This window comes from Stenella coeruleoalba (genome assembly GCF_951394435.1).
Source record: "Stenella coeruleoalba genome assembly, chromosome: 8".
NCBI classification, from domain to species: Eukaryota; Metazoa; Chordata; class Mammalia; order Artiodactyla; family Delphinidae; genus Stenella; species Stenella coeruleoalba.
This window is the reverse complement of record NC_137154.1, coordinates 52,234,514-52,522,871: the sequence shown is the minus strand read 5'-3', so window position 1 is coordinate 52,522,871 and position 288,358 is coordinate 52,234,514. Positions and strand designations below refer to the sequence as shown.

Genomic DNA, 288,358 nt, shown 5'->3' with positions numbered 1-288,358 from the left:
TCCCTATTCTTTTGTCTCTGTTTATTCTTTTTTGTTTTGCCCTACCCAGGTACGTGTGGGGGTTTCTTGCCTTTTGGGAGGTCTGAGGTCTTCTGCCAGTGTTCTGTAGGAGTTGTTCCACGTGTAGATGTATTTCTGGTGTATCTGTGGGGAGGAAGTTGATCTCCGCGTCTTACTCTTCCACCATCTTCCCGGAAGCCTATGCATAATCACCTTTCATATTTTTTTTTTAAATTAACTTACCTGTTTGTCTTTAGTTCCTCATTTAAATTTTGGAATATGTTTGTAAGCTCCCTCAAAAATGCAGTGATAATTTTTTAAGACTGCATTAAGCTACTGCTATTTATTTGGTATAGCTCCCCATTTATTCAAATATTCTTTTATGTCTTTATTTCAAACTTTTAATTTTTTCAACAAACATGGTAGTCACTTTTGATAGTATAAACTTCATCATTTGTGTTACTATTGTAAAAAGCATTTAGACTTTTTTTTCTAGTTGTTATGCTAGAAAAAGACCAGTTTCTAGCTAGTATAGAGGTTCCCAATCATAGCCATTATCACACTGAGTTATAATTACATTGTCATTACTTGTATGTATTCTCCACTAGTCTCCAAGCTATATGAGTATAGGCACTGCCTCTGCCTTTTCCATCTCTACATGCCCAGCACCTCTTACAGGGCCTGGCACACAGTAGTTGCTTAATAAATAGTTCAGCTCTTGGCACGTGGTGTCATTCGACATTAGTTTACTCCCACACTCTGAACAATCACCACATCAGACTCCATGCTTATAGTTGGATATACTCACACCCAAAGAGAGAGAAGATGTGTTTCCCATGGACACAGAGTAAAGTAAAGAAAAGGCTGGAGCCACAGCCCAGGTCTCCTGGCTGAGATCCATTTCATTTCCATTAAGCTGTCTCTGCACATTAAGTGTCCCTTCTCTTAATCTCACCAGAAGAACAGATGGCAGATTCTTTAGTCGAGTAAAATCAGAGTCAAATGTCAGTTTTCCTCGAGAGGGTCAAAGGACCTGGAGGATGATTCCTGGTGGCACAGAATCCCGAGCTGCTCCTCCCCTTGTTCTCCAATCCTCCATACCTGTGGTTCTCGAACTTTGGTGTGCTTTGATATCACACTGAGGGCTGTTCAAACACAGGTTGCTGGGCCTACTGCTCAGAATTTTTTTATTCAGTTTGTCTTGAGTGGGGCCCAAGAACCTGCATTTCTAACACAAATAGGCACACAGTAGGAACTCAGTAAGCTTTAGGTTTTAAATATCATCGTGCAGAACCAAAGAGTTGATTATAGTACCCATTATATTGCTCAGCACTGCCCTATAACTTTCCCTTTAATTGCAGTGGGAGAAAAAGTGTTTTATCAAAAGTCAACTATGTTCTTTCCTTTTTTAAAAAAAAATTTTATTGGGGTATAATTGCTTTACAATGGTGTGTTAGTATCTGCTTTATAACAAAGTGAATCAGCTATACATATACGTATATCCTCATATCTCCTCCCTGTTGAATCTCCCTCCCACCCTCCACCCCTCTAGGTGGTCACAAAGCACTGAGCTGATCTCCCTGTGCTATGCAGCTGCTTCCCACTAGCTATCTGTTTTACATTTGGTAGTGTATATATGTCCATGCCACTCTCTCACTTCGTCCCAGCTTACCCTTCCAACTCCCCATGTCCTCAAGTCCATTCTCTATGTCTGTGTCTTTATTCCTGTCCTGCCCCTAGGTTCTTCAGACCCCCCCTTTTTTTTTTTTTAGATTCCATATATGTGTGTTAGCATATGGTATTTGTTTTTCTCTTTCTGACTTACTTCACTCTGTATGACAGACTCTAGGTCCATCCACCTCACTACAAATAATTCAATTTCATTTCTCTTTATGGCTGAGTAATATTCCATTGTATATATGTGCCACATCTTCTTTATCCATTCATCTGTCAATGGACACTTACGTTGCTTCCATGTCCTGGCTATTGTAAATAGAGCTGCAATGAACATTGTGGTACATGACTCTTTTTGAATTATGGTATTCTCAGGGTATATGCCCAGTAGTGGGATTGCTAGGTCATACGGAAGTTCTATTTTTAGTTTTTTAAGGAACCACCATACTGTTCTCCATAGTGGTTGTATCAATTTACATTCCCACCAACAGTGCAAGAGGGTTCCGTTTTCTCCACACCCTCTCCAGCATTTGTTGTTTGTAGATTTTCTGATGATGCCCATTCTAACTGATGTGAGGTGATACCTCACTGTAGTTTTGATTTGCATTTCTCTCATAATTAGTGATGTTGAGCATCTTTTCATGTGTTTGTTGGCAATCTGTATGTCTTCTTTGGAGAAATGTCTATTTAGGTCTTCTGCCCATTTTTGGATTGGGTTGTTTGGTTTTTTGATATTGAGCTGCATGGGCTGTTTATATATTTTGGAGATTAATCCTTTGTCCGTTGATTCATTTGCAAATATTTTCTCCCTTTCTGAGGGTTGTCTTTTGGTTTTGTTTATGGTTTCCTTTGCTGTGCAAAAGCTTTGAAGTTTCATTAGGTCCTATTTGTTTATTTTTGTTTTTATTTCCATTTCTCTGGGAGGTGGGTCAGAAAGGATCTTGCTGTGATTTATGTCATAGAGTGTTCTGCCTATGTTTTCCTCTAAGAGTTTGATAGTTTCTGGCCTTACATTCAGGTCTTTAATCCATTTTGAGCTTATTTTTGTGTATGGTGTTAGGGAGTGATCTAATCTCATACATTTACATGTACCTGTCCAGTTTTCCCAGCACCACTTATTGAAGAGGCTGTCCTTTCTCCACTGTACATTCCTGCCTCCTTTATCAAAGATAAGGTGACCATATGTGCGTGGGTTTATCTCTGGGCTTTCTATCCTGTTCCATTGATCTATCTTTCTGTTTTTGTGCCAGTACCATACTGTCTTGATTACTGTAGCTTTGTAGTATAGTCTGAAGTCAGGGCCCTGATTCCTCCAGCTCCGTTTTTCGTTCTCAAGATTGCTTTGGCTATTTGGGGTCTTTTGTGTTTCCATACAAATTGTGAAAGTTTTTGTTCTAGTTCTGTGAAAAATGCCAGTGGTAGTTTGATAGGGATTGCATTGAATCTGTAGATTGCTTTGGGTAGTAGAGTCATTTTCACAATGTTGAGTCTTCCAATCCAAGAACATGTTATATCTCTCCATCTGTTTGGATCATCTTTAATTTCCTTCATCAGTGTCTTATAGTTTTCTGCATACAGGTCTTTTGTCTCCTTAGGTAGGTTTATTCCTAGGTATTTTATTCTTTTTGTTGCAATGGTAAATGGGAGTGTTTCCTTAATTTCTCTTTAAGATTTTTCATCATTAGTGTATAGGAATGCAAGCCATTTCTGTGCATTAGTTTTTTATCCTGCTACTCTACCAAATTCATTGATTAGCTCTAGTAGTTTTCTGGTAGCATCTTTAGGATTCTTTATGTATAGTATCATGTCATTGTTCTTTCCTTTTGCCAGGCAATGAAATCCTTCCTACCCAGATTCTTTTTTGCCTTGTTGGACAAGAACTCGGAGACTCTTCCTTATCTTCTGTCCCTCTCTTGTTCAAGTGTCTGAAAATATCTATTGCTCTTCTCCTTCCCTCTAGATTATTTTTTGTGTTTTGTCCTACTTTACATTGTCTTCAATTTCTAAAGCTGTCTCAAACCGTTCTTTTACATAGGATATAAATAACATACATGTATTATATATAAATGCATCGATATCATTATGAAGACATCTAATTAAAACAAAAACCACCAGAAAAAGTTAAGGATTAGATACTCTTTTGTATTATGTTTTATTCTCAGTAGATTATCTCAGTAGATTATATAGATTATAATCTGTATAATATAGATTATATTAATCTATCTCAGTAGATTATGAAGGAAGTATTAGGGTGTATTGAATACCAGGTCCTAGACAGCAGTGGCTCTTATGGCATGTTGCAAGAGCCTGGTGCAATTCAATAGTATTTCCACATCTTACTGGAGGCCTCTTCCAGGGCTGGGATCCCCTCCATTCCAGTAGCTAGTAGGCCAACATTCAGAGAAGACTTCATTGCCTACAGAAGGCTCACAGGACCCCTGGGAAAAGGTTTGGCAAGGTGCCTATTGCCCTCTCCTACTGGCTCATCTGCCCAGTTATTAGATCCTATTCATGTGAGTAGTCACCACTGGAGGCTTGGGCACCCTGGCCCTAAGAAGAGGAGAAGCCCCAAGAATATGGGCTGGTATGTGCTCAGGGTGTGGCAGATACACGTTCTAGGATCTGGGGGAGAGTGTCAGGTAACTGGGCAGGGGGCAGGTCAGGTTCAGGGTGGGACACCCAGGACAGAAACTAAACTGGGGACTCTAAATCCACCACCTACCCCAGTGCCTCCTCATAAAGGTCTGACAGTTCAGAGGTCCCAGGGTCAAGAGACCAGAAGTCTGAGCCCAAGCTTCTCTGATACTGAAGACTCAGTATTATTACAAAGCCAAGATTCTGAGAGTAAGTTTCAAATATCCTAATATTCTATTATCTTAAACCATTATTAGATTATAAGATTCTAAACTTCTCAGATTCAAGGTCTGTGGTTTAAGAGTATAAAATTTTAGGGCTTCCCTGGTGGCGCGGTGGTTGGGAGTCTGCCTGCCGATGCAGGGGACATGGGTTCGTGCCCCGGTCCAGGGGGATCCCGCGTGCCGCGGAGCGGCTGGGCCCATGAGCATTGGCTGCTGGGCCTGCGCGTCCCGAGCCTGTGCTCCGCAACGGGAGAGGCCACTGCAGTGAGAGGCCCACGTACCGCAAAAAAAAAAAAAGTATAAAAATTTAAAACTTAGAAACAAAGATTCCAAGGAAACAAGGGTAAAAATAGAAAATTCCATTATTTAGAGATTGTAGATTCTTAGAGTCTGAAATGATAAGATCTTTAGAATCTAATTTCCAATGACTTCAGATTCTTAAAATTTTAAGTCAAAAAGTGTAGAAATCTGGAATCTTTAGTTCTATGACCTTCTACCTAACTACTGGTGATACCTGAACAAATAAATCAACTTTCCAGCCCATCTGCCAGGAGATGCTTTGCACCTTTTGAGATCGTGCTCAGAGGCAAACTTAAACCAAGGTCAAAGCTGCCAACTTGTTCAGTCACTTCCTGGTAAGGCCAGATTGTCTATAATGTGAACCTCTTCTCTGCCTTCAGTTTCATCACTATGTTGCTGGAGTGGACACCAGTTACTTTTTGTGTGCCCAGCATCTCTTCCTTTTAGAAACTGCAACTCCCCACTCCATACAATTCTGATGGGATCATCAACCACACACAGAATCTCCTCCCCCACCTCAAGGGTGGGCACATGATTCTGTCCGACTAGAAAACTCCCATACCCTGAACACAGCAATCCTTCCACACACGAGCAAATGGACTCTTCAAGCAGTAATATATATAATGGGAGAAAGAGCATTGTGCACTCTCATCACCTGGAATTATGACAGGTGATTTAAGGACAGTATTAACTGTAAGGACAGTATAAATGCTGTGAGTCAAGATTTGCTCCTGGTCAACTTTTCCATGAGGTGGAAAGAGCCAGGGCTGGCTTATCCATGGGCACAGTAGCTGCAGTGCCTAAGGCTCACCATATTTTTAGGAACCCGTGAAAATGTTTTAATTTCTTTTAAAATCAGAAGAAGAAAAGGAATACAATCCAGCCTGGATTATATTCATCTTCATAACAATGTAATTGTAAAATATAATCTTTTATATCTTTGTGTAGAAGAAGGAACACAAAAAGCAAAAATACTGAGGATCCATAAAAGTTGTAATGTGGCTTTGGGAAGAACCTGTCTGAGAATGAAACCAGCATGGGAAAAATATCTTTGAGAGATGGAGCAAGGAGAGCAAAGTTATCACGTGAATCTCTGGATCAGCCATGTCAGAAACCTAACTATCCCCTTGGACTCCCCAGTTAAGTGAACAATGGATTCTGCGTTTTACGCAAGCTGGTGAGTTGGACGCTTGTTATTCTGTTGGCTTCCCAGAAGCTTCCTATGTTTGTGGAGTTCCCCATCTTCTCCCACTAAAGCTGCCTTTGCTTGCTTTCCCGCTTCCCTTGCAAGTACAGCCCAGGCACGTGACCTAAATTTTCTGGCCCAACAGAGATTTTTGTGAGCTACCTAATATCCTTTAGTAAAATTGTTTGCTGATTAAGCCAGCCACAGCTGGTTTCAGCTATTTGCAAGACTCTACAAGGTACAGCTAGTTTGAGCTGGGCTCTGTCCCTTGCAACCAAAAGTGTTCTAATACACAGCAGAGCCCTCTTCTGCCCCTGCCCCTTCCTCAGGGGACAGAGCCAATCACTCTGGTGGTATCTTCCCAGCAGTCAAAGCTCATTTGTCCCTGGAGAGAGAATGGATCAGACTGAGTTTTAACCAGGGTAGGACAACAGGGACCAGAAAAGCTATAGAGTGCAGCTTGAAAAGTCAGTGTGATTTCAGGACTCTCTCTTTTCTCCCTGACTCCAGCCTCTTGTTTACACAGGACCTTCCCTCTGACACCATTCTTAGGAGGTGGGGTGTAAGAAAAAGCAGTTTCTTTGTTACTTTCTCCCACCCACAAGCACCACAAATATTCTCCCACAGAGAAGTGTAAGAGAGGTTCCTCTCCCTCTTCCCAATGCCTAAATGGAGAGAGTAGGCAAGTAGGGAGGAAAAATTTTTTATCTATTTGGTGTCCTTGAAGTAGAGAACCCATTGACTGTGACAGAAAGAGTATCCCAAGAAAAACAGCAGGAAAGTTCAATGAAATAAAGAACTAATTCTGCAGCACTAAATGGTGCAGCGTATTTCAAGAAAACTTGGTGCAGGAAGTTTGATACCTATACATATCTTGATTAAGTTATAAAACTCCAAGGATAAAGAAAAACTATTTTGAGCACTTAGGAAGAAAAAATAATTCTTGTATTTCTCCTCAGCATCATTCAGTGTTCCAAATAGTGAAACAATGTCTCTGAAGTCATTCAAGCCTAAAGGCAACAGGCAAATATTCTGAAACATGAAGGAACTCAGGAAGTATGTCATCTATGTGCTCTTCATTGAAAACCTACTTCATAAAGAAATCCAGACAACCAAGAGATAACTCAAAATAAAGAATTCTGGAATAAAGAAGCATGATAAAAGGATAATGGTGAGTACTAAATAATCCACTTAAATACAGAACTAAGACTTAAGAACTCTGGGGATTATAACTGCAGAATAGAAATTAATGTTATAAACCTTGACAAAGTAGAATTACTAATATTTTTGAGAGTTCAAAGGAAGTGTGAACAAGTGTACAAAGTTAATATCTTCTAAAATTGCATGAGAAATTAAAAATCACTCCAATCTCTTAATGTTTTTATAACCTTTTAATTTTTTAATCATTGTGTTATTTTTAAGAATTAGTATCTCTTGAGCTGAATATACATTTAGCTGACCTTCATTGGTTTCTCCAGTTTTACTTCAGTTTCTTTTCCTTCTATTAAATTTAACTAAAATAAAATTTAACTATTTATATATGTATATATATATATTTTCAGATTATTTTCCACTGTAGGTTATTGCAAGATATTGAATATGGGGAGGAATAAATTAGGAGTATGGGATTAACAGATACAAACTACTACACATAAAAATAGATAAGCAGGGCTTCCCTGGTGGTACAGTGGCTGAGAGTCCGCCTGCCGATGCAGAGGACATGGGTTCGTGCCCTGGTCAGGGAAGATCCCACATTGCTGCGGAGCGGCTAGGCCCGTGAGCCATGGCCGTTGAGCCTGCGCGTCCGGAGCCTGTGCTCCGCAATGGGAGAGGCCACAACACTGAGAGGCCCGTGTACCAAAAAAAAGAAAAAAAAGGCAACAAGGATTTACTATATAGCACAGGGAACTATTTATATTTTTAGTGGGACATGTAATAATAAAAAATAAAAGAAGCTTCATTTCGAAAATAAATAAAGAGGTTCTGTCCCAGCCAACGAACTAGCAAAACTGCTGGCTTCCTCCCACAATCTCAACCTCAAAGAGCCAAAGAGGAAAAACACCAGGATGCTGAGAAAACTGTACAAAATCTGTGGTGTGACAGGGCCTTTTTAGAACTGGTATATTGGAGAGTGGAAGTATTGGTTTGGGTAGGAGGCAACCTTGAAAAGTTGTAGGAGGAGAAAACAAAAGGGGGGCTATTGGAGTTCTGCTTTGCCTTCTCTCTCATCACTGTCTTGGGACAGAAACTGCCTGCCCCCCCCCCACCAGCAGCAACTCAGAACTCCATTCCAAGTGGCCTCAGCAAAATCAGGGCAGTACAGAAGCGCTTCTGAGGAACTGAGAAACATAGGTGTGAATAACTGATTTAGGCATTTTCCCAGGCACTGTTCACCTCCAAAACCCCAGAACTAAGTAACTGTTATTACAGTCTGACCTTAATACTGCTTCTGCCTGTGGGGCAAGGGGGTGGCTTGACCTCCTGAGGACTGTCTTGTTGGGGAGGGAGGGATCTATTGTGATTTTCTCCAACTGGGGGTTCAGCTGCTCTGCACATCCTGAGCTAATTGGGACTGACAGAGTTTGGGTCTGGCCTTCCTTCATATGCATTGCCTGATAGTGCTAAACCAATACCAACAGGGGAAAATGAATTGGTAGACTAAAATAACAAGGCATTTGAGGTGCACAACCATTTTTAAGGAGAGACAATATACTGGGTGACATATTTCAACAATATCAGAAATATTAAAGAAGAGAGACCAAGAATTATAGTTAGCTTATTAAATATACATGTAATGACACAGTAAGACATTAGCCATGTATAACACAAACAAAGAAACAAAAGATCCATACAGAAATAAAGATGAAAAGTGTAGTAGTGGAAATAAAGAATACTATCTATGAAGTTAACAAAAGAATAGATATAACTGAGAAACGATTAGGAAATTGAAGGACTACATTGAAAAAAAGTGCCCAGAATTAAGAATGAAAGAACAAAGAGGAAGAAATATTTAATATTAGGTATTTTTCTAAAACCCACTAAGAGATATGGAGAATTTCAACAGAGAACAGGAAACTAGGGTAAAGAATCAGATAATAATTATAGAATTGAAAAATACAATAACTGAAATTAAAATTTAATGGATGAGTTTAACAGCAAATTAGACTGCTGAATGAAAAAATGAGCTGGAACATATGTCAGAATAAAATATCCAGAATTAGGCACGAGGCAACCAAAGCATGACAAATACAAAAGAGAATATAAGAGATACACGGAATGAAGAAAGAAGGTCTAACAGGGAGCCCCAGAGGCAATGGGGAGACAAAATGGGGAAGAAGCAACATATGATCTAATGACCAAGAATTTTTCAAAACTGACTGAAGACATCAATCTATATATACTCAAGTAATCCTACAAACCCTAATCAGGATAAACAGACATATCATAGTAAAGTTGCTAAAAACCAAAGACTGATAAAAATTCTTAAAGCAGCCAGAGAAAAAAGACAAATTTCCTTCAAGGAACAACCTTTATACACTGACACAGATTTTTCAACAGAAGCAAAGGAAGTAGAAGATCATGTAATAATATTTTTAAAGTTATGTTAGAAAATAATTGTCAACCAAAATTCTACACCCAGTAAAAGTATCCTTTAAAAAAGAAAACCAAATAAAGTCATTTTATGACACACAAAAGCTGAAAGAATTCATCATCATCAAGTTCACAATAAAGGGTGTTTCAAGCAAAAGGAAACCAAATCCTGATGATAGATGGGCAGAAACAGACAGAGTGAGATTACCCACACACCCACGCACACACACAGTGTTACTTAGCAACAACTAACTAACTCCATGGTCCTTATAATGACCATCTCAAATGCTAGGGATATTAAGCCAGTGCTAACTCAATATCCCATCCCAATTCACTACACATGTAAGACCTTTGCACAGGAAACTCAAGACACTGTTGAGAGAAATTAAAAAGACCTAAAGAAATAGAGGGATATACCATGCTCATATATTGGAAGACTCAATGCTGTAAAAATGTCAAAATTTCCCAAACTGATGTATATATACAATGAAATTCCAATAAAAATCCAAGCAGAGTTTTGTGCATGTATGTGTGGAAATTAAAAAACTGATTCTAAAATGTAAATGTAGAGAGCCAAGAATAGAAAAGATAATCTTGAGCAGAAGGTGGAGAGGAGGATGAGGAGGAAGGAGAAAGAAGAAGGAGGTGGAGAAGAAATAGGGAGAAGAAGAAGAATTTGAAGAAGAAAGTGGATTAGAAGGAGGAGGGGAAGAGAAAGGAAGAAGAGGAGGAGAAGTAGGAGTGAAGGATGAGAGGGATTTGAGGAGAGTGAAGAAGATCTGACGTACCAAATAGTGCAGTAGAGAACGGGAGAGTGAGCTGACTAAGATTGCGGGGTGATGCTGAAGATCCAGTTAAGATGGGTGAGGATTTGGGGTTAAGAAGACCCAAGTCCCCAGCATAACAGAGTTCTCTGAAGAATTCTCCAGACATGTTGTTTCATGTGATGTTTACAACATGCCTGTGTGGAAGAGATTATTTTCCCCATTGTGAACCAAGTGAACCAAGCAGGGGGATGACCAGCCCGTGTTACGCTATGAGTTGGTGGTGGATCCCCAACCATAGAGCCTGTGGCGGAGCTGGGTGCCTGGGGAAGGGGGCCAAAATCTGCTCACCTGGGCTTCCTCCGCAGGAGCCTGGGCAGCTGAACCAGTGTGTGGAGCTCGTTTGTGTGTCTTGAACAAGTCCCTGGCTCCTTCTGGGCCTCAATATCCCTATCTGGACAGATGGAGGGTGGGGTTCTATGGTACAGGTCTATGGTTCTGGAACCCTGTCTTCTGTCCATCCCCTGTCCACAATGGAAGGGTAGCACAGAGCTCTGCCTGCATTCAAGGCAGTGGAGGGGCCCCCACAGGGAGGGAGCTCAGAACACAGGGAGCTCAGAAAGCAGTCAGTGATATATGAGGACAAGGCACTCTGAGAACAAAGCCCTCCCCTAGGCCTTTCTTCTCATATTCCTGAGGTAAACAACCTGCCCCTGGGGCGGGGCGGGGAAGAAAACAAGACCAGGCTGGGCAGCCGGAGACCAGGGTTCCAGTTAGGCTTTGTCACGGCCTTGCAATGTGTCCCTCACCAAGTCCTTACCCATCTCGGAGCTTCACTCCTCTCCCTGTAAGATGAGGGGCTTGGACCAAGATGTCTTCAAAGGCCCATCTGAATCTGACCCTTTGGAATGTTAAAAGTTGCTTATAGATTTGGGGATCTCAATGTTCTTTTTTTTTTTTTTAATATTTATTTATAACCTCTTTATTGGAGTATAATTGCTTGATCTCAATATTCTTAAAAAGGGGCTGCCTTCAATGGATATTCTGAATTAACTACTCCCCACTGCATTTTCCTTTGAATCAAATTGGTAACACTCATTCATTCAACAAGCATCTATGAAGAAAACACTATAAGCTAGGCATAGGAAATAGAGAGATGAACTAGATAAAATTCCTATCCTCGTGGAGTCTACATTCAAGTGAGAACACAGACAACAAGTAAAGAAATAAACAAGATAATTACAGTTTATATAGCACTATTAATGAAATAAACCATCTCCAAAATACATAAATAAATAAACCATCAGATACATGGATGGCAGACCTAGCTAATAAGTGTGACTTCAAATAGGTCACTTTTCCATTATGGGTCTCATTTCTTTCTCTAGAAGAATAACAGTCCCAGGCTGGGGGAGGGGATGAGCACAGGGTGATTTTCTTGCTGCACTGCCATCAAAGTGAGAGAACTGGAGTTCTTTGGGGGGAAACAGTTCATCTATGATCTAGGTGAGAAGAGCAGACTCACCCTCAGGTCACAGGGGGAAGGGGAGAACAGATGGGGGAAGGGAGAGAGAACCCACAACCAGTATCACTGAGTACTTGCTCTGGGCGGTGCACTGTGTCAGGGGATTTAGGTCACCGTTTCAAAGTCTCATGACAAACCAGCCATGTGGGCATCTGTGTCCCCATTTTATAGAGGAGGAAACAGGTTTTGAGAGAGATGATGTGACTTTATACAGTGGCAGAGAGAGGATTCAAGATCAGTTTCTCTGACTCCAAATCTGATGCTGATTCAGGTATTAGAAAGATTTTAATGAGATAAAAATAATACTGAGACTTTGTATTCTTTGGAAAGGGAAGGGAAGAGATGTGTGAGGGCTGAGAGGTTAGGAGAGTCTTCCTGGAGCAGGTGCGTTGTCAGCTGGGCTTTTGAATGTAAGTGGGTTTGAGCCAAAGAAGAAGAGAGAAACAGAGAGCATGGGGAATTGGACTGAGACCTGGTCACCGGCTCAAGTGAGAGGTACCTAAAGGTGGCTCAGCAAAGATGAGGCTGGAAGTGTGGGCTGGCCCAATTAAGAGCCCAGGGTGCCTCACTGTGGATTATGGTCTTGGTTTCTGGACATTCAGGAGCTGTAGGAGGTGTGCAAACAGGGGAGGGATATAGTACAGGAGAGAAGAATTGAAGTCACAAGACCTAAGTGGTGTCATGCTTCCCCCACTTATTAGTCGCTTGATCCTAGACAGTTTACTTAATTTCTCTGAAGCTCAAATACTTCATCTATGACATGCCTGACTTAAGGGTTGTGTTCATCATTTTTATCCTCAAGGACCTGGTCCAGGATCCATCATTTAGCAAGTGTTCAATAGATGTCTATTAAATGAATTAAGATTAAAAACTGCCTATCCCAAAGACCTAAACATAAGAGTTAAAAGTATAAAACTCTTAGAACAAAACAAAGGAAAAGCTTCATGACACTGGATTTGGCAATGATTTTTTGGATATGACAACAAAAGCATAGGCAACAAAAGAAAAAAAAGATAAATTTTTATTCTTTTCTTTGTCAAAGGATACTATCAAAAAGAGTAAAAAGGCAACCCACAAAATGGGAGAAAATATTTGCAAAGCATATATCTGATAAGGGGTTAACATCCAGAATACATAAAGAATGCCTACTGGGCTTCCCTGGTGGCGCAGTGGTTGAGAATCTGCCTGCTAATGCAGGGGACACGGGTTCGAGCCCTGGTCTGGGAGGATCCCACATGCCGCGGAGCAACTAGGCCCGTGAGCCACAACTACTGAGCCTGCGCGTCTGGAGCCTGTGCTCCTCAAAAAGAGAGGCCGCGATAGTGAGAGGCCTGCGCACCGCGATGAAGAGTGGCCTCTGCTTGCCACAGCTAGAGAAAGCCCTCGCACAGAAACGAAGACCCAACACAGCAAAAATAAATAAATAAATTAATAAAGTCCTACCCCCAACATAAAAAAAAAAAAAAAAAAAATGCCTACAACTCAACAACAACAAAAACCCCCAAACGATCCAATTTAAAAATGGGCAAGGACTTCTCTGGTGGCGCAGTGGTTAAGAATCTGCCTGCCAATGCAGGGGACACGGGTTCGAGGCCTGGTCCGGGAAGATCCCACTTGCCGTGGAGCAACCAAGCCCGTGTGCCACAACTACTGAAGCCCGTGCACCTAGAGCCCATGCTCCGTAACAAGAGAAGCCACCGCAGTGAGAAGCCCGTGCACCCCTATGAAGAGTAGCCCCTGCTCTCTGCAACTACAGAAAAGCCTGTGCACAGCAACGGAGACCCAACACAGCCAAAAAAATAAATAAAATTTAAAAACTATACATATTAAAAAAAAATAAAAACGGGCCAAAGACTTGAATAGACATCTCTCCAAAGAAGATATACAAATGGCCTAAAGCACGTGAAATGATGTTCAACATCACTATTAGGGAAATGCAAATCAAAACCACAGTGAAATACCATTTCACCCATCAGAATGACTATCATCAAAGCAAACTAACAAACAAATAAAAACAAGTGTTGGCAAGGGCGTGGGAAAACTGGAACCCTTCTGCATTGCTGTTGGATCATGAATGTAAAGGCCTAGCCTGGGGCCTGGCCCCTAGTGAGTGCTCAGTACAGGACAGTGCTACAGAGGTGATGGTGGTAATGCACTTCATACAGTGCAACACTAAAGTTCTGTTCTTAGATGATGAAAACAGTTCTGTGGTTATCTCTGCACTTGTACTTTTCCTGTAAGTGAACAGGGTACCCCTGAGATCTGCTCTCCCCTCAGAGGGACCCAGCACAGGACTGATTGGCCTGCCTCAGTCACACACACACATACCTATCTCCCTTCTCCCCACCTCCCAAGCTTCCAGATGCCCTAATTGGCCTCCAGAGGGGAAACAGATCTCATCGAAGGGCCCTAATTAATCCCTAGAAATCTGGGTCCCCACATTCTCCTCTCACTCCACACCAACTCCCCAGTTACTTGTTCCAGACAAGAAAGGAACTTTGCAGACTCCCTGAGGAAAGAGAGGCCTTGGGGGGAGGTCACATGTGTGCTCTGTGCTGACAGTCATAATGAGGCCCAGGAGATCCTGCCTCATCAAAGCAGACCTGGAATTTGGAAAATGAATGCTAAGTACGTTTCCCTGTACCTGTTCTGGCTGGACACCCACACCCAGCTTTGCCCCAGGCTATAGGCATTTGTGTTCTCACCTGGCTTCCCATGGGCATCTAATTCTGGTGGCTCTGTTCATACAGCTCAGGCTGTCCCATGGTTCTGGAGGCATGGTCTGTGTCACTGCCCTGGCAGGGCGTCACTGCTGGAGGTCCTGCTCTCACAAGAGGTACTTCCATCACACACTTCTGCTCATCCTTCAAGGCCCAGAGCAAACACTCCTCTGTAAGTCTTAGCCGAATTCCAGGGAGGCCACCTCGCCCTTCCTGGGGCACCCATGGTTTGTGGCTCCTGGCCACAGTCTTAGGACTGTCTGCCCTGGAGCAGAACTGGTCATGTGCATCTCACTCTTCCTGGCCAGACCCCAGATCCACAAGCACGTAGAAGCTGAGGCAGAGGAGGCCTCTGTCTTGGTTCTGTTCTGCTGTCATCTTTACTCCAAAGTGGATGCTCTGCACTGCATTCCTAGTTGTTATTTAACAACAGGTTCTACAGTGAAATAGAAAAAAATACATAAAAATTTCCTTACCACAGGACTCCTCTGAGCCTTCATTATGTTCATGACCTTTGTGAGTCTCTAAAAGGTTATTGAGATGCAACAGTTCCTAAAGTTTTTTGACTACATATCTTTTTGACTGACTCCCAAGCATCTTATGGGACCAGTACTCTATAGAATCACTCTGGAAAATTCTGACCTAGATTACAACTCACATGTACCCAGTCCAATTGGGGGAAAGATAATTTTACAGCTTCATCTTATACCACATGTCCAAATAAACTCTGAGATAAAGAATGAAATGTGGAAAATGAAACTATAAAAACTAAAGGAGGGCTTCCCTGGTGGCACAGCGGTTAAGAATCCGCCTGCCAATGCAGGGGATTGGCAGGGACATGGGTTCGAGTCCTGATCCAGGAGAATCCCACATGCCACGGAGCAACTAAGCCGGAGCACCACAACTACTAAGCCTGCGCTCAAGAGCCCACAGGGCACAACTACTGAGCCCACATGCTACAACTACTGAAGCCTGTGCGCCTAGAGCCTGTGCTCTGCAACAAGAGAAGCCACTGCAATGAGAAGCCCGCGCACCGCAATGAAGAGTAGCCCCCACTCACCACAGTTAGAGAAATCCCGCGCATAGAACGAAGACCCAACGCAGCCAAAAATAAATAAATTTTAAAAAAAAAAAAAAGCTAAAGGAAAAGTAGTTCTGGACTGTGGATTCCCCGAGCCTGGCACTGAGCCTAGTTCACAGTGTTCTGTCATTGTTTGCAGAATGAACCCAGGGTTTATGATGTCACTGACAGACAAGCTATGTAGGTACCTCGATTTTGCATCTTGAATAGGCTGCTTCAGCTGTTAGACTGACATGCTTCCATTTTGACCATATTCCTCCTATGAAATTACATCTAGGAATTTAATAACCTGACCCTTGAAAAAGCTCTCCAATGGTGCCAGCTAATGTGACATCACATTGGGCCTGCATAAAATAGCCTTTCGTCCAAAGTGACTTTCCCATGGCCCTCTTTCTGGACTCTGAGCTCCTGCAGGGCAGGCTGTGCCCATCCCTCTTCAGTGAGCACGAGCCCTACTCAGCAGTCTCTGCAAAACCTCTGGGCAAGTTTCTGGCTCACCATCCCATGTCATGGGTTGGAATGTGGTATGCTGGGCAGGCTCCTGGCTGGGGACCTGGGGTCTTGGATTTTGGTCTCAGGTCTGGTCCTAACATTCTAGGACAACTCGGGAAATCCTACCCCACCCGGAACCTCAGTCAGGTAAAGTTCAGAGACCTGCAAACCCTGACAGAATAGAACCAGCAATGAGGGTGGGAGCTCAGTCAGCGGAAGCCCCTGCCCTCCCTAAGCCTGTCCTGCGAGGCTTTCTCACGCTGAGGCGTGGGATGGTACAGATGCCCCTCCTGCCCACACCTCTGGAGTGTTCTGTTTCTTTCACAGTCCCACTCCAGCCCATGTCCCCACCCCAGACAGTGGGTGCAGAAGCCCCGGCTCTGGCTCTGCACTGACTTGCTAGGTGGCCACTGTCCCCTCTGGACCTCAGTTTCTCCATCTGTACAATGGGGGATTATAGGAGATCACCTCTGGGCCCCCTGTAGCTCAGACATTCTCTGATCATCAGCAGCAGGAGAGAGAACAGGCAGCATCCTTCCCACCTGAAGCTGTGGGGACTCCATGGAACAGGCACCCTTTGGGGCTCGGATCTCCAGAAGCTTCTGGAGGGGCTGGAGCAGGGGCCTAGGCAAAACGCTGACCCCACCCCATGCTGTCTTCAGGGCTCCGGCGCCTCCAGTGGCCAGTTTGGGAAGCACAGGGCAGGGAGAGGGCCTGGGAGAACGGCTTGAGCAAAGGCATGGAGGAGGGGAGTGGGGAGGCCAGCCTGCGGGTGCAGACAGCTGGGACAAGTGGACAAGACAGGGCCAGGTCACACAGGGTCTTCAATGCCAAGCTGAGGAGCTCAACCGAGGGCAGCTGAGGGAGGGTTTGGCACAGGGAGGGGCAGGCGTGGTCAGATATATGCTTTAGAAGGGTCGCTCTGACTGGAGATTAGGGAGCGGGTGGCGGAGGATGGGAGACCAGCGAAGAGGCTACAGCACTGATCTTGGAAGAAAAGATGGGTACTGAGGTAAAAGCAGTGGCCCTAATGGAGGGGGACAGATGGATTTGGGGGACACTTAGAAGGGGAGCTGCAGATCTTAGCCTCTGACTGGCTCTGGGCTTGGGGCCCTACTTGCCTCTGCGAACAGGGACAGAAATCTTACAGGTAGGGACTCTGACACCTGAAGATGTCAAAGCCCTGCCCAGGTCACACAGCAGGAGCAGGGGGACACACTGGTCCAGAGCCCAGGCGCCTGGCTACCAGCCCCGACCCCTCTCCCACAGCAGCACAAATTATAGAGATGAGACTACACAGTTTCCACGGGCCTCGGACGCCAAGCCGGGGAATGCAGAGCATCAGGGACCGTAGCAGTCTCTTCATATTTGGCAGCATTCCTGGATTTTCTTTTTGCCTTCCCACAACAGGGAGCCTTCCAGTGCTGATGCTAAAACACACAGCCTGGATGCTTGTGGGCCAACTCAACCACCTCAGTCTTTTATAAGGAGAAAGCACAAAGCTCAGAGAGGGAAAGAGAACCACCTAAAGCCACACAGCAAGTTAGTCGCCCAGATGTTCCCAAATCCCAGAACAGCTCTTCCATACCCTGGTAATAAAACACAGAAGCCCAAAACAATAGGCCTAGAGAAGGAAGGGTCTGACCCAAGGTCATCACAAGTGGGTGGCAGAAGCTGGGCCTTGGGCCTGGGTCAGACCTCTGGGGCCAGTGCAGTAGCCAACTAGTTGTCTCCCCTTCTGTGGCCTCCCCTCCATGGCTGCAGCCCTGTGAGGAAGTCTGTGTCCTGACTCCTTCCCCTAGCCATCCTTGTGCCCCCATCTGTCTTGCTGGGGCTGGTGCTGGGACATCTCCAGGCTGTCTTCAGTTATGAGCCAATAAATATGAAATGTGCTAGGCGAGGAGAGGCTGCTCGGGCCAGCCTCACCACCACCGCACTCCTGCCAGCCTCTGCGCCAAGGAAGATTGGATTTTGTGTTGTTCATTTTTTATCTCCAGTCCATGTCAGATGGGGAGATACAGGGTGTGGGCAGTGGATGATTTTATCCTTCCCCCACTATCGGGTGCAGCACTGAGATGGGGTATGTGATGTCCTCAGCCCTCACGTGGGGAGGTCCCCCACTCCAAGCCAGCAGCCCTGGTCTCCTGCTCTCTGCTGGGTCAAAATGACATGCAAAGAAGAAAGAGTGCTGGGTAGGAAGACAAGGGACTGGGTTCAAGCCTTGGCCCCGCTGCTGATGCACTCTGCGACCTTGGGCAAGTGTCTGAAGACATTGTGTGTCCCTTCTCTATACCAAGCCCTGTTCAGGGAGGCAGGGGCCACAAAGAAACATCAGACCTGCTCCCTGCCCTCAAGGAGCTGGCAGTCAACTCCCAGTGAACAGACATCCGTGGAGGGGTGGCAGGCACTGGCGATGGTGTGAAGGATGAGGATTTGCCAGGAAGGGGGTGAGGGAAGGGGGAGAAAGAGGACGTTCAGGCAGAGGCAGAGGCGACTGCTTGAATGAAGCATGGCAGAACGCAGTGAGTGACCAACGTGTGCTTAGAAACCCACCAGTATGGCTGGGGCATAGGGTAGAGGGAAGTGGGGGCGAAGAGTTTTTCTGTTTTTTTTAATTTATTTATTTTATTTTATTTATTTTATTTTTGGCTGCGTTGGTTCCTCATTGCTGCACGCGGGCTTTTCTCTAGTTGTGGCGAGCAGGGGCTACTCTTTGTTGCGGTGTGTGGGCTTCTCGTTGTGGTGGCTTCTCGTTGTGGAGCACGGGCTCTAGGTGCACGGGCTTCAGTAGTTGTGGCACGTGGACTCAGTAGTTGTGGCTCATGGGCTCTAGAGCGCAGGCTCAGTAGTTGTGGTGCACGGGCTTAGTTGCTCCGCGGCATGTGGGATCTTCCTGGACCAGGGATCGAACCCGTGTCCCCTGCATTGGCAGGCAGATTCTTAACCACTGTGCCACCAGGGAAGCCCAAGGGGGAAGAGTTTTAAGCAGGTAAGTATCGTGATCAGATTTGCATTTTAGAAAAATCTCTCCAACTGTGAAAAGCAGATTTCAGGGGGTTGTGATGAAGTATGAAGGCAGGGAGTTGAGTGAGGAGGCTGATGCAATGGTCCAGGAGAGAGAAGATGATGTCCTAGATTAGAGCAATAACAGTGAATCCAGAAATAATCATCATCATCATTATGATGAATACTACCATTAAGTGTTACCATGGGACAAGCACAGTGCTAGGTATTTACATCATTGTTTCTAATCCTCACAACAACTCTTCAAAGTAGGCTATTAACCCCATTTTGTAGATAAATTAAGGAGATTAAGCCTTGGGTGAATTAAAAGAGTTGCCCAAAGTCACATAGCCAATAAGTGACAGAGGCAGGATTTCCACCCAGGTCTGTCCAACCCTAAAGCCCACGTTATTTCTACTATGTTCTACTTCCTTGAAAGGAAGGCACAGCTTCTAGAGAGTCTAAGAGGGCATAGAATCCATCTGACTTTTGTGATTGTTTAGTTGTGGAAAGCAAAGGACAGAGAGGATTCAAGGAAGCTGGGCAAATAGAGGGAGTGTGGGAGGAGGAACAGGTTTGGGAGCAGTGGGTGGGTTTGGTGGTTGAATTAGAGGTCAGTTGGATATCTGGGTGTAGAGCCAAGCCCTAGCCTGGAGACAGAGATTTGGGACTCATTGACAAACAGGTGGTCACAGTTGTGTGAGTAGATTAGGTCATTAGAGGGAAATGTATAGCAAATGGAAGATTGAGGCTGCAACTTAGGAGAATTCCAACCCTTAGAGGATGAGAAGCAGGAAGATTTATAGGGAGAGTGGTGCAATGTGAGGTCAGCCCAGGAGGAATGGAATTGCTACAGGAAGATCAAGGAGTAAGTGGTTCCTGATGCTGCTGAGTGGTCAGAAAGGTGAAAGCCAAAAATTGGGTTTAGGGACCAGCAGGCAGCAGGCACTGGGAACCTTGCAAAGGTATAGTCTTCATGGGCACAGTGTTACCAACTGTTTGGAGGGGTCTATACACACCCTACCCATGGCCCTGGGGGCATTTTTGACCCTGGAAGACTAGTGAATCCTACCCACCTTCTCCCAGAAATCCTGAGTTGGGTGAGGAAGGTAGTGGTGTTAGGAAGGGATGTAGAGGAGAGATGTGAAGGGAAGAAAAATGAAGACTGAGAGAAGGAGAGAGAAAGGTTGGGAAATACATAAAGACTGTTAGGGAGGTGTGATAACTGATAACCCCCCAAGAAGAAAAGGACACTTTAGTTTGATGCTGTTTTCTAATAAAATTGTAGTTAGCAAGGAAGAAGCCATAGTCCACTGTGGCTGAATGTTAAATGAGTGAAGAAGAGCAAGAACTATGTGTAGGGGCTTCCCTGGTGGCGCAGTGGTTAAGAATCCACCTGCCAATGCAGAGGACACGGGTTCGAGCCCTGGTCCAGGAAGATCCCACATGCCGTGGAGCAACTAAGCCTGTGAGCCACAACTACTGAGCCCCGTGTGCCACAGCTGTTGAAGCCAGCACGCCTAGAGCCTATGCTTCACAACAGGAGAAGCCACCACAACGAGAAGCCTGTGCACCACAATGAAGGGTAGCCCCTGCTCGCCGCAACTAGAGAAAGCCCATACACAGCAACGAAGACCCAGTGCAGTCAAAAATAAATAAAATAATTTTCCCCAGAGTGGGTGCCAGGTCTACATAAGGCCCAATAATCTCCTTGGAACCTCACGTCTTCCTAGTAAAGTCAGCACCATCATCCCCAATTTACAGCTGGGGAAACTGAGGCTCAGAGATATTAAGTCCTTCCCAGGACTACATAACCAGTAAGAGACATAGCTGGGATTTCCCCTCTGGCCTCATGAGTCCAAGTCCAGGCACCTCCTGCTGCTGCAGCTGCCTGTCTTCCCCGGGAATCAGCTTCATTCAGAGAAGAGCTCTCACCCGGCTCTGCTGTGGAGCAGCTGTGGCTCTGGGCCAGTTGCTTCCCTCCCTGGGTCTCAGTTGAGTGGGGAGGGGTCCACTGGATTTCTAAGGTCCACTCGCCTGCTCTTCCAGTGGGTTACAGTCTCCACCGCCCCGGGCGTCATCCAGGCCACTCCCCCTCCTCCCTAATAATTAATCTCCAGCCAACAGTCCCAGCTGCAGTGCTTTCATCATCCAATTACTGGAGTTGCTGGCACAATAAATCTTGGTCACACAAATGCAGGCAAATCTGCAGCTATTTTCATGGCCATTACTGTGCATAGGACATTGGGACTCAGGCCATTTGCCTTTTTGACGTGGAGAGCTGCCCCCATCCCCGCCTCAGCATCTTTCCCATCTTCTTTCATTTCTCATTGGTAGCTGCCCCACCCCTCCCCTGTCCCCTTCCACTCATCATCCCCCTAAGCACACACTCCTCCCTTCCCCTCTTCTATCTGTAGGCAGTGGGGTCAAGATCAGAAGACTCTGTGTGACCTTGGCCAAGTCAATTTGCCTCTCTGAGCTTCTATTTCTTCACCTGTAAAACCTCATAGGGTTTTGCGAAAATGAAATAACCCAGTGTGGCACACACCTTACTGGTGGTACATAGGATGTTCGTTGGTGGTCTCTGCTATTTTTTGGTTTTTTTTTTGGCGGTACGCGGGCCTCTCACTGCTGTGGCCTCTCCCGTTGCGGAGCACAGGCTCTGGACGCACTGTCTCAGCGGCCATGGCTCATGGGCCCAGCCGCTCCGCGGCATGTGGGATCTTCCCGGACTGGGCCACGAACCCCCTGCATCGGCAGGGGGACTCTCAACCACTGCACCACCAGGGAAGCCCTGCTATTTGTTTTAATGGCTACATATTTATTGTGTATTAGGAAAAATATAATTAATATATCAAACTTGTCATCTCCTGAGTATTATTACTTAGAAGACAGTGAAATTAGGCATATACATAAAATGTGCTAAAGAAAAATATTAAGAATAATACATGGATTTAGCAAAAAATCATGGAGGAGACATGAGACTGAGAGAAGCTTGGAAACCCTGAAATGATAAATATTTGTTCTGCTCTCCACCCCACCTTCCTGTGGAAGGGAGTGTATGGGGAGCCACAGAGGGTGGGGGGACTTGTCCTGCTCTGAGAAGTGACCCAATCTGACCTCAGAGCCCTTCATTCGTGTGAGAAGCCTTTCCCGAGGCTTGCTCTGTGCAGGCCTGTGATGGGTGCTGGGGATACAGCTCAGATGGCAGGTCCCTGCCCCACTGAAGGTGCTCCCGGACTCCCTCACTTCTGAATGAACCCCTTTCAGGATCTGCCAGCGTTGCTCTCATGACCTTTACCCGACAGGATGTCGAGTAGGCCCTCCCCTGAGCCTCCCATTTGTGGAACTGCCTCGCAGGCCCCAAGCTGAGGACCAGAGGCTCTAAGACCACATACGCTCTGTCAAGAGAGACATGAAGGAGCATGTAGGACACGTGACAGGATGTAGGAGGGAAAAGGGCAGAAGTCAGCAGTAGCCTTGTGAGGAGTGCTCTGTTCATGCTGAGAAGTTACTGCCATGATGGAAGAGGGTTCCAGAGCTCCTCAAATGGGCGTGCCTGATCGTGGGCAGAAAGCTGGGGGAGCTGGGAACCCCCAGGCCCACCCTGGGGGGCCCCTGAGCAGCACAGGGACTGGGATGAAGTTTCTGGTAGAGCCATCCAGCGGCAGGACTCCCACTGAGGGTGTCCATCCCAGCCAGCCGTGATGAAAGGAACACAGAGCGGTATTCCAGGAAGGACTCAGAGGACTCCCTTCCAGTTCCTCTTGGCCATAGGCAGGCATGGAAGGAGATCACAGCAGTTCCCACACTCCACGCAAAGAACACGCAGGTTACAACAGGGGAGGGATCCGTGGACCATTCAGATAACCTCCGACCACATAAGGGTGACAGCATCCATAGAAGGGGCTGCGCCTTGGGCCTCTGACAGAGTCAAAGGAAAGCTCAGCTGCCATCTCTGAGTGAGGTCTTGGCAGCAGAGGCAGCGGGGGGAAAGAACACCGTGCCAAGAAAACCATGCCCCCTGTCTCTCAACTGACGACGGGTCTGTGGTCTCAGAGCAGGACTGAAGCAGATCCTTTGCTCATGCACACCCAGAACTTCCTCCTCTGGAAAGCCACCGCCCATATCAGGGTATCTCAGTTTCTCCCTGGGTACAACAGAGTTAATAAGTGATGCCTCAGGACAGTTTTGAAAGACTGGCAGAGACTGCTGCCCTGCCACCAACCCCAGGCATGGCTGTTTAAGATTCCAGGTTGTCTGTGGCCAGCAGGGAGTTGGGGGAGATTGCCACCTAGTGGTCAGTGTCGGCAGTGCCATGGAGCTACAGACAAAATCCTGCTCTGGGAGACCCCACTCTTAGATCCAGGCTTGACTTTAACTGCATGACCTTGGGCAAGTCACTGATATACTCCGTGCCTCACTTTTCTCATCTAAAATATGGGATAATGATGCCAGCCTCACAGAGCCATAGTGGGCATTAAACTAAACAACTGTGCTGATGTACCTCTCTTGGGCAGGCCCCTCAGTGTATCAGTTTGATACACCTGGATCTTGTCCTAGCCGGACTCAGAGCAAGGGTCAGCCCCAGGAGACAGAAGAGGAGGTGAGTTCCCCATATTTAGATGCAGGGCAGGCATATCCTAGGCCCAGGTCAACCTCTCTCAGGCATGGCAAGGAGGAGAGCCTGCCCTTGGCCCCAGCATCCCCCAAAGAAGCCAGGCATGGGCTTCCCAGCCCAGAGCTCTCACGCAGCCATGCTCAGCCCAGCCTCAGACACCCAAACCCAGGGTTTCCCAGGACCACCCTGTACTAATCAGAAGAAGGTGCACCCTCTGGGCAATTGCAGCCTTACAGGTACATGCAGAGCTTGGGGAGCTCTGCACTGACTGGAATTCAGGCCCCACTTGCCCCTCGGCAAGGCACTTTTGTATGATACACCAAAAGCAGCAGTGCTGCCCAAACACATCACTTACCTGAGCCCCTGCCTCTGAGACCCAGCTGCCCCTAGCTGGCTGGATCAGCCTCACCTCCCCAGCAAGTCTAAGTGTGTCTCCAGCTGTGGACCCTTGTCAGGCCCCATTTGGCTCAGGGAGGTCTGATGAGGACCTGAGCTCAGTATGAGGCTTCTGCCCTCCGTCTGCAACTCCTGAAGGATTGGGATACTCACTGGCCTGGAAAGCAAACATGGAACCCTACCCCCAAGCCCGATCACACCCTCCTGAGAGTTGTAAGAAAGTTGTTACTCTCCTGCAAAGAGAATCTTCACATAAGGGGTGGAAGGCAAGTGACACATCAGACTTTGGCCTCAAGGTTCAGCTTCCCCTTTGGGTCTTTTCTCACTGATTCCTGCAGCCACCACCAGGCTGGCCTTTGGGAGCCTCGCTCTCCACTTCTAAGGCTCCAGGTCAAGTGTGCTCACCCAACCATCCTTCAATACCAACAACCCAGTGGAAGCCAGGCTGCAGTGTTAGATCAGGCTTTAGGAAAGGTTTCTGAGTAAGAGCACAAAACGTGGCATGAACCTGGATTGCTGGAATGGCAAAGAAGCTGTTCCTCAGCTCTAGCCTGGGAGCCACTTAATGGCACCTCCCTGAATCCAGGGTTCACTTTAACCTGGGCTACCAGGGATCATCCTCCGGGTCATTTAGATGCCATGAAGTCTTTTTTTTTTTTAATTTATTTATTTTTGGCTGCATTGGGTCTGTTGCTGCGCACAGGCTTGCTCTAGTTGCGGCAAGCAGGGGCTACTGTTCGTTGCGGTGTGCGGGCTTCTCATTGCGGTGGCTTCTCTTGTAGCGGAGCACGGGCTCCAGGTGCGGGGGCTTCAGTAGTTGTGGCACGTGGGCTCAGTAGTTGTGGCTCACAGGCTCTAGAGCGCAGGCTCAGTAGTTGTGGCACACGGGCTTTGTTGCTCTGTGGCATGTGGGATCTTCCTGGACCAGGGCTCGAACCCGTGTCCCCTGCATTGGCAGGAGGATTCTTAACCACTGCGCCACCAGGGAAGCCCTGCCATGAAGTCTTGACCAAAGGAATGAGGTCAGGAAAGGCAGAAGTGTCCTATCCTGCCTAAGCCCCACCTTTGAGTTCCCAATTTTGGAGAACCTCTACTTCTCCAAATAATTGAAACTGGAATGGCCATTAATTCATTCATTGAACAAGTGTTTATTGAGTACCTACTAAGCTAGGGGATGGAATAATATAATGAACAAATGGGCGTGTCACCTTCCCCTTAAAGCTCATACCTGTCCATAGGACTTGGCCTTAACATGAACTCCATGGCCTAGAACCATCATTCAACTTCAGTAACAGGAACTTGAGCTTTTAAGCCAGGCACATGGAGTAGCAGGGTGGGTGCTGCTGCTTCCTGACCATTTTCCAATGTCTTGACCCCAAAGAAACCTGGGTCTGGGGCCCCTGAGAAGGAGTTAAAGAGAGGGGTATCGGGAAACAGTAAGGAGGAACTTTGCCTTGTGGCCACAGTGTGACCACCAAGGGCAGAACATGACAATTCCGACCAGACACAGGATCACATTACTGTCTGACTGATGGGTACTACACGAACATTAGTGCTAGCAGTCTCGGTTCCTCCCACCCCATGGGCCTGGCGAGAGTGTGAGTACGAGGGGGGTGATGAAGAGGTGAGTACCGTTAACATAGTACTACTCAAAGAGTAGTCCATGGACCTGCAGCATCACATTATTTGGGGGCTTGTTAGAAATGCACATTCTCAGGCCTCGCCCCAGACCTACCGAATTAGAATCTTGGGGTGGGGCGGGGAGAAGGAAACTATTAAGAAAAACTCTCCAGGTGATCCATATGCACACATGAGCTTGCAAAGTACTGCTACTGCTACCACACTGTGCATGTGATGAGCTAACATATTTACTACAGGGGAAGATGAGAATTACGGCGGTTCCCATTTTTTAATATCCGCTATGTGCCAGACACTTTTATCTAAGTTTAAATACCTTACCTTACATAACCTTCACAGCAACCCCTCGAGACACTTTTATTATCTTGGTTTTTGCAGGTGAAGACATTATAGTTAAGATAACTGCCTGAGTCATTTAACCTTTACGAGATTTTCCTTGCCTGTCGGTAGGAGACAATGTCTTGCCTCCCTGGTTGCTGTGAGGATGAGACAATGTATGGATGTCCACCCACATGGTGTGATGGGCTCAGACCTGGCACTGCTGCAGCCCCAGGAACTGGCCCACAGTGGGGAAAGGCATAGGCGTTGTTGCTATCTCCAACTTGTGGTTCAGTTGGAGACCTGCCCAGAGCGCCTGCAAGCCCTGACCTCACTCGGCACTAAGTCAGCTTCACCTGCTATCAAGTTCTGTTTACCCGTCAAGGGAACCTATGTTCTCATTTCTGATTCTATTCCTAGTTGATGACAACAAAATCTATGTTTCGGATGTTGCTGGGTCTTGGAAGGCAGCTGCTCTGAAGGTTGAGGGTACTGGAAAATAATTTCCGGCTAGATCTAGGCTCCCAAGGAGAGAAATTAATGCATTTCTCTTAGATGAAACAGAAGGGGAAGACCTTTGGTTTGAGAGGCCACTGTAGCGACCTTATTACTACAGGGATCATCCCCACCAGCCTCTTACTAACTGCTGAATACCCTCCATGTTCCAGGGACTTACGAGGCACTATCTCTGCTTCACATCAACCTGCAAGGTAAGCATCACCCACAGTTCTGCCTCTTTGCCACATGACAAAAATACAGGTTTGGAATCAGATCTGAATTCATCACTTACAGTTGCGTGACATTGGAATCTCTCATGTAATTGTTGAATTAAAGGAGAGAATGTATGTATAACTCAAAACACACAGTAGGCACTTTATAAGTGTTACTCCCCTCACATCTTCTTTCCTGTACTGTGCTATGCCTGACCCTATGGTGGGCACAGGAGAACAGCAATGACTCAGACCAAGTCCCTTCCTATTTGGGGTTGAGATTTCCCTCTTCTGTATACAGACTGGGACATTCCTTAGTAAGGGAGCAAAAGGTCCGTGGCAAAGTCAGAAGGTTGGGCAAAATTATGCGGCCTGTGGTTTGCTAAGGATGTGATGGAGATGAGGCAAGATGGCTGTGCAGCCTTGGAGTGCCCTCCTCAGTGGGCCCTGCCTTCCACCCCTCCATCTATCACCCTCATTTTCAGCATTCTACTATCCAGTGTTGCCAATGAAGAACAATGGGTGAAAGGTCATTCATCCCCTATTTACATGAAATCGCACTATTTCCTCGAACGCTTTTGAGGACTCACTAGGTCATCAGATCCACACAACTCCCTGGTGAGTGGCGGGGCTAGGAGCATGCTCCTGCTGTAGCTGAATAAATGGGTTCCCAAGGAGGGCCAGTGGCTGACACAAAATCACCCGTCAAGTCAGTGTCAACCCAGAGACCCTGGACTCCTGACTCCTCCTAATCCAGTCTTTCCTCCATTCTATCCTAGTGTCTCTCCTGGTAATGCACCCTTTTGGTAACACTGTCAATCAAACTTTAGTAGACTAGACTGAAGGTTCATTTCTCGTGGCTTGTAGTTCTTCTCCAGGTAGTGACTAACAGGTTGTAGTAGCAACTAATCAAATTTTCTCTGAGTATGGGTAGTTATATTCTTCTGGCTGCAAGCTGTATACATCCAACCCAAACTGGCTTAAGAAATAAAATAATAATCAAACGATGGTTGGGGGTTATAGGTTCCCATAACAGGGAGGACCCTAGTGGATATCATCGGGACTGTTGCGGCCTGGCTCCAGTCCTTTCACGCTTCTGCCGCATCACCCACCGCCAAGCAGAAGGTGGCTATCTGTGTTTCCAAGCCTCCGACCTCTCAGTTTAATGCTTCCGGTAGAAAAGAGAGCTTATCTGAAATTGTATTCTTTTTCCTTTGGATCTGCTATTACTAAATCCCTAAGAAGGTAGGGGAAAAAAATCTCTTAAGATACTAAAACTCTAGAGAGGTTAGAACGTTCGAATTCCCAAAAGATGTAATAACAATACGTACCAAAGTTAAAACCCTGGCATCAGCTCTTTTGTACTCTGTTTTAGTATATGTTTTATACTCATTGGATTTATGTATGTTTTAGCTACTATTTGGAATGTTCAAAAGGATCAACTACACTAAATTTGTAACTGGTATTTATGTTTAAGCCAGTTTAATCAAATTTGCCATTGTTTCAATATTCAAGAGGTTTTCAATGTTTTATTGAATATGAGTTTAATGAGCACTAAAGTTTATGTAGTAGTGCATATTCCTCTCAAGCTCAGAGGTCCTTCAGACATTAAGCAATCTAAAAGAACACACAAAAATAAAATAGATCACTGGATTTTTAAAAAATGATTATATAATTTTTGTAAAACAATTTTAAGAGGTAAATAAGCAGTTCTCCAAACTTCATTTATTCTTTGATCTTTATATAACTGTGTTATGATGAAAGGCCCATTTGAAAGCTTGTCAGTAGTCAATTTGTTTGAAGAGGAGCAGACTGACCTACTGATAGAACTTGAGTTATGTGGAAACATTTGTCGAAATTCAGCCAGTGCATTGAGCATTTCAGTGGAACAAACAGTCAAGTAAAAATCATGAGTTAAGTTAAAGCTATCACCCCACTTCACTGAGGTAAACATTTGTGGACTCTCCAGCTTCAATTTGAGAACCTCAAGGTTATTTTCAAAATAGAAAAAGATGTGCAGTGACAGCATGGGGCTGGTGTCAGACAGGGGTGATTCTGTGCATCCCAGTTCCTCCACTTAATAGCTAGTATGTAATATGCAACCAAACCAGTCATGCTAATCTCTGTCCTGCTTCCCTCAGTAGGTAACTATGTTCAAATGACAATGTGTAAAAATGCAAAGGATTATTATTAATAAGATTTTCTGAAAGTAAAAGTTCTTATGAAAAGCAAGAAAGTGCTTCAAAATCCATTTTTTGAAAGAAGCTGGCTACAAACTAGATATAAGTATTAGGATGATAATCAACTCAGTTTCTTTAACAAAAGCAACAAAAATCAGAAACAGTAGCCATCAGAATAAAGCTCTTTATTCACCTTCCTTGTTTCAAAGAGTCATGGTAGTTCTTACAGTACAGAGAGCATTTCTGGCACGTGGTAGCACAGAACCAAGGCACGCTCAAACACGCTGAGCCCCAGCATCTCCCTGGAGGAGTGACAGTTACAGAAAACCCAATCAGGGACAGAGGGGACATGCCAGTGAAACGGGAACCCCAGGTCACGGCTTGGCTTTAGACTTGGGCTGTGAACCTGGGACCTCCAGGCAGGACCAAGCTCAAGCCAGAGAGCAGCTCATTCCCAGGAAGTACCGTGACTGGCCTGGATACAGGCCCCCACAGAGAAGACTCATTTAGGACAAGTGCTCAGCAGGCTGAGAGTGCAAGCCACCGAGGGACACAACATGCTTCTCCCTTGGGGAAACTTGCCCTGGCCTCTCACTTAGCTCCAGAAGGCCAAGGGCCTTTGACTTCTTGTCCATTCAGCGTAACTTTACTGCTGTCTATTCTGTGCCAGGCCCTGTGCCGGGTGCAGAGGACAAAGAGAGGAATCAGACACAGTCCTTACTTTCAGGGAATTCAGAATATGAAAGAAAAATCATGTATTTATAAATAAGTCGTTGTGACTCAAGGTAAAAAGGATGCAGAAAGCAGTCAGACAAACTTGGCCCTCGAGGAGTTCACAGCCTAGCAGAGGCCTAGGCTAGGCAGCAACACGGACAATAACACAGGGCAGCCCGTGATAAGGACCAAAGAGAGGCTTAGGCCGTGTGCTCTGGCAGCACAGGAAAGGATGACACAGCCAGCGGATGACACCGTGGGGAAATTTCACAGCTTAGAGAAGACTGAGCAGCCTAATCTGGCCAAAGTGGAAGTAATGAATCCTACTGCCTCGGGGAGGGGATTGTGCAGCCTCCGGCTGACCTCTGTGGGTCCCTTGGGCTATCCAACAGGCAGGGTGCAAGGTCTCTTATCTGTGGATGCAACTGCATGACATCCTGTGGATATCTGAGGGGAGACTGGTGACCAGGAGGAACAGGTCCAAATAACGAGGGCCCATGGTAAAGGTTAGGAGCCTAGGAGTGAGTGAACCAGGACGGCCTCGGGGTCAAAGGACCACAGCCTACACGTCCTCTCTTCATGCGCTAGATTAGCGACCTCCAGTCTGCTTTCCTCTTTTCTTCACAGCTGCCATCACCTGCCCTATCTTTTCCATTCTCCCAACCTGACAGTGGCTGAAATGGGCTCAGTTAGGGGACCAGTATCATGGTATAGGTCCCAGGGCCCTGAAGACCTTGGGTAACTGACACTAACAGAGTTGGAGCGCCTACAGCTGTTTTTGTTGGTCACCTGGCACAGAGACAGCTTAAAGTTACAGGGCTGGGTCGGAACTTGTCTGCAGCCTAACCTGTGCGGGCCTCTTTCCCTTCCCACACATTTCAGGGACTAGCTGCAGCCTGTTGTCATTTCTTCTTCACAGCGGCCACCACCTACACCATCTCTCCAGCCTGGGCTTCATGTCTGCACCCCTTTCTCTCCCTTCGTAAAGGTGTTAGGACTCCTACCTGCTGTTCTTTTCCTTCACAGCTGCCATCACCCCTCTGTTCCTCTCTCTAATCCTCATTCCGGATTACCCCTGTCCCCGATCCTCTTTTGTGGCTATTCGTGAAATATGCACATAGGCCCTGCGCCTATTAAGAGTTTCACTGCTAGGCACCGAAGAGAAGCAAACATGAAGCAAAGGGGAAGGAGAAAGGGGAGGGCAGTTTAGAGATGGATGGACTTCTTACGAGAACTGGACATCTGTGGTCCACACTGGCATGTGACTGAGCTCCCTTCTTTGACTCCCTTCTTGGATGGCCCCAAAGAAGTCTTCGTATTCTCATTTTCTCCATCCTTTAGCTCTGGTTTTAGAACTTAGCCACCTTCCCTGTTCCTGTCTATTTGGGGTATGGTGCCCATGACAGCTTTGCTGAACACGGAGTTCCCACTAGTCAGGAGGGGACTGCCCTTCAGTCCTCTCCCCTCCCCAGCTCCTCCCTGTATCACCGACTCTGCCCACTCCCAAAGCCCCATCCCCTCCACTTGCCAACTTGACAGAGGCCTTCTCTGATAGTGGCTTCAATATAAAGAAGTACAGATGAGTATTCATTATTTCACCCAACAACTGAAGGTCCTACAGGCCAGGCTAAATGTAAACACCCTTTAGTAGGCAATTAGAAGCCACAAATGATTTTCAACCAGGGAATGGCAATAGAAAGTATCTCACATTATGCCTAGACACTCAATTACAGAAATATTTAGATAAATGTATAAATGAGTGAATGCATGATCATAACTGTGTATTGGGAAGATAACTTTAGCAAATGTATGAGAGGCTAAGGGGATTTTTAAAAGCCCCTCTAAGCCCTGGGCTTAAGCCATACACTAAAGTAGGTGAAGTTAATCTCTACTTCCATCCTGTAGCACTGTCTGCCATCTGACTGGTATGACTGCAACCCCCAGCTTCCTAGGCTGTGTTCCATGACTAAGACTTGCTCTCCAGGGTCATTACTCAGCACGAAATATATTTACCTGATGCCTGTTTAAGGCATTATCCTCCCAAAATAGGGACAAAAAAAGATATCTCTCATGATAGAATATTTGTTGCAGTAACAGGCTCATGGGGGAAACAGTCAAAAGTAAGAGCGACCATCTGTTTTCGTCTGAGAGAACCAGCACGGGCAAAGTTCAGCCCCAAATCTATTAGACAAAGAGGCATCCTTACTTCCCCAACAGTGATTCCAGTAGGTCCGAACAAATACGCCTGATTCAGAGCTTTGGGAGTCCAGAGACCTTCCTAATGGTGAAGACCTTCTCCATGGGTAAAGGAGTGGCTGGGCCAGGACAACATTCTGAGAAAAACAAACTGAGAAAGCCAGCAGTCTGGGCAAGCTCTGGGGCAGATGACTCCAGGCACAATGAGGATACAACTAAGATAATGACATCAGGAGCTACCATCACCCCAAGTTACAGCCCAACATCTACAACCTACCCTACCAGCTGCATTTATTTTCTTGACTTTTCTCCCTCTTCTAGCCCCATAAACTGTGAACTCCTTGAGGGCAGAGACTGTGGGAAGTTTTGTCCAATGCTTTAAAGTCCTAACCCATGTCCATTTCCCATCAAGAACCATCCTAATAAATGAACTTCAAGTTGATCCTTCATAGGAGTCATGCCATCAGAAACAATAAGTACCATCATCAAGGACCACTGACATTGAGCTTCTCATTTTCTCCCTAGGAGATAATGCTTTCTGGATAAGGGAAGGTTGAGTAGAGCTGCAAAGCTGGAGAAGGTAAGTGACCTCATGATTCTACTATTTTGCCCAATTCCTCTAGAACAGTGAGCCTGTAGAGCTCTGAGCATGATTAGAAGGATGTGTGTGTTTTGTTGTTAAAAACATAACAATCCACCCACATCTTCCTTTGTGCCATGACACCTGCTTGCAACCTCATACTTGGATGAGTGGCGAGTCATTTGAAAAGCTGAGTCCTCTGACTTCCATTTTGAGATAAGAGTCCTATATGCAGCCAGGACGTGCTGATCAGGGAGCATGCAGGCGCTCTGCCTTTCCTAGGGATGGGAAGAAGAGAAACCACAGACCCAATCCTCTCATTTTACAGATGGAGACCTGAGGCCCACAGAGTACAGGTGACATGCCCAAGGTCCCAAAGCAAGCCAGTGGAAAAGCCAGGACTGCATCATGGTCTCTCAACTCACACGTCAGTGCCCTCTCGACTGCAGTAGCTATGGCAACATTTTCATTTTGCTCTTTGGAGAAGTGAAGAAAGGTAGGGAGCAGAATATTACGTTTTTGGATTCTCTGCAGACTTCAGTAACCTCTGTTATCCTGGCCTCCACTGTCCAGGCTGTGGTTGCCTCCTATGGTAGTCCTTCGATGGGAAGTTGGGTCCTAAGCCAATCAGTTTTGAGTTGGCTCAGAGTTCCTACCAGGGCTGGTGCTGTCCCCTTGCACGTGGCTCAGGACCTCTCGGTCTGTAAACAGGCGGAAGGCAATCTGCTCACACTCCCGCTTGGTCCCACATTCAAACAAACACCCAAACAAGCCCTCCTCCAGAGCAGCCAAATCAGAGTAGCCACAGGGCCCGCAGTGCAAGATCCAGGGACGGGACCAGCAGGCAGCCTCCAGCGGGCTCTGGTTGAGGTAGATGCCTAGGTCGACCCTCCGGTTCTTACTGGTTGGGTGTGAGTACAAGAGCCATGATTCTGACAGGGTTCTAGCTTCTGGCTCTAGCCTCAGTGAGCTGTCCAGCAGATGGCTCTGCTGAATGGTAGGAGCATCTTTGCCAGCAGGGTGCTTGCACCCATTTGCGATCTCCAGGGACCGGAAACTCACCACACTGCCTTGGCAGCCATGAGGGGGCTCACAGAGCTGTTGGCTCAGAGCTGGTTTCTGAAAGCATTCACCATGGTCGGTGCTGAGAGCCTCCGCCCGGCACCTGTTTGGTGTCCGGGCACTGCAATACAGCACAGCGTGGCCAGCCTTCCCAGTTACCTCTGCCACTTCGCACTCCACTGTCACCATGGGCTTAATAAGCCTGCCATGGTGCCATGTGGCTCCTAGGTCATCACTATAGATCATCAGGGAATGAGGCCTGGCTTTATATGGTAGCCGAAAGCAAAAGAACCGGTAAGGGATGTAGTAGGCGTATGCAGGGATGATCAGCCTCCCTGACTGCAGCTGGATGCCATGACCTGGGCCCACAGCAAACGTGGCCCAGTGCTCCACCTCTGGGCCAATGACCTCCTCGGTCAGGTCCCTCACCTCGCTCCATGAATAGCCAGCATCCTGACTGCAGATGAAGCAGAGGCGGGCAGCATTCCTGCCTGACACAATCTGTCGACGCTCAGTGACATGGCCCCGCACACAGATGAAGAATAGGTACACACGGCCACTCTTCTGCTCCCACACAGGACAGGGGTTCATGGTCCGATGCCCAGGTAATGTGGCTTCCATCAGTGGCTTCAGGGGTTCCCACTAGACAAGGGAAGGGAGAAAGAGCAGGAGTGAAAGACTAATAGGAAGACATGAGGCTCATTAAAAGCATTAATACTGGGGACTTCTCTGACGGTCCAGTGGTTAAGAATCCGCCTTCCAATGCAGGAGATGCGGGTTCAATCCCTGGTCGGGGAACTAAGACCCCACATGCCGCGGGGCAACTGAGCCCGTGCGCCACAACAAAAGATGCTGCATGGAAAGATCCCGCAACAAAAGATCCTGCGTGCCTCAACTAAGACCCGATGCAGCCAGAAATAAATAAATAAATAAATAAATAAATAAACAAATAAATAAATAAATAAATAAAAAAGCATGAATACTTCTCAGAGATAAGAAATAAATGGTACTGAAATCTATAAAATCACGAAGGCCCAAGTGTTCACTGAATTCTCAAATATTATGGGATAACTTATCAGCTGCAAAGAGGCAATGCTAGGTATTGTACGTGCTGTCCCCTCTGTCTGGAACACTCTTCTGCACTTTGTCTACATGCCCAATTCATCATCCAAAACTCAACTCAAAGTCACCTCCTTTATGAAGCCTTGCATGAGGTTCCCTCCCCACCCTTACCAAAGACAATCGGTTCCAGATCACCGCAATAAAGCGAATGTCGCCATAAAGTGAGTCACACGGAATTTTTTGGTAAATTTATATTTACACTAGGCTGTAGTCTATTAAGTGTGTAATAGCATTATGTCAAAAAAATAAACAATGTACATACCTTAATTTAAAAATACTTTATTGCTAAAAAAATGCTAACCGCCATTCAGCAAGTTACAATCTTTCTGCTGGTGGAGGGTTTGAAATACCGCAAGAATTACCAATATGTGACACAGAGACTCAAAGTGAGCAAACGCTGTTGGAAAAATGGTGCCGACCTGCTTGATGCAAAGTTGCCACAAACCTTCAGTTTGTGAAAAATGCATTATCTGTGAAGCACTGTAAAGCGAAGTGCAATAAAATGAGGTATGTCTGTAATTTTTTATGTGCCTGGCTCCCTTCCTAGATTATGAGTCCTTTGAAGGTAAAAACCAAATTATTCTGATTTTGTATTGCCAGTACCTAGCACATGATAGGAGCAAAATAAATATTTTTAAAAAGAAAGGACACCTCCCCCCCCCCAAAAAATAAAGAAAGAAAAAGAAAGGCCAACACATAGGAGTTTTAGGCAAATAAAGGGAAATTTAAGACAAAGATTTTTTTTCCTTCCTCTACTACCCCAGGAGGCAATTCATAACAACGTCATTAAAAACTCAAGCATGGAGTCAGAGACACCTAGTTCAAACCCCACCTTCACCATTCATCACGTGATCTTGGGCAAGTTACTCAATCTCACTTCACCTCCATTTCCTCATCAATTAAATGGAGGATGTAATAACATGCTCACAGAGGGGATGTAAGGATAAAATGAAATAATGCCTAATCAGACATACCACAAAGACCTAATTTCCTTAATATATTTTTAAAACAATATTAGAAATTGGTAAGAAAATTTCCAAAAACCCCAACAGAACTGGGCAAAGAGCAAGATCAGACAACTCAACAGAAAGAGAAGAAAAAATGAAAATGTGAAGGAAAAGGACTTCCAATTACAACAAACCAGGTAATTTGAACCAAACTTTCTACTGAGAACTAGGATAGATGAAAAAAAATTAAGACAAAAACATCATTTGAAAGCACCAGAGGGCACACAAGGCCATGAAGAATTATAGGCCAAGAACTGAAAGTTCATTCAGAGCGGCTGATGTGGTATTTTGAGTACCTTTTCCCCTCAGGTATCTCTACTAATTCTCAAAGAGGTAACTGAAAAGCTGAGAAGCCAAGCGACTCATCTGACAGCCCTACAGGGCTAGTAGGACAAAAATTAGAGGCCCTGGTAAACCCACCAGGCTTTGAGTTGGACCCTTAAAGGGCTAAGTCCCAGAAGTGCAGGTGAAACTGGAGTAGACCAGCCCTCACAACCACCACTCTAGAAAACTGGCTGGCATTACCTACTAAAGTAGAATATAAACATACCCTATAATCCAGTAACACCATTTCTAGATATCAACCCAGCAAAAAGCATGCACATAGTACTGAAAAACACGTGCAGAATATTCAGAGCTGCAGTGTCTATACACATAATCACTAACCTGAATTGGCAACAACAGCAGAACGGATCAATTCATTGTGTATAGTCATACAATGGAAAATTATGTAACAATGAAAATGAACAAATAAAGCTGTATACAACAATCTGGATAAACCTCAAGAATACTGAACAAAAGAAGCCAAACATAAAGAGTCCATAGATTAAAACCAAGCAAAACTCTAGAGCTATAAATCAGGCTAGTAATTACCTTTGGGGAAGAAGAGAGGGGGAATGAGAAGCTTCTAAGGTGCTGGCAATATTCTATTTCTTGAGCTGAGTGTGAGTCCACAAGTGTTGACTTTGTCAATTCACAGAGCTGACATTTATGTGTTGTGCATTTGACAATTATGTTTTATGTTTTCTGTATCTGTTATCACTTTACATGAAAAACATTTTTAAGGTAGTATTAAGACTATATACTTAGACTTCTCTGGTGGTGCAACGGTTAAGAATCTGCCTGCCACCACAATGTAATAACTCTAATAGTTACATAACATAACTGTGGAGTTACAGAGTTCACTGAGATTGGTCATGTTGTTTGACTTCATTCATTTATTTATATAAAAAACATATATTGTCCACCTTTAACATAAAAGACACTGTGAAGGCTTCTCAAGATGTAATGTTTAGAATATATTAAAGTTACTCCATCTTTAGTCTAATGTTATAAATTAATTAACACAGAAAGTACAGTGTTATAATCAGTTGCCTCATATCCTGTCTGGAAAGGGGTTAAAAAAAGAATCCGCCTGCTAACACAGGGGACAAGGGTTTGAGCCCTGGGCCAGGAAGATACCACATGTCGTGGAGCAACTAAGCCCGTGTGCCACAACTACTGAGCCTGCACTCTAGAGCCTGTGAGCCACAACTACTGAGCCCGCATGCCACAACTACTGAAGCCCATGCACCTAAAGCCTGTGCTCTACAACAAGAAGCCACTGAAACGATAAGCCTGCGCACCGCAACGAAGAGTAGCCCCCGCTTGCTGCAACTAGAGAAAGCCCGCACGCAGCAACCAAGACCCAATGCAGCCAAAAATAAATTTTTTAAAAAATTTTTAAAAAAAAGACTATATACTTGTACTTCGTTTCTGTATGAAGAAGCACTAGAAGGCTACGTAAGAAACAATAGTGACTGCCTATAAGAGGCAGAGGACTGGGAATGGGATGTATACACCTTTTTACAATGTTTTTTATTCTTCAGCATTATGAAAGTGTTAACTACCCAAAACAAAAAATAAGATTTAAAAAAATTAACTCCTGCATGAATGAGGAAAGCCTATTATTAAGCAATGCTCAGATCATAGAATCTCAGAGTTATAAGGACCTTGTGCTAACTCACATCCTACAGAAGATTCTCCTCTAAGTCTTGTGGATTAAGGCCATTCAGTCTCTCCTTGAACTGGTCTAGGGACAGGGAACTCACTATCTCTGGGGCAGCCCATTCTATACCAGAGTGCCTTGTACACTGTAAACACTTCAAACATCATGTGCCAAAGTCAACTTAATTATTGGGCACCTTCCTCCACCAAGCTCTCCCATATTGGCTACCTGATCAAAGATTGCTTCCTAAGTCCTCTCAAATGGTTTTCTTCCTCTCTGGAAACTATATGCATGAGAAGTCCACATTTCTGTCTGATCTGACTGCATTTTATTTATTTATTTTTGCTGTATTGGGTCTTCGTTTCTGTGCAAGGGCTTTCTCTAGTTGTGGCAAGCGGGGGCCACTCTTCATCGCGGTGCGCGGGCCTCTCACTATCGCGGCCTCTCTTCTTGCGGAGCATACGCTCCAGACGCGCAGGCTCAGTAGTTGTGGCTCACGGGCCTAGTTGCTCCGCGGCATGTGGGATCCTCCCAGTCCAGGGCTCGAACCCGTGTCCCCTGCATTAGCAGGCAGATTCTCAACCACTGCGCCACCAGGGAAGCCCCCTGACTGCATTTTAAACCAATGGAGGCAGGGACCTCAGTTCCTTGTGACTCTTGGGTAATCAAAACTCAGAAGGCCACCAGCAGGAAGGGGCAGCCAGGCCTGCCTTGAGAGGGAGAGAAAAGGCACCCACAGGGCTGACTCCAGAGCCTCGAAGACATCACCAGAGAGAGGAGATAAAGAAAGCACTGTGGATGTCAGAGAAGGAAAAGACCGTGTCTGGATATGGGAAATCCAGGGAGAAATCACCTTCTATTCTGCTCATCTTTAACACACCCACTTCAAGTATCAGCTTAGATGCCATGCCCTGCACGACAGCTTCTCTGATCCCAGCTGCATTTGAACTCCTAAGGAAACACCTCACTCTGCATAAACCTGCCTTGTGACACTTTGTGGATTCTGGGTGGGAGTTTTGGACAGTTACATCTGTGCACAGCTTTGTTTTCTCTCTACAATTTGGTTGTGCAAATTCTTCCCAAAGAGGGGTCAGAGTCTATCAACTTTTGTATGCCCCTCCCTTCACAACATCCCCTGACTTAATGCCTGGTACTTGGTAGGTGCTCAATAAATGTTGAAGAAAAAAGGAAGGGAAAGAGAAAGGAAGAAAGATGACAGAGGGAGAGAGGAATGGAGGAAAGTGGGAGGAAGGAAGAAGGGATGCAAGGAAGAAGGATCACAGAAGTGCTCTCAGATGGAAACAATACTCTATAAACAATGTATGGAGGCTTTTCTCCACGTTCCTCCAGTACGTGCCTCCTCTCCCTTCCAAGTGCCAATAAGCGGGTCTGGGGAGCAGATTTAATTTTCTATTGTCACCCTGGGGATAGTACCCCTGTGTCCTTAGCACCCTGTGGGGAAACCAACACTTCATGGATAGCACTGAATATGTGATCTGATGAGAAGTAACAGCTGCAAACTCATTTGGATGGTTAAGATTGCTCCGATCAACAACCTTGAGCAGGATCCAGGAAGATATAAGAAATCCATTCACACAGATACTCCCTTTAAGAACAGGAAGAAAAAAAAATTATTGGGCAGTCTAGTCATTGCGAAGTCAGAAGCTCAGCCATCCTTACTAGCTGAGAGGAGAAAATGAAATGGGCCAGATATGTCTAATATAAAGTTGACATGAAGCTGGAAAAAAATGTGAACAAAACATGAAAGCGTCAGAAGCCAAATGATCTCAACCAGGTGGAAGCAATAGCACACAAACAAGCTGAGGCTTGACAGAGATAAAACAAGTCTTGGGCTTAAAAGTTTAGATGGAGAAATGTGATTAAAGAACAACAAATGTAATGGCCAACAAGCATATGAAAAGATACTGAACACTGCTAATAATTAGAGGAATGCAAATCAAAATCATAATGAAATCAGTTCATATCCATTAGGATGGCTACTATCAAAACCTCCCCACAAAACGAAGTAAGTGTTGGTGAGGATGTGGAGGAATACAAAATGGTGCAGTCACTGTGGAAAACAGTATGGAGGTTCCTCAAAAATTTTAAATATCAATAGAATTACCACATTATCCAGCAATTCAACTTCTAGGTCTATATCCAAAAGAATTCAAAGAACAGTCTTGAAGAGACATTTGCACACCCATGTTCACAATAGCCAAAAGGTGGGAGCAACTTAAGCATCCATCAGCCGATGAATGGATAAACAAAATGGATAAAGGAATGAATGGATAAACGAAATGGATAAATGAAATAACAGATTAACATACAATAAGAAGGAAATCCTCACATAATGCTATGACATGGATGAACCTTGAGGATGTTATACTAAGTAAATAAGCCAATCAGAAAAAGACAAAATATTGCATGATTCCACTTACATGAAGTATCTAATGTAATCAAATTCATAGAAACAAAGTACAATAGTAATTTCTAGGGGCTTGAGGTAGGGGAAATGAGTTGTTCAATGAGTATAAAGTTACAGTCATGCACTGATGAATAAGTTCTAGAGACCTGTTGCATAACGATGTAATACAGTTAACAATACTGCAATGTACACTTAAAATGGTTAAGATGGAAAGGTTTACATTAGGTGTATTTTACCACAATTAAAATTGTTTTAAAAAGAACAAAAAATGTGAAAAAGTCTTGGAGGTTTTAGGTGACCATCTACTTAACGTTTATGCAGCTACCAAAAAAGTAAATGTCGGACTTCCCTGGTGGGTCAGTGGTTAAGAATCCGCCTGCCAATGCAGGGGACATGGGTTTGAGCCCTGGTCCAGGAAGATCCCACATGCCACGGAGCAGCTAAGCCCGTGCGTCACAACTAATGAGCCTGCGCTCTAGAGCCCATGAGCCACAACTACTGAAGCCCATGTGCCTAGAGCCCATGCTCTGCAACAAGAGAAACCACCACAATGAGAAGCCCGCGAACTGCAACGAAGACTAGCTCCCCCGCTCACCACAACTAGAGAAAGCTGGCGCACAGCAATGAAGACCCAATGCAGCCAAAAATAAATAAATACGTAAATAAATTTAAGAAAAAAAAAAGTAAATGTCACTTTACCTTAGGCTATATTAAAAGGATACAAGGTGGTGGAGCTTCCCTGGTGGCGCAGTGGTTGAGAGTCCGCCTGCTGATGCAGGGGACACGGGTTCGCGCCCCAGTCCGGGAAGATACCACATGCTGCGAAGCGGCTGGGCCCGTGAGCCATGGCCGCTGAGCCTGTGCATCCGGAGCCTGTTCTCCGCAACGAAAGGCCACAACAGTGAGAGGCCCGCATACCGCAAAAAAAAAAAAAAAAAAAGGATACAAGGTGGGATAGCCACCTCACTGCTGAGCTGGTCAGTCTACCCCTAGGGTCCTAAGTTCAATTCTGAGTACCATATTTTGAAAAAAGACAGTGACATCCCACACCAGGTCCCAAGGACAGTAATCACAGTTTTCAAGGGACCAGAAACCAAATCAAGACTATGGTCTAAGCAGCTGCTAAAAGAACTGAAGCTGTTGAACCCAAAAAGTAGAAGACTCAGAGGGTGTGAATACCGTTTTCAGATACATCAAAGAGCAGTTCTCCAGAAAAGGGACTTTACCTAAACAATGTACAGAAGGTAGGACAAGACCAATGGGTAATTATAGAGAAGTACAGATCGTCTCATTCAAAAACAGTTGCTACAGGATTAAGTTCCTAATTTGAGGAGTTGTGTAAGTAGACCCTTAATAGAAGATGACTAATGTTGAGTTCCTACTATTATTAATTATATTTTGCAGACAATGAAACAGAGAAGAGTCAGGTATTCAAGTTCACAGCCAATAAATGATAGGTCTTGCCTGACTCCAAAGCCAGGCTCTTAACCATTAAGCTATTAGTAGCTACCAATGGAATACAGAAGATTTCTATATTGGGAAAGAGGTTGGGCTGATAATTCTTCTAACTTTAAGATACTACAATTAAGTAAATGAGAGAATTAATGTGAATAAAATAAAGAGAAGAGAGAATGAGTTAAAGTGGACACATTTGTGAATGTGTGTGACTACTGGGCAGTGAGGTTATGTAACAGGTACGGTCTGATAAAAAACGCTTAACCACCCAAATGTCTGTGACAGAAAGCAGAGCAACGTAACCACAGGCATTGCCTGTCCTGGAGGAAACAAAAGAGCTAGAACTCCAAGTTGGGCTACAGGACACCTGGGATATAAGCAGAGGTTTGACCCTGGGAAGCCATAAGAAAGACTTGTGACAAGGTGTAAGAGCAGGGAATGGAAATTCCCTGAAGTAAAAAACTTCCCTACAGGGAAATGTGAGTAAGTCATCAAAAGCAAAGACAGGGGTTGCTGGCAAGGGCCACCATCAGCAGAATAGCATTTGCACTGTAACAGCAAAACAAGGCATCCCTATGGACATGAAGTTTTAATGGTGAGGTTTCTGTGAGTAGAAAAGCAGAGCAGGTTAGAGGGATTAAAGTACCTCTTATAAAAAATGTATGTATGTGTGTAACTCTCAAACCCATTGTCTCACCTCATCCTCACTTCAGCAATCTCTGAGAGATAAAAGGCAACAATGAGAAAAATGGGATCTGAAGTAACCCTGTAGTTCATAGGCCCAAGAGCAGCAACCATTCTCTCCCCCATAAAAACACAGTAAACATGTGCTACTTAGTGACAAGGGCACCAAACCCATTTCTGCCTCTTATTAGGTGTGTGCCTAAGGCAAGTCACTTTACTTCCGAGCTCCAGTTTCCTGTTGTAAAACGGGCCTCATAATATTTACCTCACATAAAGCACAGGGGAGAGGAAGAGCAGGAAGGGGAAGAGAAGCGGGAGTATGGGTGTTGTCATCCTACCCCGCATCTCCTGGTAGCTGTGGGCGTGAACGAGCCACCTACCTGTTGGAGCACCAGGATCCCTCATCAGCAAAACTGGATTAACAATGCTTACTTCTTTCGATGACTTACGAGGATAAAGGAGAATGTGAATGAAAAGCACATCACATGTTGGCCAAACTGAACAAACTATGGAGGCCTCTAGTCAGAGACTGAGTTGGAAGCCTGCTTTTACTGATTATAGCTGTGTGACCTTGAGCAAATAGCAACCTCTCTGAGCCTCAGTTTCCTCATCTGTAAAATGTGACTGACAATAGTTCCTACATCACAGAATGGCTGTGAGATTCAGTGTGCCCCTGGCACACAGTAAGTACTCAGTAACTGAAAGCATTGCTGTTACTGCTTTTTTTCCTCCTCAGCTCTGACACAAGGCTTTTCTTGCATTGATGGGAAAAGACACAGACACTGACATACGCAGAGCAGTGTAGAAACTGAGGCCCAGGCTCAGATCTGGGATAAGGAGTCACCTGTACTGAGTGCCCAGTCCTCAACCCTCGCCTCAGCACCAGGTGGAGAGCATCCTCATCCCTGCTCGAGGAGCGCTTCTCTGCAAAGGCCAGGAAAGTGTGGGTAGGGGGCACATAGAGCAAGGCTGGGATCCGGTAGGTGACCCCTCTCTCGTCCTCCTGCTGGAACAGAGGGCTGTTGAAGGAGCACGATGTCATTTCTTCCATGACCTCTGCAAGGATAGGAGGCAGATAAACGTGTGTCCACATTCAAATGCTGGCTTGTATACAAGTTCTGCTCTATCATTCCATTTCTGGAGATCACTGGGAGGCAAAGATGTATTCAAATGTTTATTTTTTTATACAAAAGTAACATCATGATCTCAATAGTACAAAGCATAAAATAGGCACTCTCATTTAACAGGTCTATCCTCCAGACTCTGTGGGAATCCTATGCAGCCTGTGTCAAGTGTCTCTCCAGAGAGATTCTGTATGTGCTTCTGCCGAGCATTCAGAGGTATTACCAGTCCGGATGGTTTCTAATGTCAATTTCTTGGCGTGGAGTTTTTAGGCCATTCAGGTAATATAAACATAAACCCAAATCCATATGAGGGAATGGCTGTGGTTAAGAATTCTCCAGGCAGGTAGATGCGGATGATGTGTGCAATTTGGTCTCAAGTGATTCTGAAGAAATATTAGACACACACACTTATGTATGTGTGCATGTATGTATGTACGTATGTATGTATGTATGCATGAAGAGACAAGGACAGAGACAGAGACATGGAGGAAATGATACAGCAAATGGGGTAAAATGTTACAAATTGATAAGTCTGTATGAAAGTTATATGGGAATCTTTGTCCTGTTTTTTTTTTTTTTTTTTTTTTTTGCGGTACGCGGGCCTCTCACTGTTGTGGAGCACAGGCTCCGGACACGCAGGCTCAGCGGCCATGGCTCACGGGCCCAGCCGCTCCGCGGCATGTGGGATCTTCCCGGACCAGGGCACGAACTCGTGTCCCCTGCATCGGCAGGTGGACTCTCAACCACTGCGCCACCAGGGAAGCCCTTGCTTTTTTTAAATAAATTTATTTATTTATTAAAAAAAAAAAAGAATTCTCTAGGCAAACTTTCCCCTTCTATTGGAGCCTAGAAGAGGCAATCTTCTTTGTCATCTCTGTCAGTAGTAAGATTTCTTTTTCCTTCTCCATTTGATCAGAGGATACAGATTTTCAAGGCATCTAGCTTCATGCGGGGATCTCACTTCCAACCAGAGTCAAACCCCGGTGGGCCCAGAGTTTCATTCACTGTAACAGCAGGTATATTAAAGCCCAAGCTTCTAGGTAAGTGGGACATGCAAACATCTAGGGCAGCTGAGGTCAGGTAAAGGGGCTAACTTCTCCAGTTTTCAGTTTACTCTTGGTTTTTAGGCCTGGGGATTTCTCTTACTTTCTTGCAAATTCAGCTATAAAAGACTTTGTTATATTTATCCACCATTTTACAGGTTAGCTAGCCTGCCATAATGCTGAAAATGGACATCTCTAGGTACATTTCTCAAAGAAAATCAGGTGTTCAACTTCTCAGAGGCCCAAAAAGGGAATCCAGTCAGACAGACAGAACCAAGCTTAGAATTATTATATTTTCTCTCACCACCTGTCATCCAAGCTCTGTCTTCCAAATCACTTGTAAAAATAATCAGGCTGTAAAAATGAGGCCCATAAGGCCTTACTCATTTATTTAATAAATATTTCTGAGTGCCCACTCAGAAAGTTAGACCATAAGGTAGGTGCTGAGGAGACAGAAAGGAACCAGAGGTCCCTGCCCTCAAGAAACCCACATCCAGGTGAGCGAAACAGACATATACATAGACAATTACAATATCATGTAGTAAGTGCTACTTTAGAGGTCAACATGAGAGCATGCAGGAAAACAGAAAAGGGCAACTGTCTAGATGAAGGCAGCAGCGGTGGAGTTTTGGAGGGGTAATAAGCCATGGGATCTCCTGTCTCACATCCTTATACTCTGGGCCGGGAACATTCAGATGGGCAGACCTCACTCCCTCACCTTTAGCTCTATTCAAACATCATCCAATCAGTGAGGTCTTCCCTGACAACTCCCTTGCCCCTCTCTATCCCATTTTCCTGCTCTATTCTCCATGCCACTTACCATCACCTGTATATTATACTTATTTAATATACCCCACAGAATAGAAATTCCATGAAGGGCAGGGATATGTCTGTTTTATTCCCTGATATGCCTCTACACCTAGAACCTTGTCTGGTAATTCACAGGCACTTGACAAATATTCATTGAATGATTGAATGAATGGGTGAGCTGGATCTTAAAGGATGAACAGTGGGTTATAGCCAACTGAAGGGTGAAAAGGAGAAGGGCAGAGGGAGTGGATGTGAAAAGCCTAAAGGTCACAGAAAACACAGTGAGCTGTGGGGACTTGCAGTAATCCAGGAGACTACAGTGGAGTGCAAAAGCTGTGAGCAAAGGTAGGACTGAAGGGGTCAGGTGAGTGCAAATCCTGGGAGGCTTTGATACCTTATTAAGGTGTTTATTCCCACAGGTAGGGAGCCACTCAACAGTGTTTGGCAGAGGAATGTCAAGATCAAGTATGCATTTAAGACCTCTCTCTCAGGTAGCCTTCGGGGCAATGAACTGAAGGGAAAAGTTGCACTGCTTTGGGCTACAGCCTCATAGTGTCAATCAAGACAAGCTTTGTCATTGACAGCATATGAATGATTTATTTAGCATATGAATTCATTTAGCATATGAATAATTCATTTCACTAGTTCCTAACCTAAAGCGAGAAGAATCACAGCTCACTATCTGAGGGAGTGGGGAGGTGGCCTCCTGAGTCCGGAAGAAAAGCCTCCCCTCATTCCAATTCTGGGCTCTCAGTTGTCTTCCTTACACCATACGTGAGCACACCTCTCTCCCCAATTCAGGCTCTCCTGCCAGAGGGTCAGGCTTTCTTCTAAGTAAAGATCTGCCCCTGGGCCAAGCTAGTGTAATGGTTTAGAACATAAGGTGTGGACCAGGCCAGGACTGCATGAACTTGGGCATGTTATTTAACTTCTCTATGCTTCTGGATCCTCATTTATAAGATTCAGTAGAATGAGTGAAAGAATTAAGTTAAAAAGTTTAATTGTCTGTTACAGGGCCCATGACACAGTATGAGCTCAATATAGGACAGTTACTATTTTTAGACTGTCAATCACTACATTTTCTAGTTTTACTCCTTGACACCTGTGGATGATGATGATGATGATAACGACAACCACAATTACAACTCCCCTTCTTAAAAGTATTTGAATCCCTCTGCACCTCTGGGAGAGGTCATATTTTAAACTCTTATAAGATATATAAGTTAATATCAATACTATTAATCATCAGCCAACACATGATTATTGGTTAGCACCAAAACAGGATGTCTCTGGGTGGTAAGAAGAATGAAACACAGAATAAGCATGGGAATGGGCAGGGAGGACTAGGAAAAAAGAAAAGGAGAGGAAGTGAAGAGAGCACGTAAGGAGAAGCACAAGTTCTTACTGCGTGACCTTGTGCTAGTCAGTTAATCTCTCTAGGTCTTGGATTCCTTGCTTATAAAATGTGGATGACAATAATACCTACCTAAGATGACTGAATGAAGAACCACTCAAAAATGTTTTATAAACTTTAAAGCACTATGTAAGTAAAAGTATTATAAATTCAGATGTCTTCACAATTTCACTTATGGCTTTGCTATCACTATAACAATTAGAGTCCCTATCATTACTTTTCATTAATTATGCTGATCATGTTGATGACAGTGGTAACACAGGTGGTGACTCTGGCATTGATACCCAAACTGTTTTGCACAAACCATAAGCCGGGAGCTAGGGATAGAGAAGAATCAGATACAGTTCTGCTCTGGAGTTGTTCATTTTAGCAGAGGACTCAACGTGATTAACTGCCATCCATATAATCACCTTTCAATCAAGCCCTCCCTGCTCTCTCACTGGAACAAAGTATAGTGTAGCATGGACTTTGAAGACTGACTTGGCTTTGACACTAGCAAGTCAAATTCACCTCTGAACCTCAGTCTCCTCACTTGTAATGGAGATAATATCACCTATTTCTCAAGCTTTCTCAAGTGTAACTCCGCAGACTCCAATTAATCCAGAGCGCCAAGCAGCCTCCAGTGAACCCCAGAAGGAGGCCTTTCTTTATTCACCCCTAACTATTAATACTTAAGAAGCACCCATCACACGTCAGGCCTTTGAAGATCCTGTGGTCCAAACCCTTCTCATGGTACACATGGGAAAACTCAGGCCCACAGAGGGGAATAAACTCCTCTAAGGCCACTCAATGAGTCAGTAACAAAACCCGGACCAAGGCCCAAGTCTCCTAAGTTTCAGCTCAGGGCTCTCTGCTGCCCACAGACCCCCTGTAGTAAGAAGGGTTTTCCCAGTCTCAGATCCCTTTCATCTCTAAATAAGTTTGGCTTCTGTCGAAGGAAAACAAAAACAGACCTAGCCAAAAATACTTTCTGGCTCTGTCTGAGACCCTAGCCAACTGGGGTGTGTCTGACCCAATATTCCCCGCAGACTGTATTCCCTAAGCCCAGAAAGTGCTGCCAAACCTGTCCCCAGAGTCACAGCGCCCCACGTTTTGGGGGGCTCTCCAGTCTCCCAGCCCCACTCACCTGCGCGGGACCCCGGCTCCTCCATCTCTCTTGGGGTAGGTCTGGGCGCGGGGTCAAGCCCTCACGTCTCGGACACTGAAGCCTGGGAGAATGACCAACGCTGGGGAGACAGGAAAGGGACTGCGGACGCGGACACAAACCACGAAAAGTAAAGAAGCAGGCCGACAGAGACCTCGAGAGGCCGGCAGCGGCTGACAGACCCAAGACACCGAGAAGAGCAGGTAGGAAAGCCGGTCCCAGACGCGCAGAGGCCGCAGCCGGCCTAAGGTTGGGACAGGCCGTAGGCTGCGGCGGAGAGTTAGCCCCGCCCCCTCGGGCCATTTCAAACAAAGCCCCACCCCTCTCCTTCCGCCGCCCGATCCCTTCGCGGCCCAGGCTGGGATATCCCTCCTCTCTCCGGGCCCCAGTCCCGACCCAGCCGTGGCTTAGGATTTGCCCCTTCCTCTTCCACCCCGCGACCACCACCCCCTCCAATGGCTGCGCAGCTCCCTGGCTCCGCCCCTCACCCCTCCATTCCGCTCCTCTGTCTTCGGTCCCCTTTTCCCACGCTCGCACCTATTGTTTGCCGGTCTGTTGATGGGTATCACGCTTAAAACTTCCCTGGACAGCTTGAGTGTGGAGCGAAGGTTCCGGGCCTCAGAGGGGACTCAACTAAAAGGTCCAGAGATTCAGAGCATTGGGCAACCCACCCTTAAGAAAATAAAAATTATATTTATATGTGTTATTTTATATATGTATATATTTTTTGAGAAAATAATAGTATTAGGTTACGACCCGCTGAATAAGATAAAAACCCACAAGTCCACATCGATATGCACAATTGAATAAATATTATAAACAAGGGAGAAAGGAAAGCTCTTCCTATAGTAGAATTCCAATTTATGAAAGTAGTCCATGCACAGGCTATTTGAACATATTACGGTTTATGCTAAACACCTGCTTTCCTTCTGAGAGTCTGGAATTTTGAAACATGCTGGGAAGAGAGTGCCCACGTGGCCAATAAAAACTGTGGGTGCTGAGTCTCTAATGGGTTCTCTAGACAGAAACATGGCACACATGCTGCATTTGTGCTGGGGGAAAGTGTGTGCTTAGTGTGATCTCTCATGAGAGGGAGAGAGCATAAGAAAGCCTATACATGGAGTCTTTCAGACTCAGCCTGCAGTCCTTTTCTCTGATGATCCAGTGTGTGTCCATACTAAATACATTGCTGTAATCAGTCTTAGCCATGAGTACAACTATAGCCTAGTGCTGAAACCGTGTAACTCCAACTGGGACTTGAACCCACCGGCCGGGACTCAAACCCAGCCAAAATCCAGATTGGGACTTGAACCCATGGTCTTTTAACTGAGATCACACACCTGGTCTCAGGACTTAATGAAGCCCAGGTTCTTGATGTCTCATCGCAGAAAGATTTCAGTGAGAGACAAAGTCAGAGGTAAGACGTGGATTTATTTGGAGAGAAACACACTTCACAGAGTGTGGGCCATCTCAGAAGGCGAGAGCAGCCCCAGGGTATGGGGTTGTCAGTTTTTATAGAGGTGGGTGATTGCATAGGCTAATGAGTGGGAGGAGTATTCCAGCTATTTGGGAGAAGGGGCGGGGATTTCTAGGAATCAGGCCACTGCCTAATTTTTTACCTTTATGGTCAGCCTTGGAACTATCATGGCGCCTGTAGGTGTGTCATTTAGCTTGCTTATGTGTTACAATGAGCATATACTGAGGGTATAGTGGAAGTTGACTCGTCTGCCACCTTGGACCTATTTGGTTCTAATCAGTTTATGTTGTGTCCTCGGGTTATGTCATTCTTTTAAAGGTTGTGCCCTGCCCCCTTCCCTCCTGTTTCAGTCCTGTGAGTACTTCTAGCAAATCTCTGAATCTAGGGCTGAATCTGAATCTTGGGAACGCTCAACCAAATACAATATATAAAGTTTTAAAACATGTAAAATAATAATACTATGTATTGTTAGTGGACACATGTGTGAAGAAAATGCAAAGGAATAAGAAACAGCAAATTCAGGATCATAGTCATTTCTGGGAGTGCAGGAAGTAGGGTGTGATTAAGAAAACCCAAGGGACTTCAATTGTATCGGTAACATATTTTTTAAAGGTGGCAGTGGGTTCATGGGTGTTCACTTTATTATTCTTTAAGCCTTATTATTTGTCTAAAATATTTCATTTTTAAAGATTGGTTCATACAAAGTCCTAGGGTTTTTCACCAGACCTCTCCAAGCACACAATCACCAACTTGGATCACCAAGTCAATTTTAGAAAAATATCTAGAGCTAATGCCAAGTCTCTCTCAGTTCTTTGCTGGTCTCAGTCTAATGCCCGAGGCAGTGAAGTTTAGTAGCAATCTCTATATTTGGAGGTGAAGCGATCTTGACTCCAATCCTGACTTCCCACTTCCTAGCTGAGTAAGCTTGGCAAGTTGTTTAACTTCTGTGCCTCAGGTTCCTCATCTGTAAAGAGGGCACACTTGGCCCCACTCCTCATCCATAGCTCAGATCAAATACATTTCATTTCCTGTATAAGGACCTTCCAGGCCTCCATGCTAAACAGTTATTCCTCTTCTGGCCTCCACAGCACTTTGTACAGATGGCTTCTGATGAATTTTCTGAGTTTGCCACTTCATCGGCTACTCTGATTAATCTGATAGAGATGGAACCAAATCTATTCTAATGGTCTCATACAGCATTTAATTAAGGATACTATCCAAGTATACATCCAAGCAACAGGATGAGACCAATCTGCAGAATTGACCTCAACCACAACCAAGGGCCTGGACCCAACCAGCTGGAAAAACAACAACCGAAAAACCAACCATAAGCCATTAAGATCTATCTTGGAAAGCCAGGTGGTATTCTCTAGTTTATGCATTGACCTGTACCCTGCCTGAGGCATTAGTCCAAGTACAGCAGGTTATATTAGCCATTGCAGACTTTGCCTTGGCTCACAAGGAAGTTAAGAACAATTCTATCATTCATAACCACAGTGGCCAGTGAGTTGAAGTTCACCTGAATGCCTTCCAGGGCTGAGGTATATTATTGATGGCTTCAGCTAAAGTCGGGAACGAATTTCATATCAACATTTCTAATAGGACGACTCTCAAGATAGGGATAACCTCCTGCAGAAGTGCATAAATGAATAGGTCACTCCTCCAGGAAGGTCCCCTGTGTAACCAAGGGTAGCCTCATGTTGGAGCCATCTCCACAGTCATCTGAAGGCTACATGATCTGCTGGTGGTGCTTCCTTAAACGCTTGAAGGTTGATCATGACCCTCCCTATGGTGGAAGACACCATGTTTTCAGGGAGGAAGGCAAGTTAATGCCTGGCTTCCACAAAGGAAGTATAGTCCTGGGGACATATATGATGTCCCTGTGTACAACTGCTGGGGCCTCCCAAGTGGGATCTACATCATTCAGGGGACACAGATTGACAATGTCCCTAATGTAAACCTCTTGCCCACCTGGTAGGCCTCAGAGTTCCCAGTTCATTTATTTATTTAATTTTATTTATTTTTGGCTGCATTGGGTCTTCATTGCTGCAAGTGGGCTTTCTCTAGTTGTGGCAAGCGGGGGCTACTCTTCGTTGCGGTGCGCAGGCTTCTCATTGTGGTGGCTTCTCTTGTTGCAGAGCACGGGCTCTAGGCACGGAGGCTTCAGTAGTTATGGCTCACGGGCCCTAGAGCACGTGGGCTTCAGCAGTTGCGGCGCGCGGGCTCAGTAGTCACGGCTTGCAGGCTCTAGAGCACAGGTTCAGTAGTTGTGGCACACAGGCTTAGTTGCTCCATGGCATGTGGGATCTTCCCGGACCAGGGATCGAACCTGTGTCCCCTGCATTGGCAGGCGGATTCTTAACCACTGCACCACCAGGGAAGTCCCTCCCAGTTCATTTAGAATCATTGAAACCAGTCCTTATTTTTGGAAAGACTGCCTGATAGGTTAGTCCAACCTATCCCATGCATCCACGCCACAAGTCAGGTAGCATCTGTCCATTCCACAGGATGACTGAGCAATAGCTACAAGAATGAGGGTGAGGGACACATGTCTAGAGCCTGTGACATGTGTTTTTCATGAGACTATAGGAGCTGAAAGTCCACCTGATGTTTCTGATAAGACTTCTCCGTAGGTTAAAAGGAGTGGTTAAAAGGAATCAAACTGTGGTCACAGCCATCTTGTGGGGGACAGCAAACCTAGCAGTTAGTTGAGTTTAAGGAGCTTGCAGTAGTTTGAGATAGTTGTACTAGGCCATTTTCCTTTGAGAGGAAGGCTCCAGGGTTGACTCTTTTTCCAAATGTTATGATCTAGGACTATGTCAAAGCAACAAGAGAATCCAGGTGGCTGAACCAGAATTAAATGTGAAGACTCTAGGCCTCCTTCTGGCTTAGCTGTCACCCGGGGGATGTAGCACCTAGGCTGGCCTGCAAATGCTATTAGGGCAAAGAAACATCATGCCCAACAATGGTCAGGGCATATACTAAATTTTCAAAATAAACCTGTACAACAATCCCCAGCCCTTCTCATTCTGATCATTACTCAGTAAACAGCTGTGATAGTTAACTGTATGTGTCAGCTTGCCTGGGACAGATATTTTGTGTCAATTTAACTGGGATAGTGCCCAGATATTTGGTTAGGCATTATTCTAGGTATGTCTGAGGGCATTTCTGGAAGAGATTCCTATTTGAATCCGTAGACTCAGTAAAGCAGACTGCCCTCCCCGATGTAGGTGGGCCTTATCCAATCTGTTGGAGGCCTGAACAGAACAAGAGTTGGGGTAAGGGAGAATTTACTTTCTCGGCCTGACTGCTTTCAAGCTAGGACATCAGTCTTCTGCTTCTGGAATGGAGCTTACACCATTGGTTCTCCTGGTTCTCAGGCCGTTGAATTCATACTGGAACTATACCAGCAGCTCTCCTGGGTCTCCTGCTTACAGACAGAAGATCATGGGACTTCTCAGCCTCCATAATCATGTGAGCCAATTCCTTATAATACATCTCTTTACATATACACAAACATATCCTGTTAGTTCTGTTTCTCTGGAGAACCCTAATACAGCAATAAAGAGGAAGTGATTGATCTGGGGACAGCCACGTTCAGTGACCACACCACCTTACCAAGATGTATTGACTAGAATGAGATGAGAGGTAGAATCAGAAATGTTTTGAGTACATTTTTTGAGTAGGCTGTTCCAACACTCAACAACACTATAAGCTTGTGGATGAAAGAGTGGAAGGTCCATCAAATACCTTGACTATTAGCCCACTATTGGGTGACTTTTGCAATAAAAGGTGTACCATAGTCAGACTGCATATAGACAAGAAAAACATAAAGCAGATTGGTTTCAAGACCAAAAATAGTGTGGTTGGAGTTAGTGGATTGGACTAGAACGACCCTGTAACCTGAAAAAGTGTCAAGAGTGGTGAGGCACTACTGGTAATCAGCCAGGAGTGGGTGGAGGCCATGCCCTGTGCTAGGTAGCCTCACTCATGGCTAGACAAACAGGAGTCACAAGTGTGGTATGCAGTGGTAGCCTCTGCCTCAGAAGCATAAGCCATTTAACTTTGTGCCAAGGCTGTGACGATGCATGTAATGCCATGTCTGGTGCGATGATGGATCCACTGGCAGCTTGACTGTAGTTGGCCCCCACTGAATAGGCCCCCACATAAATGACCCAGACAGTTCAATTAATAGCTGTAATTCATTTCTATTTTGGGGCCCCAAAGAAGAGTATCTTTGACAGTCTGTAATCTTCCAAGTGACACACCAGAAGACCAGGCCTTTGGCAACAGCCAAGAGTCAGTGAAAATATAACCTGTCTGGTCCCCAGTAATACTGTCTAGGGTAAGAGTGACAGTTTTCAATTCAGCCCTTTGTGCTGATCAAGCCCTTACTGTAGTCAGTCTTCCAGAATTGTCACTGGACACCAACAGCTTTCAACTTAACTGCAACATCAGTGAATCAGGCCCAGGAATTTGATTGGAGAAATGCCTTTGGCTCAAGGACCCCAGTGAGTCAGTAGTTTTACTTCAGGCAGCCAGATGGGGACTACATTTCCTCCGAGGGAGTAGCTGTCACTTTTTCATGTAAAACTAAGATGGTGAGGCTGGCTGCATCCCAGAACATGCCATTTCCTCTTGACTAGGGGACTGCTGGGCTCCTTTTTTTTTTTTTTTGTCTGTGTTGGGTCTTCGTTGCTGTGCATGGGCTTCTCATTGCGGTGGCTTCTCTTGTTGCAGAGCACGGGCTCTAGGCGTGTGGACTTCAGTAGTTGTGGCTCAGTAGTTGTGGCTTGTGGGCTCTAGGGCACAGGCTCAGCAGTTGTGGTGCACGGGCTTAGTTGCTCTGCGGCAGGTGGAATCTTCCCAGACCAGGGCTCGATCCTGTGTCCCCTGCACTGGCAGGCGGATTCTCAACGACTGCGCCACCAGGGAAGCCCCTGGGCTCCTTTTTGTTAGTTGTCAAATCTGAGTTAATATGGCCCAAGATGGGGATGCTAGGCCAGAGCTGTGAGGCTTCTATTCGTCAGGTGTTTAGTTTCAGCAGTAGCTCTGTAGTAGCCTAACAGCTGTCCACCTTTTTAAAAGGAGGCACTTGGTGCCTGCAAAGTACACTGCTGTGCTGGGAAATGGCCTGAGTACTCCAGCAGTCACCAGGTTTTCAACTAAATCTGTGGCTTTCATCTTTCCTCTTAGAATTCTATATTATTTTTGTTAGACTACCCAAGAGGAGACAGGGGTCCCTTCTCTCTATGCAGTAGTAGCCGCAGAATGGGAGACTTAAGAGCATTCACAGTTCAATCAAATGTCCAGTTGCTCTCAATAACACATTGATGCGAAAGCCACAAAACATTAGTACATTGAATCCGTTTAGAGGCTCCCTCTACAGGTCGTTTTAATTTTCCTTTCCCTTTGCAAACTGCGTCCAAACCTTACCAGCTGAATTCAGGTACTTTCCCCCCATCACGGGAACCCAAACCAAGTAGTTTAAAATAGGTATGTTGCAGGCCACAGCCACAGCCACCAAGAGACTCTGCTCTCTCCCAGCCAAGAGTGTGGGGACATCACAGGAGTGGGAGAGGCTAACCTACAGGCTGGGCCCGTGAGAAGAACTTTGCTCCTGACTCCTCCTCCAGGGTCAGCGCTGCCTCTTCCCTTGTGTACCTCTTGGCTCCGATAAGCACCTGCAGCTCAGGGACTGTTATTTTGGGGTTTTTTGCCCCCCTGTACACCACTGTGCATCTGCCTCACAGTCCTTGGCACTTTTGACCATTCCTGTGCCCAGGGCTCCCTGTCCCCATGGGGCGAAGGAGGATGGTGACTTACTTATATTCAACAGAGCTAGAAAAGAGGAATCCCTCCCCTCCTCAAAGATCCCCCAGCATACACAGCTTCTTTCCTTAAAGTAGGAGAGGGAGCAAGAGGGATCAGGTCATGTACTTACGTTTGCTTCAAGTGGTTACCTGCTTGGACTCCTAATGGTTTGGGTCCACTCAAAGCTCTACATCCTTATCGCTGACACCACTTATTTCACCTTTGGGGAAGCCTTTACTCATCAGTCAGCCATACTGCCTTCAGCTGGGGCCACAGGCTTGCTGCCTCATTTTCAAAACATCCTTTCCTCCTCCTGCCCCAAAGAGAATGAGCAACAACCTAAGTACCAGTTGGACAATGTGTTTCAATCCTACCTCTCACTGCTCAGCCTCAAAACATTCATTAACACGTAGGACAACTAGGGACGCTTATTCTTCTCCTCGCTCAGCAACATTTGCTACCAGACCCCAGGTTATCTTCTCATATCCTCACCTGGCCCATGACCTTTCTCTTCTGGAAAGCCTTGTCTGTCAGGATCCCATCCTTGTTACCAAACTGTCAAGAGTAGTCTATGAAGGATCTCAAATTTTATCCTATTTGCAGACTAACAAGCTAACCTATTATTTTTTCATGGATACTGGCAGATGACATGAGACTCCTGGATCAAAGAACTTTATTACTTATAGCACAGCAAGCAGCAATGCCAGTTCCCCCTACCCCCTGCCCCAGCAAAAGTGACGCAGATAGGCCTTGATGGATGCCTACACGTGCAGTGGGTTGTGTCATAGGAAGAGAACCCTGAGCTTGGGGGAGTCAACACTTATAGTGAACAGTGGGCAGACTTGCTCCCAGGAAAGAGACATTACCTCCTCTCTCAAGATGGCTCACTATCAACAGAACACTGAGATACAGCCCAGGAAAAGAGTGGTCAGGGTCTTGCATTCATATGAAGCAAGAACGTGCAGGGATGCTTAGGGCTCATGGCAGATTGCCTCTCCCAACACTTTCTCATTCTCCAGTGGGTCACCTTTGACAGCATTATAAACCAGATCCAGGGCACTAAGAGCCTGAATACTGATACTGAATACTATTCAATACTAATCAGCAGTTTCCCAGAGGAGTTTGTCAGTCACAGGGAAATCTCCCCCAAAGAGCCAAAGCTCCCTTACAACAGCCAAGACCCACTGCAAAACATTCTGAGACCTTTACTGTTGTCTCTGGCTGGATCTAAGGTTGGCACGATAAACTGCAGGAGGGGGCTGGCTGCCAGACAGTCTAACAGCTGCCATCCCTCCTCACCCAAGCAAACCAGCCAAAGTTCTAACAATTCACCTGGTTTCTGTTCACAGAAGCAGGGAACTTCCTTCCTTTCATGCTTGTGTAGGTGTGTGTCTCTGTAACTGCTGTCTGAAAGGAAGAGGAATCTGCTGCCCACCAGGGATGAATATTAGTGTCAGTAGTTATGATGGGGCAAAGCCGAAGGTGACTGCCAGATTAGTCAGGAAGTCCTCCTGTTCAGGGGAAAGTGAGCACCAAGCAGCACACCTTCCGAGCAATTGTCTTTGAACCTACTTCCCAGTACTAAGAGCCTACAACCACCTCCCTAATCCTCATTAGCAGGCAATAATATATTTAAAACATTATTCTGAGAAGGGGGTCATAGACAACACCGGACTGTCATAAAAGATCCATGGCATAAAAAGAGGTTAATTATCCTCATCAATTATTCTTGAATAATTGTGGATATCAGAGGAGTCACCTGAGCACATGTGCTTTCAGGCTGGATTGTTACGAATATTCTATTTAATAACATTAGAGGCTGTCAGTGGGGACAAGATATTTTACAAAAAATATTGTGGTATTAGCAGTTTCCCCAGGTAACTTCCATCAGGGAGACAAAGTTTGGGAAGGGGTGTCTAGCCAGGAGTGGTAATATGACAGAGAGTTGGTGAGAGAAAGCTCTAAATTGAGTGGGAACTTGGACCCAGAGAAAAATACAACTTGTGTGTATTCAAAGGAACTTTTGCATTTTCTTCCATTCCCTAAGGTTGTTCTGAAGCAAAAAGATTGTTTCTAAAAATACATACAGCACCAATTGTCAAATAAACATTAGCAGCTCAAATTTACAAATAATGAAAAACACAGCTGTCTTTCCCCACTCTCCTCAGCAGTCTTAAATACTTGGAAGACCTAAGTTCTTCCTCGGCAGATGTGAGGAGTTGAGAGTCGAGAGGAAAATGTGATGGATGTCAGTTTCCTGGTGGAAGGGTGCTACAGACCTACTAAAGAGAGTAAAGAACAGCCCAGCGACATTCAAAACTGGCTGGAGTGACCACTCAGTTGACGCACGTGTCAAAAGCCGGCTAGAGGTGCTCTGCAGCCTCACAAATTGCACCATGCTGAGGCTTGAGCCTGTTCAAGTGATAAACTATCACTTGAAACTACAGGAAACTATCCTAGAATACCACAATTGGGTAGGTGGGTGGGCTGGGGTGCACGCAGGATGACCGCATGGCTGGGCTACTAACCCACTTCTTTCTTTATCAAATGGATACCGCCTCAACTGGTCAGGGAGAAACCTTAAGATAGCCATGCAGCCTAAGAAATCTCAAAGTGGGGTTTATGGGCAGATTTAAGGGATTATAGCATTCATATTCTTTGTAATCAGAAATGTTTTAGGGCTTCCCTGGTGGCGCAGTGGTTTAGAGTCCGCCTGCCAATGCAGGGGACACAGGTTCGTGCCCCGGTCCGGGAAGATCCCACATGCCGCAGAGTGGCTGGGCCCGTGAGCCATGGCCGCTGAGCCTGCGCATCCGGAGCCTGTGCTCCGCAACGGGAGAGGCCACAACAGTGAGAGGCCCGCGTACCGCAAAAAAAAAAATGCATTTGACTTATGTATACTGACAGGGAACGTACCTAAGAAATATTAAGTTAAAAAAAAACAACATATTTCAACATAATTCAATTTTCATAAAAAAATATAAAATACATGTTTATATATGTAAAGAAAACGATATAACTGATGTGAAAGAATTCCAAGGAGTCATCATGGAGAGGGTTATTCCTTGTCTATATCCATGAGCTTTGGGGCCCCTGTGTCCAACAGTAACTTCTTCACTGTAAGAATACGATTATCTGATTACACTTTCAAAAGCTTCAAGTAGCTGACAGAATAGAATTTTCACCTGGGGGCGGGGGGGGAGGGGGAGAGGAAACTAGAAGCTCAAAGAATTACACGGCCTACCCAAGGTATATGGAAACAGAGTATAGAATCCAAGGCTTCAACTCCCTGTCTAGTGATGTTCTACAGTCCCCTACTGCGTGGTGCTAAATAGGGCAATGTTCCCAAGTCAAAGAGGAAAATGTGATAACTGGGATTTCTTATAAGCTGATTATAGTTTTAGGTACCAGGCTCAGCTGGAATTGTATTTATGTAAGACTAGACGGACAATATTCCTATAGGTCACAGGATCTGGGCAACTGCCCAGTTCTTCTCTGACCATAGTGGGAAAATACTAGAAACGGTGCTGCTCACAACTCTGCAGCCAGACACAACAGGTTCAAATCCCAGCTCTAACGTTAGCCGTGTGACAAATTATTCAATTTTTGTGCCTCTGTTTCCTCACCTATAAAATGGAGATAATATCAGTACCTACTTTCTTGGGACAGTTGTGAGCACTAGTGAGTTAATACATGTAAAGTACCTGGAACACTACCTGGCACAAAGTAAGTACTGAGTGTCATCACTGTTACCACTGGAAAGCTAGCAGTTCTTCACCTACAGGTTCTCAAGGGCCTCTGACCAGTGAAACAGCCTAGAAACAAAAGGAACCTATAGCAGTAAAACTGTTAACATGTGCTGCTCTGTTCCTTCCATCAAGACCATGACTCCATTTTTTCACATCTTCTTTCCTTTTATTGAAAAAAATTTTAGAAAATGGCAGTTGATAAAGGGCACAAACAAATCAACAGGGATATACTAGTGGAAAACAGACAAAATAAAACTAAAAATGCCATTGGCTTCTTTAATTGGTTAAGAGCACAAAATGTAACAGGCAGAAAGTCTCTTTTAAACAAATTAAAAAGCTGTGGGTTTTTTTCCCCAATTCTCCCCAAGTCAGATATATACACACCCACAAAAATGGTGTGTGAAGGAAAACTGTCATACACAAGAAGTTGTATTCTGAATTAAGGGAAACAGCTGTTGAAATGGGAATTAACACAGTAAAGTCAGCAACAGGTTAACAGTTTAAAAAACTGAGTCTTCAAATGCTGCATGACACAAAGCTATACTATATAAAGTACTGCTAGGTATGAAGGAGGAAGTCTGTATGGTTTTTAGCAAAAATGCTTTTCCAGAAAAGCAAATCAAAACAATGCAATCAGCAGACCAAAGAGGCTACAGCTAGATATCAGAGCTACAACTTCTCATATCTGAGCTAGAAAATTCTATTTATACAGAATGGACTAAAATTTCAAGACAAAACTGACATTTTTTACATTTCTTACTTTATCCATATTAAGTTCTGTTTCTTTCTCCCTCACCCCTCAATTCAGCATGATCCAGCCAAAAGATGGCTGCTTTTAGAAGTGGCTATTTTATTTTTCTTTCTGTGGCAAGACTGTCATGAAGCCTGGATATCTCAGGCTCATATGCATCCATGACCAGGGTCCCGCTGTGGTCAAAAAATTTAGCAATGGATTTGGTGAACTCGGCTTCCCGTTGCTGCTTTGTTCTTCCACTGATGAAGGTCAGCTTCAGAGTGTATTTGTCATCGAACCTAAGCAAAGATAACAAATCAAAAACCAAACACAGACATTCAGCCAGTAACAACAGAGCACCAAGTGTTTTTGAAAAATAGGGCTGAGCTGGCTACCAGTGATATAGGGAACATACAACATTATCCTTTCCAGAAAAAAAAAAAATTCCAGGGCACCTTCAGGATAGAAGTTCTGGTTCATAGGCGTTGCCATGTCTTCCCTGATTTAATTACTATGTGCCTCCTTTACCTTGTCATAGATTGTTAAACCACACGGACCATCTTCTCTCACTGCTGGGCTTTGCTTCGTTGTTATGCTAGAAGAGTACTCCTAGTAGACACTTTTCTCCAGTCTCACTCATTAGTGAGACTAATTTGTCTGTAACAAACGTTCCCATTTGTTAAGTTCATACTTGGGCATGAACTTTTCTGGGAAAACCTTCCCAAACTGGGTTAGATGTCTTGCCTTTGTCATCCATGCACCGTCAATTAATAGTCAACCCAATTACTCAGTGCCTATCATCTGCTAGGTCTAATGACAGGCTCCTATGCTGTCAGTGAAATTACCTATTGAAATGATAATTACGTATTTTTTGTTCTTCACTAGTCTCAGGGATTCTTCTTTTTTTTAAATTTTCACGTATCACTTGTGAAATTTATTTTTTAAATTTTTTGGCTGCACCATGCAGCATGCGAGATCTTCCCTGACCAGGGATCGAACCTGTACCCCCTACATCGGGAACATGGAGTCTTAACCACTGGACCACCAGGGAAGTCCCTGTCTCAGGGATTCTTGAGGGCAAGGATTTTGTCTTATTTTCTATTCTTAGCTTGGAGTTTGTTGGGCAATCAAATTTTTATTGATAAATGAAGAACCCTTGTTTTCACAGATGTTCCCCAATTCCAGGCTGCTCAGTCCTTGTTCCCTGTAATCAATCTAGTTCCAGGTTCTACCAGGTCAGGGATATCTTTTACTACATGAACTCCAGAGATCCCTTAGCTACACCTTAAGGTATCTTGAAGGCTTTTACTATCTCTACTTATTCAAGAGGGTTTATAACATCAACCCCTGGCAGGCTGACATTTCTCCCCGCAACTGCACCTGTTTCTGTCTCCATTTAATTAGGGCATATTCGGTGGACTGTCAGGCTGGTATTATCTTTAGAGGAAGCAGAGGCTTGAGCCTCTGCTTTTTTCTGCATGTTTAAAACAGGAAAAGCACCACCTATTTTTCAGGATCACTGTTATGGTTATAACAGTGCCTATCATTAACCAGTGCTCAAAAAAATCACAGCTCAATAAATTGTTGTCTAGCCAGTTACTTCCAACCTGGATAGCTAGGAGTAAAGGTCCTTGAATATTTTCAACACCTCAAAAATTTTTCTCAAGCTCTGATCAACTGCTGCTAACTGATATCACAGTAATTTTTGGACTTTTGAGCTCAGTTCCATGGCTCTGATGGCAGGACACGATCTAATGCATTTTTAAAAAGTTACTCATTAATTCAACAAATATTTATTCAGGACTAACCATATACGTCAGGCAGTTTTGGATGCTAAGGATATACATCAGTGAACACAACAGACAAATGTGTCTTTTGAGACTTTTATCTTGCTGTGTGAGGGAACAATAAAATAAAAATTATGATATTCTTTTAAATATGGAAAGTCTTCACTAAGCAGATGTTTGAGCAGAGCCTAAAGAGGTAAGAGAACAAGCTATCTGGAAAAAGAATATTCCAGGCAGAGGACACACTAAATGCAAAGGCCCTGAGGTAAGCACGTGCCCAGAATGTCTGAAGAACAGAAAGGAGGCCAATGCAAACAGAATGGAGAGGGACAGGATAAAAGCCACAGGAGATGCGGAGTGTGTGTCCATGGGTGTGGGGCTGCAGAGAATAGATAAGCATGGACTTCTAAGCTATGCTTAGGATTTCAGTCTTTATGTGAGAGGATTTTGCGCTGAGGATTGAGTTGATCTGCCTGATGTTTTAAAAGGATCATTCTGCCCACTGTACTGGAAAGAGACTGTGGGCAGGGAGAGCAGCTGCAGAGGTCCATTAGGACATTATTACAGTAACCTAATTGAGAGATGATGGCTGCAGTGGAGATACTAAGTGGTTAGAATGAATATAATTAGAAGGTAGAGCTGACAGAATTTGCTGACAACCTATTCAAAGGATTGAGATAAAGGAGTCAAAATGATTCCAGAGTTCTGGCCTGAGTCACTAGAAGGATGGAGCTGCCATCTATTTAGATGGGGAAAAGCAGGTTTAGGTAAGGGATAGCAGAGTTAGGTTTTGGATATGTTAATTTTGAGACGCTTATTAGGATCTAATGTCAAACAGAAATCTGGGACATAGCTGGAGTTTGGAGAAGGTCTAGGATGAAAATACAGATTTAGAGATCTTCATCATTATAGAAGGTATTTAAAGTCCTGAAAGTCTGGATAAGATTACACATAGTAAGTGAATACAGATACAGAAGAGCTGCTAGGAACGAGCACTAGTGGCATTTCAAATTCAGAGACGGGATAATGAAGAATCACACAGGACTCTAAGGAACAGAGACTAAGGTAAGAAGAAAATTAGAAGATTACAGTATCCTACAAGCCTACTTTAAAAAAAAAATTTAACAAGGAGAGAGTGATCCACTGTTCAAATGCTGCTGACAGGTCAAATACAATGAGGAAAGAGAAGTGAAGATATGCAAATCCAAGAGATGATGGGAGAAGAAAAAAGGGGAGCAGAGAAATGAGAAGACCATGTGAGGAGAATGTGTGAAAAGAAAAACAACTTTTCAGGTGGGAGAAATTACAACATATTTGTATGCCAGGAAGAATAACCAAGCAGAGAGGGAAACATCAAGTAAATGAGAAGGGATAGAATCTAGTGGACAAATAGAGAAGAGGCTTCAGACAGGAACTGAGAAAGAAGGTAGAGTATGATGAGCACTGTGAGTGGATAATGATGGGAGAATTCTGACTGCTGCTATCTTCCCAGAAACAAAAGAAGCTGAGAGTGAAGTGGGGGAGGAGGGCAAGAGGTTTGAGGATACAGAAGAAGGTATGAAAGATCCTCTAGGACAGTGAGAGAGTAACTGCACTACAGAAATGCCACGGAATCTAAGCTAGGTAAGGAGGAAGTGAGACAATGAAGAGAAGAGGACCAGGGCAAAGGTGGTAGGCTCAATGGATTATGGATGCCACTGGGGCTGAAGAACTGCTGGGACAAGAGAACAAGAAGGAGATAAACTAGAAAAATATAAAGCACTGGTCAAAGAGTGGGATACTTAAAAATGAAGTTATTGAAGGTAATTAGTTATCAGTAATAGCAAGATCTAGGGTATGTCCAGGGAAATAAGTATTTAAGACATGGCAGAAAACAAGATAATCAGAGGAGAGGAAGTAAAACTAAGAGGCCAGAGTACTGGAGTAATCATCTACTTGGATACTGAAATCATCAATCAAGCCTTCTGAAAGGAGTTATGTTAAAGAGAGTGCCAATGAGCCAGGAGCCACCTCTAAGGAAAGAGGAGTGAGCCTGTATTTCACTACAGCAAGAAGGAACAGAGGTGGCATATTTCCTTTCTACAGGCACCAACAATGTGGCAGTTGGTAAAAGTCAGCAGTGAATGTGAAAAAAATCAGAACCCTCATATACTGCTAGAAGAATTGTAAAATGGTGCAGTTGTTTTGGAAAACAGTATGGCAGTTCCTCAAGCAATTAAAAAGAGTTACCATATGATACAGCAATTCCTCTCCTAGGTATATTATATGAGAATTTGTCCACACAAAAACTTGTACATGAATGTTCACAGCAGCATTATTCTTAAAGGCCAAAAGGTGGAAATGACTCAAAGGTCCCTCAACTAATAAACGGATAAACAAAATGTGGTATATCCATGCAATGGAATATTATTTGGCATAAAAAGGAATGAAATATTGATAACATGGCTGAACCTTGAAAACATTATGCTAAGTGAAAGAAGCCAGTTACAAAAGATCACATATTACACGTGATTCCATTCATATGAAATAAACAGAACAGGAAAATGTACAGAGTAGACTAGTGGTTACTTCAGGTTGGGAGAATGAGGGGATAGGGAGATGATTGTTAAAGGGTACAGAGTTTCTTTTGGAGAGGATAAAAATGCTCTAAAGTTGACTGTAGGGGACTTCCCTGATGGAGCACTGGTTAAGAATCCGCCTGCCAATGCAGGGGACACAGGTTCGAGCCCTGGTCCGGGAAGATCCCACGTGCTGCAGAGCAACTAAGCCCGTGTGCCACAGCTACTGAGCCTGCGCTCTGGAGCCTGCGTGCCACAACTACTGAAGCTTGTGCGCCTAGAGCCAGTGCTCTGCAATAAGAGTAGACACCTCAGTGAGAAGCCTGCGCACCGCAATGTAGGGTAGCCCCCGCTCTCTGCAACTAAAAAAACCCTGTGCACAGCAACGAAGACCCAACGCAGCCAAAACTTAAATAAATAAATAAAAGTTGACTGTGGTGATGGTTGTAGACATCTTTAAAAACACTAGAAACCACTGAACTACTTTAAATAGGTGAAATATGGTACAGGAACTATATTTCAATAAAGCTGTTTAAAAGATACTTAAGTCAGCATGTAAATAATGAAATCAAGATGTTGCTAGGGTCTAGAGTTCTGAAACTCTGCTTTAGGGGCCTGGCACAGGGTGCAGATTTATGACAGCTGAGACCAAAATGGCAGCTATGAGTCCTGCCAGGAGATAAGAACTCAGGTGCAACATCAGAATGAAGGTCTGCTCCTCCTTACAGATATCTCCACAAGCTGGTAATGAGAGGCTGTTTGGCGTTGATGCTATACTTACCTTCATATATGTGAGTAACTGTACTTAAAATTTGAGAGCCTACTATGTGCTAGGAACTATACCATGTGTTTTTAGGATAGTGACTGAGAGCATGAGTTCAGATGTGGCTAGATTCACTTTTGGGCTCTATAACCCTGGAATAATTCATTAAACCCTTTGGACCTGGGTTCTTATCTTTAAAATGGGTTGTTCTAAGGTTTAAATGAGACGGTGCAGTTGGCACAATACCTAGTATATAGTAAATGCTCAACAGATGCCATCTTTCATAATGGTTGGTATACAGCTGACCCTTGAACACTGTGGGGGCAGGGGGAGGGTGTTAGAGGGTGTTAGGGGTGCTGATGCTCTGCGCAGTTGAATATCCATGTGTATGTAACTCATAGTCACTCCTCCATATAGGTGGTTCCTCTGTATCCACAGTTCCGAATCTGCAGATTCAACCAACCATGGGCTGTGCAGTACTTCAGTATTTACTATTGGAAAAAAAAGCCCATGTATAAGTGGACCCACGCAGTTCAAACCCTTGTTGTTCAAGAGTCAACTATATATACCAGTTGGCATCCTCACAAAAACTGTACGAATCATTTTTTACTCTATTAAAGCTCAAATAGTTTACCTGATATACGAAAAGCCACACAGCTAGAAAGAGACAAGCTGGAATTTGAACCCAGTTCTAGATACCTAGAAAGACCTGAGGTGTCAGCTGCACAAAGTTACACCCATTGCTGACTGAATTGTGCTTCTCTGAGTTGCCCAGTGCATTGTTTCAGAGATTCCTGATTCCACAGACTGCAGTCAGGTTGACAGAAGACACAGAAGCTAATGGGGTTCTTCAAAGACAACTGACTTCATACCTTTGGCCTTTACAGATACATATATAGTTTATAGTTCTTCTAACTGGCTCAGTTTATTGGCCACAAGGAAAAAGAAAATCATTCTTTATTCTTCCACCAACATACTTTCTCCCACAATTTATCCTCAGAGCACTTCTGTGATAATGGAATCTCAGAAGTGCAATACAAAGGAAAACCTTCTAGTTCACAATCCTTTCTTCATTTTATATGACTAGCACTATGATCTGCAAAGAGTAGGTATACAATAGTCTGTTGATAATGACTAACACCCAGAGAAAACCCAACATCAGGATTTAAGAATCTGTGAGGATAGTCATACCTTTTGAGACTGGACGACAGCTGCCAAATATCATCAGGATCCATCCCTGTGGGATCTTTCCTGTGGGCCACGAGAAAGATGCTCTTCTCCTTATATGAGGTATAAATGGTCAGGATCCCCATCATCACAAAATAGGTTCAGATCAAGTTAAGGGGAAAATACACACAAAAGAGAAATAGCACAAACTGACAAGCAAGGGCTACAAAAACTTTCATAATGATAGGCCTAAAGAAGACAGTTTTGTCTTGCTGTAAAAACACTGAAAATTTAACTATTTCATTTTCATCCTTATGTTTATGCAAGAGAAGCAAGGCTCTCTCTGGTTAGTTCTGCAAAGAACATCTCAAACAACAAGAAAGGAAAAAGGTACAGGGCATAAATCAGCTCTCATCTTTCTGTTCAAGGACAACATATATAAAGAGATCCTCTATTACCTAGTTTGTCAAGACTTGTGCTTATTTCTCCATACAATACAAAACTAATAATCACAGTGGACTTGACCACACTCAACCAATTTCAAGGGTCATTAAAAGAGGAAAACTGACTTCAAATTAGTTTACTATAAGAGTCTCATGCTCTACCAAATGAGCTAGCTGGGCGACTACCACAATTTAGTTTACGAGAAGGACAACTACTTCCTCCATACATGTAGGCTTATTATTATACTCAGTTTTTGACAGTATTAACTATCATACTTGAGTACCTGTGTGCCAGAAACTGGCAAAAGAGCTTTGTGTACATGTGTCATTTAAATTTTATATAAGGGACAGGCAGGAAAGTATAGTACATAGTATGAGCTTTGGAGTAAAGTGGTCCTAGATTTGAACTCTGGCTTTTAACCAATGTAACCGTGACAAATTACTCCTTATCCCAAGGCTTAATACTGTCACCTCTAAAATGGGGATAGAACTGACTTTTTAGAATTGTCATGAGATTTAGTGATGGTATATATATTTTTAGTGTACACCACACAGAAGACATTTATAATGGTACTATTATTACGTATAAAAATGACATGATTATAAAAATGGCAAGATCACGTTTTGTTTTAAACAAATATAATCAAACAAATGAAATTCCATCAAGGCTGTTCTCTTGGGAGGCCATATGATTATAATAAGGTTGCTGTCATTGTTCAAAGATCTTTGGAACTCTTTTGAGAACTGTCTCTAGAACCTATGGCATATTCTTTTGAACTGCCTTAATAGTGAAAAAGTTCATACTGGGATGATTTATCTGATACTGTAAGCAGTCAAGGTGCAAATTCTGTGACTATAATCTGAGATCAATTTGGATAATACCACTTTTGGTCAGGACCTGCTTTATTCAATGGCTTTCTAACTGCCTCTGAAGAAAAATCCCCAAAGTGGAATTTTTAGAAATATTTCAGGTGGTTGTAAGATTGTTATGAAAAGTAAACTGCCTACCAAAATGATCTGTTTTCAACAACTAGTACATATCAGTACATACCAGACATGCAATAGCACGAGGTGGCTATTTAGAATGAGGTAGTCCTATATATACTAATATGGAAAGACATTCAATATATTTTTTAAGTTAAAAAGAAAAGTTCAGTATGTATAGATTGACTTGGGGAGGAGGAAGTGGGGACCACAAGAAAACTATCAACATATTTAACTTTATATTCTAAATATAGTATAAAATCTCTCATTTGATCTTTATAATAATTCTGAGTGTGTATTACTCATATTTATAAGTAAGCAGCATTCAAACAGTCTCCAAAAAGTAATTATCACAAAAACAACTTGAAATTTCAAACCCAGGTTCTCTAGCTGTTACACAAGCCACACCTATACCTCATGCTCAGTAACTCCCGGTCTAGCCCCTCAGCTTCAAGGAAACCTGACACAGATCTGAACCTCCAAAATCTGATCCTTTCCTAAAACAGGTATACCTTGGAGACATTGCGGGTTTGGTTCCAGACCACCACAATAAAGGAGTGTCAAAATAAACTGAATCACACAAATTTTGTTTCCCAGGGCATATGAAAGTTATGTTTACATATACTGTAGTCTATTAAGTGTGTAGTAGCATTATGTCTAAAAAAACCAATGTACACACCTTAATTAAAAAAGACTTTATTGCTAAAAAATGCTAACCATCATCTGAGCCTTCAGCGAGTAGTAATCTTCTTGCTGGTGGAGGGTCTTGCCTCAATGTTCAGATGGCTGCTGACTGAGCAGGGTGGTGGTTGCTGAGCGCTGGGGTGGCCATGGCAGTTTCTTAAAATAAGACAATGAAGTCTGCTGCATTCATTGACTCTGCCTCTCATGAATGACTTCTCTGTAGCATGCAGTGCTATTTCATAGCACTTCACCCACAGAACTTCTTTCAAAATTAGAATCAATCTTCTCTCAAACCCTGCTGCTTTATCAACTAAGTTAATGTAATATTCTAAATCTTTTGTTGTCATTTCAGAAATCTTCACATCTTCACCAGAAGTAGATTCCAGCTCAAGAAACTACTTTCTTTACTCATCCACAAGAAGCAACTCCTCATCTGTCAAAGTTTGATCATGAGATTGCAGCAATTCAGTCACACCTTCAGGCTCCACTTCCAATTCCAGTTCTCTTGCTGTTTCCACATCTGCAGTGTCTTCCTCCACTGAGGTAATGAACCCCTCAAAGTCATCCATGAGGGATGGAATCAACTTCTTCCAAACTCCTGTTAACGTTTGATATTTTGTCTGCTTCCCATAAGTCACAAGTGTTCTTAATGGCATCTAGAATTGTGAATCCTTTCCAGAAGGTTTCAATTTACTTTGCCCAGATCCATCAGAGGAAATCACTATTTATGGCACTACAGCATTACAAAATGTATTTCTTAAATAATAAAACCTGAAGTTGAAATTACTCCTTGATCCATGGGCTGCAAAACGGATGTTGTGTAGCAGGCATGAAAACAACATTAATCTTGGTGTACATGTCCATCAGAGCTCTTGGATGACCAAGTGCATTGTCAATGAGTAGTAATATCTTGAAAGGAATCTTTTTTTCTGAGTAGTAGATCTCAGCAGTGGACTTAAAATATTCAGTAAACTATGTTGTAAGCAGATGTGCTGTCATCCAGGTGTGCTGTCGCCCAGACTTCGTTGTTCCATTTATAGAGCACAGGCAGAGAAGATACAACATAATTCTTAAGGGCCCTAGGATTTTCAGAATAGTAAATGAGCAAGGACTTCCATTTAAAGTCACCAGCTGCATTAGCCTCTAACAAGTGAGTCAGCCTGTCCTTTGAAGCTTCTCTCTAGCTATGAAAGTCCTAGATGGCACCTTCTTTCAATATAAGGCTGTTTTACCTACATTGAAAATCTGTTGTTTAGTATATATAGGCACCTTCATTAATTATCTTAGTTAGATCTTCTCGATAACTTGCTGCAGCTTCTACATCAGCACTTGTTGTTTCACCTTGTACTTTTATGTTATGGAGATGGCTTCTTCCCTTAAACCTCATGAGCCACCCCATGTTAGCTTCAAACTTTTCTTCTGCAGCTTCCTCACCTCTCAGCCTTCTTGGTATTGAAGAGAGTTAGCACCTTATTCTGGATTAGACTTTGGCTTAAGGGAATCTTGTAGCTGGCTTGATCTTCTATTCAGACCACTAAAACTTTCTCCATATCAGGATTAAGGCTGTTTCATTTTCTTGTCATTCATGTGTTCACTGGAGTAGCACTTTAAATTTCCTTCAAGAACTTTTGCTTTGCATTCACAACTTGGGTAACCGGCACAAGAGTCCTACCTTTTGGCCTATATCAGCTTTCAACACACCTTCCTCACTAAGCTTAATCATTTCTAAGCTTTTGATTTAAAGTGAGAGACATGTAACTCTTCCTTTCACTTAAACCCTCAGAAGCCACTGAAGGGTTATTAACTGGCCTAATTTCAATACTGCTGTGACTCAGGGAATAGGGAAGGCCCAGAGGAGGGAGAGATGGAGAGATGGCTGGTCTGGAGCAGTCAGAACACACACAACATTTATCCATTAAAATGTTAGTTGTCTTACATGGGTGTGGTTTGTGGTGCCTCAAAAAACAATTACAATAGTAAAATCAATGATCACTGATTACAGATCACCATAACAAATAACAAATATAAATAACAAATATAACAAACATAACAAACATAACAAATATAATGATCATGGAAAAGTTTGAAACATTGTGAGCATTACCAAAATGTGACAGAGATACAAAGTGAGCAAATGCTGTTGGAAAAATGGCACCAACAGACTTCCTCAACACACAGGGTTGCCACAAACCTTCAATTTTTAAAAAAAGTAATGCGCTATCTATGAAGCACAATAAAGCAAAGTGCAATAAAGTGAGGTATACCTATACCCTGGCATGAGTGGCTTGAAGCAACCTGGTCTAATGGGTTAAGTTCTAGGCTAGAAATGAGAAGAGCTGGGTCTCACTATTCCTATGTGTTTTCCTATTAGGTGCCCACACTTGGATTATAACCTCTACATTAATAACTAAACAGAATTAAAGATAAAATAACTGTATTGAATCTAAAATATCAATGATAATTATGACATAAATTTACAGATGCTCACATTTCATAATGTTAAATCATAACATGAGCAGGCCCCAAGATGAAAGTTTGTTTTTTTGTAAGGAGCAGAGAAGAGTACCAGTAGAGATTTTAAAAAACTGTCAGTAGAAAACAAACCTGAGCTTAAAGGATATGATATAACGCACAAAGCCAAAACAGGTTTGGACTCTGGAAAGGGGTGCATATAATCCCAAATCAAAGCCACTATGGCGAAGAAACAGGAGATGGTACAGATGGTGAGGCGACCGTCAATTAGACCAAAATTCTCCACATACTTGTACTTTTCCAGAAGTACCTAGTGAGAAGAAGAAGGAAGCAAGCTAATAGGAATACCTCCCTCTTTGTATCTGCTTTTATTCTTAATTTCCATGATGAAAGTTATGTTAATCATATAAATGATCAAGTTGTTATCTCCAATCAGAATTTTGCCACTCTGAGCAAAAATATATTCAACCTGTTTACAAAGATCCCAGAGAAAAAGTTCATCAACTTCTCATACATTTTTTTTTTTAAATCCTCATCTCCCTAGAATGAAGCTAAACTTTTCTTTTCCCTTTTAAAATACAGAGATGACCCATCATGGCTGAATGCCCTATATTCCCTCAACCCTCTTGCCTCTAGGCTAATTAACCTCAAAAATGATAGACTACCAGCTTTCTGGAATTCAAAAATTAGAGATTCTGAAGAGAAATTTGAGGTAACTAACAATTATATTTTAACACCTGTTCCCCTATATACACTGTAAGGATTTTAGAAAATGCTTTCTGGCTCAATTCCTAACACTGAAAACTAAAGTCATTCTAAGTCATAGAAGGAAAAAACCCTGCAAGAGATGTGCCATCAGCTGTATACATAGTAACAGACTCCCCGCTCCCCACCCCCAAAGAAAGTACCTTTTTGGCAGAATCATCCAAAGAATTTTTCACAGCTGATCCATCCCATTTGTCAATTTTTACAGGCTTATCATCAATCTTCCACTGTAAATCAAACAGATAAGTTGTGCGTTAAGAGATATGGCATCTTACTAAAAGTAAAATGAACTACTTCCTTAAGAGCATTCTCAAGTATATATAACATTTATTCTCTCTTCTGATGTTGGACAGCTAAAAGACAAAACACTTGAAAATGAAGTTGAAGGAGACTAGGTCACTAGAATCTGGTGGTACTCGTATGATGTTGCCAGTCTCCATGCTAGAAAGTCAAATGTACAAGGCCAAAACCAGAACACTTACATAGGCTGCAGAGACTATAGTGTGAACTCAAATATCCCATCCCCATTTTACAAAAATGTGGGAATAGAAAGGAATTGCACTTGTTCATCCTTTCATTCTGTGACTACAAAATCCAGACAATATACATCCATGAACTTTCGGATGCTAACAAAATGACAAAGGTCTCCTTTAATACATTTTTGTCTGCTAACAACTTTTATATTTTATCAGCATGTCTTAACTGTAGGAAAACAGCAAATCCAGTGTAGTCTGTTGGAAAGAACATTTTGAACTAAGTCCTGTCACCAGTTAGGTACATGACTTTGTTCTGACTGAGAACAAGTTCAGAGATGCTGCATACAAGAAATAAAGATGGAACAAACATCTGTAAAACATGAGAAGATTTTAAAGGAGTGTAGAAATATAATTCATCAAACTTAATTTTGTGATTGTATATACTATTACATAAAAAAGAAAAACTATCCTGTGAAGTTTGTTGGGGGAAAAAACATGAACTAAAACAGTCATACCTCAAGTGATTAAAACTCAATCAAGGCTTTCCCCTTTATGTCTCAAAAAAACAAGAATTTTCTTTGAGAAAATTACTAGTGGAAGCATGTTGTAATGATGATTCTCATAGCCTGCCAGCCTACAAATCAAACATGACACTTAATTTAAAAAATACAAATTGAACCAAGAAGAAATTCACAGGCTATCTAGCTAAATAGCTCGCTTACACTTAGTTTAGTAAATCCCATTTTGACAATAGCAAGCAAAAGAAAGAACTGGTATAGCCAGAATCCATAACAGAATTTGAATTATTTGTGAATCAAAGTCATTAAAAATTTTTTGGCTCGTTCCAAAAAAAAAAAAAAAATTATGTTCTCAGAGAAACCCAGCCACCCATCACTACCTGCAGTGCATCACAGAAAAGAAACTTGCCTCTACAATTCAGAGGATAACTTCTTGGCAATATTGGGGGATAAAACAGAGAAGAAGCCATTACAACATGTGCTAAAATAGTCTCAGCTCTAACTCCACTGGTACCTAGAAGGATCTTCAGTAAGTGGCACAGGAACATTTCCAGTGAATTACATAAACAAGAAAGTTTATAATTGATTTCTGAAGAGATAGGAGCATCATCCATTCTGTGTAAATGAAAAACCTTAGCCTATATCAAAGCAAATAGCATCTCTGCTGTAGTACAGAGATACATCTGGAAAAAAAGGCAGGAAAATGGACATTTTCCATCATTCTCAAAAACTGCCCATCAACTAAAATGTACGATCCTGGTCATGTACTCTCTATTGCTATTCAGGACTATCTTCTTTTCCTCACTCTTCTCTTCCTCAACCCTAAGTGCAAATTACCTTCCTTTTGTAAGGATGTGGTAACTCTGCACACAATTCCTCTTCCCTGCATTCCCTCCTGTGTATTATAGATATGTGTATATTGAGCACAATCAACAATCACAAGTATTGACTGACTTAGTTATTATTTGCACCAACATCATACATATATATACATGGTTTAAAGAGTTCTGTAAGTTATAAAAAAAAAATAGCAGTCCTGCTTCCCCTCCCCTTAAGACTCTTTCTATTGTCATTTCCCACTCTCCAGAGACAGGCACTAATTTCAACTCCTTTGGCTGATTTTTTGGGTATCCACATCTCTGGGGGAAAAAAAAAGTTTATATTATTATTTTCAGTTCTCAGCATTAAATCTATTGACTTTTCACCATGAAAGATGAGATTTAACCACTTCATCCCCTGCCACTTTCTCATTTATTTTTCCTGCTCCTCCCTCACCATCTTTTTAATATAGTTATAGTAGATCAATATTGATTTGGTCTTATACCTTAGTTTTTGCTAGATCATTATTTGGAGGTTACAATATGACCATAAATGCTATTCACAGATGAGTCATGTATATTAGGATTACTTTTTCTTTCCTGCATAGCTTTTTGCTTTTCTTGGAGCTACTATTGTTTTTGTTGCTGTTTTTAATCCTACAAGGTATTTCTCACCAATATATTCTCAAATTCTCCCTCAATTGTTTAACTCTCCTTTCAATATTTGCAATCATATTCAGCATTCTGTGAATTTCATCTTCCTGGAGAAATCTCTCTTGGAGCCTTCTGGACTGCTTCAATCTAGGTGGATTTCTTTCCAGTCCTGCTGTATTAACTGTCATCCTGGAATCTCCCTTTACTATGACCCAGGGAGTTCCCTTAACCTTCTCTTGGGCTAATCCCCCTTTTCTTAGGTACCATGACTTACTCTTTTCTTGGTTTACTATTCCAGCCCCTGTCCATCATCTCCACCCTCCTCCCACCACTCAAATTTGTAAATTGAAATCCTAAACCACAATGTGACAGTATTAGGAGGTGGTGCCTCTGGGAAGTAATTAGGTCATGAGGGTAGAGCCTTCGTGAAAGGGATTAGTGCCCTGATAAAAAGACATGAGAGAATCTGCTTTTACTCTGTTTTAACCATGTGAGGATACAAGAAAGTTGTCTGTAACCAGTTAAGAGGGCTGTCACTAGACCCAACCATTCTGGCACCCTGATCTCAGACCTCCCATCCTCCAAAACTGTGAGAAATAAAGTTTGGTCGTTTAAGCTATCTAGTCTATGGTATTTTTGTGAGAGCAGCCCAAACTGACTAGCATCCTCCTTTTACAGATAACACTAAGGGTTTAAGAAATTTGCCCAAGGTGAAAGCTAGGAAGTGGTAAAGCTGGGACTCAATCAAGTTTTCATAATTTCAAAACCTGTGCTCTTTCATTATTCTACACTGCTTCCCACAAAATATAAGGAAAGGAATTATTAGCCATAAAAACAAAAGGACATAGACTGCTGAAGTGACAGCCATACAAAGTATCTTGATTCTTGTCTAATAAGTTATAGTTAATAACAAAAAAAATCTTAAAAAGATTTTAATCTTGAATATGCCAACAAAACCTGCAGGATACAAAATATTTGGAATTTTCCATTTTTCTCCAGTTAAAACCAACTGCTATTTGACTGAAAATACAGTTCAAAAAGTCCTATCTTAAAGAAATTACTTCCCTGCCACTATCAACATAAAACACTTTATCAAACCAGCACACTGACTGATGCCAGACCTGGATGACAAACTATACACAAAAATTATGCATTTGATGGCTTTGATAGAACATTACAAAGACTCACTTCAGTTATTCTCCACTGCAAATCTGAATAATAGAAAGATTTTAACAGCAGTGAAAACAGAAGTAAAGTTATGCAGTGATAAAGACCTCCGTGGATTGCTTCATAAAGTTCCTTAGCTTGACAACTGGGCAGTAAGACTCAAAGGATTCCTCAAATTCACACTGAAGAGATGAAGGATACCAGAAGTGAGCTGTGCCAATGGAAGGACCCTGCTCTGATTTTAAAAGAACTGAGCATGGCTCTAAGAAAAATTAATAAACCTTTTTTCTCTCTTCTTTGGTCTCTCTCAGTTTACAAAGTGGATGTAGGCTACAAAGGGGGAAGGCAGTAGGAGATGAGGCACATGACGGAGGGAGCATATCCTAGATGGCCTTATTTACTAGGCTAGGGGACTTGGGACATTATTCTGAAACAAGCAGTGGAGAATATTTTAAGCAGGTGAACAACACAATCAAACTTATGTTTTTTAAAAAAGTCATTTTTAGTGGCAACCTAGCAGATGGTCTGGAGGGGAGTAACAATGGAGATAAACACATCAGATGGGGCCTGATTTAGATGCAGGGCCTGAATTAGAGCAGCAGCAAGGGGATGAAAGGGGATTATTTATGAGGTAGAATTGGCAGGACTTAACATCAGACTAGTTACAAGAAACATCAAAGAGAGAAGATAGAGATGACCATTCTACTAGAATTCAGGCTTAGATAACTCTCTGAGCTGTCATATTGTTTTCCAAGAGAAGAAACAGAGGAGGAAAAAGAAGAAATACCCATTTGTATAGGATGAGTTTGAGATGTTTAAGCTCTACAGTTACACTGACTTCAGAATTTTCTAAACCAAAATAAGATTATGAAAACTGATGGCAGACTCAGAAGTTGAGATACTATTTGAGTTGGAAATACGTACCCCTACCTCCCATATGCACTCATTTTGCAAAAGATCAGAAAGCAGTAAATTCAAAATAAGGAAAAAATGTTCAATTTGGGGAGCAAACGATGTCTGTCTTGAGAATGCTTACTGTCATCTAATTTAGATTCCGATTAAGAAATACCAGGATATCTCAAAGAGAGATATTATAGCTCCTGGCAACATACTTAATCTTCAATTTCCATCTATTTTTTATAAAAATGGGCAAGAAATATTGCAAAGAAAATTACTTGCTTAATAGTGGCTTATTATTGGCTGCAGTTATCACTGGAGTTAAGTTGGAAGTTAGAAATGACCACACGATAATTATGAACATGAGTATCAGTGGCAACGCCAGAGTAACTGGAGGTAAGTAGACTGGATCTGGCTACTTAAGTCTAACATACCTAACAGATATCAAAGTGGAGATGGCAAGCATTTAGACATATAAATCTGGGCTCAGAGGAGAGGTCTAGGTTGTAAATATAAATGTGGAAGTCATCAACTTAAAGATGGAATTTAAGCCATGACACTGTTTATCTCCTTGGGATGAGTGTACATGGAGAGGGCCAGGGGCTTGCTGATACAAGTCAGAAGAAAAAATAACAACAATAAAGACAGATAAGTGGAGAAAGAGGAAAACCAGGGCAAGTGGTGTTCTAGAGCCCACATAAAGATAATATTTCAAGAAAGAAGTGATCGATGAGTCAAATACTTAAGGCCAGGTAATAAGAAAAACCACTACGATTTGACAAGACGGAGGTCAGAACAGAGAGATGGTGCAGGCAACAGCTAAAGAAGGGACTTGAGCTGATAGAGGTTGTTAAAATCTTTGATACCACTGTGTATATAGTGGTAAATAGTTAAAAAAATAATAGTTTGAAGCTTTAAAGGTTACTCCATAAACCCTGTAAAAATAAAAAGAATGTTTTTAAAATTGAGATCTAATTCACCTATAAAACTCACCATTTAAAAACGTACAATTCTGGCCTTCCCTGGTGGCACAGTGGTTAAGAACCTGCCTGCCAATGCAGGGGACATGGGTTCGAGCCCTGGTCCGGGAAGATCCCACATGCCACGGAGCAGCTAAGCCCGTGCACCACAACTGCTGAAGCCCACGCGCCTAGAGCCCGTGTTCTGCAACAAGAGAAGCCACCACAATGAGAAGCCTGCACACTGCAACAAAGAGTAGCTCCCGCCCACCGCAACTAGAGAAAGTCCGCGCAGCAACGAAGACCCAACGCAGCCCAAAATAAATAAATAAAATTTAAAAATAAATTAAAATGTACAATTCAGTGGTTTTTATTATACTCACAAGGTTGTGCAATCATCACCATCTAATTCCAGAACATTTTCATCACCCCCAGAAGAGACCCTATTCCCATAAGCAGTCACTCCAATTACTACCACCCCACCCCCAGCCTTGGCAACCACTAATCTACTTTCTGTTTGCATGGATCTGCCTATTGTGGACATTTCATATCTATGGAATCATATAATATGTGGCCTTTTGTGACTGCCTTTTCTCACGTATAACATTTTCAAGGTTCATCCATGTTGTAACATGTGTCAGTATTTCATTCCTTTTTAGGGCCAAATAATGTTCTACTGCATGGATATACCACACTTTTATGGGTTGCTTCCACCCTTTGGCTATTGTGAATAATGCTGCTATGATCATGTGTACAAGTTTTTGTGTAGACACACATTTTCAATTCTCTTGAGTTTATAACTAGGAGTGGGATCTGCTGAGTCATATGGTAACTCTTCTTAACTTTCATCATTTTACATTCCATCAGAAATGTAGGAGGGTTCCAATATCTCCACATCTTTACCAATAATGGTTATTTTTCTTATTTTATTATAGCCATACGACTGGTATCTCATTGTGGTTTTGATTTGCATTCTCTAATAACTAATGGTGTTGAGCATCTTTTCATGTGCTTGCTGGCCATCTGCATATCTTCTGTGGAGAAATATCTATTCACATGTTTTATCCTTTTTTTTGCTTTTTTTAAAATCAATGTTGGGGAAGCAATAACAGGTTCTTTTTTGTTGCGGTGTGTGGGCTTCTAATGGTGGTGGCTTCTCTTGTTGTGGAGCACAGGCTCTAGTAGTGCAGGCTTCAGTAGTTGTGGTACATGGGCTCAGTAGTCGTGGCTCGTGGGCTGTAGAGCGCAGGCTTGGTAGTTGTGACGCATGGGCCTAGTTGCTCTGTGTCATGTGGGATTTTCCCGGAGGGATCGAACCCATGTCCCCTGCGTTGGCAGGCAGACTCTTAAACACGGCGCCACCAGGGAACTCCAACATCCTTTATTCTTTTAAAAACTGGTTTGTCTTTTTATTATCGAGTTGTAAGGTTCTTTATATAGTTTAGATACTAGACCCTTACCAGATATATGATTTGCAAACATTTTCTCTCATGCTGTGGACTGTCTTTCCACTTTCTTGATAATGTCCTTTGACACAAAAAGGTTTTTAATTTTGATGAAGTCAAAAATAATGAGTTTTGAGATGCTTTTAAAGTTTAGTTTGCAAAACAGTGTTAAAAGCCTGCATCTTGTTTCTTTAAACACAAACACACACATCACAGTACTGCCATAAAACTGTTCACCCTCTTTGTCAGAGCTGGGTTAGGGTACAGGCATACTACCCTGTTCGAGTCTGGCAAGCTAAGATCCCATCGAAGAGAGCAAAAGAGTATATAAGACCTATCTAAGGACACACGTTGGTGGGTGACAAAGCCAAGGCTTCAGCCTAGGTCTTCCAACCTCAAAACAGATGCTCTCTCCACTACTACATTAGCTAGCACATGGTCTGCTCCAGTATGAGAGGCAATGTACTAAGTAAGGTAAGAGTACTGGATTAAGAGCTGGGAAGCCAGGTTCTGGAATTGTAACTAACTCGCTGTGTGCTCTTGGACAAGTTGCTTCATCTTCCCCTCTCCATGTGTCCATGTCTATAAAATGAGGAGGCTGAACACATGAACTTCAAGGTCTCTTCATTATAAACATTTTCGAGAAGTCACTATTGATTAAGCAGAATAGTTAAAAACCAAACAAGAAAAAAACCCCTTAGTTCTTAACCTGTTAAACTGTAGAGGAAATAAATAAATAAACAGCTATGTGTGAAAACATGCAGCTGTCCAGGCCCCACCCCCAGAGAATCTGATTCAGGTCTGGGATGAGGTCCAGAAATCTCTATTTTTTACTAAAACCCCAAGAAAGTCTGATGTAGACAGTCTTCGTATGTTATAAAAAATATTATCTAAGGAAGCTGAAATCCAGAGTAACAAGCTAGTTAGTGGCAGCTATACATGTTTTGCTGAGTGCTTACTATGTGCCAGGAACCACTTTTTAAGGTAAATACTATTATTATCCCCAATTTACAGATGAGGAAACTGAGATACAAAGAGATTTATTAACTTGCCCAAGAACATATATCTGTTAAGTGGCAGAGCAAGGATTCAAAACCAGCCAGCCAGCCTGGTTCCAGAACCTACGTTCTCAGCTACTAAGGTATAAAAGGGGTACTTTAAGATCAGGTTGACAGTTCAGCCAGGAGACAGAAATCCATGTATGAAGTTAAAAGGGCCTGGATATAACTTCTAGAAAGCATGGTTTAATACCACATGTCAATTTTAATAGCCAAAACAATTTTAATAGCCAAAAACCATCCAGCCAGGAGACAGAAATCCACATATGAAGTTAAAAGGGCCTGGATATAACTTCTAGAAGGCATGGTTTAATACCACATGTCAATTTTAATAGCCAAAACAATTTTAATAGCCAAAAAAAATCCAGCCAGGAGACAGAAATCCAACTATGAGGTTAAAAGAATTTGGATATAGTTCTGGAAAGCATGTTTTAATGCCACATGTCAATTTTAATAGCCAAAACAAATTAAGCAAACAATTTTTATAGCCTGCTACGTAGAACAAAATGCTTTGATGTATTTTGGGAAAAATAACTTACTGCAATGATCTAAGTTATTCTGTGATGGAAGCTGGAAGGTTATATTTGCATACCTATCTTTAAGATCAGGAAACTAAAATTGCTTTGTTCTCAAAGTCAGTTTCATAGAAGCAGAAACTCACATCTGCTTAGGGAAAACTACAAGCACATTTGCATCTCTTTATTACATTTCTTCATGGCAAGTAAAACCAAAGCTGCAAGAAATAAAATAAAAACCCTCCAAAAAAATCAAGACAAATCAAATTAAAGAAACTGTAAGGTAACAGCCTCTCATTCCCACAGAGCAAAAGCTTCTCTATTCATTCAGCTCCTGCTCCACTGAGAGTAACATCTTTTCCCCATTTTCTCTTCCACAGTACCCTCAGTTTTCAAATAGAGGCATCATCCTCTAAGGCAGTTTCTGAAGACTGGGGTGGCAGATCTGAAGTTTTTTCTCTGCTAAATTCAATGCTCCAAGTATTTATTCTGTGTTGATCACTATAGAGAACGTCTCATGGGAAACTGGACAAATTGGTAGAACAATATAAAACAGTATGTCATATTAAGTGACAGCTGAATTCCCATGTGCAATAAATGCCAGAGACTTCAGAGGAAAAACACCTCAATGTAAGGCTGAAATGAAGTTCTCCAAGAAAAAGCACCTAAACAGCTCCTGACTTATCTTCTCTCTCCTCGGCCCCTCACTTCTTAGTTAATTCTGCCAAGTGCTCCTTTCTGAGGCCTTTTATCTATCTCTGCTACTCAAGTTAGGGTTCTCCTCACCTTATCATTCTATTTTTATAGCCCTGTACAAAGAACATTTACCAATATTATGACTTAATATTTACAACAAGCCTACCATATGTATGGGCATCCACAATGTACACATAAGGAAATTTAAGTTCAGTGATATCAAACTTATCCAACACCATGTAGTTTTTAACATGCTGCACTAGAACTCAAACTTGTCTTTCTTTTTATATTAAACCCCATATACTAGTATGGTATGAGAAGATTTATTAGAAGACTTCTAATTTCTACCACTCCGAACTATTTGAATAACTTTTCTAAAACCACTTTATATATTAGGCTCAAAAACCTTCAACAGGCTTCCTTCCTACTTCTACTTCAAGCAATCCATGCCCTTCTTCATCTGATTCTACCTATTTGTCATTACAGGTCTCTTAGAGCAGCGGTGCCCAGCCTTTTTGGCACCAGGGACCAGTTTTGTGGAAGACAATTCTTCCACAGACTGGGGTGGGTGGACGGGGATGGTTCAGGCCGTAATGCGAGCGATGGGGAGTGACAGATGAAGCCTTGCTCGCTGGCACCCCATTCACCTCCTGCTGTGCGGCCTGGTTCCTAACAGGAACTGGGGGTTGGGGACCCCTGTCTTAGAGAACAGTCAGTCAACAGTACCTGAGAAACATCAGGCATCGTGTACCTTTGTTCAAGGACATTCTTAACTGGTAGGCTGTCTGTCTCTGTCTCTCTCTCAAAATAAGGTCCCAGTTCCACTCTCAAACATGAGGTCTTTCCCTAGGGCTCTCATCCCCTTATCAATTAGATCTCAGGGATCATTCTCTCACTTTAACTTCTCTAAAAAGTACACATGTGAATACCAAATAGTTTTATGTTTAATATTTTGGGTACCCCATGTCCTATACTCAGCTATACTGAGTACTTTCTGGCAGTAGGATTCTTGATTCTTTTCCTCTGCCATTACACCTCTGTATTAGATACTATAGGTTACAGAGATCATTAACGTATATCATCTCATTTGATTCTCCCCAAAACCCTAATATTTCAGGTGAAGAAAGGAAAGCTTGGTGAGGTTAAATGACTTGCCAATCTTCATACAGTTTGAAACTAGCAGATCTATGTCAAAGCCCAAATCTTATGACCCCCAAACGCAGGTTCTTCCAAAACGCACTGATGCCATACACTTTTCAGTAATCACTGCCTTAGCAGACTGTCCATGCTTAATGTTTGCTGGTGATGATCCAAGTGGAGCAAAGAGCAAGAACACTCAATGGGACAGAATAAACATAGGCCATGAGGTGTTCACCCAGCAGGAAGGCAGGATCTGTGTATGAAAATGACCATCAATTCTCAACACTTTCACACACCTTGGAGCGATTTACCATCCCAACTCCCAGAACATGTTCCTATCTCTTAAGAAGGGTTAAGAGTGTGAGAACCATGTAATTCAAAACCAATGACACCCAAAAAGAGAAGCAAAAAGATCTGGATCCAAGCCCCTCAATATGATCATGTATTCATTTCTTAAGCACCTACCATGTGTTAAGCACAGAGAAGTCTGAAAGCTGTTTTCAATTAAAGTAAACAATCCTGACTATTTACTATGTTAAAGACCCCATGCTTAACACTTCTCATCAAACTGGCTTAGGGCCCTACAATGAGAGTACTGGAAGGAACCTTAGGGTACATTAAGGCTAAGTCCCTCATTTTACAGATGAGGAAACAAAACACAGGGAGAACAAGCACATTTCAAGGTCACACAGCTAATTAGAGGCAGAACCAGTACTAGGACCCAGACCTACACGCAACTGTTTCTCTCGAGATGCTATGCAAAGGGCAAGAAGGGCCAACCCAGGAAAAGAATCTGCCTTTTTTTCTTTTCTTTTAAACCCTTGTTGTTAGGACCACATTAACAGAAACAAACAAAAAACAAAACAAAAAACCACAACTGGATGGGTAGAGGGGAAGAAGAGGTAAGCCTGAGCAGGTAACAAGCTCATGAATACGATTCACCTAGGGCACTTGGCGTGGAGGGGGAAGGGAAGGAAGGGGGAGGGTGAAGGAGAGAGGAAAAAAGATAAATCTTAAAGGTTTCCTGTCAGCGCGTAGGGGAAGTCAATACTCGAAGCTCAGTATTCGGCGTATCGAGGTAAAACGCCTAGAAACTTCAGTAAGCAAAAGGCCCAAAGCACTCTGGAATATGTAGCAGCACGCAAGTGTGGCGGTCGTGATGGGGAGATTGGAGGCTACTGACTTCGAACAGCGGCTTTCATTCAGTCAGGATTCACAATTCCCTGTCGGTGAAATGGGCACATTCAACAGTGACCCCCAGCACCACCAAGGAAAAAGCGATGGCTGCACTGAAATGTGAGAATAATCGAATATTCCTAAGAAGCTGTAGTGGCCGGCATTAAGGACCGATCACTTCCGAGAAGTAAAGAAGTCCTAAAGAGGAGAGAGCCCGGGTTTGAGGTGTGTAGGGAGCTGGCTATAAGCGCCCGTAGGGTTCCCACTGTGGGCCCGACGAGCACTCCCCCTGGGAAGCCGCAGAAGGGGGGGCGAGGATGGGAAAGGGGGCTCGCCGCCTCCCGGGCGTCCCCAGGCCTCGCCTGCCCCCAAGAACCGACTTCTCACCTTGTCCAGCAAGCCGCTGCGGCTACTGCCTGTCCCACAGCTGGAACCACTTCCAGCCCCACTACTGCCTCCGCCACCACCAGTTCTCCCTCCCTGTGCAGCCGCCGCCGCCATCTTGCTTGCTTCTGCGTCTCCCTCCCCTCCTACTTGTCCGAAGCCGATTGGCTGGAGCTGACGGCGTGACGTGCCGCGCGGAGTCCATCGGGATCCGTAGCTAGGGCTGGCTGACGCGAGGTTGCCAGCGGAAGTGGCCGCGGGGTTGCCGGAACTTGTAGTAATTAGAAGCTCCAGTCATCAGTTGCCGCCTACTCGGGCAGCCGCCGCGTCGCGGTTACTAAGGAGTGGAGAAGATAGTGGCAGGCGCCACGGTGGAGCGGCTCCGAGTTCCCCGGGAGGCTCGCAGGCGCGCAACCCGCCAGACCGGGCCGTCGCCCCCGCGGACGTCTCGGAGGCGGAAGCGACGCCGGAGGCAGGTGCGGCTGGAAACTGGAAACTTAGTTTGCGTGACGGGTTAGAGTCTCCCCCGCCCCAGATGTAGCGTTTGGCAAGGAGGGGGCAGGAGCTCGTCCTTCATCCTTTTCTAGCCCTGTAAAACTGTACGTACTGGTTCTTTGGTGACTGTCATCTTAGCTGTTAGCATTGTCTTCGTGTTACAGAGAACTCACATTCACTGAGTGCCTACTGCCTGCCAGACACTGTCTTAAGTGCGTATATATCCATCCTCTCATTTAGTCTCCTAACGGACCAGTCAGGTGAGGAAACTAAGGCACTTAACCAAGGCCAGATAGCATGTATCAGAACCTAGTTTAGCAGCCAGATTTTTTAAAATATAAATTTATTTTATTTATCATTTTTGGCTGCGTTGGGTCTTCGTTGCTGCACACGGGCTTTCTCTAGTTGCGCCGAGCGGGGGCTGCTCTTCGTTGTGGTGCGCGGGCTTCTCATTGCGGTGGCTTCTCTTGTTGCAGAGCACGGGCTCTAGGCGCGCGGGCTTCAGTAGTTGGGGCTCACGGGCTCTAGAGCGCAGGCTCAGTAGTTGTGGCGCAAAGGCTTAGTTGCTCCGCGGCATGTGGGATCCTCCCCGACCAGGGCTCGAACCCGTGTCCCCTGCACTGGCAGACGGATTCTTAACCACTGCGCCGCCAGGGAAGCCCCCAGATGTTTTTTTTTGACATCAAACCAGTGTCATGCTCCCTTTGTTACCACCTGGGGTCCTTGGACTCTTTAATCAATAGAAATTGGTAAGAGGCCAGGCGGGGAATTCAGGTAAAGCTTTATTGGGACTCGTCCTGCAGCAGGAGGGAGCAAAACAAGAAACAGGTGGGGGTGGAGGGGTGGCGGGTGAGCTGGTCCCTTAAATGCGGTGAGGGTGGGGGGATGGGTGGGTGAGGTGGGAGGGGGGGCTTAGGTGGTCTTCCCACCCCCTTGGTGGTGCTGTGTGCAGGGGTCATGGGCAGTACCCTGCTTTTGCTCCTAACACCTCAGAAGTGGCAGTTGGCTTCTGGCCTTTTTGTGTCTTACTGTTCATAATTTGCCCCAGCTGTGCATGCATGCAGTTACTTTTAGTCCCTTCGAGTTTCTTTGTATTTTGTTGTTCAAGGAGTTGTTTGTCCAGGTGCAAGCACTCTAGTAAAGGGTCACAGGTCTCAACCTATCTCACCTTTGCCGCCCTGCCTTTACAGTTTTAGGATGTAATAATATTCCAGATTTTTATTAATTCTTTGTTTTACACAAATATTTATTGAGCACCAACATTGCTTGGAACTGCACTAAGGGATACTAGGGGATCAGAAAAGACCTGTTCCCTACTTTCGTGGAACTCCTACTCTAATGACTTAGAGTTATCACATAATAGGACTTAATAATGATCTACCACACTGCATCATTTTTTTTAACTCCCCATGAATTCCTCATATAAGTGTCCAAATGATTGAACAAACAGTACTTACTATGGAGTGGTCACTGTTCTTGGCCCTGGGCACATACCCCTGAATAACAGACAAAACACCCGTCTTGATAAAGCTAACACCCACCTGACCATAATTATTACTAAAAACTATTAGATGCAGTTTCTTCACCTCTGTGAAGCAATCCAGTCAGATGGCCCTGTAGCTTTTTATCTTTTTATAACTTATGTTTCAAGACCCAGCTCTAATGTCACCTGCGCTGTGAAACTTCCCTGATCCTTCTTCCTTCTTTGCAGACAGAATGGAGAACTCCATAGTATTGTGTTCATGGTTCCATTTAGTTCAGTAAGCACTCAGTTGAGCCTCTTCAATGGACCAGACCTTGTTTGAGGTGCTGGGGATAAAGATATAGGTAGGACCCAGGCCTGGCCTTAGAGAGGCTCACACTTAGGGTGTAAGGAGTGGGGAACAGACAGGTAAGCAGGCCATTATAATACAGTGTGGCATGGTGCCTTCATTAAGAGGTGGGCTGAGGTGGTAACACAGATGAGGGTCAACCTGAGGAGGGGGATATACAGGAAGTTCTTCTGTATGCATCAGGCAAAGAAGAGGGGCAGAAGTGTGATAGACCGAAGGAATGGAAAAAGCAAATGTATGCAGATGAGAAGCATTATTCTGTGTGTGTGTGTGTGTGTGTGTGTGTGTGTGTGTGTGTGTGTCTGTCTGTCTTACCTTTCAACTTTGTCTTTGCTGGTTTTATCATGCATAAGTTTATTTTGTGTAAATGGACATATAAATGATCCTTTCCTTTCTAATTTGTGATTTGCACTTCCTATTAAGCACTCTAGCCCCACCCCATTGTCATAAAATTATTCTCTTGTTCCACCCCCTTGTCTATGTCTCCATCTCTATTTCTTTTCTCTCTGTTTCTGGGATCTTTAGTCCTGTAGTATTTTTCTAGGCCTCAGGTGAGACATTTTGGATCAAAGGGTCACAGTAGGATATAATTAATGAGAAAGTTCAAGAGCTCTAAATGGCAAACTAAGAAGGAGTGTAATATCTATTTTACAGGTGAAGAAACAAAAAAAAAAGGAAGTCAAGAGGTCTTTCCCAAGATCAAAGATCAAGTAAGTACTATGCAGATCAGAACCAAGGTCCCCATATTCTGTAAGTTACTGGAGTTTTCTCCAGCAGTCGTCTTCTCTAACATTTTCCAGGCAGCTATATACTCATTCATTCATTCATCCATTCACCCATCTAGCAGATAGGTGTGATGATTGGTCACAAGAGGGATTTCCTGAAAGACAGATTGACTGGATGACCGTCTTCCCTATCCAACCATCCATCCATCCCTTCATCTTCCCAGCACATTTTTAATGTGTTCTAGGCTCTATGCTAGGCTCTAGGATTATATAGGTCACTAGGTATTATAGGCCCCATAGCAGGTGGGAAGTTGGTAAAGGGAGAAAACAATTATAATAAAATGATAAGTGTTATACTAGGAGAAGTATGGAGTATCGTGGAAGCACATAGAAAGGGCCCCCAACCCTTTTCAGAGTGGTCAGGTATCAGGAAATTCACAATGCCCTGTGTTGAACCAAAGGAGATGTCAAGATCACTCATTCATTCCACAGGTACTTATGGAATCTATTATGTGCCAGGTGTTAGGTACTGGGAGTAAAGAGGTGAACACCATAGGTGCTGTCCTTCTCCTGGAGGGGCTCAAAGTCTAGTCAGGGAGATTAGAAATATGTATAAAACCCCTTGGGCCCTGGGAGTACCATTGTACCCTTCATTTGGCTCACATATGTTTATTGGGTGTTTCCTATGAGCTTTCCAAGAGTGGAAGAATGACAGTGAATTGGACATGTTTCCAGACTTGGAGGTTCAGAGGCCATTGAAACAACCCCCTCATGATTGTTAGTAATCTTATGAGGTAGAAAGGGGTCTGGCCATGAAAGACTTACAGAAGAAAAACTCCAGAGTTTAGCTAAAACAGCAATTATGTCCCTCTGGTAGGTTCAGTGAGGACTTTATGGAAGGGATGGCATCTGGACTGGGTCTAGAAAGAAGCTTGTTTTTTCTATTACCTCATTTAATTCTCACAACAATTCCCTGAGGCACAGGTTTTAATCCTCATTTTATATGTGAGAAATCTGAGGCCCAAAGAGGTAAAGTGATTTGCAGAAGGTCACTCCACTTAGTAGTAGAAACTAGTCTCAAATTTAAGTCTCTTGTCTCTAAAATTGTTGCCGCCTCCTACTGCACCCCTCTACTTTTCATATTTGTCACTTCCAGGAAACATTTTCTCTGGACACCTGATCCCAGCTCTCCACTCTGCTCCTTCTTTGTACTGAATCTCTTCCCAGACCCTCCATCTCAGGGTTCCGCATTCTTGCCAGGGTCTCCCTTCCCCTGGCCAGGTTCCCAAACCTCTGCTACCCCAAATTGTCTGAAGCTATCCCAAAGCAGATTAGGGAATGACTGGATCCTTTTAAAGAAAAATCTCAATCTCTAAGAGCTTAAGGTTCAAAAAATTTAGATCTTTGATAAGAGATTGTTTTCCTAAAGGAAGTGGCATTTGAGCTGAATCTTTTTTTTTTTTTTTTTTTTTTTTGTGGTACGCGGGCCTCTCACTGTTGTTGCCTCTCCCGTTGCGGAGCACAGTCTCCGGACGCGCAGGCTCAGCGGCCATGGCTCACAGGCCTAGCCGCTCCGTGGCATGTGGGATCTTCCCGGACTGGGGCACGAACCCATGTCCCCTGCATCGGCAGGCGGACTCTCAACCACTGCGCCACCAGGGAAGCCCTGAGCTGAATCTTAAAGCATGAGATCTGCCAGATGAACAAGGTGGATAGAGCTATTTTAGGCCAAAGGAACACTAAGAACAAAGGCATGGAAGACCGAATGTGTTTGGGGGAATAGAAAATGATTCTGTGAGCCTCTTGGGTGGAGTGACTGGAGCTGGAACGTTAGGACATAGGTCTCCAGGGGCCTTCAAGACCAGGCTCAAGCTTGCTCAGTGGGAATCCAGTCAGAAGACTGTTGCAGTGTTCTAGGTGGGAGACGATGAAAGATTTAATGGAAGAGGTGAGTGTACTTCTGAGCTGGAATTTTCGTGACTCCTGACCAATGGAATCCCATTTCACCAGGCATTATATTTGTCAGACCTCTCTTTCTAAAGCACAGCTTGGGTCATGGCTCTCCCCAGCTTAGATATCATCCACGTCTCTCCGTTACCTCCAGTGTGGAGCCTGGGCTCCTAGCCTGGCACTGAAGGCCTTCAGAAGCAGGCACCATCCTTCCCATTCAGTCTTATTGTCCAAGACTCCCAAACACACCTCCTTCCCCTTCCTGGGTCAGGTTCTTTCTTTACTGTGCCAGATGTACCCACCACCGTGCCCTTAATCCTGTGGCCCTTTCTATTAATGCTTATCCTTCTCTCTATCAGAAAACTCAGTTCATCTCTCAAACCCAATTTATCCAGTTCACATCTCAGTATTTGCACATCATCTTGCCTAAAGTATGAGAGCCCTCTTCCCTGAACTCAAAACAAAGAACATAGCTAGGGAACACTTAATATGTACCAGGCACTACCTTTCCAAGTTGATCTTCTCCTTTGTCTATTAAGGTAGACATTTTACAGGCGAGGAAACTGAGGCTTAGAGGGGTAGAGAATTTTCCCAGTCAGCGAGTCAGGCAAGAGCCAAGATTCAAACCAGGTCTGTCTGAGCCCAAAAGTGATGCTTTTTCTACCGTTTCACTGAGCTACGGTTGATTTGAACCGAAAAACCCAGGGCCTATCTCCCTTGTTATCTAAAGGGCCAGCCCATTTCTGAAGCAAGACAGTGGGCCTCTAGGGCCTCGGAGTTAGGGTGTGTGTTAGGGGTGGTCCTGGTGAGTTCACAGACTGTGTTGGGGTGAGAGAGCAGCCCTGTCCCTTCTCACTCCTTACTTTCTTGCTTTCCTTGCTTGGCTCTCAGGGACATGGCCTCCTCAGGAGTCTACAAACTGGATGATGGGAAGCCTTATCTGAGCAACTGCTTTCCGGCCAAAAATCTGCTTTGGATGCCAGAGGAAGGTCAGGTGACTTCTCGGATCAGTACGTTTGCCTCACACCCAGCTCCTGCTTCAGAATGTCCCTGACACCCATTTCTTCCCTTCAACCCCTTCCGTGCTGTTCCCTGCCCCTACACAATCCCTTCCCTTCCAATCCATCTCCCCCCAGCAGTCTCAGGGAGCCTTATTTTTTTAAAATTTTATTTATTTATTAGAATTCTTTTATTTTTATACAGTTTTTTTCAGGTTACTTTCCATTTAGAGATATTGGCTATATTCTCCGTGTTGTACAATACATCCTTGAGCCTAAGTTACACGCAGCAGTTGGTACCTCCCACTCTCTCACACCTATATTGCCCCTTCACCACCACCCCACCCACTGATCACTACTAGTTTGTTCTCCGTATCTGTGGGTCTGCTTCTTTTATGTTATATTCACAAGTTTGTTGTATTTTTTAAATTCCACATAGAAGCAATATCATGCAGTACTTATCTTTCTCTGTCTGAGTTATTTCACTTAGCATAATGCCCTCCAAGCCCATCCATGTTGTTGCAAATGGCAAAATTTCATTCTTTTTTATGGCTGAGTAGTATTCTGTTGTATATATGTACTACATCTTCTTTATCCATTCCTCTGTTGATGGACACTTAGCTTGTTTCCATGTCTTGGCTATTGTAAGTAATGCTGCTATGAACATTGGGGTGCATGTATGTTTTTGAATTAGTGACTTTGTTTTTTTCGGATATATACCCAGAAGTGGAATTGCTGGATCATATGGTAGTTATGTTTTTAGTTTTTTGAGGAACCTCCACAGTGTTTCCACAGTGGCTGCAGCAATTTACATTCCCACCAACAGTGCACAAGGGTTCTCAGGGAACCTTCTAAACTGCACATCTAACCATAGTGTTCCCTTTTGTTTAGTGACTTCTCACTGCTAGTTCCTTTACCTTCTGCTCTAACCCCCCCTTATCCTTTTTTACAACCCCTTTCCTTGATTTATGCCCTGTTCCATAGTGTTTATAATATTTTCACATAGCTTTTTAACATTCGCCCAGAACGTTCCAGCCCTCATCCCAGTTATCCAAACTCCTCCCATCCCGCAAGGCCCAGCCCTTCTCCCACTTCTTCCAGTAAGCCATATCCAGCTACTCCATCCCTCAGTGCCCATCCTCTCTTGAAAGCCGTCTTCCTTTCTGTGTTTCTTACTTGATGCGTAATTATAGTCTGCCCAGCTCCTAAAAAATGGCTTAAACTTGACTCTGCTAAGTAGTTTTTCAAACATTTATCTAGTTAAAGACTCCCCTGGGGCAGGGACTCCACCTATGCTGAGCAGAGTCCTGCAGATGGAACGCTGCCAAGAAGTGTGGGTTCACTGGATTGGATTTGCTGCTTTGAAAGGGTAAAGCAAGGGAGAAGTACCCCTAGCTTACCCTAGATGAAATGACATGCTGGTCGCTCTGTACATGGAATAGTAGAAGAACCTTCTCCTCCAGCCTGTGCTCCCCACTTCTCTTGAGTGATTTCATTTTTCACACAGAGACCTTCTTTGGCCACCTATCTGTTGAAAACCCTCCCATGGAGCTCTCAGTATGCACTCATGATTTCACATCCACACCCCCTCACACACACATAGATGGACAGATAGAGAAATAAATATAGCCATATGTATCTGCATGTGTTGGTATATGTACATGTACTTCCTGGCCCACTGAGGGCAATGGTACCTCAGTCGCAAAGAGCATGCCTGCCGCCTAGATGTTGATTTCTAAATACCATTCTCCAGTAAACAAAGCCAGGGCTCCTAAGACAAAAACCTGTTTCTAGGGCTGAGGCAAGAAAAATACATATTGAGCCTGGAACACTGTGTGGTGCCAGAAAATAAAGCAGTGCTCAGAAAAATGATGGGGGCAATTTGAAAGGACATAGGTGCCAAACTGAAGGAGCGCCCAATGGCCAAAGCTGGAACAATATGAGCGGCAAAATAAATAAAGGTAGAATTGGGTTGGAATCCGTAGAATAAGTAAATAGTCATGATCCCATGCTGATACAATTAAATTAAGAATACATAAATAAGTGGAGGAGAAGGAAAAGTTCTTCCTTACAATAGAATTACAGTTAATAAATGTAGAAGGAATTAAGGAAATAGAAAATTACTTTTTTGGGGGAAAATCACTATTAAAACATCACAGTAATAACTTTTACAGGCAAGAAACTTCTATGGATGCTGCATCAGTCAGGGTTCTTCAGAGAAATAGAATCAATAAGATGTGTGTATGTTCGTGTGTGTGTGTGTGTATCTCCTACAAGTTTTGTTTTCATATACGTATATGTGTTTATATATATGGACCAACACACATATATAAATTACATATTTTTAACGAATTGGTTTATGAAATGTGGAGGCTGGCAAGTCTGAAATCTATAGGAGAGGCAAGCTGAAAACTCAGGGAAGAGCTGATGCTTCAGTCTTAAGGCAAAATTTCATATTTCTTTGGGAAGCCTGTATTTGCACTTTTTTTTAAACATCTTTATTGGGGTATAATTACTTTACAATGGTGTGTTAGTTTCTGCTTTATAACAAAGTGAATCAGTTATACATATGTTCCCATATCTCTTCCCTCTTGCGTCTCCCACCCTCCCTATCCCACCCCTCCAGGCGGTCACAAAGCACCGAGCTGATCTCCCTGTGCTATGCGGCTGCTTCCCACTAGCTATCTACCTTACGTTTGGTAGTGTATATATGTCCATGCCTCTCTCTCGTTTTGTCACAGCTCACCCTTCCCCCTCCCCATATCCTCAAGTCCGTTCTCTAGTAGGGCTGTGTCTTTATTCCTGTCTTACCCCTAGGTTCTTCATGACATTTTTTTTCTTAAATTCCATATATATGTGTTAGCATACGGTATTTGTCTTTTTCTTTCTGACTTACTTCACTCCGTATGACAGACTCTAGGTCTATCCACCTCAGTACAAATAGCTCAATTTCGTTTCTTTTTATGGCTGAGTAATATTCCATTGTATATATGTGCCACATCATCTTTATCCATTCATCCGATGATGGACACTTATGTTGTTTCCATCTCCGGGCTATTGTAAATAGAGCTGCAATGAACATTTTGGTACATGACTCTTTTTGAATTATGGTTTTCTCAGGGTATATGCCCAGTAGTGGGATTGCTGGGTCATATGGTAGTTCTATTTGTAGTTTTTTAAGGAACCTCCATACTGTTCTCCATAGTGGCTGTACCAATTCACATTCCCACCAGCAGTGCAAGAGTGTTCCCTTTTCTCCACACCCTTTCCAGCATTTATTGTTTCTAGATTTTTTGATGATGGCCATTCTGACTGGTGTGAGATGATATCTCATTGTAGTTTTGATTTGCATTTCTCTAATGATTAATGATGTTGAGCATTCTTTCATGTGTTTGTTGGCAGTCTGTATATCTTCTTTGGAGAAATGTCTATTTAGGTCTTCTGCCCATTTTTGGATTGGGTTGTTTGGTTTTTTGTTATTGAGCTGCATGAGCTGCTTGTAAATTTTGGAAATTAATCCTTTGTCAGTTGCTTCATTTGGAAATATTTTCTCCCATTCTGAGGGTTGTCTTTTGGTCTTGTTTACGGTTTCCTTTGCTGTGCAAAAGCTTTGAAGTTTCATTAGGTCCTATTTGTTTATTTTTGTTTTTATTTCCATTTCTCTAGGAGGTGGGTCAGAAAGGATCTTGCTGTGATTTATGTCATAGAGTGTTCTGCCTATGTTTTCCTCTAAGAGTTTGATAGTTTCTGGCCTTACATTTAGGTCTTTAATCCATTTTGAGCTTATTTTTGTGTATGGTGTTAGGGAGTGATCTAATCTCATACTTTTACATGTACCTGTCCAGTTTTCCCAGCACCACTTACTGAAGAGGCTGTCCTTTCTCCACTGTACATTCCTGCCTCCTTTATCAAAGATAAGGTGACAATATGTGTGTGGGTTTATGTCTGCGCTTTCTATCCTGTTCCATTGATCTATCTTTCTGTTTTTGTGCCAGTACCATTACTGTCTTGATTACTGTAGCTTTGTAGTATAGTCTGAAGTCAGGGAGCCTGATTCCTCCAGCTCCATTTTTCGTTCTCAAGATTGCTTTGGCTTTTCAGGATCTTTTGTGTTTCCATACAAATTGTGAAATTTTTTGTTCTAGTTCTGTGAAAAATGCCAGTGGTAGTTTGATAGGGATTGCATTGAATCTGTAGATTGCTTTGGGTAGTAGAGTCATTTTCACAATGTTGATTCTTCCAATCCAAGAACATGGTATATCTCTCCATCTATCTGTATCATCTTTAATTCTTTCATCAGTGTCTTATAATTTTTTGCATACAGGTCTTTTGTCTCGTTAGGTAGGTTTATTCCTAGATATTTTATTCTTTTTGTTGCAATGGTTAATGGGAGTGTTTTCTTGATTTCACTTTCAGATTTTTCATCATTAGTGTATAGGAATGCCAGAGATTTCTGTGCATTAATGTTGTATCCTGCAACTTTACCAAATTCACTGATTAGCTCTAGTAGTTTTCTGGTAGCATCTTTAGGATTCTCTACGTATAGTATCATGTCATCTGCAAACAGTGACAGCTTTACTTCTTCTTTTCCGATTTGGATTCCTTTTATTTCCTTTTCTTCTCTGATTGCTGTGGCTAAAACTTCCAAAACTATGTTGAATAAGAGTGGTGAGAGTGGGCAACCTTGTCTTGTTCCTGATCTTAGTGGGAATGCTTTCAGTTTTTCACCATCGAGGATGATGTTGGCTGTGATTTTGTCATATATGGCCTTTATTATGTTGAGGAAAGTTCCCTCTATGCCTACTTTCTGCAGGATTTTTATCATAAATCGGTGTTGAATTTTGTCAAAAGCTTTCTCTGCATCTATTGAGATTATCATATGGTTTTTCTCCTTCAATTTGTTAATATCGTTTATCACATTGATTGATTTGCGTATATTGAAGAATCCTTGCATTCCTGGAATAAACCCCACTTGATCATGGTATATGATCCTTTTAATGTGTTGTTGGATTCTGTTTGCTAGTATTTTGTTGAGGATTTTTGCATCTATGTTCATCAGTGATATTGGCCTGTAGTTTTCTTTCTTTGTGACATCCTTGTCTGGTTTTGGTATCAAGGTGATGGTGGCCTCGTAGAATGAATTTGGGAGTGTTCCTCCCTCTGCTATACTTTGGAAGAGTTTGAGAAGGATAGGTGTTAGCTCTTCTCTAAATGTTTGATAGAATTCGCCTGTGAAGCCATCTGGTCCTGGGCTTATGTTTTTTGGAAGATTTTTAATCACAGTTTCAATTTCAGTGCTTGTGATTGGTCTGTTCATATTTTCTATTTCTTCCTGATTCAGTCTTGGCAGGTTGTGCATTTCTAAGAATTTGTCCATTTCTTCCAGGTTGTCCATTTTATTGGCATAGAGTTGCTTGTAGTAATCTCTCATGATCTTTTGTATTTCTGCAGTGTCAGTTGTTACTTCTCCGTTTTCATTTCTAATTCTATTGATGTGAGTCTTCTCCCTTTTTTTCTTGATGAGTTTGGCTAATGGTTTATCAATTTTATTTATCTTCTCAAAGCACCAGCATTTAGTTTTATTGATCTTGCTATCGTTTCCTTCATTTCTTTTTCATTTATTTCTGATCTGGTTTTTATGATTTCTTTCCTTCTGCTAACTTTGGGGTTTTTTTGTTCTTCTTTCTCTAATTGCTTTAGGTGCAAGGTTAGGTTGTTTATTCAAGATGTTTCCTGTTTCTTAAGGTGGGCTTCTATTGCTATAAACTTCCCTCTTAGAACTGCTTTTTCTGTATCCCATAGGTTTTGGGTCGTCGTGTCTCCATTGTCATTTGTTTCTAGGTATTTTTTTATTTCCTCTTTGTTTCCTTCAGTGATCACTTCGTTATTAAGTAGTGTATTGTTTAGCCTCCATGTGTTTGTATTTTTTACAGATCTTTTCCTGTAATTGATATCTAGTCTCATAGCGTTGTGGTCGGAAAAGATACTTGATACAATTTCAATTTTCTTAAATTTACCAGGGCTTGATTTGTGACCCAAGATATGATCTATCCTGGAGAATGTTCCATGAGTACTGGAGAAAAATGTGTATTCTGTTGTTTTTGTATGGAGTGTCCTATAAATATCAATTAAGTCCATCTTGTTTAATGTATCATTTAAAGCTTGTGTTTCCTTATTTATTTTCATTTTGGATGATCTGTCCATTGGTGAAAGTGGGGTGTTAAAGTCCCCTACTGTGAATGTGTTCCTGTTGATTTCCCCTTTTATGGCTGTTAGTATTTACCTTATGTATTGAGGTGCTCCTATGTTGGGTGCATAAATATTTACAATTGTTATATCTTCTTCTTGGATTGATCCCTTGATCATTATGTAGTGTCCTTCTTTGTTAATAGTCTTTATTTTAACGTCTATTTTGTCTGATATGAGAATTGCTACTCCAGCTTTCTCTTGGTTTCCATTTGCATGGAATATCTTTTTCCATCCCCTCACTTCAGTCTGTATGTGTCTCTAGGTCTGAAGTGGGTCTCTTGTAGACAGCATATATATGGGTCTTGTTTTTGTATCCATTCAGCCAATCTGTGTCTCTTGGTGGGAGCATTTAGTCCATTTACATTTAAGGTAATTATCGATATGTATGTTCCTATTCCCATTTTCTAAATTGTTTTGGGTTCGTTATTGTAGGTCTTTTCCTTCTCTTGTGTTTCTTGCCTGGAGAAGTTCCTTTAGCATTTGTTGTAAAGCTGGTTTGGTGGTGCTTAACTCTCTCAGCTTTTGCTTGTCTGTAAAGGTTTTAATTTCTCCATCAAATCTGAATGAGATCCTTGCTGGGTAGAGTAATCTTGGTTGCAGGTTTTTCTCCTTCATCACTTTCAATATGTCCTGCCAGTCCCTTCTGGCTTGCAGAGTTTCTGCTGAAAGATCAGCTGTTATCCTTATGGGGATTCCCTTGTGTGTTATTTGTTGTTTTTCCCTTGCTGCTTTTAATATGCTTTCTTTGTATTTAATTTTTGACAGTTTGATTAATATGTGTCTTGGCGTATTTCTCCTTGGATTTATCCTGTATGGGACTCTCTGTGCTTCCTGGACTTGATTAACTATTTCCTTTCCCATATTAGGGAAGTTTTCAACTATAATCTCTTCAAATATTTTCTCAGTCCCTTTCTTTTTCTCTTCTTCTGGAACCCCTGTAATTCGAATGTTGGTGCGTTTAATGTTGTCCCAGAGGTCTCTGAGACTGTCCTTAGTTCTTTTCATTCTTTTTTCTTTATTCTGCTCTGCAGTAGTTATTTCCACTATTTTATCTTCCAGGTCACTTATCCGTTCTTCTGCCTCAGTTATTCTGTTATTGTTCCCATCTAGAGTATTTTTCATTTCATTTATTGTGTTGTTCATCATTGTTTGTTTCATCTTTAGTTCTTCTAGGTCCTTGTTCAATGTTTCTTGCATTTTGTCTATTCTATTTCCAAGATTTTGGATCATCTTTCCTATCATTATTCTGAATTCTTTTTCAGGTAGACTGCCTATTTCCTCTTCATTTGTTAGGTCTGGTGGGTTTTTATCTTGCTCCTTCATCTGCTGTGTGTTTCTCTGTCTTCTCATTTTGCTTATCTTACTGTGTTTGGGGTCTCCTCTTTGCAGGCTGCAGGTTTGTGGTTCCCGTTGTTTTTGGTGTCTGTCCCCAGTGGCTAAGGTTGGTTCAGTGGGTTGTGTAGGCTTCCTGGTGGAGGGGACTAGTGCCTGTGTTCTGGTGGATGAGGCTTGATCTTGTCTTTCTGGTGGGCAGGTCCATGTCTGGTGGTGTGTTTTGGGGTGTCTGTGGACTTATTATGATTTTAGGCGGCCTCTCTGCTAATGGGTGGGGTTGTGTTCCTGTTTTGCTAGTTGTTTGGCATAGGTTGTCCAGCACTGTAGCTTGCTGGTCGTTGAGTGAAGCTGGGTGCTGGCGTTGAGATGGAGATCTCTGGGAGATTTTCGCCATTTGATATTATGTGGAGCTGGGAGGTCTCTTGTGGACCAGTGTCCTGAAGTTGGCTCTCCCACCTCAGAGGCACAGCACTGACTCCTGGCTGCAGCACCAAGAGCCTTTCATCCATACAGCTCAGAATAAAAGGGAGAAAAAGTAGAGAGCAAGAATTAGTAGAAGTAGGAAGAAAGAAAGGAAGGAAGGAAAGAAGGAAGGAAGGAAGAAAGAAAGAAAGAAAAGGAAAGAAGGAAAGAAAGAAAGAAAGGAGGGAGGGAGGGATGGTGGGATAAAGAAAGGAGAGAAGGAAGGAAAAAAGAAAGAAAGAAGATAAAGTAAAATAAAATAAAGTAACATATAATAAAGTTATTAAATTAAAAAATAATTATTAAGAAAAAAATTAAAAACAACGGACGGATAGAACCTTAGGACAAATGGTGGAAGCAAAGCTATACAGACAAAATCTCACACAGAAGCATACACATACACACTCCCAAAAAGAGGAAAAGGGGAAAAAATCATAAATCTTGCTCACAAAGTCCACCTCCTCAATTTGGGATGATTCGTTGTCTAAAGGAGGGAAGGAAGGAAGGAAAGAAAGAAAGAAAGAAAGAAAGAAAGAAAGAAAGAAGATAAAGTAAAATAAAGTTATTAAAATTAATTATTAAGAAAAAAATTAAAAAAAAAAAACGGTTAGAACCCTAGGACAAATTGTGGAAGCAAAGCTATACAGACAAAATCTCACACAGAAGCATACACATACACACTCCCGAAAAGGGGAAAAAATCATAAGTCTTGCTTTCAAAGTCCACCCCCTCAATTTGGGATGATTCGTTGTCTATTCACGTATTCCACAGATGAAGGGTACATCAAGTTGATTGTGGAGCTTTAATCTGCTGCTTCTGAGGCTGCTGGGAGAGATTTCCCTTTCTCTTCTTTGTTCTCACAGCTCCCAGGGGCTCAGCTTTGGATTTGGCCCCGCCTCTGCGTGTAGGTCGCCAGAGGGCGTCTGTTTTTCCGCTCAGACAGGACGGGGTTAAAGGAGCCGTTGATTTGGGGGCTCTTGCTCACTCAGGCCCAGGGGAGGGAGGGGCACGGAGTGCAGGGCGAGCCTGCGGCGGCAGAGGCCAGCGTGACGTTCCAACAGCCTGAGGCGTGCCGTGCGTTCCTCTGGGGAAGTTGTCCCTGGATCCCGGGACCCTGGCAGTGGTGGGCTGCACAGGCTCCCCAGAAGTGAGGTGTGGATAGTGACCTGTGCTCGCACACAGGCTTCTTGGTGGCGGCAGCAGCAGCCTTAGCGCCTCCTGCCCATCTCTCGGGTCCGCGCTTTTAGCCGCGTCTCGCCCCCGTCTCTGGAGCGCCTTTAAGCAGCGCTCTTAATCCCCTCTCCTCGCGCACCGGGAAACAAAGAGGGAAGAAAAAGTCTCTTGCCTCTTCGGCACCTCCAGCGCTTTTCCCGGACTCCCTCCCGGCTAGCCGTGGTGCACTAACCTCTTCAGGCTGTGTTCACTCCACCAACCCCAGTCCTCTCCCTGCGCTCCGACCGGAGCCCGAGCCTCAGCTCCCAGCCCCGCCCGCCCCGGCGGGTGAGCAGGCACCGATCCTCTGTGCAGGAATCTCCCCGCTTTGCCCCCCGCACCCCTGTTGCTGCGCTCTCTTCCGCGGCTCGGCCCCGAAGCTCCCCCCCTCCGCCACCCGCAGTCTCCACCCGCGAAGGGGCTTCCTAGTGTGTGGAAACCTTTCCTCCTTCACAGCTCCCTCCCACTGGTGCAGGTCCCGCCCCTATTCTTTTGTCTCTTTTTTCTTTTTTTCTTTTGCCCTACCCTGGTACGTGGGGAGTTTCTTGCCTTTGGGAGGTCTGAGGTCTTCTGCCAGCGTTCAGTAGGTGTTCTGTAGGAGTTGTTCCACGTGTAGATGCATTTCTGGTGTGTCTGGGGGTAGGAAGGTGATCTCCGTCTTACTCTTCTGCTATCTTTCCCCGGAGGTGTATTTGCTTTTAAGGTCTTTCAAGTGAGTGGGTGAGACCCACACATTATCAAGGGTAGTCTCCTTTACTTAAAGTCAACTGGTTGTGGATGTTAGCCACATCTACAATATACCTTCACAGCAACACCTAGATTAGTGTTTGATTGACTAACTGCTTACCATAGTCTAGCCAAGTTGACACAAAATTAATCATCACAGATGCTAGGATTAGTGGGTCAAAGTATGATGAGAAGCAGGATATTTGTATAGTCTTGAGCTATCTTTATTAATTAGAAAGGAACTTCTTAGTAACTAAGAAAAACTAAGAGAAACTAAGCCGATACCACCTTGGCCGAGTGATCAAAATAAACATCACCAGTAATAAGACATATTGACATCACGTATGCCCTGACATTTTGTGCTGAGGAGGGCACAGCATCACTTCTTGCCAAACTGCAAGGCCTTAGTCTAATTATGGGAAAACATCAAACAAACTCAAATTGAGGGACATTTAATAAAGCAGTTGACTAGTACTCTTCAAAAGTGTCAAGATCACACAAGAAAAATAGAGACTACAGAACTGTCACAGTTTGGGGGAAACTAAGCAGATGTGACAACTAAATGAAATGTGAGATCTTGGATTGGATCCTGGAACAGAAAGAGAACATTAGTGAGAAAACTGACAAAAATCAAAGAAAGGCTGTAGATTCATTACTAATATTATGCCAATGTTAATTTCTTGGTTTTAACCATTGTATTATGATTATGTAAGATGTTAACATTAGGGAACCTGGGTGAAAGCTGTACAGGAACTCTGTATTATTTTTACAGCTTTTCGGGAAGTCTGAAATTATCTCAAAATGAAAATTTACAGGGGAAAAAAACCTTCCCATGAATACTCTTCCTGCTAAAAGCCTACCCCATTAAAACCCAAACTTCTTATTCCGGTTGAGATCTGACTCTGCTGACCTCTCCAGCCTCATCTCTTTTCCCTCAGGTCTATCTCCCCACACACTCCAGGCCTTCCTTCCTGGCTCTCTTGGCAGTTTTGGCACCAACTCTGGCTGGAGGCTCTAGGAGTTTGGGCTATTGGGATAGGACAAAGGTCCATGGCCCAGATGGGGCAGCCCTGGGAAATGAGTGCCTGGGCTGTCAGGCCCAGGATGGGAATAGGAGCTGGCTCATGTCAGACGTAGGATGGGAGCTGCATCCAAGACGCAGGATTAGCAGCAGTGGTCAGGTGAGTGAAGGCAAGCCCTTGAGGCAGGGGTAGTGGGCTATGCAGGCAGAGAGCCAGTGGTCAGGGGCACCAAGCTGGTTCCCACAGCTCTGTGCTGTTCTTCTGTGCAGTCCCAATCTTTGGTTTTTCCATCTCCACCTAGTCAACTTTCAACATACAAGATCTAGCTCATGCCCTAGGCTGGTAGCTCCCCGCTCTGGGCTTCACAGCACCCTTTACGTTATTGAGCTCCTTCGAATCCTCCGTTGTATCCTTCTCCATAGCCCCAGCTCCTGGCGCAAAGTAGATGCTCAGAAAAGGTCTGAATGGATGATTGTGGGTGAGAGCTGTGGCTCAGGGTAAGTTCAGCAACACTCACAGTGTGGTAAGCTCTGTGCAGGCCTTGGGAATACTGAGATGAGTGAATCAAAGTCTGTGCTCTCATGGAGCTTCCACTCTACAGGGCAAGACAGACAATAAACAAGCGAACAAATACAATAATTACAGATTACAATGAATAAACTAGTGATGAAGGAGAGAACAGATTCCAGAACGTTGTCATGATTTTTGTTAGGTGGGCTTACTAGTAAACCTCATATTCTTCTTTTTACTTAACATACATTTTCTAGTTCGTTCTACAGTGAGCATGTATTTTTGGGTCTTTAAAAAATGCCAGCTGTCCTCTCACTTTCTTATCCTGAGCTCCTAATGCAACTTTTGCTGTATAATGATAGAATCCAGGGTAAGTTCTGGGAAGATGTAGCCCACTGAGTTGGTGTCACACAACGGGCTTTACCTTTACCCAAGAGATGACAAATGGGGCAATAACTAGCTGGCTCAGGAAAAAATGATCAGCTCTGCTGAGGAGAGTCAGGGAAGGCTTCACAGAATAGGAAATACTTTATCTACAATCTTGAAGGAACAATTAGAGTTTGGAGGCAAAAATGTGGAGGAAGGAATTGGGCAAGTCATTCTACACTTCGAGTCTTAGCCTTTTTGTCTGTAAAATGGGGGCAGTAGCATGTCTTCACTGGGTTTGGGGTTGGGGGCCAATTAAATAAGACAGGTATATAGACGCTCCCCCTCCCCAGCTGCAGCACGGTATCTGGTGCATATTAGGTAATGAGGAGCTAATTTTTGTTTTAGTATTAAATATAAACATTCTGTAAGTGCACAAGTTGTGCCTTTGGAGGAGTTTGCTCCTTGTCACTGTTCTGATCTTCTCAACAGGCCGAGGACACTGGTTAGTGGCTCGGAAATGTAGCCTCAAGAAGAAGCCCAGGGGTGTGGTTGAAGCACGAGCTGAAGGTCAGGAAAGCCAGAAGGTTTCTTTCGAGGTTGGAGGAAAGAAAGGGTCTCGACAGGAAAACCAAGTGGACACTCCGGGACATGTGCTGGACCAGGCTTTTCTGGTGAGAGTAAATGCATCCTGAAAGGCTGGCAGCACCAGCTGACGACTGTCTTGGTGGGGGCAAGGACTTGCCCTGCTTCCCTCTGGTACAGTTACCCCCAATCCACCCCAAACTATTAGAGTGATCTTGGCAAATTGAGTATAGCCAGGATGATGAAGGGACCCAGAGCTTTCTTTATATATAAAGCTTTCTTTACATCCACCTTATGAGATAGGTATTATCATCCCTATTATGTTGTTGCCATTGTGCAGATGAGAAAACTGAGGACCCAAGAAGTAATTTGCCTTGGCCAAGGTCCCTCAGCTAGTAATTAGGACTCTGGTTTACCCAGGATTAGAACTACTCAGAATTAGAACTCTGGTCTACCGATTGCAAAGGCTGTGCCTTTATATATTATCAGGTAAAAAGTCTTAATTGAGCCAGAGAGGCAAAGCAGTAGGTCAGGGGGAACAGTAAATTGAAAAATCGTATTCTAGCACCTAGTAGAGTATAAAGATTCCTGCTCTGCTCTGGGGAGATCTCTCTAGGAGCAGGGGGACTGGGGAGGCCCCACATACCACAACCTTTGTCCTTTGGGTTTAGTGTCTGGCTGAAAGCCAGGGATGCCGACTAGATATACCCAGTGTCTGGGGCAGGCTTTACAAAGGTCACTGGGGTGGCTGTGTTAGAGACCAGCCAGGTAATTTCACATCTGCTCTCTGCAACGCTGCAGTGGCTTTGCAAAGAAAGACACATTTTGTAAACCAATGTTCATGTGCAGTTCAGTGCTCATAGCTCCCTAAGAACTCCCTGGCAGCCTACTTTGTACCCAGGCTTTGCTTATGGTTCCCAAGAGATAGGTTTCTGCACAGATCAGATGCTGAAAGAGAGCTTCAAGGAGGCAGCTGGTTACATCTCCGCTCAGGGTGGATAGTATAAGCTTTTTGCAGAGTCCTGTGGAATTTCTTTGATTATTAGGTCCACTTCTCACTGGGAATGAGGAAGACTGAAGCAACAGTACTGAGGAGGGGCAGAAACACTTCCCATAGGGGACTCTTCTTTTCCCCTTTGTTTTCAACATGTACATCCCCCATTAATTGAGATAGCTTGTTACCCATGTTGCCACTTTGGATAGCAGAAGCATCAAGGATGTTTTTCAGAGTAATGGGGTACCTACCCGCCTATTGGATATGAACGTTTCACTGGCACTTCATATTGACCTTCTACACCAGTCCCCTTACTCCAAGTCCCCGAAACACCTCTTTTCTAGTGTTCAATGCATGGTCTCAATGATGGTCTCAATACTATGTACCCAGTCACTAAGCAAGTAACTTGGGGTTATCCTTGGCACGTGCCTCTCCCTCACCACCCTCATCCCTGCCATTACCAAGCCCTGGTACTTTCATTAGTTGTCAAATCTGTATTCTTCTCTTCATCTGCCCTGCCACCACCCTAATCTCAGCTACCATCATCTTTTATTGGACTAATTCAGTAACTTCCTAACTATTACAGTTTGAACCAACTAGCATGCTTTTGTTTCACATGAAAAGAAGCCAGAGGCATTGTTATTCTAGGGTAGGTTAATTCATTGGTTTAATGACTTCTTCCAAGTCCCAGGTTCCTCCATCTCTCTGCTTTTCTATCCTTGGCACATTAGCTTGTCCTCTTGGGCTGATTGCCTTCATGATCCTGAGATGGCTGCTGAGCTCTGGTCATCACATTTAAAGGATAATGTCCAGAGGTAGAAAAGGGATTGTCACTGTCTTATATCGAGTTTTAAAGGTAAGAACTTCCCAGAACTGGCGTCCCACCCCCAGCAGCCAGCGTCTCCTTGGCCAAACCTGTATCACAAATCCCAACAGTCAATGGTTAGGGGAACATGACCACCATGACTGGATTAGACAAAGTCAAGACTTAGCCTGTGGAGCTGGAGTTGAAGGATATATCCACTCAGAGAAATGTGAATGATATTGGGGTTCTTTAACAAGGAAGAAGTAGAGAAGTGGCTCTAGAGAAGCCAGTTAACAATGTCTAGTACAGTGGTCTCTCACCACCCTTTCCTGTCTTCTCATCCTTTCTGCGTGTGTCAGACATAGCAATTTTTATAAAATTTCTATTAGCCCCCTGCCAAAAAACCTCTGACAGATTTCCATTGACTATAGGATAAAATCCACGCTCCTTTACAGAGCCAACATGGACACAAATGATCTAATGACTGCCTCCCTAGCCTTACTTTGTTTTTCATCCTCTCAAAAGCACCTTGCTTTCACCTGCCTTGACAATTTTCATGACCCCTGCTACCCACTTTCATGGGACCAACTCCTACTCAGCACTTAGGTATCAGCTGAAATATTACTTCCTCAAGTGAGTATTTCCTCACTTCCACACTGAGGTTAGGACCTCCTGTTACTGTCTCCCATAGCATCTTGAATTTCTCCTTTAAAATATTATCACGTTTATAAATACTTGCTTGCTCCTTGGCTTCCATGCAGTTTTAAGCTTTCAGAAGGCATGGAATATTTCTGCTTCTTATACATTGTCTCATAAATTCCTAGTTCCATGCCTAAACATAACAGGTACCATAACTAAATGATTAACTGAAAAAAAGAATGGGGTTTGATTAAACAGAAATAGAAACTCCAAAGCTGAGATTTTCTTCTGACTTTTTAATTGTGAAGAGCAACGTATGGTAGTCCTAAGAGCATAGTGTTTAGTGATTACAGATTTGGATTCAAATCATAGATCTATCACTTACTAGCTGTGGGACCTTAGGGAAGTCACTTTATCTCTTTTAGCCTTGCTTTTCTCATTTATGAAGAGACATCATCATACTTATGTCAAAGAGTTCAGTTAGGATTAGGAGAAAGTTTGTTCCTAAGAACCACGTAAAGTCAATGTTTCCATCCCCACCTTACAGATGGGAAACAGAGGTGGGAGAGCTGAGGTGGCAGCTTGATTCTGAGCAGCTCCGAAGCCCGTGCTCTTTCCACTGTGCCAGGCTGCCCTCCTCAACAGGGAGTCATTTGTTGTCTTGGCCAATTACATAAGCTTTGTTGGGGCCTTGACGCTGATTGTCTGCACTGTGTTCCAGCTGAAGCACCACTGTGTAAAGAATCCGTCCGACCTATGCACCATTAACGTGAGCGGCCTGAAGTTCTCCAAGGTAAGGCCAGCCAGCAGAGGTGTGATTGGGGTGAGCCAGACCTGAGGTAGCTCCTGGCTGTTGGACCATTGTACTTCCAGAGTCCTTGGGGACTGGGAATCTGGTCATAGGGAGGGGGAGGGTCAGACAGGGACTCACTGGGTGGGAACAACATTCACAGACACAATCTTTTGCTATATATTTGGTGTTGCCATTATCCCATGTGAAGTGAGTTAAAGGAAATAAATAGCCTTATGGAAGTGGTTTGAATGTGCATAGAATTTTATTGGGGTGTGATTCATTGTATGACACTGAGTTCCCATCAAAAGAGCCTACAGGAGAAATGTCTCTCAGGTTTCAGTGCCAGGAGTGGTAGTGGTTCTCCCAAGATGCTGGTTTGTTCTCAACTCGCAGACTCTGTGACTTATGTAATGAGTCATGTTTCTTTCTTTGCACTGGCTAATAGGTAGCTTGGAGCTAGATTTGTGGCCTGCCATTAGCCAGTGTATTGCTGTTTACCACATATGGCATATATTTTCGGTTTGTAGGCTTTCCATGGCATATAAAGAGAGATTGCTTATATAATGCCACATAGCAGTTAAAATGTATCAACATAAGTAAATCTAAAAAGATCTATGTGTCTCAACACAAGTAAATCTCAAACACATAGTGTTGAGTGAAGAAGGCAGGTTGCAGAATGATATCTACAGTATGATGGCATTTGATATAAAGTTTTATAACATGTAAATAACACTGTATTTATGGTTTATGGATACACATACATGTAATACAAGTATAAAACAGGTATGGGAGTGATAATCGCCAATTCAGGGTAGCTGTTATCTGTGGGAAAGAGGGAGAAGAGTATGATTGGGGATGGATACGTTAGGGGGAGTAGTGGTGGTCAACTCTCTGTAGTGTTCTGTTTCTTTAAGGAGATTTGAAGCAAAGACAGCAAAATATTGGGATTTATTAAAGCTGGATAGTGGTTACTCGGGCCTTCAGAGTAACATTCACTATACTTTTATGAACATTTGAATTATTTCATAATAGAAAAAAAAAGCAGAAAAGACCTTCCTGCCTTTAACAAGTTTCTGCTCTTGTTCTTACCCCTTGAGGTCTTTGCTCCTTCTGCCAGCAGCTCTGGAGCTTCAGCAAGGCCTGCAGGCAGGGAACTAATCTTGTGTTCTTTGAAATGCCTTCTCGCAGGCTAAGGAAAAGGACTTCAAGCATTTTAATTCTGTGATTTACATCAATGCCTCAGAAAACCTACTGCCTCTAGGTAAGTTTTCTTCCTGAAAACTACCTTCTGCCTCTTGGCTGTCACAGCCAGTCTCTCGTGTTAGAACTTGCCTGCCCACCTGTGACTGGCCACGCATCCCTTTTTTTGGAGTGCAGTAGGCTGGGTGAGGGAGAACACACAGACCTGATTCCAGTCCAGAGCTGGCACTGCCTACTCAGAACATTTCTCTGTGAGCTCCTGCTTCTCTAACTGTAAATGGAGATAATGCCCTTCCTTTTTTCCTCCCCAAGGCAGGATACCTTGTAGACTCAGATGAGATAAGTACAGTCAGCCCTCCATATCTGTGGATTCCACATCCACAGATTCAACCAAATATGGATGGAAAATATTTGAAAAAAAATTCCGGAAAGTTCCAAAAAGCAAAACTTGAGTTTGCCATGCACTGGCAACTACTTACGTAGCATATACATTGTATTTACAATTTACGGAGCATTTACATTATGTTAGGTATCATTGGTAACCTAGAGATGATTTAAAGTATACAGGAGGCTGGGCACAGGTTATATGCAAACACTGCATCATTTTATGCAGGGGACTTGAGCATCCATGATTTTGGTGTCCATGGTGGTGATGCAGGATGGTGGTGGAGGTGGGCGTTAGGGTGGGAGCGGTGGACCCAATCCCCTGCAGATACCAAGGGACTGCATGTAAGAAATTGTGAAGTCCCTGAAAGCTCCTGTAGGACTGTAAAGCCTTCTTGTTTATTCAGCAGATCCACAGCGACCCCTGCTGGGTGTCAGGACTATATGACTGCTTGGCTTTTAGAAATCAGTGTGTCCAGTTCCTGTTCTGGTGAGCTCAGTTATAGCAGGGTATACGGTCAGTGCCATGATAGAGGGAATCAGAAAATCAACCAGGCCATCAACCGGGCCTAGAGTGTCAGAGGAAACTTCTGAGAAGAGTATGTAGGCTGAGACCTAAAACACGAATAGGAGTGACTCAAGAATTAGAAGGTGAGAAGGCATTTCAGGCCAATGGAGCAGTGATCAGGGGCCCTGAGGAAGCTTTGTATGTGTGCAGGGTATATAGGTAGGGGAGAATGGAGACTAGAAAGGTGGGCAAGGACTATATTATCAGGGGCCCTGGGTGACTTGGGCTTAATCCTGCAGGCAAAAGAGAGCCTTGGAAGGCTTTGAAATAGAGAGGCTCAGTGGTGGCTGTGAGGAGTGTGGATTATAAGATGGAAGCCAGGAAACCTGGAAGATGGTTTCATTTTTCCAGGAGAGAGGAGGTGAGGCCTCAACCAGGGCTGTGGCAGTAAGGGTGGAGGGGATTGAGAGAGATTCAAGAGGAGGTAGAAATAACCAGACTTGGTAACTAATGGGCATGTAGGGAAAGGGAGGAACCAAGAGGATTTACTGAGACAGACAGACTACAGGAGAGGCAGGTTTAGGGAGAAATAAGATGAATTAGTTTTGAATGCATTGAGATTGAGGGGTGTTTTTAAAGAAGCATGTGACGGAGTCCCTGCCCTTGAGGAAACAGCATGGTCTGTCAGGAGCATGGGCTTGAAAAACAGGCAACAGGCATATGAAAAGATGCTCATCCTCACTAGTAAATAAAATAGCATCCAAGTACTATTTTCTGCCTATCAAATATTGACAAAAATGAGAAGGACTGATGACTGCCAGCATTGGTAGGGAAATGGGTACTCTCATAATCAAGTGTAAGAAATTGGTGCAATATCTTTGGAAGGTAGTTTGGCGATGTCTCTTAACATCATCTAGTAGTTCCACTCCCAGGAATTTATTCTACAGAAACACACTTGTACAAGGATGTTCATTGGAAACATCCCGAAAGCACATCTTTCTATTAGGCTCTACAGAACATTCCAACTCACAAAACCACCATAGGCCACACTTGACACCAGGTTCACTTAGAAGACTTTGAGTAATTCCACACAGTATGCCAGCAGCACAGCGTCAGCAGTTCCTCTTCAGTGGAATCCTCACTGCTGTTCATGTAGCCATCCATGAGCCATTCTCTGTGGCCCCTAGCTCAGGGCCAAAACAATGAAACTCTCATTGGGTGGATGCAGGAGCCACTCTGGCTTAGAAACCTTGTTCCCCATGGGATCAGATAGCTGTTGTAACACTCCATAGACATGGCTCCCAGAGTTCCTGCAAAGGACATGTCCAGTTATAGGCATCACCACACACAGAGACGCCCAAAGTTATAGTGCCCCCTTGAGATCGTTATAGTTCATTTATAGTTTCTCCTAGTCCAGATGTGGTTTACTAACCTGGGGTCATTTTTACCATAGCAATATTGCCTAATAACACAGTGACCATACCATTTGTTTCATGTTACCAAGGGAAGAAGGCTAGAAAGTTAACCCAAGGTCCAGTTCTCAAGCAGAAGGGGAAGAGTGTTCTTAACCTTTTATCCAGATAGTCTAGCGACTATCACTAGGGGAATGGTTAACTAAAATAGGGTATGTCTATACAACAGAACATAATTCAGACATTATGCAGATCTCTGTTTTGACTTGGAACAATCTTTAAGTCATATTGTTAAGGTAAAAAAGCAAGTCACAGTACGTGTGTAGTATGATTCCCTTTTTGTAAAAAGAAGTTTGTGTGTGTGTGTGTGTGTGTGTGTCAGTATACACATGAGAAAAGGTCTGGGGTATTGTACATGAAGCTTTGAATAGTTACCTCTAGGTGTTGAGATTAAAGGGAACTTTTATGTTTCTATGTTTTTTAAAGCTTTTTGGTGGGAATGTTTCACTTTTATAACCAGAAATAATAAAGATCACTTTTTAAATGGGCTTTGGAATTAGGCTTAGATTCAGTCCTTGGCCCTTCCACTTACCAGCAATTCTATTTCTAGCAAATCACTTAGCCTAGCTAAGCCTTGGTTTCTTCAGCAGTGGAATGGAAGTAGTAATCCCTATTTTTCAGGGTTTTTAGAGATTTAGTGTCCATGTATGTAAAGCACTTTACACAGTGTCTGGCCTAACGCAGTGGGAACCCAGTAAATGACCACTGTTAATATCTTTCTCTTACGTCCTTCACAAGCCACCGTTTCTCTCTTTCTCCTCCCCCTGTAGAGGCATTTCACACATTTCCAGTCTTAAAGGAACTGGAGCTTGCATTTAATGGCATCAAAACAGTCTACGTGAAGGATGGAGACTTTAAGTCCTTGGAAGTAAGTTGGAGGTAGGGAGTTTTTGGTGCCCACCTGTATCCCTGTAAGGAATGGGTGTAAGGAGTCTACTGATTAAAACTGTTGAGAAGGGGCTCTCTGGGCCTTTATAGCCACCTTGCTTCAGGGTGTTCCTCTGGGGTGGGTGGTGGAGTTGGTGGTGGTAATAAGGGAGTGGGGCTGGTGGAGGTGGTGGCCAGTGGGTGAGAATATATTATACTTATGGCCACGGGGCGTGGTCTTGGAAAATAAATGCCAAAGGTCATGTCCAAAGGAGTCTGTGCAGAGGAGTGATTTTGAATAGAGTGCTGTAGGAAGGAGAATTTGAGGGGAGATCTGGATCCAGTGGGGGTTGAGCCATGGAGGTTAAGTGCTAGGCACAGCAAATTGGACCTGCTGAACTAGAGGCGTTATGGACCGATTCCAGAGACCCATCCTGGTATGAGTGAGCCAGATTGGTTCTAATGAGCTCGGATAAGGTTATGGGCCATAGGCCCAGGGATGAGTGTGAAATAAAGTAGGGCTGCTATAAGTTCTATACATCCACAGCTGTTTTGTATTCACAAATACAAAAAACTTGGCACTCTTGGCTTTCTCCTAAATTAAATTTCCCATCGTCACGCATTTTCTATACATGTTCTCATACTTCAAGTTAATCACCTCTTCAACATCCATGAAAACTTTAGGATCATTTTTCGCAAAGAAACAAAGCTTTTGTCACCACCCGGGAGTCTGCATACATGGAGAGTAGAGAACAGTAGAGCTGGCTTGAGGTGTGGGGCGGGCATCTGGCCAGGTTCACACACTAAGTAATGGGCTCTTCCCCACATGTTGGCCTTCTAGAAGAGCTTCAGAGTCACACCTCAGCAAAATGTCTGCATGTCATGAGCCTTGGGGTTTACCCCAAAGAGCTGGTAACTTAAATTGTTTAATCTACAAACGTCAAGAATCGGCCATTCTTCATAAAAACCTCATTTAACCTGGTCTGGCCAGAGAGAGACCTTCCACAAAACTGAACTTTTAAGAGTTGATGCCCTTTACATGCCAAAGTTTTAAGAAGTTTTAACCGCTTGGGATGGTAATCTTCCTAAAATGGATTATAAGTCCTTGCATTTTTAAAGCATGCTATACTGAATGTAATGGTACCTTTTCTCCATGGTTTCCAGCCATATTGAGGATAACAGTGCTTTACTATGATTTCTGACAGGAGTGGTCCTCATGCTTATCCAGGAAGCAAAGCTCTTGAAGGTCCAATAATACGGGGAGAGGGAGAGAGTAAATTTACAACAACTGATGCAATTTTGTGCTAGGTTAAAAACCTAGCACAATACCAGAGTTTATTATAGACAGTGGGAAACTGGTTCCAGATGCTCTAGAGATACAGGGAGCCACTTCCCTCACCTATAGGCCTGGGAGCTTATAAGTTTCCATTAATTTTTTATTTTGCTTCTTATAAAAGTAGTTATTGAGCTTCTATATATCATGCATTGTGCCAGGCAGCCTACCTTCCTCATCCTTACCATTTCAAACCCCTACTTCAAGTGCCAGTGGGCCACAGGGAGGGGACATGACTAGAGGCTCTGACCCCACAGCTGACTTACTGGTTGATCATAATGGACTTTTGGGAGGCCCTACTTCATAGTTTGATAACAACTGATGAAGATTATTTATCCAGCAGACCAGCCCTACCCAAGGGAATTTATTTACATAAGAGAGCAGACCAAAGTCAAGATGCAGAACATAAATGAGAAGAGGAAATCTCCTGGCCAATCATTTGTTTTCATCTCTCTGTGGTTTGAAAGGGTTCTCTAAGAAAAAGGATAAACCTGTCAAATGTCCTGAATTTGCAGCTCATGGCAGTGAATACTTTGATGTGTAATAAAACTTGATGTGACTCAGCAGATGCAGCATCCAAGTTAGGAATCTTCTGTCCTTATTTGCCAGAAAGGCTGTCACCCAGAGTAGAACTCTTCAGGAGTCAGTTTAGGAAAACAGCTTTGTCATGATTTGATTCTCTGCATACGGGCCTGAAAAAGAGTCAGCTGGAGCTCTGCCCTGAAAGTCAGGAGACCTCGTTTCTAGTCTTGGTCTGCCACTACTTTGCCATACCTCCTCAGCCAAATAACTTACCTCTCTGGAACTTAAGTTTCCCCCTCTGTAAATTCTGGGCCAGCTGTGAAATTCTGCGACCTGCAGTTCTAAGACTATTCGTTTCTTTGAGCTGCCCTTACTTCCATAGAGAGCAGATTTGGACCCGACATGAAATAGCCAAAGCAGCCAGAGCAAGGGTCAGCAAACTTTTTCGGTAGGAGGCCAGACGGTGAATATTCTAGACTTTGCGGTCCGTACAGTCATAACTAGTCATAACTGTCATAACTAGTCCACTCTGCTCTTGTAGAAGGAAAGCAGTTGTAGACAATATGTAAGCAAAGGGACAGGGCTGTGTTCCCATAAAACTTTATGATGCTGAAATTTGAATTTTACATAATTTTCATACAATGTTATTCTTTTTGTGCTTTTTTCCTAACCATTTAAAAATGTACAAAGCATTCTTAGCTCACAGGCCATACAAAACAGGCAGCAGGCTGGATTTGGCTTACAGGCCTTTGTTTGCCAATTTCTGAGCTAGAACACTGATGGGACAGCCCAGTATGGTTGGAATGAGTGAGACACCATAGAGTGTGGCAATAGATGAGCCTGGCGAGGTAACGGAAGAGAGACTGTAGAGAGCCTTAGAGGGACTTTGAATCTTATCCTATGGATAACAGGGGTCCATTGAAGGATTTGGAACTGAGGAGTAATAGGGTCTGAACTGTATTTTAGAAAAACCAGTGTGGCATGGCTGCTGTATAAAGCATGGATTGGAAGAAACAAGTATGAGAGATATTGAGGTAGAATCCATTGCTGACTGTCCACATATGTGTATGAAGGAGAGAATGATCCCCATGTTTATCTATGTTTATCCAAGCCAGCTTTCCAGGTCTTCATCCTTGAAGGCTTCTCTCTCTGCCCCTGCCAAGTGGGATCACCCATTTGTGTGAACTCTCAAAACTTGGAATTTACTGATGGCAGCATGAACTCGGCATTCCTTTGGTGCTGGGCATCTTTCATGGCCTGTGCAGTCCTATCAAGCCCTCTGTATACCATGGACTCTAGTCATACCCAAACCATTTGCAGTTCTCAGAATAAGGAAGGCTGCCTCCTGGCTTCTATACATGCCACTTGCTGTGCTGTATGCCTTTTTGCCCTTAACAATTTGGTGAATACCGACTAGTCTCTGAGGACAGCTTAAGCATCACCTGCTCTGTGAAGCCCGTCTGGACCCCCTGGTGGAGCTCAAACATCTATCCCAGCAGCATTGCTACTTAAACAGACACATATATGTATCTAGCTGCCCAACTAGGCTGTGAGCTCACACAGGGCAGGGACTGGTTCAAAGTAAGCCTTCAGTATAGGGGCCTTGAATGAAGGGATTGTGATGACCATGACAGCCAACATTAAGCATTTATGGTGCACTAGGCTTCATGCTAAAGGCTTTACCTACATAATTCCTCATAAAAATCCATTATTATTTCCACTTTATAGATAAGGAAACTTGGTTAAGTATTGGTAATTTGCCCAAGATCACACAATTAGCCAGGACTTAAACCCAGGTCTACAGAGCCTGTCAATTAAGTACTAAAGTGGAGTACCAAATCCAGTCCTCCTCCAGCAATGACCTGCAGTCAGTTGTGTATGTGTGACTGACTGTATTTCACTGAAGTGGTGGACCAGAAACCTTGTCCCTGCACCAGTGGGATAAGATGCGGAAACTGGCCCCATTCAGTAGGCGTCTATGGGTGTGTGTTGGTGGAGGTATTACCGAGTACTGCTTGCCACACAGCAAGCCAATAAATTGAGAGATAAGGTGTTAAGGCAAGGAATAGCGACTTTATTTGGAAACTCAGCAGACCAAGAAGATGGTGGTCTAGTGTCCCAAAGAACCATCTTGCCTGAGTTAGAATTTAGGCTTCTTTTATACTAAAAGAGGAGGGAGTAAAGTCTAACATTTCCTGGTTCTGGTCAGCCTCCGGAGGGGATGTGTTAATTTCTTCCTTCCTGCAGTCATTCACAGGTGGGCCTGGTCAGGATGTTTCCTGTGAGATAAAGGTATTTTAGCTTAATGCTCATTACCTGGGAGGTGGGGTTCCCAGAGATGGGCCATTACGTATAATTTAAGCTTATAGGCAACATTCCTTTAGTGATTAACTTGTGATAGAGTACAAAGATTCTTCCCTATTACAGAGGGAGAGGGAAGGGAGCAGACTTGTACATAAGAGCTAAAGTGAGTGTCCAGAGAGGCTCTTCTAGAAGAGGGAGACCAGAGACTGGGGTGATATAATTTATCACAGTTGCCTTTGTCTTTGCAGAGAGAAACTCAGTTTCCTGACTGGTCTCCTAACTCAAGTCAACTATCTCATGAATCTAGATGGCTAGTTAGAAAGTGCTTTATGATGAGGTGTCAGTTTGGGTCATTGTCCTAATAAGCCAGTTCATTTCAGCTGGTTTTTTAATGTGCATCTACTATGTGCCAGGTACTATGCTAGATTTTAAGGATACATCGATACAGTGACAAGGTGCTTCACCTCAGAGAGTTTATAGCCTAGTCCACCACTGTGTGCCAGCACCTGCTCAGCACATCCATGTACCAGTACCTTGTTCCTCAGGCTTATGTCCAGTTATCACAGTTACCTGGCTGACTGTGAGCAGTAACCTCAGAACAGTCTAGATAAAGCACTCAAAGTCAGGAGGGGGAGATTCCATCTGGCTGGGGAATTAAGAAAGGTTTTATAAGGAGGCAGCTTTTGAACTGGCCTTTTAGGACTTGGATTCAGATACATGGAGAAAGGGCATTCCTGAGTGAAAAGCTCAAGCAAAGATCTCTACATGGGGTGTGGCAAGGAATGGGGAGCAGTCACTTTGGCCAGCACCATGGGGTAAACAAAGGCTTGCAGTATGGGGGCTGAGGCTGGCAAATAGGTTGGACATAGTAGAATGACTCTAGTAGACCTTGAAAGTTAATCCTGAGAGTCAGGAGGGTTTTAGCCTGTGGGCGATGGGCCCTCCTGGAAGGTTTAAAAAAAAAAAAAATCCAGCTCCCACCTCATGTATGAGCATCATTGTCACGAGTAGTGCTTCTATTTCCCCATCTTATATCTTTGTGCCATAGTTCCTGGACCTTTCCTTCAACAGCCTCACTGCGGAGGCCATCTGTGATCTGGGGCTTCTGCCACACCTCCGTGTCCTGCTCCTCACAGGCAATGGGCTCACCTCCCTGCCACCCAATTTGGCTGTCGCAGAGCGGTAAGTTCTACATCCCGGAGTCTGTCCCATGTGTTTCCCTCCTGAGCCTTTGTCTGGGTACCTGTGTCCAAAGAAATAGTCCAAAGCAGCTCAAAAGGTCTGTAAGGACAGGCTGTGAGTGCTCAAAGCAGGTAGAATGCCACCTACTGAAGCTCCCAGAAAAGGCACTGGTGGGAACAGAGCCCCAAAGATTCGGGAGGCCTCAGCTGGGTGTCCCACACTCCTCTGTGCTATTAGGAGAGACGCCGGTGTCTGGAGAGTCACTTTCCCTCCCTCTGATCGGTCACTGGTAAGTTGTGGCTATTGCTCTTGCCAGACTATTCCCCTTCAGGAACCCTCTAAATAAGATTTGCATATTCCCATTCTGCACATTTGCTGAGCCATGCCTTCTGGCCAGAATGTACTGGTCTTTCCTCGCTTAATAATAGCAATGAGTCTGTCATACAGAGTGAAGTAAGTCAGAAAGAGAAAAACAAATACCGTATGCTAACACATATATATGGAATCTAAAAAAAAAAAATGGTTCTGAGGGGGAAGGGTAAGCTGGGATGAAGAGAGAGAGTGGCATGGACATATATAACAAAATATAAAATACCAAATACAAAATAGATAACTAGTGGGAAGCAGCCACATAGCACAGGGAGATCAGCTCAGTGCTTTGTGTCCACCTAGAGAGGTGGGGTGGAGTGGGGGAGGGAGACGCAATAGTGAGGGGATATGGGGATGTATGTATATGCATAGCTGATTCACTTTGTTATACAGCAGAAACTAACACAACATTGTAAAGCAATTATACTTCAGTAAAGATGTAAAAAAAAAACAAAAACAAATAACATATAAGGATGTAATGTACAGCACAGAGAAAATAGCCAATATTGTATAATAACTTTATGTGGAGTATAATTTATAAAAATATCAAATCACTATGTTGTACACCTGAAACTAATACAATATTATAACTAAACTAAAAATTTTAATTTAAAAAAAAATAATAACGATACATGTGTAATGCTTACTATGTGTCAGACAATACTCTTCTGTCACACTAAACATATACTAACTCATTTAATCCTCACAACCCTATGAGGTAAGTGCCCTATTATTATCCCCATTTTATAGATGAGGAAATTGAGGCACAGATAGGTTACATAACTCAACCAGAGTTACAAAGCTAATAAGTGGCAGAATCTGAACCAAGTCCATCTGACTTCAGAGACCCTGCTTACGACCATTACATTCTCTTCTTATGTAGATTCTGTACATATTCCGAGGGCTATCTCAGACCGTCCTCTTTTCCCTATGAGAAGCCTTCCCATATTAACCATTTGTAAGTGTACAATTCAGTGACATTAAGTACATTCACATTGTTGTGCAACCATCACCATCATCCTGCTCCAAAACTCTGTTCATCTTGCAAAAATTCCATCAGCTTTGACTGATGGATATGACCCTCTTAAGAAGAACACCACAGAAGCAAGAAGAACTACAGTCCTGCAGCCCGTGGAACAAAAACCACATTCACAGAAAGATAGACAAGATGAAAAGGCAGAGGGCTATGTACCAGATGAAGGAACAAGATAAAACCCCAGAAAAAAAAACTAAGTGAAATGGAGATAGGCAACCTTCCAGAAAAAGAATTCAGAATAATGATAGTGAAGATGATCCAGGACCTCGGAAAAAGAATGGAGGTGAAGATTGAGAAGATGCAAGAAATGTTTAACAAAGACCTAGAAGAATTAAAGAACAAACAGAGATGAACAATACAATAACTGAAATGAAAACTGCACTAGAAGGAATCAATAGCAGAATAACTGAGGCAGAAGAATGGATAAGTGACCTGGAAGACAGACTAGTGGAATTCACTGCTGCGGAACAGAATAAAGAAAAAAAAATGAAAAGAAATGAAGACAGCCTAAGAGACCTCTGGGACAACATTAAACACAACAACATTCGCATGATAGGGGTCCCAGAAGGAAAAGAGAGAGAGAAAGGACCCGAGAAAATATTTGAAGAGATTATAGCCAAAAACTTCCCTAACATGGGAAAGGAAATAGCCACCCAATTCCAGGAAGCGCAGCAAGTTCCATACAGGATAAACCCAAGGAGAAACATGCCGAGACACATAGTAATCAAATTGGCAAAAATTAAATACAAAGAAAAATTATTGAAAGCAGCAAGGGAAAAATGACAAATAACATACAAGGGAACTCCCATAAGGTTAACAGCTGATTTCTCAGCAGAAACTGTACAAGCTACAAGGGAGTGGCATGATATACTTAAAGTGATGAAAGGGAGGAACCTATAACCAAGATTACTCTACCCAGCAAGGATCTCATTCAGATTCAATGGAGAAATCAAAAGCTTTACAGACAAGCAAAAGCTAAGAGAATTCACCACCGCCAAACCAGCTCTACAACAAATGCTAGAGGAACTTCTCTAAGTGGGAAACACAAGAGAAGAAAAGGACCTACAAAAACAAACCCAGAACAATTAAGAAAATGGTCATAGGAACATACATATCGATAATTACCTTAAACGTGAATGGATTAAATGCTCCAACCAAAAGACACAGGCTTGCTGAATGGATACAAAAACAAGACCCATATATATGCTGTCTACAAAAGACCCACTTCAGACCTAGGGACACATACAAACTGAAAGTGAGGGGATAGAAAAAGATATTCCATGCAAATGGAAATCAAAAGAAAGCTGGAGTAGCAATACTCATATCAGATAAAATAGACTTTAAAGAATGTTACAAGAGACAAGGAAGGACACTACATAATCATCAAGGGATCAATCCAAGAAGAAGATATAACAATTATAAATATATATGCACCCAACATAGGAGCACCTCAATACATAAGGCAACTGCTAACAGCTATAAAAGAGGAAATCAACAGTAACACAATAATAGTGGGGGACTTTAACACCTCACTTACACCAATGGACGGATCCTCCAAAATGAAAATAAATAAGGAAACAGAAGCTTTAAATGACACAATAGACCAGATAGATTTAATTGATATTTATAGGACATTCCATCCAAAAACAGCAGATTACACTTTCTTCTCAAGTGCGCACAGAACATTCTCCAGGATAGATCACATCTTGGGTCACAAATCAAGCCTCAGTAAATTTAAGAAAATTGAAATCATATCAAGCATCTTTTCTGACCACAACGCTATGAGATTAGAAATGAATTACAGGGGGAAAAAAGGTAAAAAACACAAACATGGAGGCTAAACAATACGTTACTACATAACCAAGAGATCACTGAAGAAATCAAAGAGGAAATCAAAAAATAGAGACAAATGACAATGAAAACATGATGATCCAAAACCTATGGGATGCAGCAAAAGCAGTTCTAAGAGGGAAGTTTATAGCTATACAACCCTACCTCAAGAAACAAGAAAAATCTCAAATAAACACTCTAACCTTACACCTAAAGGACGTAGAGAAAGTAGAACAAACAAAACCCAAAGTTAACAGAAGGAAAGAAATCATAAAGAGCAGAGCAGAAATAAATGAAATAGTAACAAAGAAAACAATAGCAAAAATCAATAAAACTAAAAGCTTGTTCTTTGAGAAGATGAACAAAATTGATTAACCATTAGCCAGACTCATCAAGAAAAAGAGGGAGAGGACGCAAATCAATAAAATTAGAAATGAAAGAGGAGAAGTTACAACAGACACGGCAGAAATACAAAGCATCCTAAGAGACTACTAGAAGCAGCTCTGTGCCAACAAAATTGACAACCTGGAAGAAATGGACAAATTCTTAGAAAGGTATAACCTTCTAAGACTGAACGAGGAAGAAATAGGAAATATGAACAGACCAATCACAAGTAATGAAATTGAAACTGTGATTAAAAATCTTCCAACAAAAGTCCAGGACCAGATGTCTTCACAGGTGAATTCTATCAAACATTTAGAGACGAGCTAACACCCATCCTTCTCAAACTCTTCCAAGAAATTACAGAGGAAGGAACACTCCCAAACTCATTCTATGAGGCCATGATCACCCTGATACCAAAACCAGACAAAGAGACTACAAAAATAGAAAATTACAGACCAATATCACTGATGAATATAGATGCAAAAGTCCTCAACAAAATGCTAGCAAACAGAATCCAACAACACATTAAAAGGATCATACACCATGATTAAGTGGGATTTATCCCAGGGATGCAAGGATTCTTCAATATACGAAAATCAATCAATGTGATACACCATATTAACAAATTGAAGAATAAAAACCATATGAGCATCTCAATAGATGCAGTAAAAGCTTTTGACATAATTCAACACTCCAGAAAGTGGGCATAGAGGGATAAAAACTCTCCAGAAAGTGGGCATAGAGGGAACCTACGTCAACATAATAAAGGCCATATACGACAAACCCACAGCAAACATCATTCTCAATGTTGAAAAACTGAAAGCATTTCGTCTAAGATCAGGAACAAGACAAGGATGTCCACTCTCGCCACGCTTATTCAACATAGTTTTGGAAGTCCTAGCCACGGCAATCAGAGAAGAAAAAGAAATAAAAGGAATACAAATTGGAAAAGAAGAAGTAAAACTGTCACTGTTTGCAGATGACACGATACTATACATAGAGAATCCTAAAGATGCCACCAGAAAACTACTAGAGCTGATCAATGAATTTGGTAAAGTTGCAGGATACAAAATTAATGGACAGAAATCTCTTGCATTCCTATATACTAATGATGAACAATCTGAAAGAGATATTAAGGAAACACTCCCATTTACCATTGCAACAAAAAGAATAAAATACCTAGGAATAAATCTACCTAGGGAGACAAAAGACCTGTTTGCAGAAAACTATAAGATACTGATGAAAGAAATTAAAGATGATAAAAAAAACACCAGATAATTCCCTGGATTCCAAACATATTCCTTTTTGCCCTCAAGGTGTAGCAGCCGTCATACCTATTGTTGATAGTCAATATCAGTCACCTAGCCAATATCATAAACCCCTGTTTTCCTGCCTGTTGATTCAGTGGAATGAGCAGCCCAAGTGGCCAGTAGTGAACTTAATTTCCAGTTAAGTGGAACTATTCTTGTGTCCCCTGTAAAAGTATTCCTCCCTAGGAAACTAAAACCTCTAACTCAAGAGCTCAAAGCTGCAGGAATTACAAGCTGCAAGTGGATTGTTGTGTATAATTATAAGAGGAGCTGCTTTCATTTTCATTCATTCATTCCTAGGCCCTTATGCTCTGGTTGTGAGAAAAACAGCATCAGTCTTGGTTGCTAGTTTGTGTGACACTCCATCCTGTAAGTCCACACCCAAACCTCACAGTGGGTAGTTTGCTAGCTAGTGCAATAAATAAGTTGTCAAAAGACTATCTTGACATTCTATTAGGTCAGCTACTTCTGCGTGATGGAGTATATGGTAAAAAATTAAACTCCATGTATGTGAGCCCATTCTTGTACTTCTTTGCCATGAATTGTGTTCCATGGTTAGAAGCAATGTTATATGCGCTACCAGAATAATGAATAAGACATTCTTGAAGTCCACAGATTGTGATGCTGGCAGAACATTGTGGTCAGGGATGGAAAATCCATATCTCAAATACATATTTATTTCAGTAAGAAAAAAAATCACTGCCCTTTTTATGAAGGCAGGTGTGCACTGTAGTCATCCTCCTACTGGGTGACTGGCTAATCCTCCCAGAAATGGTGCCATGTTAGGGGCTCAGCATTGGCCTCTGCGGGTGCTCAGCAGGGGTGGTAGGCAGATGTGCTTTGTTGAGGGTGAGTGTGTAGCCTCCTTCCCTGCTGCCAAGGCCATTTTGCAAGCACCAGGGTATCCAGCTGACATTCATGGAATGGGTCATCTTGTCCACCTGATCACTGAGAGTCTCCTCTGCAGTGGAAGTCTTTGGGAGCATTCACATGGGATAGAAATAGTCCTTACACATCCTTTTCATCCTGAGAGGTCTGTTCACATGATTTCCCCTCAGACCTCCCTGTCAGCAGTTTTACATTATTTTTTCCAAACTTTGACTCTTCAGCTAAACCACTGCCCATGAATCAGCATAGACCTGTACTTCTGGCTATCTCGCCAACCAAGGAAAATGAACAATCAGATATGTTGCTCTAGGTTTTACATATTAGGAGGATTTCTCCTCCCCTGTCTTTCAGAGCCACCTTTGTATGGAGTTATAATCCTGCAACAGTCTGGTTTTGGTTAGTATCAGCATATCATGCAAAATCATTTGTAAACGTAGCTGCAGATTTTTCTCCTATACCCAGTGGTCATAGGACGTTTGTTATGGGTTGATGGAGAAGTAACAGTACAGCAGGAGTAGGTATCACAGGAGTCTAAGCAATATTAGTTCATGCAACTTTTCCAGGTTTGCTTGAGCCTGATCTCCAATGTTGCTTTCATTTGATGAGGGAGTTCTGCACATTCAGTTCATGTTGAACAGCTCAGGAGGCATGGTCGCCTTGGTGTCCCATGGTCAGATGTTCAGTCTCTACCAACATGCAGTAGTAAGCCAGAAACTGTTTTTCATAAGGAAAATAGTTGTCTGCAGAATAGAGCATAACTTTGCTCAAAAATGTTTCTGTAATTGGTGCCTTTAAAAGGCTCTATTCATAGAATGAGCAACCATTAATTTATCATCCAAACCAAGACATAGTTGAGGGGGAAAAGTACCACTATTAATTATTTTGGGATAACAGGTGAAAACTCAGACTGTCCTTGAAAACCAGGATGTATGGTAACCCTATCTATGCAGCCTTAAGACATCTACAGCACAGCTGGACCTACCGAGTAATAACACCCAATACCCTTGGCCAAAGATATAATGCCCAAAAAGCAGCTTGCATGGCAGTTGGACTTGTTGCAGAGCCTTGCCTTGCTCTGGATCCCACACAAAACTGGCAGCCTCAGTAAATGGAGCAGAATAGCACAAATGTTTTATGCGTAGCTGCCCAAATCAGAAAAGGCCAACAAAGCTTTGTGTCTTTTTCTTAGTAGCAGGTGGTAAAAGGTGTCTTTCACCTTGGAGGTATATTCCAACATGCTCCAGATACCGGGACATCAAGGAAATTAATCAAGGTGTCAGTTCCTTGAATTTTTACAAGGTTTACCTTCATCCTGTGGCACACTCCATACTGAGGCATCTGAGGTATTTGAATTTCCTGCCCATCAGCTCAAATCAACATGGTGTTCTGTGGAATACCAAAATAATCAAGATCCCTGTGCAATAGATTATAATAGGGCTAAAGAGTTGATGTAGCCCCCAAAGAAGAGAACAAAGGTATACTGCTGTCCCTGTCAGGCGAGAGCATATGGCTTCTGGTAGTTCTTGTTCATTGATAAAGAGAAAGAAACATCTGGCATGTCCTTAGCTGTATCACAAGTGTTAGGGGCTGTGTTAATGTGCTACAGTTAGAAGAGTCTACATATGGAACAGCAGCTGAAATTGGAATCACCACTTGATTGAGTTGATAGTAATCTACAGTAATTACTCAAGACCCATCTTCTGTACAAGCCAAATAAACAAGTTAAACAGGGATGTCATAGGACTCATCCTTATCCCTTTCCAGTGTTTAGTGTTTGCAGTAATCTCTGCAATTACCTCTGGGTTGTGGAATTATTTTTGGTTTACTGTTTTGGAAGCAAAATTCCTAGGGCTTCGATTTGGCCCCTCCTATTATAATAGTCCTTGCTTTTTTGGTCAGTAAAACAAGTGTGGTTATTCTGTCAGTTGCTTAGTATGTCTGTTTATACATTCAGGAACTGGGGATATAACCACACAGTAGGTTTGTGACTTCACTGGGTCCATTCACAGGCTAAATTTCCATTCTCCCATCAGATCTTCACAATCCCCCACTTTGCATGATGGGCCACCCATGCCTTTCATATCCCCAGACATTAACACCAATCTGTAGATATTTTCTAGTAACTAGTAATTCTTGAAAGCATTGTTCATTAGAACTTTCTGTAATGTTGGAAATGTTCTATATCTGCATTGTCCAGTATGGTAGCCACTAGTCATATTGAGCACTTGAAATGTGGTTAGTGTGACTGAGGAGCTGAATATTTCATTTTATTAAGTTTAATTAGTTTTAATTTAAATGTAAATAGTCAGGAACTGAATGAGAGACCATGACTCTCCCTTCGGGCAACTCAAATCACTTTTTTTTTCTCGCCAGATCTAGAGTTTTTGGTTATATAGATCACCAATAATTCCAAATCGTGTTAATTCATTTACAGAAATTGAAGTTGGTTGAAGCTAGTCTTCAATCCCTGCAAGGAACACACTGTTTCTAGTTCACACTTCTTCCTAGGATTTAGTCCTCCACTGCCCTAACTTAAAACAGGGGCAGTTGATTAGGGCTCCCTTTCTGTGGCACACCCTGGACTCCAATTTTTGGCCTCCTGGGCTAACAAGGTTGTCAGAATCTCTGCTCAGCTTCTTAGCCTCTCATCCACTTCTGTAGTTAGCAGGGAGCCGTAGGGGAAAAGTGGCCCCAAATGGTACATGAATCCCTTTGGGTTTCCTCCTTCTTCTAAATCTTGGTCCCCCAACTTTTCACAGCTTGTTAGTTCCCAGATGTCTTAAAGAAGATTATTTTTAATGTATCTATTTTGTCTGGATTTTAGAATTTATACTTAGGGGAGAGTTGCCTCACGTTATTTAGTCTGCAGGACCCAAAGCTTTTCCATTTATTTTGGCCAGGTGCCTAGGTGCCTGGTATGGAACCATTTTAAAATAAACTAAACTAGCTGGATATTTTAGGAAACACTCTGACAATCCAAATTTGGGCTAGCGTTTTCAAGAGGACCAGCCTGCCCTCGCCCCTCCCCTTCTCTGTTCACTCCAAGGCAGTTTTCCCCTGGTTGTGGGATGAGGGGAATGGGTTTAGTTCTGGTTCACTCTCTCCTGAGGGTACCTCTCTTTAGGATCCCAGATTCATGTGGGGCGTCTCCAATTACATGCCTGCCTTTGTATAAGATCAGCAAATATCCTTAAGGCAAAAGTGGCTTCTTGTGCTCAGTTTCTGTCTCTGGAGTTTTAGATTTTGGCACACTACTTCCTTACTGTCTTTGCATCTCTTACATGGTTTTATTTATTTATTTTTAAAATTTTTATTGGAGTATAGTTGATTTACAATGTTGTGTTAGTTTCAGGTGCACCGCAAAGTGAATCAGTTATATGTATACACATACCACTCTTTTTTAGATTCTTTCCCCATATAGGTCATTACAGAGTATTGAGTAGAGTTCCCTGTGCTATGCAGTAGGTCCTTATTAGTTATCTGTTTTACATATAGTAGTGCGTATATGTCAAGCCCAATCTCCCAATTTATCCCTCCCCCCTCCTTTCCCCCTTGGTAACCATAAGTTTGTTTCGCCATCTGTGACTCTGTTTCTGTTTTGTAAATAAGTTTATTTGTACTCTTTTTTTAGATTCCACATATAAGTGATATTATATGATATTTGTCTTTCTCTGACGTACTTCACTCAGTATGGCAATCTCTAGGTCCATCCATGTTGCTGCAAATGGCATTATTTTGTTCTTTTCTATAGCTGAGTAATATTCCATTGTATGTATGTACCACACCTTCTTTATCCATTTATCTGTCGATGGATATTTAGGTTTCTTCCATGTCCTGGCTGTTGTAAATAGTGCTGCAATGAACATTGGGGTGCATGTATCTTTCCAAAGTATGGTTTTTCTCTGGATATATGCCCAAGAGCAGGATTACTGGATCATATGGTAGCTCTAAATGATGGGTCTTTTTTCTTTTTATACTTTATTCATCATTCTAGTTGTTTTCAAGTGGAAAGTCTTATCACATAAAATAAGGCAAGTCTCCACCACTCTGCACTTCCTAGTTCTTTACATATAAGAAAAGGAGAATAAATGTACTCCTGCTTACATCAGAGTATCAACTGAAATAATTATGCTTTGAAAGCGATGAAACTCCAGACAACTACTATTGTCATTTCCTCACCTGTCCACACTCAGTATGCTCTATGGATTCCCCTTTTCTGCCAATCTCTTAAATCTTGGTGGTCCCCCATTGTCCACTCTCAACCCACCGTTTTTCTTAATCTTTACAGTCTTTCTTAGTGGTCTCATCCCTTCCCAAGTCTTAGATATTTCTCTACTTCACTTCTGTCTTCTGAGCTATACGCGTACGTATCCTGCTTATCATACCAAACTCATCAGACACATGCTCATGCCAACATCTCCTCCTCCTGCGTCCCTGTCCTCAGTGGTGGGCACTGCTCTTCATCTGCTGTGCAGTTGTGCAGGCTAGAAACACGGTCAGCAGCCTGAATTCTTTCCTTCCTCACCTTGCACATCCGTTCAGTCGCCAGATTCTGTGAATTGTACTTCCTAAATTTTTCTTAAACTTGCCCTTTTCTGTTACCCTCCTGTTTGGTCTCAGTCTCCAGTTTCTCACCTCCCAGTCCATCCTCACCATCAGCCAGAGTGATGTTTCTAAAATGCATATCTGATTCTATCACTGCCCTGCTTAAAGTCCTTCAGCAGCTTCCCAACATTCTAAACTCCATTAATATTGATTACAAGGCTTTTCACTACTTGACTCTGCCTACTTCTCCATCCTCTGTTCTCCTTTTTTCCATTTTACAACATACCTCATCTACTCTGAACTATTTATATCTCCATTTCCGGGTAGATCATGGTCTGTCTGGATGAGTTAGGGGAATCATATTTGACCTACTCCATCTTTAGACTGCTCTCTTACTTGTTTTGACTGACAGCTGATACTTTGCCTCTCCCATTAGGCCTATTCCCTTTCCCCCTTGGACCTCAAGAGTCGGCTCTCAGGCTTGACCAGCACGGAGCAGAGGGGCAGTGTGACCTCCTTTTTTCTCATCACTATCTTCCTAATAATGCCACTTGAAAGAGCACTAGCTTTTAGCAGCCACATCGTAAGTCCTTTCTTACACAAGTAAGCTGTTAAGCCATGTCTCCCGCATCCTGTGTTTGCATGGTGGGTTTTCTGTATCTTATCACAGAAGCTGAACTGAATTTGAACAAACATTAGTGTTTGCTAAATTTCGTCTTGTTTGCTATAGTCCTTGGTCTAGTCTGTTGAACAATAATTTTAGCCTAATCCAAAGTCTTACAATGTAAAGTAAAAGAAATCCTTTTCCATCATATAGATAGAGGGAGGAACTGACTAGGCCCAGAGATGCTTGACACCAACTAGAAATCACACAGCAAGCAAAGCAGCAGCACCACCAGAACCAGAGCCCAGGGCCTCTGATCCCCACTCCTATGCTTTTTCTAAAATGGGACATGAGTTCCCATTCCTGAATGGGAATCCAACCACTGGGGCATACCTGCTAAAAAATTCCATTAAAGCTATCAGATTTTAGGGGCTTCCCTGGTGGCGCAGTGGTTGAGAGTCTGCCTGCCGACGCAGGGGACACGGGTTCGTGCCCCAGTCCGGGAAGATCCCACATGCCGCGGAGTGGCTGGGCCCGTGAGCCACGGCCGCTGAGCCTGTGCGTCTGGAGCCTGTGCTCCTCAACGGGAGAGGCCACAACAGTGAGAGGCCCGTGTACCGGAAAAAAAAAAAAAAAAAAAGCTATCAGATTTTATATCGTATCAATTCCTTTTGCCAAGAGAAGGTATAATAAAAATAGCACTACTCTGAACAGCTGGAAACCTCGGTTTCTCCATTACTGACAGACACCTGCCACTTCAAAAAGCTCTTCTCCCAAAACTGCCACAGGAAGGGCTCACTGAGGGAGTCTGATGCTTTCCTGTGAAGCTTTGCATCTTGTCTTCCTCACCTACCTATTGATGGCCCCCCTATTTTAAGACATCTATTTTAGAGACAGAATGAAACTTCTCTATGTTATAATTAGAGTTGAACTTTAAAAAGGTTTGTTTCAGGGCTTAAGAGGAATTTTTTGAAGGCTTATTTCTTAGCTGTTTCATATTCCACTGGAGTAAAATAAAGATTGGCCAGTTATTTATAAATCAACAGAGCTTCTGGGCACCGTCCTGTAATTGCTTTCAGGTAGATTAAAATGTCAGTGTATGAAAGTTGGTCCTTTCAGGAAGAGGAAAAGTCATCCATGACCCGGAAAAGTACCATGAACTAAAGGCTTCTTTCCTTCTCTGTTGAGTTTCTCTGGTCTTTGGACTTGAAGCCTCTTCCCCCACACCTTGCCAGGGCTCTTCGGAAACCATATCTGACCTTTGCCTTTTTTTTAGTCAGAACTATCATGGTTATAATCTACAGAAATCCATCAATATTAGAGTAACAAAAAAGGAGGAATTTACTCTAAGAACAATGGGGCATCTAACAGCCATGCCTTAGGGACATACTGAATGTAGGTCCTGAGCATTGTGGAAAAGCCCAGAAGTTCTGTCTCTCAGCTTTCACATATGCTCATCTTTGTGACTCGCTCCATTTGTCTTTACAGGTGAGCACCTGTCTCTCTCTGGGCCCCGTGATGGGCTACACATGACTGGCCAGAGCTCCTAAAAATATTACAGCTCCAGCCACAAAGCAATGATTTTTCTCCGGTTCCTCTCCCTCTCTCGCAGTTCTTAAGAACATGGCAAACTCCCTCTCCATTCCTTTTTTTTTTTTTCGGCCACGCCATGCAGCTTATGGGATTTTAGTTTCCCAACCAGAGATCGAACCCAGGCCCTCAGCAGTGAGAGCATGGAGTCTTAACCCTTACCCGCTGGACTGCCAGGGAATTCCCTCCCGCTCCATTCTTCATGGTTTAGCTTAAACACTGCCTTCCTGAGTCCTCCACACCGGGGTCGGTGACTCCCATCACGCTTCATGCCTGCCTCTGCTGTGGCATTTGTCTCACTGTATGCTGTGCATCCACCTCCTCCACGAGACTCTAATAAGCACCTTGAGAGGCGGATGTGTTCCTTTTCTCTTTGTATTCCCAGTCCCTGGCTCCACAAATACGTGTTGAAGAAATTCATGAATGTGAATGAATGAATGAATGACTACACGGCTGGCTATATGCTGTCTTGAAATTCATCTTTGAGGTATTCCTGCCTTTAGGTGTACTCTTACAGTCCTTTTGGACTTTTGAACTCATTGCCTACCTTTGTCAAGTTCTCTCCAGCCCAGCCAACAGCTACCGTTCCACTTCCCCATCCTTTAATCCACAGAGAGCTTGAAGATGTGATGTGAGAGGCGGGTGCTGCTGTGGAAAGGGCCTGGGGTTTGGAGTTGAGTTTGAGCTCTACCACTTTCTGGCTGTGAGATTTTGGGCAAGGGACTCTGAGTTTGAATTTCTTCATCTGAAAAGGAGATGGATAACACCAGTCCTTCTCAGTGCTATTCTAAGATGACATGTATAAAACAGCTAACAATTCCAGGAATGCAGTAGGCTTAGAAGAAAGGCTGCTTTCCTGTCCTCTTATTGTAGGCACATCTGTGATTTACATATGTGTATGTGTGTTTTGTGACTGGATATCCCTATGTGTTTTCGTGTATACAGAGGATGGAGTTGGAGGGAGGAATGAAAACACGATGTGAGTCATCTGCCTTTCATGTGCTTAAAAATAAATACCTAGGCCTCATCCACCTGGGGACACAAATGAGGTCACATCATTGATGGTAGTACCACCATCAATGATGCCACCACTTCCTGTCCCACCTGTGTGATTCAGGACCTCAGCCTGTTAAATCCCACTCTCAAGTGTTTCTGGGAATCCTCAGAGAGTTTGAATTTAAGAAAAGACTTCCCAATTCCATACTGATGTGTGCACTTTACCAAGTCACTTTAGAGGAGAGCCTCACTGTGGCTAGGGATGGTGCCCTTCATCCATCGTACCTTACCCCACTTAATCTCTGCCAAGGGCATTGTCTCCTGGTACTTCCATGGTTACCACTTCTTGGGGTGACACAGCATACTTGGGAGTCTGCCCTGACCCAAAATTGTGTAGTGTTGTTCCTACAGAATGCTTCCCCTAACTCTGTCACCCTGGTGTTTTCCATGAACATTACTAGTGCCCCTCCATCCTGCTGCAAACTGGTCTCACTGAGTCCATCAGTGAATATGTGCAACCTTTCTCCATACAAAAGATTGTATGTGTGAGTGGGGTTTGGGGAAGGGGGTCAGTTGAAGAGGGAATTACACCTTTTGGTCCCTCACTGCGGAGACCACTCTTGGGCAGTAGAGTAGTTCCCAAGCTGGTTAGGCCTCTTAATTGATTTCCTATCCTCCATTTCTTCCTGGGAGTGGTAGAGCTTGTCCCCTGCTCTTGTTCATTACCCAAGGTCTTTGCACCCCCAGGGAGGCATATGTAACATCGCTGACCAGCAAGAGGTACATCCTGAGGTTCCCGGCGCTAGAGACACTGATGCTGGATGACAACAAACTCTCCAACCCCAATTGCTTTGCCAGCCTGGCCGGGCTCAGGAGGTAAAGCTAGAAGCCTCTCTCTACAGGGCCCTCTATAACCCCCAGCCTTTCTCACACCTTGAGTGCTGCTCTGGAAGCCAAAATGCCTGGGTTTAAATCCCAGCTCCATCACTTATCTCTGCTGTGTGGCCATGAGTAAGTCATCTCCCCTCTGAGCTTTAGCTCAAGCCAAAAAGTGAGGCATCAGTAAAGATATTTCTGATCATGTGACTGGATTAGAAGCAGTAAAGAGAAAGGAGGGTAGGAGGAGATATGGGATCCTGACCCTAATAGAGGAGCCAAAAAAAAAAAAAAAAAAGAGAATCAGAAAGGTAAGTTAAACTCTGAGCTCTACCTGTAGTTGGCCCTCTGTATCTGGGTTTTGTGTCCACAGATTCAACCAACGTAGAACCCACAGATATGGAGGGCTGACTATATTTGGTTAAAGTAATGAAATGCTGGCATTTAAATGCTTAAGCTTTAGATCCCTGGAAAATTTACTTTGGATTCAAATACCATTTACTGAACACTACTTTGTGGCAGCATTTACATATTGTCTCATTTAATCTTCACAAGACCCTTGAAAGGTTAATAAATACTATCCCCATTTTAGAGATAGGGACATTGAGGCCCAGAGAGGGTAAGTCACTGGCTCAAGGTCACCCAAGAGGAGTAACTGTCGAAGCCTGATTCCATGTTCTTTCCCTAAAGTTGCTTGGTAAATGTCCCTGAGGTTATCATTACTGCTGTGATTCTGTATTCACTTTCCTTAATTGAAGACTGAAGAAGTTAAGCCTGGACCAAAACAAGATTTTCCGGATCCCGTACCTACAGCAGGTTCAGCTCCGAGATGGGTCTGGAGACTGGGTTGGAGGCAGGGGGAGTTCCAGGAAAGAGCCCCAATCTATGCTGCAGCCCAAGTCGTGGATATTTGAGGCCTCGGATGACCAACTGGATTATACTGTACTGCCCATGAAAAAGGATGTTGACCGGACAGGTTAGTGATACCACTTGTTGCAGATGCTAGACCCATGGTGTGATAAGCTTCCAAGAGTTTATTCTGAGAGTCTGTGGCTCCCTGGGGAGCTGCTGCTTTTCAACTGCTGAGCCAGGGGAGATCGCAGTCCTACATGAACTATTTGTATAACTTCCTAACTGGTTCTGTCAGTCAAGATGCTTTTACAACCCAGTTACAAGTGGATTTTTTCCTTTTTATCTCAAATAACGAGAAACTGAGAAGTAAGGCTTTCCAGAGATGGTTAATTCTGGGGTGCATTGATATTCTCAAGGGGCTCAGGCTCTTTCCATCCTCTCCTCTCCATCCTTGGCCTGCTTGCTTGTCCTTCTTGCTTGTTCTTTTAGGCTGGTTCCCACTGAGGTCTCAAGGTTGCTACCACAGTCCCAAGAATCACATCCAGATGGCAACATTTGGAGGCAGAAAATGAAAGAACCGTTACCTTTATTATAAACCAAAATCCCTTTAATGCATGAGTGTATTTGTGGATTACATATTCTGCTCCACTGATCTAATTAATTCTCTATTACTGTGCCAATACCACACTGTTTTTCCTTAACATTTATTTTAAATTGAGGAATAATTTACATAGAGTAAAATACAGAAATCTTGTACAGAGCTTGAGTTTTTACATATATATATACTCTTTTAACTATCACCCATATTACAATATAGAACGTTTTCAACATCCCATGTGGTAACCTCCCAATCAGTATCTCCTCTAAGAATAACCACTGTTCTGACTTCTGTCAACACAGATGAGTTTCGCCTGATTTGAAATTCATGTATCACTCAACGTTAAATCTGTGGGATTCATTCATGTTGTTGCCTATGTCAGTGGTTCATTCTTTTTTTTTCTCTTATTTATTCCATTTATACCACAATTTATTTACACTTTTTACTGTTGATAGACATTTTGGTTATTTCTATTTGGGAGCTATTATGGATAAAGCTGCTGTGAACATTTTTTTACACATCTTTTGGTGGACATAAGCACTTGCTTCTGTTGGGTATGTACCCAGGAGTGGAATTGCTGAGTCTCAGAGTGTAAAATTTGTTTAGCATTAGTGGATACTGCCAAATACTTTTCCAGTGGGGTTGTAGCAATTGTCGATCCCATATTAATGTAAGAGATTTCCAGTTATTCCATATCCTCACAAATACTTGGTACCATCAGTCTTTTTCATTTTACTGGTTTTGGTAGATAGGTAGTGATATCTCATTGTGGTTTTGATTTGCATTTCTCAAGTGACTAATGATGTTGAGTACCTTTTTATATGTTTATTGGTCACTTTGATATCCTCTTTTGGAAGTGCTTATTTGCCTCTTGGCTGTATTTAAATTGGATTGTGTAGCCTTTTTGTTGTTGTTGTTGATTTGAGTCCTTTATGTATCCTGGATACAAGTTCCTGGTAGATCCATATATCACAAAAATCTTTTCTCGGTCTGTGACTTGCTTTTTCATATTACTGGTGAATTTTGGTGAACAGAAGTTCTTAATTTTAATGAAATCCAATTCATCAATCTTTATAGTTAGTGCTTTCTATTTCCTGATCAAGACTTTTTTGCATGTCTCAACTTATGAAGATATTTTTCTATATTTCCTTCTAGAAGCTTGATTATTTTAGTTTTTATATTTGGTCTCTGATCTATCTAGAATTATTTTTTGTATATAGTGTGAGGTAGAGTCAAAGTTAACTCTTTTATATGGATATCTGATTGACCCAGCACCATTTGTTGAAAAGACTATCATTTTCCCCACTGAGTTGTTGGGGAGGCATTGTGGTAAGGCGGTGACAGTGTATGTATCTAAACGACTATAGCTTTGTAACAAGTTTTGACAACTGATGGTGAAATTCTACAGCTGTGATGTTATTCTTCAAAATTGCTACAGGTATTGTAAGACCTTTGCATACAAACAGTATGCAAATTCTATGCAAATTTTAGAATCAGCTTATCAACTTCCAAACAAAATCCTGCTAGAATTTTGACTGGAATTGCATTGAACCTACAGACCAATTTGGAGAGAATTGCCTCATTAAAATAATATATCCTACCATTTTTTAGATCTTTTAAAATTCTTCTCAACAATGCTTTGTAGGCTTCAATGGCAACGTTATGCGTATCTTTCATTAGATTTATTCCTAGGTATTTGGTCTTCTTTATGCTATCATCAGTGGTATTGCTTTCTTATATTTCATTTCCAATATTGAACATGTATCCAGTAACCTTTCTAAATTCACTTATCACTTTTAGTCATTTGCAGGTTCTTTCGGATTACCTATGTTCACGATCATGACGTTTACAGATAATGACCATTTCATTTATTCTCTACCAATCTTATGCCTCTTATGCCTTTTTATTTCTTTATTTCACTGGCTAAGACTTCTAGTACGATGTTGAGAGAAGTGGTGATAGTGGACATCCTTGTGTTGTTCCCAACCCCAGGGGGAAACTGTTCAGTATTTCAAAATTATGAGTTAGCTGTAGATATTTTTGTAAATGCCTTTTATCAGATCAAAGAAATTTCTTTGTTTTCCTAGTTTGCTGACAGTTTTTATTATGCATGGGTATTGAATTTTGTCAAATGCTTTTTCTGCATCTATTGAGACAATCATGTGATTTTTCTTTAATCTATTAATATGGTTCATTACATTGATTTTTTTTTAAGTTCAGTTAATATCTGTCACCATATCTAGTTACAAAAAAATTTTTTTCATGTAATGAGAACTTTCAAGATCCACTCTCCTAGCTACTTTCAAATACACAATACAGTACTGTTAACTATAGTCACCGCGCTATATTCATTACATTCCCATATATAACTGGGAGTTTGTACCTTTTCACCCCCTTCACCCATTTCGCCCACCCCCCACCCCCTGCCTCAGGCAGCCACTAGTCTGTTCTTTATATCCATGGGCTCAATTTTTTTGTTTTGGTTTGGGTTGGTTTTTGTGTTTTTCTTTAGATTCCACATTTAAGAGAGATCATATGGTATTTATCTTTTTCTGTCTGGCTTATTTCACTTTACATAATGCCTTCAGGGCCTAACCATGTTGTTGCAAATGGCAAGGTATCATTCTTTTTTACGGCTGAATAATTTACATATGTGTGTGTGTGTACATATGTATAAAATCACATTTTCCTTATCCATTCGTCCATCGATGGACACTTAGGTTGTTTCTGTGTCTTGGCTATTGTAAATGATGCTGCCATGAACATAAGGGTGCATTTTATTTTCTTTGGGTAAATACCCAGAAGTGGAACTTGTAGTTCTGTTTTCAGTTTTTTTGATGAACCTCCATACTGTTTTCCATAATAGCTGCACCAATTTACATTCCCACCAACAGTGAACAACAGTTCCCTTTTCTCCACATCCTCGCCAACACTTGTTATTTCTTTTCTTTTTGATAACAGCCATTCTGACAGGTGTGAGGTAGTATCTCATTGTGGTTTTGATTTGCTTCCCCTTGATGATTAGTGATGTTGAGCATATTTTCATGTACCTGTAGGCCATTTGCATGTCTTCTTTGGAAAGATGTCTATTCATATCCTCTTGATTGTTTGGTTTTTTGCTATTGAGTTTTCTGAGTTTTTTAAAAATATATTTTTGGATAGTAACCCCTTGTCCAGATATAGAATTTAAAAATATGTTCTCCCATTCAGTAGGTTGTCTTTTCATTTTGTTGATGGTTCCCTTTGCTGTGCAAAAGCTTTTTAGTTTGATATAATCCCACCTGTTTATTTTATATCAATTTTTGAATGTTGAACCAGACTTGCATTCCCAGGATAAACCCCACTTGGTCATGATTTAACTTGCTGATTGATATTTTGTCAAGGATTTTAAAATCTATGTTCAGGAGATATGTGGGTATATTATTTTCTTTTGTTATAACGTTCTTGTCAGGATTTACAGTCAGAGTTATGTTTGCCTCATAAAATGCATTTGGAGAAATATTCACTGTTTTTCTGTTGCTTGGGAAAGTTTGTATAAGATTGAGATTATATCTTCCTTAAATTTTGGAAGAATTCACCATGAAGCCATCTGAGCCTGGGTTTTCCTTTGTGGGAAGAGGTTGGAATTATTAAAATTCAGAAGCTTGGAAGAGAAGCCCTTTAGAGCTTGGCTGCTGGTGTCTCTGAGCTCAGAGGGGCCTCATGGAGCTGAGACCCCAAATCTCTGCAAGGAGGAGACTGACTGGCTGGTGCTGATATCCCTGAAGCTGGTTTATAAAGGTTAGAAAACTGCAAACTGGATTCAGCTGCTGCTGGGGAGAGACTTGCTGAAACTCTCATGAAGTGACATTACTCCAGCGACATTCATATCACAAGCAGTCGGGAAACCCATGGGAAGCAGACTGGTGGAAGCAAGCCTCTTCTTCCTCTTCCAGCTTTGCAGTCTTCCTCTAGCCCCAACCCCTATTGTCAGAGTCTAACAGGAAAGCAACTGGCAAAGCAGAAGAATGGTTTTCAGAACCCCAGCTCCAACACCCCAAAGCAGAATAGAGAAGAGTGGGTTTGGCAGTAAAAAATAATAGCTTAATAATTGGCACAATTATGTTATTCAGATTTTCCCCAAGATTATTTTTGTGTCTACTTGGTTCGTTAACTTTGGAAAGAGGTATATTAAAGTCTCTTACCACTATTGTGGGTTTGTCAGTATCTCCTATGTTTCTGGCGCTTTTTATTATTAAATTGGTTCAGTTCCATTATGAGGATCATGACTATTACCTAGTACATTGTATCTTTTAATCACTGTAAAATACTCCACCTTATCTTAATACTTTTGGCCTCAGCCTGGGCCTCGATTTGGTTTGATATGAACACTTATTTTGTAATATCTTAAAAACAATATAACCCTGCTATTTTCCCCAATATAGGTCTTTTTTTAATAGAAGAATTTAACTCACATTGTGATTATTGATGTTTTGATTTATTTCTATCATCAGTAGTGTATATTTTCTTTTTTAAACGTTTAATATATATTCTTTTTTTCCTTTTTTAAATTAAAATATAGTTGATTTACAATATTGTATTAGTTTCAGGTGTACATCAGAGTGATTCAGTTACACATATATATGTATATATCTATATTCTTTTTTCCTGATTCTTTTCCATTTTAGTTTATTACAAGATAGTGAAAATAGTTTCCTGTGCTATACAGTAAATCCTTGTTGTTTATCTACTTTATATATAGTGGTATGCATCTGTTAATCCCATACTCCCAATTATGCCTCTCCCTTCTTCCCCTTTGGTAACCATGAGTTTGTTTTCTATATCTTTGAGTCTGTTTCTGTTTTGTAATTAAGTTCATTTATACTATTTTTTAGGTTCCACATATAAGTGATATCATATATTTGTCTTTCTCTGTCTGACTTACTTCACTTAGTATAATCTGTAGGTCCGTGTGTGTTGTTGCAAATGGCATTATTTCATTCTTTTTTATGGCTGAGTAGTATTCTATTTGTGTGTATCACATCTTCTTTATCCATTCATGTGTTTATGGACACTTAGGTTGCTTCCATGTCATGGCTATTGTAAATAGTGCTTCTATGAACATTGAGGGTGCATGTTTCACTTTGAATTAGAGTTTTCATCTTTTCTGAATATATGCCCAAGAGCGGGATTGCTGTATCATATGGTAACTCCATTTTTAGTTTTTTAAGGAACCTCCATACTGTTTTCCATAGTGGCTGCACCAATTTACATTCCTACCAACAGTGTACAAGGGTTCCCTTTTCTCCACACCTGCTCCAGCATTTATTATTTGTAGACTTTTAGATGATGGCCCTTCTGATTGGTGTGAGGTGATACCTCATTTTAGTTTTGATTTGCATTTCTCTAATAATTAGCAATGTTGAACATCTTTTCATGTGCCTGTTGGCCACCTGTATGTCTTCAATGGAGAATGTCTATTTACGCCTTCTACCCATTTTTTTGATTGGGTTGTTTATTTTTTGTTATTGAGTTGTATGAGCTGTTTGTATATTGTGGATATTAACCCATTGTCATTTGCATCATTTGCAAGTATTTTCTCCCATTCTGTAGGTTGTCTTTTTGTTTTGTTTTATGGTTTCCTTTGCTGTGCAAAGGCTTGCAGTTTGATTAGGTCCCATTTATTTATTTTTGCTTTTATTTCTATTGCCTTGGAAGACTGACCTAAGAAAACCTTGCTGTGATTTATGTCAGAGAATGTTTTGCCTATGTTCTCTTCTAGGAGTTTTATGGTGTCATGTCTTATATTTAAGTCATTTTAAGTTTATTTTTGTGTATAGTGTGAGGGAGTGTTCTAACTTCATTGCTTTACATGTGGCTGTCCAGCTTTCCCAACACCATTTGCCAAAGAGACTTTCTTTTCTCTATTGTATGTTCTTGCCTCCTTTGTCAAACATTAATTGACTATAGGTGTGTGGGTTTATTTCTGGGCTCTCTATTCTGTTCCATTGATTTATATGTCTCTTTTTGTGCCATACCATGCTGTTTTGATTACTATAGCTTTGTAGTATTGTCTGAAGTCTGGGAGCCTTATTCCTCCAACTTTGTTCTTTTTTCCTCAGGATTGCTGTGGCAACTTTGGTCTTTTATGGTTCTATATAAATTTTAAGATTATTTGTTCTAGTTCTGTAAAATATGTCACGGGTAATTTGATAGGGATCGCATTAAACTGTAGATTGCTTTGGATAGTATGGCTATTTTAACAACATTCCTTCTTCCCATCCAAGAGCATGGTATATCTTTCCATTTCTTTAAATCATCTTCATTTCCTTTATCAATGTTTTATAGTTCTCAGCATATAAGTCTTTCACCTCCTTGGTCATGTTTATTCCTAAGTATTTTACTCTTTGTGATGTGATTTTAAAAGGGATCTTTTTTACTTTCTCTTTCTGATATCTCATTGTTAGTGTAAAGAATTGCAACTGATTTCTGTATGTTAATCTTGTATCCTGCTACTTTGCTGAATTCATTTATCAGTTCTAGTAGTTTTTGTGTGGAGTCTTTAGGGTTTTCTATGTATAGTATAATGTCATCTGCATATAATGACAAGTTTACCTCTTCCCTTGCAGTTTATTTATTTATTTTTAATATTTATTTATTATTTTTTTTATTTTGGCTTGCTGGGTCTTAGTTGTGGCACGTGGGATCTTTTTTTCTTTTTTTTTTTTAGTTTCAGCATGCAGACTTCTTAGTTGTGGCATGCAGACTCTTAGTTGCGGCATGCATGTGGGATCTAGTTCCCTGACCAGGGATCAAACCTGGGCCCCCTGCATTGGGAGCGTGGAGTCTTATCCACTGGACCACTGGGGAAGTCCCTCCCTTCCCATTTAGATACTTTTTCTTTCTTTTTCTTATCTGATTGCTGTGGCTAGGACTTCCAATACTGTGTTGAATAGAAGTGGTGAGAGTGGGCATCCTTGTCTTATTTGAGATTTTAGCTGGAAGGCTTCCAGCTTTTCACAGTTGAGTATTATGTTGGCTATAGGTTTGTCATAAATAGCTTTTATTAATTTGAGATACGTTCTCTCTATACCCACTTTTGGTGAGAGTTTTTATCATGAATGGATGCTGAATTTTATCAAATGCTTTTTCTGCATCTATTGAAATGACTGTGTGGTTATTGTCATTTCTTTTGTTGATGTGGTGTATCACATTGAGTTGCGTATGTTGAACCATCCTTGAAACCCTGGGATGAATCCAACTTGATTGTGGTGTGTGATCTTTTTTATGTGTAGTTGGATTCTGTTTGCTAATATTTTGTTGAGGATTTTAGCATCTGTATTCATCAGAGATATTGGCCTGTAATTTTCTTTTTTGGTAGTGTCTTTGCTGGTTTTGGTATAAGAATGATGGTGGCTTCAAAGAATGACTTTGGGAGTATTCCCTTTTCTTCAGTCTTTTGGAAGAGTTTGAGAAGGATAGGTATAAATTCTTTGTATCTTTGGTAGGATTCCCTAGTGAAGCCATCCAGTCCTAAACTTTTTTTTGTAGGGAGTTTTTGTTTTTGTTATTTTTTTTAAATTACAGATTCTGTTTCACTTCTAGTGATCAGTCTGTTTAGATTGTTTCTTTTTGATTCAGTTTTGGTAGGCTGTATGTTTCTAGAAATTTGTCCATTTCTTTTAAGTTGTCCATTTTCTTGGCATATATGTGTTCATAATACCTTCTTATGAAATTCATATTTCTGTGGAATTGGTTGTTATTTCTGCTCTTTCATTTCTTATTTTGTTTATTTGGGTCCACTTTTCTTGGTGAGCCTGGCCACAGGTTTGTCGATTTTGTTTGTCCTTTCAAAAAAAACAGCTCTTGGTTTTATTGATATTTTTTCTATTCCTTTTTTATTTTATTTATTTCCTCTCTGATCTTTGTTATTTTCTTTCTTCTGCTGACTTAAGGTTTTGTTTGTTTTTTTCTAATTCTTTTAGGTTGTAGGTCAGGTTGTCTATTTGGAATTTTTCTTGGTTTTTTTTTTTTATTGGAGTATAATTGCTTTATATTGGTGAGTTAGTTTCTGCTTTACAACAGAATGAATCAGTTATACGTATACATATGTTCCCATATCTCTTCCCTCTTGCGTCTCCCTCCCTCCCACCCTCCCTATCCCACCCCTCCAGGTGGTCACAAAGCACTGAGCTGATCTCCCTGTGCTATGCGGCTGCTTCCCACTAGCTATCTACCTTACGTTTGGTAGTGTATATATGTCCATGACTCTCTCTCGCTTTGTCACAGCTCACCCTTTCCCCTCCCCATATCCTCAAGTCCGTTCTCTAGTAGGGCTGTGTCTTTATTCCTGTCTTACTGCTAGGTTCTTCATGAAATTTTTTTTTCTTAAATTCCATGTATATGTGTTAGCATATGGTATTTGTCTTTCTCTTTCTGACTTACTTCACTCTGTATGACAGACTCTAGGTCTATCCACCTCAGTACAAATAGCTCAATTTTGTTTCTTTTTATGGCTGAGTAATATTCCATTGTATATATGTGCCACATCTTCTTTATCCATTCATCTGATGATGGACACTTAGGTTGTTTCCATCTCCGGGCTATTGTAAATAGAGCTGCAATGAACATTTTGGTACATGACTCTTTTTGAATTATGGTTTTCTCAGGGTATATGCCCAGTAGTGGGATTGCTGGGTCATATGGTAGTTCTATTTGTAGTTTTTTAAGGAACCGCCATACTGTTCTCCATAGTGGCGGTACCAATTCACATTCCCACCAGCAGTGCAAGAGTGTTCTCTTTTCTCCACACCCTCTCCAACATTGATTGTTTCTAGATATTTTGATGATGGCCATTCTGACTGGTGTGAGATGATATCTCATCGTAGTTTTGATTTGCATTTCTCTAATGATTAATGATGTTGAGCATTCCTTCATGTGTTTGTTGGCAATCTGTATATCTTCTTTGGAGAAATGTCTATTTAGGTCTTCTGCCCATTTTTGGATTGGATTGGTTTTTTTTTGTTATTGAGCTGCATGAGCTGCTTGTAAGTTTTGGAAATTAATCCTTTGTCAGTTGTTTCATTTGCAAATATTTTCTCCCATTCTCAGGGTTGTCTTTTGGTCTTGTTTACGGTTTCCTTTGCTGTACAAAAGTTTTGAAGTTTCATTAGGTCCCATTTGTTTATTTTTGTTTTTTTTTTTCCATTTCTCTAGGAGGTGCGTCAAAAAGGATCTTGCTGTGATTTATGTCATAGAGTGTTCTGCCTATGTTTTCCTCTAAGAGTTTGATAGTTTCTGGCCTTACATTTAGGTCTTTAATCCATTTTGAGCTTATTTTTGTGTATGGTGTTAGGGAGTGATCTCATACTTTTACATGTACGGGTCCAGTTTTCCCAGCACCACTTATTGAAGAGACTGTCCTTTCTCCACTGTACATTCCTGCCTCCTTTATCAAAGATAAGGTGACCATATGTGCGTGGGTTTATGTCTGGGCTTTCTATCCTGTTCCATTGATCTATCTTTCTGTTTTGTGCCAGTACCATACTGTCTTGATTACTGTACCTTTGTAGTATAGTCTGAAGTCAGGGAGTCTGATTCCTCCAGGTCCGTTTTTCGTTCTCAAGATTGCTTTGGCTCTTCAGGGTCTTTTGTGTTTCCATACAAATTGTGAAAGTTTTTGTTCTAGTTCTGTGAAAAATGCCAGTGGTAGTTTGATAGGGATTGCATTGAATCTGTAGATTGCTTTGGGTAGTAGAGTCATTTTCACAATGTTGATTCTTCCAATCCAAAAGCATGGTGTATCTCTCCATCTATTTGTATCATCTTTAATTTCTTTCATCAGTGTCTTATAATTTTTTGCATACAGGTCTTTTGTCTCGTTAGGTAGGTTTATTCCTAGATATTTTATTCTTTTTGTTGCAATGGTAAATGGGAGTGTTTTCTTGATTTCACTTTCAGATTTTTCATCATTAGTGTATAGGAATGCCAGAGATTTCTGTGCATTAATTTTGTATCCTGCAACTTTACCAAATTCATTGATTAGCTGTAGTAGTTTTCTAGTAGCATCTTTAGGATTCTCTATGTATAGTATCATGTCTTCTGCAAATAGTGACAGCTTTACTTCTTCTTTTCTGATTTGGATTCCTTTTATTTCCTTTTCTTCTCTGATTGCTGTGGCTAAAACTTCCAAAACTATGTTGAATAAGAGTGGTGACAGTGGGCAACCTTGTCTTGTTCCTGATCTTAGTGGAAATGCTTTCAGTTTTTCACCATTGAGGACGATGTTGCCTGTGGGTTTGTCATATATGGCCTTTATTATGTTGAGGAAGGTTCCCTCTGTGCCTACTTTCTGCAGGATTTTTATCATAAATCGGTGTTGAATTTTGTCAAAAGCTTTCTCTGCATCTATTGAGATGATCATACGGTTTTTCTCCTTCAATTTGTTAATGTGGTATATCACGTTGATTGATTTGCGTATATTGAAGAATCCTTGCATTCCTGGAATAAACCCCACTTGATCATGGTGTATGATCCGTTTAATGTGCTGTTGGATTCTGTTTGCTAGTATTTTGTTGAGGATTTTTGCATCTATGTTCATCAGTGATATTGGCCTGTAGTTTTCTTTCTTTGTGACATCCTTGTCTGGTTTTGGTATCAGGGTGATGGTGGCCTCGTAGAATGAGTTTGGGAGTGTTCCTCCCTCTGCTATATTTTGGAAGAGTTTGAGAAGGATAGGTGTTAGCTTTTCTCTAAATGTTTGATAGAATTCGCCTGTGAAGGCATCTGGTCCTGGGCTTTTGTTTGTTGGAAGATTTTTAATCACAGTTTCAATTTCAGTGCTTGTGATTGGTCTGTTCATATTTTCTATTTCTTCCTGATTCAGTCTTGGCAGGTTGTGCCTTTCTAAGAATTTGTCCATTTCTTCCAGGTTGTCCATTTTATTGGCATAGAGTTGCTTGTAGTAATCTCTCATGAACTTCTGTATTTCTGCAGTGTCAGTTGTTACTTCTCCGTTTTCATTTTTAATTCTATTGATTTGAATCTTCTCCCTTTTTTTCTTGATGAGTCTGGCTTATGGTTTGTCAATTTTATTTATCTTCTCAAAGCACCAGCATTTAGTTTTATTGATCTTGCTATCGTTTCCTTCATTTCTTTTTCATTTATTTCTGATCTGGTTTTTATGATTTCTTTCCTTCTGCTAACTTTGGGGTTTTTTTGTTCTTTCTCTAATTGCTTTAGGTGCAAGGTTAGGTTGTTTATTCGAGATGTTTCCTGTTTCTTGAGGTAGGATTGTATTGCTATAAACTTCCCTCTTAGAACTGCTTTTGCTGCATCCCATAGATTTTGGGTCATCGTGTCTCCATTGTCATTTGTTTCTAGGTATTTTTTTATTTCCTCTTTGATTTCTTCAGTGATCTCTTGATCATTTAGTAGTGTATTGTTTAGCCTCCATGTGTTTGTATTTTTTACAGATCTTTTCCTGTAATTGATATCTAGTCTCATAGCGTTGTGGTTGGAAAAGATACTTGATACAATTTCAATTTTCTTAAATTTACCAAGGCTTGATTTGTGACCCAAGATATGATCTGTCCTGGAGAATGTTCCATGAGCAATTGAGAAGAATGTGTATTCTGTTGTTTTTGTATGGAGTGTCCTATAAATATCAATTAAGTCCATCTTTTTTAATGTATCATTTAAAGCTTGTGTTTCCTTATTTATTTTCATTTTGGATGATCTGTCCATTGGTGAAAATGGGGTTTAAAGTCCCCTACGATGAATGTGTTAACTGTTGATTTCCCCTTTTATGGCTGTTAGTATTTGGCTTATGAATTGAGGTGCTCCTATGTTGGGTGCATAAATAATTACAATTGTTATATCTTCTTCTTGGATCGCTCCCTTGATCATTATGTAATGTCCTTCTTTGTCTCTTCTAATAGTCTTTATTTTAAAGTCTATTTTATCTGATATGAGAATTGCTACTCCAGCTTTCTCTTGGTTTCCATTTGCCTGGAATATCTTTTTCCATCCCCTTACTTTCAGTCTGTATGTGTCTCTAGGTCTGAAGTGGGTCTCTTGTAGACAGCAAATATATGGGTCTTGTTTTTGTATCCATTCAGCCAATCTGTGTCTTTTGGTGGGAGCATTTAGTCCATTTACATTTAAGGTAATTATCGACATGTATGTTCCTATTCCCATTTTCTAAATTGTTTTGTGTTCGTTATTGTAGGTCTTTTCCTTCTCTTGTGTTTCTTGCCTAGAGAAGTTCCTTTAGCAGTTGTTGTAGAGCTGGTTTGGTGGTGCTTAACTCTCTCAGCTTTTGCTTGTCTGTAAAGGTTTTAATTTCTCCATCAAATCTGAATGAGATCCTTGCTGGGTAGAGTAATCTTGGTTGCAGGTTTTTCTCCTTCATCACTTTAAATATGTCCTGCCACTCCCTTCTGGCTTGCAGAGTTTCTGCTGAAAGATCAGCTGTTATCCTTATGGGGATTCCCTTGTGTGTTATTTGTTGTTTTTCCCTTGCTGCTTTTAATATGCTTTCTTTGTATTTAATTTTTGACAGTTTGATTAATATGTGTCTTGGCGTATTTCTCCTTGGATTTATCCTGTATGGGACTCTCTGTGCTTCCTGGACTTGATTAACTATTTCCTTTCCCATATTAGGGAAGTTTTCAACTATAATCTCTTCAAATATTTTCTCAGTCCCTTTCTTTTTCTCTTCTTCTGGAACTCCTATAATTCGAATGTTGGTGCATTTAATGTTGTCCCAGAGGTCTCTGAGACTGTCCTCAGTTCTTTTCATTCTTTTTTCTTTATTCTGCTGTGCAGTAGTTATTTCCACTATTTTATCTTCCAGGTCACTTATCCGTTCTTCTGCCTCAGTTATTCTGCTATTGATCCCATCTAGAGTATTTTTAATTTCATTTATTGTGTTGTTCATCATTGTTTGTTTCATCTTTAGTTCTTCTAGGTCCTTGTTCAATGTTTCTTGCATTTTGTCTATTCTATTTCCAAGATTTTGGATCATCTTTCCTATCATTATTCTGAATTCTTTTTCAGGCAGATTGCCTATTTCCTCTTCATTTGTTAGGTCTGGTGGGTTTTTATCTTGCTCCTTCATCTGCAGTGTGTTTTTCTGTCTTCTCATTTTGCTTATGTTACTGTGTTTGGGGTCTCCTTTTTGCAGGCTGCAGGTTCGTAGTTCCCGTTGTTTTTGGTGTCTGTCCCCAGTGGCTAAGGTTGGTTCAGTGGGTTGTGTAGGCTTCCTGGTGGAGGGGACTAGTGCCTGTGTTCTGGTGGATGAAGCTGGATCTTGTCTTTCTGGTGGGCAGGTCCACGTCTGGTGGTGTGTTTTGGGGTGTCTGTGGACTTATGATTTTGGGCAGCCTCTCTGCTAATGGGTGGGGTTGTGTCCCTGTCTTGCTAGTTGTTTTTCATAGGGTGTCCAGCACTGTAGCTTGCTGGTCGTTGAGTGAAGCTGGGTGCTGGTGTTGAGATGGAGATCTCTGGGAGCTTTTCGCCGTTTGATATTATGTGGAGTTGGGAGGTCTCTTGTGGACCCGTGTCCTGAAGTTGGCTCTCCCACTTCAGAGGCACAGCACTAACTCCTGGCTGCAGCACCAAGAGCCGTTCATTCACATGGCTCCTTAATTTGGGATGATTCGTTGTGTATTCATGTATTCCACAGATGCAGGGTACATCAAGTTGATTGTGGAGCTTTAATCCACTGCTCCTGAGGATGCTGGGAGAGATTTCCCTTTCTCTTCTTTGTTCTCACAGCTCCCAGGGGCTCAGCTTTGGATTTGGCCCCACTTCTGTGTGTAGGTCGCTGGAGGGCCTCTGTTCTTCACTCAGAGAGGACCGGGTTAAAGGAGCCGCTGATTCAGGGGCCCTGGCTCACTCAGGCCCGGGGTAGGGAGGGAGTGTGGGGCGAGCCTGCGGCGGCAGAGGCCAGCGTGACCTTGCACCAGCCTGAGGCTCGCTGTGCGTTCCCCCGGGGAAGTTGTCCCTGGATCATGGGACCCTGGCAGTGGTGGGCTGCACAGGCTCCCCGGAAGGGGGGTGTGGAGAGTGACCTGTGTTCGCCCACAGGCTTCTTGTTGGCGGCAGCAGCAGCTTTAGTGTCTCATGCCTGTCTCTGGGGTCCGCGCTTTTAGCCGTGGCTCGCGCCCGACTCTGGAGCTCCTTTAACCAGCATTCTTAATCCCCTCTCCTCGTGCACCAGTTAACCAAGAGGGAAGAAAAAGTCTCTTGCCTCTTTGGCAGGTCCAGACTTTTCCCCAGACTGCCTCCCGGCTAGCCATGGCACACTAACCCCCTGCAGGCTGTGTTCACGCCGCCAACCCCAGTCCTCTCCCTGCGCTCCGACCTAAGCCCGAGCCTCAGCTCCCAGCCCCGCCCGCCCCGGCGGGGGAGCAGACAAGCCTCTTGGACTGGGGTGGGGAGTGCTGGTCAGCACCAATCCTCTATGTGGGAATCTCCCCGCTTTGCCCCCCGCACCCCTGTTGCTGTGCTCTCCCCTGCATCTCCGAAGCTTTTCCCCTCCGCCACCTGCAGTCTCCGCCCGCGAAGGGGCTTCCTAGTGTGTGGAAACCTTTCCTCCTTCACAGCTCCCTCCCACTGGTGCAGGTCCCGTCCCTATCCTTTTGTCTCTGTTTATTCATTTTTCTTTTTCCCTACCCAGGTACGTGGGGGGTTTCTTGCCTTTTGGGAGGTCTGAGGTCTTCTGCCAGCGTTCAGTAGGTGTTCTGTAGGAGTTGTTCCACATGTAGATGTATTTCTGGTGTATCTGTGGGGAGGAAGGTGATCTCTGCTTCTTACTCTTCCGCCATCTTTATTCTTGTTTTTTTTTGAGGAAGGCCTGTATTGCTATGAACTTTTCCTCTAAACTGCTTTTGATGCATCCCATACATTTTGTATGGTTGTGTTTTCATTGTCGTTTATCTTGAGATATTTTTTATTTCCTCTTTGATTTTACTGTCGGCCCATTGGTTTTTTAATAGCATGTTGTTTAGTTTCCGTGTAATTGCTTTTTTCTCATTTTTCTTTCTGTGGTTGATTTCTAGTTTCATGCTGTTGTGGTCAGAAAGGATGCTTGAAATAATTTGTATTCTCTTAAGTTTGTTGATGCTTGTTTCGTGAACTAGTATGTGATTTATCCTGGAGAATGTTCCCTGTGCACTTGAAAAGAATGTGTATTCCAGTTTTTTTGGATGTAGTGTCCTTTAGATATCAGTGAAATCTAACTGTCCTATTGTGTCATTTAGGATCTCTGTTGCCTTATTGATTTTCTGTCTGGAAGATCTGTCCATTGATGTCAGTGGGGTGTTAAAGTCTCCTACTATTATTGTACTACCATCAATTTCTCCCTTTATGTCTGTTAGTATTTGTTTTATGTATTTAGGTGCTCCTATTTTGGGTGCATATATGTTAACAAGTGTAATATCCTCTTCTTGTATTGATCCTTTTATCATGATATAGCATCCTTTGTCTTTTTTTGTGGCCTTAGTTTTAAAGTCTGTTTTGTCTCATATGAGTATTGCTACCCCTGCTTTCATGTCATTGCATGAAATATCTTTTTCCATCCCCTCACTTTCCATCTGTATGTGTCTTTCACCCTAAAGTGGGTCTCCTGTAGGCAGCATATTGTAGGTTCTTGTTTTATTATCCAATCTGCCACTCTATGTCTTTTGATTGGAGCATTTAGTCCATTGACATTTAAAGTAATTATTGATAAGTATGTATTTACTGCCATTTAAAATCTTATTTTCCAGTCAGTTTTGTATTTCTTCTTTGTTCCTTTCTTCTTCTTTTTGTTTTCCTTTTGTAGTTTGATGACTTTCTTTTGTATTACGCTTGAGTTCCTTTCTTTTTAGCTTTTGTGAATCTATTGTATGTTTTCATTTGTGGTTACCCTGGTTTTCAAGTATGTTAATCCATATCTACTTGCTTTAGACTGGTGGTCATATAAGCTCAAACACATTCTAAAAGATCTAGATTTTCTTACTCCCCTCCCCAACATTTCATGATTTTGATGTCCTATTTTACATCTTCATGTTTATCCTTTTGCTGTTCACTGTAGTTATAATTGCTTTCATATAATTTGGTTGTTTTTTTTTAATCTATATACTGGCTTATTTAAGTGATCTTCAGTCCTTTTATATATTTACCTTTTCTATTGTGATTTTCCCTTTCCTATATGTTCTTGCTTCTTTTCTGTTTAGAGAAGATCTTTCAATATTTCTTTTAAGATATGTTTAGTATTGCTGTATTCTTCTAGTTTTTGCTTATCTGAGAAATTTTTTATCTATTCTTCTACTCTAAGTGATAATCTTGCCTCGGTAGTGTATCCTAGGTTACAGGTTTTTCCCTTTCAGTACTTTGAATATATCTTGCCACTCCCTTTTGGCCTGCAAAGTTTCTCTAGAGAAATTAGCTGATGGCCTTGTGGGGTTTCCCTTGTAACTGACTTTGTTTTTCTTTTGCTGCCTTTAGAATCTTCTCTTTAACTTTAAATTTTGCCATTTTAATTATGGTATGTCTTGGAGTAGGTCTGTTGGGGTTCATCTTGTTTGGGACCCTCTGTGCTTCCTATACCTGGATATCTGTTTCCTTCTTTAGGTTTGGGAAGTTTTCAGCCATAATTTCTTCAAATACATTTTAAATCTCCTTTCTCTTTCTTCTTCTGAGATTCCTATTATGCATATATTGGCATGCTTTATATTATCTCATAGATCTCATATGTTGCTTTCATTTTTTTTTCTGTTGTCTTTCTGTCTGCTGTTCTGATTGGGTGGATTGCTGTTACTCTACCTTCCAGATCACTTATTTGTTCTATTGCATTATTTGACCTGCTATTCATCGCCTTTAACTCAGTTTTCATCTCAGCAATTGAGTTATCTAATTTTGATTGGCTCCTCTTTATAGTTTCTAGTTCCCCGTTACAGTGATCCACATTTCTATTCATAGCCCTTCTTAATTCCTTCAGGATTTTTATTACCTCCTTTTTGAACTCAGGGTCTGGTAGACTGCAGAGGTCTGTTTCATTGTTTTCTTTCAGGGGATTTCTCTTGTTCTTTTAATTGGGAATAATTCCTCTGCTTTTTCATTTTTCTTGTATATCTCAGACTTTATGAATTTAGGAGAAACAGTTATCTACTGTGGTCTTGAAGGGCTGTTTTCGTGTGGGAGCCTCCCTGTGTAGCCTGCTTGTGTCCAATATTTTTGGTACGAGGGCTGTGTTTAGTATGGATGCCTGCCACATCTTTCCTAAGGGTCTGCTGGCCTTTGTCCCCATGATAGAGGGGGTGCGTTTGGTGTTGTGGTGACCAGAGCCTGCACTGGATATTAGGCGGGGCCTCCTCTTTGCTCTTTGGTTGTCTCAGCCCTGTTGGGGGCAGGGTCTGCTCCCCAGCTGTTGGAGTAGAAGCCCCCAGATCCGGTTCTAAGCTGTGGTGTGAGGTAAGTGGGACTGGAGTGCTCCTACTGGGAAAAGAGCCACTGAGTGTTCTTCCCTAGGAGCTGTCTGCCAGAACGTGTGATTCTATGATGCCACCCGCCACCCTGTGTGAGTGCCCACAAAGATCACTGTTGCTGGCATTGTCCTGGGTGGTCGCCTCTGCTTAGGAGCTCCGGTGTTCAGCTCAGAGGTCCCTTAGGCATTCATGTGCCCTCACAAAGCCGCTGGCGCATAAACCTGCAGGAGCTGTGTCCCCTAAGCCCACAGATAGTCAGTTCAGATGGCCCTTAGGCCTGTGTGTCCTGGCCCCCAAACCCGCCAGTGAGAACCCACCAGAGCTGCATCCCAGGCGCCAGCAGTGGGATTGCCGGTAATCAGCTCAGACATCCCTCAGGCGTGCATCTGCCCATGGGCCCACCAAGTGCACAGAACCTGCAGCAACCAGAGCCACACCTGCTGTGAGCACGCTGACAATAAGTCTGCTGTGGTGGACCCATTCCCCTCCTTTCCCGTGTTGACAGTGGGGCTCCTCTGCTGGACTCACATTCTGTCCTGCATGTGCCCCCAGTTGTGGGCTGGGCCATGCTCCAGGTGCTTCAGGCTGTCTCCACACAGCCAAACGTAGTCCTTTCCTGGGGTCTGTTCTCTGAAGCCCAAGTTTCAGCACCCAATACACACACCAGCAGGCGCGTGTCTCGGGCTGGGAAATGCAGCAGCGTGGCCAGGACCATCTGTGCTGGTCAGTCTCTACACTGTGGGGCTGCAGGCCAGCTCCCACACTCTCCTCTCAGGGCTCTGAATCTCCTTGTCTGTCCTGGCAGACCTCCCAACTGGTGAAGGAGGTTCCCAGGGTAAGGGAAGCTTTCCTCTTTCACAGCTCCCTCCCAAGCGTGCAGGTCCCATCCCAATTCCTCTTCTTCTCCCTTTTCCTTTGCTCCTGCCTGGCTACATGGGGATCTTTCTTGCAGCTTTGGTTGTATGAGATCTTCTGCCAGCTTTTAGTAGGTATTCTGTGAGAACTGTTGTGGGAGCAGGTGAGCTCCATGTCCCTCTGCTCCACCATCTTGATTTCCTTCTCCATATGTTTTCTATTTACCATGTTTTTTTTCCTTCTTTTGTGCCTCCTGTGAGCACTGAATGAGTTTTCTTTTAATTCTACTTTTTCCCTAGTTGTTTAAAGTTGTACATCTCATTTCCATTTCAGTAGTTACCCTAGACCTTTTAATCCACATAGTTAAACTCACCTTTGTCTATCAATACCTAGAGTCAACCAAATTCAAGTGTTATTCTTTAATAAGAAAAAAATCTTAATATATGTTTACCTACTCCACCCTACCCCATCACTTCCCATAAAGTAATAAACACTAATAATGATTTGAGTGGTTTTAATTTTTTTAATTACACATCAGCAGTTACACTGAAAGGTTGAACTCTTAGTTTTACTTACTTCTGTACTCACCACAGCTGCTCATATCTCAGATCTTCCTCCTTCTTACATTCCCTATTGTGTGTCTGTGTATAACTTAGGAGCAGAGAGTTGATTTAATAATAAAACTCAGGGTATTCCCTGGTGGCACAGTGGTTGAGAGTCCGCCTGCTGATGCAGGGGACACGGGTTTGTGCCCCGGTCTGGGAAGATCCCACATGCTGCAGAGCAGCTGGGCCCGTGAGCCATGGCCGCTGAGCCTGCGCATCCGGAGCCTGTGCTCCGCAATGGGAGAGGCCACAACAGTGAGAGGCCCGTGTACCACAAAAAATAATAATAATAATAAAATTCAGGTTATTAACACTTTAACCATTAGTCTTTATAAAGCTCCTCTTGCCCTATTTTATTTTTTCTCCTTCATTCTTAATCCCTACACCCATTTCCTATTTTCATGTAAGTATCTGGGTTTTTTTGCTAGATATATTTTCCTGGATATGTGGATGTATCTTGTAAAGTATATATTATTTTGTGTGTAATGTGTTTTTAGTTTATATAATGGTAATATGCTGTTGAGCTCATTCTGTTACTTAAGTTTTTTCACTCAGCGCTGTTTTTAAGATTGTTCTTATTGCTGTATGCCCATCCAGTTCTTTCCTTTTATCTAATGCATAATATTCCACACTATGCTCTAACCACACTTTAATTCATCTATTCCCTTGCTAATGGACACCTAGGTCGCCTACCTTGTGTATGTTTCTTGCATATACCTCTGTGCCAGAGTTTTTCTGGAATATTTACCTAGGAGTGGTTTTGTTGGATCACAGAATATATGCATAAGTAGTTTAAATAAGGGCCACCTGGTGCTTCTTCAGAATGGTGGCTCTAGTGTACACTCACACCAGTAGTACATCAGGGTTCCTGTTTCCTTACAACCTTGCCTGCACTTGATATTCCCCAACTTTTTAATTGTTCTAAGTTTTGTTATTTTGTAGGTATAAAGTGATATTTCATTGTTTTAAATTCCATTTTTCTAAATATTTTTGATGTTAAGTATTTCTTCATTTACTTAGCCATTTGGTTTTCAACTTTTATGAATTGCTATTTCATATCCCTTGATAGTTTTAATATTTTCAATTTCTTCTTTTATTCTGTCATCACCTGTCTGTTTACTTCATCTGTAATGGTAGAGATGACATTTTGAAGAGAAGTTCTTAATTTTGATTTACCTAAATATATTAGTTTGCTAAGACTGCTGTAACAGAATACCATAGGCTGTTTGTTTTAAACAATAGATATTTATTTTCTCATGGTTCTGGAGTCTAGAAGTCCAAGATCAAGGTGTTGTCAGATTTGGTTTCTTTTGAGGGCTTTCTTCTTGGCTTATAGAAGGCTACCTTCTAGCTGTATCCTCATTTGGTCCTCCCTCTGTCTGAATTGTCTATGTCCTAATCTACTCTTCTTACAAGGAGACCTTTCATATTGAATTAGGGCTATCCTAATGACCTTATTAACCTTAATTACCTCTTTAAAGGCACTGTTTCCAAATACAACCACATTCTGTGGTACTAGGGGTTAGGACTTCAACATATGAATTGGCCGGGGGGGGGGGGTGTGGCGGGGAATGACACAGTTCAGTGCATCACACCAGATCTATACAATTTTATCTTATGGTTTATGCCTTTGGGTTCTTGTTTGAGAAGTATCTCCCTTTCTCATAGTCACAAAGATAGTTTCCTATTCTGTATTTCTTTTCATTTTGCTGTTTGAATGATTCTTTCAAAGAGGGTTTGCATAGAGTAGATTTTTCTTAGCCCATAAAATATCCAAAATTACCTTTATTTTGTTATCATACTTGAATGCTAGTTTGATGAATAGAGAACTCTAGCCTTAAAATAATTTTTACTGAAAACTTTGAAGATATTACTCCATTGCCTTCTAAATCCATTGCTGCCAATGAGAAGTCTGACACTAATTTGATTCCCATCCCTTTGTAGGAAACCTATTTTTGCTCCCTGGAATCTCTTAAGATTTCCATTTTTTCCTTTGGAAATTTGAGTAAGATGCATCTGGGTGTGCAGTTCTTTTTTGTTTATCCTGTTAGATACTTTGTATTCTTTCCAAGATGGTTTCTGTCATCTTGGAAAAATTTTCTTTCTTATCCCCTTTCCATTCTCCGTTTTATGAATTAGCTCTTCAAGTGGGTCTTTTCTTCTGTACAACACATTTATTAAATCTTTTATTTGATTATCATACTTTAAAATTACAAAATTATTAAGTTTCTCTTCCATAATGACTGATTTTGTTCTAGAATGAAATAGCCTTTTGAATTCCTTAGAGGACGCTAATTATTCTATTTAAAGTTTTTATTCTTTTGGTTAAATTTTGTTTGTTTCAGATGCTAGTTCTTCTTTTATATTTCATAACTTTCTTTCATATTGTTAATTTTCCTCAGACATTAGGAAGTGCTTGACTGTGCATCTTTCTCTTGAACAGTCTCCAGTCTGAAACTTAGAATGCACGTTCTGGTTTCTGGAGTTGCTTCCTGTAATTTTGGGGAGGGCCAGGACATGAGTTTGGATAGAGTGCACCTCAGTTCATCTTTCTAGATATGGGGGCTCTCTATCTGCCCAGAAGATCACTGCTTAGCACCTACACTTGTGACCACGGCCCATCTCTCAGCTAACTCCTACTTTGTTCCTTGCACAAACCTTTCCCAAATTCCTTTCAGACCCTTGTCATAGGAGTTGTTTATGCCGTGTGATGTTCCACCCATACTATTGCTTATTTCATTTAAATGTAACCTTCTCTGCCTAATATCATTAACATGTGGAAGGGATCCCATTAGTCAGGGCAAAGGTGAGTGGTCCCTGCACAGGATCCAGTCCCAGCAGATGCTTTGCCTTATTAGGTTGAACTGAGCTCTTTATTGGCTCATCTTAGTCTGATGATCCCAAGAATGAAATCACTCTGCAGCCTCCTCCTTAGTTACTTATCTCTCCTGAATTCACTGTCTTAACACACTCTATTTGTACTAATATAACAAATAGTATTTTCAAATCCTCTGACAGACTATCTTTTATATACATTTTTCTCTTCTAAGACAGTTGGTTTGCCTTCTGACCAATACTGACTGCCCAACAGTTCTGAGGCTCGAAAGAGCTTGCATGTTGCAAAGTCAGGAAGAAGGTCAGTGTGGCTGAAATATAGTGAGTGAGGGGCAGGGTAGCATGAGATAAAATTAGAGAAGTAGGCAGGGGCCAGATCAGGCAGGACCTCAAAAGCCTGGCCAAGGGGTTTGAATTTTTTTCTAAGCGCAAAGGGCTTATTACCTGACACATGTCACAGCTGTTCCTCTTCCCAGTTAGCACTGAAGCTCAGGGCCAATGAGTACTCCCTCTAGGAGGTACCCTGCTGCATACAATGGGTGGTAGCCCCAGACCCTGGCCTCTCCGGGGATCAGTTAGTGCTCTCACCAACCTTCATTCTGTTTCTCTTCTATTTCAGAGGTTGTGTTCTCATCTTATCCTGGATTTTCAACCTCAGAGGTAGGAACTGCCTACTTTATATTTGCATCCTTGAGTCAAAACATTAATTTTAATAAACAAAAATAGGTTAATGGAGCCATGAGAGGCATTTACATATATAACACTGAGGAGGCCCATTCACTGAACCGACCATGTTCCAGGCACTAAGCTGGCCTATGGAGATGCAGCAGCGGACTCAACAGGCAGGTCCCAGACCTCACACTGCCCACAGACTAGCTTCCATTGGTCTCAGATGCTGTTCAGTAGTAATGGTTGCTACCTCACGTGATCAAGCTGGCATTGAAGTGAGGCTGCCACCAGGATGAAGCCCAATAGCTTCCTAACAAGAGACCCTGCCCGAAAGCTAGAGTGAAAAAGAAAAACAAAAAAACCCCAAAGCTAGAGTGATCCTGGCTAAACACACCACCATCCGGGGTCTAATCCTTGGTGTCACAGGCTTGGCATCTTTTGTTGTCTTTTCATCCTGGACTTCTTTACAGCATGGTGGCATCAGGGTTCCAAGAGAGCAAGGCTCTGAAATTCAAACAATGGCATTTTCTGTTGGTCAAAGAAAGTCATAAGGCCAGTATATTCCTGCAGTACAATTCTGATGCTAGTTACCTGGAATTAGCATGCGTCCCACAAGTTAAGGGCACAGTCCCCAATAAGACTGCCCTCACTTCAGACACTAGCTGCAAGTTTGGGGGTCCCCAGGCTACTTGACCTACTGGCAATAAATTCTAAAGTTCCAGTGACCCCCTCGGGTTCAATAATTTGCTAGAACGACTCATAGATAGAACTCAGGAGGGCACTATACTTACAATCACAGTTTGACTATAAAGGATACAAATCAGGACGAGCCAAATAAAAAGACACATAATGAGGGCTGGGAGGGTTCGAAACACAGAGCCTCTTTGCCCTCTTACTGTGGAATGAGAGTGTGTCACCCTCCCAGCACATCTGATGTGTTCACCAACCAGGAAGCTCACTTGAGTCTCAGTGTTCAGAGCTTTCATTGGAGTTTCATTACATAGCCACAATTGATCGAACCGTTGGCCACATGATTGAACTCAGTTTCTAGCCCCTCTCCCTTCCCCAGAGGTCAGGCTGGCTCAAACTCCAATCCTCTGATCACACGGTTGTCTTTATAGTATGGCCAGCTGCCATCCTAAGTCATCTCATTAGCGTGAACTCGGGTATGATCCAAGGGTCATGCATAACAAAGACATTCCTATCACTCTGGCGATTCCAAGGGTTTTAGAAGCTCAGTGCCAAGAACCCAAGACAAAGACCAGACAAATTCTTTATTATACAGCAGCCAGTCTAGTTTCAAGGGATTAAGAGATACAGACTCCACGTCTGAATGGGAGGAGCAGCAAGGTCACACAAGCGCATGCATAAGGGATAGAGGGGCTTGTGGCCACAGAATTAGGTTGCTTAGTGCTCAGATCCCAACTGTGTGGCATCTGAGAATGTAGAGAGTGAGTTGAATGGTTGAAACATTTAGCAGCCTCTCTATCACTGTCAGATACATCCCACTCTAAGACAGGGCCCTTTCTGTCCCCGGCAGAGCCAGTCATGCCCTCAGATCAGGACATTCCGGCCCCCTGGACAGGGCTAGGTAACCCCCAAGCCTGTCTGGCTTTTTCTTCTCTGTGCTCCAGTCTGATTTGCCCACTTTGGCTCACACAGCCTCGCTCCGGGTAGGGAATTGCACAGTTGAGGAGATACCTTACCAGACCACCACCACATTCCACTCAGCCTCTTGGAGATTGCATTCGGATTTCCTTGAGAGGAGAGTTCCCAAGCACCGCCACTGGTTTTTGTTTTACTGTCACCCATGACTTATCCATCTCACTTGTGGCTGTACAAGTTGGACCCCAGGAGAGGACAAAAATACTTGGCCAATAGTAGGTGCTCCAGGGACTTCCCCAGCGGTCCAGTTGTTAAGATTCTGCCTTCCAGCACAGGAGGCGTGGGTTCGATCCCTGGTCAGGGAGCTAAGATCCCACATGCCATGGGGTGTGGCCAAAAACTTAATAAATAAATAAATAAATAAATAAATAAAAAGGAATTGCTGTAAAAAAAAAAAAAAGTAGGTGCTCCACAAATGGTCATTAAATGAGCAAAGGAAATTTAAGTGACTTGCTCGAGATTACACAGCAATTAATGGAGCTTAGATGAATCTAGTTCATCTGAACCCAGTCATTAGCCCAGCATCTACCCTGGTTAGATGGTTAATCCAGCGACTTCCACTTTCTACTTGATCAAACATGTTGACCCTAAGGCAGGCTGAGGTGTGCTGAGAGACCATGACTGACGCTGCAAGTGAGCCAGATGCACTGGCCACACCCAGGCCCCACAGCCTGCCGGAAATTGTCCAGGACTTAGCTGTCGTTTTATCTCGGAACTAAGAGCCTCCACTGTAGGATGTGGACTAGCCCATCAGAGCAGGTGTTCAAGGCTCAGGTCACTCCTGCTCTGTCTCCTCACTAGGAAAAGTCCCCTTAACAATGCAAGCCCTGCCCTTTCACCTTCTGGAGAAATTTTAACCCAACTGTATAGAGGGGCAAGTTCAGGATAAGCCACTATAGGGCAGAAAGTGAGAGGTGAGAGCAAAGAGCCTCAGCAGTGGTGCACTGCTGTATTGTACTTTGGCTTCAGAGAACTTGAAACTGGAACTTTGCGTACCAGAGAACTAGCTCACCATGTGACATAGGAAACTTGGAGCCAGAACTCTGGGCCCTTGATGACATCGCCCCTTATGACCCTGGATGTCTCTTTTGACCCAGCCTCTCTAGAATGGTCATTCTATCCACCACACGCCCTAGGAAGGGTCTGTTGGCCCACTTCTTATCACCAGGGCACTTTGACTTTGACTTTCTTTTCCTTCTAAGACAACCAAGGTATGTGCGCTTCCTCCCATATTCGAGATTCTTCCCCTGAAGTCACTGAAAGCGAGGAACCAGACGCTGGCCCTGCCCTTCCCAGAGCTGAGGTACCTTAGCCTGGCCTACAACAAGGTGACTCTCTGCTTCTCTATCTCTTTCCTCAGGGGCACAGACGGGAGGGTGGGGTGTGAGCTGCTCTGGCCTGAAAGCTAACCCTCCCGTTCCCTTCATCAACAGTATGCAGGCTCAGGAATTCTCAGGGTGGGGGGAAGCAGAGGGCATGCAGGCCAAGGCAGGAGTCCATCCATTCAGTCACAGATATTGATGTAACACTTAACATGTGCCAGGCTCTGTGCCAGGCACTGGGGATACAGGTGTGCAAAGAAAGATTCAGCCTCTGAATCTGAAGACTGATACTGGACAAATAATTATAATATAAGACTGCTCAGTGTCATGAAGACATTCACAGTGCTATGAAGTATGTGACAGGGCAGGGGGTCTTACCTAATATTTGGGATCAGGGAAGGTTCTCTGCAGAGTGGTGTTTAAGCTGAGATGGGAATCAGTGAGTTTATTGAGGTGAAGACTGAGGGTAGAGTGAAGTGAGAAATGTTCTAGCCTAAGGGAGCAGCAGATGTAAAGTCCATGGGACAGATTTAACATGTGTTTCCTTAACATGTTTTTGTTTTTTAATTAATTAATTTATTTATTTATGGCTGTGTTGGGTCGTCGTTGCTGCACACGGGCTTTCTTTTAGTTGCGGCAAGTGGGGGCTACTCTTCGTTGCGGTGGGTGGACTTCTCTTGTTGAGCATGGGCTCTAGGTGCACGGGCTTTGGTAGTTGTGGCGCATGGGCTCAGTAGTTGTGGCTCGCGGGCTTAGCTGCTCCACGGCATGTGGAATCTTCCTGGACCAGGGCTCAAACCCGTGTCCCCTACATTGGCAGGTGGATTCTTAACCACTGTGCCACCAGGGAAGCCCCCCCTTAACATGTTTTATGTTAACATATTTTTCCAACAGCTATGTCCTATAAAACTTCCAGTAAACCCCACTAATTGAGCCCTACTCAGGTGTGAAATGCAGGCAACTTTTAAGGTACTCTGCTTACATTCCTTCTGAGGCAAGTGGTTAGTACAGCCAACCTTCCTGGGTGTTTTCTTCTAAGAGTTATAATTTTAGCTGTAACATTTAGGTCTTTGATCCTTTTTTTTTTTTTTTTTTTTTTTTTTGCGGTACGCGGGCCTCTCACTGCTGTGGCCTTTCCCGCTACAGAGCACAGGCTCCAGACGCACAGGCCCAGTGGCCATGGCTCACGGGCCCAGCCGCTCCACGGCATGTGGGATCCTCCCGGACCTGAGCATGAACCCACGTCCCCTGCATCAGCAGGCGGACTCCCAACCACTGCGCCACCAGGGAAGCCCAGGTCTTTGATCCATTTTGAGTTAATCTTTATATATGGTGCGAGATAGGGGTCCGGCTTCATTCTTTTGTATGTGGATATGCAGTTTTCTCAAAACCATTTATTTTTTTAAATAAATTTATTTATTTATATTTGGCTGCATTGGATCTTCGTTGCTGTGCACGGGCTTTCTCTAGTGGCAGCTAGCGGGGGCTACTCTTTGTTTTGGTGCGCAGGCTTCTCATTGTGGTGGCTTCTCTTGTTGTGGAGCATGGGCTCTAGGCACGCGGGCTTCAGTAGTTGTGGCTCGCGGGCTCTAGAGCGCAGGCTCAGTAGTTGTGGCGCACGGGCTTAGTTGCTCCACAGCATGTGTGATCTTCCCGGACCAGGGCTCAAACCCATGTCCCCTGCATTGGCAGGCAGATTCTTAACCACTGCACCACCAGGGAAGTCCTTCAACACCATTATTGGAAAGACTGTTCTTTCCCCATTGAGTGGTCTGCTCACCCTTGTTGAAAATCAGTGGATCATAGATGTATTATGGGTCCTCCTTTCATTCTTTTTTTTTTTTAATTTATTTATTTATTTTTGGCTGTGTTGGGTTTTCGTTGCTGCGCGCGGGCTTTTCTCTAGTTGGGGCGAATGGGGGCTACTCTTCACTGTGGTGCACAGGCCTCTCATTGTGGTGGCCTCTCCTGCTGCAGAGCACGGGCCCCAGGCACACGGGCCTCAGTAGCTGCGGCACACGGGCTCAGTAGTTGTGGCTTGTGGGCTCTAGAGCACAGGCTCAGTAGCTGTGGCACACGGGCTCAGCTGCTCCATGGCATGTGGGATCCTCCCGGACCAGGGCTCGAACCCATGTCTCCTGCACTGGCAGGCGGATTCCTAACCACTGTGCCACCAGGGAAGCCCCCTCCTTTCATTCTTGAAACTGGTAAGTTGTGTCTTTTATTGATCCAAAGTAGTTAGAAGTTATCCCTTTTATGGACTTAAAAAAAAACAAAAAAACACTAAGCTAGGTGCTGGTTTCTTTGGATTTCTCTGTAGTCTGTTTTCCATTTCATTGATTTCTGCTCATAACTTTATTTCTGTCCTACTCACAATGAGCTTAATTGGCTCTTCTTTTTCTAGATTCATAAATAGTATAATATTAGATCATTGATTTAGACCTTTCTTCTTTTTAATATAAGCATGTACAGCTATAAATATCTTCTTTAAGCACTGTTGGAGCTGCATCCTACAAATTGTGTCATGATTTTCATTCAATTAAAATATTTATATTTTTTTATGATTTCTTCTTTGACTTTGGGTTGTTTAGAAGTGAGTTGTTTTATTTCCAAATATATGGGGATCTTCTAGATAACTTACATTTGTTGAGTTCTAATTTAATTCTATTGTGGCCAGATAACATAATCTGTAAGATTTCATTCTTCTGAAATTTATTTAAACTTATTTTATGGTCCATCCTATATTCTAGCTTGGTGAACACTCTCTGTGCACTTAGAAAAAAATGTATATTCTGCAGTTTTGGGGGATAGTGTTCTATAAATATCAACTAAGTTAAGGTGGTTGGTGGTGTCACTCAGATCTTTTATGTACTATTGTTCTATGTGTTCTATTAATTATTGAGAGCAGTATGCTAAAATCTCCAGCCATGATTGTGGATTTATTTCTCCCTTTAGTTCTGTCAGTTTTTGCTGCATGTATTTTGAAGCTCTACCCTTGGGTACATTTTCATTTAGAATTTTTATATCTATTTGATGTGTTTATCCTTTTGTTATTATGACTTGTCTTCCTTTGCCTCTAATAATACTCCTTGTTTTAATGTCTATTTTGTCTGATTTTAGTATAGATGGACAGCTCTCTTATGCTTACTGTTTGCATGGTGTATCGTTCTTTCCTTTTACTTTCAACCTATTTATAACTTTGTATTTAAAGTGTATCTCACTGAGACAGCATATAGTTGGTTCTTGCTGGGATGCTGGAGCATTTTCTCAGCATTCCTGCTCTATCCTCATCTTGCAGCCTTTTCTGTGTTCCTACACCTCAGAGGGTTTATCTCCACACTCTTGTTCCTCCCCCAGCAGTGACTGCTTTCACTTGTTAGTTAGTGCTTGCTAGTCTGATGGTAGGGTACCAGTGGGAGGGCCCAACCCCTGTCTTAAGTAGGCCCTGGGTTCCTGTGTCTCAAGGATGTACCCTTCTCAGGGGTCCTACCCCTGTCCCAGCAGTAGGCGACTTCTAATGAAATGGGCCAGGTTGAATTCCTCCCCTACCACAGGAGTAGCAGGTTTTAATTTTTTCCCTCCCCAGATGCAGGGCCCTGGGCCCAACAGGGTTTGTTGACCTTCCTCAGCAGCTTCAGGCTTTTGTTCACTAGGGAGCAGGGTTGGCAGGGCTTCCTGCCTTTCCTACAGTGGCAGCTGCTCTCCTCCTCCAGACCTACACCCCAAGGAAGGCTTTCTCCAGTCTCCCTCACTGTGTCCAGTCTTTTGCCTACAAGTGGGCGTGAATTCCCCTTGTGTCTGCAGCTCTCAGGAGTTCTATTCTCCTACTGTAGCCCACACTTGGCCTTTAGCAGTTCATTAAAAATTTTAGCTGACTTCTTAAATACTTAAATGCCACTCATCATCTTTTCCTCCCACGTTCTGCCACAGGTGAGCCAGGGTCCGTGTCCCATCCCTCCTTGGAGGTGCCCTACTTTCCTTATATTTCAGGCCACTTGATTGCCCTGAGACCTTAGCTCTCTGTTGCACTCAAGAAAAGTTGTGCAGGTGTAGGTTATTCAGTTTTTATATTGTTGTTAGGAGGTGAGCAGCAGTCTTTCCTGTTTTCTACATTTCACTTGAGTTTTTAAACATTTTTCTTTATGAGAGTTACCCCCTTACATATATCTTTTTGTCTGTGATCAGTTGTCTACTGCCAGAATGTAGGTTCTTTTGCGAGCTGTGACTTTGTTTTGCTTACAACTATTTCATCATCTTTTCAAATAGCACCTGATACATGTTAGGTGCTCAGTATGTTTGTGAGATGAATGAGTGATGTTCTGATCATGTCAAGGAGTACTCAGGCAACCTGTGTTGAAATTAATATTCAATTTATTAAAGTTAAAAATTTTAAAACCAGTTATGCCTTCAAACAGAATTTATATACATCTAGAATATTCACTTAGAAATCTAGTAAGTTTTGTGCCAAAAGTAAAATAATCACTTTGACTCCACCTTTAACTAATATTTACTTACTTCATAAGTTTGACTATTAAGTTATATTACCCTAACCCAATGAAAAATTGGGCAGAAATTTCAAGGTGTCATTGGAATCTGAATTTATTTCCAGGGGCATTAAACTCACCTTATAAGGAACAAGCTAACCTGATGGTCAAATTCTGCTTACAATAATCAGCCAGAATCCTAAGCCTATATCTTTCAGCTGGGACTTAATTTCACAGAAAATATGGCACACGTGCCCTGGGTATTGTTCAACTTTCCACCAGTATTTTTTTTAATAAATTTATTTATTTATATTTTTGGCTGCGTTGGGTCTTCCTTGCTGCGTGCGGTAGTTGCGGTGAGTGGGGGCTACTCTTCGTTGCGGTGCGCGGGCTTTTCACTGCGGTGGCTTCTTCTCTTGTTGTGGAGCACGGGCTCTAGGCGTGTAGGTTTCAGTAGTTGTGGCACGCGGGCTCAGTAGTTGTGGCTCACGGGCTCTAGAGTGCAGGTTCAGTAGTTGTGGTGCACAGGCTTTGGCGCACGGGCTTAGCTGCTCCGCGGCATGTGGGATCTTCCCGGACCAGGGCTCGAACCCATGTCCCCTGCATTGGCAGGCGGATTCTTAACCACTTCGCCATGAGGGAAGTCCCTTCACCAGTTTTAATTGTAACCTTCTTCAACTTTTTAGCTACCTGATTTGGATGGATGTAATTTTGCATCCTGAGAAAATTAAATTCTCCATCTCCCATTTTGTGGTGACTGCTTCTTGACTACTTGATTTGCACAAAAGTGACTCTGCACCCTCTTTAACCATCATTATATAGTCATTTATCAACACATATTAGGTTTCTTTGTAGATTCATCTTTCTTCCCTCTTTTTCTACAGTCTAGATAAGAAGTCAGCAAAACTTTTTCTGTAAAAGAGACAGATAGTAAATATATTACTCTGTCACAACTAGTCAACTCTGCCCTTGTAGCACAAAAGGCAATACATAAGTGAATGAGCATGTCAGTGTTCTAATGAAGCCTTATTAAACAGACAGGGACCCAGATTTTGGCCAACAGGCTATATCTGCTGACCCTGGTTTTTGTATATTCTTTGGCTAAGAGTGATACTTACATTTTTAAATGGTTGAAAAAATCAAAAGAAGAATAATACTTCATGACCCATGAAAATTATGTGAAATTCAAATTTCAGAGTCCATAAATAAAGTTTTGTTGGAAAACTTACTTATGAATTGTCTATGGCTGCTTTTGTGCTACAACAGCAAAGTTGAATAGTTGCAACAGAGACCATATGGCCTGCAAAGCCTAAAACATTTATCTGGCCTCTGACAGAAAAGGTTTGCTGATCTCTGGTCTAGATGATCAAATGTGAAAGTCCTTCAAGGCCTACTTTGAGTCCCTTTTCTCCTCTTACTCTGTGTTTTCTCCCGAGGCTGGTTTCACATACCCATTGCCCATGACCAATGCCTCACAAACTTATAAATCCTTTATACCTGAGACCAGTGTATCTACTGTCTACTTGAATTTCTACTTGGAGGTCTAAAAGGCACCTCCAAAAACACATATCCAAAGTGAATTAATGATCTTATCAATTCAAAAATGGATGTTCTTCCATGATTCCATATCGTTGTCAATAGCTGAGTTACTTGAGCTATTGACTCCGTTCAGGTACTTGAGCCAAAACCTGGTTGTCATCTTTGATACTTCTCTCTCCTGTACATCCCTCCTCCCCACCCATATCTAATCCAAGTCCTGTCAAATTTAAGTCTCCATATTTCTGTTTTTTATGGAATTATAGTTGATTTACAATATTGTGTTAGTTTCAGGTGTATAGCATAGTGATTCAATATTTTTGCAGGTTATATTCCATTATAGGTTATTACAAGACTGAGTATAATTCCCTGTGCTATACAGTATATCCTTGTTGCTTATCTATTTTATATATAATAGTTTATATTTCTTAATCCCATACCCCTAATTTGTCCTGCTTCACTCTCTTCTTTGGTAACCACAAGTTTGTTTTCTGTGAGTCTGTTTCTGTTTTGTATATACATTCATTTATATTATTGTTTAGATTCCAGTATAAGTGATATCATACAGCATTTGTCTTTCTCTAACTTATTTCACTAAATGTAATATTTTCTAGGTCTATCCATGTTGCTGCAAATGGCATTATTTCATTTTCTTTATAGCTGAGTAATACCACCAGTTTACATTCCCACCAATAGTATACGAGGGTTCCCTTTTCTCCACATCTTCTCCAACATTTGTTATTGGTAGACTTTTTTTTAATATTTGTAAATTTTTATTTATTTATTTATTTATTTATTTATTTATTTATTTATTTATTTATGGCTGTGTTGGGTCTTCGTTGCTGCACGCAGGCTTTCTCTAGTTGCAGTGAGCAGGGGCTACTGTTCGTTGTGGTGCACGGGCTTCTCATAGTGGTGGCTTCTCTTGTTGCAGAGCATGGGCTCTAGGCATGCAGGCTTCAGTAGTTGTGGCTCACTGGCTCTAGAGCACAGGCTTAGTAGTTGCGGTGCACGGGCTTAGTTGCTCTGCAGCATGTGGGGTCTTCCCAGACCAGGCTTGAACCTACGTCCCCTGCATTGGCAGGCAGATTCTTAACCACTGCGCCACCAGGGAAGTCCCATGGTAGACTTTTTGATGATAGCCATTCTGACAGATGTAAGGTGATATCTCATTGTTTTGATTTGCATTACTCTATTAGAGATGTTGAGCATATTTCATGTGACTGTTGGCCATCTGTATGTCTTTGGAAAAATATCTATTCAAATCTTCTGCCCAGTTTTCAATTGGATTATTTGGGGTTTTTTGATAATGAGTTGTATGAGCTGTTTGTATGTTTTAGATATTAACCCCTTGTTAGTTGAATCATTTGCAAATATTTTCCCCCATTCCACAGATTGCCTTTTTGCTTTGTCAGTGGTTTCCTTTGCTATGCAGAAGCTTTTAAGTTTTATTAGGTCCCATCTGTTTATTTTTGCTCTTATTTCTTTTGCCTTAGGAAAGTGATGCAAAAAAATATTGCTATAATTTATGTCAAAGAGTGTTTGGCCTATGTTCTCTTCTAGGACTTTTATGATTTCAGGTCTTACATTTAGGTGATTAAACCATTTTGAGTTTAGTTTTGTATATGGTGTAAGAGAATGTTCTTTTTTTGGCTGCGCTGCGCAGTTTGCGGGATCTTAGTTCCCTGACCAGGGATTGAACCTGGGCTCTTGGCAGTGAAAGCATGGAGTCCTAAACACTGGACTGCCAGGGAGTTCCCAAGAGAATGTTCTAATATATATATATATTTTTTACATGTAGCTGTCCAGTTTTCCCAGCACCACTTACTGAGGAGACTGTCTTTTTTCCATTTATATTCTTGCCTCCTTTGTCATAGATTAATTGACCGTAGGTGTGTGGCTTTATTTCTCAGTTTTTTATTCTGTTCCATTGATGTATGTGTCTGTTTTTGTGTCAACACCATGCTGTTTTTGATTACTATATAGCTTTATAGTATAGTCTGAAGTCTGGGAGGGTTATACCTCCAGCTTTGTTCTTTTCCTCGGGACTGCTTTGGCAATTCTGGGTCTTTTGTGTATTTTAGTATTATTTCTTCTAGTTCTCTGGAAAAAGTAATGGGTATTTTGATAGGGATTGCATTAAATATGTAGATTGCTTTGGGTAGTATGGCCATTTTAACAATACTAAAATCTTCCTATCCTCCAGCATGGGATATCTTTCCATTTCATTGAATCATCTTTAATTTCCTTCATCCATGTTTTACAGTTTTCCAAATAGAGGTTTTCACTTCCTTGGATAAGTTTATTCCTAGGTATTTTTGGATGTGATTAAAAAATTTTTTTAATTGAAATATAGTTGCTGTACAATATTATATGTTAGAGATGTACAATACAGTGATTCATAGTTTTTAAAGGTTGTACTCCATTTATAATTACTATAAAGTAATGTCTATATTCCCCGTGTTGTACAGTATATCCTTGGAACTTGTTTTATACCTAATAGTTTGTACATCTTTCTTCTCTACGCCTATATTGCCCCTTCCCCCTTCCCTTTCCCCATTGGTCACCACTAGTTTGTTTTCTATATCTGTAAGTCTGCTTCTTTCTTATTATATTCACTAGTTTCCTGTATTTTTTAGATTCCACAACTAAGTGATATCATACAGCATTTGTCTTTCTCTGACTTACTTCACTTAAAATAATACCCTCCAAGTCCATCCATGTTGCTGCAAATGGCAAGATTTCATTCGTTTTTATGGCTGAGTATTAGTCCATTGTGTGTGTGTGTGTGTGTGTGTGTGTGTGTGTGTATACCACGTCTTCTTTATCCATTCATCTGTTGATGGTCACTTAGGTTGCTTCCATGTCTTGCCAGTTGTAAACAATGCTGCTATGAACACTGGGATGCATGTACCTTTTCAAATAAGTGCTTTTGTTTTTTTCAGATATTTACCCAGGAGTAGAATTGCTTGGTCAATGGTAGTTCTATTTTAAGTTTCTTGAGAAACCTCCATACTGTTTTCCACAGTGGCTGTACAGTTTACATTCCCGCCAACAGTGCATGAGGGTTGTCTTTTCTCCACATCCTCTCCAACAATTGTTATATTTGTGTTCTTTTTGATGATAGCCATTCTGAGAGGTTTGAGGTGATATCTCATTGTGGTTTTGATTTGCATTTCCCTAATGATTAGCAGTGTTCAGCATCTTTTCATGGGCCTGTTGGCCATCTGCATTTGCTCTTTAGAAAAATGTCTTCAGTTCTTCTGCCCATTTTTTAATCAGGCTGTTTGGTTTTTTTGATGTTGAGTTGTATGAGCTATTTATATATATATTGGATATTAATCCCTTATTGGTCATATCATTTTCTCCTACTCAGGAGGTTGTCTTTTCCTTTTTTCAATGGCTTCTATTGCTGTGCAAAAACTTTTAGGTTTAATTAGGTTCCATTTGTTTATTTTTGCATTTATTTCCTTTGGTTTAGGAAACAGATCCAAAAAAATATTGCTATGATTTATGTCAAAGACTGTTCTGCCTTTGTTTTCCTCTAAAAGTATTACAGTATCCAGTCTTACATTTAGGTCTTTAATCCATTTTGACTTTATTTTTGTATATGGTGTTCGCGAACGTTTTAACTTCATTCTTTTAAATTAGCTGTCCAGTTTTCCCAGTACCTCTTATTTGAAGAGATTATCGTTTCTCCATTGTATATTCTTGCCTCCTTTGTCATAGATTAATTGATCATAAGTGCATTTTTTTTTCTGGACTCTCTCTACTGTTGCATTGATGTCTCTTTTTATGCCAGTACCATAATGTTTTGATTACATTGTAGCTTTGTAATATAGTCTGAAGTCAGGGAGCATGATTCGTCCAGATCTGTTATTCTTTATCAAGATTGTTTTGACTATTTGGGTTCTTTTGTGTTTCAATACAAATTTTAATATAGTTTGTTCTGGTTCTTTGAAAAATGCCGTTCATATTTTTTTGAATTTTAATATCCTTATTGGAGTTTAATTGCTTTACAATGTTGTGTTAGTTTCTGCTGTACAACACAGTGAATCAGCTATATGTATACATATATCCCTATATCCCCTCCCTCTTGAGTCTCCCTCCCACCCTCCCTATCCCACCCCTCTAGGTCATCAGAAGGCATCAAGCTGATCTCCCTGGGCTATGCAGCAGCTTCCCACTAGCCATCCACTGTACAATTGGTAGTGTATATATGTCAATGCTACTCTCTCACTTCGTCCCAGCTTCCCCTTCCCCCCCCCCGCCCCGTGTCCATTGATAGCTTGATAGGGATTGCATTGAATCTGTAGATTGCCTTTGGTAGTATGGTCATTTTAACAATATTGATTCTTCTAATCCAAGAACACGGTATATCTTTCCATCTGTTTGTCGTCTTCTTTTTCTTTCATCAGTGTCTTATACTTTTCCGAATACAGTTCTTTTGCCTCCTTAGGTAGGTTTATTCCTAGATATTTTATTCTTTTTGATGTGATGGTAAATGGGATTGTTTCATTAATTTCTCTTTATGATAGTTCATTGTTAATGTGTAGGAATGGAACAGATTTCTGTATGTTGATTTTATATCCTGCAACTTTACTGAATTCAGTGATGAGCGCTAGTAGTTTTCTGGTGGTGTCTTTAGGATTTTCTGTATGTACTATTGCATCAGCTGCAAATGGTGACAGTTTTACTTCTTCCTTTCCAATTTGGATTCCCTTTATTTCTTTTCATCTCTGACTGTCGTAGCTAGGACTTCCAAAACTATGTTGAATAAAAGTGGCTAGAGTGGACATCCTTGTCTTGTTCCTGATCTTAGAAGAAATGCTTTCAGCTTTTCACCTTCGAGTATGATGTTAGCTGTGGGTTTGTCATATATGGCCTTTATTATGTTGAGGTACAGTCCCACTATGCCCACTTTCTGGAGAGTTTTTATCATAAATGGGTGTTGAATTTTGTCAAAAGCTTTTTCTGCATCTATTGAGATGGTCATATGGTTTTTATTCTTCAATCTGTTGATGTGGTGTATCACACTGATTGATTTGTGTATATTGAAGAATCCTTGCATCCCTGGGATAAATCCCACTTGATCATGGTGTATGATCCTTTTATTGTTGGATTTGGATTGCTAGTATTTTGTTAAGGATTTTTTCATCTCTGTTCATCAGTGGTATTGGCCTGTAATTTTCTTTTTTTGTCATATCTTTGTGTGGTTTTGGTATCAGGGTGATGGTGAACTCACAGAATGAGTTTGGGAGTGTTCCTTCCTCTGCAATATTTTGGAATAGTTTCATAGGATTGGTGTTAACTCTTCTCTAAATGTTTGATAGAATTTGCCTGTGAAGCCATCTGGTCCTGGACTTTTGTTTGTTGGACTTTTTAAAATCACAGTTTTAATTTCAGTACTGGTAATTGGTCTGTTCATATTTTGTATTTCTTACTGGTTCACTCTTGGAAGATTGTACTTTTCTAGGAATTTGTCCATTTCTTCTAGGTTGTCCATTTTATTGTCACGTAGTTTATTGTAGTAGTCTCTTATGATCCTTTGTATTTCTGTGGTGTCAGTTGTAACTTCTTTTTCATTTCTGATTTTATTGATTTGAGTCCCCTCCCTTCCTTCTTTGATGAGTCTGGCTAAAGTTTTATTAATTTTGTTTTTCTTTTCAAAGAACCAACTTTTAGTTTCATTGATCTTTTCTATTGTTTTCTTCATTTCTGTTTCATTTATTTCTGCTCTGATTTTTATGATTTCTTTCCTTCTACTAACTTTGGGTTTTGTTTGTTCTTCTTTCTCTAGTTGTTTTAGGTGTAAGTTTGGGTTGTTTGAGATTTTTTCTTATTTCCTGAGGTAACACTGTACTGCCATAAACTTTCCTTTTCTAACTGCTTTTGCTGAGTCCCATACGTTTTGGATTGTCGTGTTTTCATTTTCATTTGTCTCTAGGTATTTTTTTAATTTCACCTTTGATTTCTTCAGTGATCCATTGGTTGTTTAGTAGCATACTATTTATCCTCCAAGTGTTTGTGTTTTTTACAGTTTTTTTTTCTTGTAGTTGATTTCTAATCTCAGCGTTGTGGTCGGAAAAGATGCTTGATAAGATTTCAGTTTTCTTAAATTTACCATGGCTTGCTTTGTGGCCCAGCATGTGATCTGTCTTGGAGAATGTTCCATGTGCACTTGAGAAGAATGTGTATTCTGCTGCTTTCAGATGGAATGTTCCATAAATATCAATTAAGTCAATGTGATCTAATGTGTTATTTAAGGCCTGTGTTTCCTTATTGATTTTCTATCTGGATGATCTGTCCATTGATGTACGTGGGGTGTTAAAGTCCCCCACTATTATTGTGTTACTATCGATTTCTCCTTTTATGGCTATTAGCATTTACCTTATACACTGGTGTGCTCCTATGTTGCATGCATATATATTTACAATTGTTATATATTCTTGGATTGATCCCTTGATCATTATGTAGTGTCCTTCTTTGTCTCTTGTAACAGTCTTTATTTTAAAGTCTATTTTGTCTATATGAGTATTGCTACTCCAGCTTTCTTTTGATTTCCATGTGCATGGAATACCTTTTTCCATCCCCTCACTTTCAGTTTGCATGTGTCTCTAGATCTAATGTAAGTCTCTTATAGGCAGCATATATACAGGTCTTGTTTTTTTAACCATTTAGCCACTCGTTGTCTTTTGGTTGGAGCATTTAGCCCATTTACATTTAAGGTAATTATTGATACGTATGTTCTTACTGCCATTCTGTTAATTGTTTTTTGTTTCCATAGGTCTTTTTTTCCCTTTCTTCTTTTGCTCTCTTGTGATTTGATGACCATCTTTAGTTTTATGTTGAATTCCTTTTTCTTTTTTGTGTGTATATCTATTACAGGTTTTGGTTTGTGGTTACCATGAAGTTTTTGTATAGCAGTCTCTCTCCCTCTCCCTCTGCCTCTCTATATATATGTAGATGTATATATATATATATATATATATATATATATATATATGTGTGTGTGTGTGTGTGTGATTGTATTAAGTTGCTGATCTCAATTTCAAATTCTAGTGATCTGTTCTTCCGTACCACTATTGATTCCTTCTAGTGTATTTTTCATTTCAGTTATTGTATTCTTCACCTCTGTTTGATTGTTCTTTATATTTTCTCTTTTTTAAAAAAACTAACTTCTCCCTCTGTGCATCCATTGTCCTCCCAAGTTCTTTGATCACGTTTACAATCTTTACTCTGAACTCTGGCCTGCAGATTTTCTGATGAAAAATCAGCTGATAGCTTTATAGGAGTTTCCTTGCTGCTGCTTGTATTCTCTTTAATTGTTGTCATTTTAGTTACAATGTGTCTTGATGTATTCCTCTTTTGAGTTAATCCTGTATGGGACTCTCTGTGCTTCCTGAACTTGGATGTCTGTTTCCTTTCCCAGTGAGGCAAGTTTTCAGCTATTATGTCTTCAGTTGTTCTCAGCCTCTTTCTCTTCTCTTTCTGAGACCCCTATAGTGCAGATATTTGTGCACTTGATGTGGTCCCAGAGGCCTCTAACTGTCCTCATTTCTTTTCATTTCTTTGTCTTTTTTTCTATTCAGTGGCAGTGATTTCCACTACTCTGTCTTCCAGCTCACTGATCTCTTCCTCTGTGTTATATAGTCTACTATTGATTCCTCATAGTGTTTTCATTTCAGTTATTGCATTCTTCATCTTTGTTTATTCTTTATATTTTCTAATTCTTTGTTTAAAAACTTCTAACTTCTCTCTCTGTGCATCCATTCTTTGTCCAAGTTCTTCTATCATCCTTATGATCATTACCCTGAACTCTTTCTCAGGTAGATTGCCTATCTCCACTTAGTTTTTCTTCTGAGGTTTTCGCTTGTTCCTTCATCTGGAACATGTTCCTATTTCACCTCATTTTGCCTGTTGCTGTTTTTATTTTTATGGATTTGGCAGGTTGGTTCTGTTTCCCGGCTTTGGAGAAGTGTCCTTCTGTAGGAGATGTCCTGTGTGTCCCAGCAGTACACTACCCTCTCATCACCAGAGCTGTGTATGCTGTGTGGATCTTCTGTGGCAGGCTGACTGTGTGTGAGCATGTGGGTGGTCTGCTAGACTTGATTGGTCCCCGGTCCTGTTGATTGCCAGACCCTGCCTTCTGTGGAGGCTGCCTGTCGCTGGTTCATAGGACCCAGTCATGAGGTGGCTGACTGCAGAACCTTGGGGTGCCCTGGGTTCAGCTTACTGGTGGGCAGAATCAGGGTCCAGGAGACCTCAGTCTATTGTGTGTCCACTGGTGGGTGAAGGAAGGTTCTGGGGCTAGTCCTGGACTACTGGTGGGCAGAGATGTTTCCTGGGGTCTGGTTGCAGGGCGCAGAGGTCCTAGAGGTGGTGTCAGATTGCTGGTGGGTGGGCCGATTCCTAACACAGTTGGTTGTGGGGTCTGGGGTATCCTGAAGTGCATGTCGGCCTGCTAGTGGGCAGGCCAGGGCCCAGCCATTCCCAGGGCAGGATATGGCCTCCTAGTGGGTGGGCTGGTTCTGCAGGCTGCAAGGCTGTGGTTTTCTTGTGGCTGGTGTCTGCCTGCTGGTGGGCAAAGCTGGGTCTGACGCTAGACCAGGTTCTCTGGTGGGCAGGGCCACGGTCCAGCAGGTCCCAGGGCAGGGTCTGACTTGCTATTGGGCAGGCCATGTCTGCAGACTGGGGGGGCTGCGGTTTTCTTATGGCTGCTCTCTGCCCACTGGTGGGTAAAAATGGGCTGAGGCTAGAGCAGGATCCTTGGAGGGTGGGGCTGGGTACAAGGGATTATGGGGCTGGGGCCTGTCCACTGGTAGGTGCAGCTGGTTCCCAGTGCCTCAGGTCTAGTGCCTGCACCTTGGTGTATGGGGCCAGGTCCTGGGCCCTCTGGTGGGCAGGGCCATGTCCAGGTGTGGCTGTGGGCTCAGGGGTTCTTAAGGCAGCCTGTCTGCTCGTGGGTAGGGCTGTGTCCTTTCCCAGTTAGTTGCCTGGCCTGAGGCCTCCCAGTACTGATGTCTACAGACTGTTGAACCAGGGCATCACTGCATCCTGGGACTAATAAGCTAGAGGGAGGATTCTAAAATGGCGCTTGCCAGCACCAGTGTCCACATGGCAGAATGAGCTCCCCAGATGGCTGCCACCACTGTGTAGGTCCCCAGGGTGAGCTCCAGTTGCATCCTGCTTCTCCAGGAGACTTCAAGATCAGCAGATGGGTCTCATCCAGGCTCATACCAAATTACTGCATCTGCCCTGGGTCCTGGAGTGTGAGATATTCGTGTGCTTTACGAGTGGGGTCTCTATCTCCCCCAGCCCTCTGGGACTCTTTAAAGTAAGCCCTGCTGGCCCTCAAAGCCAGATGCTCTGGAGGCTTATCTTCCCAGTGCAGAAGCCCTGGTCTGGGGAGCTCAGTGTAGGGCTTGGACCTCTCACTTCTTTGGGAGAACCTCTGCAATTGTCATTTTTCTCCTGTTTGTGGGTTGCCCACCCAAGGGTATGGGACTTGACTATGTTGCAACTCCATCCCTCCTACCCATCTCATTGTGGTTCCTCCTTTATATCCTTAGGCATAGAAGACCATTTCTGTTAGCTTCTGGTCCTTTTCATCAATGGCTGTTCCGTAAATAGTTGTGATTTTGGTGTGCCTGTGAGAGGGGGTGAGCTTAGGGTCTTTCTACTCTACCATCTTGGCCAATCCCCGGTCTTGAATGGATGTCTTTATGTGGGAGCATCCATATGTAGACTGGGTGTACCCAGTGTCTTTGGGGTGATGGCTGGATCTGATGTGGATGGCAGCCACGTCTTTCCTCAGGGTGTGCTGGCCACTAAGATGAGGGTGTGGCTGGTGTTGGATTAGCTAGAGCCTCCAGCAGAGTGTGAGGCAGGACTTCCCCTCTGCTCAGTGGCCACCGTCACTCTGTCGGGGGTGGGGCCTGCTGCCTAGTTGATGGAGCAGAAGCCCTGAGGGTCCAGCTTGAGCTGGCTCCTTTCCCTTTAAGTGTGTGTTTCCCTTCTCCCCACACTGGGGCCTTGCCCTGAAGGAAGGGAGTGCTGAAGTACACGGGGCTTGTGCCCTTATAGAGGTCCGGTGCTCCTCCTGTGTAGGCGTCTGCAGCTCCACTCAGCTGCAGCCCAAGGTCACATCTTTTCCCCGTTATGGTTGGCCCAGATCCAGTGCAAGGTTGTGGCATAGAGTGGGCAGGGCTGGAGCCTTCCCTAGGCTGGGACTGGGGATCACAGTGTTTTGGTTCAGGAATTGAAGCTCTGCGCAGCTGTCGGAAGTTGGGCTGCTTCTGTAGTGCTATTTGAGTAAGTGCGACAGTGGCTGCCACCGCCCACCTAGACCACACCCCAGGCCCCCCGAGCCACCTCTGCAACCCTAGATGGAGTCTTTTCCCAAGACCTGACTGCCCTAGATCCCGTGCCAGGCTGTGGCATGGAAGAGCGCCACTGGGGGGGTTCTCTCGGCTCGCATTGGGGGGTGCGGTGCGGCGGCAGCTGCTAGGCAAACCTCTCTCCACCCTGTCTGGGGGTGAGCCTGCACCTGTGCGCTCCTCCCAAGTGGAGTCTAGGCTTCCTCAGCCTTTCTATCTGTCCCAGCACTTCTCCTCCCTGCAGGACCCCTCGTCCCCTCCGGGGACACTCTGTGGCTCAACGCGCTCACTCCCCACCCATGCGATCTCCCTTTTCCTCTTAGTCCCCTCCCCGGGGCACAGGTCCTGACCAAGTGCTTTCCTTCTGTCCTACCTGATTACGTGGGAATCTTTCTTGCAGCCTTGGTCGTTTAGGAGTTCTTCTGCCAATTTCCAGTTAGTTTTCCATGAGAACTGTTCTGCATGTAGATGTGGTTTTGATGTGTTTGTGGGGTCAGCTGAGCTCCACATCCTCTTACTCTACCATCTGGATCCCCCTCCTGAAGCACTAGCCTAGGTCCTCACATTTCTAAAACTTCATCTCATGGGTTTAATCTTTGGTCTGGCCCATCCTTGCACCCCCAGCCTCGTTCTGCACCAGCCACCCTTTCCCTCTGCTTTTAGTCACACTAGCCTTCTTTGAATCCTTCCAACAGGCATTCCTCCTCTTTGCTGTGAGACCTTTCACACATTCTTCTCTTTGTATGGAACATTTCCTCTCTGCATTAGAGTAAGTTTAATACTAGCTGCTGCGACAAACTTAAAAATGTCAATGACTGAACACAAAAGTTTATTTCTTGCTTTTACAAAATCTGTTGTGGATATTCCTGGTTGGTAGGTGGCCTTCCACATGATCCTTCAGAGAGCCAGGTCCCTTCTGGCTATGGCTCTGTCATCCCATGGGACCTTAAGAGTACTTTATTGGATCCTATGCAACTGGTGGATAGATGATTGAGTGAGGGGAGGGTGGTGAGAGATGTAGAGGATCCTACAGGAGGTTTTGAATGGGCTGTACCTGGAAACGGCATTTATCACTTCCACCCAGGTGCATTGGCTAGAACTGAGTCATATGCCCAAATCTAGCTGCCTAGGAGGCAGGAAGAAACAGTCTAGCTGTGTGCCCAGAAAGTAGAGGGAATGGCTTCGGTTAACCCAGAGATTTCTTTGACACATACTACGTCCCCCGCTGCATTCACTGATTACCTCCTGCCCGTCCTTCAGATCTCAGGGACGCCTTCTCTTACCTCTGTGACTAGGTCAAATCACCCTAGTCCTTCATGCGCCTCTCTTTTGTGGCAGTAATCACTGTTGTAAATTCATGTTCCTTTGTGTTACTGTTTCTTCTGTGCTTGTTTCCCACTAGGTACTGTTCCTCGGGGATAGGAATTGTATCTGTTTTGCTCAGTCCCAACCCAGTGCTTGGTACATGTAGTCATTCAGTAAATATTTGTTGACTGAAGGAACCAAAATGAAAGAAAATGAATAGGTAATTGCCCCGTGAGCACCTACTGCTACCCAGTGTGGCTCCAGAGGAAGTCAGATTGAAATACCATCCCACTCCCAGCCCTTAGTGCTATCTGTGGGTCACAAATCTGACTCAATACCTTTCAGTGTGTCTAGGCATCCGAAAGGCCACTGCCCAGCTCCTGGCCCCTCTGATACTATTCCATTGCTAATAGACACCCTGCCCAAGGTTGTCCCCAGATGTTCCAGCCACTCTTCTCAACAAGGACTGTGTATTTTTCTTGCCCTTCAGAGGCTGGCCTCATAGGGGTAGTGTGGCGTCGGGGCCCCAGACAGCCACAAGGTCTCCCTTACCCCACTGGCTCTGCTTATCCCTTAGATGCGTGTGTCCCCCTGACCTCCTGTCCCCTATCCCTCCCCAGAACAGGCTTTAGTGAAAGAGACTATCAGTGCTGTTGACAGACTGACCGGGTGTGTAGAGGTTGCACTGAGGAAGGTGAAGTGTCAGACAAAATGTATCCTGAAGTCAAAGTCCATGCCTTGCCAAATTTCTAGCCTCCTTGGGAGACAAGTACTAAATGTATTTGTTCTTATTATTTTGTCACCAGCATCCTTAATATTTGGTATAAGCTGCTTATCCAGTGTGGAGAAGGGAAAAAAATTCTTACCTTTCAAATGTGAAACAGATGGTGGAATTTTGAACAGGAGGGGCAAAGGTATTCTGAGAGTGAACAGGTGAAACTGCAGGATAAGACACTGCCCAGCAGTAAGTCCTGTCCCTAGCAGCCTAACTCCTCCAGCCCCACCCTCGCCCCAGACCTAGCAAGCATGCAGCCCTGCATTGTGGGGCCTTGAAGCATTTGGGCAGAGGTGAGGGCGGTGTTGATCTGATGCTCTCCCGCATTCCTTACAGATTGCAAAGGAAGATGCCATTCTGCCGGTAGCTCTCTTCCCATCTCTCTGCAAGCTCATCTTTCATAACAACCCTCTGGTGGCCCATACAGGAGGTATGGTACCCACAAACCTGCCCCCTGAACCCAGTCTCCAAGAAGCAATGTGGGCCTCCTCATCCCTACCTCAGGGCTAAGCCCTGCTCTGCGTCGTGGGTGGACAAGGTTCATAGTGCATTGGGGGCTGTAGAAAACAACAGAGACCTCTGAGCACATGCTCTGCACTAACTCATCCTGACAGCAAACCTGTGAAGTGGGCATTTTTGTCCCCGTGCACAGTAGATGAAACTGAGGATCAGAAAGGGTCACAATCTACCCAAGGTCACACAGCAACAAAGAGGCAGTGCTGGGAATGGAGTACAGAATTATCTAGATCCTGCATGGGCTCTATAATGACACTTTGCTTTGTGGGACAGGTCTGTTGTGACCTCACTCCCCACTTCCCAGTTAGGGAGGAGTGGGAGGCTGAACTGCTGAGCCCTCCCCACCCAGAGCACGCTGAATACAGTAGATGCTCTGTCAGTACTGGAACCCACTGTCCAAGATGCAGCAGCTGGAGGCATTTTAGAATCCTGGGCCCTGGAGTGACACTAGGGTATTCTAATCTCTACTCTACACTGTCTTCATTGCCTTGGACAAATTCCTTAACCTCTCTGTGCCTCAGTTTCCTCACCTGTCAAATGGGCATAATATAGGTACCTACCTCCTAGAGCTCGTGCGAGAATTAAGTAAGTTTATACATGTACATGAACAGTGCCTGGCACACAGAAGCCCCCAGTAAAATGTTAGCTAATAGTAATCTTATTTTCCCACCATGGCTCCAGGGGTCCCTCCACTGCTAAAAAGCTTCCTCCAGGAGCAGCTGGGAATCCACTTAATTCGAAGGAAGATGGTAAAGGCTAAGCGTCACATTTTGATGCCTCGGAAGGACTCTCGGAAGGTAAGCCTTCAAAGGCAGGACCCTCCAAGCCCAGGGGGAGTGTAGCCTATTTTAATGCCTGCAGACCAACCTGACAGCAGAGCTGCTCCCTCCCACAATATCTGGGATCCCTGTTAGGTTTGTAGCCGCAGTTTTGTCTTCTCCTTCCCTCGCTCTCTTACATACAGATATACCCAGGAGAGACAAGACAGCCAGTCAGAGACCCAAAAGTCAGAGTAGGGAGGAGCCGGGGAGGGCATTGAGTCTGACCCCCTAATTTTACAGAGAAACTGAGGTCCAGAGAAGACACTGTGGAGAAGTGGAGAGAAATCAGTCAGAAGACCCGGGTGAGAGTCTGGCTCCATCATTTTTCTAGCTGCCTGAACTTGGGCAAGATTTCCACTCTCTGAGCTTCAGCTTCTCAACTCTAAAACCTCTCAGAGCTGCTGAGAGGACTGGATGAAGCAACAGATATAAAAACACTTTATAAACTCCCCAAGCCCCTACGAATGCAGGTTATAGTCACCTGTGGTAATCGTGAATGGCTGCACCAGGCCTAGAATACACATCTCCTGCCTGAATCTTAGGAAGCGTTTCCTACCGTTGAGAGCAGTCTGCTCCCTCAGTACCTCCCCCAGCTAGTGGTCTTAGATTGGCCTTCTGGGATGCCGTAAAGTAAGTCAAATCCCTCTTTCATCTGAAGGATTTCAGAAATTTCTGTGAAATGCTGCTCCCTCCTGAACTTTAATCTTCCTATAGCCAAAAGCTGGACTTGGCATTGCTGGTCCCGAAAGTTAATTAGTTATTCCCTGCCCAATGCCGCCCCCCCCAACCCCAGTCTGCTTCTGTACAGCCAAGCTCTTGTCTTGAGCCCTCAGAGGACCAGAGCAGCATGTAAAACCAGAAATAGAAATTCAGAGGGTTTCCATCATCTTTCCCCTTGTCTGTTGCCTCCTCTAAGGATCCTGCTACTTCCCTTCCCATCAGCCAGCTGGGAAAGGGCACAATCAGTGAGCCGGATGCTAAGTACATAATCCTGTCTCCCACGTACAGAACACCCATGCTGAGAACTTGCACACAGCTACCCTGTGACCCTCACCATGGACAAGGAAACAGGCTCAGAGAGGTGAAATAACTTATTTGTTAAAAGGTAGTGTTGGGGTCCAGGGGCACCGTTACAGTTCCAACTAGTAGAGGATAAACACCAAGTATCAGTGGCCGAATGAGAAGCACATCAATGCTTTGTGAATCTAGGCAAACACCATCTAACCTCCAATGCAGGCTAGACTGGAGAGTGTTGTGTGGCCTGCAGGCAGGTTGGAGATGCCTACATGTTCCCTGTGTGCTCCCAGAGATGGGCTGGATGTACAGCCTTTTACTCACTCAGTTACATAGACCAAGATTGCTGGCCCTCCCTCATACTAGGCATAGACAAGACAGGGGGAAAATGGAGACCCACCCAACGTGTAACCAAAAAACTGTATGAGGCCTCTATGTGTGAGAACACAAATGGAAGATAAAATGGCCTGCCCTTGATGCGCAGCAGTCCAGCCCGTCTGGGACACAGGGTCCAATGACTCTCAACCTCTGACCAATCAGATTATCCAGTCTTCCCTCAGGAAAGTGGTGGTGGGATAGAGAAAGAGCGTCCCCAGCACTCCTCCAGCACAGACCTGTGAGAGGGAGGAATAAATGTGGCCCCTTCTCCACCAGCCGGCAAATGACGGCACTTGGTGTTTTGGACACTGAGGCATGAGTTCTGAAAAAAGACTCTGGGTCCCTCAGGCTTCAAGTCTAAACACTGAGATTTTACATATTTCAAAAAGGAAATATTTTCTTAAAAAGAATCCTATTTTATAAAATCCTATTTTGTAAATCCTATAAATCCTATTACATAAAAGTCATCCGTCACACTCCCTAGTTTGTTAGGTACATTTGTGCGTACCATCTCATTTGGGAGAACTCTGCAAGATAGGCAGGCAGGGACTATTCTCCCATTTTGTAAGCTCAAATGATAGACTGCGCTTGAGATCTTTCCACTGCACTGCATGGCCTGTCAAAGTACAGATAGATATAAGTGGACCAAATACCTTTGACAAAGAATAAAAACAATTCACTGTATAACTAGGGAGGGGAAGCAGAACTAGGCCCAGATGAGGGAAACTGGGCCCATGGCTGTCTCCTGGCAGATGACGCAGAGGAGGAGGGTGACAGGCTTTTGCTAACTAAGGAAGCTGAGCAGTTCAGTGAGAAAGAAGTTATTGCCTTGGGTCTAAACCCTGAGATTTGCCTTACATAGGGGTCTTTATATGAGGTGCAGGGACTAGCACCCTGAAAGGGGCCTGGTGCTGCTGCCTTCCGGAGAACGTGGGCCCACCTCCCCCAGGCCCTCCTAGGAGTCCCCGAGGGGAGTCAAGGGCACTGTGGGACACCTTGATCAGAGGAATGAGGCTGCTGTAGGCCAGAGTGATATGGTCAGGCATCTAGAATGAGGCCTGGAGCCTCTGCCACTGAACAACTCTGTGACCTTGGACAAGTCATTTTACCTCTCTGAGCCCCAGTTTCCTTATTTATAAAATGAGGACACTTATTCACTGGGTAGTTTGAGGTGTAAATAAAACTACATGTCATGTATGGGGTACATCGTAGATGCCCAGTAAGTGTGATTTTGCCCCCTCCCTCCCCCTATGAGACCTCACCCAGTGCTTTGACCACTATACCAGTTAGCCTTAGGCTGGTGATATCCAGGAGGAGAGATTCTGATTAGGAAGCAAACCAATTCAGCCCTTCTTCCATGACAGGTGAAAACCCAAGTCCCAAAGGTGCCAAAGCAGCCTCTGATTCTCCATCACCCACCCATGACCACCATGACCACAAGCAAGTCTTCCTCAAAGGAGATGCTGGAAGCAGAGGCAGAGTTGACTAAAGAGCTGCCCACCACCAAGACCATTTCTGTGGAGCGAAAGATGCCCATCGAGGGCCCGGAGGGCCTTCTCCTCTCCCACCGGGCCTTCGTGCCACTGCCTCCCATCTGCTCTGACTCCACTGTGCATAGTGAGGACACATCCCGCCGGAGCAACGCTGCTGGCCGCCTCAGCCCAGACCACCCGTCAGATGAGGACACCAAGAGCACAGAGTCCATCTTCTTGACCCAGGTACCTGGACCCACCTGCCCCTGCGCACTTGTTCCCAGCTCCCATGTGTTCCTGTCCAACCCTTAGACGGCTGGACTACTGTAGGCAGCTGGAACTAGGCACAAGGCAGTTCTGGAAACCAGAAAGCACCCTTGGCAGAGCCTGCAAGCCCCTTCTGGGAGTTCCACTGATCCAAGGCTACTGGTAGGGACAGCCATGGGGACAAGTCATGGTCCTGTGGCACAGACAACATCTGGGATTTGGCTGGGGCGTTGGTCAGACCAGTTTCTTGGAAGGGTTTGCTGCTGCCTCTTCCTATCTGCATAAGGTCACCTCACTTCTGATGCTGCATCTGAATCCTGGGAGCACAGATGGATGAGACATGGGTCCTGCCCTCAGGGTGTCCTCAGTCTAATAGGGGAGATGGACAGGAACAATGCATGCAGTCAGTGCTGAGACTGAGGAAAACTCAGGGGCTGGGAGCCTAGAGGAAGGAGGGATACCTTTGTCCTAGACCAGGAGGGCTTCCTAAAAGCAGTTCAAATGAGCTGAGCTTTGCAGGCTGAGTAGGAGTTAACAAGGTGAAGAGCTGGGCAGCAAGGACACTGTAGGCAGAGTGAGCAGCATGAAGCAGGGTACAGAGGAAGGAAATTAAAATGGTACATACAGAACGATGAATGATTCAGTGTAAATACAGTAGAAAGGTGACATGTAGGAAAAGGGAAGTTTAGGCTGGAGGAGTTGGTAGGGCCCCCTTGAACTTTATTATTGTAACACTATTATCCTCCCATCTTCCTGCCTCCAGTCTTGCCCCTCCAATCTGCCAGATCTTTCCAAGATGTATATCCACCCATAAATTATCTAACTCTCTATTCATCTCTTACTTGTTCCACACATGACTTATAGTGACATACAAATTCGTACAATATAAAAGTATCTTTATGAACTAAATCAGAACCTTCTTGGAACAAAACAGAGTATAAACAAACAAGTATTTAAAAATAATTGAGATAGTTGGATAAAAGGAAGATATGCACAGGAAAGGAAATAAGTGCAAGGCCAATTCTGTCACTCAAATGTGCACATCGTGCACTGCCACTCTCATAATAGAGGTCTATTGCCAAAATGCAGTTCGAGCTTCCTAGCCGCCTAAGCAATACAGTCAATTATGAGTCACCATGACTGAAAAAAACAATCCCCCAATTGCCCAGGCTATAACCTCCAATACAATGTTGTCTTTTTCCTCCTGATCTTAGCACACAAACGTTCAGTCTTTCATCATTATGATTAACTGTGGGTTTTTCATAAATGCCCTTTATCAGGTCAAGAAAATTTCTTTCTATTCCTAGTTTGTTGAATATTTTGTCATGAAGAGGTGTTAGATTTTGCCAAGTGCTTTTTCTGTGTCTGTTGCGAAATGTGGTTTTTGTCCTTTACCTATTGCTATATTACACTAATTGATTTCCAGATGTTAAATCAACCCTGCATACCTGGGATAAATCCCACTTTGACATAGCATATCATCCTTTTTATATGTTGCTGGTTCAGTTTGCTAGTATTTGGTTGGTATTTCTGTGTTATATTCATAGGGCTATTGGTCTGTAGTTTTCCTTTCTTGTGATGTCTTTCCCTAGTTTGGGTTTCAGGGTAATACTGACTTCAGAGAATGAGTGTTCCCTCTTCCTCTATTTTTTTTTTTTTTTTTGGAAGAGTTTATGAAGGGTTGGTGTTAATTCTTTAAATGTTTGGTAGAATTCACTACTGAAGCCATCTGATCCTTGGCTTTTCTTTGTGGGAAGTTTTTAAATTACTAATTCGATCTCTTGTTATAGGTCTACCCAGATTTTCTATTTCTTCTTTAGTCAGCCATAAGTTTTAACTAAGGGTGTAACAACATTCCTACTGGTTTCATAACCATCACAGTAAGGCTAAAAAAGTGAATTCAGACAATATTCACTCACCCCTTTTAAAACTCTTCCATGGCTTGCCATTACAGTGAGGATAAAGAAAATACAAACAAAAACAAAACAAACACCCTCAGCTTGGCATTTAAAGGCCCTTACTGAGCTGGGCCCTGCTTATTGCTCCAGCTGCCTATCTCTTTATGGTACCCTCCAACCACACCAATATTTTACTCCCCACAAATGCACTTTGCTGTGTCTTAACTTTGCATCTTTGCCCATGCTCTTCCCTGCCTGCCACAGTCCTCCTTTCTCATCGCTTGCCGCCTACCTGGGGATGGCTTTCCTGGTTCTTCCAGACTTCGCTCAGGCTAAGGCAACAACCCTCCATTGAGCTTCCTGGCCCCCCAGGCTGGTTAGGTCTTCCTGTGGGCTCACCCTGAACCCTTGTGCTCTCTCCTGTGACAGCATTTATCACAATGTATGATAATTTCTGTTTTCATGTCTGCTTCCTCTCACCCCAGTCTGAGTTCTTGCCCATAACAGGACCCACTATGGGGACCCACACAGAACTCAGAAGTGTTAAGGGAATGCATTTTCTTTTTCTTCTGGGGCACAGGTCAGTGGGCTGTCTTCCTCCATCTTCCAGAGGGATGATACAGAGATAAAGGAGAAAGACCAAAGACTACCACCCACAGCACCCAGAGAGGTGAAGAGGACTCAGAAGAAGCTCCCATCTGCCTCCTTCCCCAGAAAGTACCATGGCTCCGAGGAGCTGCTGACAACCAAGCCTGATCCAGCCTTCACTGAGCCGAAAGGTACGTGAGGAGAATGGCTCGGGGCAAGGGGCTCTTTCCATGGCCCAGAGCAAGCCAGGGCAAAGCCAAGGTGGGTGCCAAGCCTCTTTTCCGGGCCAGGGTGTCATCTTCTGTTTGAATGTCTGTCAAAGGGCCCCTGAGGGTGTTCTGGTTTGGAGCCCTACTTGTCAGGACCCCTGGCCTGGACCTTCATTGGCTTTTGGGGAATCACAGCTGTTCAGAGATTCCAGCCAGTCTGGACCCAACTGCTTTGGTTGGAAAAGTCTCTCCAGGAAGGGTGTGATGAACAAACACTCAGACTGGTCAGATTCCCAAGGTCCTCCCCAGCCCAGTTAATCTCCAAAGCGAACATCCAAAATCCTCCCTGTGTGGTTTGAGACAAGGGAGGCAGTGCCTCGTCTGGCCTCTTATTTCAGACTCTGCTGTATTAACAGAATCTGCAGTGGTGCTCAGCTGTGCTCTGTTGGGTGTCATTCTCTGCAGTGTAACCCCCTGAGGTTAATGGGTTACTTGGTGTCACTCCCTTTCACCACTCCTATGCTATTTTTCCATCAGGATCTGTGCACATAGGAAGCAAGTATTCACTGAACAAATGATGGAACTTCTGGCACCACAACAGATCAGGGCAGGATATGGGAACAGTGTTTTCTTCTTGGAGGCCCTCATCTTTTTACCCAGGGCTGCTATGAAATGGGGAATGAAGAAATTGGGGGAGGCATCCAGGAGGAGGGGGATGGACCTTGACCTTGTCTTTTTGCCCTAGGAATCCAGAAGAATGCACAGGCCTTGCAGCACATGCTGAAACATCCGCTCGTGTACCGCTCCTGCAAGGCCAGGCTGGACACTCTTCAGAAACACTATGTTCCCAAGGAGAAACGGGTAAACTTCCACCACACTGTGTATGTGAACTGCCCCTCAGGACCCCACAAGTACAGAGGTGGCTGTCACCTTGGGACCTTCAAAGAGCCATGCTTTTCCCTAGTGCCCCCAAGTTCTCCCCTGCCTGTCATTGTGACTGTATGAGGAGGTGAGGCCATGAAAGTCTGAGTAGAAGACTGGGACAACACTGTGCTCTCTTACCTCCCGTCAGACCCAGAGGATCCCTATTCCACCCCCCCGGAAGACTCAAGCCCAGCTGCTGGATGACATCCTCATTCGCATGCGGGACCCCCGGAACATTACTGAGGCACCACTAGGTACGGCTCTGACCCCCAGTCCTTAGCTGCCAGGATCCAAGATCTAGAAGTTTACTCACCTGCTGGTATAGGCAAAGGGCTTGTGTTGGAGCAGGAAGGGCCCTTAGAGAGCATCTGCCCCAGACCTTCCTGTGTGCAGATGGAGAAACTGAGGCCTGAGTGAGGCAGAGAGTTGCCTAAAGTCACACAGCATGTTACCAACGGCTTGAGACAGAATCAGAAGGGGATACCTCTGGCTTTCTAGTGCCCAAACTGGAGAGACCATTTTCAGGCCCTTAACATCCTCTTCCCACCCCCTCCCACTTTCTGAGGGGCTCTGGACCCAGTCCCCGCTGCTCTGGGCTAGGTGGGACCCAGGGTGACCTTGGGGCCCCTCCCGGCTTTTCTCCCTGCAGGAGCTGTCCTGTGCCAGCGGACAGAGCAGCAGCTGGTGAACCAGAAGCAGTACCTGCAGGCCAAAAGGCTGCTGAAGGAGTTTCGTGCACGGTACCGGCGGCTGGTGCGCTGCTCACTGCGGTCGGTGTTCGGGGCCACGGCACCACCCCAGGTCCACCTGGCATTGAGCGAGGGCCAGCCTAAGAAGTTCGGCCACTTCCTCGAGTTCATGGATCAGTTCTGCCAGGAGCCCACGGCCAGTGACTCGAAAGGCTAGGGCTGCGCACAGGGCCATGTGCGCCGCCCCACCTGCGCCCCACACCCTCCGCAAGGGCTCCGTGCCCTTGACTGCTCCCTGGGATGGGTGCGGGCCTCCGAGCTCTGCTCAGCCTCACTCGCCGGCCGCTGTGAGTGGGGAGCTCGTCAGGACCGCCCCGCCCTGGGCCGGGCAGGAACCGGCACCTGGCCCAACAGCAATAAAGAGTGGGTGCATAGAGCAAGGTAGGCCTCATGCCTTTTTGGAGCCTAGGCCAGGTTGTCGCACTGGGGAAAGAAACCCCAGCTGATGCGCATCCCTAGAGTCCTGTGGGAAACCTGCCTGAGTCACACAGAGTGATAACACTGTGTTATCCCACAGAGCTGGGATAAGCAGTAGGACAGAAAACAGGGTCGATGAAACAGAAACAGCACAGAATCCAAAGCTCAGAGAAGTTAACTAACTTGCCCACAGCCACTAGTGAGTGAGTGTGTGTGTGTGCGCGCGTGTGTGCGTTGGGAGCAGGGCGGGTAACAAAACTCAGGCCTCTAGGCCCCCAAAAGCCTCTAGGCTTTCTCTGTTGGGCAGCTTTTTCCACTGTCAGGGCAAATGTGGGGAGAGGGAAGAGAGAGAGGATTGGGAATTTCCTTATTAGATGGCCATGACCACAAAGTTGGGACAAGTTGAAGGGAGGGCTTACATGGAGTTTCCCAAGGTTTTCTAATCCAGGACATAAGCTGAAGTCCCATATGCAAATACAGTGGGATGTGGCTCTAAAACAGACCCTGGGACTGTGCAAGGTCAACCGGGACTCAGGTTAAGTAAGCTAGTTCTGGCCAAAGCAGCCTATGGGGTTGCCCCATTCTTATGAATGCATAGTAGTCAGCACCTGCTATAGAGGAGGGTCAGGAGAAGGCCACTGGGCTGAATTGCAGCGATGTGCATTTGGGTGTGGGTGCTGGGTGTGACCTAGTCACCTGGGCTGCTTTCCTGGAGGTGCCTGCCTGGGGAGAAGGCCTGCAGTTCCCAGGGTCCAGGAAGCAGTGGCATAAGGATTAAGGACCCACAGCAAGGCACCAACTCCCACAACCTAAGGTGCAATTAAGACGATTATAGAAATACAGTCTTGTAGCCACAGGTCTGTGGTGCAGTATCTGCTGTATTTCAAGTGCGAGACTATTAGGACACAAATGTTCGCATATTATCACACTCAACCAACCACAGTCACATACATGTGGCCAGTTACATATTTACACCAAGCTGTGGTCATACCAGACACACACATTCAAGTTCAGACGGTCACATACACGATCACATACAGTCCCATACACATATCAAGTTACAAAGTCAGTTACGTCTCACTCATTCACACAGGCACCTGGACAGATTCAGGTAATAAACACAGTGCTACCCTCAGCAGCACACATGTGCTGGGGCATGTTGCTGACTTACCACGTTGGATCTTCTAGGCCCAAAATCATCCTTCTGCTAATGTTAGGAAGGAGAATCCACCCCAACATTCACACTGTAAACCTCGCTAGGTTCAAGTTCGGGAGATTTGCAATGTTCCCTTCAGCCAGAAACACTATCAAACCATAAGCTCTCAGGCCTGAAAGGCTCCTGGGAACATCCTATCCCAGCCTCTAGGTAGGAAGCCTCTTGCAATCTCCCCAACAGATCATTCAGCTCCTGCTTGCACATCTAGTGACAGGGCGCTCATTCCCTACAAAGGCTGTCCCTTCCTTTGTTGGGAAAACTATTGGATGGCTCTAGCCATTGGACTAAGCATCAGCCTAAGGTCCCTCAGTAGTCCTAACTCTGCTTTTGGGCCCAGAGTATATCTGCTCTCTCTGCCCCGCCAGGCTGGCCCTTTACCGATATGAGACTATCCTGAAGAGGATATACCTATCTAGGCCAGATGCTCTTAACTTTCTCTGTTATTCCACATGGGATACCATCTGAATAAACTGGTTCTCCTATCATTCTGAATGCCGAAGCAAGACATTCCAACACAGGGCATCTCCCAGAGCAAAGATAGCCCCAAACTCAAACACACGTAGTCTAAGCTCAGCTCAGATTTGCCTGAGATTGCTCTCCAGAGATAAGACTGACTAGAAACAGAACATTCATGAGTTTGCTTTACTGTATTCTCAACTTGGGCCTCTCCTCAACCTGGCAAGCCTGCACTGAAGAATGCACTTTGGTATTGTTTAAACAACACATCATCCCATTTGATCCCTTAGCAGAAGCATCCCTGACAGGGCACGCCTGTTCTGAGTCCTCTGTCTTTGTCAAAAAGCTCCTTGTGATGAGCTGGAGGGGAGGCAGCCAGCAATGGCAGTGCCAAGGGTCTGGGCCCCTTCTGCAATCTAATGCAGACAGCAGGTTGAATGAAACCAAAATCCAAACCATTTTCTATTTCTAGGCTGGAGGGGATAAGGCCCTAAGGACAGCTGTTTATACGAAGAACTAAGAGTAAATAGTACATCAGTCACACACAGACAAAAAAATCCATTAGTTGGCATTTAAGATAATCATTTTCCTTTACATAGTTACCCATTCTCATTAGGACTTGAAGGTTCTGCTGGAGGTTAAGGGTTGAACCCACTGAGGGAAAGCCCTGCTCCTACTGTTGGCACAGCTTGGAGAGGGGGCAGGGCCAACAAGGGAGAATCTGCTGCCGCCGTCTGGAGCCAGGCCCCAAAGCTGCTCCTGAGCTCTCATGGCTTGATCTTTGAGGAGTACATTCCCTGTTTCTACCCCTTATTAAATGAGAGGAAAGGAAGAAGAACAAGCCTGGCCTTACCCTGGCTTTGTCCAACTAGTTCTTAAGACACCAGAAAAGGTAGAAAGGGAGCCTGCCCCCGGTTTGAGGTTCCCTCCCACAATTACTGAGACAAGGCATTAAGGAAGCATTTTCTCACAAAGCAAAATGTGTAAATATTTTTCTTAGGAAAAAAAAATACTGATAATACATAGAACATTCAGTCTTGGCACTTTTCCTTCATCCAACTTAACCAATTTCTAAACTGGTGACTTCTGTATATATTCACTGTGGATAACGTGTAAAGATGCATTTCTGGATCATCTTTAGAGCAAAGTCTATTCAGCACCCTCTTTTCCTAGAATCCCACCCCCACCCCTCCAAAAAAAAAAAAAAAAAAGACCTGCTTTCTCATTGAGTCACAAGAATTTATAAACAGCTATACTCACTTCTAAAAGCCAAGTCAAAAGACCAATCTGGGTTGATAAGGAAAAGGCTGGCTGAGAAAAATTAAGTCCCTAAGGAGTTCTTGATTTTCAAAGAAAAGTGAAGGGTTGGTTGGGTTCTAATCCTTGGTAGTTAAAATAACAGCTATTCCAATCACTTCCCAAGATTTCACATTCACATTACTCTCACTGTGGGGGTTTTCCCTGCCTGGGTGTGTATTCAGGGGATCTGGGTACATTTTAATTCTAACTGAAAAAAGCAGGAAGAAAAAACTTAAAACAATCATTCGGGTGTCCCCCTCATTAGCAGATTGTGTGTGTGTAACTTAGAGGACTATTCATTCAGACCCTAGACAACTACAGTACAAATATGACACAGGGCACTGAACCTCAAGTTCCTCATTTCTTAAAAAAAAAGGGCATCAGGGGGTATAGTTTCACTTGGATAATTTCCATGCCCATTCCAGCTACATAACATTTTATGATTATGATCCAGCCTTCATTTTTCTTCCCTTCCTCACCTGCTTGCCTTCCATCTCAATGGAAAGCCACGCAGGAAAAAGGAAAGGAATCCCAAGTTGCTGCCAGCTCTGGTGAGAGGTCTGGTTGGGGAAGAGGTTAGTAGGTTACTAAGTTGAGAGTGAGCCTCCTCTGATCATGTCAGTGATCCACAACCTTCCTCATTTCTTGGGGCTTTATGCTAAAAGCAGCTCCTAAAGAGATGCTATTGTCCTATAATCACCGGAGGAGAAAAATCATTCTCCACTGGTAAAATTACTTAAGAAATGGAGAGCAGTATTGCAATCAAATTCACAAATACTGATGGGGGTATGTAAAATGTTCAAGGGTGCTGGACAGTACCTTTGAACGGGCCATCCAAGATCATCACTATGGTCTTTCGTGAAACCATTAACGAGCTCTCCAGCCACACATGCATTCAAATACATTCCAGTAGACACTGAGCTCATCAAGAGCAAGACTGTCCTTTCCATCTTTATATCCATGACTTTGCACAGGGTTGGCACAAGTTCGAAGCTCAGGAAATATCTGTCAAATGGAACAAAAAGGACAAACGGCACAGCCTTCGGTCATCAGCTTCACCAGTCAAGCACAATGGCAACTTTCCATCTTAGTTTGTCTGTTTGTAATATCATAGCAATTAATTAAGCAGCTTTAATCTCTTAAGGGCATTTTTCTTTAAGAGGAAATGAACAAAACACACAGAAAGCATTCATCACCAATGCTTCCTCCAGGCAAAAATTTAAAGATTAAATTTTAAAAAATAAATGAAGCCACTTAAAAAAGGTTTTCCTGGGAAGCTTCAGCCAAGAAGCCTTCTAAAAAGAGGCAATTACATGAAAGGGGCCAAGGGCTAGATACATAATCCCCAGATCTGACATTAACCCAACAGGCCCAGATGACTTCTTTCAGCAGATACAATCAACGGATCACGAACATGTTCCCAAAGTATCTTTCCCACTTGATAAAAAAAAGGGCTGAGAGCCCCCTTCTTAGGGCATTACATTTCTTGGATTACCCATCAGAATGACCTCTACCCTCCAACCTCTCATAACTTCCCCTTTAATAAGAAAAAACACAGAAAGCATATACACAAGGAACAGAGTTAGAAGAACATGGGAAATTTCTATGGTGAATCAGAGTCCAGTGACTTGTGAGAAACGTTTGTTTTCTGAGATAGTGTATCTTTCATTCTAGCTCACAAACCCTCCCCATCGTTTTCCTTCGTCTTTTTCTCCAAAGAATTCACGTCAACAACTCCATTTGTGACCAACTTCACAATCAAGCAACAGGAGAGGGAAATTTTCCAGAAAGAAGTGTTCAGGTTTTAGTTGTTAAGTATGGGAAGCATCTTAAAATACAGATAATACCTTAGTGGTTTTACCCTCCTCCAAAGCCAAGAAGATTAAAGATTAAGCCTCCTCCCTCCTTAACCTAAACTGCTTTGTCTATATTTGAAGGACTGCTGCTCAGCTGGAAGTTTGGAAACTACAACTGTCAGTACCATTCGAGGTTCCACAGTAGGTGGTCAGTAAGCTGGATCCAGCTGTTGGAATATTTGCCTAACAAGAAATTTTCACTCTGCACCTGATGCTAAAACTTGTTGCTACTGCTAAGCAATTTCTTAAAATGAAAGTATTATTTTGGGGAAATATTTAAAATATATATCTTTTCTATTAAAAATATTTATCTTTTTTCCAAAAACAAAAATCAGTTCCAACTGGAGTGTTTTTCAAATGATTGAAGATATAGAAAAAGGTGACAAGTGGAAAAATAAGTGTCTTTCCTACTACCAATGGGACTAGCCTTCCAATAACATTTACTAAGATCGAAAAGGAACTCCATGAAATGGCAGTAACTGATGTCTTCTCTGAGGGCATTTAGTAAGTCACCCTCCCTGTCTCTACAAACCAGTGCCAGCTCTTCTATCTTGGGCACCAATATGCCCTCCAGCAGCCTTTGGAGGGCGTATGTTGCTGGTAGGACCTAAAACTGAAGTGGTATGAATATAAAGTACTGATGTATATTTTCTAAACAAACATCTGCACGTGTGCACGCACAAACACACAGAACACAGAATACATACATTCAGGTAAGTGACACTCCCCACCAAAGTAGTCACTGAGGAGGTTCCACATATCTCAGTGATTGCCAAAATACTTCAGACATTTCTGGAACTCCTCTTTGGGAACTGTTTATGAGCTGCCCAAGAAAACTGCTCTGACTGCTTTACAGATGCACCTCATTTCTGACTCCAAGCCCTAGGTAACCTACCTTCTCTTCCAGAAGCTTCAAATAGCTTCTGACTAGTTTCAAACTAAAATTCTCTTTCCTATAACCCCAAAGATGAAAGATTTGCTGAGAAGAAGGGAGGCAAATCTGAGAAGAAGCAAAAGTAGGTGATATAGTAAATCCTTTGTGATCTTGATAAGTGAGTCGTTCTGGATCTTAGCTTCTGCCTTAGTAAGAGGAGGAAGTTGGAATAGATGACCATTAACGTCCTTTGTAGTTTGAACATTAGATGTCTAGATGTCTCTATACTTTGAGGACAGTTCCAGAGATGTTTTCACCAATGGCAACATCATTGGAAAAACTATGCAGCATCCTGCTGAGGCCACCTGAGGGGAACAACATACATTGGGATATATAAGATCTGAAAGGTTTGTTAAAATGCCAGTCACATGACTTTATAGTAACAGCTCATACATGCACAGGGAATGCCAGGCCACCTGAGATTCCCTAAAATCGTATCTTAATCCCTACTTTCGATGAGCCCAGATGGGCAGAAGCACCAAGCACCACCAGAGATGCAAAAGACACATGGTGTCAGCTGCTAAGGAAAATAAACCCCAAAGGTCCATGGGACTGAATTTACCAGCTGTATCCAGCTAGATTCCTTGTTTCCACAGTAGGGAGTTTCAGTACTGTTCTTGCCTGACTTCTGGGCAAATTTTCTGGATTTTAGATCAACACTGCAGATAACTCTTGGCCATATGGAGAGTAACAATGAAGTCCAATTGTAGTTTATCTAACAGAGTGGAACCCCAGGAAAACAGAAGGCTGTACACTGTAGGGATGGGGATAATTGCACAGTATATGTTTACACTTCCAGTCAATCTCAATTATCTGCATGTGGGTTTTGCACAATCAGCATTCAAAGCCCAGCTTGCTTTCTCTAGGCTCCCCTGGTACGTCCTTGGATCGCTGTCCATTATGGCAACCTCTTTAAGTGTGGAAAATCCATGGGATTTGTCGTTGGGAGACCCAGCAGTCAGTCTGGGCTATGCCCTTAGTAGTTGAGAGAAACTGAACATCTGCACTGCAGTTTCATCATCTAAAAATGGGACTAATACCACTTACATGTTAGGTCTCCTGAAAAGACCAAATTAAACAATGACTATGAATGTGGTCTGTCAACTATATAGCATTAATCAAATGTTATTTTTTAAACAAGGAATGTAAATTAACTTTTGTAGAAGCATAAAAACTGATTTAATTAGGAATATTTACTTGCGGCAAGGGTAAGAAGGGGGAACATAATCTTTATGGATCTGCCAAAGAACTACACTGTTCCACTTCTTTGAAAAAAGATGGAACTAATTTTTATCTGCATGGCTGATTTAAAACAACACCTGCTGAAAGAAGTCAGGAGGTCTGTCAGTTTGAGAAGGTGTCCCCTTTTCCTCTACCATTTCTAACCCCGGCCATTGTGCTCCTGAATCTCACCCCAAGCAGGGGCTGCCAGATTTGGCCCAGACGCCCTAAGGGGTGGGTCACTTAGGGGGTGAGGAGCGCTTCTGGCCCGGGTCACAGGGGGGCAGAGATGCAGCTTCCTTGGCTATATATACTACAAAGGCCCGAGACCTCTCAGAATCATGCTAGACAGTGTTTTGCCATTAAAAGAAACCCAAAGTGAGAACATTCATTTCTTCAGGGTAAATGATCAAGCCCAAAGACCTCTGAAAAATAGGTAACGCTGCTCGTTGGGTGCTACTTGGCCCCAGCCATGCTACTGGACCGCAAGAGGTACTGATCCATGCTTCCTTTTCGCCGACTCACAGTCCGCCTCTCATTGTCAAACATGCGCTGCAGCTGCAGAGCGAGCTGCCGGTCCTCTTCCTCTTGCTGCAATTTCTGCTCCATCTCTCGCAGTACTGGGTCTGCTGGGGCCAGACCCACCTCACCACTGCTTTGTCGCAGTTTCTTAAGGGAGCCATTTTGTTCCAAGTGCTTGGTCTTACAGCGTCTTTTCCTGCCCCGACGCAAGGAAGGAAGTGGCTCCTCACCTAGGCTGTCTGCCAGAACACCATTAGGCAGATCAAAATGATTCACTGTCTTCAGCTGTTTCTTTGTTTTGAGGACCCCGCCCAAAACACTGTTTTTAGGTAGCACTGAACTAACTGCTGAGATTTTCATAGCTGTTGTTATACAGGTTTTATCTAACTTGGCATCTGGGGATGACCCTGACCCTTCAAACTGCTCTCTCTCCAAAGAAGTCCCACTGGCTCCCACTTTGAGTTCTGAAGAACAGCAGGTTTCTAATGGGATCTCAGTGCTCCTTTTACTGTCACTGCCCTGCTCTGCTTTTGTCTGGCTAACAGAGGGGAAATAATCAAGGTCAGTGGGGGTAGGTCCTGTATACTCAGAGAGTACTTGCCCACTGGAGAGTCTTGTATTTAAAGCCAGAAGTGGCTTCTCCTTGCTAGAATGGGTAACTTCAGTGACGAGTAAGTCTTCCCCTGTTTCTGGAGCCAGGGAGGTGAGGGTGGCTTTCGAAAGGGTCTTTTTGATCTGCCGCTCCTGAAAGATCTGTTCCCACTTTTTGAGGATCCGTGGACTGGCCTCATAAGAAGTCTGCTTCTGCAGGCTTCTGTTTAGGTTGCGGGGTGTTGATTTGATGATGAGGGGACTCAGTACACGGCCATCAGGGAGTCTCTTGGGAGGAGTACATGGTGAGCAGACAATGGGCTTGAAATGGTTTAGTTCTTCGGAGATGCTGTCGTTGCTCTCAGGGCTGATGGAGCGCTCTGGCTTATGCAGGGAAGCCAAGGATGAGAGGGAGCTGAAGGGCAGACGCTTTTCAATGGTTAAGTCAGGGGCTGAGAGGCAGCGGTTGTTTTGGGTGGACAGGAGGACACCAATGATAGGGTTGGAGGCTGGGGTCATGGTTGTGACCTGAAAGAAATTTAAAAGATTACAGATACATACATATATATACATATTTTTTTTTCTTCGTAATTCCTTCTTGATGGTAGAGGGATAGAGAGGAAAAGGGTAAGAAAAGGGATAAAGGGTCATATGAGCCTAAGAAATGTGGAAAATCCCTAACCTAGAATGCACCCACCATTTGCAGAAATTCCTACATACTTGAAACAATTAATGAAATTGAAAATTCTGGGTAAAAAAAACTCATCCAGAACTTTTAAGAAGGTTCTTCTAGTGGCCCTCATTCCACTCGTCTGGCTACTAATTCAAACTCTCTTCCTTCACATCTATTTTATAAAATTCTCCAACATAATTAGTATGCCTAGGACCCATTCTGCCTCTTCTCATCTGGAACAGTTTCTCCTGTGGCCGTGCGCAGGATGGGACTGGAGAGCCCCGGAAGCCTGTGTCTGAGGTCTACCTTGGCTTTGCTGGTTGGGGCTGCTCTCAGTCTGCCCTTCACTCTGTCCTGACCAGTGTCACTGCAGCTCTGACTCCTTTCCATCTTGGAATTTAGGTTCCTAAAAGAGAATAAATAAAAGACAAGTAGTTAAAAGTAGCCCATGATTGCTAAGGAAAAAGAATGACAATCTCTTCTGTGCTTTCAAAGCCACACAGCTACAATAGAAAATGAATTCATTTATTAACAAAATACATTCTAAGAACAAATCCTGTCCAAAGAGAGAGGGAGTTCTCCAGAGAGGACATCTGGTTTAAGCCTTTGTTTCCAAACTCAGATCCTGCCTAAGTAACGCAAGACCAATGGCTATTTCACTCATGCTTAGAGAGATGTAGGGACACCTCACCTTCCTTAATAGGGTGGATACAGTATTAAATCACCTTTACAAACAATACATTTTTTTCCTTTGATTAGGCCCAAACCTCTCCTCAAGCAATCTAAATCAGCCATGAAACAAGTATTTAAGTACTTATAAAATGCATAGCAATGCACTAGATTCCTATGCAAGGAGTAAAAATTAAATATAGTCTCTCCCTTAATCCATTACATTTGAGCTTCCAGAGGCCTACATCCTTTGGAATTAAGGTTTCAAGAACACATGACTTTTCTTTTTTTGTCTTACGCATGCATTACATTATGACTTTACAATGCAAACCAAAAACCAAAGTACCTGTATTATAACATTAATCTTACTGTGTAAGAATTATGTACAGATGACTGTCACCTGCCCCAGAGACTGTAAGTAGGGATTCTTGACTATCTTATTACTCACCTTTGTTTTCTACTCTCCAACTCTTGCCTAATACATGTCTGGTGAGACTAATGCTTTTACAAATGTTTGCAAGAGATATTTTACCTGTGATACAACTCTACTCTATAAGCATTTAACAAACGCTTACTATATGCCAGTCACTGATGAGCACTATCTGGGCGCTGGAAATACAGAAAAGAATGAGGTACAGTTTAGGTCTTCAAGGAATCAAGAGTCCAGTGAAGCAGACAAATAATTCAATACAATACAGTGAAATGGTACAACAAAAAAATGCCTAAGAATGGCATAAAAGAGAGAGTTATTAATTACCTGGGATGGAGTGAGAGCAGGGTTGTAAAAGCCTTCCTACGGCATATGTATTTTGAAGGATAAATAAGAATTTGCCAGAAGGCAAGATGGACACATAGCCATGTAGAGGATCCCAAACAGAAATTATTTCCTTGAGTGATTCTATTTAGCTCTGGAATGGAATAATCATATCTACTCTTTGGAGCAAAAGATTTAAAATTTTACTATGCCAGATTAGTTCAGAGAAAACTTATAAAGGAGGCAATAAGGTACATTCCCAGAGTTCCTCTCCTCTCCCTACATCTCTAGTGAAGGCCTAGCCTACCTATTCCAGCATTTCTGTGTTATTCCTCCCATTCAAACCCCTCTCATCCTATGTCTCATAGCCACATCACCTTGCTAGATGGCTCCAATTTGATGAACTAATCTATGCTATGGTATTAATAGGAGAAAATGATGGCCAACCTGTATCACATGTTTGCATTTTACCAAAAAAATTCAACACTGAACCAAAAAATAAAAATAATGTGAGAGTTGTACCATCTGGTAGGAGGTATATTTTGGAGCAAGAAGGAAACTTCAACATTACCCTATAAAGGCAGCTGCTTACAAGTCAGCTTGATTTGTATTTTACCTAGAATAATACTGAAATTCATTTGCATTCCCAGAACTCACAAAAACTGTCAGTGGTGCAAGTTACCCAAAAGTAAACTGTATAGTATATTAAAATGCTGGGGTGAATAACATTTACTTTGGGTCAAGAGGAATGGATATAGAGCTGAAAGAGACAGCATTACTATGTCAAATATGTGACTTGTTTCGCATGATTCCATTGGAGAAACAAGTACAAACTTAAAGGAAAAGGTTTCCTGATCAACATAAGAAAGAACTTTATAACTTTCAATAGTAAGAGCAGTTCAATGATATCTGCCTTGGGAAGTACTAAGCTCCATGTCATTAGAGGTGTTCAAACTGAGGCTGGATCTACACTTTAACAAACATTCCAAAATTTAAAATTAGCTTAATATATATACTTTTCTTTTTTTTTCGCGGTACGTGGGCCTCTCACTGTTGTGGCTTCTCCCGTTGCAGAGCACAGGCTCTGGATGCGCAGGCTCAGCGGCCACGGCTCACGGGCCCAGCCGCTCCGCGGCATGTTGGATCTTCCCAGACCAGGGCACGAACCCGCGTCCCCTGCATCGGCAGACGGACTCTCAACCACTGAGCCACCAGGGAAGCCCAATGTATATACTTTTTAAAAAACAGGCTATGCATCCATTTTGTCAGCAATAACAGTCAAATTTAAAGACACTGGCGACATGCCCAAGTTATCTGATGTACAAACGACAACTACTTGTTGCTGGGGAGAACTTCTTAACATGCCCTCTAAACTCTGTTTTGGTGAAAGAAAAGGCCCAGGGAAGAAACTCACACTTGCAGCACTCAAGCACACAACAAGGACACCTAAATAGTTTCTGACAATCTAAAATCTTTTGGGTAAACCTCAGTATGGCTGAAACCATCACTGTCTCTTCCATTCATTTGATTAGCAGACTATACTGAGCACCAACTCTGTGCAAAGCACTTGAGACAGGTTGATGAAAAGATAATTTTGACCTACAGAAGCATTCAGTCACTGAAGTTCACCACAACATACCACAAAGGGGCTTTAGAGAGCAGTAATTATACAACTAAACTCTTCAAGTGTTTTCTTTTAAAAGTTTCATAGTTTTATCTCTTACAATTAGGTATCTAAACCAGTTTGATTCAATTTTTGTACATTGTGTGAAGTTGGAGTCCAACTTCATTCTTTAGCATGTGGATATCAAGTAGTCTCAGCACCATATGTGAAGAGACTCTTCTTTCCTCCACTGAATGGTCTTGGCACCATTACTGACAATCAACTGACCATAGATGTATGGGTTTATTTCTGGACTCTCAATTCTATTCCACTGATTGATATATCTTTCCTTATTTCAGAACCATACTATCGATTTCTTTAGCTTTGCAGTAAGTTTTGAAATCAGGAAGTGTGAGTCCTCCACCTTTGTTCTTTTTCAGGATTGTTTTAGCTATTTGGGATCCTTTGCAATTCCATATGTGAATTTCAGGGTCAGCTTATTCATTTCTGTGAAAAAAGAGATTGCAATTTAAATACGTATTGTAATGAATGTGTAAAAAACAAATTGGGAAGTATTGCCATATTAACAATATTAAGTCTTCTAATCCATGAGCACAGAAAATCTTTTCATTTCTTAAAGTTTTTAATTTCTTTCAACAATGTTTTCTAGTTTTTAGTGTACGTGTCTTGCACCTCCTTGGTTAAATGTATTCATAACTATTCTGAGTTTTTGGTTTTTTTGTTTTTTGAATTTTATTTATTTTTTTATACAGCAGGTTCTTATTAGTCATCAATTTTATACACATCAGTGTATATATGTCAATCCCAATTGCCCAATTCATCACACCATCACTCCCACCGCCCCCCGTCGCTTTCCCCCCATGGTGTCCATACGTTTGTTCTCTACATCTGTGTTTCTATTTCTGCCCTGCAAACTGGTTCATCTGTACCATTTTTCTAGGTTCCACATATATGTGCTAATATACAATATTTGTTTTTCTCTTTCTGGCTTACTTCACTCCGAATGACAGTCTCTATATCAATCCACGTCTCTACAAATGACCCAATTTCATTCTTTTTTATGGCTGAGTAATATTCCATTGTATATATGTACCACATCTTCTTTATCCATTCGCCTGTCAATGGGCATTTAGGTTGCTTCCATGACCTGGCTATTGTAAATAGTGCTGCAATGAACATTAGGGTGCATGTGTCTTTTTGAATTATAGTTTTCTCTGTGTATAGGCCCAGTAGTGGGATTGCTGGATCATATGGTAATTCAATTTTTCGTTTTTTAAGGAAACTCCATACTGTTCTCCATAGTGGCTGTATCAATTTACACCCACCAACAGTGCAAGAGGGTTCCCTTTTCTCCACACCCACTCCAGCATTTGTTGTTTGTAGATTTTCTGATGATGCCCATTCTAACTGGTGTGAGGTGATGCCTCATTGTAGTTTTGATTTGCATTTCTCTAATAATTAGTGATGTTGAGCAGCTTTTTATGTGCTTCTTGGCCAACTGTATGTCTTTTTTGGAGAAATGTCTACTTAGGTCTTCTGCCCATTTTTGGATTGGGTTGCTTGTTTTTCTAATATTGACGTGCATGAGCTGTTTATATATTTTGGAGATTAATCCTTTGTCCATTGATTCATTTGCAAATATTTTCTCCCATTCTGAGGGTTGTCTTTTCGTCTTGTTTATGGTTTCCTTTGCTGTGCAACAGCTTTGAAGTTTCATTAGGTCCCATTTGTTTATTTCTGTTTTTATTTCCATTTCTCTAGGAGATGGATCAAAAAAGACCTTGTTGGGATTTATGTCAAAGAGTGTTCTTCCTATGTTTTCCTCTAAGAATTTTATAGGGTCCAGTCTTACATTTAGGTCTCTAATCCATTCTGAGTTTATTTTTGTGTATGGTGTTAGTGAGTGTTCTAATTTCATTCTTTTACATGTAGCTGTCCAGTTTTCCCAGAACCACTTATTGAAGAGACTGTCTTTTCTCCATTGTATATCCTTGCCTCCTTTGTCATATTAGTTGAGCATAGGTGTGTGGGTTTATCTCTGGGCTTTCTATCCTGTTCCATTGATCTATGTTTCTGTTTTTGTGCCAGTACCTTATTGTCTTGATTACTATAGTTTTGTAGTATAGTCTGAAGTCAGGGAGTCTGATCCCTCCAGCTCCATTTTTTTCCCTCATGACTGCTTTGGCTATTTGGGGTCTTTTGTGTTTCCATACAAATTTTAAGATTTTTTTGCTCTAGTTCCGTAAAAAATGCCATTGGTAATTTGATAGGGATTGCATTGAATCTGTAGATTGCTTTGGACAGTATAGTCATTTTCACAATATTGATTCTTCCAATCTAAGAACATGGTATATCTCTCCATCAGCTGGTATCATCTTTAATTTCTTTCATCAGTGTCTTATACTTTTCTGCATACAGGTCTTTTGTCTCCCTAGGTAGGTCTATTCCTAGGTATTTTATTCTCTTTGTTGCAATGGTAAATGGGAGTGTTTCCTGAATTTCTCGTTCAGATTTTTCATCATTAGTGTATAGGAATGCAAGAGATTTCTGTGCATTAATTTTGTATCCTGAAACTTTACCAAATTCACTGATTAGCTCTAGTAGTTTCCTGGTGGCTTCTTTAGGATTCTCTATGTATAGTATCGTGTCATCTGCAAACAGTGACAGTTTTACTTCTTCTTTTCCAATTTGTATTCCTTTTATTTCTTTTTCTTCTCTGATTGCTGTGGTTAGGACTTCCAAAACTACGTTGAATAATAGTGGTGAGAGTGGACATCCTTGTCTTGTTCCTGATCTTAGACGAAATGCTTTCAGTTTTTCACCATTGAGAATGATGTTTGCTGTGGGTTTGTCGTATATGGCCTTTATTATGTTGAGGTAGGTTCCCTCTATGCCCATTTTCTGGAGTTTTTATCATAAATGGGTGTTGAATTTTGTCAAAAGCTTTTTCTGCATCTATTGAGATGATCATATGGTTTTTGTTCTTCAATTTGTTAATATGGTTTATCACACAGATTGATTTACATATATTGAAGAATCCTTGCATCCCTGGGATAAATCCCACTTGATCATGGTGTATGATCCTTTTAATGTGTTGTTGGATTCTGTTTGCTCGTATTTTGTTGAGGATTTTTGCATCTATATTCATCAGTGATATTGGTCTGTAATTTTCTTTTTTTTTGTAGTATCTTTGTCTGGTTTTGGTATCAGGGTGATGGTGGCCTTATCGAATGAGTTGGAAGTGTTCCTTCCTCCACAGTTTTTTGGAAGAGTTTGAGAAGGATGGGTGTTAGCTATTCTCTAAATGTTTGATAGAATTCACCTTTGAAGCCATCTGGTCCTGGACTTTTGTTTGTTGGAAGATTTTAAATCACAGTTTCAATTTCATTACTTGTGATTGGTCTGTTCATATTTCCTATTTCTTCCTTGTTCAGTCTTAGAAGGTTATACCTTTCTAAGAATTTGTCCATTTTTTCCAGGTTGTCCATTTTATTGGCATAGAGTTGCTTGTAGTAGTCTCTTAGGATGCTTTGTATTTCTGTGGTGTCTGTTGTAACTTCTCCCTTTTCATTTCTAATTTTATTAATTTGAGTCCTCTCCCTCTTTTTCTTGATGAGTCTGGCTAATGTTTTATTCATTTTGTTTATCTTCTCAAAGAACTAGCTTTTAGTTGTATTGATCTTTGCTATTGTTTTCTTTGTTTCTATTTCATTTATTTCTGCTCTGATCTTTATAATTTCTTTCCTTCTGCTAACTTTGGGTTTTGTTTGTTCTTCTTTCTCTACGTCCTTTAGGTGTAAGGTTAGAGTGTTTATTTGAGATTTTTCTTGTTTCTTGAGGTAGGGTTGTATAGCTATAAACTTCCCTCTTAGAACTGCTTTTGCTGCATCCCATAGGTTTTGGATTGTCGTGTTTTCATTGTCATTTGTCTCTAGGTATGTTTTGATTTCCTCTTTGATTTCTTCATTGATCTCCTGGTTATTTAGTAACGTATTGTTTAGCCTCCATGTGTTTGTGTTTTTTACCTTTTTTTCCCCTGTAATTCATTTCTAATCCCATACCATTGTGGTCAGAAAAGATACTTGATATGATTTCAATTTTCTTAAATTTACTGTGGCTTGATCTGTGACCCAAGACGTGATCTATCCTGGAGAATGTTCTGTGCGCACTTGAGAAGAAAGTGTAATCTGCTGTTTTGGGATTGAATGTCCTATGAACATCAATTAAATCTATCTGGTCTATTGTGTCATTTAAAGCTTCTGTTGCCTTATTTATCTTCATTTTGGATGATATGTCCAATGGTGTAAGTGAGGTGTTAAAGTCCCCCACTATTATTGTGTTACTGTCAATTTCCTCTTTTAGAGCTGTTAGCAGTTGCCTTATGTATTGAGGTGCTCCTATGTTGGGTGCATATATATTTATAATTGTTATATCTTCTTCTTGGATTGATCCCTTGATCATTATGTAGTGTCCTTCCTTGTCTCTTGTAACATTCTTTATTTTAAAGTCTATTTTATCTGATATGAGTATTGCTACTCCATCTTTCTTTTGATTTCCATTTGCATGGAATACCTTTTTCCATCCCCTCACTTTCAGTCTGTATGTGTCCCTACATCTGAAGTGGGTCTCTTGTAGACAGCAAATATATGGGTCTTGTTTTTGTACCATTCAGCAATCTCTGTCTTTTGGTTGGAACATTTAATCCATTCACGTTTAAGGTAATTTTTGATATGTATGTTCCTATGACCATTTTCTTAATTGTTTTGGGTTTGTTTTTATAGGTTCTTTTCTTCTCTTGTGTTTCCCACTTAGAGAAGTTTCTTTAGCATTTGTTGTAGAGCTGGTTTGGAGTTGCTCAATTCTCTTAGCTTTTGCTTGTCTGTAAAGCTTTTGATTTCTCCATCAAATCTGAATGAGATCCTTGCTGGGTAGAGTAATCTTGGTTGTAGGTTCTTCCCTTTCATCACTTTAAGTATATCACGCCACTCCCTTCTGGCTTGTAGAGTTTCTGCTGAGAAATCAGCTGTTAACCTTATGGGAGTTCCCTTGTATGTTATTTGTCATTTTTCCTTTGCTGCTTTGAATAATTTGTCTTTAATTTTTGCCAATTTGATTGCTATGTGTCTTGGCATGTTTCTCCTTGGGTTTATCCTGTATGGGACTCTCTGCACTTCCTGGACTTGGGTGGCTATTTCCTTTCCCATGTTAGGGAAGTTTTCGACTATAACCTCTTCAAATATTTTCTCTGGTTCTTTCTCTCTCTCTTCTCCTTCTGGGACCCCTATAATGCGAATGTTGTTGCGTTTAATGTTGTCCTAGAGGTCTCTTAGGCTGTCTTCATTTCTTTTCATTCTTTTTTCTTTATTCTGTTCCGCAGAATAAATTTTTTCTTTATTCTGTTCCGCAGCAGTGAATTCCACTATTCTGTCTGCCAGGTCACTTATCCTTTCTCTGCCTCAGTTATTCTGCTATTGATTCCTTCTAGTGTAGTTTTCTAGTGTAGTTATTGTATTGTTCATCTGTTTGTTCTTTAATTCTTCTAGGTCTTTTTTAAACATTTCTTGCATCTTCTCGATCTTTGCCTCCATTCTTTTTCCGACGTCCTGGATCATCTTCACTATCATTATTCTGAATTGTTTTTCTGGAAGGTGGCCTATCTCCATTTCATTTAGGTTTTTTTCTGGGGTTTTATCTTGTTCCTTCAGCTGGTACATAGCCCTCTGCATTTTCATCTTGTCTATCTTTCTGTGAATGTGGTGTTTGTTCCACAGGCTGCAGGACTGTAGTTCTTCTTGCTTCTGCTGTCTGCCCTCTGGTGGATGAGGCTATCTAAGAGGCTTGTGCAAGTCCACTCTAGATTGGAGGAGAATTTAATCCATTTACATTTAGAGTGATTATTGATAAGTAAGGATTTACTAATGCCATCTTAGTCATTGTTTCCTAGCTGTTTTGTAGTTCTCTTGTGCCTTAATCCCTCTCTTGTTGCCTTCCTTTGTGAACTGGTGATTTTCTATAGAGGTATGCTTTGATTCCCTTTTTATTTTATGTGAATCCACTGTAGGTTTTTGCTTTTTGGCTATCATGAGGCTTACATAAAACATCTTATAGATATAAGAGTCTATTTTATGCTTGATAACAACTTAACTTCGATTGCATACAAAACTTTACCCTTTTACTCTCCTCCATTTTGTTTCTAATGTCACAAAACACTTGATGTCTTTTTATATTGTGTCATCATTAACAAATTAGTTTAGCTATCATTTTTAATACTCTTGTCCTTTTAACATTTATACTAGAGTTAAGTGGTTAACATATCACCTTGTTAACATTATTAAAGTATTCTTAATTTGACTATATACTTACCTTTACCAGAGTGTTTTATATTTTCATATCTTTTCATGTTACTAATTAGTATAATTTTGTTTCAGCCTGAAGAACTCCTTTCAGCATTTCTTGTAAGGCAGGTCTAGTGGTGATGAACTCCCTCAGCTTTTGTGTGTCTGGGAAAGTCTTTACCTCTCCTTCATATATGAAGTACAACTTTACTAGATAGAGTATTTCGGCTGGCAGGTTTTTTTTTTTTCCTTTCAGTGCTCTGAATATATCATCCTACTCCTCTGGACTGTATCGTTTCTGTTGAGAATTCTACTGATAGCCTTATGTGAGTTCCCCTGTAAGTTATAATCCTTTTCTCTTGCTGCTTTTAAGATGCTCACTTTGTCTTTTATATTTGACAGTTTTATCATAATGTGTCTGTTGAGCCATACCTTGTATGCCTGTAAGCCCTGTACTTGCCCAGCCTCAAGATGGAAGAAAGAGCCCAGAGTAAGCAACAGAGACATCAATAGTTTAATGGGATTAAACAGGGATCTCACATGTCTGAAGCAAGGTCCTGGAGTGACACTCCACTGTGTGCAGCAGACAGTGGGCAAGACATGGCAGTGGTCTTCACTACCAGGGGGAGAGGGAGGTTACCAGTTATAGGGGGAATTGATGTCAGGTTGGCTCATCAGTTACCAGGGCACGAGCAGAGGAGCACGCCCCTTACTGCCCCTTTGATAAGCTATCATGGTGGAGATGTTCTGATCTAAAGATTAGAACAATCACTAGATGGGGAGGGGGGAGGGGGTACAAGTATATAGGCATTTACTGATTAGGCGCTATGATTAAGAGGGAAGGTCAGTTATGTGAGTAGGGTGTAGGTGAAGCAGGGACTAGTTGAGCAGGGGATGTACAGAGAGCAAGAGAACAGCCATCTTGGGCGGCCTGATAATACAGTGTCTTGGAGAGAATGGCTTTAAGTTGAGTTTGTTTGGTGACCTATGAGCTTCACAAACTTAGATATCCAAATCTCTCCCCAGATTTGGGACGTTCTCAGCTCTTATTAATTAATTTATTTATTTTTACATCTTTATTGGAGTATAATTGCTTTACAGTGTTGTGTTAGTTTCTACTGTACAACAAAGAGAATCAGCTATACATATACATATATCCCCATATCTTGTAGCTCACTGAGCTTCCTTAAAACAGCTAATTTGAAGTCTTTGTTGGATAAATCACAGACCTCCATGTTTTTTGGGATCCAATACTGGAAGACTGTTGTGATCTTTTGATGCTGTCATGTTTCCTTGATTTTTCATGTTCCTTGACATTTTGCATTGCTGTCCTCACATTGAAGTAGCAGTCACCTCCTCCGAACTTTACTAACTGCCTTCAGGAGAGAAAAACCTTCCAACAGCTCTGGTAGGGATGCTGGTATTTTCTCAGATCTTCTATGGATACACCAGCTCGTTGCTTTCTCCCTCTGTGGCAAAATTCTCAAGCTTGTATGCCTTCTCTTGACCCTCCAACATACCCGGCCGAAAGCTGACAGCCTCCATTTTGTTTTCCCAAGGGTGGCAGTAAAGCTCATTTGTGGTCTCTCCCTTGCCCACAGATTCTAGCTGGCTTTCTACACATGCTTACTGGCCATATGCCAAAACTCGCTCACTGCCACTGGGAGCATGCACAGGGAACTGGCCACAGAGTGGAAGCATGTGTGAATGAGGCATGTGGAGCGATGGGAGTGCCCATGGGCCAGTTGGGAGGATCCATAGGTGAGGCTTCCCCAGTGACTTGTGGGTGGAGTCTGTAATGTAGTTAGTAAGATCCTCATCCCTTTAATGCCCTCTGAGAGCCCTATCTGCTGCTTTCCCAGACTCTTCCTTCCCCTAGGTCTGTAGATCATAATTCAATACTCTGGTTGAGGCAGGAGAGAAATGGGCTTCCTATAAAGTTGGAGAAGCCAGGTGTTCACTCACACTCTCTTACTTTCTCCCACAGGGGCAATCATCAGCCAGGAAAATCTCTCTTGAACCTGAGTTCTGCTTCCCTGGGGTAGGGGTGATGCAGGTTAAGTCAAAGTGTTTCTCTTACCCTCTCTAATGTATCAAAGCTTGTACTTTTTTTCCTCCAATGGTGTGCTGGAATATAGATTCATAAAGGATATTGGCCTGTAGTTTTCTTTTCTTGTGATGTCTGCATATGGCTTTGGTATCAGGGTAATACTGGCTTCAAAGAATGAATGAATCGGGAAGTATTCACTCCTCTTCTAATTTTTGAAAGAGTTTGAGAAACATTCATGTTGATTCTTTTTTAAATGTTTGGTAGTTACACCAGTGAAGCCATCTGGTCCTGGGCTTTTCTTTGCCAGATGTTTTTTGATTACTGGTTCAACCTTTTCACTTGTTATAGGTCTATTCAGATTTTCAATTTCTTCTTGAATCAGTTAGGTATTTTGTCTCTAGCCAGGTATACAGTATTATTCAAGTCTTCTATATCCTTTGTTTATCTTTCATCTGTATAGTCTACCCATCATTGAAAGTGGGTGTTAAAGTCTCCAACTATTAATATTAAAATGTCTATTATTCCCCTTAATTTTGTCAGTTTTTGCTTCACATATCTTATGGACCCATAATTAGGTGTACATGTGTTTACAGCTGTTATATCTTCTTTGCGGACTGACCCTTTTAAAATTATACAATGCCTCTCTTTGTCTCTTGTAATAATAAAGTCTACGTTGTCTCATATTGTATAGCTATTCTAGTTCTCTTTTGGTCACTGTTTACATTTTTCACTTTCAACCTACTTCTGTCTCTGGATCTAAAGTGAGTCTCATCATATATTTGGACTATACTGTTTTTAAATCCATTCTGCCAATCTCTGCCTTTTAATTGGAGAGTTTAATTCATTTACATTTAATGTAATTACTGATAAGGAAGGACTTATGCAATTTTTCTATTTATTTTCTATATGTCTTGTACCTTTTTGTTCCACAATGTCTACATTAACACCTTCTTTTGTGTTAGATATCTCCTACTGTACCATTTTGATTTCCTTCTTATTTCTTTAACTATGTATGTTTTAGTCATTTTCTTAGTGGTTGCCCTGGGGAATTACAATTAACATCGTAATTGAAAACAATATATTTCAAATTAATACCAACTCAATTTCAATAGCATACATAAACTTCGTTCCTATATAACTATATTCCCCAATGTTGTTATTGTCACATGAAGAGTCACAAAAATCATGAATGTGAAAATATCGTGTAAACCATCAATATAATATATAGATATTATTATTGTAGTATTTGGTCAGGTTAAGAGACTTCAATGCTGGCTGAGAATCATCAGCAGTAAACTTGATAATGTTCCTAAGATTTAAGAGCTCAAACAATACCTTTGCTAAAAAATAGAGGAAGTAACTACTCCTCCCATCTTTGTGCACATCCATTTCTATATTCCTAAACCCTCACACAGTGCCTGGCACATAGTGGATATATTCAATAAATTTCTTATAAGTGAATAAAAATATATACAGAAATGCCTACGACATTCTTAAGGAAAGGAAAGAAAACTTCATCATTTATTAGGACTCTATTATCTGTCAGGCATTGTGTGTTTTAAATATACTGTACCTCATTTAATCCATATAGAAACCCTATAAATCAGCATCTTCAATTTACAGACAAAGAACTGAAGGAAGTGATTTTTCCAGGTCACATAGCTGAAGCCAAAGTTTAAACCTGTATCTCCAAGACTCTAAGGCCTGTGCTCTTTCTACCACAGCATACTGATATTACATTCTACTCTACTCTGCCACAGAATAGACCCAGCACGTCTAGAGAAGTTCTCTCTTCCAAACACATAATGAAGTCATAAACAAGAGACAGCAGCACTGTCTGAAAGGCAACTAGCTTAAAATTTCCACTGCCAAGGGACCAGATGGTTTCTGGGATTTCTAGTTAAGCTAAAAATACCCACAACCACAATGCATCTGACTTACAAACAAAGAAAAGGAGGAGCAGCCAGTATAAACATGCAGCTGGAAAGCCAGAAGATTTAATGCTTATAAAGCACTGCTTAAAGGGTTTTCAAATGGTATTACATGATATAAAACATTAGACAGCTCATGTTATTAACTGCTCACTCATCACTCTCTCTGTCTCTCACATACCCATACCACATTAGTTTTTTAATCAAACTCTCAGGTCTGGCAGAGCTGAGTTCCACCAAGAGGCTGAAGGTCAGAGAGGATCCTCCTCCCAGCCCCTAGCCTGGGTGTGTGAGGCCTCCCACCCCCACACACATACTTGAATAAAAGCAGCAGCTTCCTTAGGCCTAGCTGTAGCTGCCACGCGCCCAGAAATGGGTAAGATTTTGTTACAATCCTTCCCTTGTATATTTATTGTTGGGTTATCTGCCTTGTGTATACTAGCATTCTTTCTTTTTTTTTTTTTTTACTAACTAACTAACTTACTTACTTATTTATTTATTTATTTATTTATGGCTGCATTGGGTCTTCGTTTCGGTGCACGGGCTTCTTATTGCGGTGACTTCTCTTGTTGCAGATCACGGGCTCTAGGCGGGTGGGCTTCAGTAGTTGTGGCACACGGGCTTCAGTACTTGTGGCTCACGGGCTCTAGAGAACAGGCTCAGTAGTTGTGGCGCACAGGCTTAGTTACTCCACGGCATGTGGGATCTTCCCGGACCAGGGCTCGAACCCATGTCCGCTGCATTGGCTGGCGGATTCTTAACCACTGTGCCACCAGGGAAGTCCCTCTTTCTTTTTTTAAAGTGTAAAATTTAATGGTTTTTAGTATATTCACAGAGTTATTTAACCATCACAATTTTAAAACGTTTCCATCACCTCATAAAGAAACCTCATACCCTTTAGCTCTTACTCCTAAACCCTGCCTTCTCCTCCAGCCCTAAGCAACCACTTATCTACTTTCTGTCTCTACATATTTGCCTATTCTGGACATGCACTAGTATTTGTTTGCTGATGGATAGGAACATTGTTTCCACAGCTGTATTTCAAAAGGCCTAGAGTAATGCAAAAGGATTTGAGTCCCCTCAAACAAGAGGATAACTGGACAGCTTCTTACCCACCTCTGTACAATCTTGTATTATTTTAGAACAAGACAGGGTATAAATTATTTAAACAAACAGAAGGAAGGAAGCTTTCTGCTGTAAAGGTAGATCATTTCAAGACAAAGAGCTTAAGCACAGAGCCTTCTGTCACAGGGTTCTGACAATGGTTTGCTAGAAAGAGCATAGGTTTGGAGTCAAGAGAGACCTGAGTTCCAATTCCATCTCTGTCACCCTACTCAGGTGAGAAGTTCTGGGGTGAGTTACTTAACCTCTTTGAACTGCATTCTCCTCAGCTGAAAAATGAGAATGTTATAAATCTTATAGGATTAATGTAAGAACTAAAGGAAATGAGGTATGTAAAGTACTGAACATGGCAGGAAGCCCTGGGAAAAAGCTAGTTCCCTGATGCTACCCTTCACCATCCTGCCAGACCCCTCTGAAAACCACCAGTATATTCCTACTTTAGTATGGCAGAGAGATTACTGACACCTCTAAAACCTGCTCCTTAAATTCCACATCACTTCTCCTTAAGCTATCTTCCTTTTCCATCCATACTCCATACTCTTAACAAGATTTGTCCTCTTAACCAGCTCATCCACTTGATTTGCTTCTATTCTTTTATCCCTCCCCCAACACACACACACACACACACACACACACACGCTCGCTCACACACACACACACACACACACACACACACACACGCACACACACGACCTGCCCCAGGCCATCATCAAGCCTTGTGGTTTCTTTTAAATCACTACCTCATTTTTCTCTCATAGTCTCCTTTCCCTCGTGGTTACTGTTTGGACTATTCCCCACACATAACTTGCTAAGTCTAATCCTGAGATTTTTACAGAACTCACTAACTGCCCCTTACCCTTTCCTTTTCATGCCCTGGTCACATTTCCTCCACCTTTTAAAACCCTGCTCTAAGCCACTTCTAGACACTTCAGTTTTAGAGGCGAAAAGAGTCTTAAGAAATCATTCAGGGAAATCCCCTGCCCAGCAATAGGTAGGGCATAACAACTTGCATTTTACATAAATGATACAGAAGGAGGTCAACTGATTTTACTCAAGCTCACACCACTAATTCCCTAAAACTCCCTAGACTGGCTTCTCCACCCTCATCTCTCTGGTTTGCCTCCTTTCATCAATTCTAAAGCTAGCCCTCCAGGGCTTCCCTGGTGGCGCAGCGGTTCAGAATCCGCCTGCCAATGCAGGAAACGCAGGTTCAAGCCCTGGTCCAGTAAGATCGCACATGCCGCGAAGCAACTAAGCCTGCGTGCCACAACTACTGAGCCTGTGCTCTAGAGCCCGCGAGCCACAATTACTGAAGCCTGCGTGCCTAGAGCCCACGCTCTGCAACAGGAGAAGCCACCGCGATGAGAAGTCCATGCGCCACAAGGAAGAGTAGCCCCCGCTCGCTGCAACTAGAGAAAGCCCGTGCACAGCAACGAAAACCCAACACAGCCAAAAATAAAATAATTAAAAAATAATAAAGCTAGTCCTCCAGTATCACATCATTTATGTGTCTGGTATCTGTCCGCTGAAAGCATCTATATTTTCATTCGTTCATTTTAAAAAAGAGGAACAAGTATGCATATTTTAATTCACTCCAACACTGGCTGGGCATGCAGTTAATATGACTGAGTCTGCAGTCAGTCTCTGTCTCTATCTCTCCTTACACACACACCTTAGAGGAAGCATAGACACTTCAGGTCTCTTTTGCTGCACCCGACTCTGAACCACAGACCCACGCTTAAAGTATTTGGACATTAGAAAACAATATAATGTAGTTAATTTCTACCTAATTAAGGCTTAATTATTACTCAGTGTAACACAGATTTTTCTTTTACAGAATGTATAAAAAGGATCCTCATAAGCTACTGTTAATGTATTAAAGAGCTAAAGACAACTTTATAGTATAAAAGCTTTATCAATGTGGTCATTAGACTCCCCCTAAATCCCATATTAATCCTATGGAATCTAGTCTAAACAACAGCCACCAGCCAATCTGTTTCCTCCACAGCTCCCAGAGTCCTCCCTCCTACAGACTCTGCAAGTTTGACAATTCTGAAAAAGCCCCCTTTAACCTACCCAAGGGCACCAAGACCTATCTCATTAAACATTCCACAAGTATTTATTGAGCCTCTATTATGTGCCAGGCACTGTACTAAGTACTGTGAATACAATGGTCAACAAGACTTTTGTCCCTGCTTGCAAAGGATTTAAAGCCTAGTGGGAAAATGGGCAGAGGCAGCATAGTGATCTATAAGAAAGTCATGGGGGACAAAAGGGTATAGTGGAAAGAGCCAAGAAATCTCAGTTCTAACTCATTGTCCTACTACTCTAGCAGTCTAAGATTTGGCAAGCCATGGTCTCTCGCTGAGCTTTAGTCTTCTCACCCATAAAACAAAGGAATTAGATAAAACAATATTTAAGATCCTTTTCAGTTCTAAGAGTTCTAAAAGAAGATAACAAAATAGCAGCAGCTATACTCACTGAAGGCTTATCATATGCCAGTAATCTCACTAGGCACCGTTTACTTAAGATATAGTTTTGTACAGAATGGCAGTACTGGCATTACTGCATCGCCTTCTTTTCTTTATTTTTTAAACTGGAAGGAGGATAGATGGTTTGATTATATTTCTTTTTATGGTTATACCCTATTCCCAAGAAGAATTTTAAGTGACTTACAGTAAAAATACATAAAGAATGAGCGTTAATAGAGAATAAAGACCACATTAAGTAATAAATATGAGAAGAGTATGCCAAAAATTATTTCTTTAATTATATGCCATGTTGGAAGGTCATGATGACTGAATTGAAAACTCTGTCTTAATTCTAAACTTCCTGACAGCCAAAGCAAAGAGGAAAACACAACTGAACGTGTAGCTCTTAGAAAAGACACTAGCTCAACAGAGAAAGTTTTTCCAGACTGAGTTTTTAGAATAACTTGCAACCACGTTTTTTGTTTGATTCTTCTAGTGGTGAAGAGGGCATGAGGAATGAGGGGAAATAAATGTAAACAAATAAACAAACCAGTTTTTCAGATATTTAAAATAAAAGCCTAACTTTATAATTATATATCTTATGGTTCAAGTTAATTCTTTTCAATTCACATATATTTTATAATTTACTTAGAAATGACCTTGGGTTAACTATTACTCTATCTGCCTATTTGGAAGAAGTTTCATTTTCAAAGGGCTATAGAACTTTATTAATAGTGCTGCAAAACATTCTTTGCTTTGAATGTTTCAAATGAAAATATACTGAGCTACTGGCAAGACTCAGCCAGAATCTATTGATGGATTCCTTCCAAAATAACCATCCTATCAGGACTACTCACTCTTAACTCCATGCTTTTGGGCTTAAGAAAGAAAAGTTTATAAAGTAGATAAGTAAAATAAATGCAGATTAATTTGATTTAAATACAGATGTAAAAAACTTTAAAACTTTTACAGATGAACTCTCTTTAGGAAACAAACTTGCAGAGAAAAACCTATTCTTCTGTTATTGCTTAACAGACAGAAAAAAATGCATTTGAAATATCCCAAAACTGTTAACAATGCTAATTCTTTTTTTCTTGTGGTAAAATATATATAACATGAAAGTTACCATTTTAACCATTTTAAGTTTACAGGCACATCGCTATGCAACCATCACCATGCTAATTCTTTTTTAATATATCCATATGCCTCATCTCATTGTCAGCACTAACAACTTCATATTGTTTTCCTAAATATCATTTAGAATTGAAACTTAATATTTTCTTAACTAAGAAGTAAAACATGTTGACTAAATAAGAGATGCAATTCACAGTATTACCATAATAAATTTTCCAACCTAAAGTTTCCATGACATCAGCAAACTATTTCCTAAAAAGATAACCCTACCAACCAAATCCAATTAATTTTTTAAAAAACTGTACTAATAACTGAACTCAGCCCACAACCTTGGATATTTTGAAAAAATAAATGCTGAAATCCATATATGTATAATACTCATTGCAACATTTCTTAACAATAACATGTTAAGTAAATATTTTCTTATAAATTAATCCCATTGTGACTCAACGATACATACTAAGGGCAAGGATGGGCCAAGGAGCAGGAAAAGAAGATATACCACACATATTCCAGAGCCACACATAATCAAAAGCACACCCCTCTGTATAGACTTTACATTTTGCCCTTTAGAGAAGAATTTTCTAAGTTCCTTGGTAGGCATTTCTAAGTAACAACATATTAACCTTCTACCCACTTTAAAAGAATGAATTACAGGGGTAGAGACTGGAATTGGTAATAAGTAGTTCACCTATCCAGTGTCCACTCCAATTAACTGGGGCAATTTGGCCTTGGCATCATATTTGGGTTTTAATAAAATTTTCCTTTTTCCCAAGTAATTTCAAATGAAGAGATATTAACTAACTAATCACAGACTGCCTAAAGCAACATTTATTTGTTTCAGGGGATATTTATGGTGACTTGATTGGAATTAATATGATCTTCTCTTTTCAGTAGATCCCTCTAATAAACATTAAGATACACCCGCTATAAATGGGGAAAAATCCACATACACATTCAGAAGCTGACGATTCTTAGTCAAGCAATCTTGAAATTTTTAACTTTACAGGGCATCTATAGTTCAAGCTCATATGCATAAAGCAAGAGTTTCATCATCACCATAAAAGGTTAAGTACACTGGCTTACATCTTACGTATTGGGTTCTCATTTCATCAGTCAAGCTACAGTGGCTACAATCCAGTGGCCATTCAACAAATGTCAAATGAGTGAATAAACTGTTTAGGAAAGGGCCTTCCTGGAAGGAGTTACCATCACCCAGAGAAGGGGAGGCATTTAAGAGGAGAGGTTTAGCGAATTTTACTCACAGAAATAACAGGAAATGCTCAATATTCTGTAATAACCTATATGGGAAAAGAATCTGAAAAAGAATGAATATATGTATATGTATAACTGAATCACTTTTCTGTACACCTGAAACTAACACAACATTGTAAATCAACTATACTCCACTAAAATTTAAAAAAGAAAAAGAACAGGAAAATCAGAACATATACCAAAAGGATTCAGATATAAAAAGAACAGGGTTCACAATAGTATGAACTTTATAACATTCTTAAACTTGGTAGATTTTTTTGGTCATATTTATTAGTGGGTAGCAATAAAAAGCCTTAAGATATAAAGGGTCCAGGTACATGTCCATAGGAACAGCAAGAGAGATACACTTCATAGTGCTGTGGGAAGGAGAAGAACCCTAGAAATAAGGGTGAGCAATGCCAGCTCTAAATCAAAAAAGACAAAAAAATGGGGTAAAGACTGTATCTTTTTATATTAAAAGAGAGGGCATGGCACATAGTACCTCCTGCCTGTTGAATAAATGATTCCTTCCAGCTTTCCTCCCTTCTTTCATTTCTTCTTCCCTTCCTTTCCCTCCTGCTATCTATCTACCTACCTACCTACCTACCTATCCATCCATCTATCCATCCTTCTTTCCTTCCTTCCACCAAGCCCTTCATTATTCTTCCATCACCACATTCATCCAATTCCTCCTTCCTTTCCTCCCCAGGGCCTGCAAAGTCTAAAGGAACAAGAAGTGCCTTGACAAACGTCTTAAAAACTTTTTAGTTTGCCCTCCTGAAACCTATCAATATATATTTTAGTTCCAGGCATTGAAAATACATCAACTCTGGTCTCAAGTTCCTATTAAGAGGAAAAAAGTCCACAAAGAAAATCCATGGATATTGTCTTCATTATCAATGGTTGTTGAAGAAGGCTTTGTTGTTTCCTCCCAGAAAAGAAAGTTCAACTCTGCAGCAGAGCAATTAGTACAATCTTACCCTGAGGATACCCGAAATGGGTAAAATTTACTTTTTTTTAAAATTTCAGGTCAGCCCCTTATTCCTAACCCATATTTGAAAGCCAGTTCCCCCATTTTCCCTCACTCCCACCTCCCCCAAAGTAGCTACAACAAACACTTTAAAGCTCCCCCAGTCTCTTTTGTCTCATATCCCAAAATGAAAGAACCCTGACTGGATTCAGTATCAGTCTCTTACCCTGCCAGGAAAGATAAGGAGTAGGAGTTGTTCTTGGAAACAAATGCCGAGCGGTGTGTCTGTATCATCTTGCCTCGAGAAGGTTCTTCATTCTCTGAATCTGAGAGACGTGCAGGACACTGGCAGGAGACAAGGGAGACAACACTGTCCATTTGGGGTTCCCATGGAATCTCCCAAAGCTATTGTTCAAATCTCTCTTTCTATTATATGTTCTCTCTGAGTTCCAATCTATGTTTCCAACTGCCTCTTGGGATCCCAATCTGGATATCCCAAATGCAGCTCAAACTTAATATATCCAAAATCAAACTCAATATTTCTCTTCTCTAAGTCCCCCTACCAACCCAGTTAGAAGCTTCAATGTCACCCATGACTCTTTCCTTTCCTTTCTTCAAAGTCATAATAACATTGTATAGAGGTTTTGAGTACCCCAACACATCCAAATATTTTATTTCATCTACTCTTTAACCTACCCCACTAAGAAGGGACTATTACCTTTTACAGATGGCAAACTGAGGCTCAGAATAGTTAACCTGCCTAGGATTGTAGAGTTAATAACGCTGGTACTGTGATCCAGAGCATCTGTCTCCAAATTGCCTCCACGTTATTTCTACTTTGCTCCATTCTACTCCAATGTCTTTCAGATCTAACTCTTCTCATGAATACTCATTGTCACTGCCTTTCCTTAGATTCTCATCATCTTCTGCCTTGACTACTGCAATAATCTACTTATGGGTCTTGCTCTCTCCAGTCTTTCTTCCCTCCAACCCCCTCCATATTATCAAACACACAGACAGAATCCCATCACTCCCCTGCTTAACCGTTGGTGACTTCAGGATAAAGTCTAAATACCTCAGCATGATCCAATAACCTTCAGAAACTAGATCCAATCTTCCTCTAAGTTTTTCTCCCACCAGTTCCGACACAGGGAACTCCTTGAGCTCTACTGCAATCATACTACTTTCTACTCTCCACATGTACCATCACAGTCTTTCAAAACTCCTATTCTTTTGCACATGCTATTCGTCCCTTTGCCTAAGATTCTCCTTCCGCATTCTCTGCCTATAAAATACTCACTGGCCTTTCAGAGGCATCTTAAATGTCACTTTCGCTTCCAAATACCCTTAGATCAGCTTTTGCCATCTTGCTGACACTCATTCATTTACCTTCATTTTATTTTAGAGTCTCTTTTTGAGAGACTTTAAATTTACATTCAAAGTTTCTTTTACGTGTGTCTTTTGCATACACATATGAGGATCTGCTCATGATTCAATATGAGTGTCTTCTTTATAGGGGGAGCAACTAATCACACTGAATTGTAGCTTCTTATTTAGGAGTCTGATTTCTGCTGTAGACAACAGACCCTTTGAGAGCAAGTGACCACCTTTTCTTTAAAACTTCTGATACCATTATATAGTAGGTAAACAAAAAAAGTCTAATAATCTAATGATTAACCAGTTTTCTAATGATTCAATGACTATCAAAGCTAGAGTTGTAGACAGAGGCATGCAAGGCGTCTTTTGGCTCAGAGTACCCTGTATTCCTTAAATGCCTTTTATTCTCTAGGTTGATAGGCACATTCATAAAACAGGCTATGTTTCCAACAGCCTTTAAGAAATAGTTGAAGGATTACAATTTACAGAGAAGCTTTTCCATTCTGTAGGGCATCTATCCCTCCTTAAAGAACCCTGTTGTACAAACTATTCACTGGAGAAACTTTAATAGCACTAACCCATTACCAAATTTATTGGAAAGAAAGAAAAAGTTTTGACATCAACAGACTCAACGGGATAAATAATGGCAATTTTTTTTTAGGTCTTTCTGCATAATCAATTCGGTACCAAATAAAACAATGTTCAAATTCCTGCTCTATTACTTAGCTATCACTGTCACTATAGGTTAATTGCTTTACCTTTTTGAGCCTCAGTTTCTCATCTATAAAATTAAAAATGATCTGTCTACTACGTATATTGTGATAAACCATTAAAAACACATGGTGCATTAGCTCACAAGTAGTAAGTGTTCAACAAAAGGTAGATTTTATTTATATCAATTTTAATACTATTAATCTTTTAAGAAAAAACTCTGGTATTATAATAGGTATATGCCAGGTTCCTTTTAATTGTTGAAAATAAATTTACATTATTATAAATAAATAATTATATAAACAGAAGGTACCCTGACCCCCAATCCCTCTATATTTCTACCCTCATGAAACCTAGAGCCATAAGATAGGAAAATATTTACCTCTCACCTTTAACTTTGGATAAAAACAAGCATACAGGACTATCGATTCCTAAAATGGAAATCTCTAAAATGATATTTTTTTAAACGTTGTGCCTAAAAAAAATTAAAAGAATGATAATACCCAGGGTTGGCAAGGGTGCGAGGAAATTAGTTTAGCACATTTGTTTACTACTGTTTAATACAAACTTTAAAGTTCAAAGTTTAGTACAAACTTCCTGGAGGTCAACTGAATAATACGTACCAAAAAGTCTTAAGAAGTACACTCCCTTTGATCTGATCATTCCACTTCTAGTAATTTATAAGGAACTAATGAGACATGTGGATTTCATCACAGCAGCGGTTTAAGACAGCAAAATATCAACAGATTAATTAACTGGATAAATTCTACAGTAAAGAATAACTAGCAGACCACTAAATAATGATATGGGATTCTTTATTTACATGGAAAGACATCCAGGACTTATAATTTATTAAAGAAGGTTATAAAACAGTATGTATACTGGGTTACATTTTCTGAAAAGAAAAACAGTACATTTTATACACACACACACACACACACACACACACACACACAAACACACTTAGAAGTGAAGTCTGGAAGAATATTCACCAAAATGTTTATAGGAGTTTTCTCTAGGCTATGGGATGACAAGCAGTTTTTCACTTTCAACTTTATAATCTTTAGTATGACTATAATTGTTACACCAAATTGTTTTCCAACAATTTGCACTGCTGTCGGTATTAACTGCACCATAACAAATCGTAATAAATTAAACATTGTGCCTATTTTATTTTCTTTCTGAATAAATAACTGTTTCTAGAATAAGCACTTTTCTTCCTCTATTTGGATTCAACTTGATAAACACGTATCAAACACTTGTGATGTGCAAGGTACTATGGGATATTTAAAAAACAGTAAGACACATTTCCTATACTTAACAAACTTACAAATTAAGTAGAGAAACACAAACACACAAATAACCATAATGTAAGGAAGAATGAAATAAGTCCTATAAAAGTTACAAAGTGAGGAGAGAAAACTTGAAGAGAATGGATGATGGGAGTGGAGAAAAAGTGAAGAATCCCTATAGGTTCCAGGAAGGTGACAGCTTTTGAACTGGACATGGAAAGATAAATAGCCTTTCAACAGGTAAGGTCAGTGGCATTTCAATGAGATGAAACGCAAGAGCAAGGATTCTCAGGAGGGAAAACATAGATTATACATTTGGGGGAAAGCAAACAGCTCTGTTCCCTGGAGTTCTCGAATGTAAGCAAAAATGGAAAGATAAGCTAGAATAATACTAAGGACCTGAATGTTGGGGTGAAGAGTTCTCATTTAATTCCACAGGAAATGGGGAGCCACTGAGGTTTTTGGAGCAGGACAGTGAAATGATCAGTCCAGCTCTAATCATAATACTCTCTATATAAAATATAATCCTTCAGCTGGCTTTTCACTGAGACCACTTGAGCTTCTTTTCAGTCCCAATATGAATGCATCCTTGGCTAAACTAAATGAAATTATTTGTTCAACACCAAAATTTCTTAAGACATATTTAAAGTAAAATTTTAAAAGTCCTCAAAAATATAAAAGCAAACGGAAAAAAGGTAAAATCACAAAAATCTAAAACTTAAAGTGTTCATAGATCTGATTTTATTCAATGTACAGGAAATTTTGCAAAACTGGCCATTGCCAATCAGGATTTGTACTTCCTGATTCCTTTTAAGATTAAATTTTAGGTTGATGTAATTAATTTCTACTTCAAAGATTACAGTGGCAAAAGAAAAAATAATTAGAGCAATTTCCCATCCTTGCTATGAATTAATACTAGAGATCATTTCCTGGAGGAAACCTAGATCTGGCAAGGCCAAAAACAATAGGTTCTTTCTATCAAAAGGACCATAGTAAAGAGTAAGCTCTCTTTGTCAAAATTGGTTTGTCCTAAAAAGAAATGTCTTTCTGGGCTGTTTTCCCTGAGGACACTAATGGACAGTCCTGTTGGGGTGAAGAGGCAGAGTTTGCGGTCTTTAGAGACTACAGACAACAGTTGGGGCTATTAGTCAGAAGACATACTATATGCACAAGACTACCATATATTTTATTCTTGCCTTCCTAGATAAACTGTATTCTCTCCAAAAGCAGTCTTTTTCCTTCTGTAGTTCCCAATGAACAGAGCATTGAGAGTACATAAGCATTTCATATTTGTTAAACTGAATCTTTTAGAAGGTTGGAATGCAAATGATTGTTTTTAACAATAATTAAATAGTAGCAATTATTATTATTATAACTGGGGTAAAAAAGCCCCACATATACATTGACAGTCAGCAAATACTATCAATCCAAGAAAGCTTAAGTAATCTCAAATTCTGAAGTTCAGGAAAAATGCCTTTGCAAAGAGTAAACCTAAAGCACAGAGAAATTAAGTAACCTGGCCAAAGTCGTACAATCTGTTACAATGCTGGGACCTGTTTAACAGGCAGACTTCAGGTCTAGAGATATTTTTTCCCTCTATTCTGGTATGTTGTCTGTCTTTATATATGGTAAAGTTTTATTAAATCCACCTAATTAAAAATATAGCCTGAAATACTAACAAGCCTGAATCACAAAACATTTTAATAGATATGACTCTAAAGGTATGCTAAGATATACATATATCAATAGAAGATGTCTAATCCAATATGAATTACTAAAGAAAAAAAAACAATTGTAATCATCCATTTGAACCATAATCAGTGGATCCTCCAAAAGTGCTTTCTTGTATTAGTTAAATATACCATTTACAACATTTTCCAGTAATTCGCTTGGTAAATAAGTAATGAAAAAAAATTCAGGCAAGATTTGGCCCATTAGAAGTATAATTAGGTTAAGTTTAAACTAAGTAATCTAATATTGAGGACATACTTTGTAAATAGAACTGTGCTGTTTGGGGCATTATAAAGAGTAAAGGGAAGTAAAATACAAACTATAAGGAAATCTAGTTGAGGATATAACACATACAGAACTCAGATGTCAAATAACAACTCATAAATCAAAATGACAATATATGTATAAAACTTACCACAAGTAGTAAACTATACTAGGTTTTTCCTCTCACTCACCTTTTTTCCCCACTGTTCCCCCTTAATCTTTCCACACAAGTCTCATTGTCCCATTCACAAATCATTTTCTCCAGCTCTCCACCTGAATGCTAAGTTCTTCACTACTCTTAAGCAGCACAGTCAATGACTGTTACTATTCACCAACAAAGGCTTTTCAGATCCACATCACCTGGGCTAATTGCTGATTTTGAGGCAGGCGTCCATCAAAAAGGTGATCTACTTACACGCTCTAGATTTGTCTTCAGTACTAATGGCTCATCTCTTTTTTTCTGTTCATCCATTTTCCTTTTTCCCATTTCTGTATCCTCTGGTAACAGCCTGTGGATTTGATCTTCAGAGGTTTTCTCCTCTTGTAACTTTTCTTCTCTCAGCTAAAAATACAAATCACACCAAGACAGTAGTTTTAGGCAACTATAGACTTAAAACCATCTTTTACTCAGTAGTCTATTAGAACAAACAGGAAAGTTTTGAGACTATTTTCTTATTTGCTATAAAGCCCTCTTAATTTTTAAGTCTACTTTTACTTGAATCTTGCCAAACATTCCCTTCATGGCTTAAGATTTAACTTCTCTGCATTCTTGAGCAATATGAAATCACAAAGGCTAAGATAATACACGTAATCAAAAAATAAGGTTTATTCACTTAGCCAAAAAAGGTGGAACCTAAAAACTTTCCTTACTCCCATAAACCAGATATAACTACACTGGACCAGGAGAACAGCAAAGATGTAGGCCACAGAGGGCCAGAGAAGTTGGTCTAGGCAAGAAAGGTCTTTGGGCCTACTGGAAACAGAAAAAATGGCTTATCACAGTTCCATCGTCCTACAATTTATGTGGATCTTGTGATCCACAGGATAGGTCAAGATACATTGTCTACAAAGAAAGTTAAGGCAGACTAATATGCTCCTCATTTGGGGGAGGTAGCATGGCATTATGAAAATAAGATGGGTTTTGGAATTTAAAACCTGGGTTCTAGTGGTTCTGTCACTTATTTAGCAGCTATATGATCTTGGGCAAATGAACCACCATATGCTCACCTACAAAACAGGATAACTCTACTTACTTTGCAGATATCGTTGTAAGAAATAAATGAGATAATAATATAAAGTATTTACTGCAGTATCTTGCTATATACTTACAGTATATCAAGAGTTCCCTTTCCTAACCTCCCTTTATTCTCTTTTCATTGCCTAGGATTTTAATAAAATTTAAATGACAATGTATATGAAAGCAATTCTAGGCTATTAATATTTTTAATCATACTTATAAAATAAAACTAAAGAACAAATAAATATTTTTCATTGGCTGTCAACTGGGTTAAAAAACAAAAACAACAATAACAATAAACAACAATAAGATTTAGTCTTATCTTTCCAATTTCCACAGGTATGATTCCAATAAGCCTGAACTAGACTTTAACATGCTGGGTCTAATTCAAGAGGTTATGAATATGCAAAGAACACCATAAACAATGTTACGTCAGGAGGAGACTCAAATGAAATAATGTACTCCCAACTCTGCCCAAGTCAAACAAGAACACAAGAGGAAGAAAGCTAACCCATAGCTAGGCAGAAAGCAAACCTGAAGTCTATGCTAACTGCCCACATGAAAGATCAATGCCTTTTTATGATCTTACATCAATGCCTTTTAATGATCTTAGATGACCACAGGCTACAAAGGGGCATTTCACTTTTAGAGGATAGAAAGGCAGAGTGGCACACACAAAAAACAGGTTTTAGCATCACGTTATCATTTACTGAACTCTACGTGTCAGGTGCAGAGCTAAAGCACTATTACATTATCTCATTATCTCTACTTTAAAAATTAAAAAAAAACTAAGGTTTAAAAAAAACTATGGCAAATTCACAGAGCCATAGCCTTGGAGCTGGAATTCAAACCTATGTTTACCTCGGTTGTTCTCAACCAAGGATGATTTTGCCTCTCAGGATACATCTGGCAATGTCTGGAGACACTTTTGACTGTCACAACTGAGGGGATAAGGTGTGTGGTGCTACTGGCATCTAGTGGGTAGAGGCCAGGAACTGCTACTAAACATCCGAAATGCATAGGATAGCCCCCAACAATATATACATACACAGACGTTGCTATTTTTAAAAAACTAAATATTAGGGCTTCCCTGGTGGCGCAGTGGTTGAGAGTCCGCCTGCCGATGCAGGGGACGCGGGTTCGTGCCCCGGTCTGGGGGAATCCCACGTGCCGCGGAGCAGCTGGGCCCGTGAGCCATGGCCGCTGAACTTGCGCGCCCGGAGCCTGTGCTCCGCAACGGGAGAGGCCGCGGCAGCGAGAGGCCCGCGTACCACCAAAAAAAAAAACAAAAAAACCAAAAAACTAAATATTAAATTTCCTGTTTTATGTATTTTAGTGTTATTTTGTTTTGTGCTTGTGTTTACATACTATGTTCTCTGGCTTTTCTAGTGTTTTAGAATGCATCCTTTGCCTCCTAATAATGTTTATGGCTGCTCTCAAAGTTTTTGACAATAAACTTGTGTGTTGTTGGCAAAACAACCTTCTCATTGCAATGCTGAGTCTCTGCTAACACAGCATCACCTTAAAGGTAAAAATTTACAAAATTGAAAAACCCATATATACATTTAAATCTTCACATGAATCATGTTGGTGTTTTCTCTATATTGGGTTCTGCAGATGCTTTTTTGTTGGTCCCTTTTGATGGTTAGTTATAAGGACTTGAGAACTTGGTATCTAGGAAAGAGTTTTTATATTCAGCGAAAATGACTTGGTGTCAGAAAATAGCATATAAACTTGAATAAGAAGTATCAATAGCTGCTGTTTACTGAACTCTTCCATGTTTTGGGCATTAAGTTTATAGAGCTTACCTTATCATTATCATTTTATAGACACAAAAATTAACATTCAGTGGTTATTTCCTGAAGTCAGTGTTTGAATATCGAAGAGCTTAGATTTTAAAGCAAACCACTGGCTTCAAATACCACGGTTTCTCAACCTCAGCACTACTGACATTTTGGGTTAGATAATTCTTTGTTATGGGGAGCAGGTCAGAGTCTGAGTAGAAGGCTTATTCATGAATACTTTATTGGGTAGCAGGAGTTAAGGATCGAGTAGTATAACAAGGAGAGACAGCAAGCCAATAAAAGTGGTTGGCTTGACAGTTGGCTACAGAAGACAATATGAGAAACTGTATGCAATGCAGCTCAAGACTATCAATCAGAAGTGAGAAAGGGGGAAGCATATATAGAGAGAGAGAGAGAGAGAGAGAGAGAGAGAGAGAGAGAGAGAGAGAGAGAGACTCCCACTTCCTGCTGACCAAAGTTTGCTCCACGGGATGTTAAATACCCCTGACGCTGGCTCAAGTAAGTTCTCATGGTAGGGACTGCAGCAGCAACCACAGAGAAGCCCTAGAGCTAAAAGCAAGAGGCAAGTAGTAGGAGCCAAAACAAAAGCGATCTCAGCTTGTACCAAGTGAAGCCGCCCACCACTGTAAGTGGAATGCTTATTACTGCCTCCATTTTTTTTTAAATTTATTGGCCACGCCCAGCAGCTCACAGGATCTTAGTTCCCTGACCAAGGATGGAACCCATGCCCCCTGCAGTGGAAGCGGGGAGTCCTAACCGCTGGACTGCCAGGGAAGTCCCTGCCTCCATTTTTAGACGCTAATTATTAAAGAAAAACTATTGATTTCTGTACAGTAATCTCATTCTCAGCCACACTATCAAGAGTACAATGTAATTTTTTTCCTCAAAATATCTTTACTTTTTCATCATTAATTTTTATAAATAAACGTTTTTGTTTTTTTTTTTTGGCCAGGCCGCGTGGCACGTAGGATCTTAGCTCCCCGACCAGAGATCGAACCCCTGAAGTGGAAGCACAGAGTCTTAACCACTGGACTGCCAGTGAATTCCCAAAAATAAACTTTTAAAAATCAAAGCATTATATACAGTGTACAAATCATAAATGTAAAGCATGACAAATTATACAAAATAAGCACATCCATGTAACTACCACCCAGATCAAGAAACAATATATTAGCAGTACCCCTTGTGCCTATTCCTCACCCCAAAGTAACCATGATCCCAGCTTCCCACACCAAAAAGAATCATTTCACCTATTTCTGAAATTTATATAAGTGGAATCTTATATATGTATTGAATCTGTCTTCCTTCAGTCAACATTCCATTTGTGAGATTCATCCATGTAGTTGCATGTAGTAGGTTGTTCTTTCTCATTGTTTTATAGTATTCCATTGTTTGACTACAAAACAACAATTCTATTGTTAATGGATATTTGCATAGTTATTAATTTGTAGCTATTTACAAATAAACTGCTATGAACATTCTTGTGTATGTATCCTGATACACATACTGTTCTGTGCGGTATATTCTAAAAGAGAAGCTGTTTAGTCATAACGCACGGGTACACTGCCATAGTTTCCCCAAATTGGTTGTACAAATTACACTCCCACTCCAACCTGCAATGTAGCAGAATGACAGTTGCTCTCAACCTTGTTAACAGTATTGTCTATTTTAGCCATTTCAGTGCATATATATTGATACTGCATTATGACTTCAATTTGCATTTCTCTGATGACTAAAGATCTAGAGCAGCTTTTCATGTCTTTATTGACTATTTGGAAATTCTCTTTTATGATGTGCCTATTCACATCGTTGCCCTTTCTCCTTTAAAATATTTGGGATTTTCCCTAGTAATTTGTAGGAGTTATTTATATTTTTTGAATATGAGGCAGTTTTCAAGAAAAAAAATATACCTACAAGATACATACATACACCCACCCACACAGCCACACTTTTTTTCCCCTCTCACGGTAGCTTGCCTTTTTTTTTTTTTTTTTTTTTTTTTGCGGTACGCAGGCCTCTCACTGTTGTGGCCTCTCCTGTTGCGGAGCACAGGCTCCAGACGCGCAGGCTCAGCGGCCATGGCTCACGGGCCCCGCTGCTCCGCGGCATGTGGGATCTTCCCGGACTGGGGCACAAATCCGTGTCCCCTGCATCGGCAGGCGGACTCTCAACCACTGCACCACCAGGGAAGCCCGCTTGCCTTTTTCACTCTCCTGTTAGTGCCTTTTAAAGACAAGATGCTGCAGGTTTTAATACAGTTTAATTTAACATTAGTGTTTTTTATATCCCATTTCAGAAATTCTCTCATCGTATCTTTAAGGAGCTTATTATTTGACCTTTCACATTTAGATCTACAATCCACTTTGAACTGGTTTTTAAAAAATCAACTATGTTAAGGCATAATCTACATACGATAAAATGATCACATGGAATGCATAGCTCGATGAATTTTGACAAATGTATATATCCATGTAACTGTATCCCTAATCAAGATATAGAACATCTTTACCACCCAAAAAAGTCCCTTCAAACCCACTAGTGGGAATTCCTTGGCGGTCCAGTGCCTAGGACTCCGTGCTTTCACTGCCGAGGGCCCAGGTTCGATTCCTGGTCAGGAAACTAAGATCCCACAAGCCTTGCAGCACAGACAAAAACAAAAACAAAGACAAATGACAAAAAAAAATCCACTTAAAAAAACCCACTAGTAATAAATCTCCCATGCCACTCAGCCCTAAGCAACCCTTAATCTTATAACTATGACTACAGATTAGTTTTGCCTGTTATAAAATCATACAGCATATATTCCTTTATGTCAGGATTCATTCACAGCATATTTTTGATATTCATCCATGTTACTAAGTTTATTATATTATATTCCTTTTATGGATGAGTTATATTCCATTGTATGAATATACCACAATTTGTTTATCCATTCAAGTATTGTACGTTTGGGTTGTATTCAGTTTGGGGCTGTTATGAACATTCATGTCTTTTTGTGAACAGATGTTTTTATTTTGCTTGTCTAAACAGCTACAAGTGGAATTGCTGGGTCAAGTAGTAAGTACATGTTTAAATTTATAAACTGCCAAAATGTTTCCCATGGAGGTTATACCATTTTACACGGTCAGCCCTCCACATCCGTGGGTTCCACCATCAGTGGATTTAACCAACCACAGATCAAAAATCAATCTGTCTTTGGTGGAACCCATGTACACCAATCCCACAGACACCAAAGGCCAACTGTACTCTGCGATTTTATATAAGGGACTTGAGCATCCATGGATTTTGGTATCCACGGGGTTTCTGGAACCATTCCCCCACAAATACCGAGGGAGGATTATATTCCCACTAACAGTGCATGAGAGTTCCAGCTTATTTACATTCTCATACTCATTTGGACACGTGGAATTCTTAGCCTTTTAATTTTAGCTATTCCAGAGGATGTAGGGGATATCCTATATGTGATTTTAATGAGTATTTCCCTGCTGGTTAATTATGTTGAGCATCTTTTCATATGTTTAGTAGCATGTCTTCTTTTGTGACGTGTCTATTTTCAATAAAACCTTTTATCCTATTTTTTTAACCTTATTATCAGGTGCATGAGTTTTTTTTATAAGTTCTGGATAAAAGTCCACTGTTAGATACACATTTTGAGACTATCTTCTCCCAGTCTTTGCTCTGCGTATTTCTTAAATGAGTGGAGGTTTTTTACTTTAATAAAATTTAATATCATTTTTTTCTTCTGTGATTAGGATTTTTTCGGTTCTTGACTAGTAAATCTTTGCCTACCCCAAGGTCAATAACTTTTTCTTCTGTTTTCTTCTGCATAGTTTTAGCTTTTACATTTAGTCTATGATGCATTTTGAATTAATGTTTGTATATGGTATAAAGGAGAGATCAAGATTGACTTTTACTTATTCATAGGATATTCAGTTTGTTCCAGCACCATTGTTGAAAAGATTGTTCTTTTGCCACTGAATTACTTTTGTGCCTTTGTGAACATCAACTGACTATATATGAGTGGGTTTATTCCAGGACTATACTCTATTCTACTGATTATATGTCTTTTCCTTATGCCGACACCATAGTGTCTTGATGATTATCATTTTAAAATCTGTAAGTAAAGTCCTCCAATAACAACAGTCATTATTCACAGACAACATGATCCTCCATGTAGAAAATCCACCAGAATCTACAAAAAAGCTACTAAAACTACTAAATGAGTTTAGCACAGTTGTAGGATAAAATATCAAAATATAAAAACCAACAGTATTTTTACATACTCGCAAGAATTATAACACTTACAGTAATATCCAAAAATGTGAAATACTTAAGATAAATCTGACAAAATATCTGGAAAGTGAAAACCACAGAACACTGCCAAGAGAAACTAAAGAAGACCTAAATAAATAGAAGAATACCATGTTGACGGATATGAAGACTCAATTATTGAGATGTCAGTTCTCCCCAAATTGATCTATAGACTCAATGCAATCCCAATCAGAATGCCAGCAAGTTTTTTTGTAGAAACTGGCAAGCCAATACTAAAATTCAGATGGATATACAGAGAACCAAGAAGCCAAAATAACTTTGAAAAAGAACAAAATTGGAGGATTAATACTAATGGATTTCAAGACTTATTATAAAGCTACAATAATCAAAACAGCATGGTATTGGTGTGAAAATAAACAAACAGATCAATGGTACAGATACAATACAGAGTTTAGAAATAATCCCATAAATATATGGGTAACTAATTTTTGACAAAGGTGCAAAAGGCAATCCAATGGAGAAAGGATAGTCTTTTCAACAAATGGTGCCAGAATAACTGGGAAATCCATACACACACCATATATAAAAACTCAAAATGGATCACAGACCTACATGTAAAGCCTAAAACTCTAAAATGTCTGGAAGAAAACATAGGAGAAAATCTTTGTGACTTTGGGCTGGGAAAAGAATTCTTGGATATAACACCAAAAGCAAAATCCACAAAGGAAAAAATATATATAAACTGTATTTTTAAAAAAATAAATAAATTTATTTATTTTTGGCTGCTTTGGTTCTTTGTTGCTGTGAGCAGCTTTCTCTAGTTGCATCAAGCAGGGGCTACTTTCGTTGTGGTGTGCGTGCTTCTCATTGCAGTAGCTTCACTTGTTGCAGAGCATGGGCTCTAGGTGCAGGGGCTTCAGGAGTTGTGGCACGTGGGCTCTAGAGCGCAGGCTCAGTAGTTGTGGTCCACGGGCTTAAATGCTCTGCGGCATGTGGGATCTTCCCAGACCAGGCCTCGAACCCGTGTCCCCTACATTGACAGGCGGATTCTTAACCACTGTGCCACCAGGGAAGCCCTAAACTGTATTTTTTGAAAGTTAAAAACTTCTACCCATCAAAAGGCTCTAAGAAAATGAAAAGACTGACACACACTGGGAGAAGAATATTTGCAAAGCATATACCCGTTAAGACTTGTACCTGAAGATCTTTCAAAATTCAACAGCAAGAAAATACAAATAAACACATGAAAAGATGCTCAACATCACTGGTCATCAGGGAAATACAAATTAAAACCACAATGAGATACCACTACACACCAGTTAGAATTGCTAAAATTAAAAAGACTCACCACAGCAAACGCTGACAAAGATTGAGAGAAACCAGAACTTTCATACTCTACTGGTAGGAATTAAAATGGTAAAACCACTTTGGAAAAGTTTGGCAGTTTCTTAAAAAAGGACACACACCTACCATATGATCCAGCCTTCTCATGACTAAGTATTTACCTAAGAGAAAAAAAATTCTATTCTATACAAAGACTTGCATGTGAATGTTCACAGTAGCTTTATTTGTAATAGCCAAGAACTGGAAACAACCCGAATTTCTATTAACAGGCAAATAGATAAACATATTGTGACATATCCATACAATGAAATAGTATTCTGCAATAAAAAAGAATAAACTATTGATACATGTAATTAGTGAATGAATCTCAAAATAATTACGCTGAGTAAAAAAGCCAAATAGAAAGGCATACACAACTTATGCCAAAAAGAACAAACAGGTTAATTGGACTTCATCAAAATTAAAAACTTTTGTGCAAAGGACACTATCAAAAAAGTGAAAAGACAACCTATAGAGTGGGAGAGAATATTTGCAAATCATGTATCTGATAAGGATTTAATATTCAGAATACATAAAAAACTCTTAAAACTAAACAACCAAAAGACAAACAACCCAATTCAAAACTAAGCAAAAGACTTGAATAGACATTTCTCCAAAGAAGATATAAAATGGTCAATAAGCACATGAAAAAAGGCTCAACATCATTATTCATTAGGGAAATGCAAATCAAAACCTAACGAGATACCCACCAGAATGATTATTTTTTTAAAACTCAGAAAATAACAAGTGCTAACAAGAACATGGAGTAATTGGAGCCCTCATACATTGCTAGTAGGAATGCAAAATGGTGCAGCTACTGTAGAAAACAGTATGACGATTTCTCAAAAAATTAAACATTCAATTATTCCCATGACCCAGCAATTCCACTCCTAATTACATACCCAAAATAAAACCAGGAGTCAAACAGATACTTGTATTCTAATGTTTATTGCAGCATTATTCACAAGAGCCAAAAAGTGGGAAGGAGATGAAAGGATCAACAAAATGTGATATATGCATACAATGGGATATCCAGCCAAAAAAAGGAATGTAGTACTAAAACATGTTACAATGTGAATGAACCTTGAAAACATTATGCTGAGTGAAATAAGCCAGGTCACAAAAGGACAAATACAATATGATTCCACTTACATATCTAGAATAGGCAAATTTGTAGAAAGAAGGTTAGAGGTTACTAGGGCCTGGGGTGATGGTAGAATGGGGAGATATTAATGGGTACACAGTTTCTGTTTGGAGTGATCAAAATATTTCGGAAAAAGAAAGCAGTTTTGATTGCACAACACTGTGAATGTACTTAAGGCCGCTGAATTGTACACTTGAAGTGGTTAAATTGGCAAATTTTATGTCATATATATTTTACAGCACAACCTATTATATAAGTATCATGAAATTCCAGCTAGCTTTCTATCCTTTTAGATACTACAATAAACAATCTGGGGGCTTCCCTGGTGGCACAGTGGTTGAGGGTCTGCCTGCCGATGCAGGGGACACGGGTTCGTGCCCTGGTCCGGGAGGATCCCACATGCCGCGGAGTGTCTGGGCCCGTGAGCCATGGCCACTGAACCTACGTATCCCGAGCCTGTGCTCCGCAACAGGAGAGGCCACAACAGTGAGAGGCCCGCGTACCGCAAAAAAAAAAAAAAAAAAAATCTGTATGACAGGTTTCTCAAGGCAATATCCTAGTAGCAGGCTTCAACTAGTCTTCTAATTAGAATCAGGTAGTTGAACTGTCTAACAGCTAAACACAGGAGCAAACAGAATTCCTAGCCATAGGGCAAGGTGCCGTCAAAGGAATAGACTGTTGAGCTCGCTAGATTCTTAAATCCTGTTCATGGAAGGGTGGAGATGCCTATAGAATATTTGTAGCTAATCCATATATCTTGAATAATACTCATTTCACCATGAAAAATTATTTATCTTCATAACTGTAGAATCTGAGTGATGGGTATACAGGGGTTTTATTGTTCATTTTATTGTTTTTTTATATTTGTTTAAATATTACACAATTTAGAAATCATTTATAACATCCATTATGCAAGTTAAAAAACCTCAGATGCTGGGTGATTATAGAAATAATTGAAGGGCTTATAGGAGCCTATGCAGAGAAAGTTCTGATTATAGTCTCTCAAATGCTAAGTAACTACTCCAGAGTATGTATTCCCTATTAGTACTTCAATGTTAACTAGCCATCCTTAGAGTTTAAAGCAAAACACATATACACCACACTGTTTCAAATGAAATATTTTAAAATACATTTCATAACATCCAGAACATACTTCTTTCTACCACGGATTTTTAACACAAATTGCTTGTGTCCAATTGCTTGTTTTCAAATTTCCCTTCCCTCAGACACTATGAGCTTCTATCAACCTGGAACCATGCTATTCATCCTTGATTTCCCCCCTCCCACTTTAGTTCTGGACATAGGGCCTGTATTCAATAAGTTTAATTCCACAGATATTTACAGAGCACTACAGTCTATGTGTTAGGCATTGCTTTTAGTGCTGAGGATACAGCCCTGATCAAAAATGACAAAGCTGTTTGCATGGTGCTTAGATTCTATAAGAATGTGATCGAAATGAAAGATATGATGGGACTAATCAATTTTTAATAGGTCTTCCAACTAATATTCTCTGCAATACAAACTATACCTATTTTGGCGACTCTACCAGTCCCCATGCTTTGGGGAGCTTCTCTCAATTCCACAATAAAAGGTAACCAACCCGACAGTGCCATGAACACAGGGCTGGTGGGAAGAGTGCTGCTCAATGGCATTTTTTTTAAGTTTGGATTTAATTGTTCTCATTAAATCTACATGCTTATCAAAATTCCCTCCATCCCCAACCAAAGATAATGTTCCATATAGCTGTCCCAGGCTGGAGAAGAATTTATTACTAATCTAACACAGTCACACACAGAATTTGCCCTTACAGTGACAGCGCAGATGTCAGCAAGAGTTCTCCTCTAAATGGACTGATAATGATAGGATTTTCTCTCTAAAATATATCAGAGCTCTCAAAGGTTAAAATACACAAATTTTCACCACTCCAGCCTCTTTGCCTGTATAGGAAACCATCAAGTTGTGAGAGCATTTATCACACATCAGGCGTCACAGGTGTTTGACAGGAATCACTAACGCCTGTTCCACGTGATGTCTTCAGTTAACCTGAAGCCTTTGGTTTATTTTGTGGAGCAAACCATTCATCTCTTTTAACTTCTGCCATTGCATCAGCCAACAATTTGCTTCCCTCTGGATCCATCTTCGAGAGTTCTCGAAACGCTTCTTCCCTCACAAAGCAAATTTCATGTCCATCAGGGTCAGTCAGAATGATCACTTGCACTGTTGCTTTCCCTGGAGTGTCCAAACTCACGAGGAGAGTCAGAATCTTCTGATTCTCCCTTTTTATCAAGTCTTCTAAGTCTGACAACTCTTTCTGGGGGCAAGAAAAGGCAATTCGTCCAAAAGCTGCTTGCATGATCAACTGCCCCCTGGATGCCCTGTAGCTCCAGCTTAAACTGGTTATCAGCATAGCCCAGCAAAACTCTGTGCTTCTTTTCATCTTTTTCATAAATTTTCATTCCCAGCAGATTAGACCAGTAGTTCAAGGACTTCTGAAGATCAGAAACTGCTAGAGTTACTTTTAATACAGGATCTGACTGAGGTGGACTGCGGTTCTGCAAATAGAATTTATATCCTCTGGGGGCTTTGGTTTCAAAGACACCTACTGCGACTTCATTGAGTGGCCACTCCAGCTTCCTGGCTTTGCAGACAGCCTGGCTAGAAGCAAGCGTGATACCCATGAAGTCACTGCCAAGCTACAGTCTCCGATGCCATAACTGTAAGTCAGTTCTGCAACAAAATGATCATCCTCAGGTCCAAATTCTATCACTGATTTACTCCATTTCCCATCATAAGGCCTTCATCCCCAGGACATCACAATAGAAACATCTGGAAGTGGTTTTCCACTTTGAACATGAAGTGCAGAGCCCTGAGAGTCGCTATGACCACCTACACTACCCACCCCTCACGGGTACAGCGCCGCGCTGCCCACAGGTGACACCAGCACAGTAATCCCAATGGCACTTTAAAGATTAGAGGCTCATGCATCCATAATTTTCTCATTTTCGTATCTAAATTGGTAAAATGGTCCACCACCCTCTGATAGTAGACTACAGAAATAATTTGTGAGAGTTGTAGGACCTTCTAGCCTCACGGTGTTTCCTTAATCTTTCCCCTAACACACAACTAACAGATTTTTCCTATAAAATATTATATACAAAAACATATAGTAAATTATATGAGTTATACATATATAACTCATTTCCTACATTTTCTAGTTATCTCTGGGCCAAAGGTTCTCAAACTGGGACCCCAGACCCTTAAGAGGATTCACAAAGGTAGTGATGGAAATCTTTAATTTTCAATATATTTTTAACAATCTAACAAATCATATACTTATAGTCCATAAGGTTCTACCCACTAAATACCTCAATACATAGGTTGAATACATTTTTGTTGCTTATCTAGGGCTTATTCTTTAATAGAAGACATTAACAATATTTTAAATTATTAAGGGGGTTATGAAAAGAATATATATTATAAGCTGATAAAGTTGGGGACCACTGCTTCAGAAACACTGCTCCAGACCATGATGAACTTGTTAGATATTCAAATTAATATCAGAACATTTCAATTTACTTTGGTATCTATAGTGATCAATGCTTTGCATCTTCCATCTGGTTCCATCTGGTTCCATCTGGTTCCTAGGCTCTCATTTGATACTAACAGTTACCACTTATATAGGGTCTAATTGGTGACTACTGCTGATGCTACCCACAAAAAGCAAGTGTTTGGGGTAAGTAAGGACTACTTGAAGCTTCCATCTCACAGAATCCAGAAATCATAGCAAATCTTGCATACAAGGCAAAAGCCATGACTTCTACTTGAACAATCACATAAATAGCACCAAAGCAACTATTTGCTCTTATGATTCTTACCTAATTTTAACAAACTGATAACACTATGCTCTCTTCACTTTAAATTCTTAAACACCTTTCAATTTAAATGTTATGTTTAGAATAAAGTATATTTAAATATTTATGCCAATATAACATTTTACAAATTTTCTCCTTTATGTAATAAAGTGTTTTAAATTACTTTAATATAGGTTTTAAATTATTACATGTGCTCTACAGAAATGCATATAAAATTAATTTTAAGCGTTCAAGTTTATACATAAATTGAACCAGCAGATACTAAGTCATATGTTTAGTTGCCAAGCTAAAAGGCTAAATGAAGGGGCGTGCACTCACAAGAAGTATAAAGTAAGAGCTCTAAATCATTGATTATGAAAAGGCAAAGACAGGTCTTCACTGTCCAAAGTTCAAGAAAACTGGGAATCATTTATGGTTCATACCACTAACTTTCCAGCTTCCAACCATGACTTTTTGACAGTCAGCCACTTCTCACTCAAATAAACAAATTAAAAAATGGCAGTAATGGAGGGGGGTTACTTTGCGCTAGATTTTTTCCTTTTTTTTTTTTTGCGGTATGTGGGCCTCTCACTGTTGTGGCCTCTCCCGTTGCGGAGCACAGGCTCCAGACGCGCAGGCCCAGCGGCCATGGCTCACGGGCCCAGCCGCTCCACGGCATGTGGGATCTTCCCGGACCGGGGCACGAACCCATGTCCCCCGCATCGGCAGGCGGACTCCCAACCACTGCGCCACCACGGAAGCCCTGTGCTAGATTTTTTTTAATTCCAAATTTTAAAGAATAATAATAATTCTTATATATGGATTACTATGTACCAGGCACTATTTCACAATAACCCTTTAAGCTAGGTACTATGGGGTCCACTTTACAGACCAGGAAACTAAGAAATGGAGAGATGAACTAACTTGCCCAAATTCACATGGAGAGTCAGGATTTGAACTTAGATGGCTCTTAAGCACTTTAATAAACTGCCTGTCAGCTAAGGGCAAAATAGCCACATCATTTGTATTGTGATTTACTGAGCACCTGCAATTTTTTTTAAAGTTTGACATAAACAAACAAAAAGTGGACTCTCAAATGTAAGCAGCAAATGAGGTTTTAAACTCTCATCTGAAACCAGAAAAATAAAACCAAGCTGGCAATTTTACTGAAAGTGGATTACCTGTGAATTTTTACACAGATTTGGATAGAGATGGGAAATTTTTAAAATTATCTTGTGGAATCTTTTTTAAATATCATATTTTTAAAAGTGATTTCTGATTCTTGAATGGTTTGGCTTTAAGTAAAATATTGGCACGCATGTAATATATCACAATGATATTTTCTGTTATTTTATACAGCCATTAAAAATGTTGGCATGGATCAAAATACACTGATATGGAAAGCTTCATATGATATGTTAAACAAAACAGTCAGTAAAAAGGGCATGTAAAGTGTGATCCTAAATCTATTCTGTAAAAAGTCTTAAGCTTAAGTTTATGATAAACATTTTTCCTTCCAGTTTTACTGAGATACAATTGACATACAGCACTGTACAAGTTCAAAGTGTAGCATAATGATTTGACTTACATACATCATGAAATGATTACCACAATAAGTGTAGAGAACATCCATCATCTCATACAGATTCAACATTAAAGAAGAAAAATTTTTTCCTTGTGATGAGAACTCAGGATTTACTCTTAACTTTCTTTTTTTTTTAAATTAATTTATTTATTTATTTGGGGGGGGGGCATTGGGTCTTCGTTGCCACATGCAGGCTTTTTCTAGTTGCAGTGAGTAGGGGCTACTCTTCATTGCGGTGCGCAGGCTTCTCATTGTGGTGGCTTCTCCTGTGTGGAGCACAGGCTCTAGGCACGTGGGCTCAGTAGTTGTGGCATGCGGGCTTCAGTAGTTGTGGCTCGTGGGCTCTAGAGCACAGGCTCAGTAGTTGTGGCACATGGACTTAGTTGCTCTGCGGCATGTGGGATTTTCCTGGACCAGGGCTCGAACCCGTGTCCCGTGCATTACAGGCAGATTCTTAATCACTGCACCACCAGGGAAGTCCCTCTCTTAACTTTCATATACAGCAGTGTTAATTATATTTATCATGTTGTACATTACCTCCTAATACTTATTTATCTTATAACTTGGAACTTTATACCTTTTGACTGTCATCATCCAATTCCCTTTCCTACCACCTCCTGCCTCTGGTAACCACAAATATGATCTCTTTTTCTGTAAGTTTGCTTGTTTGTTCTTGAAGTACAACTGACCTACAACACTATGTTAGTTCCTGTTACACAACATAGTGATTCAATATTTCTGTACTCAAAATGATCACTATGATAAATCTAGTTATGATCTGTCACAATACAATGATATTACATAGTTATTGACTATATTTCCCCACACTGTACATTTCATACTCATGACTCATTTGTTCTGCAACTGTAAGTCTGTACCTCTTAATCTCCCTCACCTATTTCTTTCCTCCCCTCTCCCCTCTGGCAACCACCTGTTTGTTCTCTGTATCTATAACTGTTTTCTGTTTTGTTATGTCTGTTCATTTGTTTTTTAGATTCCACATATAAGTGAAATCATACAGTACTGGTCTCTCTCTGTCTGACTTATTCACTAAGCGTAATGGGGGTGGGGCATGTTTGGCAGAGGATGCACTACCCCCATTGTATTCCCATTTCAGCTTGTTTCTCCACAATGTTTCCAAGAGTGTGGGGCTCCCTACCCCTTTGCCCCCTTTCCCACCTCCCTTTGTGCTCTGGAGGCCCAGAGGAATTGGTAGCTGCAATTTGTGTTATTCCCTTCTCTGAATATAATGGTCAGAACAAAAAAAATAATATCCAAAGATACTTTGGTACTAACAGCATGATCTACAGCAAGAAAGATAAGCATTTGGCTCCAATCCATGAGATTCCAAGGAGAGAGACAGCCAAGACAGTGTAAAGAAGAATAAGAAAAAAGACTTGATAAATATTATTAAGGGCATGAAAGTTGAAAGCACAGTAAATGTACAAACAACAAAGCCACCCAACAGAAGACAACTTAAAAGTGTGGAGGCTACAACTAGCAGGCTTCAAAAAGCTCCAGAAGATGTCCCCAAAAGAGAAGTGAATCCCTGAGTCCTGAGTTGGTGGTGGCTGCACCTGCTGTTGCAGACTACCCCTTTTGACAAGCAGATGACCAAGTCAGAGCTGCTTCAGCAGCACAAGGAAGACTCAAGGGCACAGAAAGAGGGCAAAAGAACTAAAATTAGTTTCAGTAACATCATATCAGCTACGAAAGTTGCCAGATCTGCCTGCCACAGCTAGAGTTAGTACAAGACTAGTGAATCAGATGCAGTTTGATGAAGGAGCTGATGATGATGATGTTGGTCAGGATCTTCAACCTGATCTTAAGACCACTGATCTTAGAACAAGTTTTAGGAAAAATATATTCAAAGGCAAGAGGCTTAATATTTTTGGGCTTAAGGCAGTTACTAAAGAGGCACCTGACACACAGAGACAACACCTTCACTTTGGATTGTGGAATCTGCTAAGCAGTTAGCCACAGTCAATGAACAGTCCTTTCAGAATGATTCTGAAGAGATGAGCCAATGGACAAAAGAGGAGAACCTGTGGGAGTCCCAATTAACAATGAAGCAGGTTTTGATGATAAGGGTTCAGAATCTCATTAACATATATTTCTGGATAAATACCTGGAGGATTTTCCAAAACAAGGATCAACTCGCCACTTCATGGAGCTGGTGACCTGGCCTTTCCAAAAACCCATCTGAGTGTTAAGCAGAAGGTCGAACACTTAGAGTGGTTTAGAAATTACTTTAATGAAAAACAGGATGTTCTTAAAGAGAGTGACATACAGTTCAACGGGAAATTTTTATTTCAAGCTATTGGAGATTGGTATTATAAACAAAATAATTTGACTAGAAAAAAATACAATAAACATTTAAATATGGTTATTAGGTGGCAGAATTACTGGTAATTTTCCCTTTCTCCTTTAAATCTTTTTATAATTTTTTTTCTTTTTACAATTCACAGAATTTTATAATTCTGCTTCCTTTTATAAATAAGAAAAAATAAAGCTGTTTAAATTTACTATAAGCTTCACTAATCAGATACTTTAACAAAATGTTTTATTTTGTACAAGGGACAGAAGAGTTGTGACTATTTCTAGAAAATTCTCTCATTTGGCTTTCAAGGAGCACTGAAATGATTTTATTTAAACTAGTCTCTAAACCACATAAAATACTATACTAATGTAGTAACCTTATAACTATTGATCGTCTCCTCTCATAAATGAAAGAGGCAAGGAAAAACAGGACATTACAGATATAACATGAATAACCTGCAATTCTAATTAAATTTGATCATGCTTTGTATTTCCCAAATGTGCTGTTTTCTTTGAAAAGCATATAACTTGATAAAGTTGTTTCTCCTTGTCTGGGTGGTTGTAAATAGCAAAAGACAACCACGTTAACACTTTCAGATTTTGAACATCCTATAAACTAAACAGTTGTTCCCTCGTGCAGTCAAAATTAAAACTTATTCTTTTGAGAGTTTTTCCTTCTTAGTACCATACAGCTTACCTGCTCTTAAAGATGTACTATGAGATTCTGTATTTATTTCTTATTCTAGAAAGATGCACATCAGCACATACCCAAGTATGCATTTCCTCAAAGATTACATATTGACATTTCAGAGGAAGAAGCACAGAAAATAATGTAGTAAAAAGAACTCTAGAAATCTTAAAATACATCTAGTTCTATCATGAACCAGCTGTATATCCTTACACAAGTCATTTCTCTTAAAAGAAGGGGCTTTGAAACTGGATGATGAACAATTCAATCCATGTGTAATAAATATATAAGTGCAAGATATTATATTAGATGTGGTGGAGAGTTAAAGAGACTAAACAAACAGATCCATCTTGAAAGATTTCACAATCTAATAGGAAAAAAATGTTTTAAACAAGCAAACAACCTGCTGCATCCATGGTGCAACAGAATATATTTTAATAAATACAAGTTTCTTTTAAAATAAGTAAATTAAAAAAATAAGGGAAAGGCCAGCTCAATATTCAGCTCATGATACACTGTACAGCCAAACAGATTTAAGTGAAATGTTCAAGCTTTAATAAAGTACACTATATTTTACAGTTTATGGCAGAAAAATAATAAAAGGAACTTTAAAGATATATTATTTCAAAGATAATTAGGCCCTAAAAGTTTACTTACCTTTAAAAAACTCCTTCAGAAAAGTTAATGTCTGCCTTATAAAGTCATTACTCACTTCAGTAACCCATTGACTGTATCTGATTACTCTGTGCTCTGGCTAAGGACTAGAACTGCATGCTTACTACTTGAATAATTCAGCCAGCAATGGGGAGAAAATACTCCTCAAAAACGAACCAGTGGTGAGGGAGAAAAAAGAAAATGGATAGGTCAGTAAACCAATTCAGAGAAAGCCTAAACCACTCATGTGATCCGCAGAATTATCAAAAGCAGTTCATCTTTCCCACTACAGAAACCAGGGAGGTAAGCAGTTTCGAAGCAAAGGCTGTTTTTTTTCCCCTACCTTTAACCTTTCAGAGTCTAATGATTCAACGAAGACAAACAAGGGCATGCTGGATTATATGTTTCCAAAATCTAATATAAAGCAACTATCATTTAACCATATGGTCAAAGTTAAGCACCTAACAAACTGCATAAGCAGAAGGAATAATGGTGTAAATAATAAGCTTAATGCAACCAATAAATAGAATTTATAGGGATGAATCAATTATTTCAAAACACAAAATGACCAACAGTCAATCTTATATAGATGAGAACCATAAAGAGATCAATATTGAAATAATTTCTCCATAAAACTTATTTTTTCATTTCAACATATATTTACTGCAGACAAGAATATAACAAGATGGGCCATTGGGATTGACATGTATACACTGATGTATATAAAACTGATGACTAATAAGAACCTGCTGTATAAAAAAATAAAATTCAAAAAATATATAATAAGAATATAAATATTCAAGAATGAATATAACAAAATTCTTTCCCCAATCAATGTAACAAGATGGAGGACTGAGCACATGCTAATTTTCTCCTTCTACTGAAAACACCATAAAATGTCAGAAAACTTCTTTTTAATAGAATACATCTATAAAAGCACAGAAAATACAGCATGCCATTAGCAATCAAGATCACAAATATCCAAAAGATGGAACTAGTTTTCACACCTAAAGGTTATAAGTAAGCAATTCATAGAAAACCTGTAAATGGCCAGTAAGCACAAGATGCTCCTCCTCTCTAGTAACCAGGGCAATGTAAATTAAAACAATGAGATATTTTATTCAGCAGATAGCAAAATATTAAAAATAATGATAAAGGCTTAGCAAAGATTTAAAGAAAAGGGACTCTCTTTTACTGTTGGTAAGAGAGTTAAGTTGAAAGAAGTCTTTTGAATATCCACCAAAATACAAAGTGTATATACAATCTGACCTGCACTTTCACTTCTAGCAATCTAACTTAAAGGCAGTATTTGCTCAGATATGTTCATGTGTGTTTAGTGCAACATCTCTTCAAAACTGGGGGAAATGGAAAACAATTTAAATGATCAATGGTTAAGTGAATTATGCCTCATCCACACTATGAAATACCATTCAGTATGAAAAAAGTACCTATATGAAAGCACCTGCGGCCCCTCCACAAAAAAAGCACATATTGTTAGAGGGAAAAAAAAAAACTGGTTACAGAATAGATCATATTATTCCTCAAAATTCCTAGCTTCTATGAAGTATTTACCATCAGACTGTAATACCCACAACCCCTCTTTGAGGTAGTCACCTGTCAACTCCCCTTATTCACAGAAAACCTTGGCACTTAAGTTTCTGCCCAGCTACTCCAGTGATATTCCTGAAGATTTCAATATCAGTATATTCTCTCAGTTTCTTCACTTCCTTCTAGATAAATCTTTTCTTCCATCCTACTTCAGTCACCTCCTCCCATAATCATACCCTAAACCCTGTCATGTTCAATAACTAAACCACCACCCAGTCTCACATTTAACCCTCTCACATTTAGACGACGACTTCTAGGTTTCCAACTTTACTTATATGCTAGTCACCCTACTTTTATAATTCTTTAACACCATCAAAACTTCCAGTCCACTGACTCTACCACTCTCATTGTCCACCATGTCCTCAATTCCTTCCTCAAACAACCTCCTTAAAATAACCACAGTCCAAAACTACAACAACTTCCTCGTATACACCTTCAAGTCCACAGCATCATTCCCTCTGTCATACTTTTGGTAAAATCCTAATCCTCGTTAAACCCAACCCATTGCTTACTCCAAAAGTGTTCTAATTGGTCTTATTTCCATTCTTGTCCCATGAGGCAGAGACAGCCTAGCTGCCTACCCAGTATTCATTCTTTTTTTTTTTTTTTTTTTTTTTTGCGGTACGCGGGCCTCTCACTCCAGTATTCATTCTTTCATTCCTTACTAAAACAACCCTAGGGACTTCCCTGGTGGTGCAGCGGTTAAGAGTCCGCCTACCAATGCAGGGGACACGGGTTCGATCGCTGGGCTGGGAAGATCCCATGTGCCACGGAGCAACTAAGCCCGTGCGCCACACCTACTGAGCCTGAGCTCTAGAGCCTGCGAGCCACAAATACTGAAGCCTGCGCGCCTGGAGCCCATGCTCTGCAACAAGAGAAGACACCACAATGAGAAGTCTGTGCACTGCAACGAAGAGTAGCACCCATATGCCGCAACTAGAGAAAGCCCGCGTGCAGCAACAAAGACCCAACGCAGCCAAAAATAAAAATAAATTTATAAAAATAAGTAAATAAAAGAACCCTAATTTTACTTAGGAAGTTAATGTACCCAGCTAAAACACTATGCTTCCCAGCTTTCCTGGCAGCTAGAGGGAGTCTGTGACACTCAACTACAAAATACAGGTGAAGTCACTCGGTACGGCTTTGGAGAAGGCTCTTTAAAAGACCCAATTCAGCTGACATAGGCCCTTCTGCCTTACCTTCTGTCTAGATGGGATTCTACAGAAGGATCAACGATGGTTGATCCACATCACAAGGAGACAGGCACACTTGAAGATGTCTAAACAGAAGAACAAAAAGGAGCCTGCATCCCTGATGTCCTAGAGCTGCCATAATCAGCCCTGGACAGCTTACCTCCAGCTTTTTGTTACTGGAGAAAAGTAAAACTCCTAATTTATTTGAGTCACTGTTTTGGGGTCTCTACTATTCACAGTAAATCCAATTCCTAATTCTTAGACCCATTACAGTTTATTCCCCACACAACAACCAGAGACCTTTTAAAAGTATAATTCAGATCATATTACTGGCTTCCCATCACACTTAAAATAAATTTAAGGTCCTTACCAAGCAACTAGGCCTTCTTTGATCTGGCCCTCTATCTCTTCCAACTCACATCTTACCAAATCCCCAAACCAACCTTCCACAACTTGTACACTCAGTTCCAGCCACAGTGTTCCTTAAACAAGTCAAACTTGTTTCTATCTCAGGGCCTTTGCATTTGCTGTTCTCTTTGCTGGGAATGCTCTTTCCTCATAAGTTTACTTGGCTTGCTCCCTCATCTCTTTCAGGTAGCAACTTAAATGTTGCCTTCTCTGAGACTTTCCCTGATCACTGTATCAAAAACAGTCTTTTTGTGTCTCAAGTTTCCCTTCCACTCCCCTCTAACTCTTCTTACCCTGCTTTACTAATATATATTAAATTTCTTTTGCTTATTTACTGTACATCTTCCCCACTAGAATGAAATCTCCCTGAGGTCAAGAACCTTGGGTGTCTTCTTCAGCATCATATTCTTAGTACCTGGCACACAGTAAGGACATAATAAATATATGATGAATAAATGAATATACATCATGATCTTATTTATACTAAAAAAGACTAAAGCATATGTGTGAGAGTGTGTGTGTGTGTGTGTGTGTGTGTGTGTGTAAATATATAAAGGATCTAGGATATACACTAAACTGTTGACACTCGTTATCTCTGGGGAAGAAAGTGGAAAATAAGAAAAAGGAGAACTTTCACATTTTGCTCTGCATATTCCTGCATAAAAAAGACAAAATTAACTACAACACATGGCAGGAAGAAAATTTTAAACATATTTAGAAATATAAGCCTATTTATAGAATCATAAAATTTAGAAACATAGTAACCTCAGTAAGCATAACACTACACCATGGGCGGAGGGATCTATGATTAGTAAGCAAACATCTTTTAAAAGAACAAGAATTAGGGGAATAAAATTTCCTGTTAACGTTTTATAGCCCTTATAAAGGTTTTTACTGTCATTTAAACAAAATAATAAAGTATACTAAATAGTGTATTACACGTCAAATTAGTAATGATGAGTTATATAGAATTAATTTCCATCGCTTGCTCAGTAGAAACTTTTAAACATCTCCCTCCCCTAGGGATTCATCTAGATAATTATATATTTGTTTTGTTTCAGAAAATATGCATTCTAAGAGACATCTTTTTTATCAAGTTCTCCATCCAAATGTCTAGTGCCTTAATTTTTTTTACTTTATCGAGGCATATTTTTACATATTATATAATTCATCCATTTCAAGTATATAATTCGATGATTTTTAGTAAATTTACCAAGTTGTGGAACACACCATAAATCAGCTTTAGAAATCTTCATCGCTGTAATAAAATCACTCATGATCATTTACTGTTAATCCCCATTCTCATCCCTACTCAATCAACCATTAATCTACTGTCTGTCTCTATACTTCTGTCTATTCCTAGACATTTTCTATAAATGGAAACATACAATATGTGGTCTCTTTTATCTGGTTTCTTTCACTTAGCATCTTTTTGAGGCTCATCCATCTGGTAGCATGTATCAGTGGTTCATTCCTTCTTATTGCTGAATAGTATTCCATTACATGGGTATGCCATATTAGTGCCTTTTGATTTTATGACTTGGATTTCCATTTTCCAGGTTATACAATGAGTGTAGGATAACCTGGGTACTTGGAGTATGGGTGGGGGGAAACCTATTTAACATTTATTTAACACAAATGACACAGGTGAGTGTTTTTCAAACCCAATCCAGTTTATGCAGAATGAGATTATCCTAGCTTCACTCAACAGCATTATGTTATCAGTTGCTTTTAAAACGATTTTCCTGTCCCTCCTTCTTAACAGGACGAAGGAACAGTTCCCCAAGGTATCCTTCTCTCTCCCAAGGCTTATAAAAAAATCTCTACACTCACTATGCCTTCTGCTTTACCTCCTTTTTCTACCTCCAAGTCCCTGTTTTCTCATTATCTTCAAGCTGACAGCTTCAAAATTTCCATATTCTCCAAGTTTCTGAAAAGTTATATTAAAACTAAATATCTGCATATTCTGGAATCTTATTTAAGAGAAATCTGTGGTTCTTTTGATGTAGCCCCCGAGAATAATTTGTTTCTATGTAGAAAAAAGCTTTGTAACTGATTTAAAACGAAAAACAAAAAAACTCACAACACCAATACAAAAGGAGCATGAGGACCCAAGTCAGCATTTGACACTCTCATTTAAAAGAAAAGATCAAAGAATATACAGTAATTAAGCACAGTTTTTTATCTTTTCTTTTTAACATGACCTTATTAAATACTGATCTTTTTCATTCAGTCTAAAATGCCATCATGTTATTGTCTTGCCTCTGTTTTATGATGATGTCTGATTAAGATTAAGTGGATTATTTGCCTTTATAAAACATTAAATATCTACATGTAGAATGATTATCTAATCGTTTATGAACCTGGGTAAGGGATGGTGGTTCAGGGAGAGGGCTAGGGAAGGATGATACAAATCTTATAACATACTTCTTATTACCAGTCTTTCTGAAGTCTTAATCTTCCAAGTGATTCCCAGACTATTAGCTTGAAAACATCAAGAATAAGATGATGTGGACACAGCTAAAAGCTTTCCCAATGGTAAACGTTCCCTAACTAGAAAATTATTCCACTACGCTTACTAGTCTAAGTTACAGTTCTTCTGGAGTACTTAAGAGAGTGAAAGCAGTAAAAGATAATACCAGCTACATGTAATTAGAGGAACCTTGCAAGATAAAGAAAAATAAGACAAGCTATTATTATTAAAGCTTAAATGTTAGATTTTATCTAACATTTAAATGCCAAGAATACCACTCTTGGTGGCCAGTTATTGCAGCAGGTGTGTGATAGGCCGTGTGAGCTACATTTTCATCTTTGAAAGGACAGTTTAAAAGGGGTTCTGAGTTAAGGTTTACTCTACTTCCATTACAGCTACAGAATCTAACTAGACCAGTATAAGGTAGGGTACAGAAAGACAGGCTCTGCATTATAAATTTTAAAAATCCCTAGTAAATCAAAAATCCCACTAAGCATTCTTTAATGTCATCATTTCAATTAACTTTAAGAAAATGAATGGCATAATGATATGTATACTGTTATACTGTACCTTTCTCAGGCTTTCATATTCCTCACGAAGTTCCCCAGGCTTGCTTAATTTGACTGGTGCTCTGAATATAAACTCTGCAGGAAAGGGAAAAGAAAACACTTTTTAACAGAACTTTCTAGGAAGGAACCAAGATCTTGTCCTACTGCTGCCCCCACATCATAAACCACATAAAAATTGTGGTCATCTTCCACAATTTGAATATTCATTCATTCATTTAATGAATACTTATTAAAGGGTATAAACCAGGCACAGTTCTAAGCACTGGGGAGAAGCACTGAACAAATAAAGTCCTTACTATCATGGAGCTTACAATATTGTGGGGGGAAACAGACAATAAACAAACAAATGTGTGTATATAATACAACTGGTGGTACTAAGGGCTATGGAGGAAAATAAACACAGGCTGGAAGATTAGTTTATCAATATATAGAGTGGTCTGAAGGGTCTCACTGATAAATGTAACATGTTAAAAGACCCCAAGGAAAACTATATTTAAAGCTCCTAGTTCAATGTTACCAAGTAACATTTTAAATAAGCTAAAGTTTTACTCATAATACTTTGTTACTAATGTTTCTTTCTACTTCTTTTTCAACATTGCCAACAGACTATTTTCCTGTATACAACTTATATTTTCAGTATATAACCTGATTTTTTATCCTCAAAGCCTTCAGTGGTTTTGATCAGCTTACAGAATAAAGTCAAAACTCTTCAATATGTCACTCAAGGTTTTCCAGAGACTGATCACAACTTTATCTTTCTAAAGCACTGTGTCTTTCATCTCTTGACTATCTGGTTACAATATATATATGCCATATACTTCTAACCCTTTTATGCTCTTTCTCAGCTGAAATTCTCTTTTCTCCCCTTCTCTATATCCAGGCCCACAGAAGGCACACAATACACACTGGCTATATAAACAATAAAAATCCAACTTAAGAACAGGAATAAAAGATAAGTCCTAAATGCTATCAAAAAGGAAGGAGAAAATACACACTTCTGTCTCCTTAAATGTACATGACACTTCGATACACCCCTATGTATATTTAGACTTAAACACAGTATTTATTTGAAGACTTACTAACAACTCTATATCCTATTCAGGTTGATAATATTTGTTGTAGAAAAGTGGGCTCCTCAAAAAGTTGACTTTTGTCCTTTTTCAGTTGTCTCAACTACCTTAAAAAGACTCATATACACCAGAGAAATGTGGAAGATTCTTAGACAGAAACACTGGATGTAATACAGATGCAGAAAACAGTAACTTAAAGCTCTACCAAGAGAATTATTAGACCCGGGTCTTGGGAGGCAAATACGACATCACCTTCACCCACTTAAAAAAAAAGTCCTGATGACTATTTTAATCATATCTCTTAAGTACATTTCTAATTATTGGCAAATAGTATCTAAAACTAGATGCTTTAAAAGAGGAGGGGAAGAAGGAAGAGAAAAGCAAAACCCTTAAGTCAAAAAAATTCTTTTAATCCATTTATGGAGAACCTATTACCTGAACGATACTTTATATTTTCTCAGTGAATCGTCACGGAAACTTTATAAAGTAGTTATTATACCCATTTTACAATAATGAAAATGAGAGGTTAATGACTTGCCCAAGGCCACAGGACTAGCACAAGCACATGGCAAAATTAAGAGAAAAAGAATTAACAGGTATAAAGAGGGAAATTACATAATGATGAAAAAGGCAACCCATCAAGAAGCTATAATAATTATGCACTTGTATGAACCTACAACAGAGCAAAAAAAAAAGATTATAAGAGAAATTAATAAATCCAAAATTATACTAAAAACATGTAATTTTTATACTACACAATTCAAATTTCTTTCTATATAGATATGTATATATGCTTTCTATATATACTTTTAGTTTGCTGTAAAGCATTCTCATTGCTACTGCCATTTTTAAAGTAAATAACTACTTTGGCTCCATCCAACTATTAATGTACAAGAAAACTGAAGAGACTTAATGTAGAGAAAAGCCATTTGGGGAAGAATTTGCATTGTTTTATGCCTGCCAAATTTCATTACTTGCTCTGGATTTCTGTGTAATATAGTTTTTTGTGGGGTTTTTTGGGCAAAAATAGAACAGACACGCAAGTTTTTATGATACATATAATATTTAACTCAGACCATATAATTCTAGAGTTGTGAAGTTCTGGGTGAAACAAACTCTGAAGAAGCCTAGAGAAATTAAAAGGGTGATGATAATAATAATAAATCTTTTCAAGTAAGGCGTTAGAACTTGATTTTTTTAGTGCAGAAAATAAAAAATAAAAGACACCATAGAATGATTGTCATGTATATACTGGTTTAAGATGATTGTCAAAAAAAGCTGGTGCTAATTGTTTCTTTTTTTCTTTCATTTTCACAGTTCATACTTCATTTTCATCACTGAAGATGTAGACCAGTAATTCTTGAAGTGTGTCCATTGATCCCTAGGTGTCCCAGAGACCTTTCCAGGACTCTACAAGGTCAAAAAATTCTTAAGACTCTTAAGATGTTACTTGCTTTTTTTACTCTCATTCCTTCCTTAGCGTGCAGTGGACTTTCCCTACATTTCTATGAGATGTCATGATATCATTGCTTTTTTTTTTTTACATCTTTATTGGAGTATAATTGCTTTACAATGGTGTGTTAGTTTCTGCTTTATAACAAAGTGAATCAGTTATACATATACATATGTTCCCATATCTCCTCCCTCTTGTGTCTCCCTCCCTCCCACCCTCCCTATCCCACCCATCCAGGTGGTCACAAAGCACCGAGCTGATCTCCCTGTGCTATGCGGCTGCTTCCCACTAGCTATCTATTTTATGTTTGGTAGTGTATATATGACCATGCCACTCTCTCACTTTGTCACAGCTTACCCTTCCCCCTCCCTATATCCTCAAGTTCATTCTCTAGTAGGTCTGTGTCTTTATTCCCATCTTACCCCTAGGTTCTCCATGACATTTTTTTTTCTTAGATTCCATATATATGTGTTAGCATACGGTATTTGTCTTTCTCCTTCTGACTTACTTCACTCTGTATGACAGACTCTAGGGCCATCCACCTCACTACAAATAACTCAATTTCGTTTCTTTTTATGGCTGAGTAATATTCCATTGTATATGTATGTGCCACATCTTCTTTATCCATTCATCTGCTGATAGACACTTAGGTTGCTTCCATGTCCTGGCTATTGTAAATAGAGCTGCAATGAACATTTTGGTACATGACTCTTTTTGAATTATGGTAAACCTAACTTTTAGGTGCACTGGGAAACCTAAAAATTCATGTGACTCGCTTTATTGCAGTATTCACTTTATTACGGTGGTCTGGAACCAAACTCTCAATATCTCCAAGGTATGCCTGTAATAATATTTTTATTTCATTTTCACTTACTACTCAACAGGTTTCTCTAAATTCTGAAATACTCTATTAAAGTTTAATATAATAGGTAAAAATGCTATTAGGATTTTAAACTTATATAACAGTAGCTATAACATGAAAATAATTTCTTTGAAGCCTTATGAAATATGGTTTCAATCCACCTGAAAAAGGTCCGAAAAATAAAAATCTCCCTTTTTAAATCAAAGTCTTTTACAGTGTCTCTTAAAGCTTACTGGAGAACATGTATACACTGAACATTATTAATTATACTAAGATATTTATCAGTCATGATTAACCTTTCAGGTTCCCTGACTTTTAGTACAGAAAGAACACTCATTTATAATAAAATAGCTCCTGTCTGCTGATGTGGGACTTGACTTTTCTCAAAATTCTCTTTACTTCCCTCTGCCTTCCTAGAGTCATATGTCAACTCCCTCCACTCCAAAAGTTGAAATTGTGATTGAAACTCCTGCAATACTATCATAAAACCAGAGCAACAGGAGAAAACCTAGATGACTTGGTATGGTGATGCCTTTTTAGACATAATATCAAAGACATGATTCATAAAATAAGTAATTGATAAGCTGGACTTCATTAAAATTAAAAATTTCTGCTCTGCAAAAGACAATGTCAAGAGAGTGAGAACAAAAGCCACAGACTGGAAGAAAACATTTGTAACAGATGTATTTGATATAAGACTGTTATCCAAAATAAACAAAGAACTATCAAAACGTAATCAGAAAACAACCTGATTTTTTTTTTAACGGGCAAGAGACCTTAACAGACACCTCACCAAAGAAAATATATGGCAAAGAAGAAGACATAGCAAATAAACAAATGAAAAAATCGCCCAACATCATATGTCATTAGAGAATTACAAATTAAAACGAGATGGCACTACACCCCTAATTAGAGGGGCTAACATCCAAAACACTGACAATACCAAATCCTGGTGAGGATGTGGAGCAACAAAAATTCTCAAACACTGCCGGTGGGAATGCAAAATGGTAGAGCCACTTTGGAAGGCAATCCAGCAATTTCTTACAAAACTAAACATAGTTTTACCATACAATCCAGTAATTGCACTCCTTGATATTTATCCAAACGAGTTAAAAACTTACATCCACACAAAAACCTGTAAATAAATGTTTATAGCAGCTTTGGCCATAACCTCCAAAACTTGGAAGCAAACAAGATATCCTTCAGAAGGTAAATGGATAAATAAACTGAGGTAGATACAGTGAAATTAATTAAAGAAACCTCAGCTAAAATCAGAGTAGGGACAGGCCTGTAGGGGGAGCGCTCATGCCCCCCCCCCCGCAACTGCATCTGTCAGTTACTCCAAATAGGAAGAGCTATACACCTACATCTATGACAGGAAGGTGTTGCTTACTTTACTATCCAGCAGGAAGAAGAAAACTTCTCTCCATCCAAAAACAGCTCCACCAATCAGATATGCAGCAGCTCAACTGATGAGAAGCCTCCATACTTTGGACTCCCAGCTTCCTCCAATGGACTCTTTGGTTATTACAGCTCTTCCCAACTCCCCTCTTTTCCCTATAAAAGCAAGTTCCACTTCCTTGTTCTCTGGATTTGTCTCTGGTCTGCCATAGTTTGCATATCCTGAACTGCAATTCCTCTGGCTATTCCCAAATAAACTCACTTTTGCTGGTAAAATAACTGTCTATTATAATATGAAAGTTGATAATCCAGACAATGGAATATTATTCAGTGCTAAAAAGAAATGAGTTTTCAACACTGATGAAAAAAATCAGAGATAACACAAACAGCTGGAACGATATACCAGGTTCTTGGATTGGAAGAATCAATATTGTCAAAATGAATATACTACTCAAGGCAATCTACAGATGCAATGCAATCCTTATCAAGTTACCAATGGCATTTTTTCACAGCACTAGAACAAAAAATTCTATAATTTATATGGAAACACAAAAGACCCCAAATAGCCAAAGCAATCCTGAGAAAGAAAAATGGAGCTGGAGGAATCAGACTCCTCAAATTCAGACTATACTACAAAGCTACAGTAATCAAAACAGTATGGTACTGGCACACAAACAGAAATATACATCAATGGAACAGGATAGAAAGTCCAGAAACAAACTCACATACCCATGGTTGACTAAACTACGACAAAGGAGGCAAGAATATACAATGGAGAAAAGACAGTCTTTTCAATAAGTCTGGGGAAACGGGACAGTTACATGTAAAACAATGAAATCAGAACACTAACACCACATACAGAAATGAACTCCAAATGGATTAAAGACCTAAATTCAAGGCCAGACACTATAAAACTCTTAGAGGAAAACATAGGCAGAACACTCTTTGACATAAATTGCAGCAATATCTTTTTTGATCCACCTCCTACAGTAATGAAAATAAAAACAAAAATAAACAAATGGGACCTAATTAAACTTCTTCTGCACAGCAAAAGGAACTATAAACAAAACGAAAAGACAACCCTCAGAATGGGAGAAAATATTTCCAAACGAAGCAACTGACAAGGGATTAATATCCAAAATATACAAACAGCTCATGCAGCTCCATGTCAAAAACAAACAAACAACCCAATCAAAAAACAGGCAGAAGATCTAAATAGACAATTCTCCAGAAAAGATATACAGGTGGCCAAAAAGCACATGAAAAGATGCTAATTATCAGAGAAATGCAAATCAAAACTACAATGAGGTGTCACCTCACACTAGTCAGAATGGCCATCATCAAAAAGTCTATAAACAATAAATACTGGAGAGGGTGTGGAGAAAAAGGAAACTCTCCTACACTGTTGGTGGGAATGTAAATTGGTACAACCATTATGGAAAACAATATACAGGTTCCTTAAAAAACTAAAAATAGAACTACATATGATCCAGCAATCCCACTCCTGGGCATATATCTGGAGAAAACTCTAATTAGAAAAGATACATGCACCCCAATGTTCATAGCAGCACTCTTTACAATAGCCAGGTCATGGAAGCAACCTAAATGCCCATCGACAGATGAATGGATAAAGAAGATGTGGTACTTATATACAATGGAATATTACTCAGCCATAAAAAAAGAATGAAATAATGGCATTTGGAGCAACATGGATGGACCTAGAGATTATCACACTAAGTGAAGTAAGTCAGACAGAGACAAATATCACAGGATATCGCTTATATGTGGAATCTAAAAAAATGGTACAAATGAACTTACTTACAAAGCACAGAGTCACAGATGTAGAAAAAAAACGTGGTTACTTGGGGGAAGGAGGGAGGAGGGATAAATTGGGAGACTGGGATTGACATATGCACACTACTATATATAAAACAGATAACTAATAAGAACCTACTGTATAGCACAGGAAACTCTACTCAATACTCTGTAATGACCTATATGGGAAAGAATCTAAAAAGAGTGGATATATGTATACATATAACTCATTCACTTTGCTGTACACCTGAAACTAACACAACATTGTAAATCAACTATACTCCAATAAAAATTTTAAAAAATAAATAAAATGTAATTATGATTGGAAAAGAAAAAAATGAGCTTTCAAAGCTATGAAAAGACATGGAGGAAACTTTAATGCATATTACTAAATGAGAGAAGCCAATCTGGAAATGCTACATACTGTATGTCTCCAACTATATGACATTCTGGAAAAGATAAAACTTTAGAGACAATTAAAAAATCAGTAGTTCCAAGGACGGAGAAGGTAGGGATGAGTAGGCAGAGCAGAGGATTCTTAGGGCAGTGAAAAGACTCTTTCTAATATTATAATGATGGACAAATTTCATTATACATTTGTCCAAACCCACAGAATGTACAACACCAAGAGTCAAATCTACCATTCTGGTGAGTGACAGTGACAATGGGGGAGGCTATGAATGTGTGGGGGCAGGAATCATATGGGATATCTCTGTACCTTCGTCTCAGTTTTGTTGTAAAACTAAAACTGCTCTAAGAAATAAATTCTTGGGCTGGCAGGGGCGGTGGGGGAGCACAGCAACAACATGTCAAAAGAAGCAGAAAAGGCAACATCACCCTCCTTAGTCCAGAGGAATTAGTCCCAAAATCCACCAATCCCTCCACCAGAATCTATAGGGATTTTCAAGTGTTTCAGTAGCACAGAAACAACCATTCACCCTTCCTTCATCTCACAGAAAAGAAATACTAGAAACTATTCCAGGTGTCACTGAGCTGCTGAGTATCTTAGTATTTATAAATGAAACCAGTGGTGGAAGTACTTTCTTAATGCCTGTCCTCTGACAACTACAGTTGACCCTTGAACAACGTAGGTTTGAACTGCGCAGGTCCACTTATATGCAGATTTTTTTTCAATAAATACATACTATGGTACCATATGATCTGCGGTTGAATCTGAGGTTGGTTGAATCCACTTATCCACATAAGGTTATACACAGATTTTCAACTGTGCAGGGGGGTCGGTGCCACTAATCCCCATGTTGTTCAAGGGTCAACTGCACCATGTTTAAAAGAGAAACTCTCTAAGGATATTAATACCCTAAGAATGACAAACACACATGGCCAATGACCAAAGCTGAGTACTGCATTCAGTCTAACGTGAACTGTAGGAGCAGCTATATTTCCTTGATCGTCCTTCCTGAAAAAGATTTTCTCTAGGGTGGGGTGACTGGTTATTAATAAAGGCAAACAAACAAAACAAACTATAAGACTAGCATTTTGCTAACTGCACCAAACCCTCAGGAATAAAGTATCATTGTCAAAGAATCCACACTCAATACAAAATTACAAAAAGAACCTCACTGAACTATATTGGGAAGACGCTACCCCAATAACTCTCAAATCCAAAGGTAAACATCCCTTGGTACCTGGCTATGCTTGAGTTTTTACCCCTGTACATTCAATTTCTTATTAGTGCAGCAGAATGAAAAAGAACTTTGGACTTAAGAGTCCCAAGATCTTGATCCTAATTTGAATTCTCCCACTTACTAGTTATTTGTCCTTGGGCAAATAAAAAAATCTCTCTGCTAATTTCCATCTCTATCTCCACCACCAGTATCATTCTGATGACTGGCAGTTATATAGCACTTTGATCATGCCAGGCCCATTTCTAAGCACTCTATATTTTAACTCATCTAATCTTCATAATGACCCAATGGAGAGATGCTATTATCCCCACTTTACAGATGAAGAAACTGAAGCACAGAGCATATAACTTGCCCAAGGCTACACTGCTGTAAATGAAAGAGCTATGATTTAAACTCAGGCAATCTGGCTCCAGAATTGGTCCTCTTACCCACTGTTCTTTATTACCTCTTTAATATTAAAAAAAAAAGAAGAAGAAAAAGAAGCTGAACAACCCTATATGACAATGGGCAAAGAACATGAACAGGCAGTTTACAGAAATATAAATTCAGATGACTTGTAAACAAATTAAAATATGCTCAATTTCGCTCATTTCAAGATATTAAAAATTTCTGAAACAAAACACTTTTATATATCAGATTAGCAAATATCAAAAAAGTTTGATAAAGACAAGAGTTAGCAAGGGTATTCGTTATCTTAACGATGTATCATACACATGTACAAAGATGTACAGACAAGAATATTCACTGCAGATCAATCGCAATACTAAAGACTGGAAACAACCTAAATGTCCTTCTATTTTAGAATGACTGAATAAATTATAAGTGACTGGGATACAATGGATCCTTTCCTATACTGTCTGTTTTTATTCCTGGTCTGGTTTCTTGGTTTACCACGTAATTTTTGTTGGAATGCCATTCATTGTGTTATGAAAAACTATAAAGGCTGTGGATGATATAACATCCTACAGAAGATTCACCATGTTCTCTGACAGGCAATTAGACTAAGGGTAGATCACCTCACAATCCATTCAGGACATGAGCTTATTCAAGGTTGGCTGCAGGCTTTGTAAAACTTGAAAAGTTTGTTCTACCCTAGTTTGTAGCCCTCTGAGGATCTAACTGAGAGTTAAGGGTATTTTCCAAGCCTGCCTTCCTTGGAAGGCCTTCAACTTTTTTCTCCTCAACACTGAAGAACTGCTAAAAGAGTGCTCTGTTTTTCATTAGGCTTCTGGGAAGCTTCTTAACCTTTTACCCTACACAGTTAAAGAATCTGCAAATGCCTCAAGAGAAAAAAAGGCAGGTAGAGAGGCCTGGGGCGGAGGGTGGGGGCAGGGAGATGCACCTCCCTTCTCTCTGGGATCTTGGTCTCTCAAGTTTTGGCTGCCTTGGCAGTCCTGAACTATAATTTTTGTATCCCTAGCCCCATGAAGAAAGCTCTGCTGGCTTTTTTGCCTCTTAATAGCTATACTCTCCCTTTGCCAAGAATCCACAAATGTCTGAAGTCCTGGCTGCCTTGGCAATTTACCAATGCCTTCATATAGATTTTTTTTTTAAATCAGGCTTTTCTAGTTATTCTCAGCAGGAGTTCTGGTCTGCTACAATCTGCTCCATCATAGCCAGAAGCAAAATCTACATTCTTCATAAGCAGTGGAGAAGACAAGATTTTCGTCATGAAACCACAAACCATTAATAAAGAGGGAACAAGCAGTGAGGAAGAAGACAAAAGGAGAGAATATTCTTTTAAGAAAGTCAAGAAAGGAATCTAATAAAGGTAGAAAACGTGAGGTCCAAGTCCTAAAGACACTTACAATCTTACTAGGGAAAGAAAAACATATGCAAGTGAAACTACTATAGAATGTCGAAGAGTTATACAACTAAACACCTGACTGCAGCTCAGAAAAGCATGAGGTAGAGGTACACAACAGCAAAAGAAGACAATGAATCAAAGTACATCTTCTACAACAAAACCTATGTAAGTGCAAAGATACACAGGAACCAAGAGGTCATTATCCATATTAATCTCAAGGTTACCTGCTTATACTACCCACCAAACTTCTGAACTACCTTCAAATGGAATATTCGAAAGGAGAAACTTTAATGTCAAATTAGGCATACCATTTAGAAGTAGGAAGGTGGAAACATGGGGAGTGAACCACAAATACGTTCTAAAACCAAACTAAAGTGCTTTCCATTTTATCTACTATTTTTTTGCTTTACTCCTTCTAACTCTCCAAGAGTGCAGATGACAGCCAAGTACCAACTGTCTTAAACTAATGCAATTGCTCCTTTACCTACTTGCCCAAGACATTAACAATTTACAGGAGGCAATATAAAGAGCGTTTACCTGGAAAGAAGAGGAAGTGCACAGAGAAAAAGTTAAAAGTTAAGAAAATATTCATATCAAATTTGAAAGCTGCTTACCTAAGTACCATAATTAACACCACAGATTACTGCTATAGTAACTCAAACTGTGTTTTAAAACTATCCTTGGCAAAGAACTAATGAAATCAAGATGTCACAACTCACATACCAAGAACTTAAAACATGTTTGTAACTTTTGACCTAATAATTTCTAGGAATCTTAGAAAATAATCTAAAATACAGAAAAACTTTTACATAAAAAGATTTTCACTGCAACATTGTTCATAACTGCAAAACAAAAACTGAGAATAACCTAAATGTCCAATATTGAGGGAATGATTAGGCTAATTACAGACAGTCCATACAATGTACTATTATCCTGGCATCAAAATTATATAGAAATATTTTTTTAATAATATGCAATATTGGGCTTCCCTGGTGGTGCACTGGTTAAGAATCTGCCTGCCAATGCAGGGGACACGGGTTCGAGCCCTGGTCTGGAAAGATCCCACATGCCGCGGAGCAACTAAGCCCATGCGCCACAACTACTGAGTTTGCGCTCTAGAGCCCGCAAGCCACAACTACTGAGCCCGTGAGTCACAACTACTGAAGCCCACACATCTAGAGCCTGTGCTCTGCAACAAGAGAAGCCACCACAATGAGAAGCCTGCGCACTGCAACAAAGACCCAATACAGCCAAAAATAAATAAAATAAAATAAATTATAAAAAATGCAATATTGCTTTAATTAGATAGGAAACCATTTATGTTAAATGAGAGATGCAGACGCCAGACTGAATATGCCTTATAATTTCAAACATGAACATTAAATATAGAAATGGAAATAACAAATGGAAAAAGAAATAACAATATAATTGTAGAAGTCACAAAAGGAGAAGAAAATATTAATGATAACATATCAAGATATCACACATAAGTGTGTAAGAATAATGAAAACTGTTATCAGAGATCAGGAAGTTAAAGAGGGAAATGAGCAGTGAGGAAGAGGGAGGTGCTGTGGGAAGAGAACATATACCAAAAAAAGGCATGAGACCCTTTCCCCAAAGCACTTATTAACATAGCTTATTAGCTAAGACAAAGTCATAAAAAGTTGTAAGAAGAGATTTAAATAATTACAGAGACCATGACAAATGCAAAGTCACAAAATGAACAATTGCCAAATGCATCTTACAAGCAAATGTTCCAACAGACATCTGTAGGAGCAAGAGAACAAGGGCTGGGAAGGAGAGTCAAGGCTTTAGGAAGGTTGGATGAAGCTGAGTCTAACTGGTAAAACTTAGATTAAGTTAAAAGATGGAAGGGGACTTCCCTGGTGGTCCAGTGGTTAAGACTCCGCGCACCCAATGCAGGGGGCCCGGGTTCGAAGCATGCCACAACAAAGAGCCTGCAGGCCACAACAAAGATCCCCTGTGCCACAACTAAGACCCGGCGCAAGTGGTTAAGAATCCACTTGCCAATGCAGGGGACACAGGTTCGAGCCCTCGTCCGGGAAGATCCCACATGCTGCGGAGCAACTAAGCCCGTGCGCCACAACGACTGAGCCTGTGCTCTAGAGCTCGCGAGCCACAACTACTGAAGCCCGTGCACCTAGAGCCCGTGCTCCTCAAGAAGAGAAACCACCGCAATGAGAAGCCCGCACACCACAACAAAGAGTAGCCCCCGCTCGCCACCCAACACAGCAATGAAGATCCAACATAGCCAAAAATTAAAAAATATAAATAAATTTGTAAAAAAAAGACCAAGCGCAGCCAGATAAATTTTTTTAAGTCTTTAAAAAAAAAAAAGATGGAGGAAGAGCAATCCATGTGAACAAAGCAAAACCAAAGTGTGATAACACTACTGAACTGCACACTTAAAAGGTTAAGACAGTAAGTTTCAAGTTATGTGTTTTTTACCACAATTTTAATTTTTTTTAAGTGTGAAGCCTGGATAGTAAATAAATACATTCTGCTAGAGCAGAAAGTTTATGTAGGAGAGTTGTATAGGCCAGAAAGGGTAGGCTGGGGCCAAATTATAGAGAACCTTCAACATTAGGCTAGGGAATCTAAACTCATCCTGTCATCAACAAGGATACCACCATATTTAATCTTATTAATATTAATAAAACTATTAATAAACAATAAAACTTCAGTTATCCAGCATGCTTGGGGAATAAGATGTTCCTTAATTTTATGTGGTAACAATGCCAAATTTGGGCAGGATCTTCCCCATACAGTTACAGCACTTCACCATCCATACATTTGCCAGATAACTTTCAAAAGTAAGAAAGATCCCAGGCTGTGGAGAACAATCAGACTCCATCACTTATCAGTGTGACACTGAGCACACTACAACTTCTCTAGCCCTCAGTTTCCCCACTTCCCAAATAAATTGTTATGAATGATTAAATGACATGATTTAATGTATTGTACAATGCTGGATGTATAATTGATATTCATTAAGTGTTAGATACATCCTTATAAGAAAAAATTCTACTTAATCTTTTCAGAGATAGAAATTTCTCAGAATTGTAAGAAAAAAATGGCATCAGAGATTTTTTTCTCTATATATAAGTGGGACAACTACATGGTGCTTATTAACTGCTAATAAAAATTAATGATAAATATTCAAATTCCAAGTTGCATCTTGCTTCCTTAGCTTAAAAAATTAACCTGATTTGTACCTCGATCTGGAAAGAATAATGAGTCTTAAGCAGCCTAAGTCTGTGTAGACTTACAGCCAGATAGTAAATATTTTCAGCTTTGCAGACCAAAAGACAGCTGCTCAATTCTGCCATTGTAGCATGAAAGTAGCCATAGACAATATGAATAAGTATGGCTGTGTTCCAATAAAAATTTACAAAAATAAGCAGTAGGCTGGATCTGGCCTGCTGAATGTAATTTCCTAACCCCTGGTGCTATAGATTGAATGTTTGTGTCCCCTACACAATTTATACGTTGAAACCTAATCCCCAGTGTGATGGTATTTGGTGGTGGAGTCTTGGAAAGGTGATTAGGTCATGAGGGCAAAGCTCTCATGAATGGGATTAGGGCGCTTATAAAAGAGACCCCAGATTCACTTTGTTATAAAGCAGAAACTAACACACCATTGTAAAGCAATTATACTCCAATAAAGATGTTAAAAAAAAAAAAAAAGAGAGACCCCAGAGAGCTCCCTGCCCCTTCCACCAAGTGAGGACCAGGAGGCAGGTCCTCACGAGACACTGAATCTACCAGTCTTGATCTTTAACTTGCCACCCTCTAGGACTGTGATAAATAAATTTCTGTTGTTTACAAGCCACCCAATCCATGGTATTCTGTTATCACAACCCAAATTGACTAAGACATCTAGATTAGAAAAAGACAAAGAGAGTAGAGATCAACAGAATTTGCAAAAGCAGGTATTAACCAAGAGTAGAGTCAAAGTGTAAGGTTCCTTGTTGAATCCAGAAATGGCCCAAACAACAGGCACAGCAAGGCAGCCCAAACTGGCTCAGCACAGTCCAAGCATGAGGCACACTATAAAGGAGGTCACAAAAGCAAATGTAGGTACAGGAATGCTGCAGAGATGAAGGCCATGCAGGCCTAGGCAGACCAAGACCATGTGGGTGTCCCCATCTCTATATCCACCACCACCCTGGACAAAAGCCTTTGGACTTAATTTCTGCTCTTTTTGAGGTGAAAAATCATCCACAATAGTCCACAAAGTGGAATGATACCAAAATTAGAAAGAGTGTAGGATTTCGAACCATACCAACCTGCATTCAAATCTACTACCCACTGGCTTTGTATCTACCAGTATTTATCCTTGCTAAGCCTGTTTCTTCATCCATAAAATGGGAGTAATACCTACTTTAACAGGGATGTTTATCTCATCTAATCCTCCAGTACCCTCTTGGTACAGATTCTGTGCACATTAAAATGGTAGCCTAACTGGCCTGTCTCTTAAGACTCTTTGTCTTTCTATCTTCAACACTGCTTCCCTAGTTCTTTATAAAGCAGACCTGACCCTATCATCCTCCTGCTTAATAACTTTCATTGGCTTCCCTCTGCCTCCAAGATTTATAAACAAGACTCAGTCTACCACCCCAGCCATATTTTCTCATATTCCCTCAATACTCTCCCCTCCCCAGCCTTCACACATAATCACTATTCCTAGATATGCCAGACCCTGTCTCTTTACATATGCCACTTCCTCTTCCCACAATGTTTTTTCTTTTTCACTGTATGATAATCAGTTCAAAGCCCTGTTTATTGCCCTCTCCTTTGCAAAGCGTTTCTCACTTAACCCAGGGAGAATTACATTAGCCTTCTGCAGGTCCTCACAACATTCTGCACTTACCTCAATTGTAGTAGGATTTATTACCTGTGTTATAATTACTTGTTTCTGCCTCTGATTCCCCAAACTAGGAGATTTTCTTGAACCTATTGGGATGATCTCTAGGTATGTGTTTCAGTATAAAACAGTGGCTTAAATTTTTTTTTGTTGAATATACCAATGAGAAAGTGCTTTAAAACCAGCACCATACTGTACTAAGATCTTTTAAAGAATTTGTTGTCTGAAAGAAGATCAATTTGTAAAGCTTTTCTTTATAATGAAACCAAAAGTAAACTTTAGTAAAGTCCAAGTCAACAACAAATTAACAGGGTCCAATCATTTGAGGTTTTATCATAATAGTTTTTACAGAACCAAACACTAGACAAAACACAAATGGCAAAACAGAAGTAAAGAGAAAATATGTCCACTGCTATTTAGAAAAATAAAAACCAAAACTGGATATAAGTTGTCTTCAGGCTTAAAAATTTAATTGTACACACATGTAATGAGGAAGACTGGCTCAGTTCTGTTTTGAGAACTGAGTTGCTCATCCTGAATCTGTAGTTCTGTTACGTACAGGATGAGCAAGGCCAATGCAATCTTTGGCAGCATTAATAAGAATTTAGCATCCAGATGGAGAGATGGTAAACCTCACTACATTTTGCACTGGTCAGGCATTATTTAAAGCATGAGGGTCAATTCTGAGTGGCATATTTAAAGATGAACAGAAGGATAAAGGAATCATTATATATAATCAAAAATCTTTTTTTTAAGGATTTTTTTAGGACTCTTTTTCCTCTATTAAACATTTACTGAGTATCTAACACATTCTAGGTACCATATTAAGTGCTGAATACCCAAAGACATAGTCCCTGACCTCAAGGAGTTCAGTATAATGCCAGAGACAGACACACAAACAAGGGACTGAAATCCAGTGACATGACGAATACACATACTCATGTGGTGTCACAAAGGAAGGCAATCAACTCCTATTTGAGAAAAAAATTCACAGAGCACTTGTTTCACCTGAGTAGAATCTGACAGAAGGATAACAGGGAGAATATTCCAGGCAGAATAATCATAGGTGACAAAAGGTCAGAAAGGTTTCAAAAAGCATACTATATTATAAGAACTGTAAGTAGTGTAGTATGACCAGAAATCTGGGAAAGGGAGAAAGAGGAGCAAAGAGATGAATTTGAGAAGTTTAGCCTAAGAAGTTAGATAGAAAAAATCATGGTCTTTAAATACTTGAATATTGAAACTAGGGAAGAATATTTTAATTCAATAGAAACTTAAATTTCAAACAATTAACATTGTCCAGAACTAGACAGCAGTGAGTACAGAGTCACCAGAATGGGAGAAATATCCCTGTTCATGTATTAGCTCAATCTTCCCTTGGTATTCTAGATCTCTTCCCTAGCTACTAACGATACTGAGAATCATTCCAGGTGTTTTATTGGCCTTTCAGTTTCCCTCTTCTGTGAAATGTCTATTCAAATCCCCTCACCATTTTTCTAATGAGGTGTCTGTCATAGTGATTTGTAGTTCTTCATATATTTTGGACATTAATCTTTTGTTATTACATTGGAAGTATTTTCTCACATTCTGTGGTTCATCTCCCTACTTTATCTTTTATCATACAGAAGTTTTGATTTTAATGTGACCAAATTATCAATCTTTTCCTTTACTCTGTATTTTTTGTTTAAAGAATTCTTCCTATCCCACTTTCACAGATACCCCTAGTATTTTCTAAGTTTTATAGTTTGACCTTTAATTGATCTGGTATTAACTTTTCATGTATGGTGTGAGGTAAAGATCTATTTTTCCTTGTTTTCTGTAAGGTTAGCTAACTATCCACAACTGAAAATATTTTTGCCCCATTGATTTGTAATGCCACCTGTCATCTACCAAATTCAAGTATATGAGGACATGTTACTGGACCCTTAATTACTTTTTAAACTATTTAACCCTGGTTCAGTGTTCTTGGCCACTAATCATTCGTATTGACAAGTTCCACTAAAAAAAATTAAATTAAAAAAAAATTCCCTTCTATTCCAAGTGTTCTAGCTTTTAAAATAATAAATGAATGGTAAATTCTGTCAAATGCTATTTTGAGCATCTATTGAGATGATCATATGGTTTTACTCTTTATTAATATGGTGAATTACATTAGATTCTTAATGTTAAACTGAACTCTCATTCCCGGAATAAATACTACTTGATTGTGATTTTAAAAAAAAATACACTACTAGACTAGTGCAGATTTCACTTGGGACTTCTAAAATCTACATTTATTGGCCTATATTTTTCCTTTCTTATACTGCCTTTGTGTGATTTTGATGTCATGTTGTAAAAGCCCTCCAAAATGAGTCTAGAAACATTTTTTATTCCCTGGAATGGTCTGCACAAGGATTATCCATCCTTCAATATTTGGGTAACCTGTAAAACCATCTGTGCCTTGTGTTCCTTTAATGGATAGATTTTTTTTCCTGCTTTTTACTATGAAAATGACTCACATATTTATTAGAGACACCAGTACAATGAACCCCAACATATCCATCGCCCAGCTTCAACAGTCAACCCATTGTCAATCTTATTTCATCTATTTCCCAAATCTTTACTTGTTCCCTCTCCCCTTGAATAAATTGTTTTGAAGAAATCCCAGACACCATATCATCTTACCTATAAACATTTTAGCATCTCTCTTAAAAATAAGGACTCTTTAAAATATGTAACCAGAAAAAAGATTTCACACTAAAAATTTAATAATCTTTAATACCAACAAATATCCAGTCAGTATTCAAATTCCTATCAAATATTTTTATACAGTTTTTCAAATCAGAATCCAAATTAGTCCATACGCTTAAATTGGTTTTGTCTTTTAATCTGCAGGTTTCCCTTCTATGTATTGCTTTTCTCCCCTTCTTCTTCACGTATTTGTGGGGAAAAAATGGGCCATCTGTCCTGTAATTTCCCACATTCCGGATTTTGCTCACTGCATCCACACATTACTTAGTGGGTAGATTTTACTATTCAATTTCTTTTTTAGTTACATTTCTATTAATATTTTCTACTTATTCTTGACTCAGCTGCAATAGGTTGTATTTTTTAGGAAACCGACTATTTTACACAATCTTCCAAATTCATGGGCATAAAGTTTTCCATATTCAATATGTATGGGGTTTTAGAAATCCTTATCATAGCTATAGTCATATTCCCTGTTTCATTCCTAACATTTCTTACACTTTCTTGTGTTTCTTTTTCATTGACCAATCTTGCCTGAGATTTGTCTATAACATAGAGCCTATATTAATATCTTCAATGAGTTAGATTTTGGTTTTATTAATCCTCTTCACTGTTTTCTACTCCATTAATTTCTATTCTTATCTTTATTCTTTCCTAACTTCTACTTCCTCTGGGTTTAATCTGCTGTTACTTTCCTAGCTTCTTCAGTTGGCCACTTAATAATTTTCAGGCTTTCTTCTATTGAAAAACCTTACAGATTCTAGGACATAAATTTTTTCATATTAATATTGCTGAAATTGGGATGTTTCTTACAATTAGTCTTACAATCACCGTCAGTCGAGCAAGCAGTGATGGTGCAACTGTCATTGCTTATCTATGTATGAACATAAACAATTAAAGAATAAGCTTGCAAAAGTAGTAGTTACTTGGCAGTTATCCCTGGTGGCATGACTAGACAACTGGAACTTCTCAATGTTAGTCAATAAACCTATTACAGACCATCTGACAAAGAACTATGAGTCTCATCTGAAAACCTTTTGTTGATACCTGCTGGCCAGTTCAAGAAAACATCAGGATCAAAATTTGATGGGTGCCAGCAGTTTGAAAGAAAATGCTGGACATAGCTGTGGAGCACTCTTTTAAGAAATGTTCTATCACCAATGCTCTCAATGACATTGTGAGCAATACTATGTAGAAAAACACAAACCTCTGTGCTTCCATCAGAAAGTGATTTAGAAGAATCAAACTCTGCATATGAAGTCACAGGAATATTCTACTAATTTGTTACTTCCCTTCCTTTTATAAATATATGCATGAGTGATATGCTAAATCTATATCTAAGTAAATATATATGAGTTCTTTCAGTAAGCATAAAGTTTCAAAGTCTAAGTGATAGGAAAGCACTGTATTTGGAAAGTAATAGTCCATCTCACAAATGATGACATCTTAAGATTCAATGAAATATGATATAGGCACTTAAATTTTCCTCTTAGGAAATTAAGGAAACACTCCCATTTATCACTGCAACAAAAAGAATAAAATACCTAAAAATAAACCTACCTAAGGAGGCAAAAGACCTGTATGCAGAAAACTATAAGACACTGATGAAAGAAATCAAAGATGATACAAACAAATGGAGAGATATACCATGTTCTTGGATTGGAAGAATCAACAGTGTGAAAATGACTCTACTACCCAAAGCAATCTACAGATTCAATGCAATCCCCATTAAATTACCAATGGCATTTTTCACAGAATAAGAACAAAAAATTTTACAATTTGTATGGAAACACAAAAGACCCTGAATCGCCAAAGCAATCTTGAGAAAGAAAAATGGAGCTGAAGGAATCAGGCTCCCAGACTTCAGACTACACTACAAAGCTATAGTAATCAAAAAAGTATGGTACTGGCACAAAAACAGAAATATAGCTCAATGGAACAGGATAGAAAGCCCAGAGATAAACCCATTCACATATGGTCACCTTATCTTTGACAGAGGAGGCAAGAATATACAATGGAGAAAAGAGAGCCTCTTCAATAAGTGGTGCTGGGAAAACTGGACAGCTACATGTAAAAGAATGAAATTAGAACACTTCCTAACATCATACACAAAAATAAACTCAAAATGGATTAAAGACCTAAATGTAAGGCCAGACACTATAAAACTCTAAGAGGAAAATATAGGCATTAACACTCTATGACATAAATCACAGCAAGATCCTTTTTGACCCATGGAAATAAAAACAAAAATAAACAAATGGGACCTCATGAAACTTCAAAGCTTTTGCACAGCAAATGAAACCATAAACAAGATGAAAAGACAACCCTCAGAATGGGAGAAAATATTTGCAAACGAAGCAACTGACAAAGGATTAATCTCCAAAATATACAAGCAGCTCATGCAACTCAATATCAAAAAAACAAACAACCCAATCCAAAAATGGGCAGAAGACCTAAATAGACATTTCTCCAAAGAAGACATACAGATTGCCAACAAACACATGAAAAGATGCTCAACATCACTAATCATTAGAGAAATGCAAATCAAAACCACATTGAGGTATCACCTCACACCAATCAGAATGGCTGTCATCAAAAAATCTAGAAACAGTAAATGCTGGAGAGGGTATGGAGAAAAGGGAACCCTCCTGCACTGTTGGTGGGAATGTAAATTGATACAGCCACTATGGAGAACAGTATGGTGGTTCCTTAGAAAACTAAAAATAGAACTACTATATGATCCAGCAATCCCATTACTGGGCATATACCCTGAGAAAACCATAATTCAAAAAGAGACATGTACCACAATGTTCATCGCAGCACTATTTACAATAGCCAGGACATGGAAGCAACCTAAATGTCCATCAACAGATGAATGGATAAAGAAGATGTGGCACATATATACAATGGAATATTACTCAGCCATAAAAAGGAAACAAAATTGAGTAATGTGTAATGAGGTGGATGGACCTAGAGGCTATCATACAGAGTGAAGTAAGTCAGAAAGAAAAAAACAAATACCGTATGCTAACACATACATTGGAATCTAAAAATATGGTACTGATGAACCTAGTGGCAGGGCAGGAATAATGACACAGACGTAGAGAAATGGACTTGAGGACACAGGAGGGGAAGGGGAAGCTGGGACGAAGTGAGAGAGTAGCACTGACATATATACACTACCAAATGTAAAGTAGATAGCTAGTGGGAAGCAGCTGCATAGCACAGGGAGATCTGCTCGGTGCTTTGGGACCACCGAGAGGGGTGGGATAGGGAGGGTGGGAGGGAGACGCTAGAGGGAGGGGATAAGGGGATATACGTATACATATAGCTGATTTACTTCGTTGTACAGCAGAAACTAACACAACACTGTAAAGCAATTATACTCCAATAAAGATGAAAAAAATTTTTCCTCTTAGTACTGCTTTGCTGTATTCCACAGATTTTGACATATAGTGTTTCCACTGTTATTTAATTCTAAATATTTTCCAGTTTCCATGAATTTGTTCTTCATCCATTTATTTTTAGTTTATTTTTTGCTTTTACTTTTTAAATTTCCAAACATGGATAGGAGGTGAGGAGAATCAGTTATATTTGTTATTAATTTCTAATTTTATTGTATTGGGGTCAGAAAACATAGTTGATATATCAAGCTTTGGTATTTGTTGATAATTTCTTTGTGCCTAATTACATAAATTACATAAAATTACATAAAAATTTCACTTTTAATTAAAAAGAATGTATATTCTCTAATTTGGGAAGTGTATGGTTCTATATATACATAGTAGATGAAGTTATACATTGCATTTCTTTTCTTTTAGTGGTTATCCTTCAATTTTTAATATGCATCTGACTGAAAGCTTAAAGTTAATTAATATCTCTATCCTCCTTCTGAACTATATATAACTCTTTAATGCTGGTCATTTTCCCTCCCAGCTTACATTTTATCCTCATCTGATATTTTAGTTCCACTTTGGTTTTAGCCCCAACAAATCAGTCATAATTATTTTTGTTTTATACAGTCAATTCTTCGTTTACCGAGCCAATTTCTTTCTCATCATGATTTCTTTTTTTTTAACTAATTTATTTATTTTTGGCTGCATTGAGTCTTCGTTGCTGCGCGTGGGCTTTCTTCAGTTGTAGAGAGCGGGGGCTACTCTTTGTTGCAGTGTACAGGCTTCTCATTGCAGTGGCTTCTCTTGTTGCAGAGCATGGGCTCTGGGCATGCGGGCTTCAGTAGTTGTGGCACATAGACTCAGTAGTTGTGGCTCATGGGTCCAGAGCACAAGCTCAGTAGTTGCAGTGCATGGGCTTAGTTGCTCTGCAGCATGTGGGATCTTCCTGGACCAGGGCTCGAACCTGTGTCCCCTGCATTGGCAGGCGGATTCTTAACCACTGAGCCACCAGGGAAGTCCCTATCATGATTTCTTGTATCCTTCTCGCTCCCCTAAGTTACCTTTCTTTCTTGCAGAAGTGCATTCTTTCATGTAATAGTTCTTTCAGAAACAGTGTGGTAAATTCTCCATATTTTTGTTCATCTGAAAATACTTTTATTTTGCCTTCACTCTTGAATGATAACTGAGTATGAAATTCTGATCTCTCTCAGCACTAGGAAGATATTATTCAAGTTTCTTCTGCCCTCTCTTATTAAGAGACATCTGCTCTCAGTCTGATTCTTGCTCCTTTGCCTTTCCTTTCTGGTTGCTTATAAAAGTGTCTTTGGTGTTCTGCAGTTTCATTGCAATGTATTTAGTTGTGGGGTTTGTTTTTGGTTTGCTCATTTAATTCTTGCTAGGCCCTCATGAGCTTAAACCTAAAAATTCATGTCTTTTTAAATTAATTCCAAAAAAATCTCATGTCATCTCTTCAAATTCCATGTTTCCCTCATTTTATTTTTCTCCTTCTGGAACTGCTATTAGATGTTGTGTCTTCTTGCTTAGTCTTTCATTTCTCCACCTCTTTCATATTTTCCTTCATCTTACTGTTCTGCATTCTCAGGATTTCCTTATATCTAACTCCCAGCTTACTACTTTCTCTTCATCTGTGTAAACTATCACTTACTTACTGAGCTTTTTTTTTTTTTTTTTTTTGGCTGTATGCGGGCCTCTCACTGTTGTGGCCTCTCCCGTTGCGGAGCATAGGCTCTGGACGCACAGGCTCAGCAGCCATGGCTCACGGGCCCAGCCGCTCCGCAGCATGTGGGATCCTCCCGGACTGGGGCACGAACCCGTGTCCCCTGCACCGGCAGGCGGACTCTCAACCACTGCGCCACCAGGGAAGCCCTACTGAGCATTTTTTTAACCTCTCTATTTTTCATTATGTTTAGTTCTTTTCCAAATATATGTTTCACGTCTTATTCATTTATTGGGATGTCAATTACTTGTTTAATGTCTTTAGTCACTTAAAATATGCTACTTTAAATTACCTTTCAAACTGCCATTCTACTATCCCAGTTCTTAGAGCTGTAATCCTCCTGCTTGTAATATCTGCTGACTCTCATTTGTGGTAGAAAATTGTTCCCTTGTGTGTCACTTTTAATTATAAATTCATCTTCTGTGGGGTTTATTTCTTCTGTGAGAATTCCTTGTGGCCTGAGATATGACAGTACCCCTTCAAGTCTTGTTTTTCCTTTCTCCAGGTGGCCCAGTGGTATCACTAGCTTGGAGCCAGCTTTTATATTAATTTCCTAGCATGGGGATACCTGATATTGCGACTCAGGTCGCAAATATGAGCAAGGCATAGGTCTTGTGCTTCAATTTCTCAGGGAAGCTTTTTTTCCATTTCCTCTTTGTATAGAGTCCAGGCAAACCAAGACGAGATTTCTTATTTCCTTGTGTCAGTGGGAAGATTTTTCTCTAGCCCACCCTTTCACCTAGGATGCAGCACATCAGGAATCCCAGCCTGATGCAAGTCTTGGTTTTGGTTCCTTTTTCCACAGTTAAAACTCAATCACTAGGAATAAAAAAACCAGAAACAACCCCTCACTCAATTCCTTCATCTTTGTCACAGCATGAGCTCAAGTTCTTAATGAAGTTTTGGGTTTTAGTTCCATTTTTGTTTTGGGAATCTAGAGATCTTCCTGTCTTTCCTGCAAGCTCAGAAATGCATTTCAAAGAACTGTTGTTTATCATCCAGCTTTTCTGGATATTTGTAGCAACAGAGTCTTTAGCTAAGATAAGTTAGCCATCTTGCTAAAAGAAATCTGGGATCTCCAATCCATTTGCTACATTACCCCTATAGGAGTGATCTCTCTAGAGTGCAAAGAAGTACTCCTCTTTCAAACTCTTCAGTGGATCCCCCCTTCTTAGCATGGCATTCAAAGTCCACTATTATCCAGTAACTGCTTATTTCTGCAATTCTGCCTCCTTCCACTCTCCCACATGTACTCTATGCTCCAACTACCCATATTTGCAATCCCTAGAACTCTCCTTTTGTTTCATACTCCTATGTTTTTAAAAGTACTTATTTCCCTCAGTTTTATCCTCCCTTCATCTGCCTACTGAATACTCATGGTCAAGTGTCTGCCTTTCCAGGAAGCCACTCCTGACCCATCCAAGCTGGGTTCTCTTTTTTTGTGAAAAGAGCTAACATTTGTTGAGCTCTTTATATGCTAATAACTCATTCAGTCTTAACAACAACCTTATGATTTTGCTACCACTACTATCCCCATTTTCAAAATGAGGAAACTAAGGTACAGAGAAATTAAGCAATGTGCCCAAAGACAAACAGCTATAAATGGCAGACCTGGAATTTGAACACAGATAGTCTGTCTCCAGATCCTGCTCCATTAACTTGCTCAATTAATATATACCATACTGTGTTCTACAATTATATCTTGCGTTACAGTTATTGCATTTATTACCCCACATTCCAGTTACACATTTATATAGCAATCTTCTCAACTACACTGACCTTAAGAGACAGAATTATGCTTTATTTCTATTTGCAGCCCCAGTGCCTAGCACACAGAAGGCCCTCAACTCAGATGGTTACTAAATTAATGAATAACTAAAGGAAACATCCCCACAGTCACTGCATTAGTCCAGCCCATCTTCACCTCTTGTCTGAACTACTAAAACAGTCCCCTAACTAGACTCCCTTCCTCCAGTTTCTATTCACATCTTTCCTCCACACTCCAACCAATACTGTCTTTCTAAAGCACATTATGACAGTATCATTCCATTACTTAAATATTTTTAAGGGCTCCACACTGTCTATAGGATAAAGTCCCAAATTCCTTCAGCATGACATACCATGACCTTCATGATCAAACTTCTGTAGTCTCTTCTCTCCTCCTTCCCCACTCCAGCCCCACATTCCATCTATATTTAACTTCCTGTCTGTCTCTGAATATGCCAAATGCCTTCATGCCTTTGTATGTGCAAGTTCTTTTGCCAGGAATGGCCATCTCCTCTTCCCTCACCTGGTGAACTCCTATTCTTTTTCCAACACACAGCGCAAATGCCTTCCTCAAGTTTCCTCAGAAGACTGTCAGTTATCCCACTGTTCTATTCTTCTTGGCATTATGCATTTACCTCACTTACACTTTGTATATTATTTGATAAGGTGTGTTTCCCCAACAAGACTGTGGAATCTTAAAGGACAGGAACCATGACTTACCCATCTTTTTTATTGTATTCTCTTACACAAGTGTGTGCCCTAAATGCTCACTGAAATAGTGGAATGAAATTTGACAAACATATCCTACATCCTACACTAAAGCAAACTCAGATTCAAATGAATTCAAGGCAGTCAAGTCTTCTAAGATTAAATGGAAATTAGACAGGGAGTAGAAACATGAATGGAAAACAAATAACACCTAAATTCCTGCTGCTCAATCCCGAATTCTACAGAATGGAGCTATTCTGTCAATGGTAATTAAGGCTTAGTTTATAAGGTAATCTCATCCTGAGTTTTAAAAAACACAAGGCAAATATTTCCACATTAGTAAAACACATAAGGACACTCAAATTCTGGAATATGTGTTACTAGGATAAAAAGTTGAGTCATTTTATACATTTTAAGACAAATCCCTTCAGACAAGGGAAATTCCTGTCCTTTTACACTACAATCATATGATTTCATTATTCACTAGTCCTACATGCAATTTAGGTTTGCACACATAACAAACATTGTCTGCCAACTGAGTAATAAACCAGAACTACTTGTTTTTCACAGAAAGAAGAAATTTTTTTAATGGATAAATGTCAACCCTAAATGAACAGGGAGGTTGGGGTGGGATAAAGGGAAGGAATAAATGGGGCACTATTCAATTTTTGAAATGCACTTTTAACACTACAAATAGAAAAAAAATTAAACTGCCAACTTAAAGATTCATCAGCCTTTGTCTAGCTTTTCTCTTCAATTATTACCCATGGTAAAAGGACAAAGAACTGTCCTTAAAAGGTCCTGGTTTCAAGTTCAAAGGCAGCATAATTTAGAATGATCATCCTTGATTTCAAAAGACTAAATGAATTCTTAAAATTAATTATTATCAATGAGGCTTGGGACTTCCCTGGTGGCACAGTGGTTAATAATCCGCCTGCCAGTGTAGGGGGACACGGGTCCAAGTCCTGGTCCAGGAAGATCCCACATGTGGAGCACCTAAGCCCCTGCACCATAACTACTGAAGACAGCGCGCCTAGAGCCCGCGCTCGACAACAATAGAAGTCACCGCAATGAGAAGCCCACGCACCGCAATGAAGAGTAGCCCCCGCTCGCTGCAACTAGAGAAAACCCGCACAGCAACGAAGACCCAACGCAGCCAAAAATAAGTTAATTAATTAATTAATTTAAAAAAATTCTTATCAATGAGGCTTAAATGTTCTTATATTTGCAAATCTACCTATGTATGTCTGTATGGTAAATCTTCTTTTTTAAAAATCAACGGACCAGGACTGTTTCTAAATTTAGAATATAAGCTCTAAGAGGGAGGGATCTTTGACTATTTTATTCACTGATGTCACCCAAGGATCTAGAACAGTGTCTGCCACAGAGTAGGCACTCATTACATACTTGCTTAATATTGCTCAATATGGTCCAAATACTTAATATGTCAATACATACAATGAGCTGCAGATCCTCATAGAACATACAGTTGAAGTCTAGGTTCATCTTGAAATGATCACTGACTTAACCTTCAACACACACTGCTGCACAAATTAACTGATACTGTATCCAAAAGCAAATTGACAGTGTATGTAAGAATAAAATAAAACACTTAATACAGACGTTATTAAGGTTCTGAACTTTAAATCTTGAGAAGCTGACAAAAAACAAAAATATCACCAGCACAACCAAAATTTTCAACACACACAAACTCTTGCACTTTTTTCAAAAAAAATTCCAAAATTCAATTCAATTCAATTCCAAAAGAGCCATGGGACTTCAAGAAATTTAAAAAAAAAAAAAAAAAAGTTAAGAATTTCACTTAAATACCAGTGAATTTACTACAAAATTTTATTTCCAGTTTTATAAAGCAGGTCTGCCCTTTCTTTTATCAATTGACCTAATTATGCCAAAAGAATACTGCTAAGCAATATACTTCTGTATTAACCTAAAATTGCTAATTTTGTTGCTGTTTCCCACTAATAAAAGTGTGATGTAATTATTATGAAACTGGTATTTTTACTGTCTATTACAAACCATCATGAACATTTAACTGTGAATTAGGTTATGTTTTAGCCCTTATTTAAGGGTTAGCCTTTCAGCCCTTGTTATCTGCTACTAACCCACAATGACCTGGTCACTCTCTTCTCTGTTCTGGGCCTCAGTTCTCTCTTCAGTAGAATGAGGGAACTGGGTTAAAACAGAAGTTCTTAACCTTTTTTTTGGCAACACTTGGAGAACCTGGTGAAAGCTACAGGTGAACTATTCATAAAAACGTACATATATATTGTAAAACAATTTTATAAACAATAATTCATAATCGCAAAAGACTGGAAACAACCTAAATATCCATCAATAGATGATTAAGTAAATTATGTTACATCCATTCAATGAAATTCCTTGTAACTATAAGTACAATGAAGAAACCTTCTATGTACTGATATGAAAAGATATCCATCATGTATTGTTATATGAAAAAAAGCACCAGTGCATATAACATATAACATTTTATGTAAAAAGATCAAAAAATAAAATAAATATATTTGAATTTCCATGTATAAGCATAACGAAACTGTGGAAGAATCAACATGAATCTTTGGTGAAAATGGGAAATGAAGAAAGGAGTAGGAGGAACCTTTTCATTGTATACTTTCTTATATTTTTGTTTGAATTATGTGAATTGCCTATTAAAGTTTTAAATTAAAAAATATTGCATATAAACTCAAGAGGTCTAGACAACTTGCTAAAGCTAGAAGATAAACAGGGTTTATTCCCAAACCCTGTTCAGCAATACTCTTCTATAATGTTTTGACTTAACAAGCATGTAATTATATACACTCAATGATCCAACAATAAGAACACTTAAGGAAAAATATTTTCCATAATGGTCCTCATACAAACATATAAAGTAATTGGTGGATATTCAGTGACTCAACAGAGCCTAATTTGAAATCTCATTTTATATTGTTTTTCTTAATCACTGATACACAAATTTCTTCAAGGAAAAAGTATGCACAAATCATCAAGTCATACACCCTCTCATGGTTCAAATCTCAGACCTGATATTCCACAAAGGAGTACAGGCTTCGGAAATAGAAATTTGTATCCTACGTGACCATACAATCAATAGTACTAGTATGGAGACCAGAAAAATGCTGTCTTAATTTTTTTTCCCATAATCTCAGAATTTGAAGCAAATTAAATAGCATAGATGATGTTTGGGGAGGGCTTCATCCCTTTTCTGAGCAGGAATCAGGTGGAACTGGGTTTTCATCCTTGGGCAACTTACTTAACCTCTCTTGGCCTCAGTTCCATCTATAAAATGGAAATAAAAGTACCTATCTCATAAGGATGCTATGAAGCTTAAAAGGAATAACGAGGAACACAGAAAGTAAGACAGAAGTAAAAATAAGGTATCCTAGGACAGTGGCAGGTGTCTGACTGCTTGAATCAAAACAGACTGCATTCTGGAACCTGTAGTTTCTAGTGACTGCACTTTCATACACAAGCAATGTCTCCTTTTCCCTACCGAAAATAGCACATGGCAGAATTCCCAACACAAAAGGTGCAAATATCTGTCCTTTCCTAATTATGTTTCTTGAAAAATCTCTTCCTAGGTAAGCTTTTATCAAAGAACTCTAGCTGTTGTGTTGACTGGGTGTGTCTCAAAGAGTCCCAAGTTATAACAGTTTTGTTTTATGTTTTCAACAGGCACTTTCTATGTCAAGCTCAGCACCAAAGAGTGGCAGGCTGCTGGGGGGGGGGCGGGGGGGGGACGGGGGGAAGGCAAAGAAGTTGTAGACAACAGTCCTTCAACGGACTCCTAATTGCCAGGAAAATAGTAGGAAACCTACTGCCATCGAGATAGAAGCAGCCCCCGCCAACCAATCTCCGCTTCCAGAACTTTTAAACCCCATCCATCTTTTTTTGCAGAGCACTGCTGGAGCTTATTATTAGTTATTATAAATATAAATAGCCATCATTTATTACGTCTTCTCTACGTGCCAGGCTCTTGCGTTTTTCAAGATTTTGTGAAAACTGCACATGTAAACTCAGACGCTCAAGTCTGAAAAGCTCCCTTCGCATCCTCAAAATCAATCTAATCTGCCCCTCAAACTCCGTATATGCCACACCTCTCATTGACCCATTCAGGCCCAGGGATCACATCTTTACAAGCAATTCAACCCCAAGCTCTTCACCCAACACTAAATCAAGCACTTCTCGGATCCTCCACTGCCCCTACAAAGTTCGGTACCCTCCTCCACTCACCAATTCCAACCTGGCCCTAACTTGTTCCAAGAAATGCTATGGCTCCCTTCAAACTTCTGACTCCAAATCCATCGTGCCCGTACTTCATCCCGAAGTTCAAAATTCAGAAACACATACTGCACCTGGGCAAAGCCCGGTTCCAACCCCACGAGAACTCTCGACACCCGCTCGAGCAGGGCCAGGGCCTGGGACCCTCCACCCCCTAACCAGGCCAGGCCGGGGCGCGGCGGCCTCGCTCCGGACCCCAAGGGGAGGAGAGGAAACTCCACCTGGCTCCGCTGGCGCGCCGCGCGTCTCCTGCTCGGGCCTGGGCCCCGTGGCGGCCGCGCCCCCGTCACGACGCGAGCGGCAGCGCTCGGGTGGGCCGCGGCGGGCGCGCTCGCCCAGCACCTCCGCGTCGGGCTGCCAGTTGTCGCGGGCCCGACGGCGGGCCCAGCCCGGGCCGCGGGCGCGGCAGCGCGGGCAACCCGGGCCCGCCGCGTCGGCGGCGCGTTGGGCGCAGCCTCGGCACAGCGAGTGGCCGCACGGCAGGGCCGCCGCTTCCCCCGGGGTCTCCAGGCACCCAGCGCAGTCCGACTCCTCCGGCCGCGGCGGTGGCGGCGGCTGCAGCAACGGCGGCGGCAACACCAGCAGCGCGGGGCCAGAGGCCGGGCCTGGGGTCCCAGTCTTGGCTGCCGCCATCTCGTCACAGCGGCCCCGCCGACCCCGCCGATTCAGAGCTGCCGCTGCCGCCGCGGAAGAGGCCCGAGTACTCGGACCTGCCGCCGCCATCTTGTTTCCCGTTTGTAGGGAGAGTCCGTTGCGAGGGCGAAGAGTAGAGGGCGGGGCAGTGCGCGGCGGGCACCGCTATATACATATTCATGAGGGGCGGGGCTCCAGAAGAGGGTCTCTCGGGACATGGTTGGCGTGAGGTGAAACCTCATTAATATTTATTAGTTATCCTTTATATATCTGGTCTTCGGCCTCGCCTTCTACTCTTTGCGATTTCCTCTTAGTGGGCCAAATTAAGTTGAGGACTGAGGGGATTTATTTGGAAACTGAGCGATATTAAACTTTATGAAGTAATTACACTATTTATCCTGCAATACCCTGATAACTGAGGCTAATGTGATTGGGGAGTATGTGAATTACTCAGAACCCTGCCTCTGCTTCATAGCTGCTGTGACTGAGACCAGTCCTACCCTGACCAGCAACTAACTGCCAAAAATAGCAGCTTCTTGTCAGTCCACATCTCAGTAAACTCTCTCTCCAGATTCCTTCCTGAAACTTCCCTCCCTTGGCTGGCAAAGCTACACTTTCCTTGTTTTTTTTTTTCCCTCTCTCAGCTCTTTCTCAGACTCTTTTCCTGAGCCCTCCCCCTTGTTTCGGGCTTAAATGTGGGTATTCCTCTAGGCTCAGGCCTCAGTCCTCTACTCCTTTCCGTGTATTGCCCCCCACCCAGCCCATACCCCACCTCACATTTTCTTCCAGCTGAAACTCTCGAATTGATATCTGCAGTCCACACATCCTGAGTCCAGCCCTGCATAGTTAACTGCCTGCTGGAAGCATCATCTTGGATGTCTGCATCCCTCATGTACCAAACTAAAGTCACTGTCTACCACCCTCCTTTCAAAACAGCTCTTCTTATTTCCCTCATTCCAGTAAAGGTACGATTCTCCCAGTTCCTCAAGCTCCAAACCTGGTAATCTTTACTTCTCCCTCATCTCCCACATCTGTCAGTTTCTTAGTTCTGTCAATTCTCCCACCAAAATGACCATTTTCCTACCTATCGTCTCTTCTTCATCCCATTCCCACTGCCCAATTCAGGTCTCATCATCTCTCACCTACATTATTGCAGAAGCTTCTATAAATTGTCTCCCTGCCCACAGACTCTCTTCCTCCAATCCATCCTCCATAGTTCTTAGAGTTACTTCCTAAAGGACAGCTCTGACCACACCATTCCTGCTTGGCTTAGTCACTGAGTGAGGTGCTCAGACTTTGGTGCCAGTCCCCTTTCTGGATGCAGAGGGTACAAGAGAAACAATAGCTTCCCTCTGACAGAGAGAAGGTTGTGCTACAGCGCTTCTCCCACCCTTTGCTTTTTTGCACTAAAGTAGATTTGGAGCAGGAAGGCATTCAGCAAATGGCATTTCCTCTTGGGAATCTTTATAAGAAAGCACAAGTTTTGTAAGGAGAGCAAATTAAAAAAAAAAAGTAACATAATGTAATGGAAGGCATCAGAGGCCCTGGGTTTCCATGAGATCGCCTGGAAACAGTACCTGAGCTGATAGTAAACCAGTCCAAGGCAGAGTGATTGGTGGAAGTCAGCAGAGCAAAGAAAGAAGTGGATTCCCAAAATGAGAACCAGATGGCTAAAGGACAGTGAAGAATTGAAGAAGGGTCAATGCATAATTGAAACAAGGGCTTGTGTGCACAGAGGTCCAGACAGTCAGAATCCTGACAAACTCAGAAGTATGGCTTCATCCAGGCTGTGCTTCCAAAGGTCCTCTTCATTTCACTTCCCACTTTGGATGGGAAGTGAGTATGCTTTGCACAGATTCTGACAAGGAAGGCCTGTGGTCCAGAGATCAAGCCAATTATTCTTAGAGACGGGGCCCTTGGTATGGGCTGTTCACTCTTGACAGTTTGGGGCTCTCAATCTGAAGTCTACTTTCTATTGGAGAAGCTGAACCATAGCAGTGTAGCATGCTTTCTCGAATACAAATAAAGACAAGAAATTTCTTTTTGCAGAGGGAAAAAGCAAGAGTTCTGAGTAATACTAGACCAAAAGCCAGGAGATCTAGGATTGGTCATGACCACTTTCTCCATTTCATTAATTTGGATAATTTCAAACAGATAAATTCCCTCTGGACCTTAGTCACCTCATCTTTAAAACAAGTGTACTGGAATTCAGCAGTTCTCAACCTGGGATACACTTCAGAAAGACACACACGTGCACACATATATACACATATGCCAACGTCCCTTTTCAGATCTACTGAACCCAAAACCTGAGGATGGGATGCCAGCATGTAAATTTTTATAATGCCATAGGAATTCTAATGAATACTCCTAGATAAGACCACTACAATGGATAAATTCAAAGGTCCTTTCTAGCTCTAACATTCCAGAAGTCTGACTCCCAATTTCCAGTCTCTTCTCTCCTCTATGCTGTTGCCAAAGTAATCTTACTAAAGCAGTATCTGTGACAGAAGGCAAGGCAAATCTAAGAAATTTGGAGAGTTATTCACTATGTGGGAAAATGAGGGCGATGAGGATGGTTTTAAAGTGTCAAGCCTGGGAAGCCTGAGATTATGATCGCAAATCACCACCAACAAAAGAGAGTAACTGGGAAGGAAAAGCAGTCTGAAAGATGAGGGCATGGTAGACATTTTGCTTTATTTAGTTACCATCAGCATCCAAAACTTCCTCCTGTTTGGGGGAATGACCCGTTCTGTGCAGTTTTGCTGAGACTAGGGAAGCTGAATCAGAGAGATAGCCTTCTCCCTGCCCCGGGGGCAGCCATAAAATGAAATATGACCTAGGCTCGGCCACGTGGCCACTCCTCTCTGAACTTTGAATCTTCAGGGGATGACACAAAGGCATATTGACAAGTTTAGAATTACAGGAATGGAGACAGTAGGTGTCCAACCACAGTGGGTCCCTTGGGGGTTGGGGTAGAAGGGGGAGTGTCCCTACCGTGGTGATGGTGGCCACGCCAGATTGTTCCTAAGGCACGAACTTGGCCGTAGTGCCTGCTGCCTGGCCTTCCTAGGTTACAACCCATTTTCCACAATCCAGCTTGCCAGCCTTCCTGTCAACTCTCTATATCCTTTGAGTAAATGTCTTTGTTTTCCTTAAATTACTCACAACTTCTGTTGTTTGTAACAAAGTACTCTGAGACACTGGTTTGTTGTTTTTAAAATGTCACCTGAAGGGACTTCCCTGGTGGTGCAGTGGTTGAGAATCCACCTGCCAGTGCAGGGGACACGGGTTCGATCCCCGATCCGGGAAGATCCCACATGCCACGGAGCAGCTAAGCCCGAGTGCCACAACTACTGAGCCTGCGCTCTAGAGCCTGCGAGCCACAACTACTGAGTCCATGTGCCACAACTACTGAAGCCCGCAGGCTCTAGTGCCCACGTGCCTCAACTCCTGAGCCCATGTGCTGCAACTATTGAAGCCCGTGCGCCTAGAGCCCATGCTCCGCAACAAGAGAAGCCACTGCAATGAGAAGCCTGTGCTCCACAACGAAGAGTAGCCCCTGCTTGCCACAACTAGAGAAAGCCTGCGTGCAGCAATGAAGAACCAATATGAAACCATCTGAGAAGCTTAGTCTGACAGCCTAAAGTAGAAGAAGCCCAAGTTGCATGTGTTGCTTTTTCCCGAATCCCCCACCTGTACCACAGTCCACCCAGGGAAGAAGGACTTACAGGCTTACTCGAATGCAGTCATTGAGGATGCCAACTGGAACAGGTCGCGGTGCAGCCACACCTACAGTTCTTCCTCTCCAGCTGTCTTTTCTCTGCCACTCCTGCCATACTTTCTGACGATTTCATCAATGCCAAAATTCCCTGCCATCCTTCTCATAGTGTGTCCCTAACTAGCACTCCATGGTCCATACCACTGCCATCACTTTAGCTCTCCTCATCCACATCACTGCAAACCTACCCTCTTCCTTCCAGCTGGAGGCTCCAGCTACTTCCTGCTGGACTGAAAGACTCAAATGTGAAGCAAAGCTACTTGGCTTTGTTCCAGGTGGAGACACGCTGTTCCTCCCTGTGGGCCCCCAAACCCCTTTTTGCCAGCCCAGGCACTGAGTCCCTCCTGAGGCCTCAAACATCTAGGAAGGAGAAGGCTCAGTCCCTCAGACCCCACCAGCCCCACCCCTCCTTTGCCCTGCTCATCTCTCCTGGTGGCCTCTTCTTCCTGTACTCTTCCTCCCTCAAGCCAGATTTCTCCTTGTGATTTGGCCCCCCTCCCTTTTGCTTTAAAGGTTCTTGCTACATTCTAACTGTCACTCATCTTCAGTTCCTTCCCTTTTGTTTCAGGGGAAGAAGTAGTTCTTTTTGCAAAGCTCATCCTTCTACCTGTCATCTTTTCAGCCTCCTCCAGATTCTTTCCAAATGCTCTACAAATACAAATAAGACTTGGTTCCTGCCTCCCTCAAGGTCACAGCCTAACAGAGAGGCAAAACTGTACGTAAATAATTATCACGGAAAAAAAGAGACAATTACAACAGAATTACAAGCTCTAAAGCTGAGACACGTACAAGGTGCGACGGAAGCAGAGAGCAAAGCTGGTAGAGAGGGGGCAGTAGGAAAAGTTTCCCAGAGGAGGAGACATGTGAGCTCTGTTTTGGACGATGAGGAAGAGTTCACTAGGTAGACACAGGAAAGGCATTCCAGACAGAGGGAAAACAAGAGCAGAAGCACAAACGTATGAAAGTTCAGGATCTGTGTGGAACTAATGAGGAATTTGATGTGGCTAGAACACTGGGTTGGACATGAGGCTAGAAAATTGGAGAAGAAAAGGAACTAGAATTTATTGAGCAACTACCACGTGCTAGGCACATGCCCAGCAGTAATCCATCTATCTCATTTAAACCAAGGGAGTGTTAGGTATAGATTTGTATTTTATAAGGATACCTCTCAATCTTATAATTACCAGTGAGGAATAAAAATAATCTAAGCAGACTTCATCCCACCTCCATGGAGTTGAGGTGTCATTGGAGAAAGTATAGTGCACTTAACATTCATATATTCAACAAGTATCTAGAGAGCACCTACTATGTGGTAGGATAATATAGGTGCTGAGAATTCAGGAGTGAACAAGGCAGGCAAGGTGTGGATGCTGGGCCAGCTTTGGTGGGACCAGCTTTAGGTACAGTATTTGGCACATTCTAGATGCCGCGGAATGAATGAATGTTATACCCTTAGTTATGTCTTTAGTGTTTAGCAAGGTTCAAAGAGCAGTGCATTGCCGGAAAAGAAAAAAATCTGTTTAACCAACAAGCACGTTGGTGGAGAAAAATAATTCTTTAATTTCTTTAAACTTCCCCCTCTAGATACCTATAAATCCACCTAAAATCCACAGCTGGTTTCACTCTCTCTCTTTCACTCTCTGCACCTCCCTCCCATCCCCTTGGTCTTGCTTCCTCTCTTCCCTACCCTCAGGCTCTGGCCCAAGATTCCAAGCAAAGAATTCCCTCTTTTATTTGGTTGTTCTTCTCTTAAGGCAATAGAGGTGGCTCTAAGAAATCCTTTAGGTTCAACATATACAGAATAAGGAAATAAATGGCCCTTCTTAACTCCACTTCAGAGTGAGACACCTAAAAGGCAAAACTTTGGGGTCCATTGGGAGTCCACATAGGTCAAACTTCTGGGACACAGAACAGGTGGAGCAGGGTGGAGAGAATATCTGGAGAGGCAAACAGAAAACATACAGCACATTTTCCATCTAGTCCTGCCTTCTTCTATTTTCTATCTTGCAGCCAGAATGAATGATCTTTCTAAAGTATGAATCTGGGGGGCATGGAGGTGGAGGCGGAATTAGATGAAGGTGATCAAAGAGTATAAACTTCTACTTATAAGGTAAATAAGTACTAGGGATGTAATGTACTACTTGATTAATGTAATTAACACTGTCGTATGTTACATATGAAAGTTGTTAAAGAGAGTAAACCCTAAGAGTTCTCACCACAGAAAAAAATTTCTTTTTTTAAAATTTTGTATCTATATGAGATAAGGGATGTTCCCTTAACTTACTGTGATAATCATTTCACGTTGTATGTAAGTCAAATCACTATGCTGCACACCTGAAACTTATACAGTGTTGTATATGAATTCAATCTCAATAAAACTGGAAGAAAAATATAAAGCATGAATCTAAAAAATAATGATAGTAAAAGACAAACTTTTCCCCGCTATTATTGATTATCTTTTACAGTATAATAACATGTCTTATTCTAGTCTGTCTGTTTTTCTCATCTCATCAAAGAAATCCTTCTGCTACCTTCACTTTTTCTGGACCAAGTGCCCCAGAAGGAGGGGCTCATGGCCCTACTCCAGGAAAAGAGTGGGAAGGAGCAAAAACCCTCATTTTGTCATAAATAAATGGGTGGATAGTAATTCTGACCAGAATGAAAAATTTGCCTCTGCTTTGTTCTGGATGTTCAATTGCTCTCCTGTAAAATAGGTATCAGAAAGCCCAAGGGGGAGGGGTAGAGTTGGAGGACACTGGGGTTCAGGACTACAACTTCAAATTCATCTGTCCTTAGACTCGAATTTGGCCAAGAGGGACAATGGATTATGTACTCATATCGCTGTCCAATTCTTCTGAACCCAAACTAGCTGGAGACAAGAGGCAGTGCTCTAAGGATCGGTTTCTTTCCATGTGAAATAAGAACAAAGAGAGAATGGAGGAGTACAATTCCTCAATTATTCTGAAAGTAGAAAAAAAAATTTGCCTCAGAGAGAGTACTGTGATGGGAGCAGAAGAAAAAGTCAGGGGGGCTACAAAAGAGCTTCTAAAGATTGACTTCCGGTGGTTTGAATAGAAACAGATATGAGATGGATTTAGCTGGAGGCCGAGAACAGAGAGCATGATCTCCCAAGTTCCTTCGTCCTGAAGGAGGATAGGATTCTATACCGATCCACCAGTGACCAGCTGATTGGTTCTCTTCTAGAATGGTCATTGTTCCACAGTTCTTTGTTTACTAGGCTCTGGGCTCTGCTATCTCCGTCCGGGAGAAAAGCCAGGTCTCCCGGGATTGTGATGTCGCTGAGTGACCACCAGGGGGCAAACCAAGACTACTGAGCTCTTCCCACCATCTCCTCCACCCAGTTTCCATGGAGCCAAACTCGGAATGTCAGAGCTGGAATCCGCTTTAGAAACCATCCAAGGCTTCTGATCAAACATCTTTCTTTACAGGGATGAAAACCAAGGCCTAAAGAAAAGAAATCATTTGTCAAGGCCACATAGTGAATTAATGGTAAAGTCGGAACCAGAAACTAAGTCTACTGGCTATTCCAGTCCTATACGTGTTCTACCACACCAAGCTTTCTCCTGTCTCATATTTAATTCTAGAATACACTGGTTTTTAATAACATCCTTTCCATAAAAAGGACTTGTCTCTCTAATTAGATTGTAAATCCTTGGGGCCAGGGACCATGTTTTGCCCAACATTGTACATCTTCTCCTTCAGAACCTAGCATATGGTACTGTAGGCAGCCTATGCCCCTGTAGGCAGCCTATGCCCAATACCAGATGCAGGATTTCAACAGATATTGTGAAACTGCTATGTGGTAGGTCCAGCAATGGTTCCTGAGAACACAGAGATGAAAATATATTGTCCCTGTCCACAAGGAGCTCACTATCTAGAGGAGAAGGCAGATATGTCAACAAATGACTATAATTCAGGAGATGAGTTTTTAACAGTGGTGTAGACAAAGTGAAGCACAAGAAGAAGAAGTGACTAACTACCTGGATGGAATACAAAACTGGGTCCTAAGGAAGAATGAGAACTCATCAAAGACAGGGAATGGGAATTCTAAATAGAAGGAATAGTAGAATAAGCCGACACACAGAGACATGTAGATAGGGTGTGTCAGGTGAAAACGATTGGTTTGGAGTAACTGGAGCTTAGTATATATAAGAAGCTGGACTGGGGATGGAGTAGCAAATAAGGCTAGGAACGAAGTTTGAGGTCAGCTGTAAAGTTGATGTCTATTCATTCACTCATTCATTCTACAGACAGTAAGTACCCCCATGTGCCATGCGGCACTGTTGTAGGTTGTGAGATGATAATAAAAGTGAGAGCAGTAATAATAATGATGAAAATACAAGCATGGTTGAATTCCGAGGATTTGGAGTCTTGAGTTTAGGGTCCGTTCCTCACAGGAATCAGATAATCCAGATAATCCAGATATCTTCCATTTATTTTCATTTATTAAAAAAATATTCAGTAAGCCCCTTCTATGTGCTAGGCACTGTTCTACCAACTAGGAATAAAACAGAGATCAAGAATTAGGGTCCATGGGACTTCCCTGGTGATGCAGTGGTTAAGAATCTGCCTGCCAATTCAGGGGACACGGGTTCGAGCCCTGGTCCAGGAAGATCCCACATGCCGCAGAGCACTTAAGCCCCTGCGCCACAACTACTCAGCCTGCGCTCTAGAGCCCGCGAGCCACAACTACTGAAGCCCGCGTGCCTAGAGCCCATGCTCCGCAACAAGAGAAGCCACCGCAGTGAGAAGGCCGGGTACCACAATGAAGAGTAGCCCCTGCCCGCTGCAACTAGAGAAAGCCTGAGTGCAGCAATGAAGACCCAACGCAGCCCAACAAATTAATTAATTAATTAAAAAAAAAAAGCATTACGGTCCAGGCTGTTATAGAGCTTACATTGCTCATGGCAGAGGCAGATAATATAATAATGAAGAAATACATTGCAGATAATGATGTGACACAACGGAAACAAAATAAGGCAATATGATAGAAAATGATGGGAAGGGGACATCATTAGACAGGTTGCACAAAGGAAACCTCACTGAGGAAGTGACATCTGAGCTGAATATAGTGTCAGCTGGGGAAAAAAAGCTGAGGGAAGAGCATTCCAAGCAGGAGAAACTTCCAGGCCAAAGACCCTGCCAAGGGTCCAGGCAACTTGGTGTACCCAGGGACAGAAAGAAAGCCAATGTACTAGAACCTTGCAGGCCCTGGCAGGATGGTCTACAGTTAGAGGGCAGGCAGAGGCCAGGTCATGGAGGGGTTTTCAAAATATGACAAAAGGTTTAGATTTTATTCTAAGTGCAATGGAGAGGTTTTAAGCAAGAAGGTGACACTGAATGATTTACATTTTTAAAAGATAACTCTGGTGGTTCCTCACTCTACCTTTGGGTGGATCCAGTGCCTGCCACTGTCTGGCTATAGAACCCAAGTCATGTGGCACTGTTTACTGGTGCTCTAGCTACATCTTCACAGACCTATGGAAAGAAGTCTCTGAGGACAAACTGCTTTTCAAAAGTCCCCCTGAGCTTGGAGGAGGTAGGAACAGAAGATCCATTCTCCTTGGTGCTTGGTTAGTGATGACGCCAGCAGTGGAGGAGGCGTCTGGTCGGTCGCAAAGCTTAGGACCTGGACGAAGGATGCTCCCACTCCATGTCTTCCATTGAAGACACTTTGTCTCCACTCAGTTTCGCTCATGAGGGCTCTGTGAAATTAAGGGCTATGTGCTCCCCCATCCTGCTTTCCTGATACCTCCTCCATCAGAATCTCTGTGTGCAGGCTGTCCTGGGAAGAGATGGCCCACTGACGGAGGAAAAAAAAGGACTTAGGAATATTCACATAGCCACATAAGTACCCATACAAATAAATATGGGTGAGCCTCATGTTCATTCTACAAACATTTATTTAGGCCAACTACATGCACAGTACCTGGAGATCCAAACGAACATGTCCTAAAATAACGGTAGGTCTTAAATAAATATGTTTTACATGGATGAATAACTCTGACCTGGCTGAAGAGTAGAAGTGGAGTGGGGACTGTTCACTTTACAAATAACATCAACTTTAACAGCTCCTATAAATAAGACTCTCCTCTTAATGTATCTAAATTGGACACAACTTTCAAGAGTCAATTTGTTCACCCTTTTCAGGGCATCACATAAAGGCAATGTGCTAAAGTTGGCTTATAAGGGCTTGGGAGAGCCCAGTGGTAAATTTTCAGGAATTTTGCAAGCTGATTGTTAAACTCGGTCGTTACTAAACAGTAACTTATATAAATTTACAGTTAAATAATTTATATTTAAAACATTCAAAGTATTGCCTCCTAATTATTTTATTACATTTTACTATCAATGTTCTTGAAGTTATTTACATTTATTGTATCTGTATGATGGAAGCACTGCATAGTGGTGTCCTACTGTGCATCTCAACTCCACATCCAATGATGTCCCTCAGTAGCCTGAAATTGGCCCTGATGGGAATATTTACACCATGGAAATTGGCAAATGCTATAAACCAGGGCTTTTTTCCCTTGGAGAACTGGTTGTTAAACATTTATCAGCATACCACTGTTGTAGTATGTATTATGTAGTCCTCTTATATTGATTCTTATATGGTAAATCTGCTTTTAGAATCTTACTTACAGAACTAAGTTGACTGAATTAAGAAAACTTTCCTTGACTCTGAACTCTATGGTCCTTATTGCTATATTAATTTTACATAATCAAGCAGCCTGCAGTCCAGGAGGAGGCCTGTTGGCCACAAATAACAAGTCACAAAAGGACTGTCTGAAAGAACAAGAATTCTGTTCAACAAACCTTTATTTAGCAGCTACTATGTACAAAACTGTGTGCTGAAAGCTGGGGAGGATATTAGGCAAATAACAGTGAATGTTCTCACTTTAGAGGAGGTGACATAAAACCTTTGGTGATACAGTGCGACAAGGGCTATAATGGAGATACAGAAGCATGGAGGAAAGAAGGCCATTAGAGAGACTTCAGCGAGAACCTCAACTATAAGCATCAGTGTCTGTCTTGCTCTCCACTGTGTCCCTAGCACCTAGTACTGTGCCCAGCACAAGGTTGGCTCTCAATAACTATTGGATGAATGAAGGAGGTTACCTTGATCCTGGAAAAATAAGCCAGACAGATAGGAGTGGGTAGAGGGAGGTGTTAGAAAAAAAACATACTGTGCAGAGGCGTAGGGAGAAAAGAGCTCAGCACATCTGAAGAGAGAGAAAATTTAATGTGGCATGAGGGGTCCAGGGGCCAGAACTGGTAAAGATGAGAGTACGGAAGAGTTCTGTGCCTCACATCTCTGTAGAGATCTCAGAAGACCAAAGGACTTGGCTTGTTCCGTGCAGCCCTGAGGGCAGAGCTAAGAGCAACGAGGGGAATCTGAGAGAATCAGATTTCAGTTAAAGAGCTTTCTAACAGAGCTGTCCAACAGTGCAATGGGCCACCTAGGGAGGCTGTGAGCAAGTTCCCTAAGGCAGAAGCAAGCAGGTGCCAGACAAACTTGGTGCAACAAATTGCTATGGGTAATTTTTTTTCCTGACTAGATTTTGGAAAAATTTATCAAATCTCCTTTTTAAAAGGATATTAGATAATATATGGACAACCGTCCTCAACAGCAATTCTACAGATGACACAGAAACTTTCCTCAAGAGCTTGTTTCTTATGTCAATCACTGATTAAAGCTGAGGGCAATAGGGGTGCTGAAGCCTCTCCCATGAGAGAATAATATCGCCGAGGTCTTCATTCCTTCATGAAGCAATTATTTACCCAGTATCTTTGTGTATCAGGGACTTTGCTAAATGCTGGAAATATAGATATAAATGAAAACAAACAAACCCTGCCCTCAGAGTGCAGGGTAGAAATGCAAATATTTACACTTCAACAGTTAAAATACAAATTTTTGCTATTTGCTAAAATTTTTGCTACCAAAAATTCACTTTGCCTGGGGGACTCAGAGAAGGCCTGAGAGAGAAATGACTCAGAGCTGACTTTTGAAAAGTAAAACAAAATTCACTAGATGAAGGAGGAGAAAGATAGTCCAGGCAGAAGGAAAACATATACAAAGCTATGGGGGTGTGAAAATGCATGGCCAGTCTGGGAGGCGAGTGGCTGGTGAAAGTATAGGGAAGGTGGCAAAGCCAGAAAATGTGTGGTCTTGAATCCAATGCTAATGATTTTGGATTAGAATCCATAAGTGATAGGAAGTCAATAATGTTTTATCCTGTTATATATTTAATAAACTTTTTATTTTGGAAGGGTTTTAGATTGACAGAAAAGTTGCAAAGATAGTACAGCGTTTTTATTTAAGAACCATAGATCTTTCACCCTGTTTCCCCCAATGTTATCATCTTACATAGGCATGGCACATTTGTCAAGACTAAGAAACCAATGTTGGTACATTACTATAAACTAAAGTATGGACTTTATTCACCAGTTTTCTCACTAATGTCCTTTTACTGCCCCAGAATCCAATCCAGGATATCACATTGTACTTAATGTTATATATTTTTAATTCCAATAATGGGTTTTAAGTGGGAAAATGATGTGATCAGATTTGTCAGTAGAAATGATCAACATAATCCTTATGGCAGGTGTGAAGAAAATAGATTGGGGGAGCCACGCTAGGGGCAGAAGACTTGCGAAGAGGCTATTAAGAAAGTCCAGTAGGGGATGAAGATGGCCTGAGCTCTGAGGACAATAAGGATGGAGAGGAGTGTTGAGACCTTTTTTGTCTCATGGTAGAGACCTTTCCTGAAGTAGAACGGACAGGATGTAAGGGAGGCCAATCTCAATCCACCTCTTTTACCTAAGACATGAATATATGTGTATAGCAGACTTTAAACAAAGATGGAGAAAGGAAAAGAGCTCTGTCCCAAGTCCTTGGGATGAGGTTATTTCTGCAATTAAACACTAAAATGGGAATTCCCTGGAGGTCCAGTGGTAGAACTCGGCACTTTCACTGCCAAGGGCGAGGGTTCAATCTCTGGTCAGGGAACTAAGATCCCACAAGCCTCACGCAGAGTGGCCAAAAAAAGGGGAGTGGGGAGGGAGGACGCAATTAAACACTAAATTTAACTCTGAGTTCCCTGAAAGCCTAAGCAAAAAGGGAAACTCAAGGGAGAGGAAGTGGCTGGCCATGTTGGAGAAGGAGAAATTAAGCTTGAAGGGCACCCAGGGGCAGATCATGTTTGTCTCTATTTCGGAGAGCCCTGGGAAAGCTCTGTTTCCGGGATCACTGGTTCCTCCAGTGCTCTCTGTTCTTGGAGAGCATGGAGGCAACACAGTAGATGCGGAGCACAGCCATAGCCCAGGAAGTTATCTTTACAGACACAGTCAGAAGTGCTTCAACCTGGAAATGTGATTCCCTACCAGAGTGGGATGTGATTCAAAATCCCATCTTCTCTCTTATTCCTCCCGGTCTTCTCCCCTCCAACATTCACTGGAGTTTCCAGCAGCTCTGCAAGAGAAGCTGGGCATGAAGCTGAGGTCCAAATTGGGGGTGGATGAACTTACAAAAGATGTCCAAGCTAGGGAGAGAGCCAGGACAAGGGCCCTGCCCTTTTTTTTTTTTTTTTTTTTGTACGCGGGCCTCTCACTGTTGTGGCCTCTCCCGTTGCAGGGCACAGGCTCCGGACGCGCAGACTCAGCAGCCATGGCTCACGGGCCCAGCCGCTCTGCGGCATGTGGTATCTTCCCGGACCGGGGCATGAACCCTCGTCCCCTGCATCGGCAGGCGGACTCTCAACCACTGCGCCACCAGGGAAGCCCAGCCCTGCCCGTTTGAGTTCAGATTTTGAGTGTTTCTTATCTGGACAGAGCTGGTGGTTCTCTGCTTAGGTCCTATTAATTCATACACTCATTCAGCACGAGGTATGGAGCACCAACCATGGGCTGGGGTGGGAAGCTCTAGGCTTTGCCCTCCCAGAACTCACCTTCCGGTAAGAAAGACAACACTTTGACAAAAAGCTCTTACTCAAGAGGACTGAATATGACAAACACTCTCAGAGAGGTGCAGGCCTCACCTGCAGAGGCAAAGGAGAGATTGTGTCCTGCTTCAGGACTGGGAGGGGGAAGCAGAGGAAGACTCCCAAAGTAAGGACCAAGGATCCCTCTGGGCTGGATTTCAGCTTGGGCATAGGGTGTCTGTGGGTTCGGGGGGTAACTGGTAAGAGCATTCCAGGCTCCTGAAATTAGGCCCCCTTCCTTTTGAGATCTGAGTGCTTTGACGTTCATTATCTCATTTCATGTTCGAAATAATTGCGGGAAGACATTAAAATATCAAAAGATACTAAGATCCCAATTTTAGTATCGGGATCTGGGAAACAGACTCAGGTGGAATGGCCAAGTCCACAAACAGAATTAAGAACAGCAAGTGTCCCGATTTCATCCAGAGGCGGAGTTCCGTGCACGCACCGCCGAGTTCCCTAACCTGAGCGCCTCTCGGTTCCTCAGCCCGCTTCCCCTCCCCGACTCGACATCTCATCCTTCCCCACCCCCAGTTCCCACCTGAAGCCTAACTGGGTTCGGTCCTCCTGCACTCTGGGCGCCGCGGGGAGTCAGGGGTTAAAACCCGTGGCCCGGGTGGCTCCTTCCCCCTCCCCAGCCCCCTCGCCTCCTCTCGGCGCCGCGCCTGGAGCGTCTGTCCCAGAGACCGGCACTAGAGAGGAGGGGGAAAAGTGGGCCTGTTTCTCGGGTGGCCAATCCACCGAGCCCGCGGTGCCCCAGAGGAGGCGCCAGCGCTAGGCCAGCGCCAGGCCGGGGCTGCCTGCTTCCCGCGGCAAAGTACAAATGCGCCCGAGCGCGGCGCCTGGCGCCCTTGGCGTTCACAGCCGGCCCGCGCGCAGCCTCCCCCCGCGGCCGCCGCGCCATCGCCGCCGCCGGTACCGCCGCCCCGCCGGGCCCCAGGACCCCGCGGCCCGACCCCGAGCCCAGCGAGCAGAGGGCGCCTGCCGCTTCTAGCCCGCACGCCCGGAACAGCCCGCCGGTCCCGCGCGCCTCGCCCAGCGCTGCGCGCTCGGTGGACCCCTGTCCTCTCCTGTCTTTCTTCTCCACCCCTCC

General features: G+C 41.6%; 4 protein-coding genes, 1 long non-coding RNA gene and 2 pseudogenes across 13 annotated transcripts; 3 read left to right on the top strand and 4 right to left on the bottom strand.

Moving 5' to 3' along the window:
• Positions 1-5,806: 5,806 nt before the first annotated feature.
• Positions 5,807-47,831, top strand: LOC307190008. The gene is made up of 6 exons (XR_013829349.1): positions 5,807-6,009; positions 6,978-7,189; positions 26,836-26,877; positions 32,493-32,547; positions 32,876-33,043; positions 43,540-47,831. It is a non-coding gene; the product is annotated as an uncharacterized lncRNA (long non-coding RNA).
• Positions 33,169-48,130, bottom strand: NEU3 (neuraminidase 3; the record flags this gene model as incomplete). Of its 2 annotated transcripts, XM_079928743.1 has the most annotated exons (3): positions 33,169-34,251; positions 43,137-43,348; positions 47,810-47,943. In XM_079928743.1, the coding sequence occupies 3 exons, from the start codon at positions 47,832-47,834 to the stop codon at positions 33,175-33,177; spliced, it is 1,314 nt and encodes a 437-aa protein (XP_079784869.1). In that variant the 3' UTR covers positions 33,169-33,174. The 2 variants fall into 2 exon arrangements, with proteins under 2 accessions (XP_079784869.1, XP_079784868.1); XM_079928742.1 differs by lacking the exon at positions 43,137-43,348 and having other exon boundaries at positions 47,810-48,130.
• A 10,654-nt stretch (positions 48,131-58,784) lies between these two features.
• On the bottom strand, positions 58,785-83,286 carry SPCS2 (signal peptidase complex subunit 2). Its single transcript, XM_079930160.1, has 5 exons — positions 83,130-83,286; positions 71,367-71,450; positions 70,609-70,768; positions 65,900-66,035; positions 58,785-59,899 (listed from the first exon to the last, which is right to left on the bottom strand). Exons 1-5 carry the CDS (start codon positions 83,241-83,243, stop codon positions 59,713-59,715), a joined length of 681 nt encoding a protein of 226 aa, XP_079786286.1. The 5' UTR covers positions 83,244-83,286; the 3' UTR covers positions 58,785-59,712.
• Positions 83,287-83,384: 98 nt separating this feature from the next.
• On the top strand, positions 83,385-186,357 carry XRRA1 (X-ray radiation resistance associated 1). Of its 4 annotated transcripts, XM_079930155.1 has the most exons (19): positions 83,385-83,602; positions 86,108-86,163; positions 89,020-89,117; positions 101,501-101,682; positions 104,753-104,824; positions 106,013-106,085; positions 109,159-109,256; positions 114,463-114,596; positions 128,896-129,024; positions 129,783-130,000; positions 152,842-152,882; positions 155,759-155,884; positions 174,694-174,787; positions 175,555-175,670; positions 178,451-178,804; positions 181,304-181,502; positions 182,266-182,381; positions 182,593-182,698; positions 183,094-184,971. In XM_079930155.1, the coding sequence occupies exons 3-19, from the start codon at positions 89,024-89,026 to the stop codon at positions 183,348-183,350; spliced, it is 2,409 nt and encodes an 802-aa protein (XP_079786281.1). In that variant the 5' UTR covers positions 83,385-83,602; positions 86,108-86,163; positions 89,020-89,023; the 3' UTR covers positions 183,351-184,971. The 4 variants fall into 4 exon arrangements, with proteins under 4 accessions (XP_079786281.1, XP_079786283.1, XP_079786282.1 ...); XM_079930156.1 differs by lacking the exons at positions 83,385-83,602; positions 86,108-86,163 and having other exon boundaries at positions 88,924-89,117; XM_079930157.1 differs by lacking the exons at positions 104,753-104,824; positions 106,013-106,085; positions 109,159-109,256 and having other exon boundaries at positions 183,094-186,357.
• Positions 186,358-186,509: 152 nt separating this feature from the next.
• RNF169 (ring finger protein 169) lies at positions 186,510-273,609 on the bottom strand. Of its 3 annotated transcripts, none has more exons than XR_013829531.1 (7): positions 273,072-273,609; positions 243,258-243,331; positions 218,483-218,629; positions 212,919-213,037; positions 192,685-192,784; positions 189,333-192,233; positions 186,510-187,586 (listed from the first exon to the last, which is right to left on the bottom strand). XR_013829531.1 is itself a non-coding variant. In XM_079930159.1 (6 exons), exons 1-6 carry the CDS (start codon positions 273,571-273,573, stop codon positions 191,049-191,051), a joined length of 2,127 nt encoding a protein of 708 aa, XP_079786285.1. In that variant the 5' UTR covers positions 273,574-273,609; the 3' UTR covers positions 186,510-191,048. The 3 variants fall into 3 exon arrangements, 1 of the variants encoding a protein (XP_079786285.1); XR_013829532.1 differs by having other exon boundaries at positions 189,934-192,233; XM_079930159.1 differs by having other exon boundaries at positions 186,510-192,233.
• On the bottom strand, positions 229,692-232,227 carry LOC307189821 (glyoxalase domain-containing protein 4-like; annotated as a pseudogene). Its single transcript has 2 exons — positions 232,210-232,227; positions 229,692-230,794 (listed from the first exon to the last, which is right to left on the bottom strand). The product of its transcript is annotated as a glyoxalase domain-containing protein 4-like (transcript).
• On the top strand, positions 234,167-235,842 carry LOC307190204 (small ribosomal subunit protein mS31-like; annotated as a pseudogene). The gene has a single exon. The product of its transcript is annotated as a small ribosomal subunit protein mS31-like (transcript).
• Positions 273,610-288,358: the final 14,749 nt, after the last annotated feature.

Bases quoted from the DNA above. Each gene is read 5' to 3' on its own strand.
- XRRA1 (XM_079930155.1), top strand. From the start codon at position 89,024: ATGGCCTCCTCAGGAGTCTACAAACTGGATGATGGGAAGCCTTATCTG. The intron at 89,118-101,500 runs GTCAGGTGACTT...TCTTCTCAACAG, and splicing joins GCTTTGGATGCCAGAGGAAG to GCCGAGGACACTGGTTAGTG. The intron at 181,503-182,265 runs GTACGTGAGGAG...TTTTTGCCCTAG, and splicing joins AGCCTTCACTGAGCCGAAAG to GAATCCAGAAGAATGCACAG.
- RNF169 (XM_079930159.1), bottom strand. From the start codon at position 273,573: ATGGCGGCGGCAGGTCCGAGTACTCGGGCCTCTTCCGCGGCGGCAGCG. The intron at 218,630-243,257 runs GTACAGTATAAC...TTGTATTTTTAG, and splicing joins AATATGAAAGCCTGAGAAAG to CTGAGAGAAGAAAAGTTACA. The intron at 192,234-192,684 runs GTAGACCTCAGA...AATTTCTTTCAG, and splicing joins CCCCAACCAGCAAAGCCAAG to GTCACAACCATGACCCCAGC.
- SPCS2 (XM_079930160.1), bottom strand. From the start codon at position 83,243: ATGGCGGCGGCGGCTGCACAGGGAGGGAGAACTGGTGGTGGCGGAGGC. The intron at 71,451-83,129 runs GTGAGAAGTCGG...TTTGATTTACAG, and splicing joins GCAGCGGCTTGCTGGACAAG to TGGAAGATTGATGATAAGCC. The intron at 70,769-71,366 runs GTACTTTCTTTG...TCTTCTCACTAG, and splicing joins TGGATGATTCTGCCAAAAAG to GTACTTCTGGAAAAGTACAA.